At 44.1% G+C, this 288358-nt stretch overlaps 2 protein-coding genes across 2 annotated transcripts; both read left to right on the top strand.

The window, feature by feature from the left end:
* Positions 1 to 1686: 1686 nt before the first annotated feature.
* Positions 1687 to 3097, top strand: nog2 (noggin 2). Its single transcript, XM_078240420.1, has one exon. The coding sequence runs from the start codon at positions 2297 to 2299 to the stop codon at positions 2939 to 2941; it is 645 nt and encodes a 214-aa protein (XP_078096546.1). The 5' UTR covers positions 1687 to 2296; the 3' UTR covers positions 2942 to 3097.
* Positions 3098 to 57002: 53905 nt separating this feature from the next.
* On the top strand, positions 57003 to 274694 carry LOC144510698 (netrin-3-like). Its single transcript, XM_078240417.1, has 7 exons — positions 57003 to 57139; positions 77960 to 79030; positions 163183 to 163371; positions 190750 to 190899; positions 214822 to 214875; positions 257021 to 257095; positions 273103 to 274694. Exons 2-7 carry the CDS (start codon positions 78010 to 78012, stop codon positions 273432 to 273434), a joined length of 1821 nt encoding a protein of 606 aa, XP_078096543.1. The 5' UTR covers positions 57003 to 57139; positions 77960 to 78009; the 3' UTR covers positions 273435 to 274694.
* The last annotated feature ends 13664 nt before the right edge of the window (positions 274695 to 288358 follow it).

The raw sequence follows: 288358 nt of genomic DNA, 5'->3' as shown, positions 1-288358 counted from the left end.
AGACATGAGAAGTATCCTGGAGTTCCCACATGGAACAGTATACACACTTCATGGGACTGAGGTGTCCTACCATACCTCCATTTATTAGACTGACTAAAATTAACATAAATAATCAAAGACATTAATTACGATATTAGCTCTGTTGGGCAGCTGCCCATTTCTCACTCTTTAGGCACTTGCTGCTGATGTCAGCAGTGACAGTGTAGTTCTGAACTTGCCGTCCTGGTGGGGAGGAGCAGGTGGCCACTGCCAGGAGTAGGGAAGCCAGCAGATTGGAGAGCAGGGTCGAGAACAGGAGTCCCCTTAAGGTGGATCTGGGTGAAGGTGTGGGCCTGGTGTCTGGGAACTGCAAGATGCGGGTGTGGAATTTTTGAGAAGAGAAACTATGAGCTTTGAGGTTAGGGATCGGGGAAGCAGATTTGAGTTGCGACACGGTGAGGGTTTCGGGGTCTGAGAGCAAGCAGAGTGGGTTTGTAATGCTCCTGTTCCCACTCTGTGTGTCTGGGAGACAGCAGGGTGCAGATTTGAGGATTTGGGAGCCAGGAGGATGCAAGTTTGAAAGTTTGGGGGCTAGGAGGGTGCTGTTGAAGCTTTTGGAGCTGGGAGGCTGTTTTGGGAGCTGGGATGTATGTTAGGGGTTTGGGAGTGGGAGAATGGGGCCGTGGGCTTTGGGAGCCAGGAGAGTGCATGTTTGGAGCTGGGAATATGCTTGTTTGGAGATTTGGGAACTGGAGGATGGGTGTGGGCTTGAGGGTGAAGATGTTGGGAGGAAGCAGAGTTGAGCAGGTGCTGGTTTGGGGGCTTAGGAGGCAGGAGGGTGTGGGTTTTAATGTTGGGGAGCCAGGAAGATGCGGGTTTGAGGGTTTAGGAGTCAGGAAGGTATAGGTTTGGGGTTTAGGAGTCGGGAGGGTGCGTGTTTGGGGGTTTAGGAGTCAGGAGGATGGGGTTTGGGGTTTAGGAGTTGGGAGGATGCGGGTTTGGGGTTTAAGGAGTGGGGAGGGTGTAGGTTTGGGGTTTAAGGAGTCAGGAGGATGCGGGTTTGGAGTTGGGGAGTGAGTAGGGTTCGGGTTTGGGGTTTAGGAGTGGTGAGGATGTGAGTTTGGGGTTTAGGAGTCAGGAGGGTGCAGGTTTGGGGTTTAGGACTCAGGCGGGTGCGGGTTTGGGGTTTAGGAGTGAGGGGGGTGCGGGTTTGGGGTTTAGGAGTGGGGAGGGTGCGGGTTTGGGGTTTAGGAGTGGGGAGGGTGCGGGTTTGGGGTTTAGGAGTGGGGAGGGTGCGGGTTTGGGGTTTAGAAGTGGGGAGAATATGGGTTTGGGATTTAGGACTTGGGAGGGTGCAGATTTGGGGTTTAAGACTCGGGAGGGTGCAGATTTGGGGGTTTTGATGTCGGGAGGGTCCGGGTTTGAGTGTGGGGGAGTCAGGCGGGTGCGGGTTTGGGGTTTAGGAGTGGGGAGGATGCGGGTTTGGGGGTGGGGAGTGAGGAGGTTGCGGGTTTGGGGTTTCAGGAGTCTGGAAGATGCGGATTAAGCAGTTTGAAGGCTGTGGCGGGTGGGAGCAGGCGGAGGGCGGGGGAAGGTGTCAATCAGGAGCGAGGAGCCGGCCCCGGGAATTCTCCGGGACAGGGATATTTAACCTGGAGCCTGAGCCTCGACATCAGTGCCGGAGCAGCAGGAGGTAGGACAGAGTCAGCGCCACACCGGGACTAGCACCGGGATCGACACCAGGCTCTACACCGGGATCAGCACCGGGATCAAATTCGGGATCAGCACCGGGAGTGACACCAGGATCAATACCGGGATCAGCCCGGGATCGCCGCTGACAGTCCCCCGGGCAAACGGGCAACACGCCGGCTCAGCCCCGGAGTGGAGCCCCCGGAGCCGGCCCCGGACCGGGCTGGGTGTCTCTCCCGGAGCCGCCCCGCTCTCTCCCGGGCTCCGGCTCCTGTCATCCCGTCTAGACAACTTGTGGCAGCGAGTCCTGCCGTTGCCATGGCGACTGGCAGCAACCCGACGTGAATTTTGGGGTAAAGAAGCTGGAAAAAGGGGGGCAGCTTTCTGGAGCTTTTCACTTTTCTGGAGGTGGATTCGGTGTTGAAAGCCAAGAGGGGAAAGGAGGCGAGTGAGAGAGAGAGAGAGACTGCGAGAGACATCAGCTTAATCCGGCAGCAAAGTTAAACCTCAGCACGTCCTGTACGTGCCCGTCATTCAAAGCCCAGTGTGTTCTATTAAAAGTATCAGTCTGCTCGCTTTGCTGCCTATTTATAAACCTCTGGGCTCGGCGAACTGGCCCGTTTAAAACATGGAGCTGCCACAGTATATGTTAAGCTGTTTCTGCATGCTGCTACTGCAGCACGGACTCTGCCAGCCTTATCTACACCTCCGGCCCGTCCCCAGTGACAGTTTGCCCGTGGTGGACATTATCGAACACCCGGACCCAGACAACGACCCCAAGGACAACGATCTGGACGAACGGACTTTGCGGAAGAAGCTCGGCAGTCACTTCGATCCCAACTTCATGTCCATCACTCTGCCCCAACTGGACGATTCTCCGTCCCGGGACCCGAATTCCAGGTTCAAACCCTTGGGCGCCATGCCCAACGACATCAAGAGGTTGGATTTGTCTGAGACCCCTTATGGCAGGAAAATGAAGTTGGGCAAAAAGGCCAGGAGGAAGTTTCAGCAATGGCTTTGGTCCTACACATACTGTCCGGTGATGTACACTTGGAAGGACCTGGGAGGCCGTTTCTGGCCTCGGTTTGTTAAAGAAGGGAACTGTTACAACGAGAGGTCCTGTTCATTCCCCGAAGGGATGCTGTGTAAACCTGTCAAATCTATCAGCAAGACTTTCTTAAGGTGGTATTGCCAAGGATGGTCAAAGCCTAAGTACTGCACGTGGATACCTGTCCAATACCCAGTCATTTCCGAGTGCAAGTGTTCCTGTTAAAGGGAGAAGTGTTCTCATGCAGACTGGGTGAATCCTATATACAGATGGTCTATAGTATAACAGCGCCCTATAGTGAAATCTATTTTTATATATCCATTCTAAAGAAGCGCCAGCTTTGTATCTATATAACACAATGAGATTTAAAGTTGCAGAAAATCATGGATTTTTGGGGGGTTGGGGGTGGGTGGGTGGGGGGGGGGGGGTGGTGGGGGGAGAACTAACGGACCACAATGAAGCTCAACTCAGAGGAAAGGGATATTCGTACTTCACACTGCGGGCCCCGACCGCTGACTTTGAGAATTATCAGGAGCTCCGAACAAGTCTAGCCTGGGTTTCCATTCACTGAATCCTAATAACTGCCTTTACTGCCATGTGCCTAGATATTTTTTGTAAAATAATAATAATGATTATAAAAAGTTGAGGTGAAGATATTACAGAGTGAAATCTCAGCTTTCCAATACATTATAGGAGTGTAGAAGAGTAAAAATCTTGTGTCCAATTATTTATTACTTTAACGTTTGTTGATATAAAGTAGATGATATCGTGACATTTGGAGATGTTTACTTGAATATTCTTTCTAAAAAAACATATCAATGTAAATATAATGGTTCAATGTTTTTAGCAATAAAATCTCATCTTTAAAACAAAAGGTTTTGCAAATCTGAAAGCATTCAGAGCCTTGGCTTTTTTGGGTGCGGGAGAGTGACTCCGCTACAATAGAAACACCCTTCAGTCCTATCCAGGGCTATCTAAACGGAGAGAGCCCTTAATCATTCCAATAACTTAGAGCTGCCTTTCAAATGTCCCGTTCCCTGCACCCAGCAAACTCATTCACAGGCTGTTCTGTCGGGAATGTGTATACGTGAAGCGACTGCGTATCCCCTCAATTTACTAAATATTATCACAGGTACAAGCAGCATTCTGTTACAAACGGGTGCTTAAATTCCAGTCACGAGAGATATGTGTCCCTTCCGATATTCAGTCTATATAATCGCATGTCGTAGTTGGTCTAAACGCTGCCGAGGGAACTACCATCAGTTGCAATATACAAGGCAGAGAGATCTGTGTCACCCAAGATAACAGTATCGCTTCGCCAAGTCAGAATCTGGTTGTACAAACGTTTGGTTTAAAATTTGGGAATGAATAAAATAATTGCAGTGCTGATACTGGAAGGGCCAACTTTGGGGGCAGGTATGCGGACATCCCCACATAAACAGGTGAAAAAACCATCAAGAGTACTAAAAAACAAACACATCAAAAAGATGTTTTTAATTTGGAATGTGTCCAGCAGGATTGGGGACACGTTGTCTGGGCATCTGAGTGGGTTACCCCTCCCCCTCACACACAAACACAGATATTTATACAGCGATGCAGACTTGTCTCGGAGTTACTCGCTAAGAAATGTGGTGAAACTTTACAGGCCGCTTTCTCTGGAGTAAATGGATAAAGATTGGAAAACTGCACGGAATGGGAATAGGCAGTTGATAGGAGCACTTTCCCCTGTCTGCTCCCTCGGCGTTTTTCCAATCTCCTGCAAGCCCAAACACTGTAGCTGTTTATAAGCGGTGCTCACCAAAAGATTTTTACGCGGCTGGGCTGTGTTTTCTGAGGTGCCGCTTCGTGACTTGTTGCTCTGACTGGAACTCATTCTGCGAATAATTTCGTCGCATTGCTAATTTGAAGTGTATGTTCAGAGTGAGGTTAGACCTGATCCTGATTACAGCATTCACTCGCTGCTTTTTCATATATCTAAATGCCATTATTTATTAAAGAAAACTTTTTTTTGGGACGCCAAGGCGCGCTGCCAGTTACTGCAGAGAGAATCCTCATACAGGTTTTTTTTTCTTTCTGAGGGAGAGTCTAGTGACGCCTGGTATTTCTGGGACTGTGAAAGGCTCTCTGATGTATCACGGCGTTGCAAAGCCCCTAGCTTGATCCCTGTGTGCAGTTGGATTGAGAGTCTCAGGCTGGGCTACGAGCAGATGCTGTCGGCTGACTCATAGGCGCCGCTCAGCCGCCCCCTCTCGACAGCTCGGAATGTAGCACTAAGACCCTACACACACACAGAAAATCTATTAACCCTCTCCACACCTTCCTCAGTCAGCCCTTCTCTCGTTGATATCCCGGGGGCTATCTCACGGAGGGGGGTTACTTTCCTCACTGTTAATAAATGTTTGTTTTAGTTGTTCCTTCACTCGAGCGTTTCCTGTTAACTACATCTGCCTGACTTTGTGTAGACCCGGGAATTTTATCAAATGTCAAAGGCATGGCCGGCGCCTCTACAATTCTGGAAAATTGAACGGGCCAATTTTTATTTTTGTTTTGTTTGTAGTCTGGTTATCTGATGTGACATCTCGGAGACGCTTGCGGCGGAATGATTAACATTCTCTTTTCTATGTGAAACAGAAAATTGAAGTTTAGTCAAAACAGCAAGGCTGACAGGAATCATCTACAATATTATAAGCTTCAATACTTTCTGTATATTGATTGGCGGAAATGTGCAGATAGCTGAGGGGATCAGCCAGTTCCAGTGGCGACTGGCTTAGACCTTCAGCCGTGTAACACCCTACTGAAAAGCAGCTTCCTATAAAGACCGAATGGCTTTTTGGCTAGACCTTTCGAACCCTGCGAAGTAACGATATGAAGTGAGTTTGACCCAGTCTTAACCCATTTCCTCGTGGGCATGGTGCCATCGTGCAATATTTTCCCTAAATTAGGACTAAACTGATACTTTTGTTCAGAGAGGCTACAGGAGGGCTAGAAAATGAAGAAATAAATCACATTGGTGTAGTGGAGTGGGTGTGGGGGCATTGAAGGGCTCTTTCTGAGGTTCAGTATATTGTTCCACCAGTGTAAATGGAACTTTACTCTGTACCTAACGGTAACCTGTGCTCTACTTGCCCTGGGTGTGTTTAATGGGACAGTGTAGAGAGAGTTTTACTCTATATCTAAACTGTGCTATATCTGCCCGAGCAGTGTTTGATGTGACATTGTAGAAGAAGCTTTGCTCTGTATTTAACCTGCACTGTATCTAAAATCATAGAATCATACAGTGCAGAAGAGGCCCTTCGGCCCATCGAGTCTGCACTGACATGCAAGAAACACCTGACCTCCCACCTAATTCCATCTACCAGCACTTGGCCCGGAGCCTTGAATGTTATGACGTATCAAGTGCTCATCCAGGTACTTTTTAAAGGATGTGAGGCAACCCGCCTCTACCATCTTCCCATGCAGTGCATTTCAGACCATCACCACCCTCTGGGTAAAAAGGCTTTTCCTCACATCCCTCTAAACCCCCTGCCCCTCACCCTGAACCTGTGTCTCCTTGTGACTGACCCTTCAATAAGGGAAACAACTGCCACTTATCCACTCTGCCCATGTCCCTCATAATCTTGTTCACCTTGATCAGGTTGCCCCTCAGTCTTCTCTGCTCCAACAAAAACAACCCAAACCTACCCAACCTAGCTTCATAAATTAAATGTTCCATCCCAGGCAGTATCCTGGTGAATCTCTTCTGCACCCCCTCCAGTGCAATCACATCCTTCCTATAATGTAGTAACCAGAACTGCACACAGTACTCTAGCTGTGGCTTCACCAAAGTTCTATACAACTCCAACATGATTCCCCTGCTTTTGTAATCTATGCCTCGATTGATAAGGCAAGTGTTCCATATGCCTTCTTCACCAGCCTCCTAACATGCCCTTTTGCCTAGAAGTCTGCCCTGGGAGTGTTTGATGTGACATTGTAGAGGAAGCTTTACTCTATTTCTAACTTGTGTTCTATATGCCATTATGTTCTTTGATGGGACAGTGTAGAATGAACTTTACTTTGTAGCTAAACTGTCTTTACCCGTCCTGGGAGTGTTTGATGTAGACAGTGTAGAGGGAGCTTTACTCTATAGCTAACCTGTGTTGTATCTGCCCTGGGAGTGTTTGATGGGACAGTGTAGAATGAACTTTACTTTGTGACTAAACAATACTCTACCTGTCCTGGGAATGTTTGATGCAGACAGTGGAGAGGGAACTTTACTCTGTATCTAACCCATGTTATATCTGTCCTGAGAGTGTTTGATGGAATAGAAATGAAAATTGCTTTATTCTCCTGTATTATAATCCCTCACCCCAAATGACACACAATTCCAGGCATCTGGCAGCTTTTATTGAATGAGAAACAATGATTTCACTAATAATAAGTAAAATAATGATGGCTATTGTTGTAATATGTGTTTGCTGGCAATAATAACTGACCAATCCTGTATTCTCCTTCATTAAACTTTTTGCCCTTACATCCGGTGATGGTACAGTTTTTTTCAGTATTCAAAAATAAGCAGTCATCTGGATTAATGGGAACATTTTAACAGGAACACTGGGAGTTGGTATTCTGATTTTGCATGCAGTATTGTCAATAATTGCTGTAAACTCACATTACTGACTCTGCATAAGGACGAGGTGTACTAGATTGGAAGTCTGCACCTGACCCACACAGACTCGAAAAGGTGCTGGATTCTGCCCCTGCTCTGGGTGGACTCTGCAGTGGGTGTCTGCAGGAACTTTCAATACCCCTAGCCACTGATAGGGAGACAAACTAAGATAACAACTGTTTGCTATCCTCAGCTCATTAGAGGTGGTTTACAAATTCAAAATGTAACTCCATGAACATTTTCACAATGGAATTACCACTGACAGACACAACCTCTTCAAAAAGTTACTGACACAACATGCAGACCAGAGCTGAAATCTGGGACTGTCCAGCTATGTTTGCTTAGCATTCAGTAAGTATCAGGGGAACTTTTATTCCATAATATTCTGGGCATTGAATGGCAAATACAAACCTCTGTTAAGACAATTCCTGCTAACATAAATAATTCTGTCTAAAAGATTAATACTGAACCCCCAAATGTGCTCTCAATCTGCACCTACTGTGGCCCCGAGTGAAGGTAAAATCTGTTTAGCTGTTTCATTCAAGTTCAGTCAATCTTTGTCTTTACTTTGTTGATAGATCCCAGGGTTCTTGATCACATGCACACTCTTCCATATAAACTGTACTTCTATCTTGCCGACAATCTGCCAAAATACATTAAGTTCAAAGCAGTAATAATGTAAAGCAGCTTAAATGCTGGAAACTGTTCCTCTGTAGTTCAAAGTCAGGAAGAATAAGCTGCCTCCTAGCTCAGTGTGGCATTGAGGCCTACTGACCAGAGTCCAAGCTTGGATTTTTGATCTTGGTTGTTTTAGGCAATCTGAGCCAAGGATACCCGTATTAATGGGCTCAAGCAGTCCTCTTGTAAGGAGGGTAGAATCAGACAGGATTTCTGCTCCTGCTCCTGCTCACTAATGTGTGAGTTTCATTTGGTAGAACTGGTGTGTCTACATCAGAGTGAGAATAAAATGTCTGTGATGCCCACCTTAGTAAAACAGTGCCTTGTTAAGGATCACATATGGGTACTCTGATAATAGAACTGTACTGCAGTGAAAGTTGGTACCTGAGGAGAAGAGGGAAAACAATTGGAGCAAGAAAAATATAATGCCAATATTGATCAGTGCTTGGAAACGGGGAGGAACTGAGAATAATTCAAATTAAAAGCAGGACAACATACCTTTTAATAAGTTGTCAATGGGCTGAATGGCCTCCTTCGGTGCTGTAATAAGTCTATGACTATATGTCTGCTGTAATGTAAGGATTTAAGAAATCTTCAGAATGGGAATAAATTGGAGGTGATTTAGACCATTGGAATGCTTTATAATGGGAAGTCATTTGATCCATTGGAATTATAATAAATGGGAAATGGATTGAGCTGCAGTCTAGCCCTGGAGTAATGGATAAGTGTGCAATAATTTCTCAGTTACAATGCATGGATTGCTGAGATATTGACTGTAACCTAACACATGCAAATTGACTGTTAGCTGCTTCCAATGATGTTGACAGAGCCAGAGTGAATACTGTACTGCCATGCATGTAATGCCACTAGCCACTGGGTGACATTTCTAAGGAAAGAGGGCAGTTGCCAGGGTAGTCAGCCCTTTTAAGTAATTTGAATTTGTATATTAGTGTGTTCTACCTGACAATTAAAAAAAAGTCGGCTGAGGAATTGTCACACAGCAGCTTATGCAGAGTACAAGAACTACAATCCCACCCCTACATCAGTCTGCTTCCTGCTGCCAAATATTTGGTTTCTATAATATCAGCAGCTGTATACTATCTGCATGGTATCAAGATTGTACTGCAGATAGTATCACATCACCACTGCATTAATGTAAGGAGTTTGGTCTATTGGAACTCTACATGTTGAGAATGAATGAGAAATACAGTTCCAATTCATTGTAAATATTTTATTAGCAAAGGTGAGAGTGCACACATTTGGAGGTAGCTTTGACTTGAATTGGAAATTGTTTGGGAGTTAGAAGGCAGAGAATGGACATAAAGGCTCTGTACTCTGGTGGATGTTGAGCAAGTTGGGCCTGTATTCATTGGAGTTTAGAAGAATGAGCAGTGAACTTATTGAAACATTTAAGGTTCTGAAGTGGTTTGACAGGGTAGATGCTGGGAGAATGATTTCACTCTTGTGGGGGAATCTAGGACTAGGGGGCACAGTTTAAAGATAAGGAGTTTCTATATAAGATGGAGATGAGGAGAAATCTCTTCTCCCAAAGGGTTGGTAGAACTTACATAGAAACATGCATAGAAAATAGAAGCAGATGTAGGCCATTCGGCCCTTTGAGCTTGCACGGCCATTCATTATCATTAAATTCAATACCCTGATCCCGCCTTCTCTCTCATATCCCTTGATCCCTTTGGTCCCAAAAGCCAAGTCTAATTCCTCTTGAAACCACACAACGTTTTGGCTTCAGCTACTTTCTGTGGTAGTGAATTCCGCAAGTTCATCTCTCTGAATGAAAACATTTCTTCTCACCTCAGCCCTAAAAGGTTTATTCCTTATCCTCAAACTATGACCCCTATTTCTGAACTCCCCCACTATTGGGAACATTCTTTCTGAGTCTATCATGTCTAATCCCGTTGGAATTTAATAAGATTCTATGAGATCCCCTCACTCTTCAAAACTTCAATGTATATAATCTTAACCGATTTAGGCTCTGCTCATACGACAGTCCTGCCATCCCAGGAATCCGCCTGGTAAACCTTTGATGCATTCGCTTTTTGGCAAGAACATCCTTTCCTTAGATAAGGACACCTAAACTGCACACAATACTCCACGTGTGGCCTCTCCAATGCCCTATACAACTGCAGTAAAACATCCCTATTCTTATACTCAAATCCTCTTGCTATGAAGGCCAACATACCATTTGCTTTCTTTACTGCCTGCTGCACTTGCAGGTTTACTTTCAGTGACTGATGCACGAGGACACCAAGGTCTCGCTGAGTACTTACCTTTCTCAATTTACACCCATTCAAATGATAATCTGCCTTCCTATTTTTCCTACTCAAGTGGATAACCTTACATTTATTGGAATTCTCTTCCACTTAGAACAGTGGAAGCTGGATCATTGAATATATGAGTTAGACAGACTTGTTTGTATGACCAAGGAATTAAAGGTTATGATGGCAGACAGTAAAGTGGAGTTAAGGTCACAATCAGATCAGCCAAGATGCTATGGAATGGTGGAATAGGCTTGAAGAGCTGACTGGCTTACCCCTGCTCCTATTTTTTATGTTTTTATAATGATACTGGAGTTTAGAGTGTTAAGTAGTGAGGGCAAGTTGCATAAATCTGATTTGTATTCAGTTGAATATAGAAAGTGGAGGGATGATCTGATTCAGGTGTTCCAAATGTTGAAAGGATTTGATAGGGAATTAGAGAGAAACCATTTCCTCTCGTGGGGAGAATCTAGAATGAGGAGCAATCACTTTGAAACTAGAATCAGGCCTTTTAGGATCACTAAGGCTAGTGGACATGTCAAACCCTCTCCCTTAAATAGCTATGGATAATTAGATGCTTAAAGATGAAATCAATAGATTTTTGTTGGTGAAGGATATCAAAGGATATGGAGTAAAGGCAAGAAATTGAATTTGAGGTGCAGATTAGCCTGAACCTGACCAAATGGCAGAGCAAACTTGAGGGGTTGAAAGACTCCTTTCCTATTCCTTATCTTCCTATTTGACACTGATTGTCTTTAAACTAGAAATGTCACTGAAAGAGACCATAGCATGGGGTGAAAAATTGAAAATGCCACATTTGCTGTAGGGTTAAACTCCCCAGAAATTGCAGCAAATGCACAATTTAGGGGCAGTATAGAGCGACCTATACTCTGTATCTAACCGACATTGTAGCTGCCCTGGGAATGTTTGATAGTATGTTGCAGAGGGAATTTTACTCTGTATCTAACTTGTGCTGCACATGCCCTGGGAATATTTGATGGTAAGAAGTTTAACAACACCAGGTTATTTGATGATGCAGTGTAGAGGGAGATTTACTCTGTATCTAACCCATGCTGTATCTGCCCTGGGAGTGTGTGATGGGATGGTGCAGAGGAAGTTTTTCTCTGTATCTTACCCATGTTGTACTGGGAATGTTTGACACTGATTTGGAACATGTTTATTTTCCAGCTTTATTTCACCTTACATTTCTTAGCAAAAAACAAAAAGCATTTTCAAACAAAAAGAGATGATACAGAATCAGGCTTTAAGGGTTCCCTCAATTGGCCAGAAGGGAAGAAAATAGAGGGATGAAGGGAGCACGGGGAATATGAAAAGTATAATGATTGTTTTTGAAAGGAATTGGAGCAGTTTTAAACCTTTAGAGCTGGTGGTGAATGAACTGTCTGAAACTCATTATTTTCTGGGAAAGCTTGCATAAAGAAAATAATTAAGAGTTACCCCAGGGCAGGGGCTTTGCATTAGGCAGGTAATGGCACACAATAAAGGAGGGATCTGCACTCTGCATCTAACCCCTGCCATATCTGTAAGGGATTTAATGATAGGAAGTGAGAACCTTCAATTGACACTGATATTACTCACCAAATTAACTTAAATTAAAATTCTGCGACAATGTAGTTCCACTGCTCTATTCTTTATTGTCCATAGTTTGTATATACATTTAAATCTATTCACTCTATTGCAATGGCGACAGATACTTTTACATTTTTGCCCATTTCTATCCTTCTGCCGAGTGTTTCAGCTCACATTGAGTATAATTCAGCAGTTAACAACAACTTGCATTTATTTAGTGCCTTTGACATAGGAAAACATCCCAAGCCACTTCACAGGAATGTAATCACACAAAATGTGATGGTGAGCAATATAAGGAGAGAATTGAAAGTTAAGGTAGTTATTAGAATATTAGAAAAGCCTGGGAACTACAGGCCAGTGAGCCTCACATCTGTGGTGGGTAAATTGTTGGAAGATATTTTGAGAGACAAGATCTACAGGCTTTTAGAGACGCAAGGGCTGATTAGGGACAGTCAGCATGGCTTTGTGAATGGAAAATCATGTCTCACAAATTTGATTGAGTTTTTGAAGGGGTAACCAAGAAGGTAGATGAGGGCAGTGCAGTTGATGTTGTCTACATGGACTTTAGCAAGGCCTTTGACAAGGTACCGCATGGTAGGTTGTGGCATAAGGTTAAATCTCACGGGATCCAGGATGAGATAGCTAAATAGATACAAAATTGGCTTGATGGCAGAAGCCAGTGGGTGGTTGTGGAGGGATGTTTTTCAAACTGGAGGCCTGTGACCAGCGGTGTGCCTCAGGGATCAGTGCTAGGTCCACTGTTATTTGTCATTCATATTAATGATTTGGATGAGAATATAGGAGGCATGGTTAGTAAGTTTGTAGATGACACCAAGATTGGTAGCATAGTGGACAGTGAAGAAGGTTATCTCGGATTGTAATGGGATCTTGATCAATTGGGCCAGTGGGCTGACAAATGGCAGATGGAGTTTAATTTAGATAAATGTGAGGTGATGCATTTTGGTAGATTGAACCAGGGCAGGACTTAGTCAGTTAATGGTAGGGCTTTGGGGAGAGTTACAGAGCAAAGAGATCTCAGTACAGGTTCATAGCTCCTTGAAAGTGGAGTCACAGGTGGACAGAGTGGTGAAGAGGGCATTCAGCATGCTTGGTTTCATTGGTCAGAACATTGAATGCAGGAGTTGGGACGTCTTGTTGAAGTTGTACAAGACATTGGTAATGCCACACTTGGAATACTGTGTACAGTTCTGGTCACCCTATTATAGAAAGGATATTATTAAACTAGAAAGAGTGCAGAAGAGATTTACGAGGATGCTACCGGGACTTGATGGTTTGAGTTATAAGGAGAGGCTAGATAGACTGGGACTTTTTTCTCTGGAGCGTAGAAGGCTGAGGGGTGACCGTATAGAGGTCTGTAAAATAATGAGGGGCATAGACCAGCGAGATAGTCAATATATTTTCCCAAAGGTAGGGGAGTCTAAAACTAGAGGGCGTAGGTTTAAGTGAGAGGGGAGAGATACAAAAGTGTCCAGAGGGGCAATTTCTTCACACAGAGGGTGGTGAGTGTCTGGAACAAGCTGCCAGAGGTACTAGTAGAGGCGGGTACAATTTTGTCTTTTAAAAAGCATTTGGTAAGTTACATGGGTAAGAGGGGTATAGAGGGATATGGGCCAATTGCGGCAATTGGGACTAGCTTAGGGGTTTTTAAAAAAAAGGGCAGCATGGACAAGTTGGGCCGGAGGGCCTGTTTCCATGCTGTAAACTTTTATGACTCTACGACTCTATAATATGCCCTAAAGGAGAGGAGAAAGGTAGAGAAGTGGTGAGGTCCATGGAGGGAATCCCAGAGTTTAATGCCCAGGCATCTGAAGGCATGGCCATCAATGGCTGAACAGTTAAAGTAGGGAATTCACAAGACACCAGAATTGGAAGAGTGCAGTGTTCTCACAGGGTTGTAGAGCTTGAGAAGATTACCAAGATCAGGAGGGCGAGTCCTATGAGAGATATGAACACAAGGGTAAGATTACAACTAAGGCTTTTCTGAACTAGAAGCTAATGTAGATCAGAGAACACAAAGACTAGCATTGATATAGCACCTTTCACAACCACTGGATGTGACAAGGTGTTTTACAGCAAATGAAGCACTTTTGAAGTGCAGTCATTGTTGTAAATGTAGGAAATAATTAGCACACGAACAGTTTTTGTGACGTTGAATGACAGATAAATATTAGTAAGAGTTTTAACAACACCAGGTTAAAGTCCAACAGGTTTATTTGGTAGTAAATGCCATTAGCTTTCGGAGCCCTGCTCCGAAAGCTAATGGCATTTGCTACCAACTAAACTTGTTGGACTTTAACCTGGTGTTGTTAAAACTCTTACTGTGTTTACCCCAGTCCAACGCCGGCATCTCCACATCACAGATAAATATTATCCCGGACACCAAAGAGAACTCTCCTGTTCATCTTCAAAATAGTACAACAGGGGCTTTTACACACATCTGAGAGAGTAAATAGTTTTAACATCTCATTTGGATGACAGCACCTCTCACAATGCTACACTCCTTCAATACTGTACTGGGGCGTCAACCTTTATTTTTGTGTTCAAATCCTGGATTGGGACTTAAGCCCATAATCTTCTGACTGAAATGCAAGAGTGCTACCAACTGAGCTGCACTGATACCTGATGAAATGTGGGTGAATAGGATAATTTAAGATACAGATAACAGAGTGCTAGATGAGCTGAAGTTTAGGTAGGGTGAAAAATTGGAGGCCATCCAAAGAAGCTTTAAAATAGTCAAAGAAAAGGTAACAAATGCATGATAAGGGGTTCTCAAGCAGATAAACTGAGACAGAGGTTGGGAGCTCAGCTCAAAGTCAAAAAAGACACTTTGATTGTGAGTAATCTGCTCCAAACATAATGGCCTGGAAGGATGACAGTCGGTGGAGAGAGTGGGATGTTGCAGGATGATTGAGTTGATGGCTATGGAATGGAGTTTGTGATGGCACTGTGAGAGCACCTTCACCACATGTGATTCAATGGTTGAAGAAGAATGTCTGCTAATACCTTATCAGGGCAACTGGAGGTGGACTGCAGGAACTCACCACAGTTCCTTTGACAGCACCTACCATATAGAAAGACAAAGGCAGCAGATACATGGGAATACCACCACCAGGAATTTTGCCTCCAATCTACTCACCATCCTGACTTAGAAACATATTGCCATACCTTCACTGTTGCTGGGTCAAAATCCAGGAACTCCCTTCCTTGACAGCACTGTAGTTGTGCTTACACCACATGAAATGCAAAAGTTCAAGGAGACAGTTCACCACCACTTTCTCAAGGGCAATTAGGGATGAGCAATAAATGCTAACCTAACCAGCGATGCTCACATCCCATGAATGAATTAAAAAAAGAAAATTAATGCTGTTCTTGATAGCGACAGACATCCAGAAATTTTTTTTATTTTTTTGAAATTTGTGCACTAGTTGTGCAGCTTCATGATACATGTTTGCAATATGCGCCCTATTTCTGGGTATTATTTAAACAATATAATTAAACCTTATACTTAAACCAGACAAGTGAATAATGAACACCTGGGACAGGTACCAGGAACTTCTACTGAGTTGACCTACTCTGACATGAAAACTGTAATGAGAATTAAACACACTCCAGTATTAAAACATAAATGGTTTCTGTTTCATATCCACTTGCCCAAAGGAAAAGCCTTGAAAAGGCATTATCAGTTTAAATTGAAAAAGTCTGGGAATGCCAAGGTCATTGTGCAGAAAATCAATAAAACTGCAAATGACAAAAGGGATGAACTAAATGTGAAAGTAGCGATTAGGTGATGGCAAGGTATAAATAAAAAGCTGGTAATTGCCTGTGGAGGGTAGTCTAAGGTGCATAGTCAAAATAGGAGATGTCATGAGAGTCTTGGATTTTAGTGAAGTAAGATTGCAGGGAGAAAGAACTAAGTGTAGGATGGGGGCAGTGGTGGTAGGAGGTTGCTGCTTTAGCAACTTAAGAGGAATTAAATGGAAATTTTAGAGGACAGTGATCTTATCAATAAATTCATCAGATATGAGTGTCGCTGGATGCTGCCCATCCCTAATTGCCTCAGATTGAGTGGCTTGCTTGGCCATTGCAGAGGGCATTTAAGAGTCAACCACATTAGAATCATAGAATCCTACAGTGCAGAAGGACATCATTCGGCCCATCGGGTCCGCACTGACCACAATCCCACCCAGGCCCTATCCCCATAACCCCATGCATTTCCCTAACTAGTCCCCCTGTCACTAAGGGGCAATTTAGCATGGCCAATCCACCTAACCCGCATATCTTTGGACTGTGGGAGGAAACCGGAGCACCCGGTTGCAGACATGGGGAGAACGTGCAAACTCCACACAGACAGTGACCCAAGCCGGGAATCGAACTCGGGTCCATGGCGCTGAGAGGCAGCAGTGCTAACCACTGTGCCATTGTGCTACCCTCAACATTGTCGTGGGTCTGGAATCACATATAGGCCAGATGAGGTAAAGATGGCAGATTTCCTTCTCTGAAGGACATTAGTGAACCAGATGGGTTTTTACGACAATTGGCAGTGATTTCATAGTCACCATTCAACTTTTAATTCCAGATTTTTATCGAATTTAAATTTTACCATCTGCCATGGTGGGATTTGAACCTGGATCCCTGAGTCTCTGGATTGTTAGTCCAGTGGCAATAGCACTACGTCACCATGAGTGAATTAGAAGGGCTCATTCAGCCCACCATCTCTGCTGGTTCAATCCAAAACAAATCCCATTGCCCTGTGCTCTCCCCAGCTTCAAATATTTATGAGGTTTTGTTGTAAAAGTGGAAACGAGTTAAAGGAGGAATCTTCCATCAGACAGGAATATGTTAAATATTTTGAAATGCTGTTCCAGACATTAAATTGAACTCAAAATGATTGAAAAACAAGAACATAACAGAAAAGTGAGGCGCCAAGTTCAGAAAGGAATTTGCCTGGGCAAGGTGAGCCAAAGCTAATTCCTTCAGTGTAAAGAGATGTCTGAGAGGGTCAGAATTGCCTTTTCTGTGCTGGGTGATTTCTGTAATGGAACTTTTGATCTTTGAAAACAATTCAACGCAGAAAGCAAAACTTGAATTGCTCCCCATTACAACTAACTGCAACAAATTCCCTTGTTCAGGTGCCATGAGACTGGGAAGTTGTTGTATTTGTTCAGCTGTCTTAATGTACAAAATATATCAAAGATGATTCAATCGGAACTATATCAAACCCTCTTGTCCAAGCTTCTTTCTATTATCTTTAAATTGGCTTGTCAGGAGAAAAAGGTGTAAAAGGTTTTATTTACATTTATTTTAAGGGAATATTCAATGGTAGAATGGGTAGATAAGGTACAAAATAAACAATCAATGGATATATAGTAAAAATAGGACAATGAGGGAAAATAAGAGAAATGTAAGGAAAATGATACACAACTGGGGTAGCATATATGGAAATATGGAAAATATGGAAATGTTTACATTTTTTGTTTCAGTTACAATTATACTTAATCATAAAGTAATAACCCTGTAGCAAAATTATTTTTGAATCCTCGCTACATTTGACATGGCAATGTGAATGGTTATTTCGCATTAAAATGGGTTGCAAATTTGTAAAAGTATTGGCTCAAGAAGGCAGTAATTCCCCTGGAGTTAATTGTCGCAATTAGTGATGGAATTATCTCACATGTGGCTGCATTAAGGGTGCTAGGATTAATATCAGTGCACTTAGGTTAGGGCAGTATTTAACCAACCAATGATTGGTATTCACTGCTATCGCATGGTCAAACACACCTCTTGCACTAAGGCCTGGAATATCGCAATACTTCCCCGTCATTGTGAAAATGGCAGAAGAGACCAAAACTCGGAAGTCTTGTCCTCGAACATGGTGGGCGCAGGAGTGTTGGGATTTACACATGCACAATTTGCAGAGAAAGCTACCCATATAAAACAGCAGCTTCCTCCACTCATGTGCAATTTTTATGACCCAGGTGTGTGAAACACAGTGTACACAGGTTAGACCTGATATGAGCAGGTCTGAACTCTGTGGAGTATTTCAGAGTGATGGAGAGTATCCTTTCTGAGAGGCAGGGTATCCCTTTGGATTTGGTACTGATACACCTTTGAGGGATATCAGGTACTCCTTACGATTGTTAAAACTGGGCATGAATGTGCATAAAAAGTGCATAAATTCATTAACCTTAAAGCTCATTAGAATTGTCAAATCATCAAAATGAATTGTGAAAGGCAATTGTCAAGCTGTCAAAGCATTTAAAGCTCCTGCCCTTCAAATCTGTGAAAATAAATGTCTGGAGTGTTTTAAAAAAACATTGCTTGTTATTTTTCTCTGTCTGTTGACAGAAGCTGGAGGGTTACCATTCATAGATTGGTGCTGCATGACTGATTCACAGCCTTCCATGATCACAGTAGGGGCCTGTCTTTTCACTGTTTGATTGACAGCTACAAGGCATTATAGAATCTTTGAAGCAGGACAATGGATTTCAATCTTATTCTTATAAGAGATTATGCATTTAAATGAAATGTTGTTCTTATAAGGGATTATATCGTTGAAGGAATGCAAATGTAGTCAGTGGGTTTTTATGAAGGAGAGTTTAAAAAAAATAAATGCTTAGAACTTTAGGTATTATTTCATCTTAGCATGGCTCCAGCGGCATACCCCGGGTGGATTTTAGGTATATTGGCATTTAGGTGTAAAGGAAAATGGCGGTGGGTGGACATCAGGGGGGTTGGTATGCATTTTCAGTAAGTTGGGGTGGGCAGAGGAACATGAGGTGGCATGGCATCTTGCTCTACCAAAGATGATCCAATTGAAACTTATAAAATTATTAGGGGACTAAACAGGGTGGATACTGAGAAAAACTATGAGATTATAGAGTCACTGGCTCTGAATAAGGGGCTAACCATTTAGGGCTAAGACGAGGAACAATTTTTTCTTCAGATGGATACTCAGCCATTGAGTTTATTCAAGACAAAGGATGATAGATTTTTGTGTGCTGAAGCCAATTAAGGGATATGGAAATCATGAGATGTAGGAGCAGAAGTAGGCCATTTGGCCCATCGAATCTGCTCCGCCACTCCGTGAGATCATGACTGATCTGAAATGATAATCCTCAACTCCACTTTCCCATAATCCTTGATTCCCTTACTGATTAAAAGTCTTAGCCTTGAACATAGCCAATGACCCAACCTCTGCAGCCCTCTGCGGTAAACTATTCCACAGATTCACTATCCTCTGAGAGAAGAAATTCCTTCTCATCCCTATCTTAAATGGGTGGCCCATTATTCTGAAATTATGCCATCTTATCCTACACTCTCCCACAAGGGGGAACAACCTCTCAGCATCTACCCTGTCAAGCTCTATGAGAATCCTATATGTCTCAGTAAGGTTACCACTCATTCTTCTAAACTCCAATGAGTACAGTTCCAACCTCCTCAACTATCCTCATAAGAAAATTCTTCCATATCCGAGATCAACTGAGTGAATTTTCCCTGGTCATGTGGAAAGGTTGATTTGAGGTAGATTAGTTGTAACTTATTGAATGATGGAGCAGGCTTGAAGGGCCATATGACCTACATTTTAAAAAAAATTTCTTAAAACCCTTCATGATTTTGATTACCTTGATCAAATCCCCCCTTAACCTTTTCTATTATGAGAAGGGCAACCCCAGTCTCTCCAGTCCCTCCACGTAACTGAAGTCTTTTATCTCTAGAACCATTCTAGTAAATCTCCTCTCGTCCTTTCCAAGGCCTTGACATCCTTTCAAAAGTCTGGTGCCCCGGAATCAGACATAATACATCAATTAAGGCCAAGCCAGTGCTTTATAAAAGTTCATCATATCTTCATTGCTTTTGTATTCTACACCTCTATTTATAAAGTTAAGGATCCCACATAGCTCTTTAATAGACTTTACAACTTTGATTTGATTTGATTTATTATTGTCACATGTATTAGTATACAATGAAAAGTATTGTTTCTTGTGCGCTATACAGACAAAGCATACTGTTCATAGAGAAGGAAAGGAGAGAGTGCATAATGTAGTGTTACAGTCATAGCTGGGGTGTAGAGAAAGATCAAATTAATGCGAGGTAAGTCCATTCAAATGTCTGATGGCAGCAGGGAAGAAGCTGTTCTTGAGTCAGTTGGTACATGTCCTCAGACTATTGTATCTTTTACCTGATGGAAGAAGGTGGAAGAGAGTATGTCCAGGGCACATGGGGTCCTTGATTATGCAGGCTGCTTTTCGGAGGCAGTGGGAAATGCAGACAGTGTCACTGGGTGGGAGACTGGTTTGAGAGATGGACTGGGCTTCGTTCACGACTCTTTGTAGTTTCTTGTGCTCTTGAATGGAGCAGGGGCCAGATCAAGCTGTGATACAACCAGAAAGAATGCTTTCTATGGTGCATCTGTAAACGTTGGTAAGAGTTGTAGCGGACATAGAAATCATCATAGAAACCCTACAGTGCAGAAGGAGGCCATTCGGCCCATCGAGTCTGCACCGACCACAATCCCACCCAGGCCCTACCCCCACATATTTTACCATCTAATCCCTCTAACCTACACATCCCAGGACTCTAAGGGGCAATTTTTCAACCTGGCGATATCAACCTAACCCGCACATCTTTGGACTGTGGGAGGAAACCGGAGCACCCGGAGGAAACCCACGCAGACACGAGGAGAATGTGCAAACTCCACACAGACAGTGACCCGAGCCGGGAATCGAACCCGGGACCCTAGAGCTGTGAAGCAGCAGTGCTAACCACTGTGCTACCGTGCCGCCCCATATCAAATTTCCTTAGTCTTCTGAGAAAGTAGAGGTGTTGGTGAGCTTTCTTAACTATAGTGTCGGCGTGGGGCGACCAGGCCAAGTTGTTGGTGACCTGGACACCTAAAAACTTAAAGCTCTCGACCATTTCTACTTTGTCCACATTCATGTAGACAGGGGCATGTTCTCCACTATGCTTCCTGAAGTCGATGACTATCTCCTTTGTTTTGTTGACATTGAGGGAGAGATTATTTTCGTTGCACCAGTTCACCAGATTCTCTATCTCTTTCCTGTACATGGTGGTGTCATCAGAAAACTTGAAAATTGAGTTGGAGGGGAATTTGGCCACACAGTCACAGATGTATAAAGAGTATAGTAAGGGACTGAGGACACAGCCTTGTGGGGCATCGATGTTGCGGATGATCATGGAGGAGGTGTGGTTACCTATCCTTACTGATTGCAGTTTGTGGGTTAGGAAGTTCAGGATCCAGTCGCAAATGGAAGAGCCAAGCCCCAGGCCATGAAGCTTGGAGATGAGTTTCTTAGGAATAATGGTGTTGAAGGCTGAGCTGTAGTCGGTAAATAGGAGTCTGACATAGGTGTCTTTGTTATCTAGGTGTTATCTAGGTTGAGTGCAGGGCCAGGGAGATAGTATCTGCTGTGGACCTGTTGCGGCGATAGGTAAACCATAGTGGGTCCAGGCAATCTGGGAGGTCGGAATTGATTCATGCCATGGCTAACCTTTTGAAGCACTTCAGAGCCACCAGATGATAGTCATTAAGGCACACTGCTTGGCTTTTCTTTGGTATTGTGATGATGGTCATTTTCTTGAAGCAGATGGGGACCTCAGATTATTGTAAAGTGATGTTGAAGATATCTGCGAATATCCCTGCCAGCTAGTCCGCACAGGATCTGAGTGCTCATCCGGGTACCCCATCCGGGCCAGTCGCTTTCCGTGGGTTGACCTTTGAGAAGGCTGCTCTGACATCTGCAATGGTGACCTTGGATACAGTTTCATCTGAGGCTTCCAGGGTGGAGGGCGTGCTCTCACTGACCGCTTGCTCATAACGGGCATAGAATGCATCAAGCTCATCGGGGAGGGGTGCGTTGGAGCCGGCGATTTTACATGCCTTCATCTTGTAGCCTGTTATGTCTTGCAGACCTTGCCTTAGTCGACGGGGGTCTGTGTGGCTAGTCTGGTACTGGTACTGTCTTTTAGCATCTTTGATGGATGTCCTTAGATCGTAACTGGCTTTCTTATATAGGTCAGGGTCGCCTGACTTGAATGCTTCAGACCTAGACTTCAATAAGCAGTGGATATCACTGTTCATCCATAGTTTCCGGTTGGGAAACCTGTGGATTCTTTGGCTCATAGTCTTCTACACATGTATTAATGAAGTCAGTTACTGTAGTAGCATACTCGTTCAGGCTGATCGCAGAGTTTTGAAATACTGACCAGTTTACTGACTGTAAGCAGTCCCGTAGGAGGTCATCTGATTTCTCGGACCAACATTGCACAACTTTCTTTGAAAATCGACTTTGAAGGCGATTTGTCTAGTCACCTTCGAAGATTTATGTATTTATGCTGCCAGTCTCTCTGTTCCTGCACCCTCTTTAAAATTGTTTGTATTGCCTTGCCTCAGTCTTCCTATCAAAATGTATCAGTCTGCATTAAATTTCATCTGTCATGTGTCTGTTGATTTCTCCAGCCTATGTCCTCCAGAAGTCTGTCACTGTCCTGCTCAATGCTTATCACATTTGTGAATTTTGTGTCATCCGTAAATTTTCAAATTATGCCCTGTATACCCAAGACCTGATCATTAACAGATATTCAAAAAGAGCAATGGTCTAATATTAGTTCCCGGAGAACACACTATATACCTCCATCTAGTCTGAAAAGAGCCATTCACCACTACTTTTGTTTTCTGTCCCTTAGCCAATTTTCTATTCAGAACAAAGAACAAAGAAAATTACAGCACAGGAACAGGCCCTTCAACCCTCCAAGCCTGCACCGACCATGCTGCCCGACTGAACTAAAACCCCCTACCCTTCCGGGGACCATATCCCTCTATTCCCACCCGATTCATGTATTTATCCAGATGCTACTTAAGTTACTATCGTATCGACCCCGGCAGCGAGTTCCAGCCACCCACCACCCTCTGTGTAAAAAACTTGCCTCGTACATCTCCTTTAAACCTTGCCCCTCGCACCTTAAACCTATGCCCCCTAGTAATTGAGAGGGATAAAAAGCTGGGATAAACAATGTTATCTACTGATGATTTCTTATACCTCAATCTATCACAATTCCATGGAATATCTCCACATATTGCCACTCACTTGAGACTCCCTGTAAATACAGACACTCACATGGGATCCCTGTAAATACAGTCACACACTTGAAACTCCCTGTAAATACAAGTTTATTTATTAGTCGCAAGTAAGGCTTACCTTATTGCAATGAAGTTACAATGAAATTCCCCTGAAATTGAGGTGACTGTGAAATACCTGAGACTCCTTATACTGTCACACACCTGGGATTCCCTGTAAATACAGCCACCCACCGAAGACATCTTGTAGGTACCGTCACAGACCTGGGAACTTTGCACAAGCTGTGACTCCCTTGGACTCCAGCAGATATTAAATGCACAAGGAATATTATCACCACCCTTGTCCTTTCAGAACAGTAACTGTTGCCCACAGCAAAAACCATGATATCAGTGCTGAACATTATCCGGGACAGTAGCAAAAATAAGGGTAAACTTTGTTAGCTAACATTAACAATATGGAATTCAGCACTGTGAGACAATGCCTATCACCAGATGACCTAGGAACTGGAGAAGGCCATTCAGCCCCTCAAATCATTCGAGCCATTGAACTTAATCATGCCTAATCTGTATTTTAACTCAATCCACCTGGCTTGGCTTCTTATTCTTAAATACCTTTGCTTAGCAAAAATCTATCAATCTCAGTTTTAAAATTTTCAATTGACCCCACAGATACCACAGCTTTCTGAGGGAGTGAGTTCCAGATTTCTTCTATCCTTCATGTGATACTCTGATTTCTCTCTCTGACACCACCCCTGAGCAGTTTGCCTCTAATTCTGAGGTAAAGTCTCCTTGTCCTGGGACCAGAGGAAATTGCTTCTCTCTTGATCTAGTCCTTTAATCAGCTTAAACACCTCAATCAGATCATCTCTTAATCTTCTAAACTGGAGGAATACAGCCTAGTCCTCATAACTTATTCCTTTTAGCCTTGGCATCGTTCTCTTGAATCAGCATTTATACCCTCTCCAATGCCAATATATCCTTCCTGAGATGTGGGGCCCAGACTGAAGACAGTTACTCCAGATGGGATCGAACTAGAGCTTTGTACAATAGTGACTTGAATTCTACCTCTTTGTACTCCAGTCCCTTTGAGATCAGTCCATTAACCTGTAAAATTATTTTTGCATTTCTCCAATAGATTTTAGCAATTTCTGTACTTTGACTCCAAAACCTCTCTGTCCCTCCACAGCTCCTAGCTCCTGTCAAGAAGTTGTAGCTTCTTGTCATTTAGAAAATACTCTGATTTATCTCTCTCAGATCTGTAATAAGTTCACGGAGGCAGAAGTCTCTTCACCAGAATCCCTTTATTTACATTCCAATAACAGCATACAAAGTGCTGTCAGTCTACCTTCGGGAGAGGCAGAGGAACTGACACTCCTGGTTAAATACAAAGTAAAGTCTCCCTGATTGGCCCATCAATTGGCCCCTTAATCAGGGAGTTTGTATTCCAATAGGCCAACTTCAATGGCCTGATTAAAGTCATTACAAGATCCAAAGGGGATAAATTCACATTTCCCAATAATGAACTTATACAGTGCAGTCCATTCACTTAATCCATCTGTTTAACTTTGCAACATTCTGTTTCCATCTATACTATTAATGTGCCATCCAACTCAGCATTGTCAGCAGGTTTGGGTGTTGTCAGTGTTGTCAGTAGGTTTGGGTGCATGGCTGTTCCTCCATTCAAGTCACTTATAAATGTAATGAAAAGCTGAGGTCCCAGCACAGATCCATGGTAGACACCACTTGTCACATTATGCCAGTTGGAGTACATAAAAACTATTGAGTCCTGGAACTTTGTGCATCTTCAGTCCCATTAGTTTTGCCATCAACATGTTTAGATTATTTCGAATTTATTTAGTTCCAGACCTTGATTTATTTTTAGTTTTACTTACACCCCGATACTTTATCTGCTTTCTTTGTTGTTATTAGCTATCAAAGACGTTTTCCTGATCTCTAGTTATAGTATTACCTGCCTCTGTTTCTAAGGGGCCCCTATTGCTCTCAGCTTGCCAGCAACAATAAGAACCCATGAACAAATGCAAAAAAGGAAGAAACAATAAATAAAATCATTTTATTTATTTAATATAAAATAATTTAACCTGTGGTCCATCAATATTCAAAACAACATGGTAGAACAGCAGATGATAATTTGGAGAGAGGAGCTCGATATAAGGATCCCTGGAACATGGGTACATAGAGAACATGATTGACAATTAAATATTGCAGAATATAACATATTTAGGAGGGAAAGGGAAATGAGGAGGAATAACCGTATTAGGAGATCAAAAGAATGTAACTTCCAATAAGATAAATACAAAATCCATATGCATGGAGTTAAAAGATAGGAAGGGTAATAGGTCAATAATACCTTTATGATGAATGAGAGTAGACTGATAGGGTGGTAGTGTTCAGCACAATTTACAACTGCTCAGATATTGAAACAGTTGTGTCTGCATGAAGCAAGGTCTGGACGACATTCAGGCTGAAAAATAACAAGTAGCACTTGCATCACACAAGTACCAGACAATGACTATCTCTGGCATCTAAACACCTGCCGTTGACATTTCACGGGATTATCATCACTGAACCATCCGCCATCAACATCCTGGGAGTTATCGTTGACCAGAATTGGAATTGGACCAGCCATATAAATATTGTGGCTACAAGAGCAAGTCAAAGGAATTCTGCGGCGAGTCACTCATTTCCTGACTCCCCAAAACCTGCCCACTGTCTACAGGCACAAGTCAAGAGTGTGATGGATTACTCTACAATTGCCTGTGTGAATACAGCTCCAACAATACACAAGAGGCTTGTCACCATCCAGGATAAAGCAGCCCATTTGACTGGCACCCCATCTAGCACCTGATACACTCATCCCCATCAACACCAGCACAGTGTCAGCAGTGTGTGCACAAAATGCACTGCAGTCACTTTGACAGCACCCATAACCACTACCACCTTGAAGGACAAGGGCAGTAAACACAAGGGGACACCACCACCTGCAAGTTATCTCCAGGTCACTCACCATCCTGACTTGGAAATATATTGCTGTTCCTTCACTGCCGCTGGGTCAAAATCCTGAAACACACTCCCTAACAGCACTGTGGTGTACGTACACCACATGGAATGCAGTGGTTCAGGAAGCAGCTCACTATCACCTTCTCAAGAGTAATTAGGGATGGGCAATAAATGCTGGCCTAGCCAGTGCTGCCCATTTCTCTTGAACGATTTAAAGAAAATTGCAAAGTGAGGCACTTTGGTAGGAGTAATAGAAACACCACTTTCACCGTGGAAAACTAAATGGGTGGAATTTTCTGGCTCTGTTGCGGTGGCGGGGGGAGGGAGGGGCGTGTTGGGGTCAGACTGTAAAAGGCGATGAGCCATTCAGAACTCCATTGACTTCGACAAGATTGTAAAATTATACCAGCGTAAAATTCCACCCAATGAGATAGAGAACAAATGGATACAGATGAGAAATTCATTAAAAGCAGCATCGTAGATAGGGCGACAAATCAATTAAAGTCCTAACAAAACACTGGGGTTTATTACTGGGGCAACACAAAATTTGCAAGTAACAATAAGTTGGTGGAGGCAGGTTCATTTGAAAAGAGAATTGGATATGCACCAGAAGGGAAATGTTTTCAGTGCTAAAGGAAGGGAGGGGGAATAGCTACTCTTGCAAAGAGCTAGCATGTGCTTGATGTGCTGAATGGACTCCTTAATCATTCTTTAATTCAATAAGTTATTTAGAACTGATGTAGGATACTGGTCAGGCCACATTGTGCATAACTCTGGTCTGCATACTATAAAAAGGGCATAAAAACACTGGAGAAACTGTAGAAAAGATTTGCTGGGATGGTATATAGGACTGAGGGATTATTGCTTTCAGGAAAGATTGAACAGTTTATCTCTATGAAATGAGAGATTTAGGAGTCTTAACAGCATGAATATCGTGGGCAGGGTAGATATGGAGTGAGTGCTATCACTTGTGGCAAATAGAGGCGATAATTACTCGACAAATCCAATTGGAAAATGAGGAGAAATTTCTTGACCAGCGGTTAGGATACAGAACTGACAACCGCAGGAAGTCACACACAATTGTTATGGCACAGAAGGAGGCCATTTGGCCCATTGTGTCTGCACCAGCCCTCCGAATGAGCAACTCACTTAGTACCATTCCCCTGTCTTCTCCCTGTAAACCTGCACATCCTTCCTGTTGAGATAAGTCTAATTCTCTTTTGAATGCTTTAATTGACTCTGCCTCCCCCACATTCTCAGGCAGTACATTACAGACCCTGATCACCTGCTGTGTAAAAAAAGGGTTCTCCTCATATTTTTACTAATTAATTTAAATCGTTTCCCTTGTGTTCTCGATCCCTTCACAATTTTGAACAGTTTCTCTCTACCTACTCCTCACAGACACCTCATAATTTTGAATATCTCTATCAAGCTGTTGAACTGTCAGGTGGATGGAAAGAGGAGAAAACAGCAGAAGAGACTGAATGGGTTAAATGACCTGTTTTTGTGCTGGATATCTATGTAATTTTATTAATATAGATTTTTATCACTGTGTTAGCTAATCATATTATATCTAATGCACATATAAATAAAGCCTTTTTATTCTTTTTAAACTGTTGCAGCTTTGCCAATTAACCTTTCAACACATGTTTAATGTTGAATGAGCAATGACTTTGCTTAGACGCTGCAACTCACTGAATGTGTTACTTTGTTTCGAGATTGATGGGGAAGCGTCGCCACCAAGTGGCAAAGAGGAGAATCGCAGATGGTAAATCCTTACTATTTACTCTTTCACAATCTGAAATTAGCATGTCTTTGTGACTTTTTTTCCAAATGGATTGGCTTTCAATCGGGGGAGGGAGAAAATATGTTGCTTTCATCTATAGCAAACTATTGGCAGATCTACCCAATTCCATCACAGAAGCGGACACGAAGGGGGTGATTTTACCATCACGTTGTGCCCATTTAGTGGGCGCGACACAGTGGTAAAGTCAGGAGTGAAGCACTTAGCGCAATTGGCACAGGTTTTCGCAACTGGCACCATATTACGAGTGTCGGATTTGGGCGGGAGGCAGGTTAATATATGGAAATTTATTATAATGCTGTTTTACATCTGCTTAGCGAGCCCGGCGTTCAATTGTCCAGGCTTCCCTGTCTTTATGACCTCGCTGGGAAAGGTTCTTGCCGATGAGGAATAGACATGCTCCCCATGAACAGGCAGCAGTCAACTTGGCCTCGCCAGTGGAACCAGAGGCCATTGAGGTCCCCTGGGAAGGCCGAGGGCAATGGGGGTGCCCCTTGGGCAGTGCCACCCTGACACTTGGACAATGCCCACTGGTCAGTGCCAGGGGGCAGGGATAATTGGGGCTGGGCCAATGGGGTGGGGCCAGTGGGGGAAGGGTTAATGTGGGTGAGGGGCTAATATGGGGGAAGGGCTAATGCAGGTGGCCCAAGGCCACTCTGCAGCTATCGGTGATGGGGGGGGGGGGAAGGAGAGGGGCCCGCTGCCACTCTGCAGCTATTGGTGTGGGGGGAGGGAGGGTGAGGGGGCCTGCTGCCACTCTGCAGCTATCAGTGGGGGGAGGGCGGTGGGTCCGCGATCAGTGGGGGGAGGGCGGCAGGTCTACGATTGGGGGGGAGGGCGGCGGATCCATGATCGGGGGTGGAGGGTGGTGGGTCCACGATCGGTGGGGGAAGGGGGTTCCGCAAGCGGTCTGGATGGCGGGGAGGCTTGGTGGGGGCTATATCTCGGGCCACAGGCCCCCATGATTGCAGGTGGGGGGGAGCTGCTTCAGGCAGCCTGCATTAGCAGGGGCCTGTCAGCTCTCTCTTTTCTGTCAGATCCCTGCGACTGCTAATGCACATGTGCAGCATCAGAGGCCTGCACATGCACACTACCTCCCTCTGCAGGGTTTCGGGCATGTTAAGCCCCGCCCACAGGCTTCTGCAGTGAGAAACAAGCTTACTGATATTTTTGCAGGCAGAATGCATATGGGCGGGGGTGGGGGCGGGGGGGCGGGGGGTGTGCCTGAAAACACACCCAAAAGACGGACCTGAAACTCTCCCAGTTTCAAGTCCGCCCAGCAGTTCGAAAAAAAAGGTAAGATCGCCCCCTAAATTTCCGACATGACTGTTGCCAATACAATTTGAACAATCAGATTGAATGTTTCAGTATGTTTTGAGATTACTGGTTAAAGACCCGGGAAATTCCACTCCGGGCATTACACTATGCTACTTGGGGATGCTGTGACCATTCCTTTAGAACTGATATTACAGAAAGTATATAAGTTAATCTCTCTATAAAATGAAGTGACTTCACCACTAGGGAAGCAGCTGATTGGTGAGGAGCTGGTGAGTCTTTGTTTATTAAAGTCTTAAGTTTATTACTGTTAAGCCAGTTAATAATCTAATAAATAAAGGCATGGCTGGGCATCTCAGTCTCATGGAGTGCCCTACTCACCCTGTATCATGTGGGAACTCCAGGATGCTTCTCATGCCAGGGTAAATCCCATGTGTAGGAAGTGTTATCAGCTGCGAGAGCTCCAAAACCTGGTTTCAGAGCGTGAGCAGCAGCTGGTATCATTGTGGTATATCCACGAAGCTGTGAGCTTCCTGTTTCATGTAGCATGTTTCTGGATGTGGTCATTCTGTAGATTAAGGACGTGCAGGCAGGGAAGAAATGGGTGACTGCCAGGCAGTCAAAAAAGGCCCAGGTAGGTAGTACAGGAGACCCTTGAGCGCATCTTACTCTCCAACTGGGCATTCAGTTCTGAATACCCCCAGTGAGAGTGATGGTCCGTCTGGGAAGTGCAGTTTGAGCAAAGTCCACAGCACCATGGATGGCTCTGTGATACAGAGGGACAAGAGGAAGATTGAGAAAGCAATAGTGACAGGGGAGTCAAAAACTAGGTAACAGACAGGCATTTCCACAATTGCAGATGTGAATTCAGGATGGTGTATCGTCTCCTTGGTTCCAAGTTCAAGGATGTCATGAGTGGTTGCTGAGTACTCTGGAGTGGGGTTGGTGAACAGCCAGAGGTCATGGTCCATATTGGTACTAATGACAAAGGTAGAAAGCAGGATTAGGTCTCACAGACAGAGTTTAGGGAAACTAGCAAGTAGGGCCTCAATGATGGCAGAACTCAGCACATTAGTGCAAAAGACAAAGCTGAAGCATTTGCAACCATCTTCAGCCTGAAGTGCAAAGAGGATGACTCATCTCAGCTTCCTCCTGAGGTCCCCAACGTCACAGATGCCAGTCTTCAGCCAATTCAATTCACTCCGCATGGTATCAAGAAAGAACTGAAGGCACTGCATATTGCAAAGGCTATGGGCACCGACTACAATCCAGCAGCAGTACTGAAGACTTGTGCTTGAGAACTGGCCACATGCCTATCCAAGCTGTTCCAGTACAGCTACAATATTGGCATCCATCCAACAATGTGGAAAATTGCCTCGGTATGTGCTGTTAAAAAAAAGCAGAACAAATCCAACACAGCCAATTACTGCTCCATCAGTTGACTCTCGATCAATAGAGTTATGGAAATTGCCATTGACAGTGCTATCAAGCGGCACTTATGCAGCAATAACCTGCTCACTGATGCTTGTTTGGGTTCTGCCCCTGATCTTTGTCCAATCATGGACAAAAGAGCTGAAATCAAGATGTGAGGTGAAAATGATTGGCCTTGACATCAAGGCACCTTTTGACCGAGTGTGGCATCAAGGAACCCTAGCAAACCTGAAGTCAATGGGAATCATTTGATTTGATTTGATTTGATTTATTATTGTCACATGCATTAGTATAGTGAAAAGTATTGTTTCTTGCGCTACAGAGACAAAGCATACTGCACATAAAGAAGAAAAGGAGGGGGTTCAAAATGTAGTGTTATAGTCATCGCTAGGGTATTGAGAAAGATCAACCTAATATGAGGTAGGTCCATTCAAAAGTCTGATGGCAGCAGGGAAGAAGCTGTTCTTGAGTCGGTTGGTACGTGACCTAAGACTTTTGTATCTTTTTCCTGACAGAAGAAGGTAGAAGAGAGAATGTCTGGAGTGTATGGGATCCTTGATTATGCTGGCTGCTTTTCTGAGGCAGCGGGAAGTGTAATCAGAGTCAATGGATGGGAGGCTGCTTTGCATGATGGACTGGGCTTCGTTCACGACCCTTTGTAGTTTCTTGTGGTCTTGGACGGAGCAGGAGCCATACCAACCAGAAATAATGTTTTCAGGAAGAAAACATTCTTAGCTCAAAGGCAGGTTGTATTTGTTGGTGTCAATCAGCTCAAACCCAGGACATCACTACAGGATTTCCTCAGAGTAGTGTCCTAGGTTCAACCATCTTCAGCAGTTTCATCAATGGCCTTCCCTCCATTAGAAGGTCATAATTGGGCATGATCGCACAATGATCAGCACTATTCATGACTTCTCAGATACTGAAGCAGTCCCTGTCCATATGCAGTAAGATCTGGACAACACTCAGACTTGGGCTAAGTGGCAAACAATATTCATATCACACAAGTGCCAGGCAATGGCCAGCTCTAACATTAACCATTTCCACAGCACAGAAAAAGGCCCTTTGGCCCATCGTGTCTGTGCCAACCATCAAATCCCTATCTATTCTATTCCCATTTTCCAGTACTTGTCCATCGCCTTGTATGCTATGAAGTTTCAAGTGCTCATCTAAATGTTTCTTAAATGTTGTGAGGGTTCTCACCTCTACCACCCTTTCAGGCAGTAAGTTTCAGATCTCCTCAAATCTCCTCTAAATCTCCTTACCTTAAATCTATGCCCCTGGTTATTGACCCATCTACTAAGGGGAAAGGTTTATTTCTGTCTACCCTATTTAAACCCTTCATAATTTTGCACACATCAATGAGGTCCTGCCTCAGCATTTTCTGCTCTATCCAGCCTTTGTTCATAGTTGAATTACTGACACTAGTTATCAATTCCAGATTTATTAACTGAATTTAAATTTCACCAGCTGCAATGTTGGGATTTGAACCCTTGTCCCCAGGGCATTAAATTGGGTTTCGGGATTACTAGTCAAGTGACCTTACTAGAATATCACCATCTTCTCCTGACATTCAACAAAATTATCATCGCTAAATCCTCCATTATTACCATTGACCAGATGAACTAGACCAACCATATAAATACTGTGGCAACAAGAGCAGGTTAGAAGCTGGGAATTCTGCAAGTTGTAACCCACCTCTTGACTCCCCAAAGCCTGTCAACCATATACAAGGCACAGTCACGTGTGTGATGGAATATTCTTCAATTGCCTTGATGAGTGCAGCTCCAACAACATTCAAGAAGTTCGATACCACCCAGGACACGTTCTCCCCATATGTGCCCCTTGAGGTCTTTAGAGCCTAGAAATCTATATTGTTTCCTTCTTAAATATATTCAGTGATTTGGTCCCACAGCCTTCTGTGGTAGAGAATGCTACAAGTTCACAATGTCTCAAGTTTCTTCACAGGGACGACACCCCCTGAGTGAAGAAATTACTCCACATCTCAGTCCTAAATGGCTAACCCATATCCTGAGACTGTGACCTCCTTGTTCTAGATCCCCCAGCCAGAGGAAACATTATCCCTAAATAAATGCTAGTCTAGCCAGCAACACACACAGCCCATGAAAAAAAATGTGAGCATCCGAGTATCAGGAAGAATCAAGCAATAAAGAGGGAAAATTGTAGAGAGAAAATGAGGATGAACATTTTCTGCCAGATAACATACATAGGCTGGAAGTCTACCACCTTGCCCGCCACGGAATCGGCACAGGTGAGTGTCTGAAAACGAAAATCTCCGTTGACCTCGGGCGGGAATTTCTGGTCTCGCCCGAGCAAGGCCGTAAAATTCCACCCTATATCACAGCAAGGCAACTGGAGTTCCAGACAAGGGATTCTAAAATAATCCAAAGCCTGATTACCATCACCAGTAAAGGCAAAGGAATATAATGGCTATCTCTTTCCAAGAGACTGGGTATAATTGCCTGTGATTATAATTGCCTGGACAGACTAGTGGATTCCAGTTCAATTACACAAAGACGGTGGTCAAACGCTAGCTGAGAGAGCTGCCCATGGTCTGTCTGTCGGTCTATGTGCTGTGAGTAATACAGCTGGAATTTTGCCACACTGAAGGTGATACAATAACTGGGGCAGGACCCCTGCAAAATAATCAGCTTTTGTAAGAAAATCTAAAACGCTCTCTCTGACTGCAAAAGTAGTCAGCCAGCAGAAAGATGCAGATGGAAAAAGAACTGAAATCTCTCTACCTAAGAACAGAACACCTGAACTGAAGAACCAACTACTGGAATCAACCTGTCTCACAATGCATCATTATCTACTTCTCCCAACTCAAGGACTGTCCCATATAACTTTCTATTTATATTTACTTACTCATGGATCAATTATTATTTCTAATCTGTATGAATGTAAATGCATATGTTTTAGTAGTTTTAGTAACAAACTTACTCTATCTTAACTCAAGAAAGCCTGGTTAAATTGGTTCCTTTTTAAACAGAACTATTGGTTCTGGAAAAGGTATCCAAGGGAAATGGAACCTTGTTAGATTAAACCTTGGTTGCTACCAGTGGAAGATGGGTTGAATAAAGACATGGAGCCAGTCATCCCTCCTCACCCGGATTGATAACAATTTTTTGTGTATCACGGCCCAACGATGCAAATTGAGGGGTCTTGCCTGGATCAACAGCTTTAGGGGAACCTCATCTAGGGCTGGTCACAACAAGTGCAAGGAAGTTATTCCATCCACAGGTACATGGAATCCTTGAGTTTTGCAACTGAAGGTATAGAACATAAAATCAGGAGGTGTTTAAATTCCTGTAAGACTTTTAGCTAGACTACATTTAACATAAAATTAGAGGAAAAATCATTCAAAAGTGCAAAGAATGTGGATTCAGGGGACTGGGTGAGACACAGAAAACAGCAAAGAAAGGCAAAAAAGATAGTAAGAGTTGCACAAAGAAAATATGAAAAGAAACATGCGAGGCATATCAAGATTAACACAAAAAACCTTTACATTTATCTTAGAAGAACAGAGGAGGGATCTGGAGCACTATACAAAAAAGATATATTGGCCATGAAATGAGCGAAGTGCAGGTTCACCAGAATGTTACTCAGGCTAGATTAAGTACAAAGATGACCCAACCCTAGTCTTGCCTTCCCCGAGTTCACAAATTTTAATTTTTCCACCATACATGACTCTGCCTTCCTTTACTGAGGTCCTAAACTTTGAAATTCCCTTCACTGATCTACATCTCTTCCTCCTTTAAGATGTTCCTCCAACGCTACCTCTCCGACCAAGCATTTGTTCATATGTCCTAATATCTCCTTGTGTGGCTAGGTATCAAAGTTTGCTCAGTATTACTCTTCTGAAGAACCTTGTAACATTTTTCCATGTCAGAGGTGCTATATAATCGTAAGTTGTTGTTCTAACTACTGCCAGCTGGGATGGGAACAACTGCTCCCTGGAATGTCCTGAGCCATGGTACTCAAAAATATGTTCTGGAACCATCAAATTGGGAACTTTTATTTGGAAGGGATATAAAAGCAATGAGAAATGAGTAGATTCACAATGTATAGAAACATGCCAAATTTATACCAGGGAATAGACCTTTCAGTCCATCCAGTCTGTGTTGGTATGTATCTTCCAAGCAAGAAAACATCATATCTCGCACATCTCCCACTTTACTGTCACATCCCTTCATTCACCTTTCCTTTGTCCACCTCTCCAATCTAATCTTGAATATTGACACAGGACTGGAATTTTCACTAAAGGAGATTTCCGAGCTCTGTGAAGCTGACCTTTGAAAATGGCCACTCACAGTCGGGATTTTTGTCCTAGTGGGGCTGGGGGAGGGTTGAGGGGTGGTGGGCAGTGTGGGGGGGAGGCTGTTTTCGAAGTCAGGCCCAGCACCCCCGGAATTAGTGCAGGGGCTGTCAGGTGCAGAAGTGGGCCGGGCAGAAGGTTTACCTCTGTACTCCAGCACTTTGTTTCAGTTATTTTAAAAAAGATTTTAAAAAAGCAGACATCCAGTCCCTACCCCCTCTTACACTCCATGGCCCTCATAGCTCCAATGCCAATCCATGCCCCTCTACCAACCACCCTTGGCCACTATACTCATAGCCCTTTATAGCCCCTATGCCAATTTTGTTTTGTGCCAATCCATGCAGCTCACCCACCACCCTTCGTCCTTGCCCCTCCATGCCAACTCACCTAGTATTGTGACAAACTCTGATGCTTAACTTAATCGCCAATCAGAGATTGGAGTTTGGAAACTACAGTTCTTAACAGGGCTTGGGTTTCCTGTGCATGTGCCGCCTAAAAATGGCTGCCTGTGCTCAATTTGTGTTTTTTTTTTACAATCTTCATATCTTCTACTCATAGGCTGGCCAGAAAATGGCTACACAAGTGCAGTTTGTTGATTTCACCATCTTCAGGGTGGGAACCGGCCATGCGTGTATGTGCAGTTCATTCTAATTTCTTCAGATTGGGAAAACAGTCCTGTGCATCTCTGCAGGAGGAAGAAAAGCGAAAGCCCAAAACCACAGGTCAGGTGAGCAGAAGACAACTGCCATTGTAGAGAAGGTGTCCCACCGAGCAGGATACAGGGAGGGTGACAGGGAGAACATCCCACAAGAAGATCCCAGGCAGGGTCATAGATAGGATTCAGAAACAAATTCCAGAGGACATTTTTAGGTGAAGGATGAAGACATAGACCCTGTTGAATAAATTTGAGAGAAAGGAGCAGAGCAATTAGGTCTGAGCTAAAGAGAAAGCTACAGGGAGCAGCCTCGAAGCAAAGTGGGCTTGAAAGAAGCCAGAAGATCCAAGGAGGCAGCTCAAGGTTGGTGACTCCCTACAGCAGTTGTGTTCTGCTTGGCATGGCTGAAGATCTGAAATTATGTTTGGAAGCTGGAGCTTGAGGGTACATGGTAATCCAGGAGAAAAGAATCTCAGAAGGTGAGATTGAAACCATGGAGGTGGATCCATGTTGAAGCAGTCTGAGTGGAAGGAACATTTGGGAAAGAATTCCAAAGTGAGTTCTTCGAGCGTGGAATTTGGATGCCCTCATGAGAAAGTCAGAGTTTCAGTGAGACTGATTAGCTCTTGATGTAACAAGCATCTGGGAGGTGGGATTATGAGAAATCAACGAAATCTGCTTGGTGGCATTTGTCACTTATTTTGGGGAGTAGTGTGTTTGATCCCTATTTCATCTATTAGTTTACATGTACACCATACTTAGTTCAAATATTAAAGTATAAGATAGATATTGTAAATTGTGTTATCTTTACGAATTTGTAAAGGTATAATTGGGGTGAAGGAACAGTGAATATTTGAATTATTTTCCTGCGATTGTATTGAAACCTTTCAGCTATTTTTGTCTGGTTTAATATAATTCATATTTCTTGTCAAATAAACATTTTATTATTTGAGTTAGAAGTTAAAATTCCTGTGATTTTGAACAGTAATTGTCATAGAATCCCTACAGTCCAGAAGGAGGCCATTCGGTCCATCGGTTCTGCACTGAACACAATCCCACCCAGAACCTATTCCCATAACCTCTCATATTTACCCTGCTAAGCCCCCTGACACTAGGGTTAATTTAGCATGGCCCATCAACCTCACCCGCACATCTTTGGACTGTGGGAGGAAACTGGAGCACCCGCAGGAAACCCACGCAGACATGGGGAGAATGTGCAAACTCCACACAGTGGTGTTGTGAGGCAGCAGTGCTAACCACTGTTCTACTGTGCCTTCATGGTTTAAAAAAAATAAAGTTAGGATCTATAAAGCCAGGTTTCACTCTGGGAGCTGACTTGTCCAGTAGTAACATCAGCTGGGATCATAACAGTATCCATTGAAAATTATTTCAGAGTTTGATAGTTCTTTGACAGCTTTGACAGTTCACTCACAGCTGGACAGTTCCAGTGAGATTATGCAGTTTATATGCTCAATCATGTTTACTTTAAACAATCCCAAAGGGTGCCTTCCCTCTCCCAAAGGTGTCACAGTACCAAATCCAAAGTGGTACCTTACAAATCCAAAGGGGCACCCGAGCTTTCTAAATGAATCCACTAACTTCAGATTAGCTCTTATCTGGTCTCATTTGCATATTCTAGGTTTCACAGACCTGGCCTATGAAAATCCCACTTCAGTGGAGACATCAAGTGATTTAAGTGGCCACCTGTCTTTATAAACTGCATACGTGAGCCCAGGACAGACTCTAGTCCTGCCCTCATGAAAATAGGAAACGCTGTGTTTGGGGATGGGACTTAGAAGTTGTGAGGTTTCTGCCATGAAGAAGCTTCTTTGTCATAGTGAAAATCTGAGCCATAGTCTCTGCTTCAACCACAACCCCAAAGTGAAAAGGACAAGTGTTGTCCTAGGATTAAGGTGCTAAATTGGGCGTAGGATAACTACAACTGAATTAGGCAGGATTTGGAAGCTGTTGTTTGGGAGAGACTGTTTGAGGGTAAATCCACATCTGGCATGTGGGAGACTTTTAAGGAGCAGTTGATCGGAGTGCAGGACAAGCATGTGCCTGTGAAAAGAAAGGACAGGAAATGCAGGATTCGGGAACCGAGAATGACCAGGGAAATTGCGAGTTTAGTCAGAAAGAAAAAAGATGCATACATAAGGTCTAAGCATCTAAAAACAGATGAAGCACTTGAAGAATACAGGGAAAGTGGAAAAGAACTCAAACAGGGAGTTGTGAGGGCAAAAAGAGGTCACAAAATGTCCTTGGCAGGCAGGATTAAGGAGAATCCCAAGGGATTTTATACATATATTAATCACAAGAGGGTAGCTAGAGAAAGAGTTGGTCCACTCAAGGGCAAAGGAGGGAAATTATGTGTAGAACCAAAGGAAATGGGTGAGATTCTTAATGAGTACTTTGCATTGGTATTCACAAAGGAGAGGGACATGTTGGGTCCTATTCTACCATTTTGATTCTAAGAGCTGGGCGTACTTGAAACTGGGAGTGTTTCAGATCCGACGTTTAGACCCGTTCTCAGGGGCCCCCATACACAGTCTGCCTGAAAAAATATCAGCAATTCCATATCGTGCTGCAGAAACTTGTGCGTGGGGCTTAACACACCCGAAATCCTGCAGCTGCAATCAGTGTTTCCAACTGCGTATGCTCAGAAAAAAAAATAGAATGCGGCTCCCCTGCCACATTGCTCCGGGGCCGGATAATGCCTCCCCCTGGCCCCACAGACATTGCCCCACCCTCACAACATTACTGACCCCCTTATCCCTCACCCCCTCTGCCACCCAGACCGATTGCGGGCCCCTCCCCTACCACTGCCCCCCCCCCCCCCCCCCCCCCGCCACCGATCTCAGGCAGAGTGGCAGCGGACCCCCCACACCCCCCCGACACTAATCTCAGGTAGAGTGGCAGCAGACCTCTCTGCCCCCCACTGATCTCAGGCAGAGTGGCAGCGGATCCCCCTTCCCCCTCACTAATCTCAGGCAGAGTGGCAGCTGACCCCCCCCCCTTTCCCCTCACTGATCTCAGGCAGAGTCACAGCAGACCCCCACTTCCCCCTCACTGATCCCAGGAAGAGTGGCAGCGGACCCCACCTTCTACCCACCCCCCCACCAATCTCAAGCAGAGAGCAGTCAGACCCACCTCACTAGCCCCCACCCCCCCCCCCCCCCCGGACCCCCCCCTCCCCCCCCCCCCCCCACCCCCGCCCCACCGATCTCAAGCAGAGAGCCATCGGATGCTCAGCACTTATCTCTTCACTAACTGGAACACCCGAATCAAACTTTTCTGGTGCAGGTCTGTTTTGCGCCGATCCTGATGGGCGAACGCAGTGGTAAAGGGGGAAGAGCCGGTAAAGTTGGGCGTGCAGCCCATTAAGTCAATTTAAATGCATGCAAATGCATTTAAATTGACACACCCGTTTCAGGCACGGTCCTGATTGTAGCCATTTTTAGGTCTTGGTAAAGGGGGAACTGGTACGGAGATGGGTGCAGATCACGCTACTCGCCTCATGCCCGACTTTATCAAGTTTTCGCGCTTGAAAATGGGCGGTAAAAACGCGCCCGTTGATTGATGGTGTCTCGGAGGGATATGTAAACCCTCTAGAGCAAGTCATCATTATGAGGGAGAAAGTGTTAGGTGTATTAAAAAACATTAAGGTAGACAAATCCCCAGGGCCAGATGGCATCTATTCCAGATTACTGAGGAAGACAAGAGGAAATTTCTGGGCTTCTAACAGAAATCTTTGTTTCCTTGCTGACCACAGGTGAGGTCCCAGAGGATTGGAGGATAGCCAATATTGTCAGCCAATGTTGTATTATTTAAGAAGGGTAGCAAAGATAACTGTGGTAATTATAGGCCAGTGAGCTTGACATCAGTGATAGTGAAATTGTTGGAGAAGATTCTTAGGCATAGCATCCATACACATTTGTAACTGAATGGTCCTATTCGCAACAGACAGCATGGTTTTGTATGAGGGAGGTCATGCCTCACTAATTTGATTGAATTTTTTGAGCAGGTGACGAAAATGATTGACGAGGGAAGGGCTTTGGATGTTGTCTACATGGACTTTAGTAAAGCATTTGACAAGGTCCCTTATGGCAGGCTGGTGCAAAAGGTTAAATCACACAGGATCAAGGGTGAACTAACTAGATGGATTCAGAACTGGTTTGGCCATAGAAGACAGAGAGTAGTGGTGGAAGGGCGTTTTTCTGAATGGAGGTCTGTAACTAGTGGTGTTCCACAGGGATCAGTGCTGAGACCTCTGTTGTTTATGATATATATGAATGACTTGAAAGAAAATGTAGCTGGTCTGATTAGCAAGTTTGTGGATGATACTAAGATTGGCGGAGTTGCAGATAGTGATGAAGATTGTCAGAGAATACAGCAGGATATAGATAAGCTGGAAAATTGGGTGGAGAAATGGCAGATGGAATTTAATCCAGACAAATGCGAGGTGGTGCATTTTGGTAGATCCAATTCAGGTGGGAGCTATAAAATAAATGGCAGAACCTTCAGGAGCATAGACACACAGAGAGATCTGGGAGTACAGGTCCACAGATCCTTAAAAGTGGCAGCACAGGTGGAAAAGGTGGTGAAGAAAGCATATGGCATGCTTGCCTTCTTCGGCCGGGGCATCGAGTATAAAAGTTGGCAAATTATGTTAGTTATATAAAACGTTGGTCAGGCCACATTGGAATACTGTGTCCAATTCTGGTTGCCACACTACCAGAAGGACATAAAGGATTCGGAGGGAGGGCAGAAAAGGTTTATCAGGATGTTGGCTGATATGGAGGGCATTAGCTATGAGGAGAGACTGAATAAACTGGGATTGTTCTCCCTGGAAAGATGGGGGCTGAGGAGCGACCTGATAGAAGTTTATAAAATTATGAGGGGCATAGATAAGGTAAACAATTGGAAGCTTTTTCCCAGGGCAGAAATGACAATAACAAGGGGGCACAAGTTCAAGGTAATGGGGAAAAGGTTCAGTAGAGATGTGCAGGAGAAGTTTTTTACACAGAGGGTGGTGGGGGGTCCTGGAATGCACTGCCAAGTGAGGTGGTTGAGGCAGACATGTTAGCGACATTTAAGACTTTTTTAAAATAGAATCCCTACAGTACAGAAAGAGGCCATTCGGCCCATTGAGTCTGCACCGACCACAATCCCACCCAGGCCCTACCCCCATATTCCTACATATTTTACCCGCTAATCCCTCTAATCTATGCATCCCAGGACACTAAGGGGCAATTTTAGCATGGCCAATCAACCTAACCTGCACATCTTTGGACTGTGGGGAGGAAACCGGAGCACCCGGAGGAAACCCACGCAGACACGAGGAGAATGTGCAAACTCCACACAGACAGTGATCCAAGCCGGGAATCGAACCCAGGTCCCTGGAGCTGTGGAGCAGCAGTGCTAACCACTGTGCTACCATGCCGGTAGCTTATCTGGATAGACACATGAACAGGCGGGGAATAGAGGGATACAGGCGGTTGGTCTAGATAGGGCCTGTTCCTGTGCTGTAGTGGTCTTTGAATACATCAGCCTCAAAACTCTGTGTAAAGATATTTCACCCACACCATTTAATCATAAATTAATAAGCCCTTGATCGATACCCCTTAATGAATGGTAACAGCCTGTTTCTATCCACCCTATCCCATCCTTTCAAATTGCAAATTCTTTCATCATATTGTTCTGTAATAGTGTTCAAAGGTAAAAAGATCTAATCTTTAGGCCCCTATTTTCCTTATGAAGCAAAGTAAAGGAAGGGTTTTTGCATTTCTATAGCACCTTCCATGAATCAGAAAATCTATAAGCACTTTACAGCCAATGAAGTTCACTAAGAACTTACTGATTTGTGTACTGACATCAATAAATGGTTCACTGCATAGTACTCTGCAGCTGTAATGTACACTGATCATGTAATATACAGATTTTTGTAATTGTAACTTTTCCAGCTCATCCGCTACCCGAATGACCCCTCTGTCCTTGCAAACCACCGCCCCATCTCCAAGCACACTTTCCTCTCTAAAGTCTTTGAACACACTACCAGATCTGTGCCCAATCTTCTTGTAACTCCAAGTTTGAATCCCTACAATCAGATTTCTGCCCCTACTACTGAACTGAAATGACTCTTACCAAATAACTCTCTCCTCATCCTTCTCAATCTGCCTGCAACCTTTGGCATGGTTGATCACACTATGCTGCTCCAATGCCCCTCAACTGTTGTCTGGCTGGGTGGAACTTCAGTCCCCTCATTCCATTCTTCTCTAGTCATTGCCAAAGAATCACCTGCATTGGCTTTGGTTTCTGGTCTTGCAGTTACCCTTCCTAATTTTCATCTGCCTGTTGCCCTTTGATGATTTCATCCAAAAACACAGGACAGACTTTTGTTCTGAGATCGGGACCATGCTATTGGATAAATTTCCAGATCCCGACTACCTGACAGGATTTTTTTACAACCAGCCAATTAGCGGACAGTGGGTATGCTCATTGTCCAATATAAACTGACAGGCGTGCTTTTGAGGCTGGAGTATGCCTGCCCTGAAGAATAAAACTGGCTACAGCTGCCAGATCACAGGAGCCCCTCCATAGGGTAGCTTGGTACCACGACTGCCGCCATCTCACAATCATGGGCAGTGAGTGGCATGGCAGGGGACAGGGAGGTGGGCTTGGGTTGATGTCAGAAACACAGAAATGTTAGACGGAGTTCTGATCCCCAGCCTGTTGCTGGGGGTCTGTCTCCATCCCAGGGCTGGATGCAGGACATTATCCTTAATTGATCCTTTCATTATTTTAATAGACTGCCCACTGTTTGTGGCCAGGTAGGCATCACCACCACCCCAACCACCGCCATCCCCCCAACCCCTGCACCCACATAATGAACATGCTTCTACCAAAATGGCACAGAGGCAAGAACATGCTCGCAAACCAAAGGCAATTTTCCAGCTTTCAATGGAAATCAAATACTTTGCCTGCACTTTCAGTTTTCTCATGTACTTTTAAGTTTAAGTTTAATTATTTATTGTCACAAGTAGGCTTACATTAACACTGCAATGAAGCTATTGTGAAAATCCCACACTCTGGCACCTGTTCGGGTACACTGAGGGAGAATTTAGCATGGTTAATGCACTTAACCAGCACGTCTTTAGGACTATGGAAGGAAACCGGAGCACCTGAAGGAAACCCACGCAGACACTGGGAGAACGTGCAGATTCTGCATAGGGAGTGGTTCAAACTGGGAATCGAACCCGGGTTCTTGGATCTGCAAGGCAGCAATGCTAACCACAGTGCAACCATGCTGCCTACAGCTCTAGTTCCCCACCAGTTCCCTCAATTACTCTACTGTCTCTAACTAATCAGACTGCTTATTTGATATCCAGTATTGGATGAGCAAAAATTTCCAGTAAAATATTAGGATGATTGAAACTATTGTTTTTGGTCCTCACTCCAAACTTAATTGTACCTTTATCTGTTAAAGTGATCAACTGTTAGTATCTCAGTTTATCTCTTTTTCCCCTCAATGAACTTTTTGCTATCCCAGTGTACAACTGTTACATATTTCAACCACTGAGCTTCTTTCACACCAAGTAAAAAGCTACTTCATCAGTTTACCCTCCCAATGAGCAGCGCTTCCCTATTCAATGAGCAGCTGTTCCTATCCTGAGTTGCCAATAAATACAACCATTATGGACAGGCAAGGGAAGCAAAACTGAGCTCCTTTATTTTCTCACAATCTGTCCATAAGCAGAAGTATTTTATTAGGCTGTGGCATCTTTCCCTCTGTTTGTGAGGTCAATTTTTAAAGTGGCTCGCAGCAAACTTGCTTTAGGGTTAAGTCAGAAGTATAGTTTTCCACACAATGAATGGCTGCAACTTCATACAGACACACAAGCACACAATAAGAAGATATGGAAGGGGAGTTTTTACAACCATGAATAACTTAAAAGAAAAAGCACCGTAGTTGTGGATATTAGTTCACATGATTTCCAGAGTCCACAAAGTCAGAGTTCATTGACTCCTTATACACTTATACACAATGAAGGTAACTCCTTCATTGAGGAGTTACAGTTCAGTTAGCTAAAGCAGGATTTTGTAGAAATGGTAAAATTGATGGTGAGGTAGTGAGATTAAGTTGGTATACAGGCTGCTCAGCAAGTGATGGCAGAAGTCTTCCAGTGAAACTGGGCTTGCGGAGGCTTAGACTTGATGCCAGGTATAGGGTACAGTTGATATATGGACACAAGTTACGTCTCTAATGAAAATAAAGCAAGTGATGGCTCTGAAACTTGGGCATCCTGCCAGGAGCAAGATCTGATATAAAGTGTCCTCAGAACTAGATGCTCAGGACAATGAAGAAGATTTGGATATTTTCTTAAAATTCATGGATAAAATTTACATGGAAGATGACTTACTGAATGCCCATGAGGCTTGGTGAGACTTGGTTAAATGTATAAAAAGTTATTCTTTTGATTTTTTGATTTGATTTATTATTGTCACATGTATTAGTATACAGTGAAAAATGTTGTTACTTGCATGCTATACAGACAAAGCATACCGATCATAGAGAAGGAAAGGAGAGAGCGCAGAATGTAGTGTTACAGTCATAGCTAGGGTATAGGGAAAGATGAGCTTAATACGAGGTATGTCCACTCAAACATCTGATGGCAGCAGGGAAGAAGCTGTTCTTGAGTCGGTTGGTACGTGTCCTCAAACTTTTATATCTTTTACCTGACGGAAGAAGGTAGAAGAGAGTCTGTCTGGGATGCATGGGGTCCTTGATTATCTGGCTACATTTCCCACTGCGTGATGGACTGGGCTTCGTTCACGACCCTTTGTAGTTTCTTGTGGACTTGGACAGAGTAGGAGCCATACCAAGCTGTGATACAACTAGAAAGAATGCTTTCTATGGTGCATCTGTCAAAGTTGGTGAGAGTTGTAGTGGACATGAAAATTTCCTTAGCCTACTGAAAAAGTAAAGGCGTTGATGGGCTTTCTTAAGTATAGCATCAGCATGGAGGGACAAGGACAGGTTGTTGGTGATCTGAACACCTAGAAACTTGAAACTCTCGACCATTTCCACTTTATCCCCGTTGATGTAGAAAGAGGCATGTCCTCCACTACGCTTCCTTTTGTTGACATTGAGGGAGAGAGTATTGTCATCGCACCAGATCACCAGATTCTCTATCTCTTTCCTGTACTCCATCTCATCATTGTTTGAGATCTGACCCACTATGGTGGTGTCATCAGCAAACTTGAAAATCAAGTTGGAGAGGAATTTGGCCATACAGTCATAGGTGTATAAGGAGCAAGAGGCAGAGGCCTTGTGGGGCACCAGTGTTGAGGATGATTGTGGAGAGGGTGTTGTTGCCTATCCTTGCTGATTGCGGTCTGTGGGTTAGGAAGTTCAGGATCCAGTCGCAGAGGGAGGAGATGAGACCCAGGCCACAGAGTTTGGAGATGAGTTTTGTGGGAATAATGGTGTTGAAAGCTGAGCTGTAGTTGATAAATAGAAGTCTGACATAGGTGTCTTTGTTATCTAGGTGTTCCAGAGTTGAGTGCAGGGCTGTTGCAGCGATAGGCGAACTGGATAGACCTGTTGCAGCGATAGGCGAACTGTAGTGGATCCAGGCAATCTGGGAGACCAGAATTGATTCACGACATGGCTAACCTTTCGAAGCACTTCATAATGATCGATGTCAGAGCCACTAGACGATAGTCATTAAGGCATGCTGCCTGGCTTTTCTTTGGTACCGGGATGATGGTCATCTTGAAGCAGATAGGGGCCTCAGTAAAGATAAAAAGATATTTATCAATCAGATAATGGAAGGATGGATAGGGATGTGGCTGGGAGTACCAACTAAATTCTTAACGAACAATAGAGGAGAATTTGCGAATGATGCTTTCAGGAGTTTGTGTGAAAATTTGAATATTGTGGCAATGCATATGCAGCAGGAAGTTATTTTAGCAATGGGATATGTGAGAGAAATCGCATTATGATTGACAAAATGCTCTGAAAAAATTTAGCTGACCAACAGCATTGTAAATTGACAACTGCCTCTATCAACTAGTTTTTGACAGGAATTTGAAGATAATGTGGGATCCCTCCCTGGCTTTGGGGGAGACTACCATTAGTTCAATTTTTGTGGAACATTTGAATGCCATGTATGCAGGGAGGAGAGCATTTATTACAATAGAGCTTTCAAAAAAAATCAGGAAAACTTTGGAGTGTCGAGTCAGACCACCAGAAATGAACTTTAAGTTTTGGGTGGGGGTCATGGCATATTATAAAAGAGAAGGGTAGAAAGAATGGAGAGACCCAAGAAAAGTAATCAGTAATCAGCACTGAGGGCAAAAGGATAATCTTGCAACATGGTAACCAAACTGTTGGAGTACATTCCAAGTGGCTTATTGGCGCTGACTACACCTTGAAGGAAACTGAACAGATGGTGGAAACTGGAGATGCACCATACACTTTGCACATGTATATGTCGGATCTGTATGAAAAACAGATTGTGGCAGATAACGGGCTAACTGAGATTAGACTAACTGATAATGAAGATTGGGGTAAGGTCATTTATCATAGAGATAAACTACCTAACATTAGAACTAGGGTGGCCTATATGCCATGAGTGAAGGGAAGCCACCATAGTAAGAAGGACAGAAAAGAGCACAGGGAAATACAAAAACTGGCTGAATGTACAAGACAGGCAACAGAATATCAGATGTATGGATTGGCAAAAAGAAGTAAAAATATGGAGAACCAGGAAACATAGTGTAAGTTTAGACAATGAGCCTAATGGTGATCACAGCCCAAGGACCTTTGAAAGGAGTTGCAGGAGGGACAGATCAAATAGTAGTCGTAGTCCAGATAGGGAGAGGAGACCTGGTAGGGGACAGAGTTTAACAAGAGCAAGGATCAAAGAACAGGCGGGGAGTGACACAAGACGAGGATCCATACGTGGGAGAAACTACTAACAAGTTAGATGGTAAATTGAAAAAGGGAGCAAAAGAAAAATAATTTGACAATTGGAAAGAGTTTGGCTTTTACATGGAGGTGCTGGACAAAGGACAGCCAGTGTTGTCCCATAGATGGATGTGTATGGAGAAAGTACTACCGATGGTGCATATAAACCTAAGGCTAGACTTGTAGCTCAGGGATTTGAGAAACAACTGGACAACCAGAAAATTAGAGTAGTCTCCCCAACAGCAGGGAAAGTAAAATGAATAACATACTCATGGGAATGTAAATCCATTGATGCCAAAGCAGCAGATTTTGCAAGGGAAACAGTTTTAAAGAGAAACATTCTTAAAGCCTCAAAGAAGCTGGAGATATGGTGGGGAAATTTTGGAGGCTGAACAATGCATTACTGGCTAGACGATGCATCCACTGTCTGGTATTTTTCAGTTAGGTTCGTCCTACTAAAAGGCGGCTGTCTTCAGTTAAAAGCAGATCCAGCAATGTTTTATTAGAACTATGACGGAAAAGTAGCAGGCATTTTCTTAATGCATGTAGTTGATTTCCTGTGGAGGGGATCTGCAACACTTGAGAAATTAATGACGGATAAAATTATAAAGGAATTTTAAATTGGAAGTTGGGCTTCTGAAGCTTTTAAATATATAGGATGAGACATTAGGCAGACTAAGTTGGAAATAACCATAGCTCAACAGTTTTACCTCGAGAATGTTAATAGGATCCCAATTAATCAGGCCAGATCCTCACAAAAGGAAGACTTCCCAACTACGGAGGAGCAGATTAATTGAGAAGCTTAATTGGGCAATTAAACTGGTTAAGCACACAAACTAGACCAGACAAATGCTATGAGCACCATGCTGAAATATGCTACTGTTGGGGAAGTGCTAAAAACAAAAAGACATTGGAGAAATTAAGTTTAGAAGAATGTTTACTCAGATTTCCAGACCTGGGTGACCCAAAAGGGATGAAATTAATTATTTTTAGTGATGCCTCACATGCTAACCTTCCCAATGGTTATTCAAGTACATCAGGATTCATTATATTTTTAGTGGGAAGGAACGATAAATGTTGTCCATTAGCATGGGAATCAGAAAAAATAGTTAAAAGCTACTTGGCTACAGAGACACTTGCGCTGGTAGAAGAGACAGATAAAATTACATAGAATCATAGAATCCCTACAGTGCAGGAGGCCATTCGGTCCTTTGAGTCTGCACTGACCACAATCCCACTCAGGCCCTATTCTCGTAACCCCACATATTTACTCTGCTAATCCCCCTGACACTAGGGTCAATTTAGTCTGGCCAATCAACCTAACCTGCACATTTTTGGACTGTGGGAGGAAACCGGAGCACTCAGAGGAAACCCATGCAGACATGGGGAGAATGTGCAGACTCCGTATAGACAGTGACCCAAGGCCAGAATTGAACCCAGGTACGTGGCGCTGTGAGGCAGCAGTGCTAACCACTGTGCCACCATGCTGCCCTACATATTTACTGAGTATTTTAAAGGACCTCTTCTTTAAGGGACAACCAGGGAAAGATGTGCCCATAGAATGCTATATAGATAACTGTTTGCTCTGGGACAATGAACCTTGGGCAAAGAGAATCATGGAAAATAGGTTGAGGATTGATCTCGCAAGTATAAAAGAGATGTTGGAAAGGAAGGAAATTTCTAACATAAAATGGGTTGCCGCAAGTCAACAGTTGATGGAACATTTCAGAAAAATAACTGCTTGTCCAAAGAAATTGTTGGATATCCTCGAAAAAGGACACCTTGTGTTATGGATGCATTATGAGAATTGGGACATTTTCATATTGTAAATTTTTTTTGTTGCTTTCATGATGGGGATGGGGTGGAAATATGAAATACATTGAAGACTAATTCTATAATAACATTATTCTGATTTTGCATTTTTTCCTTATGAATATTTTTTGTTTGCATATCAATTTAACTGAAAGAAAACAGGGGAATCTGTTAATATCTAATCAGTTCTGTTGATGGACGTTAAATGTCTAGCAGCTTAAGGTAATAAGGTGAACAGGTGTGGGTATTGACTAGTTCAGGGGTCCATGAAGGGTCTCTAATGGGTCCATGGCGCTGGTGGCTGCTATGTGACCGGTAAATGCTGGTTCCAATGATCAGAATTTTTTAATAATTGGGGAAAACAAATAGGCCAATCAGATCAAGGCCTCTTGGATCATTGGATACTGATAGGAACAACCTATTATTGGCCCATTGGATTTATTTGCCTCGCTGTTGCTGGGCAGAAAGCCCATGGCCAAAGATTGAATTGAGCCAGCAGTAGTCCCAAAGCAGAAGATAATTGGAGTCAAATGTCAACAGTGGTGGTGTTGGCATGTGAGGCAATCCCAGCAGCAGCAGGTGGCAGGCGAAATGTTCCCAGTGGCAACGGGCAAGACGATTCCAGTGGTGGCAGGTGAGGTGAGGCAATCCCATTGGTGGCAGGTTAGGAGGAGAGGCAGTGGCGAGGATGAGAAAGAGAGGCAGTGGTGCGGAGAGGCAGCTAGGAGAGGACCAGCAGAGTAATGGTGTCAGCAGTGGAGGAGCAGTGTAGGTAAGTACTACTTTGAAGTAGAGGGGTAACTGTTAAGGTGCTTGACCATTATGGTTAATGTGAGAGGGCCATGGGAGGGGAGCTATGGCCAGGGTAGCTAATGTGAAGGGAGTATATAACTAGCGAATGTATTTTTGATTGTGTGCCTCTTCCTAATTCCAGATCTCACAGGCTCTGAGAGTTTAACTGTGTGAAATAATATCTCGTCACTTGCTTGTGCTAATCTAGGTTTGCTGCTCAGCAATGGATCGGTGGCTAATAAAGGGTGGCTCAAAGAATCGGAAAACAAGTGATGAAGATGGACCACTTGAGGCAATCACTGGCGAACAATGAGGAGTGTACCATTCACTGTCCACATTAACTGACACGGTGGCAGGAAATAAGAAGCACAAGTTCAATGAGAGCTATTTGTCCCTGGGATTCATGAGCGCTGGAGTCTAAGATACATCTGAATCACAGTGTGTTGTGTACTGCAAAATATTATCCAGCAGTTCGATGGTTCCAGCTAACTTGTGAAGGCAGCTGGAAACAAATCATCATGAATATAAAAATAAGAACATAAGTTTCTTCAGGAAAAGAACTTAATTCACTGAGCAGGAAATCCATGATGGGAATGGGAGGAGCTGTTAAAACAGATAACGAGAAAGCAATTGAAGCACCCTACAAAGTAACTTACTATATTGCACTTGCAGGAGAAGCCCACACAATTGGCGAAAACTTGGAGTAAAGGAGGCAGCATCACTCCTCACACTGAAGATGACAGGAAGGTCAGTCTTCAGTTTTTAATCCTGTTTTATTGGTGATTTATGCATACATACAGCTAGAAAAGACTTTTTAACTTTTGATTTCTGTGTTTACACCTATTTTGCGGCAAAATAGGGGCATCAACATGATGAAAAAGTTTAGGGTTTACCAGTGCTCTTGGGAGGTCTCTAGGGGTTCCATGGCTCAAAGTTGGGAAACCCTGGATTAGTTAATTATACTCAGATGTGTATATAAAGAAGTCAGCCAGCACTGTGAACATTGTGCTGAAGTAAAGTAAGTTCTGTGGTGAACAATAAACAGTCACTAGCAGAGCATTCTAGTCTTTGTGTTTTCTTCACAACCAGGCTTAGGCGTTCTCTGACAGCTGTTAACCTCCGGTGTCCAGTTGTTGACCAACCTTGGGTCCAGGGGTTACCCTCCCCAGAATCGAAGTGGTACCCTCCCCAGTATCCAGTTGTTTTCCACAGATGCTAGAACTAAAGGATAGAGTTTAAAAATAAGGGGTCTCTCATTTAAGACCTGCTGAGAGCATTGTTTCCCCTGAGCGTCCTGAATCTTGGGAACTCTCTTCCACAGAGAGCGGTGGAGGCAAGGTCAAATAATATTTTTAAGGCAGAGGTAGATCGATTCTTCACTAACAAGGGAGCCAAGTGTTATCGGGGATAGGCAGAATGTGGAGTTGAGGCCACGATGGGATGAGCCATAATCTTAATGAATGGCAGAGCAGGCTCAAGGGGCCGAATGGCCTACCCCTGCTCCTAATTTGGTATGTCAGTAGAACCGTCATTTCTGAGCAGATAAAATGATGAGAATTTCTGTTGACTGATTTCTGTTTAATAAAATGTAATCTTTCCAAACCCACATTTTTTTTGTTTGAAATGTCAGGTCAATAATGAACTGGATGCTGTAACAGGGAGATGTGGGAAAGTGATGCAGGCCACCCAGATCCATTGCACTCCTGACAGCTTCTGGAAAACACACCAATCGCGCAGTCTTCACTCCACTGAGTTCTTTTGGCTGATTTAAAATTAAAAAAATAAACTCAGTTTATAAAACGTTTGCGAAGAATTTGAAGCTGCAGGATAATATTTGGACTTACTAAAAGGAATTTTCCCTCTTTGATCCATGTTTACATTCTCAGTTCCACATGAACTACTGAGGCCAGACATAGTGTCGGAGATTCCTTAAAGCTCCTTTATAATCGGCATAAAAACACCAACTATCGAACGGATATAAAACCTTCTTTTGACACGATTTTCTGATCGGACCTTCCGTCTCGTATTAACTGTGTATCCGAGACAGAAGCTGTCCCAGCTCCGCCGCGGGTCGGCGCTCCGACACTGCGCTGCATCTACGAAATTCATCCAATTCTCAACCAAGCAGCAAAAATGAGCAGGAAAAATCCTCGGACGCCGTAAGTCCCAGGCGAACTGCAGCATCGCAACCCCCCCCCCCCCCTCCTCACATTCAGAGTCCTAGTCCCAGACTCCCACCACAGAGACCATCCCCAAAACCAAAGCATCTCCATCTTCCAAACCACCCCCATCCCCAGAGTTATTGTCCCCAGCCCAGAGACCTGTACCCAACCCTCGCAGAAAAGCTCTGCATTTAACCAAAAATGGTATGAGGTTCTTCACAGAATCAAGTGGACACCTGTAATAGAAAGCTACCAATATCAACAAATTTTGTTTGCACAGCGCCTCCAATGTAATAAAATATGCCAACGTGATGTCCCCACATGGGCATTATAAGACACTTGATATTTGGGTAGATTAAAGCTTGGTCAAAGAGGTAAGTTTTATGAAATATCTTAAAGGAGAGATAGAACGTCTGTAAGGCTTAGGACCCAGGCAGCTGAAGGCAGGCAGGGCTGCCAATGGCGGAATGTCAAAAATCGAGGATGCTCAAGAGGCCGGAATTAGATAAATGCAAATATGTTGGGGTGTTGTGGAGCTGGAGGAGATTACAGAGATAGGGAGGGTGTGAATTGAATTTTAAAGTTGAAGAATTGCTTATCCAGGAGCCAATGCAGGTTAGTGAACACAGGGTTAATGGGTGAGTGAGACCACAGGGTTAATGGGTGAGTGGGACTTAGTGTGAGTAAGAACGCAGGTAGCTGTTTTGGATGACATCAAGTTTACAGAGGCTACGATGTGAGAGGCTGTCCAGGAGTACATGAGAATAATGAAGTCTAGAGATAACATAGGCATGAATGAGGAATTCAGTAGTCGATGAGCTGAGGCAGAAGTGAAGTTGGGCATTGATAGAGAGGTGGAAATGGGTATCTTAGTGATGGTACAGATATGTGATTGGATGATCATCTCAGGCAAAAATATGACACCAAGGTTGTGAATAGATTGATTCAGGTTCACACATTTGCCAGGGAAAGGGATGGAGTCAGTAACAGGAAAGCAAAACTTACACCATGGACTGAAGACCCTGACATCGGCCTTCACCATGTTTAATTGGAGGAAATATTTGCTCATCAGTTTTGGATGTTGGACAAGCAGTCTGATAATTTTGACTCAGTGGGAGAGTTGAGCAAGGTGGCGATGAAGTAGGGCTGGGTTTATTTAGTCAGCATGCAAGTGGAAATTGACATTATGGGCAGAATTTTCCCATCCTACCCGCCATGGGAATCGTAGCGGGTGGGACAGAAAATTCGGCGGATCATGCAAAGGTCTGTTGACCACGGTTGGAAATTTCCTGCCTTGGGCCAAGCGCAGCCGGAAAATCCACCCTATGTTTTTGGATCATGTCTCCAAGAACCAGCATGTAGATGAAAAATAGGAGAGCACCAAGGGTAGATCTTTGTATCAACAGAGATAACTGTGTGGAAATGAGATGAGAAACCATGGCAAATGCTTAGAAAGATAAAATCGAACCAGTCTAGCATAGTCCCACCCAACTGTATGGTAATTGGAGAATGATGTTATGGCCAACTGTGACAAAGGTTGCAAACAGTTCCTGCCTTATTTCCTGTTCAAATGCTTTGGCGTCTTTTTTGCCCATGACTTTGCTGAAAAACAAGTCTCCAGTGCAGGTCTGATCCAGACATCTGGTGGTAACAGACACTGTATAGAAAGAGGGTATTTTAAACTACAAAAGTCATGGGGGATGATTGTGAGCCAGAAACATTGATGGTGTTAATCTGATTACTACCTTCAGTAATAGTGAATTCGGAGATGGGGACCATTTGAAGAGCCCATGGAAAGGTACAAACAACACTAGCTCACACTGGCAGGAGGAATCTGTCTACTTTTCACTGTAGTACTCAATATTTATGTTCTATTTTAAGCCATATTTGAAGCTGCATTTACACTTTAAGCATCAAATAATTTGTTTAAGATAATGTTTTGAAATTGCAGGGGAGTGGAGGGGGGAGGCTGGGGATGTGGCAGTGAATGAGACCTGATAGAGGTTTTTGAAATTATGATTAGGTTTAATAGAGTAGACGTAGAGAAGATGTTCCCAGTTGCAGTCAGGACCAGAAACAGATTGACAAGTATAAGATGGTCAGCAATAAATCCATTTGGGAACCTTTTTAATCATAGTCATGTTTAAAATGTGGAATTAAGAAAATGGCATAGATGCAATTAAGGGGAAGCTAGACAAGCACCTGAGGAAGAAAAGATTAAAAGTATATGCTGATATGGTTGGTTGAATGTAATTGGGAAGAGATTTGTATGGAGCCTAAACATCAGCATGGACCAGTTGGGCTGTACTCTAGACGTCAGTTTAGGCGTCAATTTAGCTCAGTTGGCTAGGTAGTTGGCTAGTGAGGCAGAGTGATGCCAACAACATGGGTTTAATTCCCCTACTGGCTGAGGTTACTCATGAAGGCCTGCCTTCTCAACCTTGCTCCTTGCCTTAGGTGTGGTAATGCTCAGGTTAAATCACAAACCAGTCAGCTCTCCCCATCAACGGGGAGAGCAGCCTATGGTCATCTGAGACTTTGGCGATTTTACTTTACTATAGACTTAATGCAACTCAATAATATAAGGAATGTGTGTGTGATGTACTAGTGTTAATGTGCTATAACATACACATACAATGTGTGATATAATATATGGAGTGCTGATATAGTTTGGACTGTGGAATACATATAAGTACGGTGTATGTGTGATATACCGAATGTATCTGTAATATAATTTAAGTTAATGCATGGCTTAAAGAAGATACACTTGTAGAATGCTATAATGTATATGATATAAGATAGAGTGGATAATAGAAAGATATACCATGTATGAGACATATCATGTATAATGTAGTGTGATAGACAGAATGGGTATGTGAAAGAAAGATAGAAAGAACTTGCATTTCTATAGAACCTTTCAGAACGTTGTGATTTCACAGTCAATGAAACATCTTTGAAGTGCAACGTTGTAAAGTAGAAAATGCAACAGACAATTTTCACAAAACAAAGTGCAGATAATTTGCGATTAAAAACTGAAAATGTTGGAAACACCTAGCAAGTCAGGTAGCATCTGTGAAGAGAAATAGAACTCTGGATGACCTACTGACTGTTTCCAGCAGTTTCTGTTCTTATTTCTTATAGCATCAGCAATATTTTGCTTTTGACCATATGTGATGTTGGTTGAGGATTAAATATTGGCCAGGACACTGGAGAGAACTCCCTGCTTTCCTTTGAAGTAGAGCCATGAGATCTTTTATATCCACAATGACATTGGCTTAACATTTTAGCTGAATGCTGGCATTTCCGACTCTGCAGCACTCCCTTTATGCTGATTCTCTGACAGTGTAGCCCACCCTGCGTATTGACTTTCTGAGTACAACCCAACCTCAATGTGGATTCTCTGACAATGCAGTTCTCCCTCAATATGGATTCTCTGACAGTGAGCCCACCCTCAGTACAGATTCTCTGACAGTGCAGCCCACCATCTGTACTGATTCTCTGACAGTGCAGCCCACCCTCAATATTGATCTTCCAACAGCGCAGCCTACCCTCAGTACTGACTCTCTGACAGTGCAGTCCACCCTCAATACTGATCTTCTGACAATGCAGCCCACCCTCAGTACTGACTCTCTGACAGTGCAGTCCACCCTCAATACTGATCTTCCAACAGTGCAGCCCACCCTTAGTACTGACTCTCTGACAGTGCAGTCCACCCTCAATACTGATCTTCTGACAATGCAGCCCACCCTCAGTACTGACTGTGCAACCTTCCATAATATTGACTCTCTGACAGTGCAGGCCACCCTCAATATTGATCCACTCTGATAGTGCAGCTCACCCCAAATACAGATCTGCTCTGATAATGTAGCTCACCCTCAGTACTGATCCCTGGACAGTACAGTGTTTCCCCCAGTATTGATCCACAGGCAATGCAGCACTTCTCAGTACTGACCCACAGACAGTGCAGAGCTCCCTCAGTACGGTGCAGCACATCCTCAGTACTCAGTACTCACCTGTTGAGAGTACAGTGTTCCCTCAGTACTGATTAGCCATGGTCAAGATGAATGGCAGAGCAGGCTGAAGGGCCAAATGGCCTACTTCCGCTTCTAGTTTCTATGACTAGTGCCACATTCCCTCAGTACTCACCTTCTGACCGTGTAGCGCTCACTCAGTACTGACCCCCTGACAGTGCAGCACTCCCTCAGTATAGACACGCTAACAGTGCAGCACTCCCTCAGTACTGATCCGCTGACAGTGCAGCATTCTCTCAGTACTGACCTGCTGACAGTGCTGAGCTCCCTCAGTAGTGACCCACTGACAGTGCAGCACTCCCTCAGTACTGACCCACTGACAGTGCAGCACTCCCTCAGTACTGACCCACGGACAGTGCAGCACTCCCTCAGTAGTGACCCACTGACAGTGCAGCACTCCCTCAGTACTGACCCTCTGACAGTGCAGCACTTCCTCAGTACTGACCCACAGACAGTGCAGCACTCCCTCAGTACTGACCCACAGACAGTGCAGCACTCCCTCAGTACTGACCCACAGACAGTGCAGCACTCCCTCAGTACTGACCCTCTGACAGTGCAGCACTCCCTCAGTACTGACCCTCTGACAGTGCAGCACTCCCTCAGTACTGACCCTCTGACAGTGCAGCACTCCCTCAGTACTGACCCTCTGACAGTGCAGCACTCCCTCAGTAGTGACCCTCTGACAGTGCAGCACTCCCTCAGTACTGACCCACAGACAGTGCAGCACTCCCTCAGTACTGACCCTCTGACAGTGCAGCACTCCCTCAGTACTGACCCTCTGACAGTGCAGCACTCCCTCAGTAGTGACCCACTGACAGTGCGGCACTCCCTCTGTACTGACCCACAGACAGTGCAGCACTCCCTCAGTACTGACCCACAGACAGTGCAGCACTCCCTCAGTACTGACCCTCTGACAGTGCAGCACTCCCTCAGTACTGACCCTCTGACAGTGCAGCACTCCCTCAGTACTGACCCACTGACAGTGCAGCGCTCCCTCAGTACTGACCCGCTGACTGTGCTGCGCTCCCTCAGTACTGACCCGCTGACTGTGCTGCGCTCCCTCAGTGCTGCATTGGAGTTTCAGCCTGAATAAAGGACTGAAATCCGGACGTAAATCTTGAACAAATGACTTTCTAATTTACCGGTAGAATGTTACCCACCGCTGAGAGCTTCCAGCCCCTGATGTTTATATAATGTAACTGTGTGCCATGCTAATAGTGGAGTGCGATCTAACAGGGGATGTGTGTGAGAGACAGAGTGAGGTGTGATGTGAGATTGATCTGTGCAAGATATATCTCCACTGATCTCCCTTTCTGCTATTCACCGCCCTCTGCCAATTGGCAGGCGGCGGGGGGACCGGGATCCCGTTGGCGGGCAGGTGTGCGCTACCCCCGGGGCTGAGCCGCTGACGGTGCCGGCTCCCCCGCAGCTGAGGGGCGGCCAGCCCGGCTCTGGCTTCCTCCGCCCAGTTCGGTTCCAGGCTGCGACGCTGGTTTTGATGTTTTTAAAAGCTGGTTCTCATTTGCTGCTTTGGCATCATCAGCCTTTCATATTATGGGCTATTTCAGTTCCTCCCCTCTTTAATTCCTTTAAAGCTGTGAAACATTAAGCACTTTGTGTTAGTCTCCGCCGCCCGTTTCATTTCATTATTTAGCTGCTGCCAGTCCCGCTCTCATTGGTTCCGCGGCGCTGGGAGGTCGTTTCTCCTGCTGAGGAACGGGACAGAGGTAACCGGATCGGCGACCACTATCTCCCCGCTCGCAGCAGCTCGGAGGGCTGCAGGAAGAGTGAAGACAGAGCGGCTCCCCACTCTCAGCTCGGACTGCAGTAAGTTGCTTCATTCTGACAGTCTCTCCCCGTTAGGATGGTCCACACTCTCGGTCCTCCTCAATACCTGCCCTCTCCCCCCACCCCCAGCCCCCCCCCCCCCCCCCAATTCTCTGCTAATATCTCCTGTCTCTCTTACCTGTCCTTGTTGCCTCCTCTAGGTTATTCTCTCGAACTTATTCTCTGCTTTCAATTCCTTTGCCATTGACTCTCCTCTCTGCATCTGCTCTTTGTTTTAATCTCTGCTCTCCCTCTGGCTGCGTGAACCCTCCATCATTCCCAGTTATTCTGTCCTGTTCTCCTCACACACACACACAGAATATACCCTCTCACTATCTGCCCCTCCAACCTGCTTTCTCTCCTAACTCGCTCACACAATCTGCTCTCTCACTGCCTCCACTCTGCCCTTTCCTATCGCGCCGTGTGCGGCCCTTTTTTGTCATTAGCTCGCTGTCCCCCCCCCCCCCCCCCTTCTCTCTCTCTCTCTCGGCAGTCAGTGTGAGTGCAGGAATGTGGAGCCACTGAAAGTAAGAACCCCCTCCGGGCGGCAGGTGCGGTTCCCGGCGGCCGAGCGGTCACCCACACACCCGGGACTCCCCAAGGAGCAGCGGAGTTACCCCTCAATGAGGGTCCCGGGCTGGAGTAACCCCTCAGTGAGGGTCCCATCTGGAGTTACCCCTCAATGAGTGTCCCGGGCTGGAGTTACCCCTCAATGAGTGTCCCGGGCTGGAGGTACCCCTCAGTGAGGGTTCCGGGCTGGTGTTACCCCTCAGTGAGGGTCCCGGGCTGGAGTAACCCCTCAGTGAGAGTCCCAGACTGGAGTTACCCTCAGTGAGGTATCCGGACTGGAGTTACCCTCAGTGAGGGTCTTGGAGTGGAGTTACCCCCTCAGTGAGGGTCCCGGGCTGGAGTAACCCCTCAGTGAGGGTCCCGGGCTGGAGTAACCCCTCAGTGAGAGTCCCAGAGTGGAGTTACCCTCAGTGAGGTATCCGGGCTGGAGTTACCCCTCAGTGAGGGTCCCGGGCTGGAGTTATCCCCCAGTGAGGTACCCGGACTGGAGTTACCCCTTAGTGAGGGTCCCGGACTGGATTTACCCCTCAGTGAGGTACCCGGACTGGACTTACCCCTCAGTGAGGTACCCGGACTGGAGTTACCCTCAGTGAGGTACCCGGACTGGAGTTACCCTCAGTGAGGGTCTTGGACTGGAGTTACCCCTCAGTGAGGGTCCCGGGCTGGAGTTACCCCTCAGTGAGGGTCCGGGACTGGTGTTATTTACTCTGAGGGAAACTGGTGGTTTTACCGCCCTGGTAAATTGGTCGCGGGTCGGTCGCACCTATTTTCTTGCTAACTATTTTTAATATTTTATCTTCATTTCCGAAAGCCCTCGTTTGATGTGAGGTTTGACCTTGGCTGCAGATTTAGCCACTCTCACGCTAATCTTGTGAAATATTAACAACAAATTCTAGACCCCCCCTTTTCGCTTTGCTCTCGGTATGGATGAAGCCTTCAGTGTAGCCAATGTTTGCCTGGTGTTTAAGCCGCTATTCTAAAGGAGTCACTGATTATTTCCAGACTGTGTTTCCTGGGTGGGAAATGCTTCACGCAGACTCTCTGTGTTCCGACCCCGTCTCCTTCACTCCTGTAATCCTACAATTTCTAGTGTTATCAAGTTTTCAACCACTCGCCATACATTTAAAATAAATCAACCAGCTGTTTAAAGATGATGACTAAATGTTCAAAATATTGTAAGGCAAAAGATTGAAATAAGAATTGGAATTGTAATCAGTGAAATTGATGAAACCCGCAATTCTTCATACCCACCCAAGACAGAGGTCATCAGTCAGCCAGCGGCACAATCCTGAAATGCTGGCCTGTATTGCTTTCACTATTACTGTTCTGCACTGACGACACCTCACCCATAACTTGTTCACCTCTCTTGGGGTTACCATTGACCAGAAACTGAACTGGTCTAGCCATATAAATACCACGGCTACAAGAGCAGATCAGAGGCTGGGAATTCTGAGGCCAATTCTCACCACCTGACTCATCCAAGGCTGGTCACCATTGAGGTGACACAAGTCCACTTGCCTGGATGAGTACAGTGCCAACACTCATGAAACTCGAAACCATTGAACCAGTCCATTTGATTGACAGGTGCCCCATCCATCACCTTAAATGTCCACTCCATCCATCACCTGATGCACAGTGACAACAGTGTGTGCCACATACAAGATGCTCAGCAGCAAATTGCCAAGGCTGTTTCAATAGCACCTTCTAAACCTATGGAGTGGGAGTTTCTGGCCTCGCTCGCCCCAAAACTGGAAAATCCTGCCTGAGGTCAATGGACCTTTCCATGGTCGGCACCCCAACCACCGCCCCCCCCCCCCGCCCCCCCCGCTACGATTCCCGTGGCAGGCAGGATGGGAAAATTCTCCCCACAATCACTATCATCTCGAAGGACAATGGCAGCAGATGCATAGGAACAGCATCACCTGCACGTTTCTTCTCAAGTTATTCACCAATCTGGCTTGGAATTGCATCACTGCTCCTTCACTGTCACTGAGTCATAATCCCGTAACTCCCTCCCTATTAGCACTATGGATATACCTCGAGCACACATGCTGCAGTGGTTCACCACAATGTCCTCAAGGCCATTTAGGACAACAAATTCTGATCTTGCTATTGAAACTCATGTTGAATTGGATGAATATGAAGCTGCCTACAGTGCACCTGCCCCGCACTGCCTGCAATGCACTTGCCGCACACTGCCGACAGTGCACCTGCCGCACACTGCCGACAGTGCACCTGCCGCACACTGCCGACAGTGCACCTGCCCCGCACTGCCTACAGTGCACCTGCCCCGCACTACCTACAATGCACCTGCCGCACACTGCCTACAGTGCACCTGCCGCACACTGCCTACAGTGCACCTGCCGCACACTGCCTACAGTGCACCTGCCGCACACTGCCTACAGTGCACCTGCCGCACACTGCCTACAGTGCACCTGCCGCACACTGCCTACAGTGCACCTGCCGCACACTGCCTACAGTGCACCTGCCGCACACTGCCTACAGTGCACCTGACCCATGCTGCTTACAGTGCACCTGACCCACGCTGCTTACAGTGCACCTGCCCCACACTGCCTACAGTGCACCTGCCGCACACTGCCTACAGTGCACCTGCCCCACACTGCCTACAGTGCACCTACCGCACACTGCCGACAGTGCACCTGCCGCGCACTGCCTACAGTGCACCTGCTCCACACTGCATACAGTGCACCTGCCCCACACTGCCTACAGTGCACCTGCCGCACACTGCCTACAGTGCACCTGCCGCACACTGCCTACAGTGCACCTGCCGCACACTGCCTACAGTGCACTTGCCCCACACTGCCTACAGTGCACCTGTCCCAAACTGCCTACAGTGCACCTGCCCCACACTGCCTACAGTGCACCTGCCGCACACTGCCTACAGTGCACCTGCCCCACACTGCCTACAGTGCACCTGCCGCACACTGCCTACAGTGCACCTGCCGCACACTGCCTACAGTGCACCTGCCGCACACTGCCTACAGTGCACCTGCCGCACACTGCCTACAGTGCACCTGCCGCACACTGCCTACAGTGCACCTGCCGCACACTGCCTACAGTGCACCTGACCCATGCTGCTTACAGTGCACCTGACCCACGCTGCTTACAGTGCACCTGCCCCACACTGCCTACAGTGCACCTGCCGCACACTGCCTACAGTGCACCTGCCCCACACTGCCTACAGTGCACCTGCCGCACACTGCCGACAGTGCACCTGCCGCACACTGCCTACAGTGCACCTGCTCCACACTGCATACAGTGCACCTGCCCCACACTGCCTACAGTGCACCTGCTGCACACTGCCTACAGTGCACCTGCCGCACACTGCCTACAGTGCACCTGCCGCACACTGCCTACAGTGCACCTGCCCCACACTGCCTACAGTGCACCTGCCGCACACTGCCTACAGTGCACCTGACCCATGCTGCTTACAGTGCACCTGACCCACGCTGCTTACAGTGCACCTGCCCCACACTGCCTACAGTGCACCTGCCCCACACTGCCTACAGTGCACCTGCCCCACACTGCCTACAGTGCACCTGCCGCACACTGCCGACAGTGCACCTGCCGCACACTGCCTACAGTGCACCTGCTCCACACTGCATACAGTGCACCTGCCCCACACTGCCTACAGTGCACCTGCCGCACACTGCCTACAGTGCACCTGCCGCACACTGCCTAAAGTGCACCTGCCGCACACTGCCTACAGTGCACCTGCCCCACACTGCCTACAGTGCACCTGTCCCACACTGCCTACAGTGCACCTGCCCCACACTGCCTACAGTGCACCTGCCGCACATTGCCGACAGTGCACCTGCCGCACACTGCCTACAGTGCACCTGCTCCACACTGCATACAGTGCACCTGCCACACACTACCTACTGTGCACCTGCCGCACACTGCCTACAGTGCACCTGCCCCACACTGCCTACAGTGCAACTGACCCACGCTGCTTACAGTGCACTTGACCCACACTGCTTATAGTGCACCTGTCTCACACTGCCTACAGTGCACCTGACCCACGCTGCTTACAGTGCACCTGCCGCACACTACTTACAGTGCACTTGACCCACACTGCTTATAGTGCACCTGTCCCACACTGCTTACAGTGCACCTGCCCCACACTGCCTACAGTGCACCTGACCCACACTGCTTAAGGTGTACCTGACCCATGCTACTTACAGTGCACCTATCGCATACTGCTTACAGTGCACCTGTACCACACTGCCAACTGTGCACTTGTCTCACCTTGACGACAATGCACCTATCTCACACTGCCTCTAGCACACCAGTATCACAACGCTTACAGTGCACCAGTATCACACCGCCTACCATCCACCTGTCCCAAACGGCCTATAGTACACTAGTTCCACATTACAGACAGTGCACCAGTCTCCTGTCCTACATTGCCTACAGTACACCTGTCCTGCACTGCCTACAGGTTCATCGATCCTACAGGTGTTCCTGTCCTACATGGCCTGCAGTTCACCTGTCTTACACTGGCTAGAGTGCATCTGTCCCACACTGTCTACAGTGCATCTGTCCTACACTGTCTACAGTGCATCTGTCCTATACTGTCTACAGTGCATCTGTCCCACACTGTCTACAGTGCATCTGTCCTACACTGTCTACAGTGCATCTGTCCTACACTGTCTACAGTGCATCTGTCCTACACTGTCTACAGTGCATCTGTCCTACACTGTCTCCAGTGCATCTATCTGTCCAACATTGTCTACAGTGCATCTATCTGTCCTACACTGTCTACAGTGCATCTGACCTACACTGTCTACAGTGCATCTGTCCAACACTGTCTACAGTGCATCTGTCCTACACTGTCTACAGTGCATCTGTCCTACACTGTCTACAGTGCATCTGTCCTACACTGTCTACAGTGCATCTGTCCTACACTGTCTACAGTGCATCTGTCCTACACTGTCTACAGTGCATCTATCTGTCCTACACTGTCTACAGTGCATCTGTCCTACACTGTCTACAGTGCATCTGTCCTACACTGTCTACAGTGCATCTGTCCTACACTGTCTACAGTGCATCTATCAGTCCTACACTGTCTACTGTGCACCTGTCCTACATTTCCTACAGGCGCACCTGTGCAACATTGCCTAAAATGCACCTACCTACATGGCTTACAGTGCACCTGTCCTACACGGCTTACAGTGCATCTGTCCATCACCGCCTACAATGTACCTGTCCTACACCGTCTGCAGTGCACCTGTCCTACATGGCCTACAGTGCACCTGGCCTACAAGGCCTGCAGTGCGCCTGTCCTGTACGGCCTGCAGTGCGCCTGTCCTGCACGGCCTGCAGTGTGCCTGTCCCGCACGGCCTGCAGTGCGCCTGTCCTATACTGCCTACAAGTGCACCTGTCCACAGTCTGCAGTGCACCTGTCCACAGTCTGCAGTGCACCTGTCCACAGTCTGCAGTGCACCTGTCCACAGTCTGCAGTGCACCTGTCCATAGTCTGCAGTGCACCTGTCCTACATGGCCTACAGTGCACCTGTCCCATACTGCCTACAGGTGCATCTATCCTGCACAGCCTGCAATGCACTTGTCCTACACTGTCTACAGTGTACCTGTCCCATACCGCCTACACGTGCACCTATCCTGCACAGTCTGCAGTGCACCTATCCTTTATGACTTGTAGTGAACCTGTTCTACACCACCGACAGTGCACCTGTCCTACATTGTCGATAGCGCACCTGTCCCATACTGCCTACACGTGCACCTATCCTGCACAGCCTGCAGTGCACCTATCCTTCATGGCCTGCAGTGAACCTGTCCTACACCACCGACAGTGCACCTGTCCTGCACGGCATGTAATGCGCCTGTCCTACGCGGCCTGCAGGTGCACCTATTCTCCACCACCTTCTGTTTATCTGTTTTTGACTGTCTATAGTGCACCTGCCCTGCACTGCATAAAGTGATCCTTCATTATCTCGAGCCCACATTTCTTATACCTGCCTGCAGATTACCGCATACAACTCACCTGTGCTCTATCCCTCCCACAGTTCAGATGTGCTATACCACACCGACAATTGTGTTGTCCTACACCCCACCAACAATTCACCTTTCCCTCACACCACCCACAGCTCAGCTGTCCTACACACCACCCACAGCTCATCGATGCAACAAAGTAACAAACATATTACTCAAATATTAGTGAAGTGACAGAAAAGAAAACAAATGATACAATCACTTGTAAGTAAATAAACTTTTTAAGGATGATCCAAAGTATTTCATAGTCAGTGAACAACTTTTGAAATGTAGACACAGTTGTAAAGTAGGAAAGGGAAGAATCCAATTTGTGCACAGCGGATCCCACAAACAATGTGTGATAATGACCAGACAATATTGGCCCTGGACATTGGGGAGAACCGTTCTGCTCTTCTTCAAAAGAGTTTCGTGGAACTTTGTGTCCATTTGGGAGAGCCGATAGGGCTTCTATTTAATATCTCATCTGAAAGACAGTGGGGATGATTCTCCCAACAAAGTTCGAAGTGCTGAAATCGCTGGAAAAATAGTGTAAATCATGACTGTTTTTTTGAGTAGGTGTTCAGTGCCAGGATGGCGGGGTCTAGGGGTGAAGCCAGCTGGGGCATGGCCTGGGGGCGATCAGTAGGAGTGGGGGATCCAGCTGTCACTCTGCAGACGGGATCTGGAGGGCGGCCAGCGATCGGGGCAGGCTGAGGGTGGTGGGGCCTGCCTCCCGTGGGGGGTTCTGCCGTGATGGGGACTGTCTGCCTCCCGGTGTGGGGGTGGGGGGGGGGTCTGCTTCCAGTGGGAGGGGGGGTCTGCCTCCTCGGGGGGCCTAACGGAGTGGCGGTCTGCTGGAGTGGGGGAGTGGAGGGAGATTGTCACTGCTGGGGGTGGCTGGAGATCGGATCTCCCACCCTCTGTGCAATGCAGAGGTCACAATCATGAATATCATTAAAAGCTCAGGGGGACGGGGCCTATTCACGCTAGAGTCTGATAATCTGCACATGCCCAGTAGCTCCAATCTGTCAGCCTCCATTTTGCTGGCCAGCTCGATCGCTGGCCAGCCCGGGACCCCCACAGTGCTGCCGCTCCAGCACCCCTCACGACCTGATCGCGGCCCCCACGGCCATTCCTGGGCCAGCCCTGGACACCCCTCCCGTCCGGGAGCACCCCGATCTCCAGCCGTCCCCAGCAGTGATGATCTCCTCCCACTACCCCACTCCGGCAGTCCACTATCCCCACTCCGTTAGGCCTCCCCCCCACCCCAAGAGGAAGACTCCCCCCACAGGAAGCAGACCCCCCCCCCCCCCCCTCCGGGAGGCAGACAGCCCCCACCAGGGCAGACACCCCCACGGGAGGCAGGCCTCCCTGGCAGACCCCCTCTCCCCAGGCCACCCTGATCGCTGACCTCCCTCCAGCCTGACCAATCCTGTTTTCAGAGTGGCAGCAGGACCCCCCACCCGTACTGATTGCCCCCAGGCCACGCCCCATTTGGCCCCATCCCTAGACCCCACCATCTTGGCACTGCCCCCTAGTCCTTGCCCCCTTGGCACTGCCCCATGCCCAGTAGGCAGTGACAAAGTGCCCATGCCCAGGGGGCACCACCCCCACTGCCTGACCCCATGGGGGGCCTTGATTGCCCCCTTCACTCCAGCAGGGTCCCCCGTTAGTTCCCTGAAAGTGGGGAGCTATTCTAAACCCCGCTGGAGTGAAATTGTACTGGAAGGATGGGAGATGCTATCGGGCCCAGGGAATTCAGTCCCAGGCCTGATAATTATATTCAAATCACATTAAAATAACTTACCTGGTGTTCCTGCCGGTTTCATGCATGGTCCCAACTGTGCCAGATTTCCGTAGCTAGGAGATGCTCATGCATCGGGGACACATGCGTGAATCCCCCGAATCGGCCCCCGCGCGAATCTCCCGGCCTGACCCGCCAAACAATTAGCGGGTCAGATGGGAGAATCGCTCCCCGCATTTCCAACAGTGCAGCACATCTTCAGTACAGTGTAGTACTGATTCTCTGACAGTGCAGTGCTCCCTCAGTACTGACCATCCGATAGTACAGCCTTCCCTCAGTGCTGTCCCTCCAACAATGCAGCATTCCCTCAGTATTGACTCTCTGACAGTACAGCACTCCCTCAGACACTGACAGAGGAACATTACCTCATTGTCCATTGACAATAGAGTACTTCATGAGCACCTATTAAGGATAACATAATGGCAGTAGAAAAAAAAAAGAATACAGCAATCTGCAAGACAAAAGTAGAATCCATATGGATAGAGATACAAGATAGTAAAAGATTAGTCACATGAATATGTGCAGTCTACAGACCATCTAATAGTGGAAGGGACGTTCAGGAAGACAAATGCAAACAAATTAGGGAATTGACCAAAAACAAATAATAATCTTGGGGACTCTGATATTACTTGAACAGAAGGGGTAGTTAAAAAGTGTAAGGGAATGTAATCCCTATAATATGGACAGGATTTCGTTCTAATGAAAAACCCAACGAGGGAAGATTTACTATTGGATCTATGAATGGAAATGAACAGGAGCAGACAAGAAAAGTCAAAGTAGGGGTACATTTAGGTAATAGTGACCATAATATAATATGTTTTAAGATGATGAAAGAAAATAACATAAGTATGATGAAACAAGGTTAAAAAATTGGAAAAGGCTGATTTTGAGGGGCTGAGAATTACACATGGAAAATAAAGTAAGTAAAAATATTGGCAAACTAAGATATAGAATGACAATGTGTTAGGGTCCTGGACCAGGATCCCAAATTACATTAGGAAGCCAGACTAGACCCCAGCAATTTTTCTACTTTAGCATAAATATGGTGATAGGATGCTTCTCTCTAGGAATAATTCCGCTGACAAATCAAGGGGATCTTTTATAGTAAAACAAACTTTATTTAATAACACAGTTTAACTATAACTCTAACAAATGAAGTAGCTTAACTATTACCCTTTTGAACAATACTTAAACATGAAAAGAAACAACATTCTAATTTCTAATTCATTACTGTTTCAGTTCCACATATACTACATTCTTCTTGCAGACTCAAAAACAACTTTAAATACAGTTAGCAACCATAAGCATACTTGCTATAAGGGGTGTAAGTCAGTTTTGGAGCTTCCAGAAAGATTTTATGGAGAGAGCTGTTTGCAGACTTCTGTCTCTAAACAAACCCCAACCAGAACTCAAAAAACTATTTTTTCCTCTGCTACATAGCTAACTCCTCCCATTAATACCTAAACCCATCTTCCATTCATTTAATCAAAAACCCCAGGGAACCTTTTATTTTTGTCAACAAAAGTCCATTAGCTCTCCCCTAAGTAAACACTACATGGGTAAAATGAACAATTATCCTGCCTTTCCAGCAGCTGAGCTGTATTCCTACCAGACATACAGATTGCCTGTAGAAAAAAACTGAACTTTAAAACAGTCTCCTTAAACATAAAAAGATAAAAATGTAGAAATAGCACACCAACATCACAAATGGAAAACATTTAAATGCTGTTCAACATATATAAATATATTCCATTAATATGAAAGAACAAATGAAACAAGAATGAGACTGCATGGCTGAAAAAAGGCATAAGGGAACAATTATGGATTTGGAAAAGGTATAAATTAAGAACATGGACTGTAGAGGAGTGCATGATTGGAGAGAAAACAAAGAGATTAGAAGAGAAGCCAAAAAGATTAGGAAAGCAAAGAGGAACCATGAAAGTAAATTATGAAGGAACAAAAAACAAAATAGAAAAATATTTTACAGACAGATCAATAATAAAAGGAATAGCTGTGATTGGAGTAGGGCCTTTAAGGGATAGATGGAATAATACCCCACAAGTAGTGATTGAGAGATAGCAAAAATATGAATGATTATTTTGCCTTGGTATTTACCAGGGAGGTAGAAAAAAAGGCATGACATTGAATAATGAATTGAGCAATGAGGTAAGTACATTTAACATAAAAGAGGAATATTAAAATAAACTAAATAAACTCAGAGGATAAAACTCCTGGCCCAGATGGATTGCATCCATGCATTTTAAAATAATGTAGGGAAGAAATAACAGAGGCATTAATATATATATATTTGATCATTCATTAGAAAAAATAATATCAGAGGACAGGTACACTGCAGATGTACTTCCATATTTAAGAAGAGGGAGAAATCATGTCCAGGGAATTATAATCCAGTCAGTTTAACATTAGCAGTAGGGAAGATAATGGAATCCCTACCAAAGGACAGACTAGTAGAAATGAAATATATAATAGTGACTATTTGGCATGCATTTCAAAAGAGAAAATCTTGCCTGATCAACTTCATTGGATTTTTGAGGAGGTAACCAAGTGAGTATACAGTGATAATACAGTAGATGTACTTTATTTGGATCTAATAGATATATTTAAACATAGGCAATATTTTGACAGAATGATACAGAGAGAAATTTTCACCTTGTGGGAAGACCATAGCTAGAGGCCAGAAGTATAAAATGGTCACCAAGAAACCCAATAAAGAATACAGAAGAAATGTATTTATGCAAAGAGTAGTGAGCATGTGGAACTTGCTACCACAGGGAGTGATTGAGGTGAATAGTATAGATGCATTTATGGGAAAGCTAGACAAGCACATGAGAGAGAACAGAATAGAGGGTGAAATATAGAAACATAGAAACTAGGATCAGGAGTAGCTCATTCAGCCCTTTGAGCCTGCTCCACCATCCAATATAACCGGGGCTGATCCACTATTTCATCACCATACTCTTGTGTTCTCCCCATGTCCCTTGATGCCTTTAGTCACTTAAATACATTCAGTGACTTATCCTCAACAGCCTTCTGTGGTAGAGAATTCCGCAGGTTCACCACCCTCTAAGTGAGTAAGTTTCTGCTCTTTTCAGTCTGAAATGGCCGATCCCATATCCTGAAATAGTGACCCTTTGTTCTAAAACCCCAATCAGAGGAAACAACATCCCTGCATCCAGTCTGTCCAGCCCTGTCAGAAGTTTCAATTAGATCCCATCTCATTCTTCGAAATTCCAGTAAATACAGGCCCAGCTGACCCAACCTCTCTCATACGATAATCCTGCCTTCATAGAAATCAATCTGGTGAACCTTCACTACATTCCCTCAATGGCACGTACATCCTTTCTTAGAAAGGGAGACCAAAACTTCACACAATATCCAGGTGTGGTCTCACCAAGGCCGGTTGGTACGTGACCTTAGACTTTTGTATCTTTTTCCCGACGGAAGAAGGTGGAAGAAATTATGTCCATGATTCATGAGGTTCTTGATTATGCTGGCTGCTTTTCTGAGGCAGCGGGAAGTGTAGACAACGCCAAATCTGTAAGAGATTGCAATAGTGCATTGCTACAGAGTTTAATAGGGTTAGAATAGAGTTTTAGAAGCATAGAACAAGAGTAGAATATAGAATTAGAGGTATTCTGGGGACAGCTCATAGGAAGTCGCCACGCTCCGGGGCCATCTTGGACATGTAGTTTTATCCACATTATACTGCATCTGCCATGTATTCCCAATCGCTTAACTTGTCTAAATCACCTTGAAGCCTTTTAACATCCTCCTCACCACTCTTATTCCCATCAAGTTTCATGTTGTCAGCAAACTTGGAAATATTACATTTGGTTCCCTCATCGAAACCATTGATGTATATTATGAATAGCGGGCCCAAACACTGATCCCTGCGGGACTCCACTAGTCATTGTCTGCTACTTTGAAAAAGACCAATTGATTCCTTCTCTCTGTTTCCTGTCTGCTAACCAAGTCTTAATCCATCTCAATATGTCACCCCAATCCTATATGCTTTAATTTTTCACACTAACCTCTTATGTGGGACTTTACCAAAAGCTTTCCAAAAATCCAAATACACCACACCCACTGGTTCACCCTTATCTATTCTACTATTGCATCCTCAAAAAAACTCCAGTAGGTTTACCAAACATGATCTCCCTTTCATAAATCCACTTTGACTTTGTCTAATCCTGTTGATATTTTTTAAGTGTCCTGTTGTCACATTCTTTATAATAGACTCTTGTATTTTCCCTATTACTTATGTTAAGTTAATTGGTCTGTAACTCCCTGTTTCCTCCCTCCCTCCTTTTATTAATAACAGGGTTACATTTTCCACCCTCCAATCTGTCTGGACTGTTCCAGAATCTACAGAATTTTGAAAGATGACAACCAACGCATCCACTATTTCCATGGCCACCTCCTCTGGTACCCTGGGAAGTAGATTATCAAGTCCTGGGGATTCATCAGCTTTTAGTCCCGTTAATTTCTCCAGCACTTTTTTTAGTAATACTAATTTTCTTCAATTCCATATAGTGAAGGTCATAGATTTAGGTGAGCAAAGATGGGAGGAGGCTCAAACAGAGTTTTAGGTTGGGCTGAATGGTCTGTTTATGTGCAGTGTTTCTTTTATAATTCTATATAATATCCCTTCTACAAAGCAATGTTCCCTCAGTACTTCACTGGAATATTAGTCTAGTTTACATGCTCAAGTGACTGCGCTCTCACTGTATGATCAGTTAACTAGTCCTTATGTACTCTGGTTATGTGATCCCAGCTTGGTTGACAATTGCTTTTGTGGTTCATTGATGAATAGTGATTGCATTGGTGTGATTGAGAGGCACACCCTGTAGATCTGTGCCTACCAGGGGGTATCAATACTTTCAGAGCAGAAGGGGAAAAATTGAATTAAAGAGAGAGTTTACAGGTTGTGTAGCAATGGAATCATGTTCAGCCTCATAAAATATGATTAGGAATCTGTGGGTAAACACTTAAAATATTTAACAACATTTAGTCGTTAAATCTTGGTAATATTTTGTCAAGGATTCACGCTAACATTTCCACATGTACAATGAACATAGATATATGACTGTGGGGCTTCTTTTCCTGCTGTCCTCAGCAGGGAGAGAGTTTATTCAAGTAAGACTGTACAAACTATTTTCTGGAGGCACAAACTATGTTTGCTCTTAATTATGTCCCCACTCAGACCCGGTTCACTTACGCACTCACTCTCTCTCTTAACACACATGCACATGTGCACACTAATTTTTAAATAGGCACATATCTCACATACACACAAATTCTTACACACACTTGGAAGAGGCCTAACCTCAATGGGATAAGAAGGAATATAGCAAGGGTAACACTGAACCAAAGTTTGACAGGAAAACTGTAACGGAACAATAAATACTCTTTAATTAAGCAATGTTTGAGGTCCAGGCTAGGTGCGTTCCAACAAGAGAGAAAAGCAGGGAAACCAAAACCAGGGTTCTTTGGACGACAAGGGAGATTGGAAATATGATGAAACAAAAAACAGTCTATGATTTATGTCAGGTAAGTTCTTCAACTTAGAACAAAGTAAAATATAAAAGTTGAGTGGGAAAGTGAAGAGGAAACTATTATTGGTAAAGAGAGAACATGAGAATAGAATTGCAGTCAACACAAAAGGGAACCCCAAAATCTCCTATCAGCTGATGGTTAGAAGTGGGGTGTGGAGGTCTTGTGCTGCAGTGGATGTTTGTCTCTGCCTCTGAGTCAGAAGCTCCGGGTTTGAGTTCCACCCCAGGACGCCCAAGGAAAGTGTGTTCACAATACGGCCAAACAGGATGAGTGTCAACCTGCAAATCCTTCCAACACATCAATGGCTGGTGTTAAGAGCAGGAGAGACTCCTCGTTAACCATTCTTGAAGAAGAGTGGCGCCCCTCAAGCTATGAGTCCCTGGTGACTGACTAGCAACCTGTTCCAAGAATAACTAGCAGTAACAGATGAAAGTCTGCCTTAGTGCACTACTAGGTCTGGGAAGAAAATTGGAATACAAGAGGTTGGATGATGCCTATTAGGGTCAAAGACTTTGATACATGTTTAAGGCGCAGGGCAAAGCTAGAATATATAATGAGTATTTTGTATTGATGTTTACTAAGCAAAAGGATGCTGACAAAATATCTGTAGCAGCAGAACTGACAGAGGTAATGATGGGAAGAAAATTGAATGGCAGGATGTACTGAAAAGGCGGACAATGATCCGAGTGGATAAGTCGCCTCACCCAGATGACCTGCATTCCAGGTTGCTAAAAGAATTGGGGATGGAGATCGTGGAAGGATTTACCATAATCTTATAATATTCCCTAGATAGGTGGAGGTGCTAGAGGATTGGAGAGTGGCGAATGTGAAACCCTTATTCAAGCAATGGTGTAAGGCCAAACCTCGTAATTTCAGGCCAGTCAGTTTAAGATCAGTGATTGGTAAGGCAATAATCAAGGCAGAAAATTAGCAGGCACTTGGAAAGGTTTGAGTTCATTAAAGATAGCCCGCATGGATTTATAAAAGGCAGATCATAATTGACTAATCTAATTGAATTTTCTGATGAAATAACAGAAATTTGATGAAGGGAATACAACAGATGTTGTCGATATGGATTTTAAGAAAGCGTTTGAGAAAGTACCCCATAAAAAATCTGGTCAACAAAATTGAGGCTAATGTAATAGAAGGGTCAGTGTCAGGTTGGAAAGAAAAATAATGACTTCAAGACAGAAAACAGTGAGCAGTAGTAAATGGTTGTTTTTCAGACTTGAAGGATATTAGACAGTGGTATTTCCCAAGGCTCAGTGCTTGGACTATTACCTTTTTTGATATATGTAAATAACTTGGATATTGGAATACAGAGTAAAATTTCAAAATTTGCTAATGATACCAAACTTGGAGATGTGGTAGACAGTGAGGATGATACCAATCAACTGCAACAGGACATAGATAAGCTAGCAGAATAAACAGACAAGTGGCAGATGAAATTTAATACAGGTAAGTGTGAAGTGATGCATTTTGGCAAAAGAGATTGTGAGGACAATATAAGCTTAATGGAACAATTCTAAAGAGTGTGCAGGGAGTGAGGAACCTGGGTGTTCATGTGCATAGATCTTTGAAGGTGACAGTGATGAGGGCTTTTAGCAACAAAATTAAGTTGGGGAAACTAGGGTTGTTCTCCTTGGAGCAGAGGAGATTGAGGGGATATTTAGTAGGAGTGTACAAGATTATGGCAGGTTTAGATAAGGTTGACAAAGATAAACTGTTCCCATTAACTGATTGTACAAGGCTTGGGGAGTCACAGATTTAAGGTTTTGGGCAAGACAGGGAGAATGTGAGAAAGAATTTTGGAACTAGTCCTCTTTGAAGGTGATAGAAGGGGAGGTGATTTTAAAAGGAAACTAGTTTGCACTAGAGGGAAATAAACTAGGAGAGCTACAAGGATAGAATGGGGGAAAGGGACTGATAGGATTGCTTTACAGAGAGCTGACATGCACTCAATGGGCTGAATAGCCTACTTCTATGTCATAGGGCTACTTATTTCTCAACCTATTTTGCAGCTGTGATTGCAGACTGTCAGTGTTGGTCGATGATTGCAACGGCCAGATCCCAGTCCAACACATTGTGTTTTTGTTCAATGCCAATCCACTTGCTCTTTCCAGAAGGATATTGATCAGGCACAAGAACCCATTTCCCCAACCAAATTCAGGCTTTGTGTCAATGGAAACTTTGGACAATGGGGCCATGAAGCCTACAGGGTGCTTGGTTCATCGTTCTGTTCTGTTACCCAGCAATGCTCAATCATTCACTGACTTCCCTCTCTTCCATCTGGAGGCAGTGTAGCCCCGAGTTCCTGTGGTCCTGGCTCAACAATGGGAGCTGACACCTTTCATTGTGGCTGGTGCCTGATGCACGTTGAGATTTTGCCAAAGTTACTAAATGTAACCTTAAATAATCCCACCTGCCCTCTCCCTCGATGATTTTACTCTGTTACCCTTGGAGAACTGTGTCTGATTTCAGCTGGTTTGGGGCATTTGCTTCATGTCTGTTTAGCTTCAGCCTGCCTTGCACATCTGGAACAACTTCATATTTTTAAAAGTATTATGTAAAATGCATAGATCAGGATCTAGTGCCACAAAGGCAGGAAATCTTATTCATGGAGGAATAACGGAGTGAGCACAACTACATGGGAGGGGTAACAGGGAATGAGCATTGCTACAGGGGAAAAATAAAAGGGAGTGAACTTTGCTGCATTGGAGAAGTAACAGTGAATGAGTGAGCATTGCTGCATAGGAGGGGTAACAGAATAGAAAGCTGAACCCACACCCTGTTGGCTTCATGGTCCTATTTTTCAAATTTTCCATTGGCCCACATCCTGAATTTGGTTGGGGAAATGGAGGAAACTCTAGCCCCATAAGTGCTCAATTCTGATATTTTCTAACCCTCGGATCAGTTGCCTAACCTGTGCTATTGTAACACATTAGAGGGTGTGTAGGGGTGGAGTCAGGGTGACTTACGTAATGTTGAGGAAACCTCATGCTGGAATCTTGCTGATTATTTGCTGTATATCATTGTGTTGTTTGAGGTAGGCATAAAACTTTACTGTAAATTGACCTTTTGTCAGTTTTATTTATTTTCAAATCATCCATCATCATTTACTGCCTTTGTCAGTCTCTCCGTCCTACTCTTTCTCTCCCTCTTCCTCTTCCTCTGTCGCTGTCTCTCACTCTCTCTTTCTCTCTTTCCCTCTCATGCCCTCTTTATCTCTCACTCACCCTTTCTACTCCTCTCTTTCCCTCATTTTCTCCCCCTCTCTCTACACCTCCTTCTCTCCCTTTCCTTCTCCTTTTCATTCCCTCACTTTGTTTCCCCCTGTCTTCCTCTCTCTGCCTCTTTCACAATCTTTCTTTAGTCACTTGCTTGATTGAGAAATGTTCTTTAAATGACAGGAAGTCATCAACCTTTTTTTCCCATGGGGATTCTCACCTTCATCATTCATTGGTGGAAAATGGTAGAGGGGAGAGAACAGTTGAGCCAGGGGTGGGATTATAAGGCTGAGACCAGAAAATCCTTCCCGAGGTCAATGGACTTTCCCATTGTCCGCCCCTCACCCTTTCCGATTCCTGTGGCAGACGGGGTGGTAGAATTCTGATGAGGGAATCAGACACACAAGCAACACTGCAGCAGATCCAGATCCTGCTTCCAAAACCCAGCCACTAGGGTTATAGTTTCAGATTATTTACATAGGATTACATAGAATATATGACACAGAAACAGGCCATATGACTAAACTAGTTCATGCCAGTGTTTAGGCTCCATTTGAGTCTCCTCTCAACTTTCCTCACAATCTATCATTGTAACCATCTCCCTCACATCACTTTTCTAGTTTTCTCTAAATGTATCAATAATATTTACTTCAACCATTCCCTGTGGTAGCGAGTCCCACACTCTCACCACTCTTGGGTAAAGAAGTTTCTGAATTCTTTATTGGATTTCTTGCTGACTATTTTATGTTGATGGTCTCTCATTATGCTGTTTCCTTTAAGAGGAAACATTATCTCTGTATCTTCCTATCAAAACCTTTCATAATTTTAAAGACCTTTATTGTTGCATGTTGTATGCTCATTCAGTAGATCTCACCAAGAGATTCTGAGTCATGTATGGTTGAACATTAAGTGTTTATTTATAATACATCACTATGTACATATATGCAGCATATAGGCCAAGTTATGAGCTAACTCCATGGTTGCTTCTACACAGGTCTCTATTCAGTCCACAACTGACTTGAATTCCAAGTCATGTAAAGTGATACATCACATGGTGGGTGGTTGGTACTGTTTCCCAGTCCCACATTAACCCTGATATCCTTATACCACACCTCCCCCAAGTTTTTACCCAACCTATTTACATTGCAATTGTGCTACCCTTTTCAGCCCAGTTGAGAATCCTTTTACTGGTGGAGGGCCTCTTGGGAACATACAGTTCTGTGTAATTGACTTTAGAGATTGTCTTGATGTCTTCTGCCATTTTGAAAAGGTTAAGGGCAAGATAAGCATTTTGCTCAAGATGGAAAAGGATTGGGCTCGGATGACACACATGACTTTGAATATCTCCTTGTAGCCGGAGCTGGAAGTAGAATTCATCTTGGCCTGTAGAATGATGTGTCTGTTGTTTGTAGCCAGAGTCTCTCAACCATGGTTACTTATTTGAGAGGACTGTAATATTGGCTCCCTTGTCCAATTAAGTTGGTGAGATGATCATTTACAGAGATGTCCACATTCCAAAAAGAGAATCCAGGATCCTTGACCTCATCCAAGAAGTTGGGTCTCTTCCTGATGTGGTATCTCAATGTAATGGATTGTCTTGGGATCCTCCACCCATCTTGGTGTGTTAACTTTGCATCATTTTCCAAAGTGTCCCAAGAGGTTGCAGTTGAAACACTGCACTGAAATTGTTGGACGTTGACCTTGTTTGTGGCGTCATTTGGCTGCACAATGCCGTTAGGGAGTTCTGGGATTTTGACCCAGTGACAGTGAAGGAACGGTGATATAATTACAACTCAGGATGGTGTGTGGCTTAGAGGAGAATTTCCAGGTGGTGGTGTTTCCATGTGTCTGCTGCCTTTGTCCTTCTAGATGGTAATGGTGCGGGTTTGGAAGGTGCTGCCTAAGGAACCTTGCTGAGTTCCTGCAGTGCATCTTTTAGATACACACTGCTGCCACTGTATTTTGGTGTTGGTGGGATTGAATGTTTGTGGAAGGGGTACCAAGCAAGTGGGTTGCTTTGTCCTGGATGGTGTCGAGTTTCTTAAGTGTTGTTGGAGCCAAACTCATCCAGGCAAGTGCAGAGTATTCCATCAAACTCTTGAATTGTGCCTAGTAGCTGGTGGACTGGCTTTGTGAGGTCAGGAGGTGAGTGGTTAGGATCTGGAATAAACTATTGAAGAGTATGTTGGAGGCAGATTCAAATGTTTTCAAAAGAGAGTTGGATAAGAATCTGAAGCAAAAAGAATTTACAGGGACATAGGGAAGGACAGGGGAGTAAGGGCTAGTTGAGTCAGTCTTGCAGAGAGCCTCCATGGGCACAATAGGCTGATTGGCCTCTTTCTGTGCTGTAACAATTGTATGATTCTCTGTCCTTCCCTTTTTCCAAATTTGGGAGCTCACCATCTCCCTAACTTTTTAAGCAAGCTTCTCACTCTCCCAGTTAATGCAATGCTTCATTTGTTGTGCTGATGTGCCTGTCAGTGTAAAGTCTGTCAGTGCTGTGAATTGGAACATTGCGTGAAATCTTCTGAAAAAATTACAAAGTGTGGTATGATCTGGACTCAATTTTCAGGCACTTAGGAGATTTTTATTCTAAATTTGAAAAACGCTGCACCTGGGAGATGAGGTCTGCTAAAGACCTCATCTGTGGTATCTGTGGCTGTCACCCAGTCCTGCAGAACTGGACTGTTGTCAAAGTCCTGCAGAACATCTCATTTCTACCTCTCTTTAACTCTGAGGAAGATTTATATCAACTTGAAACATTCACTTTTTCTCTCTTTACAGTTGCATCCAGACCTATTGAATTTTCCCAGCATTTTCAGTTTTATTTCAGATTTTCAGCATCTGTAGTATTTTGTTCTTGCATTTATTCCAGTGTTCCTGGTCTTGAAATTTTTGCCTGTACCCAGCTTTTGACACAAACATTTAAGAGGAGCTTTGAGAGCAGCAGGCAGTTTGGTTCTGGGACTATCCATAAGACCATAAGACATAGGAGCAGAATTAGGCCACTTGGCCCATCAAGTCTGCTCCGCCATTCAATCATGGCTGATTTCTTCTCATCCCCATTCTCCTGCCTTTTCCCCATAATCCCTGATCCTCTTATTAATCAAGAATCTATCTATCTCTGTCTTAAAGACACTCAACAACCTGGCCTCCAAAGCCTTCTGCAGCAAAGAGTTCCACAGATTCACCACTCTCTGGCTGAAGAAATTCCTCCTCTTCTCTGTTTTAAAGGATCGTCCCTTTAGCCTGAGGTTGTGCCCTCTGGTTCTAGTTTTTCCTACTAGTGGAAACATCCTCTCCACGTCTACTCTATCCAGGCCTCGCAGTATCCTGTAAGTTTCAATAAGATCCCCCCTCATTCTTCTAAACTCCAATGAGTACAGACCCAGAGTCCTCAACTGTTCCTCACACAACAAGCTCTTCATTCCAGGGATCATTCTTGTGAACCTCCTCTGGACTCTTCCCAAGGCCAGCACATCCTTCCTTAGATATGGGGCCCAAAACTGCTCACAATACTCCAAATGTTGTTTTTAATAACAATGTTTGTTGAAGATAACCTCTTAAAAATGTATTATTTAAGAAATTGTAGCAGTGTTTGTTTTGATGATGTCCTTCTTTCCTTGTAGGTCTTACTGTGTGCATTGTTCCTGGAAAACAGCCCTTTCCTGAATTGTAGATGATGCAGTTTGGGCCAGTGCTGTTATTGACTTGCATTCTCGGGGGTTCCTGCGCTCTCAATGCTTTTGCCCCCCAGCACGGCTCCACGGATCCCTGTTACGATGAAGGAGGGCAGCCTAAACGTTGCATTCCTGATTTTGTCAATGCTGGCTTTGCCAGGGAGGTACAGGTGTCCAGTACGTGTGGGAAGCCTCCAAACAGATATTGCTTCTTTAATGAGAAGATGGGCGTGAAGACTAAGATGTGTCAAACCTGTGATGCTTCAGATCCCAGGAGCGCTCATCCTGCCACCTACCTGACTGACTTAAACAATGCTCACAACCTCAGCTGTTGGCAATCGGAAGAGTTTCATAATCCTCTGCAAAATGTCACACTCACTCTCTCTCTGAATAAGAAATTTGAAATCACTTATGTCAGCTTGCAGTTTTGTTCTCCTCGGCCAGAATCTATGGGGATATTTAAATCGATGGACTATGGGAAGAATTGGGTTCCCTTTCAGTATTATTCCTCTCAGTGCCGGAAAATGTACAATAAGCCAAACAAAGCAATCATTTCCAAGCAGAATGAGCAAGAAGCTCTCTGCACAGACGGATACACTGACCTCTATCCTTTGACAGGGGGATTGATTGCATTCAGTACCCTCGATGGACGTCCCTCTGCCCAGGACTTTGACAACAGTCCAGTCCTGCAGGACTGGGTGACAGCCACAGATATTCGGGTGGTCTTCAGCAGACCTCACCCTCAACGGGACCTGGACAGACATTACAGTGGCAGAGACGGGAAGGAGGAAGAGGCTAGTATGATGAGAGAGTCCTACCATTATGCGGTGGCTGATTTGCAGGTCGGTGGTCGCTGCAAGTGTAATGGGCACGCTTCACGTTGTGTCAAGGACAAAGAAGGGAATCTGATGTGTGACTGCAAACACAACACAGCTGGTCCAGAGTGCGACAAGTGCAAACCCTTTCACTATGACCGACCGTGGCAGAGAGCAACTGCTCGAGAGGCGAATGAGTGCTTGGGTAAGTCCAACCCGTGGGTATTGATGTAACTATTGACACCTTTCAGCCCTCAGAGTCAACCAATTGGTTGGACAATATGAGAGGGTGACAGTTTTAGCTTCTGGAAGTTACCAGAATTTGTCATTCGAGGCAGAATGCCTGCGATCTGATCCTGAAGAGCTGACCAGAGAGAGCCAGCATGCAGTTGTGAAGGATTGGTCTTACCTGATAAATCTGGTTGAAATTTCTTTGGGAGGTTACTAATACTGTAGGCAAGGCACCATCTAGGGATGTTGTCTATGTGAGCAACAAATGGGACCAGTATTTATATAGCACATTTAATGTAATAAAGGGCTTCAAGGCATTTGACAACATTTGACACAAAGTTTGAAGTTTATTTATTAGTGTCACAAATAGGCTTACATTAACACTGCAATGAAGTTACTGTGAAAATTCCCTATTCGCCACATTCCGGTGCTTGTTCGGGTACACTGAGGGAGAATTTTGGCTTGGCCAATGCACCTAACCAGCACATCTTTCAGACTGTGGGAGGAAACTAGAGCACCCAGAGAAAACCCACACAGACATGGGAAGAACGTGCAAACTCTGCACAGACGGCGATCCAAGCCAGGAATTGAACCCGGTTCCCTGTGAGGCAGCAGTGCTAACCACTGTGCCACCATCTGCCACAGAGTTCCTGAAGGAGATATTAACTCAAATGACAATAAGCTTGGTCAAAGAGGTAGGTTTAAAGGGTGTCTTCAAGGAGAAAAGTGAGGGGAAAAAGGCTGAGAGGGTTAAAAAGAGAATTCCAGAACTTGCGTCCAAGGCAACTGAAGACATGGCCACCAATAGTGGAGCAATTAAAACTGGCGATGGTCAACAGGCCAAAATTAGTGGAGCATAGATATCTTAGAGGGTGTGGGGCTGGAAGAGATTACAGAGTTAGGGAAGGATGAGATCATGAAAGATTTGAAAATGAGGATGTAAGTTTTAAAACTGAGGCATTGATTAACTGGAAGCCAATGTGGGTTAGCGAGTTCAAGGGTGATGGATGAATAGGAGTCTAGCCAGGAGCATGCTGAGGTACTGAAGTGTAGAAGTAACAAAGGCATAGGCAAAGGTTTCAGAAGCATGTAAGAGCAGAAAAATAGAAGCAAACCATGCAGCCCCTTGAGCTGCATTGGCAGTCAATCTGATCATGTCTGATCTTCTGCCTCAACTCCACTTTTTCATCCATTCCCATATCCCACAATTTGCCTTTCTATCTCCGCTCTAAATATACTCAATGATGTAGCATCCACAATCTTTCAAAATAGAGAAGTTCATTGAATCACATTTTTGAAATATAGTCATTGTTGTAAAGTAGGAAAAATGGCAGCAAATTTGCGCACAGCATATTCTCACAATCAGCATTGTGATAATGATCAAACATTCTGTTTTTGTAATATTCATTAAGAGCCAAATATTGATTGGGGATATCTGGGATAACTCCCCTGTTGTCCTTTGCAACACTGCCATGGATCTTTTACATCCACCTGACAGAGCAGACAGGGCCTCAGTATGATGGCAGCACTGACAATGCAACACTCTCTCAGTACTTCTCTGGAGTGTCAGCCTGGATTATGCGCTCAACTATCTGGAGTGGGACTTGAGCCCATAACCTTCAGAAGGGTGCTACCCACTGAGTCACAGGTGTCACTTATGCTGTGGAAATAGAGTTGAGATGATCAACCATGATCTAACTGAGTGGCACAGCGAACTCGAGCGATTGAATGGCTCATTGCTGTTACTGAGGTACCAACTGACTGTACATAGTGTCCTGTGTGAGAGATTAGCCCTTTTCAACACCAGCAATTCTACTGGATCAACTGATATATCCTTAAAATGCTGGTTCATATTCTTTTGACAACCAGAGTTTTAAATAAGTAATCCAATGGAAACAACACATTTTGGAAAATGTTAAAATTCAGTGTAAGTTTTCAGAGAACATTCCATTTGGATGGAATCCAAATGAATTACTTATCTCAGAATTTACTGATGTTTGCAGAATAATTAAGAATTGCATATGCATTCCTCGGAGTTAGTTGCTCCCTGACCTGTACTAATGTTTTGAATATTTGACCAACTTTTCTTCTGTGCCTGCAAACATTTTTTTCTCTGTTAGTTCATTGGATATAGACATCACTGGTGCACCCATCATTGTCCTGAGGAAGTGATACTGAGTAGCCTCTTGAACCGTTGCAGTCCATCTGGTACCCACCCATGTTGTTGTTAGTGAGGAACTTTCAGGATTATGAACCCGGAACAATGGAATAGCAATATAGGCTGGGATTCTCAAAAGAAAATTCTAACTTCCCAAAATGCGGGAAAATGTGAGTAAATCCCGCTGTTTTTTTCAGCTTGATTTCCAGAATGAATTTCCGACGCTCTGTGCCACACAAAGTACTCTAGCATGATTCACTCTGAAAATCTGTGGGCTGTGCCTATTCCTGCTGGAGAGGCCAGCAGCATAGCTCTGAGCGGGTCACTGCACATGCGCAGATCTGTCAGCACAGATTGGCGCATGTGCATTGGCCTTGCCTTGCTGGCCTCCAGATTGCTGGCCAGTCCGATCGCTGACCTTCCCCACAATCCCCCATCACTGGCCTACTGATCCCCCCCCCCTGCAAATCGCTGGCCTCCTGACCTCCCTGAGCCAGCCCCGATGTCCCCAGCCCTCCCGCCCCCACCAATGACAATCCCCAACTCCTCGAACAGCCCTAACCACCACCACTCCCCCGCCATCCGGATGGCCAACCATGATCACCCTCTTCCTCCCCCCCCCCCCCCCCCCCACCCCACAATCCTCTGGCAGAGTGGCAGCAAGTCTCTCCAACCCCAGCGATCACCCCTAATAGGCGCTGCCTCCTTGGCACTGCCAGATGCCCGATGGGCAGTGCCAAGGTGCTCCTTGGGCAGTGCCCGGGTGCCAGGCTGGCACTGCCCAAGGGCCACCTCCCCTTTACCTCCGACCTCCTGGGGGGACCTCAATGGCCTCTCTTCCCTCCAGCAGGGTCTGGCTGCCTGTTCCCTGTTAGTGGGAATCCTGCTGGACTGAACCACTTCCGGTGGGGCGGGAGATGCTAGTGTGCTTGGAGAATTCAGTCCCGGGCCCGCTAATCAGATGGAAATAAAGATTTCTATATTGAAATCAGCTCCATGCCGATTTCTGGTGTGGAGGTAGTGACGCCCAGCGGGAAACTCGCAAAACGCCCCTGCTGATAACTCCTGGCCCGCTGTGCTGAGCTGGGAGAATCGTCCCCATTGTTTCAAGTTACGGAGGGGTATGGCATGGAGGGAAACTTGCAGGTGGTGGTATTCCCATGCATTTGCTGCCCTTGTCCAGCTAGGTGATAGAGGTCGAGGGTTTGGAATGTGCTGCCAAAAGAGGCATTGCAACTTACAAATGGTACACACTGCTGCCACCGTGTGCTGGTGGAGGAGGGATTAAATGTTTAAGGTTGTAGATGGGGTGCCAATCAAGCGGGCTGCTTTGTCTATAATTGTGTCGAGCTTCTTGAGTGTTGTAGGAGTTGCACTCATCTAGGCAAGTGGAGCGTATTCAGCACATTCCTGACTTGTAGATGGTGGACAGGCTTCGAGGAGTCACAGGTGAGTCATTCACCACAGAATTCATAACCTCTGATCTGCCCTTTTCTCTTGTTGGTGGTGGTCATTGTCTGGCACTAGTTTCGCAAAAGATTACTTGCCATTTATCAGTCCAAGCCTAAATGTTGTCCAGTTCTTGCTGCAGTGGGGTCTGAAATGTTTCAGTATCTGAGGAGTCGCGAATGGTGCTGAACATTGTGCAAGTTCTACGAACATCCCCAATTCTGACCTTATGTTAGAGGAAAAGTCATCGATGAAGCAGCTGAAGATGGCAGGGCCTCAGACACTATACTAAGGAAGCCCTGCAGCAATCACTTGGGGTGAGGTAATTGGTCTCTAACCATCACATCCATCTTCATTTGTGCGAGATATGATTCCACACAGTGGAAATTCTTCTTTCTAATTCCCATTCACTTCAACTTTTGCCCAAGCTCCATTATGCAACACTGTTCAAATGCTGGTTTGATATCAAGGGCATTTCCTCTTGCCTCACTTCCATGTTTGAATCAAAGGTGCAATGAGGTCTGCAGCTGAATGGCTCTGGCAGAACCTAAACCGAACATCGGTGAGCAAGTTATTGCAGTGTAAGTGCAATAGCTCAATAGCACTCAATAGCAAAAGTGTCAATGACACCTTCCACCATTTTGCTCATGATTGAGAGTAGACTGATTGGGTAGAAATTGGCCAGATTAAGTTTATCCTGCATTTTGTGGGCTAGACATACTGAGGCAATTTTCCACATTGTTGGGTCGATGCCAATTTTATCCCTGTGTTGGACAAGCTTGGCTAGGGAGTGGCTGATTCTGGGACAAAAGTCTTCAGTACTGTAGTTGGGATATTGTAAAGGGCTTTTCCATATCAAATTGTTTGCAACTGTTTCTTGATATTGTGTGGAGTGAATTGAATTGGCTGAAGATTGACATCTATGATGCTGGGACCTCAGGAAGTGGCTCAGAGAGATTGTCCAGTCAGCAGTTCCAGTTGAAGATTATTACAAATGCTTGTGTTCTCTTTTGCACTAGTGTTCTGGGAACCTCATCATAAAGGATGGATATGTTTGTGGAGCCTCTTCCTCCAGTTAGTTGTTTAATTGTCCACCATCCTTAATGACTGATGTAGGACCTTAGAGATTTGATCTGATTTTTTGGCTACGGGATCACTTACCTGCTACTATTTGGCATGCATGTCATCCTATGCTGCAGCTTTACTAAGTTGGCACCTTATTTTAGGCATGCCTGTTGCTGCTCCTGGCATGCAATCATGTGCTCTTCATTGAAGCAGGATTGGTCCCCTGGTTTGTTGGTAATGAAGGATTTGCTGGACCATAAGATTACAGAGTACGGTTGAATACAATTCTGCTACTGCTGATAGTTCACAACACCTTATGGATTCCCTGTCTTGAGCTGCTAGATCTGTTTGAAATCTATTATATTTAGCTTGGTGATAATGCCACCCTAAAAGGTAGACAGTATCATCAGTGTGAAGATGGGACTTCATCTCCACAGGACTCTTTCATGGACAGATGTATCTGTGACAGGTAGATTGGTGAGTGTGTGGCCAAACAGAATTTTCCCTCCTGTTGGTTCTTTCACCATCCTGCTTCAGGCCCAATCTGGCAGACACAATCTTCAGGTCTCAGCCAGTTCAATCAGTAGTGGTGCCACCAGGCCACCACTTGATTATGGACATTGAGGTCCCCCATCCAAATTACTTACCTCAGTACTTCAACAAGAAGGAATACTGTTTTGTCAGTCGGCGGGTGAGTAGATGATAATCAGCAGAAGCTTTCCTTGCCTAAGTTTGACCTGATGCTGTAAGACTTCATGGGGTCTGGATTCAATATTCGGGACTCCCAGGGCCACTCCCTTCAGACAGTATATTGTTGTGTCGCCACCTCTGGATCTGTTTTGCTGGTGACACAGGACAAATCCAGGGATGGTGATGGAGGAATCCTGATATTGGCTGTAACAAATGATTTGGCCAATGTGACTGGTCTTCTCAGCTCTCCCAACTATGGCACAAGTCACCAGATGTTAGTGAGGAGGATTTTGCAAGGTCACCTGGGCAGGGTATGATTTGTTTCTGTTTCAAGTGCCTGGTGATTGATGGTCTACCTGTTTTATTTATTTTCAACTTTTCTGTAGCAATTTGATACAACTGAGTAGCTTGCTAGGTCATTTCAAAGGGCAGTTAAGAGTCAACCCTGTCATGTAGGTCTGGAGTCACACCTAGGCCAGACCAGGTAAGAACCACAGATATCTTTTTTTATTCTTTCAGGAGATGTGGGTATCACTGGCAAGGCCAGTATTTGTTGTCCATCCCTAATTGCCCTTGAACTGAATGCCTTGCTAGGCCATTGCAGAGGGCAGTTAAGAGTCAACCACATTGGTCACATGTAGGTTAGACCAGGTAAGGCCAGCAGATTTCCTTCCCTAAAGGATATTATTGAACCGGATGGGTTTTTACGATGATCTGGTAGTTTCATTGTACCAATACTGAGACTAATTTATTAATCCCAGATTTATTAATTAAATGGATATAAATTCAAGCAGGTGCCACAATTGTATTTGCATTTGTGTCCTTAGATTATGAATCCCACCCTCTGGGTTACTAATCCAGCAACGTTACCACAATGCTACTATTCCTGTAGTTAGATTTCAATCTCTAGATTTGGGTTGAAGTCCAGCAGAGTAATGGGATGAGCCCGCTTTCTCTCCTGCCAGTAATCATGCTGTGTGAAATTAACTCCGACAGTCACAACTCATTTCCTAGAGGGCATTAGCCCACTGTGCAAAACTAGTATGAATTCAACACTAATTAGCAATTTCATTCATGCAGGATACAGGAAGCCTTGTCTGGAAATAGAAAAAGTGTTAAATTGGTGCCTGAAAGAGCATTGTCTGAGGCAGAGGCACATTGTTGTTATGGCATAGAGAGAGTTTTACTCTGAATCTAACTTGTGCTGTACTTGCTCTGGGAGTGTTTGATGGGGCAGCATAGAGGGAGCTTTAATCCACACCTAACAGCTGTGGAGCATTATTTACAAGATAGATACAGAGCAAAGCTGGTTGTGCTCTGTCCCAACAGCCCCTCTCAGTCCCAAATGCTCTTTCTAGTACAACAGTATGACATTATCAATATTAGGGTGGCATGGTGGCACCGTGGTTAGCATTACTGCCTCACAGCACCAGGGACCCGGGTTCGATTCTGGCCTCATGTCACTGTCTATGTGGAGTTTGCACGTTCCTCCCGTGTCTGTGTGGGTTTCCTCCAGGTGCTCCGGTTTTCTCCCACACTCCAAAGATGTGCAGGTTAGGTTGATTGGCCATGTTAAATTGCCCATTAGTGTCAGGAGGATTAGCAGGGTAAATACATGGAGTTACTGGCATAGGGCCTGGGTGGGATTGTTGTCAGTGGCAGGCTCAATGGGCCAAATGGCCTCCTTCTGCACTGTAGGGATTCTATGATTCTGTGAGTATCTTGTCTGAGTAAGGCACTTGATACAGTGTGAAATCATGAAGACTTTTCTCATAATAAATACAGAGAATGCTGGAAAAACTCAGCAATCTAACAGCGTCTATGGAGATAGAAATAGAGTTAATGTTTTGGAGAAGGATCATCGGGATTTGAAACATGGGGCGGGATTTTACGGCCTTGCTTGAGCCGAGACTGGAAAATCCCGTCCGAGGTCAATGGACCCTCCCATTGTCCGCCCCTCGTCTGCTCCGATTCCTGTGGTGGGCGGGGCGGTAAAATTCCGACGATTAATTTTATTTCTCTCTTCACAGATGCTGTCAAATCTGCTGAGCTTTTCCAGCATTTTCTGTTTTAATTTCCGATTTCCAGCATCCGCAGTATTTTGCTTTCATTTTAGAGTTTTCCCATTGTGTGTTCTTGATGTTGGATTATTCTGATTGCTTTTGTTGTACCTGCAGGCAAAAGATATCTCCAGGTACAAGTGATGTTGATAAATGTGTTGCTTACTAAATATTTGTAGAACTGGTCTGTGCCAGGTGTAATCTGTCACTAGCTACTGAAGAGCACCTTGTGGCTTCTGGGTTGCTGATACTTAGACTGGAAATGTGGGCACCAAGTATCTGAGTGGCATTTGCAGTGAAATAGAAAGGGGCATGGGAAGGATTTAATTTAGTGACGGTCAATGAGGGCTGTTGAAGATTTTAAGAGTTCACAGCTTTGTTATGCTGCTCGTGGCAGATGCCATCCTATTGAAATGTTAATGAAGGTATATTTATGGATAAGGTTTGCTCACTATCTCTTTAGGTGGTCAATTAGAAGGCTAGTTTTGAGTCATCACACTTTCTGTATACAACCCCCTGTGAATATTTTCCATTAGCTCAGAGGTCACTATCACCTTTGCACCTCACTCGCACCTTCTTAATTTAATTAATTTTAGTGTTTAGCATGCACTGAGTGGCTCATACTCACAGCTTCTCTCAGTTCTAGCCTGTCTTTGTCATGTTAAAACATTTGCCATTCAGTCCACTGACAACCATTCTGCTTCTTCTGTTTCTCCTCACTCTCTGGAGTCTATGGGGGAGGGGGAAGCTGTGTGGGTGGGGATGGGGGTGGGGGAAGACGGTGGTGCTTCAGTCTGGGAAACAGAGGAACTTAGCTGCCTTCATCCCATTAAAAGTTGACTTTTGAATGTGTTCAGTCCGTATGTGTGTCTTTCTGTCTACATGTGTCTGTACCTGTGTCAATCTGTGTCTGACTATGTGTTTGTCTGTTTGAATATGTCTCAATGTGTACTTGCGCCTGTCGTCTGTGTGTCTGTCTGTCTATGTTTCTTGCATGTATGCTTGTGTGCATGTGTGTGTGAGCATGTGCATATGTGTCAGAGTTTGTGTATGCCTCTGTGCATGTGTCAATTGTGTGTGGCTGAGTGCAGGTTTGTGTGGGCCTGAGAGAATGTTTGTATATATGCATTTCTGTGTGTGTGTATATGTTTCTCTGCACGAGTGAGTGTGAGTCTATTTGTGTTATGCACATACATGCATTTGAGTGTATGTGTACATGTGTGCGTGTGCACGTGTGTCATCTCTGCCTCAGCTCATCCATTGCTGAAGTCCTCATTCAGGTCTTCGTTAATTTCAGGATTGGATAATATAATTTACCCATGACCATATTTTCTCATCTGTAATCCAAAATCTGCTGGCCATGTCCTAACTTGCCCCAAGTTCCATTCACCTATCACTGCTGTACTTGTTAACCTATATTGGCCCCTCGCTAAGCAGCACCCAAATTTTAAAAATTCTCACCCTTGTTTTCAGATTCATCCATGGCCTCGCCCTCCCCATCTCTGTAACCTGCTGCAGCCCACAACCCTCACGATATCTGCGCTCATCTAATTCTAACCTCTTGAGGATCCCTGATTTTAATTGTTCCACTATTAGTGGCTGTGTCTTCAGCTGCCTGGACCTTAAACTCTGGAATACTCTAACCCTACACTCTCCGCCTGACTACCTTAAGCACTCCTTGAAACCTACCTCTTTGACCAAGCTTTTGGTTAACTGTTGTCATATCCACTTATGTGGTTGCTGTCAAATTTTGCTAAATGATACTCCTGTGAAGCACTGCGAGATGTTTTATTCCACTAAAGGCATTATATAACTATGAACTACTGCTGTTGACTGATATTTCTTGATTTGCAAGGGGCCATGGAATTTTGCATAAATTTATAATGGACATCTTTTATTAATCTGTTTATGAGGATTATCCATGAAGCTGATGCCTATCTTCAAGTGACTGAGGATGTACTTCTGAGGCTTTATAAAGCACTGGTTAGGCCCCATTTGGAGTACTGTGAGCAATTTTGGGCCCCACACCTCAGGAAGGACATACTGGCACTGGAGCGGGTCCAGCGGAGATTCACACGGATGATCCCAGGAATGGTAGGCCTGACATACGATGAACGTCTGAGGATCGTGGGATTGTATTCGTTGGAGTTTAGGAGGTTGAGGGGAGATCTGATAGAAACTTACAAGATAATGAACGGCTTAGATAGGATGGACGTAGGGAAGTTGTTTCCATTAACAGGGGAGACTAGGACGCGGGGGCACAGCCTTAGAATAAAAGGGAGTCACTTTAGAACAGAGATGAGGAGAAATTTCTTCAGCCAGAGAGTGGTGGGTCTGTGGAATTCATTGCCACAGAGGGCTGTGGAGGCCGAGGCGTTGAGCGTCTTCAAGACAGAAATTGATAAATTCTTGATTTCTCGAGGAATTAAGGGCTATGGGGAGAGAGCGGGTAAATGGAGTTGAAATCAACCATGATTGAATGGTGGAGTGGACTCGATGGGCCGAATGGCCTTACTTCCGCTCCTATGTCTTATGGTCTTATGGACTGAGGAAATTTGAAGTTGGTGGAAGCAGAGGCTGCCACTTTGAGTTTGCATACACACTGCATAGGATAGACACACTGAATGGGATATACATACTGTATGGAAAATATACACTGATAAACATATTGAATAAAATTCACTGAATGAAATACAAACTGTGCACACACATTGAATGAGATTCATACATTGATTCACACACTTTTAATGAGATTAATACACTGATACACACACAATGAGATTTATATACTGACGCACACAGTGTGATTCATACACTGATGCACACACAGTGAGATTCACACACTGATGCACAGATATTGCGATTCATACACTAATGCACACACAGTGAATCCAATTCACAAACCAATACACATACATTGAATTAGATTCTGACACTGATACACATACGCTGAATAGGATTTATGCACTGGTACACACATTGAATGAGATTGGGGATCATACACTGGATACACAGACACTGAATAAGATTAATACACTGATAAACACTGAATGAGATCCATACACTGATATACAGTGAATGAGATTCAAACACTGATAGATAGGCAGTGAATGGGATCATGTATGAACCTTTCTGATGAAAATTGAGTTGCACACCCGACAGTGAATTCTATGATTAATTAATCACAAGGTAAAATCTGCAGAACATTTTAAAGAGCTATTCCTTCAGCAGAATTCTCTGATTATCTATAATAAAGGCAAAATATTGCATTGCTGGAATCTGAAAAAAAACAAAAAATGCTGGAGAATCTCTATCTGAACATTAGATCTATTCTTTCCCCACAGATGCTGTCAGACCTACTGAGATCTTGCAGCTTTTTCTGTTTTTGTTCTTTGACTATCTTCCCGTCACCTGCTCTCAGTAATTTAACAATTCAAGATCCTCCCTTATTCCGCTGTTCCTGATCATCCTGGACTCACATTCCTGGAGAGTGTGGCTGTGATTGAGGAATGGTCAACTGGAGCTGATACTGTGAGGTTGGAACTTTGGACTCTGGGAGGAACTGACACTTTCAGAAAAGGAAAAATGGATCAAAATTCTGTGATATAAATGATAATTTGTACTGTTATTGGAGGAATTTATTTGTAGCTCAGGTTAGGATGGAGTTGTGGGGACAATGTCTGAATGTGGACATTCCAGCTGGTGGCTGTGATTGCCCTCTGGTTAACCAACTGATGGCTGTGATTGGCCTGTGGCCAATGAACCGGTGGCTGATTGGCCACTGGTTAATCAACCTGTGGCTATGATTGGCCTCTGGTTAATAAACTGGTGGCTGTAGTTGGTGTCTGGTTAACTTCCTGGAGGCTGCGATTGGCCTTCACCTGGCAATGGTGGCTGTGATGATCTATGGCTAACCAACCGATGGCTGTGATTTACCTCTGGCTAACAAGCTTATGGCTTTGATTGGCCATTGGTTAACCAACCTGTGGCTGTGATTGGACTCTCGCTAGCCAGCTGGTTGCTGTGATTGGTATCTGGCTAACCAATCGGTAGCTGTGAGTGTCCTCTGGCTATCAGCCATTGGTAAACTGCCATGAGTAACACACAAAACCCACTGATGGGGAAGAGTTAATGAAGCTGCTGGGGCCTTGTTGATTCACATTGTCCTGGTCCTGGAGGCTTTGTGGTTTCTGTGTTGTTTTGACGGTTGGTGTTGAGTCATTCCTCAAGATACATTGAGGGGGGATTAGAAAGTTAGAAGGTCACAGGGGTCACAATATTAGAATATTTATTTAAATAAGTCTGGGAATACTTTTGTTGGAGAGGGGCACAGGCAACAATACACTCTTGTGAAGGAAAGAGAAAAGAAGGATTAGAGCTTAATATAATCAATGGGTGAGTTCAAATCACATGGAGGCACTGTGAAAGGTTAGTCACACTGTTCTCCTGATTACCGGTCTGCATGGAAATGATAGTTAAAAGATGCAGCAGCTGATAGCAGACTTCACCAGCGAATTATGTATAAGACAGAACAATCTGCCCTGCTACCAGCTCTGTGCCAGTATATAGCTCATTACCCACTTCATGCCATGGCCCAGCTGTCTGCTAAACCAGCTTCACATACTGGCTGGCTGATAATGTGCTGCTTTAACAGTCTCTTTTATGTTTGCAGAAGTGATTTTCTCAGAGTTTCTCGTCATGGAACCTGCACTGCAGCAAAATCCAATTGCTCTCTCATTCTTATTTCTAAGCGAATAGTGTGTTTGACTGAGTAAAGTGTTGATGGCCCAGGAGAGTTCATGGGAGTAGGGGGCCATCGGTCTATCACAGGGCAAGCACAACCTGGGTTAGATACAGAGTAAAACTTCCTTTACATTGTCCCACCAAACACTCCCTGTGCAGGCGCAGATTATGGAATATAAATAGAATGAAACATCTTTCAAATCAGGACCAAAGGTTGGAGCACTGGTAATTTAGGTGTGTCAATTGGCAAAGGCTTCCGGGGTGGGGTGTACACTGAGCAGAGAGTAAGTGGGTGAAGCATTTTGGACAGAAGGTAGGGGGTGGGGTGAGAGGCATAAACTGAGCAGGGAGATAGACCCTGCAAGGTGGGTTCACTGAAAGGGAGATAATGGTAAATTGTACATGGATTAGGGAGGGTATGTGAGGGAGTAGGATACACTGAAAAGTGGCGTATACTAGATCGCCGTACTAGATAGCTGGGTATACTGGACAGTGGTTCATAGGAACAGGAGTAGGCCATTCAGTCCTTTGAACCTGTTCCATCATTCAATGAGATCATAGCTGATCTGTGGCTCAACCCCATATACCTGTCTTTGCCCATATCCAAAGAACAAAGATAAAGAAAATTATAGCACAGGAACAGGTCCTTTGGCCCTCCAAGCCTGTACTGACCATGCTGCTAGACTGAACTAAAAACTTCTACCCTTCTGGGGACCATATCCCTCCATTCCCATCCTATTCATGTATTTTTCAAGACGCCCCTTAAAAGTCACTATCGTATCTGCTTTCATTACCTTTCACGGCAGCGAGTTCCAGGCACGCACCATCCTCTGGGTAAAAAGCTTGCCTCGTACATCTCCTTTAAATCTTGCCTCTCGCACCTTAAACCTATGGCCCCTAGTAATTTACTCTTCCACCCTGGGATAAAGCTTCTGACTATCCACTCTGTCCATGCCCCTCATAATCTTGTAGACTTCTATCAGGTCGCCCCTCAACCTCCGCCATTCCAGTGAGAACAAACCAAGTTTCTACAAAGTCTCCTCATAGCTAATGCCCTCCATACCAGGCAACATCCTGGTAAATCTTTTCTGTACCCTCTCCAAAGCTTCCACATCCTTCTGGTAGTGTGGCGACCAGAATTGAACACTGTATTCCAAGTGCGACCTAACTAGGGTTCTATAAAGCTGCAACATGACTTGCTAATTTTTAAACTCAATGCCTCAGCCGATGAAGGCAAGCATGCTGTATGCCTTCTTGACTACCTTCTCCATGTGCGTTGCCACTTTCAGTTACCTTGGTACCTGTACACCCAGATCCCTCTGTCTATCAATACTCTTAAGGGTTCTGCCATTTACTGTATATTTCCTATCTATATTAGACCTTCCAAAATGCATTGCCTCACATTTGTCCGGATTAAACTCCATCTGCCACCTCTCCGCCCAAGTTTCCAACAGATCGATATCCTGCGTATCCTCTGATGGTCCTCATCGCTTTCTGCAAATCCACCAACCTTTGTGTCATCCGCAAACTTACTAATCAAACCAGTTACATTTTCCTCCAAATCATTTATATATATTACATACAGCAAAGGTCCCAGCACAGATCCCTGAGGAACGTCACTTGTCACAGCCCTCCATTCAGAAACGCACCTTCCACTGCTACCCTCTGTCTTCTATGACTGAGCCAGTTCTTGCCAGCTCACCTCTGATCCCATGTGACATCACCTTCTGCACCAGTCTGCCATGAGGGACCTTGTCAAAGGCTTTACTGAAGTCCATGTAGACAACATCCACTGCCCAACCCTCATCAATCATCTTCGTCACTTCCTCGAAAAACCCGATCAAGTTAGTTGGACATGATCTCCCCTTCAGAAAACCATGTTGCCTCTCACTAATACATCTCTTAAACCTTTGCTTGACAAAAATTTATCTACCTCAGGTTTAAAATTAGCAACTGGTCTAGCATCAACTTCCATTTGTGGAAGAGAGTTCCAAACTGCTGCCACCCTTTGTGTGTAGAAATGCTTCCTAACATCTTTCCTGAACGGTCTGGCCCTAATTTTTAAACTATGCCCCCTAGTTCTAGAATCTCCAACCAATGGAAATAGTTTATCTTTATCCTGTCTTTTCCTATTAATATTTTGAAGACTTTGATCAGATCACTCCTTAACCTTCTAAATTCTAGAGAAAACAGGTCTAATTTGTATAATCTCTTCTCATAACTTAACCTCCAAAGTGCATGTATCACTTATGTTGTACTGCCTCCAAGGCCAATATACCCTTCTTAAGGTGTGGTGCCCAGATCTCATCACAGTACTCCACGTGGGGTCTAACTAGGGTTTTGTATAGCTGCAGCATAACGTTTGCATACTTATACCCCAGTCCTCTAGGTATAAAGGTTCCGTGTATACCTTGGCAGCAGAGGTGGGGTGGGGTACACTGAGCAGGATGGGTAAACTGAGCGGAGGGTTACATTGAATGTGGGAAGACACTGAGCGGCAGTATAAACTGAGCATGATGTACAATGAGTGGGGATGGGTACACTGAGCGGGGAGGGGGGTACACTGAGTGGACAGAGTACACTGAGCACTTAGGTGTGGGGTTACATCTATTGTGGGGTTACACTGAGGGAGCTACATTGAGTGAGGTGGTACATTGAGCAGGGGGGATACACTGAGTATTATGATAGTCTGAAGGGGGTACATTGAGGTGTGGGGGATACACAACATGTGAAGCATGGGGGGGGGGTTACACTGAGCAGGAGGGTACACTGAGTGGGCAGGGGTACACCAAATGGACTGAGTATGGAGGATAAAATGAGTGGTGGGGTGGCTACACTGAACATGGGGTTTACACTGAGTGGAGGGTGGGGACACTGAGTGGAATGTACACTGAGTGGGAGGATAAACTGAGCAAAGGGGATACACTGACCAGAGGGGTGGGGGCTTGGGAGTATACTAAGCAGGGGTGGAGGTGCACTGAGGTGTGGTGGATGCACTGAGTGTGGAAGGTTACACTGAGTCAGGGGTGCGTGTAGTATACTCAGCAGGGGTAGTTACATTGAGCAAGGGAGTAAACTGAGTCGGGGGCTTAGTTTGAGAAAATAGCTACACTTAGCAGGGGACAATGCACAGAGTGGTGGATGGTGGGGGTGGGTAAACTGAGATGGGAGGGGTTTTTACACTGAGCCTTGTAATCTTGTTTAATATTTTGTGCCTTTCTTGTGTTTCCAGAAGCACGGTCCCTCAAAGCTCTGATTTTGAACTTCGTTCCTGAAAGGACAAACACTTTATGATGGGATCAAACTCACTATTCTTCCTTCCCTCTTTTCCATTCCCCACTTTCACTATTATTTACTTAACTAAAATGCAGACATTATTGTAATCTCTGTGTATCCTCAGGAGACTTATTCTGTTTTAGGTCCCTCTGTCTTTGGGACCCTGGGCCCCCTTGTGTCTGAAATTGAGTTTGTTTGTCCCTGTGTCCATTTGTCCCTGTTCCCTCTGTACCTTGTTGATGTACTTATGATGCACATTCATTCGAATGCAGCATTCTAATCCTTTTATGCACAGACACTAAATGAGCCCATTTCACTGGCGTGAGTGATTGGGGCCCCATTTTTGCCTCTGATTGCCTCTGTTTCACACATGCACACAGTCTTTTTAGAAAATGTTTTGTGCCCGATTTTTCATTATATCAATTCCTGGACCCCAACCTGAACTTTGCTGGCATCATTCCAAAGTGGGTGTGTAGAGCCAGGGTGCAATGTGTGTCTCCTACAGGGACTAAAAAACACAGCTTTCAAAACAGCTTGTATTGAAAACCTTTCACACCATGAAACACTGTGCTTGATCGGAAGCCTTTATTAATCAATCAACTAATTTCACTGTCTTTAAAAATAGCCTTTATCTATCAATTTTTAAAAAAATATTCCTGTTGAAAATAGGCAGCAGTTGATTGAGAGGAAACTGCAGATTGTTAATGACTTTCCCAGCTGTTGAGAAACATTGGCCCTGCTATTATTAGTTCTACTGTCTCTTCTACTCAGTGCCTCAACAAAAGCCCTTGAGTCTTATTGTGAGTTTGGCTCAGTACATCACTGAACGGACCTTAACACAGGCCTTGCTCACATAAACAGGGGCCTCATGTGACATTATTCAAACTCAAGTATAGTGCATACCATTCTCAATCCCTTGAATTATATCCCTTCTCAAAGAGAATTGTAGAAAAAGGACTGTTGCAAATGTTTCTTTTATTAAATAAATCCTCTCAGCCCCTGATGGCTACATACGGCCAATAAGTGACAGAGCAGAGGGTCTGACTCTTGCTGCATCTTGTGACCTTAACCACTGCAATGGTAGTGCCTCTGGGTCAGAGAGGCAGGAAGGGGTCAGATGGTCAGCGTTCCTGTTCCTCATCATTAAACAGCCTTCTCTGTAGTGGCAGTGTCGATTCGGATGTGAGGGGGATCAGCTGGGCTGACACCCCATTAACAAATAGCCATTAATATGAGGATCGCATACCACAGATAGCTACTTAAGTAGGCACTGGACAAAAGCAGTGGGTCTATTGCCATGAAGTCGCCTCTTTGGGGTAGGAGGTGGTCAACGGGGGAATCCACTAGCACTGTCAGACGATGCACAGGAATCCTGGTGCCCCGCTGAATGGGGCATTGGCCAAAAATCAGGATGCCAGCTGGGCCTGAAGATAATTGGATTCACCTGTCCTGCCCTGCTGAACTTAATTGCATTCCTGCCCACATCCGAAAATTATGCAAACTTGCCTAACTGTAACACAATTTGCGATCTGGATGACCCATTCATTGTCTTCCCACCGTGCACTCACCTCCCCAGTGAGAAATGTGCCGGGCAGGCTTTGGTGCCGGTAACGACCAGCTTCGACCTGGCGTGTTGGATACTGAGGGGGTGGTCAGGGAGATAGGTTCAGGCCATTTGCCTTCTGACGCTGCTAGGCTGCAGAGGAAGGGTCCCCCAAGGGTCCTGGGGGTTGGATGGTCTCAGGCTGAGTACAAGGGGTGGATCTCGACACTGTCCTTCAGAATGGGGGTTCGTGGCTAGATTGCCCCTTCTAGCCCTGGCAGACCTAAAAATCAGACCTGAAGATCACCCAGGCCTGGGCATTTCAGGCAGCTCTCTCCTCAACATCTTAATTCCTGCCTGTCATCTGCGAGAACTTTGAAGTGGCCTGGTGACCTTAATCTGCATGCCCCCTAGTCACCTGGCAGACTTTTAAATCACAGTAGCATTCCATTTTGCATCAGGGATTTCCCTTTCTCTCTTTCTCAAAAGCTGCAGGTGTGAGCAGACCCCCTTGAAGCCTTCTGACATAGACAAGATGTCACTTTCATGGGGGTTGTGGGGAGGGGGTCCCTTCTCCACAGCTGTTCACAGCCTTATACTATTCACACAGCTTTCATTTGAAGTCTCTGTGCCTTCCTAGAGAGCTCAGAGTCTTTGAAATACCTTCCAACCCTTTGAAAACCTTTGTTTCCATTCAATTTCAGTCCAGTTCTTTTAGCTCTCATTTGATTTACAGCTCAGTGGTTTTCTACTCAGCCTCCAGACAGCTGTGTTTATTCACCTTTCCTTTCATGCTTGAATGCATCTCAAGTAGCCCAGGTGTTCCTAGTAGCAATGTTTACACAAAAGAGGAACTGAACAATACTTAGCTCCTTTGAAGTTGCCTGCAGCTCTCCTGGTCAGCGAGGAGGGTCACCATTTCCTTTTTTGGGGGGGAGGGAGTTTGTCTGCAACCGTGGAGATTGGGGCGCCATTTAAAAATGGTACCAAGATCTCTAAAAGGCCAGGCTGGCTGGCGTGATTTGCAGGATGCATGAGTTTGCATCCATCAGGTGGAAGAATTCCAGCTTTCCTACTGGCATGGCACTTAGTCCCAATTCGGGGGAATCGTACCCAATATCTTTGTTTCCATCTTAACAACACGCTATATTTTTCCCTCATATTCCTTTGTCAATCATTTTAAATCTATGGTGTCTGGTTACTCTCCTTCCTGTAACTGGAAACAGTTTTTCCTTAATTACTCCATCAAAACTCTTTATGATTTTGAACATCTCAATTAAATCTCCTCTTAACCTTCTCTGCTCGAGGGAGAACAATCACAGTTTCCCCATATAACTGAAGTCTGTCATCCCTGGTACGATTCTCGTCAATATCTTCTGCATTTTCTCGAAGGTTTTGCCATTCTTCTTGTTCTCCAGAATTAGCCACAAACACCAGCTGAGGCCCAACCAGTAATTTCTGAAGGTTTGGTGTAATTTCTTTACTTTTGTACTCTAGTCCTCTATCAAGAATCCTATTTTTTAACAGCCTTCTTAACTTGTACTTCAGAGATTTGTGTACATATATACCTGAGGTCTTTTTGTTCCTGCACCTTCTTTAGAATTGTATCAGTTTGAGTTATATTGTGCCTTCTGATTCTTCATACCAAAATGAATCTCATCACAAAGCAAAATACAATACTGCAAATGCTGGAAATCTGAAATAAAAGCCCAATATGCCGGAAATACGCATTGGGTCACGCAACATCTGTGGAGAGAGAAGCAGAGTTAACAATTCAGGTCAATGACCTTTCTTCAGACTGGTCAAATGTCATGATGAAAAGTTGCAGACTTGAAAGGTTGTCTCTATTTCTCACTCCACTGATGCTGAGTGTTTCCAGCATTTCCGGGGACAGGGTCTAAATAAAATTAACATAAGTAAAATCTTGATTAAGAGGAAATCAAAAAATAAACCAGAAAGTGACAAATCCCCAGGACCTGACGCTTTCCATCCGAAGGTGTTAAAGGAAGTAGGGGAGCACATTGTAGATGCCTTAACTATAATCTTTCAGAGTTCCCTAGATTCAGGAGTCATCCCTCTGGATTGGAAAGTTGCTGGTGTCAGTCTGCTTTTTAAGAAAGGTGAAAGAGGAAAACCAATGAATTACAGAGCAGTTAATCTAACGTTGGTGGTGGGGAAATTATTGGTGTCTATAATCAAGGATAGGTAATTGAACATCTCAAAAATTTTCCGTTAATCAGGGAGAGCCAGCATGGATTCATGACAGACATTCATTCCTAACAAACCTCACTGAATTTTTTGAAGAGGTGACTAAGATAGTGGACAGGGGAATGTCGATGGATGTTGTTTATCTGGTGTTCCAGAAGGCGTTTGATAAAGTCCCACATAAGAGACTGTTAACTAAGGTAGAAGCTCATGGAATTGAGGGGAAATAACTGACAAGGCTGGGAAATTGGTTGAGTGGCAGGCACCAGGAAGTAGGGATAATTGGTAGGTACTCAAATTGGCGGGATGTGACTAATGGTATCCCAATGGGGCACATGATGGCACAGTAGTTAGCACTGCTGCCTCACAGTGCTAGGGACCTGGGTCGATTCCCGGCTTGGGTCACTGTCATAGAAACATAGAAAATGGGTGCAGCAGTAGGCCACTTGGCCCTTCAAGCCTGCATCACCATTCAATATGATCATGGTTGATCATGCACTTTCAGTATCCCACTCCTGCTTTTTCTCCATACCCTTTGATCTCTTTAGCCACTAGGACCACGTCCAATTCCCTTTTGAACATATGTAATGAACTGGCCCCATCAGCTCCCTGTGGAGGAGAATTCCACAGGTTCACAACTCTGAGTGAAGAAGTTCTTCCTCATCTCAGTCCTGAATGGCTTACCCCTTATTCTTAGACTGTGACCCCTAGTTCTGCACTTCCCCAACATCGGGAACATTCTTCCCACATCTAGCCTGTCCAGTCCCATCAGGATTTTATATGTTCCTATGAGATCCCCTCTCATTCTTCTAAATTCCAGTGAGTACAAGCCCAGTCGATCCAACCTCTCTTCATATGTCAGTCCTGCCATTCCATGAATCAGTCTGGTGAATCTTCGCTGGATTCCCTCAATAGCAAGAATGTCCTTCCTCAGACTAGGAGACCAAAACTGCACACAATACTCATGATATGGCCTCACCAAGGCCTTGTATCACTGCAGCAAGACATCCTGATAATCAAATCCTCTTGCTATGAAGGCCAGCATGCCATTAGCTTCCCTCACTTCCTGCTGTACCTGCATGTCAACCTTTAGCGACTGTTCCACCATGACACCCAGGTCATGTTGCACTTCCCCTTTTCCTAAACTGCCACCATTCAGATAACAACCTGCAAGCTGACACCTGAAGTCAGGTTAAAGGCATATTTCTAGGATACAGTAATGAGGAAACGTTATTGATGTTGGACATGACTTAGGTTTTGTGAGGCTTTTGATTTAGATTTTGGAAAAGGGGTTGCTATTAAGTAATCCAATCATGTATTTGTCTAATTACGTATGTATTTAAGATTAAGATAATTGACAAAGAGACAAATTGTTCATTGTTGTGAAGGGTGGCACTTGTTATCTGTTCAATACCTCAATAGAATTGAGGCCATAATTGGTGAACAGTGCGTATGCTGGACAGAAGAGCAATGAGGCAATAGATCAAATTTTTGAGCTGGCATTGTCTTATGGCTGAAGCATGCAAACTTCTGCAAGTTGACTTCTTGGTTAACTGCTTCACTAAAACTGCATGAATCCAATTTATAACATTATATTGTAACATTGCAGAGCACTATCATCCTGTCCCATCACATACTGTTGGGTATGAGTGCTACATATCATGCCAGCTGGGAAACAGTGTGCACAGCGGGAGAGATGGCAGGCAAGCATGCCTGCAGAGAACTGGGAAGGGAACCATGATGAGGCAACTTACCAGAGAATGCTGAATGGCATGCACACGGAGATGCTGGGTACAATAGCAAAACATTGCGGATGATGGAAATCTGAAGCGAGAAAGAATTAACATTTCAGGTTAATGACCTTTCATCAGAACAAGTAATTGAACTGAAATGTTCACTCAGTTTTTCTCTCCAAAAGATGCTGGGCACATTGTTTGGCCTGTCAGACAACCTTCTGTCATTATCAGGGAGCATGGAGAAGTCCAGCTCCAACTTGGCAGAGAGAAATATGCAAAGTTTCCCCTCCCTGCTTTACCTCTGGCCAGGGTGTAACCATAGTGACTCACCATGTGTTGATCCAAACTCTGTGCTAGTGTCCAAGGCAAATACAGTGCCAATGTCTGAGTTGGTGGCTGCAAGTGTCAGATCATGTAGCAAAGTCTCTTTGTCAATGTGTTGCTGTTGCTCACTCCCTTCCTCTTTGGACTGCTGTGACTGGGCAGGAAACAATTCATGAGTGTCTGACAACTGGAGCTTAGAAGGGAATGTTGAGGTGGAAAACAAGATGACTATGGCCAAATCATCTGCAGGTTACACATCATGTCAGATCTCAGGATTATGGTGTGCTGGCTTTTGAGGAGGGGGTGTAAGGCCACCCTCAATGTTCTCAATGATGTTGGATGTTGTGAACCCCATTGCAACTGGTTGTCATGTTGTTATAATGACATAAAGGTACCAATCACTCATAAGGTTTAAAGTTTATTTATTAGTGTCACAAGTATGCTTACATTAACACGGCAATGAAGTTACTGTGAAAATCCCCTCGTTGCCACATTCTGGCGCCTGTTCAGGTGCTGAGGGAGAATTTAGCATGACCAATGCATCGAACCAGCAAGTCTTTCAGACTATGGAAGGAAACCGGAGCACCCAAAGGAAACCCTCGCAGACATGGGGAGAATGTGCAAACTCCACAGACAGTGACCCAAGCTAGGAATCAAACCCAGGTCCCTGGAGCTGTGAGGCAGCAGTACTAACCATTGTGCCATCGTGCCGCCCTCATAAGGGGTTATTTAAAAATGTTGTGGGTTCATTTATTTAAATTAGGCACATGGGAACATTTATGCAAAAGTAAAAGCTTGAGCTTTGTGCCTGTGTGCTCTTCTCAAAAGGAAAAGTGAAACTAAGATTGGATTGCATGACATCCCTCCCTTCAAGTAATGTCATGCAGCTATTCTTTAAAGGTGTATTCCAACATTCCCCATATTTTTTTAGAGACACTTCCCGCCCCCCCCCCCCCCCCCCGCCTTCCAAAGAAGTATAACTATTTACAGCTCTGACAAAGGGTCATCTGGACTCGAAATGTTGGGTCTATTCTCTCCCCACAGATGCTGTCAGACCTGATAAGATTTTCCAGCATTTTCTGTTTTGTTTCAGATTCCAGCATTCAGTTTTTTGCTTTTAACTATTTACAGTATTCATTTAGTTACCATTACATAAGTGTATAGGACAGATGAATCTAAGTGTCTCTGAAACATAGAGATAATCTGCTGGTACGTTTAGATCTTGAAATGGTAATCTTGTCTGAAGGGTTCTTTAATTGCTCACAGTAATCTGTGAGGTTGTCATTCTTGGATGTTGTTCCTGGGTTGCATTTGGGATCTTGTCCTAGATGCAGTAGGATTGCATGGTGGTTGAGGAGCTGGAATAGATCTAATTCGTCTTCAGATACTCATCAGAGCATGAAATGGCTCTGGGCCACCTAGAATCGTGGGAATATATTCCCCACCAACTCTTCGGATGGTGGGAAGGAAACCCTGCCATCATACATTATTCTGGCCATAGTTTCTTGATTGAGATATGTCTGAATCAGACAAGCAAGCCATAAAAATTCTCCCAGCAATTGGGAGTAATGGTTTACTCAGGGTGAACATATCAGGATTAACAGAAGAAGAGCTAAATGAACCCCAAAAGATAGGGACTACATTGGAAGACCAATTCAGAGTAAGGTTAAACTTCTGAATTAATCAACGAGAGTTCATGTCACTATAAGCCTAGAGAATCCATAGACCATTTCATCAGGAAATGCAGAGGAAAGGGTATGTACTGTGATTTTTCAGATGCATGAGCAGACTGTTTTTAATAGTCTGAAACGTGCCATCAACATGCAGCAGATTAATTTCTTCAGTTTTGTTTATTTCTACTGGAGTAAATAGAGGAAATTAAGGCTATGCCAACTGCTCAAGTTAAGAACGATCTTGATGATGTCTCGATCTCTTTAATTTATTGCCTCACTGCGTCCCCGATTTTACTCAAAAATCTTCATCATTAAGGGAATTGTTGAGGAGGGATATGCCTTTCATGTGTCACGAAGACCACCAATACCTGTTCAAAGCACTCAAACAATCCATAAGACCATTAGATGTCAGAGCAAAAGTAGGCTGTTAAGCCCATTGAGGAGTCTGCTCATCCATTCAATGAGATCATACTGACCTGATATGATAATCGTCAACTCCACTTTCTCGCCTTATCCCCAGTCATTATAAGAAGCATTGACATTGCAGTTTAATTCTCTTGGGGAGACAACTACAATGGAGATAAATGCTTCACAGAAAGGTCTGAGAGCAGACATACTACAAATAGGCAAAACAATTGCGTTTGTTTCAAGATTTCTGTCCGTAACTCAACCTAATTTCTACAACACCGAGTGAGAAACATTAACTTTGATGTTTGGAATCATGTCTTTTCATACCTATCTATTTGGCAAAAGATTTATGGTAAAGACAGACCACAAACCACTGGAGATGATTTTGGCAAAAACCATCGTCCAGTGCAATGAAAAGATTGCAACGCCTCTTAATAAAGATTGAAGGTTATGACTGTGTGATTAGGTACAAGCCAGGTAACTTGATGGTCACATCAGATCCACTTAGCAGATTGCCTAACCCAGCAAAACAGAAGATATATTCTTGGATATACAAGTTGACTTCATTGAATTTGAACTTGAAGATGTTCTCCAAATTGATCTGGCACAATTCGTGCAACTCAAATGCCAGCAGCTAAAAGACGAAACAGCAAAAGATTCCACACTAAAGACACTGAAAAATAATCATCGAAGGATGGTCTGATTCAATTCAACATGTCCACATAAAACCATTTTGGCCTTACCGGGATGAACTAGGCATCTCCCTGGGAGTCATTTGTAAATATAAGCAGGTCATCATCCTGGTATTCTTCAACAACTTCATCACTCACACATGAGCATAGATCAGACAAGAAGACTCGCAAGAAAGATAGTCCATTGAAATCGTTGTCAAGAAGTACAAGGCATGTCAGGAGCATATGTCAAGTCAGCACAAAATACCATTGATTCCACATGAAATTCCGACCCATCCTTCGTCCAAAATCAAATCAGTTCTCTTTCATATCCATGGCACCAACTTCATGGTTATTGTTGGCTACTTTACTAAGTACCCAATTATTCAACAATTGAACAATATGTCAAGCACAGCTATCACATACATTGTAAGTACTATTTACAGTTTATTCAGTGTGCCTAGAGAGATTATTACAGATAATGATCCACAATTTATTGGTAAGCTGTTTTAGCATATGTGTGAGAAGTGGAATATCGATCACACTACTTCTTCTCATTACCCTAGATCTAACAGCCTGGCTGAATGAATGATTTGCACAGTGAAATCCCCAATTCTCAAATCCAGACAAACCAAGCAAGACCGACAGATTTCAATGCTAAATCTAAGAGCAACACCTTTAAATGCAATTATTTGATCACTGGCATAGCTCATGTTTGGCAGACAAGTGTGTACCAATGTACCTGTTCTTCCAATTCTACTCGTTTGGAAACTAGAAAGCAACTTGTGAAATTATAAGAAAAGATGACTAACGTGCATATTAAAAATGCAGGCACAGAATTGCCAAGTTTAAAATTGGGACAACAAGTTTGCACACAGAAGGAACATGGCAATCAGTCTCGGTAACAAGGATTTGTTCAGAACCAAGATCCTATGAAGTCATTACAGACAAAGGTGCAGGTAGGACTTCCACTCCCCACTCAGGAGGAAGTCCTGCCTTAGAGATTTGCTGGCCAATCTGCTCGGCTGGCAGCTGTCTAATCCCTGCAGTGACAGGAGCTGCACTGGACAGTAGAGGAAAGTTAGGAACATGCTTGAGCCTAAGTCCCGGGACCAGGGGACAAGGTAAGTTTAAGGAGTCCAAGGGCAGGGAGGGTAGGGAAAGCCCTGGGAAGGTTGTAAGGAGGATGATTGGGGTGTCAGGGGAAAGATCGGAGGGGGCTGGGGTAGAAGGTCCAGAGACCACTAGACCTTAAGGGACGTGCTGCTGCAGTCAGAAGGGGCTTCTGATGGAGCCACCACCTCCTAATCGCCCCCCCTTGCCCCCCAACATCTAAGCCCATTATCTTTCTGTCTTTCCCCACGTAAGTAAATTCTCCCATCAGTCTAAAAAGGGAGATTGTGCAGGAAACATTTGAACACATAAGGATTTCAACTGGGGCAAGGCTGGGTGTCCCATCTGAGGCCTTGCTACCCCATAGTCAAATTTCTGTGAGGTAAGGGCAGGCAATAACCCGGTGAGAATCCCGTCTCTTCAGTTTCAGAGGTTGACTCTGTGTTTGGTCTACAGCTGAGGTGTTGTTTTCCTCAACCTGTTGGTGTCAGGGTTGCAGGAAGATTCAGGTCAGGACTTTATAGGATTGAACCTGAATTTTCAGCATGTTCCAATTCCGGCGGATCGGTTCTTCCTGCTAACAGCTGGTCCACAGGCCTCCTCCAGATGGCACCATCTCTGGTTTGGACAATATACAAGACAGGTCCAGTCTGTGCAAGGATTGTGGCAGGAACCCATTTCTCTCCTGTGGAGTAATTCCTAGCCAAAACCCCAATGGTTTGCTTTGTTTTCCCGCCGTTATATCTGTCCTTGTTGTTGCTGTTGTATGATTTATTTTGTTTTCAGAAGTTTCAACAAGTTGAACGCTGAAAGTCACTTCATCATTAATAATGCAGGAAAGGTTTTGGTTGTAGAATGAGCAGTATTCCTATACATTCGTAGGAATTGGTTAAGACGTTTGATCAGCAAACCTTGTTCCTTGGTTGCTTTCAATGTGTGTTTCATGGTTTGGACAAAACATTCTGCTGGTCCATTCATAGCAGGATGGTACAATGCAGACAGAATATGTTGAATACCATTCACTTTCATGAAAATTTTGAATTCTTGGGGGACAATTTGATGTTTGTTGCCATTTATCAATTGTTCAGGGAATCCAAACCGACCAAAGACTTCTCCTAGCCTCTTGATAGTCTTTTCCAATAAAGTAGATTTCATTATAGTAACTTGTGGCTACTTTGATGAGTATTGAACATTATTAAGAACATATGTTCTTCAAAAGTTCTCGCATCATCTATATGCACTCATTGCCAAGCCTGACCATTCCCGTAGATACACTGGTGCTAAGGGCGGCTGGTTTCTTACCTTTACATGAAGAACATATTCCAACTTTCTCTCCTATTTCCACATGCAGTCCAGACCATGAGAAATAATTCCTGGCTACTTCCTTCATGTGTACAATTCCGCAATGACCCTTGTGTAACTTGTCCAACACTCGTCTTCTCAATGGAGGCGAAATGATCACGTAAACCCTCAAAGAGGACATCTTGACTGTACTAACAGCTCCAATCTTCTAGAGGAGTATGGTTTCAAGTCAGGTGTTAGTTCTGAGGTCTTCCTTCATAATACCATATACCATCTCATCACTTTTGAGAGTATTGGATTGCTCCGTGTGTACTTCCTCACTTGTCCAGTGACTGGTGTACTGTCTACCTGTTCAAAGTGGAAGATATTTCCGCTTAAAGTAGTTCGACAAATTATTGGCTGACAAACTATTTGGTGTTGGTAATCTTGACAGTCCATCCGCATTGGAGTGTAGACTTGATTGTCAATACTTGATGAAATAAGTATGTGCAGACAATAGCAATGCCCATTCCTGCATTCTACTTGCTGCCAGTGTCGGAATTTCTGTGTGTGGTCCAAAAACAGTAGTTAATAGACAATGGCTCGTTAATGATGTCAACTTCCTTCCATACAAGAATTGGTGGAATTTCTTTACTCCAAAGATAATCCCTAATGCTTCCTTATCAATTTGTGTGTAGTTAATTCAGCCTTGCTCAATTGTTCAAAAGCAATTGGTTTTTCTTCATCCGATGGCGCAATGTGAAATAGCACCGCTCCAACACCATAAGGCTATGAGTTGTCACACGTTGACTGTATGGGTACGGTAGGATCAAAATGCGTAAAACCTTCAGATTTGAGCAATGTTTCTTTGGCTTGCACAAAAGTGTTATTGAATTGATCTGATCCGACCACTTCCACTTCTTATTCTGGCACAAGAGGTTATCTAGTAGTTTTAAAATGGTGGCCAAATTTGAAACAAATTTGAAATAGTTCAGCAATCCTAGGAAGGATTGCAACTGGTTAATATTCTGAAATGCAGGTACCTCTGCGATAGCCTTGAAATGAAGGAGATTTGAGGAGGCCCGTGGCATCAATCACATGTCCCAAATACTCAATGGAGGACTGGAAGAACTCACAGTTGTGGACTTTCATTCCACAGTCTTCCAATCTCTGAAGAATGACATCCAAATTCCAGAAATGTTCCTCTTCACCTCTTCCAGTGACTAGTATGTCATCCAGATAACACTGGACTCTGTTTAGTCCACTCAAGATCTGATCCATTGCTCTTTGAAACAATGCAGATGTGATAGGTATGATTGTCGGAAGTTCCTGTGACTTCTTGTCTATGTTCATCCTTAAATAAGCCTAGTTTAGGTCACTGTTACTAAAATGTTGACCTCCTGCCAATCCAGCAAACAGGTCATTGATGTGGGGTAATGGGTGTTGTTCCATTTGGGGTGACTTTGAAGTCTCTGCAAATCCTTACTGATCCATCCTTCTTGAAGACTGGTACTAATGGTGTAGCCCATTCACTAATGCTGACTGGTTCCAAGACACCCATCTTCAGAAGTCATTCCAAGTCAGCCTCAACTTTTGGCCATATTGTGTAGGGTACCGACTTTGCATTCAAGCATTTTGCTTTGCTTCCTTCTTCAATCTCTAATATAACTGATGTCTTTCATATTCCCTAGTTCTCCATTAAACACAACCATATGTTTCTTTGGAATTTTTGCGAAGCCTGATTCTCCACTAGTCATCAGGTTGACTTCAGCCCAGTTCAGTGGAATCTTCTCTACATTGTTGACCCATTAATGCTGAAGAATTGTTCTTTACTATATGTAGACAAATCTGATGCTTGTTAAGTTGCACAGATACTTCACTGCAGCTCTTCAGTGGAACCACTTCACCTGTGCCTGACTTTAACACTATCCTTGAAGCTTTCAAGAGAATAGGCGGAATTTTACGGCCTCACTTGGGCGAGACCAAAAATTCCCGCCCAAGTCAACGGCGATTTCCGTTGTCGGACGCTTGCCCGCTCCGATTCCGTGGCAGGTGAGGTGGTAGAGCTCTGGCCAATATGTCTGAGTTTTTCCTATATACAGTCTCTGGCACCAGTGAGACTGCTGCCCAGTGTCGACTTCCACACTTACTGGCTGTCCATCCAGCAGTGGAGTGACCCAGTATTTATTCAAAGTACCAGCAATGGCTCGGGCTTTCAGTGATAATTTGTCCTCAGACTGTGAGTCACTTTGTTTCTCTTGACACTTTTGCACAGCATGAACACTTTTATTCTGTTTACATGCTGTTTTGGTTTGTTCTGGCTTCTTATTATTTTTACTTGTAGCTTGCTTTTTCTTACAGCAGGCATGCTCTATGTGTCCTTTTTATTCACAACTTGTGCATACTGTGTCCTTACACTAGTATTCCGCAGCTGAAATGCCCTGGTTTCGCACATCAGTGATATGTATGAGTTTCAAAACTTTTTGGTGTCGACTCAGCCAACATTTTGTATATTTGAATACCCAAACTGAGTTGCTGATCTTTTTTCACAGTTAGCTCCATCAAAACAGTAATTTCCTGGCCTTTTTTAGGGGTGGCATGGTGGCATAATGGTTGGCACTGCTGCCTCAGCACCAGGGGTCCGAGTTCAATTCCAGCCTTGGGGTGACTCTCTGTGCGGAGTCTGCATGTTCTCCCCATGTCTGCGTGGGTTTCCTCTGGATGCACCAGTTTCCTCCCACAGTCTGAAAGGTGTGCTGGTTAGGTGCATTGGTAATGCTAAAGTCTCTCCTCTCCAAACAGGTGCCGGAGTGTGGCAACTGGGGGATTTTCACAGTAACTTCATTGCAATGTAAATTCTTGTAAACAGAGCACCAGGGCACACAATGTAAGTCTACTTGTGACATTAATAAAATAAACTTTTTAACTAAGGCTACACTCGGTTAGCAAATGTTTCTGTATTGCTTCACTTCGCAGACCACAGACAAATCTGTCCTAAATTGTGTCATTCAGCTCATTACCAAACGCACAATGTTCTACACATCTTTCTAACACAGCCACGGATTGCACAATTGTCTCCCCCTCTTGATTTCTTTTGGAATCTGAAGTGCTCTGCAATCACCAAGGGTCTCGGCGAAAAATGTGCTTGCAAAATATTTACGAGTTGTTCATATGTTTTAGTGCCTGGCTTCTCTGGTTGCACTAAACCTATCAGAAGAAATTAGCATGGGAAACTGCCAGAATGAAGAAGCAGCCACATAGTGAGCACCACCACTCTGTTATTTTTAACGCTCTGTTCCTCCAAGCATTAATTCTCCAATATACAACATAAAAACTGGCGAGGAGGACTTTGAAAGGAGCTTGGTAGCCACCAGAGATGAGGAAAATTACTGAATAAGTTGGGAAAAGAAGTTCTTTGCACGTGCTCTGGACAACGGGTGAACACGTCATGCTCAGGAACATGGGCACCCTAATATCATCTGCGATTTTGTTTGCTTATGTAAAACGGTCAAAATGCTCAGTATAGGAGCTCCCACTGCTCCACATTTTCATCAAAAGGTCCCACAACACTAAAAGCTCCCCACCATTTTGTTACTAATGGAGTTTCCCAGTATGCAAACTTTGTATCATGTTTCCAGCAGCTACCTTGACTTTTTTTTCAACAAGGCCAGAACCTGAGCTTCAGCCTCTTTTTAACCACACCCAGCCGTCTAATTCATCCGTGGAGGATCTTTCCTCACACCCACTTCACCCATTGTCCAGAACACGTGCAAAGAACTTCTTTTCCCAACTTATTCAGTAATTTTCCTCATCTCTGGTGGCTACCAAGCTCCTTTCAAAGTCCTCCTCGCCAGTTTTTAATGTTGTATATTGGAGAATTAATGCTCGGAGGAACGGAGCGTTAAAAATAACAGAGTGGTGGTGCTCACTATGTGGCTGCTTCTTCATTCTGGCAGTTTCCCATGCTAATGATCTGTGATGTCACTTCTGGTGAATATATGAATATATTAATAGTGTTTAGTGCAGCTACCAAAAATCAATATTAATATATAACATTTCTCTTTTTTTGTTTGACTTTCTCTCATTCACTATCGATCTGCCCCGCACCCTTGTCACCAGGGTGTCAGGATGATCCTTCATCAGACTCGAAACATTGGCTCTATTCTATCTCCAAAGATGCTGTTAGACCTGCTGAGATTTTCCAGCATTTTCTGTCCTTGTTTCACTTCTAGTGATGTCATGCTGCTGTTCCTTAAAGGCACATTACAACACTGGCACCATGATAAAGAGTAGCAACTCCTCTAAAGCAATCAGGAGGTGCAGGTATCTTTGTCTGTTTGTTACTGGCTGACCTGCTCCCTTCTGTTGTGAACCACTTTGTCTTGCAAGAGACAGCACAGAATGTTAGTGTAGCCCTGTGATTGTGTGATGTGTCTGCCACAGCTAAATAGCTGGAGGTATGTGGGGGCAGCGAGAGCTGGATGTGACACTGGCAGTATTGGTAAGTGTGTGAGGGTGACGCAGAGTATCTAGATGTTAGTCATGAATATGGTCCTTGAGGGGCTCATGACCCCTGCTCCCCACTTTGGCAAAATCATTGTTTCTCTTCTCCTGCCCATCTGCTCCATTAATGTTTGGATCCCACCATGTGCTCTGATGTTCTGTCTACAAGAATTTACATTGCAACCTCTCTTTCAGAGGCAACCAGCCTTTAAGAAAGAGCAGGCTGCCTGAATCACATGGTCTATGACAACACTAATAGAGCCTGCCATTTTATGCAGAGCTTGATGGCAACATCGGGAAGACTAGGCATAAGAACATGTAGAAATCATTCAGATAAGGTGAAATTTTGTGTCTTACCCATCTTGATCTGCATTGATGCAGGCATGCAATGACTAAAAAATAGGAAGGCAGATTATTATTTGAATGGGTGTAAATTGCGAGAGATGGATACTCAATGAGACTTTGGTGTCCTTGTGCGTTAGTCACTGAAAGTAAGCTCGCAGGTACAGCAGGCAGTAAAGAAGGCAAATGGCATATTCATAGAAAAAGGCTGTGAGTGCAGGAAAAGGGATGTTTTACTGCAATTGCACAAGGCATTGGTGAGGTCACACCTAGAGTATTATGTGTAGTTTTGGTGTCCTTATCTGTGGAGAGGGGTTGCAGTGAAGGTTTACCAGGCCGATTCCTGGGATGACAGGTCTATCATATGAGGAGAGACTAAGTCGATTAGGAGTGGAGTTTAGAAGAGTGAGAAGGGATTTCATAGAAACTTATAAAATTCTAACAGGGTTAGACAGGGTAGATTCAGAAAGAATGTTCCCGATGGCCGGGGAGTCCAGAACTAGGGGTCATAGTTTGAAGATAAGGAGTAAATCTTTTAGAACTGAGGTGAGCAGAAATTTCTTCACCCAGAGGGTGGTGAATGTGTGGAATTCACTCCCACAGAAAGTAGTTGAGGCCAAAACATTGTGTGATTTCAAGAAGAAATTATGTGTAGCTCTTGGGGCTAAAGGGATCAAGGGACATCGGGGGAAGGCGGGATCAGGATATTGATTTTGATCAACCATGATCAAAATGAATGGGAGCGGAGGCTCGAAGGGCCGAATGATATTGCCCATGCTGAGTCAGACAGAAGGAATACACCAGGTTTGAGTCTTATTCTGCTGCTAAGGTGCAGCTGAGTGTAAGATTATCATTGGCTGTACCTTGACTCGAGGATGATATCTACTTAGGATTGTGAATTTCTGCTACGGAGCTGCATGAAACTGAACAGGCTGATTCTCTACCTGCAGATCTTTGGGTACTTGGGGGAGGAAGCCCCATAAGGTAGTGGGATCCGGAGTGCTGGATTTGCTTCCCGTTCTTTCCTTCTCTGCTGCCACTCTGCCTCATCATTAAGGTCTTTGGGCTCAAAGCATGATGCAACTTAATGGATAAATTGCCCTCATTTTAAACAATTGGTTGCAAGCTCCTCCCAGTCATTAATGTCAATGATGCCACACTTTGAGGGGAGTTTCACAATGCCATCGTAGCATTTCTTTGGTCCTCCTCTGTAACATTGGTTATAGGGCAGCACAGTGGTTAACACTGCTGCCTCACAGTGCCAGGGACCTGGGTTTGATTCCCGGCTTGGGTCACTGTTTGTGTGGAGTTTGCACATTCTCCCCGTGTTTGTGTGGGTTTCCTCCGGGTGTTCCAGTTTCCTCCCACAGTCCAAAGATGTGCGGGTTAGGTAGATTGGCTATGCTAAATTGCCCCTTAGTGTCAGGGGGATTAGCTAGGGTAAATGCATGGGGCTATGGGGATAGGGCCTGGGTGGGGTTGTGGTCGGTGCAGACTCAATGGGCTGAATGGCCTCCTTCTGCACTGTAGGATTCTATGAATTCTATGAATTTGAGAAAACAGGACCTTTTTGGCCATTCAGACAAAGTGTCCAGTCCATCATAGTTGATTTTTCAGGCGTTTTCTCTGAATGGTTGTGGAGTTGGCTTCAATAAGGACCTTAGGATTTGTTTGATGGTCCTGATTGAATCTGGAGGATGTGGCAGAGGCATTGCTGATGGAATTCCTCTGCCGCACTTATGGGTTGCTGACACACAGTCTAGGTCTCACTACAGTACGAGAGTGTGGTGATGACAATTGCTCAAACACTAGGACTTTGTTAACTTGTCTTTGTTGACAAACACTCACTGCTGCAGTTTTTAGAAGGCTGAGCTGGCACAGCTGACCCAATGTTGTATCTCCTCGTCAATGGTGGCCTTTTGCAGTTACTGCCAAGGTGTGGGAAGTGCTCAACATATTTGCTGATGTTGCCCATGTTGAATTAGACAGAAAGTTTAGGCTTAAGGACGTCAAGCTTAAGTCTAATTCTGCTGCTAAGGTGCAGCAGACGTGCCCTCTCCCTTAATGGTCACACTAGTGCAGAACCTGAGAGATTAATTGAGGTTGAAGGAAGTGGGGTAGATCAGTGGGGATTTGTAACTAGCCAGCCATAAATCAGGTGGAGTCAGCATGAAATGACAACCTTTCTTTCTTTATTGACACCTTGAAATGTGATCAGTGGAACATGATGGAAATATTAGGTGTCAGGTTTATTTTTCACTTGTAGCTGTTTAAATCTTCCAATAAAATAAAACAGATCATGATAATAGAGGCTGGTTTTATATATGTAGCTAGGATCTAATCAATAAAATGTATGCAATAAGTTAAATAAATGAAAGTGCAATATTTTTGTTAAAGTGTTATTGAAGTTTCTGTAAGACTACATTCACTGGAACTGCAGGACAATGAAAAAAAACTTAACTATTCTGCAGAATAAATGTCATTTCCTCTCAGCTATAGTTAATATGCATGTGGGAGTAAATTCCAGTTATCAGCTTGGCAAAGATCTAGGATCCTGGTAAGAGATTTTTCTTTGATTGTGTCATCCAGCAGTGAGAGTTGTGATCTAAGTATAACAGGGACAATCCTTTTGGTTTCTACCCGGAGTGAAGAGTTGTTGTACAAAGGGGCTCTGCACGAGCAACTTAATGTAACAAAGTAGGTCGGTGTTTGCTCAAGCAGTCACTCAGATGAGACCGTTTGAAAGACACACTGACAGATAACTTTCCTAAATGATGCTTGCTCTGGAGATGATGGCACAGGTGCAGAACTGCAGCTTACCTGATGAAAGTTTTAAATGTGTCACGTAGAAGAAAACATCAATCCACACTTCGATATAAATACCACAAGCCCATAAAAAACTGGCAAGTGGAATGCAAGAGGATGATAGCAGAGGTGATTGCTGTGCATGTTTCTCAAGGTGATGGCCCATGTGTTTTGGGAAGTTGAATACATCCCATTCTGCATCTATTGAAAGCATTGTCAATTTGCATAGCTGACCCATAACTCCAGTCAGCACAGCTTGTCCTCGAGTGATTCACTCATCACTGCAGATTTTGCACAGTATTGCACAGTAACACACCAGAAATTGATTGCAACTGTTTCAAAGTACTGAATGAGGAAGAAGTTATAGACTTATCGTGGTTCAAGTGGATTATATATAGAATAATGGTCACTAGAGTGTGAGATCCGTCTGCAGAAACTCAATCTGAATATGTACAAGTGTGAATAACAGATTCTTTGTGCTTGAGCAAGTGTGATATCCCCCTCGGTCTGAATCTCATTTTTGTCAGGTTTGAGTATAGGTGTTGTGGCCTCTTGCTGCTATAACTCTGTTCCAGATTGGCTAGAGGTGAATGTAGCCAACTCACAAGAAGGTGTTGAGGTTCTACTCACTTCACATTTTCTCTCAAAAATCTTGTTTGATTTCTCTGGACATACAACTCCAAAAGGTGCTAACCTGTTTCGGGTGCAGGGAACTTTCACATCTCACTCAAGTGTTTCTTGGTCTGAATGCAGACGAATAACTGATCTCAGGGACATTCTCACATTATCCCCAGGCTGGGCTGCCCTAGCTCTGAACCTTAAAATTGGCAATATTTTAATCTACACGTCTCTTCCTGATGGGAATAATACACTGTGGTGTGACACTGGTGGGACTAAAACCTTTCTGAACATAGCAGGCAGCTTTATTCACTGATCTCTCAGCCTCAGCCAAAACCCCCTCTTGCCCAAAAAGGCAATCAGACCGTGCAACCAATCACATGCCCAAACCCAAAGCATTGCTGAATTGGGGCCTTTTACAAAGTTTGATTGAAGATTCTTTATTTGAATGTTTGGCACCATCTGCACCAGTTTCCAGTTCTGCTACTCTGTGGGCAGTGATTACACAGGTAATACGATGAAAAGTGTAACATTTCATGTTTATATTAAATAGAAGTTCTGGCAAAATCACTCATGCAGGACTTAATCTTGTTCAACAACATATGACTTCATAGGGAACGATACGCTTCACATGATGAGGGAGAGAAATAGCCTAAACAAGCACCACCTTGCCCTGGCTACAGCTTGCTTTCTGTTTCCTCCTCTGACATAGAACTCCTCAAGATATTTGTCCAAGTGATGTATGTCAAAACTATTCAACCATGTAGATATCACATTGGTGCTCCTACACTTTTCTATAAATTGTCTACCAGGGACTGCCAGTAACAAGGAGGAGGAAGAATTGAGAATTATGGTCAGGGATGTTGAGGTGAATTGCAGTTCTCCAACTGGCAGTCAGTGAGATCAGCACAGACCTTAAAAAGTAGTAAGCATATCCTGGTCTGTATTGCTCAGCAATGATGTGGCAATACCCATTGAAGTTTAAAATGTCGAAGTCAGTTGTAAGATGGAGGAAATGGAGAACTGGAAGAGGATTGTATGAGTAATCAGTCAAAAAAGCTACCCTCAATATTCTTTCACCCCCTTGTTAATCAAGAATCTATCTAGCTCTGCCTTAAAAATATTCAAATGTCCTGCTGCCATTGCCTTTTGAGAAAGAGCGTTCCAGAGACTTATGACACTTTGAGAGAAAATATTTCTCCTCATCTCTGTCTTAATTCCTGCAGAAGGAGTGTCATGAACAAGACGTTATATTGAAAAGCCTATCTTGCTACCTCGACCACCAAGACCTCCAGTGCTTTGCCTGAAAGACTCACATCACTTATTGCAGCATAATGCATCTCTTCTCAGAGATGTAAACTACCTTTAACTAGTGCCAGCCACTCGCAATATCAGGCCCCCTGTTGATGTGTGCAGCCAATGAACAGGGCAGCAATTTCAGTCCATACCCAGCAAACGCTTAAAAAAAGCAGACAACAAAAAATTAACATGCTGCCTGCAACACAATGAACGAGCACGGGTTTATTTTGTACCACGGTCCCAAGTTTTTGGCATTAACCAACTTAACTCCCATAGATTATTTTACCAGTTCCTTTCATCAAATGTCCCAATGAATGCACAATAACTAGATAAGTAGCGTGTAGCATGTATCAATGTTAAGAGAGGCCCAACCAATGTGACGAGGGATTCAATCAATGCAACAAGAGGCTCAATCAATGTGCCGAGGGGTTTAATCAAAAGGTTAATAAGCTATACAAGTGCAAAAACACATGGACTGTTCCAATTATCAACTTTTACCCATTGTACATGTACAAGATACAGATCCTTATCTCAGTGACACAAGAAATGAGTGAAATTTAAACCTTGATTGATTGTGACAGGCCCAGCAAACTGTTCACATTTCTGGAACTCGTTGAGGTTGGATAAATGGGGTGAAATATATTTAGTGAAATTTGGAGTAGTGTGGCATCAAAAACGTAAAGGACTTGAGTCTTGCTGGCTGATTGTTAAAAAATTCTTTCATGGGATGTGGGCATTGTAGATAAGGCCAGTATTTATTGCCTATCTCAAATTGCCCTTGAGAAGGCGGTGGTGAGCTGCTGTCTCGAACTGCTGAAGTCCATCCAAAATGCTGTAAAGGAGGGGAAGGAGGAGGTTTGGTGGGGTGGGGGTGGGTCGTTCCAGGATTTTAACCCACTGAGAATATAGGGTGGGATTTCCTGGCACCGCCAGCAGTGGGCGTCATTGCAGGTGGGATGGGAAAATCCAAATTTCTCTATCCTGCCTGAAATTATGTCCACCGCTGGCAGGGCTGGAAAATCCCGGCCATAGTTCCAAGCTAAGGATGATGTGTGACTTGATGACTTGAGGGGAGCTTGCATCTGGTGGTGTTCCCATGTGCCTGCTGCCCTTGTTCTAGGTTGGTGGGAAGATGCTGTCGAAGAAGCCTTAGTGAGTTGCTGTAGTGCATCTTGTAATTGTCACTGTGCATCAGTGGTGGGGGGAACAAATGTTTAAATTGATGAATGAGACGCTAATTAAGTGGACTGCTTTGTCCTGGATGGTATCAAGCTTCTTGAGTGCTTTTGGAGCTGCACTCACCCAAGCAAGTGTAGAGTGTTCCATCAACAGTATCTCGTAGCATATTTAGACCAACCACAGGTGGAGCAGTGGAGAAAACTTTGATCGAACAAAGAGCATTGGAATGAGTGATGGGAGAGAAGGGATAGACCATAGGCATAACACCAATTTATCAGTAGATATTCTGCATCTAAACTCTTGTGGGTGTTGGTCCCACTGCAAATTATTTTGGCATCTCAGACAGATGTGATGCCTGTTGATGGATCTCTTGCTGAAATCAGGGAGTGATGAGACCGTATGGAAACCAATATCATAGAATTGAAACCCTACAGTACAGAAAGAGGCCATTCGGCCCATCAAGTCTGCACCGACCACAATTCCACCCAGACCCTACCCCCATATCCCTACATATTTTACCCACTAATCCCTCTAATCTACACATCCCAGGACACTAAGGGCAATTTTAGCATGGCCAATCAACCTAACCCGCACATCTTTGGACTGTGGGAGGAAACCGGAGCACACGGAGGAAACCCACGCAGACACGAGGAGAATGTGCAAACTCCACACAGACAGTGACCCAAGCCGGGAATCGAACCCAGGTCCCTGGAGCTGTGAAGCAGCAGTGCTAACCATTGTGCTACCGTGCCGCCCCCAATGTACTTCCTATGAAGCCACAAGGAGCAGGAACGTTCTTCTCAACTCCTCAGAGACCATATTCATGACCAGCTCTCCTGCAGCTGTTCCAATCCCATTTTTTCAAGATTTCCAATTTTGGGTCTTTACCCTCTGGAGTTTCCTAAAGATTTATCCTTGACCTCACATCCTGTTCCTCATGCTCCTTGACATGATCATATCTCTCTTTTATCACTGTCTTATGCAGCACCAACCTCTTTGCAGCAAGACCATCCTCTTGGGGCCTAAGCTAAAGTTTTGATTCCTAATCTTTTCCATCACAAAGAACATCTGTTTCGATCTCTAATATGATCGACCTCTGTCTCTACTTCAATCTATATGTCACTGTCCATCCATGTCTTTACCATCTTCAACTTGATTACTTCAGTATTCTCCTGGACACTGGTTTCCCCTCCCCATCCCACAACTCTTTGACCACCACACCGACCCCCACACACATCATCTTTCACTCTCCATAAACTCATCCAAAACCTTGCAATGTTATCCTGCTCACCCGTCACCCATGTCCTTCTTGACCTACAGGCTCCCACTTCCCCAATACCTGGAATTTAAAGTTCTTCTCCTTCTCTTCAAGCTTCTCTACAAACCCACTAACTCTGATAATTTGTGCTTCACTCCTTCCATTCTCCCTACAGCAACCTAGGTGCCATACTCTCAAATTATTTCCTTAAACTCCATCACATCGCCATCAAGACCTCCTTAAAATCCATCTCTGACCATGCCTTTACTCTTCACTTCAGTTTCTACTGGTTTGGCATTGGATTTTTCCCTCAGAAACCCTGTGTGACGTTTCCCTATTTTGACAGCATGACCTAAATGCAACTGTTGATAAATATTTAGAACACTTGAGAAAGCACTAAAGTTCACAGCAGCGCTGCCTTATATGACAGTGTGATTGTTAACGGCAGCTCCAGTCTTGGACCTAAGCAGCAATTGTAAGACGTGAAGGGGCCATAAGAGGGGAAAGTTTAGTTTCCTTTGCACATTCCAGAGTTCTTTTAAATGTGCAGTGGACTCCACTTGTGTGTGCTGATGTTAATTGTAAGTTGATACTCAGCCTTCAGTGTGTGAGCTAACATTTGTCTCCGTTTATTACGGGCACCTGTTATAAGTGTATAATGAGGGTATGTTCAGTTTAAGTGTGTGATTTTACAATCTACATCAACAGCAACGACTGCAGCAGAACCCACAAGTCTGCAGCATTGGAATCAAACAGAAAATACCTGCAAAAAGCTTTCAAACCTCATTTGCTCTCATGCTCCACACATGTGGAGTGCTTAACATTTCCTCTCCTTTCATTTAAAGAGATAGGGTATAATGTTAATCTAATTGTTCCCCCTAATCCACCTCACTGACTGATGTTACAAAAAAGTAGTTTAATATTGAGGACAATGAACGAAATACTGTTTAAAGCAGAAGCGATTTGAGAAATCATATTGAGTTTTAAATTGGGGTAATGGGGCAGATCCAAATTTGATGGTTGGGTCATTAGTACTTATCCTCTCACATGCCTGATGGTGAATGTCTCAGGGAATGATTTTGGGTGATATCCCATCACTGATTCATAATTCATGTTCTCCCACTGACTACTGCTGATAAACAAGAACAAGATCCTATGTATTTAACAGTTTCTTTCTCTTGCCTTCAGTCACTAGGCAATGATCCTGAACCCAAATATGGTACTTTTACTGCTGTGGCTGAGACCAGAACACTAAGAACAAGATGTGAAATAAAAAGAGAAAAACATTTGACAGCTCAGGCAGCATTTATGCAGAGAGACACAGAGTTAACATTAGCCCAAAGGTTCTGACAAAAGGTCACAAATCTGAAACGTTGAGCGGAATTTTCCAAAAGAAATTCACAAAAGTGTCAACTAAAGTCTGAAATCCGGAGAGTTTCATTCCGTTTTTTTCAGCGAGCTGCCAAATGCAATTTTCCCACACTCTCTCATTTTTGTTTGGCAGCAGGGAGTTTCATGCCATTGGGAGAGGGGTGGTGGGAGAGGGGGGGTGGGCGTGGAGTCTAAGCTCTGGTTTTCAGACTTTTGTGACACTTAGAATATTCCACCCCCCCCTCCCCCCGAAAGGGGGTCGGAAACTAAGTGAGCCCGGACAATAGCGTCCGGAGATCACTAAAACCATTGCATTCAGCCACTGAATATTTAAGTCAGCCTCATGCCCTTCCTGGCGCGAGGATAATCATGTCAATAAATTTGGCCCTGGTAGATCGCGACCTGCCAGATGCCGGGTGCCATTCCAAGTTCCGGACTCTCGTTGAAGTTTCCCACCCCGCTACGCTACTCGACCACCGCAAGAAAATCGCGCCCATTGACTCTGTTTGTCTCTCCACAGATGCTGCCTGACCTGCTGAGTATTTCCAGCATTTCATGTTTGTATTTTAGATTTTCAGCAGCTGCAACATTTTGCTTTTGTACCAGACTAGAGATAAATTTGGGACCCTCTGAAATGCTGGAGGGAAACAGTAAGCTCAGACTAGAATAAGAAAACTGCTTGTTTTTTTTTCAGGTTTGCTACAGTTCTGAACTGTGATTGAAGCTCTAGATACTTTCTTAAATTAACACTCACAAAATAAGAACATTATGGTCCATGCTTGGAGTTGGCCCCGCCACAAAAATCATTTGATTGGTGCCCGTGTGTTCCTAGAATGGGTCACCTTGCTGGATGCCCTGTAGTGAAGTAGCTTGATGGAGGTGGATTGGTGTTTCTGGGGTGGAACAGCTCACTGGGTGTCCCTGGGATGGAGGAGCTCGAATGGTGTCCCTGGGACACAGCAGCTCTATAGGTGCAGCTGGTATCCCTGAAATGAAATTTTTTTTTTTGAGATATGGATGTCATTGGAAAGGCCAGCATTTATTACCTATTCCTAATTGCCCTTGAGAACACTTCATGGTAAAGGCACCCCAAGGTAACAGTGATCATAATATGATTGAATTTCACATACAGTTTGAATGTTTTGAACTTGAATAAGAGCAATTATGAGGGTACAAAGACTGAGCTGGCTAAAGTGAACAGGGAAATTATGTTAGGGGATAACTTAGTAGAGATGCAATGACAGACATTTAAGAAGATATTTCAAAACACTCAGCAAAGGTACATTCCAGTGAGAAAGAACAATTCTAGGGGAAGGACATGCCAACCATGGCTAACTATGGAAGTTAAGGATAGTATCAAATTGAAATAAAAAGTCTATAATTCTTTGAAGATTTGTGGCAGGTTCGAAGATTAGACAGAATATAAAAATCAGCAAAGAATGGCTAACAGCATAACAAGGAGGGAGAAATTGGAGTATGAGAGGAGGTTGCTAGAAATATATGAACAGACTGTAAGAGTTTCTTACAGGTATTTAAAAGGGAAAAGAGTAAGTAAAATGAACATTAGTCTTCTTGAGGGTGAGTCTGGGGAATTAATAATGGAAAAAAAGAAAATTGCAGATTAATTGAACAGATATATTGCACCTTTCTTCAGTGTAGAGGATAGAAATAATAGCCCAGAAATAATTGTGCATCAGAAAGGAAGTAAGAACCGAGTGAGTCTATTATTTATTTTATTCTTATAGCGTTTATTAGATTAATAATTGATTTAAATTAGTACAGTAAGTGGGGTCAGAGGAGGTATTAATTTCATTTAAAATTAAGAAAATAATTAATTAGTTACTTAATTGAGATATAATAGCAGAGCAGGTGATGTGATGCAACTGCAGGATGTGGGAACTCCTGGATGTCATTGTGTTCCAGGGCAAACAAACCTGCAGAAAATATTTGAGCTTTAGGAACTTTGGCTCAGAGTCATTGAGATGGAGGCAATCTGTGGACACTGCGACACATCAGGGTGGGGGAATGTAACCTAGACACTTTATTTAAATGCTAACGATAGGGTCTTCTGTTTTGGTCAGTTGTCAGAGATAGGAGTGTGTGACTGCAAGAAAGGCATGTAAGGAATCAAGAAGGTAGAAGTTGAGGAGTCTAAGCTCTTGCAATAGTCCAACAGGCTCAAGCTGCACGCAATTTGTACAGACGAAAGTAGGGACCACAGCGTGGATGAGCAAACTGACCATGGTACGTGAAGCCATTTAAGTAGGGGGAGCTGAGAGGAATGTGGTGGTAGTAGAGAATGGGATAGTCAGTTGGAGTCCAGAAGGTTGTGTTGCCTGCTTAGTGCAAAGGTTTGGGTATCTACTCTGAGCTGGAGATGAACTTGCCATGAGAAGGGGAGGATCCAATGGGATCTCAGGAAAATGGTTTTCAGAGTGTAGCAGGAAGGGACAGAGCATACAAACATAACTGCATGCAGCAGTTATGGCTAGAGATTGCGAAAATAATAAGACAGAATTAAAATCACTCTATTTGAATGCACGCAGCATTCACAACAAGGCAGATGAATTGATGGCAAACACATATGATCTAATGTCATCACAGAGACTGCAGGGTGACTGAGGGAATTGAAAGATCAAGGGTATTCAGCATTTAGGAAGGATAGGTAAAAAAAAAAGCTGGTGATGTCACACTGTTAATAAAGGAGACAGGATCTCAGGTCAGAAGATAAAGATGTAGAATCAGTTTGGGTGGAGCTAAGAAACAGCAAGGGACAGCAAACTTTGGTAGGAATTGTTTATGGTCCACCAAATAGTGGTAGTAATGTAGGGCACAGTTTAATTCAGGGAAGTAGAGGTGCATGTAACACGAGGAGTACAGTAATCAAGGGGGTCTTTAATCTACATATAGACTTATTAAACCTAATTAACATTAATGCTGAGGATGAGAAATTTCTGGCATATATAAGCGATGGCTATCTAGAACAGTAAGCTGAGGAACCAACTAGGTAATGGGCTATTTGGATCTAGTAGTGAGCAATGAGAGGCTAATTAATAATCTTGTAAAGCAGTTTTCTAGGAAACAGTGACCATAATATTATGGAATTTTCTGCCAAATTTGAAAGTTCAATCCAAAACTAGGGTCCTTAATCTAAACAAAGAAAAGTGTAGAAGTATGAGAAGCAAGATGGTTCAGGCAGATTGGGGGATACATTAAAAGGTATGATGGTAGACAGGCAATGACTAGCATTTAAAGAATTAATATATAGTTTACAACAAATTTACATTCCTTAAGGCACAAAAAGCCAGCAAGAAAAATGATCCAACTATGGCTAACAAAAGAAGGATTCTGTTAGATCAAAGGAAGAGGCATATAAAGTTGATATAAAGTAATAAGCCTGAGGATTCAGAGCATTTTAAAATTCAGCAAAGAAGAACCAAGAAATTGCAAAAAAAAAGAAAATAGAATATGAAAGTAAAGTGTGGAGGAACATAAAACATAGAACATAGAACATAGAACATTACAGCGCAGTATGGGCCCTTCGGCCCTCGATGTTGCGCCGACCAGTGAAACCAATCTAAAGCCCCTCTAATCTACACTATTCCAACATCATCCATATGTTTATCCAATAACCATTTGAATGCTTCAAAAGCTTCTATGGGTATATAAAAAAGAATAGGTTAGTAAAGACAAATGTAAGCCCATTACAGGCAGAGAATAGAGAATTTATAACGGAGAAAATGTCAGGGAAACTAAACAAATACTTTGTGTGGAATAATACCGGGTGCAGAAGGCACATTTCCCCCTCCTCCCCCCACCCATCTGAAAACAAAATTGGTGTGGAGCCAACATATTCCATGCTAACCCACCCTGCGGACATAAAGCTCTGCGGGGTGGATTAATGAGGGCTGAGAGGAATTTCTGGATTGGCTGGCAGTGCCATTAGTCCCGACAGCACCAGGAGGGTGTTGGTGGCCACTGCTGGAATTTCAGCAGAAGAAGGCGGTCAAGGCTCATGTATCCCCAGAGCAGCTAAGTCCGTGTGTTGGACTGGGAACATTTGGACAGGTTAGCGAGAGGGGCCAGGGGTTGGGGGTTGGGTTTAAGGGAGGGAGTGGGTAGGGCAGCCCCAAAGGAGCTCGGGGGTGTGTGGGAAGATGGTGGGATGGACTCCCACAATATTTTACGCGCCCCCTAATGCAAACACGCCTATCGGAGGCATGTAAAATTCAGCCCTTGGTGACTGTCTTCATGGAGAAAGATACAAAAAACCTCCATGAAATATTGGGGAGCCAAGAAATCAGTGAGATTAAGTACCTGAAAGAAATTAGTCTTCACAAACAACTAGTGCTGGAGAAATTAATGGGACTGAAAGTCGATATGATAACTGCCTTGGACTTGAAGATCTACATCCCAGAGTGTTCAAAGTGGAGGTTGTAGAGATAGTGCACACATTAGTGATCATCTTTTAAAATTCAATAGATTCTGGAATGGTGACTAAGAATTGGAAGGTATGAAATGTAATCCCACTATGTAAGAAAGGAGGAGAGAGAAAATGGAACTACAAACATGTTAGCTCTCTGACATGAGTAGTAAGGAGAATGCTAGAATCTATTATAAGGGATGTGATAACTGGGGACAATGATAGGATTGGGCAGGGTAAATATAAAAGGGAAATCAAGTTTGAGGAAGTTACCAGCAGGATAGATAAGGGAGAACCAGTGGATGTGGTGTATTTGGATTTTCAGAAGGCTTTCAAGAAGGTCCCACACAAGAGGTTAGTTATTAGAGCACATAGGATTAGCATGGAATGATGATTAGTTAATAACATAAAACAGAGTAGGGATGAACAGATCATTCTCAGGTTGGCAGGCTGTGACTCGTGGGGAACCTCAACAGCTTGGGCCCAGCTATTCATAACCTATATCAATGATTTGGATGTGGGGACCAATTGTAACATTTCGAGGTTTGCTAATGACAGAGAACTTGTTGGAATATGAGCTGAGAGGACAATGCAAAGAGGCTTCAAGGGGATTTAGACAGGCTAAGTGAATGGGCAAGAACATGGCAGGTGAATATAATGTGGAAAAATATGAAGTTATCCATTTTGATAGCTAAAACAGAAATGCAGGATATTTCTTAGATCGGTGGGATTCGGAAGTGTTGATGTCCAAAGCGATCTGGGTGTTCTTGTTCATAAGTCACTGAAAGCTAACATGCAGGTTCAACAAGCAATTAGAATGGCAAATGTTGTTATCCTTTATTGTAAGAGGATTTGAGTACAGGAGTAAGGGAGTCTTGCTGCCGTTGTATGAAGCCTAGGCAAGACTACACCTGGAATATTATGTGCAGTTTTGGTCTCCGCGCCCAAGGGCAGCATGGTGGCACAGTGGTTAGCCCTGCTGCCTCACAGCGCCAGAGACCTGGGTTCGATTCCTGGCTTAGGTCACTGTCTGTGTGGAGTCTGCATGTTCTCCCCATGTCTGCGTGGGTTTTGTACAATGACATCAAGGGATACGGGGATAATGTGGGAAGAGAGCATTGACATAAAAGACCAACTATGATCTAGTTGAATGGTGGAGCAGGCTTGAGGGGCCAAATGGCTTACTGCTGCTCCCATGTTCCTAAGAGGTGAAAAAGCGGAAGGAACTTAAAACAGTTACAATCACCAGAGAAAGAGTACTCAGAAAATTATCAGAACTAAAAGCTGACAAGTCCCCAGGACATGATGAACTTCATCCTAGGGTCTTGAAAGAAGTAGCTGCTGAGATAATAGATGTATTGGTTTTAATTTTCCAAAATTTCCTCACAGCTGGATAGGTCTCATCAGATTGGATAAGTCTGGATAGGTCTCATCAGGTTAGAAAATAGCAAATAGAATCCTGGATTCAAGATAGGAAGGAGACAAAAAGCAGGAAAGAACAGGTCAGTTAGCTTAACCTCTGTCTTAGGGAAAATGCCAGAAATTAAGGCAGTTATAGCTGGGCACTTAGAAAATTTCTAGTCCATCAGGCCAAATCAACATGGTTTTGTGAAAGGGTAATTTATTAGAATTCTTTAAAGAATTCTTTAAGGAAGTAACAAGGAACATGGATACAGGGAAACCTGTGAATGTAGTCTACTTAGATTTCCAGAAGGCATTTGACAAGACACCACATTAAAGGTTACTACACAAAATAGGAGCTCAAGGTATAGGGTTAACATATTAACATAGATTGACAACTGGTTAGCTAATAGGAAAGACAGCGCTGGCATAAATGGATTATTTTTGGGTTAGCAAGATGGAATGAGTGGAGTGCCATAGGGGTCAGTGCTAGGACCTCAACAATTCACAATCTATTATTTTTCTCTAGTGATTGTCATTGTTTTGAGTTCTTTCCACTTTTTCACCTCTTAGGACCATGGGAGCAGCAGTAAACCATTTGACCCCTCAAGCCTGCTCCACCATTTAACTAGATCATGGTTGGTCTGCTATGTCAATGCTCTCTTCCCGCATTATCCCCGTATCCCGTATAATTGGTGTCATTACATATATTGATGTATAGTTGCTAAAATTTCTAATCACACAATGATAGTTAAGAAAGTAAGTTGTGAAGTGGACATAAGGATCCTGCAAAGGTTAACTGAGTGGTCACAAATTTGGCAGATGGAGTATAAAATGGAAAAATGTGAGCTTTCCAGCTTTGGCAAGAAGAATAAAAAATGCATATTATTTAAATGGTGACAGATTGCAGAATTCTGAGGTACATGATTCACAAAACGTTAGCATGCAGGTACAGAAATTGACTGGTAAGGCAAATGGGATGTTGTCATTTAGTGCCAGCAAAATGGAAGATAAAAATATGGCTGTTTTGCCACAGTTGTATGCGATATTGGTATGACCACATCTACAGTGCTTTGTACAGCTTTGGACTGCTTATTTAAGAAAGGATGTAATTAGAAGAGATGAAGGATGAGAGGTGACCTGATAGAGGTGTACAAGATGTTGAGAGGTATAGATCGGGTGGATTCTCGGAGGCTTTTTCCCAGGGCTGAAATGGCTGCTACGAGAGGACAGAGGTTTAAGGTGCTGGGGAGTAGGTACAGAGGAGAAGGGAAGGCACGGTAGCACAGTGGTTAGCACTGTTGCTTCACAGCTCCAGGGTCCTGGGTTCGATTCCCGGCTCGGGTCACTGTCTGTGTGGAGTTTGCACATTCTCCTCGTGTCTGCGTGGGTTTCCTCCGGGTGCTCCGGTTTCCTCCCACAGTCCAAAGATGTGCGGGTTAGGTTGATTGGCCAGGTTAAAAATTGCCCCTTAGAGTCCTGGGATGTGTAGGTTAGAGGGATTGGCGGGTAAATGTGTGGGGGTAGGGCCTGGGTGGGATTGTGGTCGGTGCAGACTCGATTGGCCGAATGGCCTCCTTCTGCACTGTAGGGTTTCTATGATTCTACGAGATGTCACGGGTAAGTTTTTCACTCAGAGGGTGGTGGGTGAGTGGAATCGGCTGCTGTCAGTGGTGGTGGAGGCAAACTCGATAGGGTCTTTTAAGAGACTTCTGGATGAGTACATGGAACTTAATAGGATTGAGGGTTATAGGTAAGCCTATATATAAGCCTAGGTAGGTAGGGACATGACCGGCGCAACTTGTGGGCCGAACGGCCTGTTTGTGCTGTATTTTTTCTATGTTCTTTGTTCTATGTTCTAGAAGCAGTTCAGAGAAGCAGAAGTAGTTCAGGCTCACTCACCTGATTCCTGGATTGAGGAAGTTATTCTATGAAGAATGGGTTGGGCTTGTATCTATTGATGTAGAAAAGAGTGGGAAGTGATCTTATATTGAAACATAAAAGATTCTGAGTGGACTTAACATGGTGGATGCTGAAAGGATGTTTCGCATGTGGGAGAGACTAGCACCATGAGACACAGTTCAAAAATAAGAGATCTCCCATTTAAGACAGAGATGAGGAGAACATTTTTCTCTGAGAGTCGGGAGTTTGTGAAAATTTCTTCCCCAAAGAACAGTGGAGGCAGGGTCATTGAATGTATTTAAGGCTGAAAATGAGGTAGATTCTTGATTGACAAGAGAGTCAAAGGGTATAGGTGGGAAGGAAGGAAGGGAAGTGCAATTGAGACCACAATCAGATCAGCCATGATCTTATTGAACCATGGAGCAGGCTCTGTGGGCCGAATAACCTATATCTGCTCCTAATTTGTACGTTTGTATCTATATAAGCCACTTTTTGGAACCATTGTAGTTCCTCTGGTGCAAGTACACCCGAAGTGTGATTAAGGGGAGATTTCCAGGTTTTTGTCCCTGTGATAGGAAAGGAATGACACTGTAGCTCCAAGTCAGGATGGTGTGTGACTTGAAGGGGAACTTGCAGATGGCGGTGTTCCCATCCATCTGCTGTCCTTGTCCTTCTAGGTGGTGGGGGTTGCAGATTTGGAAGTGAAGTTGAAGGAGGCTAGGCAAGTTGCTGCAGTGCATCTTGTAGATGGAACACTGCTGCTGTGAATTGGTGGTGAAAGGAGCGAATGTTTAAAATGGTGGAATGGGTTGGATGATATGGAACTTGAGTGTTGTTGGAGCTATACTCATCAAGTCAAGTGGAGAGTATTCCATTACACTCATGACTTGTGACTTGTAGATGTAGAAAGATTCTGGGGACATAGGTGTTGAGTCACTTATTGCAAAATTCCCAGCTCTGACCTGCTCTTGTTGCCCCAGTATTTGTGTGAGCGGTTCAGTTTCTGGTCAATGGCAATCACCAGGACGCTGATAGTGGGAGATTCAGCAATTGCAATTCCATTGAATGTCAAGGGGAGATGGTTAGATTCTGTCTGATTAGAAATGGTCATTGCCTGACACTTGTGTGATGAGAATGTTACTTGCCACATATTACCCCAAGCCTAAATATTGTCCTGGTCTTGCTGCATATGGATATGGACTGCTTTAGTATCTGAGTTACGAATGGAACTGAATATGATGCAATCATCAGCAAACATATCTATTTTGGAGACCAACATACATTGGAGAGAAAGTCATGGATGAAGCTGCTGAAGACAGTTGGGCCTAGAACACTGCTCTGAGAAACTCCTGTGGCAATGTCCTGGGACTGAGAGTATTGACCTCATTCTATGGTTTGTTGTTTAATTGTCCACCACCATTCATGACTGGATGTGGCAGGACTGCAGAGCTTTGATCTGATCTGTTGCTTGTGGGATTGCTTAGCTCTGTCTACAGCATGCTGATTCTGCTGTTTAGCATGTGAGCAGTATTGTGTCATAGCTTCATCAGGTTGGCACCTCATTTTTAGGATATGTTATGCTCCTCCTGATATGTTCTTCTGAATTCCACATTGAACAACCATTGGTCACCAAGCTTGCTTGTCAGGAGTCTGAACCTGACAATTCCAAAGTTCTCCTGGCTAGCCTCCTGCCTTTCATTCTCTGTTAACTTGACCTGATTCAAAATTATGTTGTTCTGACTCTCACCAAGCCTTATTCAGCCATGAACTCTGTGCTTACTGACTTACACTGGCTCCCCATCTGGCAACATCTCAATTTTAAAATTCTCAATCCCTTTTTTCAAATCGCTCTATGGCTTTGACCCTCCTTATCTTTGTAACCATTTCAGGCCCACAATCTTCTGAAATATCTACGTTCCTCAAATCCTGGCCTCTTGCGCATTCCTCATTTCAATTGGTCTATCATTGGCAGCCACGCCTTCTTTGCCAAGGCCCTAAAATTGAATTTCCTTCCTGAATCTCTCCACTTCTCTTTCTCTTTCCTCCTTTAAGGCACAGCTTAAAAACTTGGTCACCTGTCCTAATGTCTCCTTACATGGTTCAGTGTCAAATGCTGCTTTGTCGTGCACCCGTGAATAGCTTTGGAACATTTTACTACATTAATGATATATAAATTGTTGTTTTCATGCTAGGCCATGAGATTACAGATTATGATTGAATACAATTCTGCTGTTGATAGTGATAGTGATAGTGATGTCTCCTTACATGGTTCAGTGTCAAATGCTGCTTTGTCGTGCACCCGTGAATAGCTTTGGAACATTTTACTACATTAATGATGATATATAAATTGTTGTTTTCATGCTAGGCCATGAGATTACAGATTATGATTGAATACAATTCTGCTGTTGATAGTGATAGCCCACAGTCCCTTACGGATGCCCAGATTTGAGATGCTAGACTGTTCTCAGTCTATCCCATTTAGCACAGTGGTAGTTTCACACAACACAATGGCAAGTACCTTCAGTGTGAAAGTGGAATTTTATTTCCGCAAGGACCATACATTCTACTAATACTGTCATTGACATACATCTGAGACTGATAGATTGGTCAGGATAAAGTCAAGTAGATTTTCCCTCTTGTTGGTTTTCTCATCATCTGCCACAATTCCAACCTGGCAGCGATGTCCTACAGAATTTGGCCAGCTAGGTCACTGGTAGCACTACTGAGCCACCCTTGGTGATGGACATTGAAGCCCCCTATCAAGTGTACATTTTGTGCCCTTGCCACTTTCAATGTTTCTTCCAAGTGATATTCAAATAGAGGAGTACTGATTCATCAGCTGAGGGTGGGTAGTAGGTAATAATCAGCAGGAGGTTTCCTTGTCCATGATTACCTGATGCCATGACACTCAGTGGGGTCCAGAGTCAATGTTGAGAATTCCCAGGGCCACTTTCTACCGAATGTATACCTCAGTGCTGCCACCTCTGTTGGATTTGTCCTGCTGGTAGGACAGAGAATACCAGGAGTGGTAATAGAGAAGCCTGGAATATTGACTGTAGGCTATGATTTGGTAGTATAGAGTCATAGAGATTTACAGCATGGAAACAGGCCCTTCGGCCCAACCTGTCCATGCTGCCCTTTTTTTAAACCCCTAAACTAATCCCAATTGCCCGCATTTGGCCCATATCCCTCTACACCCATCTTACCCATGTAACTGTCTAAATGCTTTTTAAAATACAAAATTGTACCCACCCCTACTACTACCTCTGGCAGCTTGTTCCAGTATGACTGTGTCAGTTTGTTACTTGACTTTCTGTGTGGCACATTTCCCTAAATGTTAGTGTGTTTTGTTTAAACTTGATGCCAAGATCACAGCTGGAAGGTCCATCCTGTTTTATTCGTATTATGCTGTATCATGGTGGCTTACTAGGACAGTTCAGAGGGCAGTTAAGAGTCAACCACATTGCTTTGGGTCTGGGGTCACATGTGATGGCAATGACAGCAGATATCTTCCCCTAAAGAACATGTGAATCAGATTAGATTTTATTTTGACACCTTCATGGTCACTTTTGATGTCAGCTTTTCATTTCAGCTTAATTTATTTGTATTTGGAATTTGAACTCAGGTTCTCTGGATTCCTAGTCCAATCACTTAAGACCATAAGATATAGGAGCAGAAATAGGCCATTTGGCCCATTGAGTCTGCTCCGCAATTCAATGAGATAATGACTAATCTGATATGATAATTGTCAACTCCATTTTCCCACCTTATCCTCATAACCCTAATTCCCTTACTGATTAAAAATCTGTCTATTTTAGCCTTGAACATATTAAACAACCCAGCCTCTATAGCCCTCTGTGGTAAAGAATTTCATAGACTCCCTACCCTCTGAGAGAAGAAAATCCTCCTCATCTCTGTCTTAAGTGGCAACTCCATACTCTGACATAATGCCCTCTGGTCCTAGACCACAAAAGGCAACAACCTCTCAGCATCTATCCTGTCAAGCCCCTTGAAAATCCTAAGTGTCTCAATAAGGTTGCCCCTCATTCTTCTAAACTCCAATGATTACTGGCCCTACCTACATACTCTCCTCATAAAAAAATCCCTTCATCAACCTAGTGAACCTTCTCTGGATTGCTTCCAATGCCAGTATATCTTTCCTTAGACAAGCAAACCAAAACGCTTCACAGTATTCCAGGTGTAGTATAACTCGTGCCGTGTATAGTTTTAGCAATTGTTCCTTATTTTTATGCTCCATTCCCTTTGAAATAAAGGCCAACATTCCATTTGCCTTCCCTATTATCTGCTGAATTTGCATGCTAGCTTTTGCCAAAGGAATCATTGGATTCTTGCTGAGTCATGGCACAGTGAGGTGTCCCTAGGATATCGTTGGGAAAATCCAAGGAAATGCCTTTCCTAGCTGCTTCGTTTGAAATTAAGTAAAGTTGAGCTTTGTTGTACAGCAGGAGCAGTTTGTAGCAGATGCTTGCGTGCAAAAGGAACAAGGTTAGCAGCCAAGGTAAAACCAAACAGGCACAGAACCTTATAAAATGGATTTGACAAAATCGGTCTGAATTCTAGATTCAGACAGTAATGATTTTCTCAGGAAAGTCATAAAATCTTCAAATAAATCCACTTTAACAACCGACAGTTTTAAGAGAGGCCCTTCATTTCATTTCTCACCATAGAAAACCTCCTGTTGGGCCAGCTCAATATGCACTTTAACAGATGATAATCATCAACTGGGCTTCATATAACGTTGTAAAGTGGAAACCAATGGTTGCTGTGAAAACATTTCCTGAGTGATGCAGTCGTTAGTTATAGTAGTTTGCCACTTGGGTTCCTTAAGCAATATTGCAAATGGTTCAATTGACAGCTTGATGTGAAATTAACAAATCTTTTACATTTTTATCTAAGTTTTCTGCTCATAAATTCTCTCTGCACTGTCCCCATCAAACATTGTAAGAAGTCTAACAACACCAGGTTAAAGTCCAACAGGTTTATTTGGTAGCAAAAGCCACTAGCTTGCCGAAAGCTAGTGGCTTTTGCTACCAAATAAACCTGTTGGACTTTAACCTGGTGTTGTTAGACTTCTTACTGTGTTTACCCCAGTCCAACGCCAACATCTCCACATCATGCCCATCAAACATTCGCAGAGCAGCTACAGCACAGGTTAGATACAGCATAAAGCTCCCATCAAACACTCCCACAGCAGGTGTCCCAAACCCAACCATCTTCAGTTGTGTCATCAATGACCTTCGTTCCATCATGAGATCAGAAGTGGAGATGTTTGCTTTTGACTGCACGAGGTTCAGCACCATTCATAACTCCGCAAATACTGAAGCAGCTCATGCTCAAACACAGGAAAAACTGGACCATATCCAGCCTTGCACTGACATGTGGCAAACAACATTCATGCGACACAAGTGTGATAAACACGATACTCTGGCTACAAGAGCAGTTCTGAGGCTCAGAATCCTGTGGCGAGCTACTCACCTTATGATTCCCCAAAGACTGTCCACCATCTACAAGGCACAAATCAGGGGTGTAATGGAATATTCTCTCCTAGCCTTGATGAATGCAGCTCCAACAACACTCGAGAGGCTCAACACCATCCAGGACAAAGCAGCCCTCTTGATTGGTACCATTTAACATTCACTTCCTCTACCACCAATAAATAGTAGCAGCAGTGTGTGCCATCTACAAGATGCACTGCAGGAACTCACCAAGACTCCTTAGGCAGCATCTTCCAAACCCACGACTGCTACCATATAGAAGGACAAGAGCAGCAAATACCTGGGAACACCATCACCTGGAAGTTCCCCTACAAGCTACTCACCATCCTGATTTGGAAATGTATCACTGTTCCTTCACTATTGCTGGTTCAAAATCCTGGAACTCCCTTTGGAATAGCACCATGGGCATAGCTTACCTCAGGAACTGCAATGTTCAAGTAGGCAGCACATTATCACTTTCTCAAGAGTAACTAGAAATGGACAATAAACGATGGCCTAGCCAGCGATGCCCACTGAATTAAAATAAGATACAGCACAAGATAGATACAGAATAATGTTCCCATCTACACTGTGCCATCAAACACTCCCAAAGCAGGTACAGCAAGGTTAGGTACAGAAATAAAGCTTCCATCCAGACTGTCCCATCAAATGCTCCCACAGCTGATACAACACAAGGTTAGATACAGAATAAAACTCCCATCTATGATATTCCATCAAACACTTCCACAGCACGTACAACACAATCCAGAATAAAGCTCCCATCCAGACTGCCCCATCAAATGCTCCCACAGCAGGTACAACACATGGTTAGATATAGAGTAAAGATCTAATTTACCTTACAAGAATGTACTTCTCCCTCACCATCTTGGATCATCTCTATAAATGAGTTCTATTTTCCAATAGTAGCTGTCCAGTGATGTCTGAATGAAATTATTGCTTGATTTGCTGCAATGTTCTTGTTAGGCTACAGGACTAAACCAACCTAGGAAGCCATATGGTTATAACATTCTTTGAATTATGCCATAGATGCGCCGTGTCAGGTATGATAGTGGATTTGTTTACCAGTAATGTTCCAGGAAGACACAACATAAAAGTGTTACATTGCAGCAAACTTAATTAACATTATGAAACACTGCAAAATTTGATGTGGTAGGCACAGTATAATTATACCATTGTTATTAAATTAGTTAATTGTTCCCTTTGGGAGAAAGGGGAGTACAAAGATTGTATGAGACAAATTTACATATTGAGAAGACTGAAGCCATTATTTTTGGTCTCCATTTGAACCATTCCCAAACTACTGTCTCCATTCCTTTCTTTGGCATCAATCTAAGATTAAGCCAGTCTATCGCAATCTTGGTGTCACATTTGACCCAGTGATGAGCTTCCGACCTCATATTCTTGCCATCACTGAGACCATCTGTCCCCAATTCCATGGCATCACCCGATTCTGTCCTGACTCAGCTCATCCGCTCTTGAAACTTTAATTCAAGTTTTTGTTAGTGTTATACTTAATATTCCAATGCACTCTTGTTTGCTCTCCTACATTCTACCCTCGTAAACTTGAGGTCCTCCAAAACTCTTCAGCCTGTGTCTTTAATTGCAGCAAGTCTCATTTCTTTGTGCTTGCTGACTACACTATCAGTCAAGAAGCATCTTGATTTAAAAATTCTCATTCTCTCCCTATCTCTGTAATCTCCTCCTGTCCTACACCATCTAAGATATCTGCACTCCTCTGATTCTGGCATTGTGCATTCACAATTTTAACTTAGTTGGCAACTGTGCCTTCACAGTTGGACTATCAGCCATGATCGTGATGAATGGCAGAGCAGGCTCGAAGGGCTAAATGGCCTCCTTCTGCTCCTATCTTTTATGTTTCTATATTTCAATGACCTCGGCCCCAAGCTCTAGAATTCTCTCCCTATAACTCTTTGCCTTCCAAGCTTTTGGTCCTCTGACCTAATATGTCCTAGTGTGGCTGTTTTATTATTCACTGGACGTGGGCATCGCTGGCTGGGTCAGCGTATATTATCCATTCTTAATTTCCCCTTGAACTATGCAGCTTGCTGGGCCATTTTAAGAATCACTCACATTGCTGTGGATCTTGAGTCACATTTAGGCCAGACCAGCTAAAAATTGAATATTTCCTTCCCTTAAGGGCTTATGTGAGTCAGATTTTTCTTGAATTCAAATTTCACCAAATGCTGGATTCCCAGAGCATTACCCTGGGTCTCTGTATAACTAGTGACAATCCACTCCACCACCGCCTCCCCCTGTCAGTGTCATACTTTTCTATAATGCTCCTGTGAAGTACCTTGGGGAGTTTCATTATGTTAGAGCACTAGATAAGCATAAATTGTTGCTGATGTGAAGTGATGCACTTTTGTTGGAAAAACAGGAACATCTTTGAAAATGTGAAACTGAATGGGCGGAAGAGCAGAGAGATCCAGGTGAATAAATCATTTAAAGCAGCTTCACAGATCAGCAAAGCAAATGCTGATAAAAAAAATCAGGATTTAGAATTTGAAAGTAGTGAAGTTATCTTGTAGAAGGACCCTGATTGGATGATACTTATTGCTATGCACAGTTCTGATCTTAATATTTATAAGAAGGAAAGAAGGAATGAAGAAAGTTAAAAGAGAGAGTTTTACTCAGATGGTATCAGAGGTGACAGATTAGAGCTATCAGAAAAGATTGAACAGGTTGGGGTTTCTTCTTCAGGGGAAATCTGAGCTCTGCAAGTTATAAAAGGCTTGAATGTGGTAGATATGGAGACAACATTTCCCCTTGTGAGAAAATCTAAAACCAGGCACCATAATCTGCTTGGAAAATGAGGAGAAATTTCTTCAGAGAGTGGGTTAGAATGTGAAACTTGCTGCCACAGGGAGTAGTTGAAGGAAATAGCTTAAATGCTTTGAAACGAGCACAGGGGATAGAAAGATATGTTGAAAGGCAGATGCAATGGGGGCAAAGACTGTGTAGTGTTTAAACATGATGTGGAGATGCCGGCGTTGGACTGGGGTAAACACAGTAAGAAGTCTCTTTAACCTAGTGTTTAAACTCCAGCACAGACTAGTTGGGTCAAATGTCCTGTCTCTATGCTGTATATTCTATGTAGTTCTACGTAATCACTGATTGGGTTTTGTGCTCTTACTGCTGTGGTTCCAGATGTTGATTTGGATGAGTCCTTTCCTCTATAAAATGCCTGAACATGACATTGCAACTCACTTCTATTCACTTCACCTTTTATTCCAGATTCCCTCAGCACAGAGACTGAGGTTGGTCACCAGTGGCATTCCTTATGACCATAATTGTCATATACTATCTTTCCTGATCCTTGCTGTGCAATGTTCAACACAGTTGACTTCACACATGGTACCTGCCCTGAAATCCATTTCCATGGACCTCTCTAACATGTGTTAAAATAGTGGGGAACAGTGTTGGAACCGTCCCACAGCTGGGGAAGTTTCCCAGCAGCAGTTGGCGAGACAGGTTGGCTCCCTGCTTCAAGGAGACAGGCAGCTGATTTACATGCTTCATAATGGCCATTTCATGGGGCTGTAGCATTTAACCAACAGCAGAGTGGCTCCTGCCCCAAATTGGGATAATATGGAGACAACCTTCTGACGGAATTGAAGTCTTAACGTAACATAAATGGAGCCACAGGGAATGCAGGTGGCCTGAACCCCAGTGATTCCCTGGAAGTTTTCCATCTCTGACTCTCGACCCCTTTAATTATTTATTTTTAAGTTACTTACCTGTTGGACACTTGAAGTCACTGTCCTTCCTCAGCAGCACTTTACCCTCCCGGTGACACAGCTGAAACTTGGCAGAGGCAACAGCATGGAGAGTCCATTCGCCATCCTTAATTGGATGGCAAGGTTGGAAGCAGCCAGTTAAATGGTTCTAACGCTGGGCTTGGAACCCACTTTTTACCACAGCATTGTGGCCCCAAAATGGTAAAGTTCAGATCATACAAACTGAAGCCTACCTCTTTGAATTGCACATCTCTTCTTGGAATTCCACACTGGGATGCTACACTCTGAGATTGACTCCAGTATTAGGTGGCCTCGGGTTTTATTTCACCCCAGACTGAATTTCAGCCCCATTACAACTGTAGTGTCAGCCTGGCGTCGTGTCAGCCTGGCTCAGTGCAAGTCCCAGAGGTTTGAACTTCACTCCAAAAACTAGATAATATAATCATAGAATCCAGGTGGAAACTTCTTACAGTACCAAGGAAATGCTGTACTATCAGAAAATCAGTACTGAGGGAGTGCTACACTGTCAGAGGGTCAGTACTGAGGGAGTACTGCATTGTCAGAGGGACAGGACTGAGGGAGTGCTGCACTGTCAGTGGGTCAACATTGGCTACTTCTGAGGGAGCTCTGCTGTGCGAAAATTCCTACACCATGACATCGACTGCACTTTAATTCCAAGTCATCACTGTTGCTTTGGTTCCAGTTTGTTATTTGCTGCATCTCAAATACAGCAGCTTTGCTACATATACCTTGCCTTCACTATACATACATTGCCCTTCACTCCATAAACATCACCCTTCAATCCAATCCATATACAGCACCCTTCACTCTATATATCTCCGTTCCATATACCCCACCCTAGCTCCATATGCATCACCCTCTGCGACAGGCAATTCTGGATTTGGTGATGTGTAATGAGGCAGTCTTGATAAGGTGAAGGAACCCTTAGGAAGCAGTGACTATAATATGATAGAACTCACCCTACAGTTTGTGAGGGTGAAGCTGGAATCAGATGTAACGGTATTATAGTTGAGTAAAGGTACCAACAGACGCATGAGGGAGGAGCTGGCCAGAGTTGATTGGGAGAGGAGCCCAGCAGGAAAGACGGTGGAGCAGCAATGGCAGAAGTTTCTGGGAGTAATTCGGGAGACACAGCAGAATTTCATTCCAAGAAAGAAGCATATTATGGGGAGGACGAGGCAAACGTGGCTAACGAGGGAAGTCGGGGATGGCATAAAACCAAAAGAAAAAGCATAAATGTGGCAAAGATTAGTGGGAAGCCAGGGCATTGGGAAACCTTTAAAAACCAACAGAGGACAACTAAGAAAACAATAAGGGGAGAGAAGATGAAATATGAGGCTAAGCAACCAGTAATATAAAAGAAGATTGCAAGAGTTTTATTAGATATATGAAGGATAGGAGAGAGACAAGAGAGGACATTGGACCGCTGGAAAATGATGCTAGAGAAGTGGTAATGGGGAACAAAGAAATGGCACAGGAACTGAATAGGTACTTTGTGTCAGTCTTCACAGTGGAAGACACCAGTAACATACTAACATTTCAAGAGAGTCAAGGGGTAGAGGTGAGTATGGTGGCCATTACTAAGGAGAAGGTGCTAGGGAAGCTACAGGGTCTGAAGGTGGATAAATCACGTGGACTAGATGGACCCCAAAGTTCTGAAGAAGATAGCTGAAGAGATAGTGGAGGCAGTAGTGGTGATCTTTCAGGAATCACTGGAGTCAGAGAGGGTCCCAGAGGACTGGAAAATCGCTAATGTAACATCCCTGTTTAAGAGGAGAGGGAGGCAAAAGATGGGAAATTACAGGCCAGTTAGCCTGACCTCGGTCGTTAGTAAGATTTTTGAGTCCACTATTAAGGATGAGATTTTGGAATACTTGGAAGTGCAAGGTAAAACAGGGTGAAGTCAGCATGGCCTCATCAAGGGGAGGACATGCCTGACAAATCTGTTAGAATTCTTTGAGGAGATAATGGGCAGGTTGGACAAAGAAGAGCTTGGATTTCCAGAAGGCCTTTGACAAGATGCTGCACAGGAGGCTGCTGAGTAAGAAACGAGCCCATGGTGTTAGAGGTAAGGCATGAACATGGATAGAAGATTGGTTGACTGGCAGAAGGAAGAGAGTGGGGATAGAGGGGTCCTTTTCAGAATGGCAGCCGGTGACTAGTGGAGTTCCGCAGGGGTTAGTGTTGGGACCACAACTTTTCACTTTATACATCAATGATCTATATGAAGGAACTGGGGGCATTGTGGCTAAGTTTGCAGATGATGCAAAGATAGGTGGAAGGACAGGTATAACTGAGGAGGCAGGGAGACTGCAGAAGAACTTGAATAGGTTAGAAGAGTGGGCAAAGAAGTGGCAGATGGAATGCAATATGGGAAAGTGTGAGGTTATGCACTTTGGTAGGAAGAATGGAGACATAGACTATTTTTTAAATGGGGAGAGAATTCAGAAACTGGAAGCTCAAAGAGACTTGGGAATCCTAGTTCAGGATTCTCTTAAGGTTAACTTGCAGGTTGAGTTAATAGTTAGGAAGGCAAATGCAATGTTAACATTCATTTCGAGAGGACTAAAATACAAAATCAGGGATGTACTGCCGAGGCTTTATAAGGCTCTGATCAAAACATTTGGAATATTGTGTGAACAATTTCAGGCCCCGTGTCTAAGGAAGTATGTGCTGGCCTTGGAGAGGGTCTACAGGAGATTCACGAGAATGATCCTGGGAATGAAAAGCTTGATGTATGAGGAGCATTTGAGGACTCTGGGGTCTGTACTTGTTGGAGTTTAGAAGGATGAGAGACGATCTCATTGAAACTTGCAGAATACTGAAAGGCCTGGATAGAGTGGACAAAATGTGGAGGTGCCAGTGTTGGACTGGGGTGAACACAGTAAGAGTTTTAACAACACCAGGTTAAAGGCCAACAGGTTTATTTGGTAGCAAATACCGTTAGCTTTCAGAGCGCTGCTCCTTTGTCAGATGGAGTGGAAATGTGCTCTCAAACAGGGCACAGAGACACAAAATCAAGTTACAGAATACTGATTAGAATGCGAATCCCTACAAACAACCAGATCTTAAAGATACAGACAATGTGGGTGGAGGGAGCATTAAGCACAGGTTAAAGAGATGTGTATTGTCTCCAGACAGGACAGCCTGCAAGTCCAGGAGGCAAGCTGTGGGGGTTACTGATAATGTGACTTAAATCCAACATCCCGGTTTAGGTCGTCCTCATGTGTGTGGAACTTGGCTATCAGTTTCTGCTCAGCGACTCTGCGCTGTCGTGTGTCGTGGAGGCCGCCTTGGAGAACGCTTACCTGAAGATCAGAGGCTGAATGCCCGTGACTGCTGAAGTGCTCCCCCACAGGAAGAGAACAGTCTTGCCTGGTGATTGTCGAGTGGTGTTCATTCATCTGTTGTCGTAGCGTTTACATGGTTTCCCCAATGTACCATGCCTCGGGACATCCTTTCCTGCAGCGTATCAGGTAGACAACGTCGGCCGAGTTGCAAGAGTAGGTACCGTGTACCTGGTAGATGGTGTTCTCACGTGAGATGATGGCATCCGTGTCGATGAACCGGCACGTCTTGCAGAGGTTGCTGTGGCAGGGTTGTGTGGTGTCGTGGTCACTGTTCTCCTGAAGGCTGGGTAGTTTGCTGCGGACAATGGTCTGTTTGAGGTTGCACGGTTGTTTGAAGGCAAGAAGTGGGGGTGTGGGGATCATTGTCATCAAACCAGCAGACAAAGGAGGGGCCATCGTCATACTGAACAGAACGGATTACTGCAAAGAAGTGTACCGACAACTGAACAACGAGGAACACTACAGACAATTACCCACAGATCCGACCAAAGAACACACCCGTCAACTCAACATTCTGATCAAGACCTTTGATCCGGACCTTCAAAGCACCCTCCGTGCTCTCATCCCACGTACTCCCGGCGTTGGAGATCTCTACTGCCTCCCGAAGATACACAAGGCAAACACACCCGGCCGTCCCATCGTATCGGGCAATGGGACCCTGTGCGAGAACCTCTCCGACTATGTCGAGGGCATCTTGAAACCCATTGTATGAAGAACCCCCAGCTTTTGTCGCGACACTACGGACTTCCTACAGAAACTCAGCACACATGGAACAGTTGAACCAGGAGCACTCCTCGTCACAATGGATGTCTCGACACTCTACACCTGCATCCCCCATGACGATGGCATTGCTGCAACTGCCTCAGTACTCAATGCCGCCAACTGCCAATCTCCAGATGCAATTTTACAACTCATCCGCTTCATCCTGGACCACAATGTCTTCACCTTCAACAACCAGTTCTTCATCCAGACACACGGAACAGCCATGGGGACCAAATTCGCACCTCAATATGCTAACATCTTCATGCACAGGTTCGAACAAGACTTCTTCACTGCACAGGACCTTCAACCGATGCTATACACTAGATACATCGATGACATTTTCTTCCTTTGGAGTCATGGTGAGCAATCACTGAAACAACTATATGATGAGATCAACAAGTTCCATCCCACCATCAGACTCACCATGGACTACTCTCCGGAATTGGTTGCATTCTTGGACACGCGCATCTCCATTAAGGACGGTCACCTCAGCACCTCACTGTACCGCAAGCCCACGGATAACCTCACGATGCTCCACTTCTCCAGCTTCCACCCTAAACACGTTAAAGAAGCCATCCCCTACGGACAAGCCCTCCGTATACACAGGATCTGCTCGGATGAGGAGGATCGCAACAGACACCTCCAGACGTTGAAAGATGCCCTCATAAGAACAGGATATGGCGCTCGACTCATCGATCAACAGTTCCGACGCGCCACAGCAAAAAACCGCACCGACCTCCTCAGAAGACAAACACGGGACATGGTGGACAGAGTACCCTTCGTCGTCCAGTACTTCCCCGGAGCGGAGAAGCTACGGCATCTCCTCTGGAGCCTTCAACATGTCATTGATGAAGACGAACATCTCGCCAAGGCCATCCCCACACCCCCACTTCTTGCCTTCAAACAACCACGCAACCTCAAACAGACCATTGTCCGCAGCAAACTACCCAGCCTTCAGGAGAACAGTGACTACGACACCACACAACCCTGCCACAGCAACCTCTGCAAGACGTGCCGGATCATTGACACGGATGCCATCATCTCACATGAGAATACCATCTACCAGGTACACGGTACCTACTCTTGCAACTCGGCCAACGTTGTCTACCTGATACGCTGCAGGAAAGGATGTCCTGAGGCATGGTACATTGGGGAAACCATGCAGACGCTACGACAACAGATGAATGAACACCGCTCGACAATCACCAGGCAAGACTGTTCTCTTCCTGTGGGGAAGCACTTCAGCGGTCACGGGCATTCAGCCTCTGATCTTCAGGTAAGCATTCTCCAAGGTGGCCTTCACGACACACGACAGCGCAGAGTCGCTGAGCAGAAACTGATAGCCAAGTTCCGCACACATGAGGACGGCCTAAACCGGGATGTTGGATTTATGTCACATCATCAGTAATCCCTACAGCTTGCCTCCTGGACTTGCAGGCTGTCCTGTCTGGAGACAATACACATCTCTTTAACCTGTGCTTAATGCTCCCTCCACCCACATTGTCTGTATCTTTAAGACCTGGTTGGTTGTAGGGATTCGCATTCTAATCAGTGTTCTGTAACTTGATTTTGTGTCTCTGTGCCCTGTTTGAGAGCACATTTCCACTCCATCTGACGAAGGAGCAGCGCTCTGAAAGCTAATGGTATTTGCTACCAAATAAACCTGTTGGACTTTAACCTGGCGTTGTTAAAACTCTTAGAGTGGACAAACACATGCACAGAGAATAACACTTTCACTGACAGGAATATACACATAGAGTAATATTCCTATATGGAGTAACACATTCACAGGGAGTAACACTCCTTCAAGGGTAACACAGTCATAGAGTAGCACTTGCATAAAGACTAACACTTCCCCAGGGTAATGATCCCAGCTGCTGTTGATACTGGACAAATCAGATCCCAAAGTGAAACTTGACGAGATAGTTCCTAAACTTTCTTTAGAATCTGTGAAGGAAAGTTACTGAACAAATTCATCGGAGTCTGCTGTGAACTTTTAATACAAATAATAAAATATTTACTCAATCAAGAAAAGGGAACTACATTACTCCAGACAAAAGGTTGGAAAGTTCTCAATACAAACACAAGAAGACAATTTAAATTCCCACTATTATTTTACCCCAGAAATATCTTTACAGACACCTAAACCAGTTGAGCATAATCATTAGCTTGACCACAAAGGTTTTTCGCTTGGTACTGATACAATTGCAAACAGTTTTCTTCCAGTGATTTTCTAAACATTCACTTGATGCTTCTCACCCAACTCGTGTCTCTCCCTGAAACACCCAAAACTGTATTCTAAACTCACTCTTTCTTCAATTGCAGAACACAATCTCAGTCTTCCAGTAGCACTCCCATCAAACTGATCACTTTACTGAGTCTTATAACTGATCATTCAGTTAACTTCTGTCCCACTAGCCTTGCATAATTTCTTCTCAAAGAGCTGCAAGTCCCTGTCTTCTCTCTCTGACACATGCATACTGAACCCTTCTCTACTCTGTATTTTCTATGTTAGTGTTACTGGATAAGTGTCGCTAGGCAACAGTAAAGCTTTTCTACTTTGTGTTTAATTTTCAGAATCACTGAACTTTCAACCCATCTTTTTAACTTCCGTGGTTGTAAAACCGCATTAAAATGTATATATGCAAAATTAACCCCAAAAGACCTGACAGCATTTTGTCACAAATCAGCCCAAACACCCAGGCACCAAGGTTCATGAACAAAACCTAAATGAAACTGAAACCATTTTTACCTTTCTGAACACAAACATTCTTTTCTTAAAATGCCACATTGTGTCCGTAACACATTTAGATAAGGTAACACGCCCACATGGAGTAACCCACCCAGAATAGGACCTTTCCAGAAACCAACACAACAACAGAAAAGCAGTCACATAGAGTAGCATTGCCATACTGCCACAGACAGTTACACCGCCACAGAGAGTAACATTTGCACATGGAATAACATACCCCAGAGTGTAACCATCTCCCGGAGTAGCATATCCATGAAGCTTAACACGTTCATTGAGAGTAACCCACCCACAGAGAGAAACCTGTCTATATACTCCCACAGAGAGTCACACCCCACAGAGAATCACACCCCCATAGAGAGTCACACCCCCACAGGGAGTCACATTTGCACAGGGAGTCACTCTGCCACAAGAGAGTCAAACTCCCACGGGGAGCCACTCCTCTGCAGAGTCAAACTTTCATGGAGAGTCACGTTTCCAAAGTGATTAACTCTCACAGTAGCACAATCCTGTACTCATTTTTAGGGTAGAGGTTGAATCGGTTTTGGACTCCATATCTCATGATATAATTGCATAGGCGGTGATAAAGGAAGGTTCACTAGATTGGTCCCTGTGAGGGGAAGCTTTCTCTATCATGAGAGGATGTGTAAATATGGGCCAGAAGTTTCCTGGCCCGCCCACCACAGGGATCGGAACGGGTGAGGGGTAGAGCATGGAAAGATCCGTTGACCTTGGGTGGGATTTTACGGTTTCGGGATGAGCGAGGCCGTAAAATTCCTCCCATGGTCTAAATTCTATGTAGTTACATTGAAACAGGAAATAGGAGCAGTAGGCGATTCAGCCCTTTGAGCCTGCTCTGCCATTCAATATGCTCATGGCAGATCCTTTATCTCAATACCGTACTCCCGCACTCTCCACATACCCCTTGATACCTTTAGAATGTAGAAATCTATCTATTTCCTACTTAGAAATATTCAATGACTTAGCCTCCAAAATCTCTGAGGTAGAGAATTCTACAGGTTCACCACCATAAGTTAAGGAGTTTCTCCTAATTTCAGTCCTAAATGGCCTTTCCCATATCCTTAGACTGTGACCACTTGTTGTAGACCTCTCAGTCAGAAGAACAGCATGCCGGCGTCCAGTCTGTCCTTTCCTATCAGAACTTTATACGTTTCAATTAGATATCCTCTCATCCTTCGAAATTCCAGTGAATACAAGCCCATAGGACCCAATCTCTCCTCGTATGACAATCCTGCCATTCCAGGAATCAGTCTGGTGACCCCTCATTGCATTCCCTATATGGCAATACATCCTTTCTTAGAAAAGGAGACCAAAACTACACATAATACTCCAGTTTTGGTCTCACTAAGGCCCTGTACAGATGCAGTAGAACATCCTTGCTCCTTTACTGTGGTGTTCTTGCAATGAAGGCCAGCATACCATTTGTCTTCCTAACTGTATGCTTGCTTTAAGTGATCAGTGTACAAAGACATCCAGGTCCTTTTGTACATTTCCAAACTATCACCAATTAAATAATACTTAGCAAATTTTGTTTCTCCATCTGAAGTGGATAACTTCATATTTGTCCATGTTATATTGCATTTGCCATGTATTTGCCACTCACTCAACTTGTCTAAATCACCTTTGGTTCCCTCATCCAAATCATTGGTGTATATTGTCAATAGCTGGGGCTCAAGCACTGATCCCTGAGGGACCCCACTAGTCAGCATCTGCCACTTTGAAGAAGACCCATTTATTCATATTCCCCTGTCTGCTATCAAATTCTCAATCCATCCCAATATATTAGCCCCAATCCATGTGCCTTAATTTTGCACACTATCCTCTTATGTGGGACTTCATCAAAAGCTTTCTGAAAATCCAAATAGACTACATCCACTGGTTCATCTTATTTATTCTGATGGTTTAAAAGAATGAGAGGTGATCTTATTGAACATACAAGATTCTGAAGTGGTTTGACAGAGTCGCCACTGAGAGGTTGTTTCCTGTGGCTGTGGAATCTAAATCCCAGGTTGGGGGAAGGGGGCTGGTCTGGGCACTATCTCAGGGTGAGGGATTGCTTATTTAATACTGATAGGTGGAGATATTTATTTGTTTGAAGGGTTGTAAATCTTTGGAATTCACTACTCCTATGAATTGCGGATGCTCCATCATTGAGTATATTCAGAATTGGAATGCACAGGTTTTTGGTTTCTCAGGGAATCAAGAGAACTACAGTGTGGGAAGGAATATCATGTTGAAGCAGAAGCCATGATTACATTTAATGGTGGAGCAGACTCGAGGAGCCAAATGGTCTACTCCTCATCTTGCTTCTTAGGTTCTTCAACAGTAATACACTCACTTGCACACAGTAACACACTCACTGGCAGTAAACACTCCCACAGACAATAACACACTGATAGAGAATACCAATACCACAAAGAAACATACCCAAATAAAAGGTTCAGCATCAGCTTGGATAAAAAATGGCTTAGGAGAGAAAACAATGAGTCACGGTAGATGGTTATTTTTCAGACAGGAAGATAGTAGACAATGGTGTTTCCCAAGGCTCAGTGCTAGGAGCACTGTGTTTTTTGATCTACATAGATGACTTGAATATTAGAATACAGAGTAAAATTTCAAAATTTGCTGTTGATATCAAACTTGGAGGTGTGGTGCACAGTGAGTATGATTGATACCAATTGCCTGCAACAGGACATAGATAGATTAGCAGAATAAGCAAACAAGTGGCAGATGGAATTTAATACAAAGTTGAGAGCTGGTGCATTTTGGCAGAAGGAACAGGGAAATGCAATATGGCCTTTATGGCACAGTTTTAAAAAACCATACAGGGACAGAAGGACCTGGGAGTTCATGTATCTTTGAAGGTGGCACGACTTTTAGGGCTGTGAGCATCACTGTGGGCAAGGTCAGCATTTATTGCCCATTCCTAATTACCTGTTGAGAGAGTAATTAAGAAAGCATATGCGATCTTGAGCTTCAGGAATAGGGGTATTGAGTAGAAAAACAGGGAACGTATGCTGAACATATACAATGCTGTTTGGACCACACTAACGGATTGTGTCCAGTTCTGGTGTGAGGATGATTTTTTTTTTTACACAGCAAATGGTAAATGACCTGGAACCCATTGCTTATGAGGGCAATGGAAGCAGAAACAATCAATGATTTGAAATGGAAATTAAATGGAAATCTGAGGAAAATAAATTTGCATGTCTTTGAGAATAGAGCAAGACTGACTGGATTGCTCTACAGAGAGCTGGCGCGGACTCAATAGGCCAAATGGCCTCCTTATGTTCTGAATCACTCAGTTGCTGATTATCAGGCAGCAGCGATCTCTGATCGCCAGACAACACCAATTGTTGAATTACTGGGCAGCAGAGATGACTATCTCCACAGGCAGCAGTGATTGCTGGATCATTGGGTAGCTAAGATCGCTGGATCATCAAGCAAGCAACAACCATCACTGGATTACTGGGCAGCAGAGAGCAATGGTTCACCAGGCTGCTGCCATTGCTCGATCACCAAGCAGTTAGGCTTGCTGGATTACTGAGTAGGAATGATGCTGAATCACTGGCAGGAGTAGGAGTGCTGGAAGGTTGTGTTGGTTTGTCCCTCTTCCCACAATCCAAATCTTGTCACCTTGATCATGAGTGCACAACAGAGACTGAGACAGGGGCCTCGACTCTACTCTGTTGGACAAATTGGCCACCTCTTTTTATTTCTTCCTTGCCTGCCTCCGACTCTTTCTGGAAGCTTCTTCAGCTCTGACTGCAGCTGGGATTGTCTGTATTGTTGTGTGAGCTCCAATAACAGAAATCAGGAGTCGATTAGTTTTGTCAGTATGGGTTCTGGCCCCTGTGTAGTCTACAGCCCAAAGCTGGTGCAGCAAAGCTGGATTCCAAACACAACATCTGGATATAATTTCTGAACAATGACCTGGGCCTTGCACTCATTCCTTACTCCATGCGTGTCTGTGCTGTTGACCCAAACTGCACATGCTCAGTGTGTCACCGATGGAGTGTTTTCCCCAGTATGAGGAGCAGCAACATCTGTTGAACAGATTAGAATGAAGGCATTGAGTTTCAGCACAGCTCTCCTGATTGCCTTAAGGTCATGACGAGCTTGGGAAGCAATGATTGGCAGACAGAGTGACTCAGTTTCCTCGAAACAATCACTAATTTGGAGAGTTTGAGATTAAGCAATATATTAAGCAGTTTATTAAGGAATATATTGAGTAATATATTTGAAGAATGTATTGAGCAGTATGTTGAACAATATATAGAGCAGTATACTAAATAGTATATTGGGCAGGATATCGAGCAGTATATTGAGCAATTTATTGAGCAGTATATCAAGAAGTATATTGAGCTGTATAAAGAGCCATATATTCAACAATATAATGAGCAATATATTGAATGGTACATTGAACAGTATTTCAAGCTGCATATGGAGAGCATATGGGGCAATACATGGTTCAGTATATGGTGCAATATATGCAGCAGTAGATGGATCAGTGTGCAGTATATCGAACAGCACGTTCAGCATTAAACTAACAGCAAATTTTGAGAGATAGATTGAGCAATGTAATGAACAGCAGCTTGAGCAGTCTATCAAGTAGTATATTGAGCATTATAATAAGCCATATAGTGAGCAGTGTAGCATACTGAGCAGTAAATTGAGTGGTATATTGCACCATATGATGAGTAGTACAATGAGCAGTATATTGAGCCATATATCGCACAATATATTGAGCAGTGTGATGGCATCCAACTGTCTTGGGAGACAACAGACTGCACCTGGGGTGTATATCACTTCTGTTTGTTGTGGCTGCACAGGCTGATTCAACAGCCACAGATGAATTGCTTTGGCCTGAAGTTGCCTGATGTTTTTTCCTTCCAGCGGGCTCTCTTTCCCACCATCTGGTCATTTATTTTGTCCTCAGCTTTCTCCATGCCCTTCCTGACTGCTAGTCTGCAGGCACTCTGATCAGCAGTGAAGACTTTTCATACATCGATACAACTTGATGTCTTGCTTGGAGATATCCTTGTATCACAGACATGGATGATCTGTTGGTCTCATGCTGATTGCAAGCTCACCATAGCACACATCTTTGTGGATGTGGCCGCCCACTCAGATCACTTGACGCAGTCAATGTAGTTGCCACTGATTCTAGAGGGAAAACCATGCTGGGATTCCTTGCAAGCTGATGTGCTGTCTTGCCAGGAGAGTCCAATATTCATTTGAGGCAGCTGAGGTTGAAGCCATTCAGCCATTTTTCTTGCCTTGCATAAGTTATCCAAGCTTCACCACTGTAAAGGAGGGTGCTGAGAACACAAGCTTGGTACACACAGAGCATTCTATTTTCGATTAGATTACTGTTGGTCCATACTCATCTTCTCAACTTTGACACATGGTCTTGCCAGTCCTCGTGCTGATTTCAGTATCAAGAGACAGGTTACTGGTGATTGTTGATCCAACGTATGTGAAACTGTTGATGACCTCCAGAGTGAGGTTGTCAATGCTGATGAAGGTAGAGACTCTACGTCCTTCCCATAACTTTGGTCTTCCTGATGCAGATTATCCTTGCACGCCCAGGAGAACCAATGCTGTTGCAAGTGAACTTCAGTGTGGGATGCCAGCACAGCAAACAGCAACGCACAGACTAGCACATTACACATTTTGGTCTTGGCAAGTTGAACAGCTTGACATCAGCTATGGCATACAAATGGACAGCCTAATTTGAGTTGCCAAAACTGCACAATAGCAGCATGGAGAAAAATATGCCAAAGGAATACCAGGCTGCAGCGCTGCTTTACCCCATTGCTGATCTTGAAAGCTTCCAATGCTGCACCATTCTAACTGATGAAATTCTACATGTTCTCGTGCAGAGAAGAAATGATGCCCAGGATTGCAGGTGGGCAGCCTATTTTCACAGCAGTTTAAAGAGTCTGCTTCTGCTGATGAGGTTGAAGGCCTTGGCAAGGTCTATGAAGGTAGTGTAGAGTGGTCAACACTGTGCATGGCTCTTCTCCTGTGACTAAGTGAGAAAATCATGTCAACTATCGATCAGCCAGCTCTGAGACTCGGTAAATTTATGTTGACAGGGTCTGCAGTCTGGTCAGAGCAACACGAGAAAAGAACTTCCCCACAATACTTTGCAAGGAGAAGCCTTGATAATTGTTGAAGATACCGTGACCCCCATTCTTTTTGTGACTGCTTTTACATCATACATGTCTCGAGACAGTAATCTTTCCTTCCATCAGAGATGCAAAAGTTGCAGTAGTGCTGGTTTTCCACTCTAAGTTCACATATTGCTTACATGTTGCTCACTTTGAGTCAGCCTAGTTTTTGGTGGTTTCAGGTGAAAAGCCATGGTTCGATGGGGCTTTACCACTGACCAAGAGGTCACTCGTTGAGCTCTACTAAGGTGGGCTCACAGTCCAACTCCTCCGTGGCAGGAAAGACTGGAATGGCACTGAGAGTTTCTACAGTGACAATGGTCTCTATGTCGTAGAGTTTGAGACAGTGCTCCACCCACCTTTCCATCTGTTTTTGTCTTTGGGTTCAAGGGGGTTGATTTGGTTGCTGCTGGGCCAGTTGTTTCTTGATTCCTTCATAAATCCCTCTAGCATCCCTGGATTCAACAGCAGATTGTTTGCTGTTGTAGAGTTTCAGTCAGTGATGATTGGTACAGTGATGAGCAGTCTGTTGGAATTTGATTCTGGCAGCTCGGAGAGCATCTAGATTTTGTTTGCTAGGGATTTGCCTGTGCTTCATGAAGACTCTCCCCTTGGTTGCAGTAACTGGCACCATTTCAGGCCAATAAGATACATTTGAAGCAATAAGCTTCAAACCTCAGCATTCCTCTGATCTCTTTTCCCATATGCAGTGAGTGCAAGAGTTTTGCATGGTGTTATGCAGATGATCACACTTTGACACGGCACTCTGCTCTTGAGCTTTGTTGTCCACAAGAGCCTGATTAAGAATTGGGTCCTTTCTGGGTCAGTCGTATTGTAAGTGTTGATCTGAGGACAACCTTTCTTCTTAGAGTGTATAGTTTCCTTGGCTGAAGCCTAACCTTACTATGTATCAGGAAGTGGTCAGTGTCACCCAGCTGTGATAGCCAAGAATGATGGGGACATGGTTGAGGGTGGTACACCTGGTGATGATGGCCTCTAGCTAGTGCCACATGGTGTGATGTTGGATGTATCCAGGGTACCTTGTGGCAGAGCTTGGTTTAGAAGTAGCTGTTGATCACGCAGAGTCCATGATTAACAGCATAGCTCCAGTAACCTCGATCCATTTTTGTTCATCTTGCTGTTTCCCTACCACATTGGTCAAACTGTATACTCGGTACATACCATTGTGTTAAAGTCCCCTAGAAGGTACAGTCCTTTGGATCTGGGAATTCTGCTGATGGCAGCATCTAGTGCCTTATAGAATTGACCCTCATCATCTGGGGTGGAGTTGAGCGCTGGGACATTGGTACACATGAGGTTAACTGATCCCAAACTTGTTGACAAGCAAAGTGTAAGAAGTCTCTCTGAGTCTTCTGTGGGGGGAATTCAATCATTAACAGTATAGTCTTTTTTTACTCTGAAACCTATTCCATGTTCACATATTGCCTCTTGCATATTCCCCTGCCAGAACATGTAATGTTTTTCTTTAAAGGATCCACTTTGGGTGAGCCTAGTTTATTGCACTGCATTGAGACTTGTAAGTTCTTTGTTGATCATAACTGTTTTGTATGCATCATCAATCTTCAGATGTCAGGTAAGGCAAGGATGCATGAGCCTTACATTCCAGCTTGTGATGTAAAGGACGGATGTCTTCTTTGTTGAGCTTGTCTTGTCTGGTGCATAGATTAGCAACCCACCTGTTCAGCAATGACTCTCTAAGCTCCAAACACCCATTGAACATGCAGGCCGAGGCTGACTGGGGCTGCCCAGCTTTAGGGCGCAGTAACTATCCAATGGCATACAATGATCTCTCCCACAGCTGGTAATAACCCCTGGCAGTTGTGTTCTCTGCCAATCAGGCAAAAGCTTGTAACCGGTAACTGTTTCTTCCCATGTTATGACAACATTATCCACAAAGCTGGGGTCTTCTCCAGAACGTATGTCTGGGCAATCATTATGGAGACCCTGTTTTGCTCAGCATCAGGTCCCCTCTTCAGCATTGTGAGTATTGTCCAAAGGAAAGGATGAAAATTGTACCGTTTGGTACTAGCTCTGCTGAAGGAGTTGTTAGAAAGTTGTCTGATGGATGACAGATGAAACTGCCGATGGGATTCCATTTTTGATTTTCTGTCAGGGTTTACTCCCTTAGCCTTCTTCTCTCCTGAGACATCCACAAGGCAGTAAGTAGGGCTATTTACCCAAAGCATGGGGTCTCATTCATGGGCACAAAGACATAATCATGCTGGTGGACCTGTATGCCATGCACTGGGATGCAGGCCTCCTCCAAGTCCCCTGTAGTTTAGCCTGGGTCCGTGAGGGATCCAGTTTATGTATGCCACATGGGGAGGCACTTGCTGATAAAGAGGATATGTATTGGCAAGAAAGGCTTACACACTCAGTTCACTTTTTTCAATAGTTGTACTGCTAGCCAGCGATGAGGGCTGAAAGCAAAAGGTGACAAGCAGATTGGCCACTCTGCACCACCCACTATGCTAACAAGCTTGACGCATCAACCAGAAACACACTGAGCAATATATAAAGCACTATTTGGGCTGTTGTAATGTACACTACACTGAGCAGAATATGTAGCAGTACATTGAGCAGTATTTCAAGCATTATATCAAGTTGCATAGTAGCAGTGTATTGAGCAGTATATCGGTACATGAGCAGTAAATTGAGCTGTATATGAAGCAATTTATTATGCAGCATATTGAATGGTATATCCAGCTGTATATTGAACAGTATATTGAGAAGTACATTGGGCAAGTACATTGGGCAGTATATTGATCATTATATTAAGCTGTATATTTAAGAGTGGATTGAGCAACAAATTGGGCAGTATGTCAAACAATATATTGAACTGTATATTTTTGGCAGTGTATTGAGCAATGTATCGATTAGTAAATTGAGCCTCATATAAAACAATTTATTGAGCAACACATTGATCAATATATTGAACAATACTGAACAGTATATTAATCAGTGTATTGATCAGTGTATTGAGCAATGTATTGAGCAGTTCATTGAGCAGTGTATTGAACTGTATATTGAACAGTATATCGGGCAGTATATTAAGCAGTGTATTGATCAATATATTGGGCAGTATATTGAGCATGTATTGGGCAGTATATTGAACAGCATATTGATCAGTATATTGATCAGTATATTGAAGAGTATATTGAACAGAACAGTGAACAGTATATTGATCAGTGTATTGGGCAGTATATTAAGCAGTGTATTGATCAATATATTGGGCAGTATATTGAGCATGTATTGGACAGTATATTGAACAGTATATTGATCAGTATATTGAACAGTATATTGGGCAGTATATTGAACAGTGTATTGGGCAGTATATTGAACAGTGTATTGGGCAGTATATTGGACAGTATATTGATCAGTGTATTGGGCAGTATATTGAACAGTGTATTGAACAGTATATTGAACAGTATATTGAGCAGTATATTGAGCAGTATCTTGAACAGTATATTGAACAGTGTATTGATCAGTATATTGAACCGTGTATTGGGCAGTATATTGAACAGTGTATTGGGCAGTATATTGAACAGTGTATTGGGCAGTATATTGGACAGTATATTGATCAGTGTATTGGGCAGTATATTGAACAGTGTATTGAACAGTATATTGAACAGTATATTGAGCAGTATATTGAGCAGTATCTTGAACAGTATATTGAACAGTATATTGATCAGTATATTGAACCGTGTATTGGGCAGTATATTGAACAGTGTATTGGGCAGTATATTGAACCATGTATTGGGCAGTATATTGAACAGTGTATTGGGCAGTATATTGATCAGTATATTGAACAGTACATTGAACAGTATATTTAACAGTATATTGAACAGTATATTGGGCAGTATATTGAACAGTATATTGCACAGTGCATTGGGCAGTGTATTGAACAGTGTATTGAACAGTATATTGAACAGTATATTGGGCAGTGTATTGAACAGTGTATTGAACAGTATACTGCGCAGTGTATGAATCAGTATATTGAACAGTATATTGAACAGTCTATTGAACAGTATATTGAACAGCATATTGGGCAGTATATTGAACAGTGTATTGGGCAGTATATTGAACAGTATATTGGGCAGTATATTGAACAGTGTATTGGGCAGTATATTGATCAGTATATTGGGCAGTATATTGATCAGTATATTGAACAGTAAATTGGGGAGTATATTGATCAGTATATTGGGTAGTTTATTGATCAGGATATTGAACAGTGTATTCAACAGTGTACTGAACGGTGGACTGGGCAGTATATTGAACAGTATATTGAACAGTGTATTGGGCAGTATATTGATCAGTACATTGAACAGTATATTGAACAGTGTATTGGGCAGTATATTGATCAGTATATTGAACAGTATATTCATCAGTATATTGATCAGTATATTGATCAGTATATTGAACAGTATATTGAACAGTATATTCATCAGTATATTGATCAGCATATTGATCAGTATATTGATCAGTATATTGAACAGTATATTGAACAGTATATTCATCAGTATATTGATCAGTATATTGAACAGCATATTGAACAGTATATTGAACAGTGTATTGGGCAGTGTATTGAACAGTATATTGAACAGTGTATTGAACAGTGTATTGGGCAGTGTATGGATCAGTATATTGATCAGTATATTGATCAGTATATTGAACAGTGTATTGAACAGTATATTGGGCAGTATTTTGATCAGTATATTCAACAGTATATTGAACAGTATATAGAACAGTGTACCGGGCAGTATCTTGATCAGTATATTGAACAGTATATTGATCAGTGTATTGAACAGTGTATTGGGCAGTATATCGATCAGTATATTGAACAGTATATTGAACAGTGTATTGAACAGTATATTGAACAGTGAATTGGGCAGTATATTGAACAGTGTATTGAACAGTGTTTTGGGCAGTATATTGATCAGTATATTGAACAGTATATTGAACAGTGTATTGGGCAGTATATTGATCAGTATATTGAACAGTGTATTGGGCAGTATATTGAACAGTATATTGAACAGTGTATTCATCAGTATATTGATCAGTATATTCAACAGTATATTGAACAGTATATAGAACAGTGTACCGGGCAGTATATTGATCAGTATATTGAACAGTATATTGATCAGTGTATTGAACAGTGTACCGGGCAGTATATTGATCAGTATATTGAACAGTATATTGATCAGTGTATTGAACAGTGTATTGGGCAGTATATCGATCAGTATATTGAACAGTATATTGAACAGTATATTGAACAGTGTATTGAACAGTATATTGAACAGTATATTGAACAGTGAATTGGGCAGTATATTGAACAGTGTATTGAACAGTGTATTGAACAGTGTATTGGGCAGTATATTGATCAGTATATTGAACAGTATATTGAACAGTGTATTGGGCAGTATATTGATCAGTATATTGAACAGTGTATTGGGCAGTATATTGAGCAGTATCTTGAACAGTATATTGAACAGTGTATTGATCAGTATATTGAACAGTATATTTATCAGTATATTGAACAGTATATTGGGCAGTATATTGATCAGTATATTGAACAGTGTATTGAACAGTATATTGAACAGTATATTGAACAGTGTATTGGGCAGTATATTGATCAGTATATTGATCAGTATATTGAGCAGTATATTGATCAGTGTATTGGGCAGTATATTGAACAGTATATTGATCAGTATATTGAGCAGTATATTGATCAGTGTATTGGGCAGTATATTGAACAGTGTATTGGGCAGTATATTGATCAGTGTATTGGGCAGTATATTGAACAGTATATTGATCAATATATTGATCAGTGTATTGGGCAGTATATTGAACAGTGTATTTAACAGTATATTGAACAGTATTTTGATCAGTATATTGATCAGTATATTGGGCAGTATATTGATCAGTGTATTGGGCAGTATATTGAACAGTGTATTGGGCAGTATACTGAGCAGTATATTGAACAGTGTTTTGATCAGTATATTGAGCAGTATATTGATCAGTGTATTGGGCAGTATATTGAACGTATATTGATCAGTATATTGAGCAGTATATCGATCAGTGTATTGGGCAGTATATTGAACAGTGTATTGGGCAGTATATTGATCAGTGTATTGGGCAGTATATTGAACAGTATATTGAACGGTATATTGAACAGTATTTTGATCAGTATATTGAGCAGTATATTGATCAGTGTATTGGGCAGTATATTGAACAGTGTATTGGGCAGTATATTGATCAGTGTATTGGGCAGTATATTGAACAGTATATTGAACAGTATTTTGATCAGTATATTGAGCAGTATATTGATCAGTGAATTGGGCAGTATATTGAACAGTGTATTGGGCAGTATATTGATCAGTGTATTGGGCAGTACATTGAACAGTATATTGAACAGTATTTTGATCAGTATATTGAGCAGTATATTGATCAGTGTATTGGGCAGTATATTGAACAGTATATTGATCAGTATATTGATCAGTGTATTGGGCAGTATATTGAACAGTGTATTTAACAGTATATTGAACAGTATTTTGATCAGTATATTGATCAGTATATTGAACAGTATATTGAACAGTATATTGAACAGAATATTGGGCAGTGTATTGGGCAGTATATTGAACAGTGTATTGGGCAGTACATTGAACAGTATATTGAACAGTGTATTGGGCAGTATATTGAACAGTATGTTGATCAGTGTATTGGGCAGCGTATTGGGTGGTACATTGAACAGTGTATTGGGTAGCATATTTGGTAGTATATTGAACAGTATATTGAACAGTTTATTGAACACTGTATTGAGCAGTGTATTGGGCAGTATATTGAACAAGATATTGAACAGTATATTGATCTGTGTATTGAATTTATATTGAACAGTGTATTGAACAGTGTATTGAACAGTGTATTGAACAGTGTATTGAACAGTGTATTGAATAGTATATTGAACAGTGTATTGAACAGTGTATTGAACAGTGTATTGAACAGTGTATTGAACAGTGTATTGACCAGTATATTGAGCAGTATATTGATCAGTATATTGAACAGTATATTGAACAGTATATTGAACAGTATATTTATCAGTATATTGAACAGTGTATTGACCAGTATATTGAACAGTATATTGACCAGTATATTGAACAGTATATTGACAAGTATATTGAACAGTATATTGAAAAGTATATTGAACAGTGTATTGAACAGTATATTTATCAGTATATTGAACAGTATATTTATCAGTATATTGAACAGTGTATTGGGCAGTATATTGAACAATGTATTGGGCAGTATATTGAACAGTGTATTGAACCGTATATTGAACCGTGTATTGAACAGTGTATTGAACAGTGTATTGAACAGTGTATTGAACCGTATATTGAACCGTGTATTGAATAGTATATTGAACAGTGTATTGAACAGTGTATTGAACAGTGTATTGATCAGTGTATTGACCAGTATATTGAGCAGTATATTGATCAGTATATTGAACAGTATATTGAACAGTATATTTATCAGTATATTGAACAGTGTATTGACCAGTATATTGATCACTATATTGAACAGTATATTGAACAGTATATTGAAAAGTATACTGAACAGTATATTGAAAAGTATATTGAACAGTGTATTGAACAGTATATTTATCAGTATATTGAACAGTATATTTATCAGTATATTGAACAGTATATTTATCAGTATATTGAACAGTGTATTGGGCAGTATATTGAACAATGTATTGGGCAGTATATTGAACAGTGTATTGAACCGTATATTGAACCGTGTATTGAACCGTGTATTGAACCGTGTATTGAACCGTGTATTGAACCGTGTATTGAACAGTGTATTGAACAGTGTATTGAACAGTGTATTGAACAGTGTATTGAACAGTGTATTGAACAGTATATTGGGCAGCATATTGATAGTATATTGATCAGAAAGTGAGCACAATATTGAGCAGTCTATTGAACAGAAAATTGTGCAACATATTGATGCATACATTGAGGAGGATATTCAGCGATATATTGAGCCTGTATCAATCCACAAACCACATATTGCGCAGTAAATAGAGCGGTTTAACGTGCAGTATTTTGACAAGTATGTAGAACAGTATATGGAGCATTATATTGAGCAGTCCATTGAAGGCTGTATTGAGGAGTATATTGAACAGTATAGTGAACAGTATAGTGAACAGTATAGTGAGCAGTATAATCAGCAGCTTATTGAGCAATATATCAATAAGTATATCGAGCAATATACTGAACAGTATATCGAGTAATATATTAAGCTGTATATTAGGCCGTGTATTGAGTAGCATATCGAACAGTATATTTGAGCAGTCTATCAATCATTATATCCAATCGTGAATGGTGAAATATATTGAGCTCTATTAGTATATCATGCTATATTGAGCAGTCTTTCACACAGGGCCCAATTTTACCAAATGGCGGTAAAGCTGGGCGTCGGGCCTATGCCGTGATCCGCACCCGATTCCTAGCGGATCGTGCCTTTACCAACGGCCAATTCGGGCGCCGTTCCGGTGCGCGCCCAAATCGGCCGGCGCGACGATTTAAATGCATTTGCATGCATTTAAATCGATTTAATGAAGCGCACGCCGAACTTTACCATCAATTCCCCCTTTTCCAGCGTTCGGCCCAATTTGCGTCCGCGCCTTTACCAACCTGATAAATAAAAGTCCAACTTGTACTTTTATTCGGCAGGGGAATCGTTGAGGCCCACCCTTCGTGGACATCCCCTCTAACCACCCCGGCAGACCCTCCCCCCACCGGGATTGGACCCCTCTGGGAGACAGCCCCCGCCCCCTCCCCTCCGGGATCGGACCCCTCTGGGAGGTAGCCCCCCCTGGGATCGGACCCCTCTGGGAGGCTGCCCCCCCCGGCAGAGCACACCCCTAAACTAACGCGATCGTGGCCTCCCTCCACCATCCTTCCCGCTCACCTTCAGTCCTTCGACAGCCTGCAACATGTTCCTGGACACTGACTTTGAGCCGCGGCTGAAGGGACCGGGATTCACACAGGTCCGCTGGCGTCTGCCGGAGGAGGGGGGGCGGGCCCAGTTGGAACTCTGGTGGGTAGGAGGGGGGGGGGGGGCGGGGGATGAGGAGAGGGGGCGGGCTCACGTCGCCCTCTTGGGGGGGTGGGAGGGGAGGGGGTGTGGCTTATCATCCACGGGGGGGGGGAAGGGGGTGTAACAGATCATCCCCTGGGGGTGGGAGGGGAGGGGGTGTGACAGGTCATCCCTGGGGGGGGGGAGGGAGGTGGGGAGAGAGGGGGTGTGACGTATCACACCCTGGGGGGGAGGAGGAGAGAGGTGTGGCGGATCATCCCCTGGGCGGGGGGGTGGGGGGGGGGCGGAGAGGGGGTGTGACATATCACACCCTGGGGGGGTGGGAGGAGAGGGGGTGTGACGGATCATCCCCAGGGGGGAGGAGAGGGGGTGTGACGGATCATCCCCAGGGGGAGGAGAGGGGGGTGTGACGGATCATCCCCGGGGGGAGGAGAGGGGGGTGTGACGGATCATCCCCTGGGGGGGAGGGGGTGTGATGGATCATCCCCTGGGGGGAGGAGAAGGGGTGTGACGGATCATTCACTGGTACACTACCAGCCACAGCCACCTCTCCCACTCTCTCGCACCTGCAGGGAAGAGTAATCTGTGGCTGGTAGTGAACCAGTGATGGTGCCAGGAGGGATCAGCCACAGACAGGCAGCGGAACCCCTCTGACCAGAGGATGAGATGTCACACCCCCACTCCACACACACACCCCCCCCCCCCCCCCCGGGGATGATCCATCACACGCCCCCCCCCCCCCCCCCCCCCCCCCCAGGGAATGATAAGTCACACCCCCACTCCCCCCCCCCCCCCCCCCCAGGGGATGATAAGTCACACCCCCCCCCCCCCGCCGCCCAACCAGAGGATGAACGGCAGAGAGGCTCTCTCCGCTCTCTGCTTTTTGTTTTGCGCCCGGACGCGTTCTGTCAGATTCTTTCCGAACTGCGCATGTGCAGTTCGGCGCTCCGACAGATGCAAATGCACTAGGCCCTGCCCACTAGACCTGCGTCGAAAAAAGGCGTATGGGGGCGCTGGAGCGTGGCTACCGGGCGCGGGTCTGATTTACGGCAGCACCCGGCACTAAGTCCCGATTTGGTAAAATCGGCCCCACAGTATATTAAGCAGTACATTTAACATTATAGCAAGCAAAATATGGAGAACCATGTGAATGAAGTAGAAATGGTTGAGAGCTTTCAGTATTTAGGTGTCCAGATCACCAACAACCTGTCCTTGTTCCCCCCATGCCCTCACCATAGTTAAGAAATCCCACAAATGCCTCTACTTTCTCAGAAGATTAAGCAAATTTGGTGTGTCCACTACAACTCTCACCAACTTTTACAGATGCACCATAGAAAACATTATTTCTGGTATATCACAGCTTGGTATGGCTCCTGCTCTGCCCAAGACTGGAAGAAACTACAAAGGGTTATGAAAGAAGCCCAGTCCATCACTCAAACCAAACTCCCACCTATTGACTCTGTCTACACTTCCCGCTGCCTTGGCAAAGCAGCCAGCATAATTAAAGACCCCACGCACCCCGAACATACTTGCTTTCACCTTCCTCTGCTGTGAAAAAGATACAAAACTCTGAGGACACGAACCAACCGACTCAAGAACAGCTTCTTTCCTGCTGCCATCAGACTTTTGAATGGACCTGCCTTGCCTTAAGTTGATCTTTCTCTCCACCCTAGCTATGACTGTAACACTACATTCTGCACTCTCTCATTTCCTTCTCTATGAATGGTATGATTTGTCTGTACAGAGCGTAAGAAACAATTTTTTTCAGTGTATACCAATACATGTGACAATAATAAATCAAATCATATTCAATAGTTTATTCAGCTGTTTATTGAACTGTATGTTGAGCTGTACATTTGGAAATATATAAAGCAGTCTATCAAACAATATAATAAATTGTATATTAAGTACCATATGAGCAGTATGTTGAGCAGTATATGGAACATTATATAGAATAATATATTGATCAATATATTGAGCAGTTTTTAAAATTTGTTCATTCACAGCATGTGAGTGTCGCGGCTGAAGTGATCAATTTTGATAGGAACAATGGAAAAAGGCAAAATAAAAAAAGGGATACAATGTAAAAGGGGTGCAGTAGTCGAGGAACCTGGGGTATATATGCACAAGTCATTGTAGGTGAGAGAGTTGTTAATAAAGCATTACCAGACCCTGGGCTTTATAAATAGCAAGGAAGTTCTGACCACCTTTATAAAATACTGGTTCAGCCTCAACTTTGTGTCCAGTTCTGGGCATTATACTTTAAGAAGGGTGCAAAGGCATTTGAGAGGCTGCAGGAAAGATTCACATGAATAATTCCAGGGAACTTCAGTTGCATAGATAGATTGGACAAATTTGAGCTTTTCTCCCAGGAGAAGAGAAGTTGTGAAGAGATTCATTAAAGGTGTTCAAAACCATGAAGGGTGCAGACAGAGTAGATAGAAAGAAATTGTTCCCATTGGTGAACGGATTGAGAACCAGAGGTCATCACTTTAAGGTGATTGGGAAAAGAAGCAGTGGCGACATGAGGAATAACCTTTTGATGCAGCAAGTGGTTAGAAACTGGAATGCACTACCTCAGAGTGTGGTGGAAGTAGATTCAATCGTGGCTTTCAAAAGGGAATAGTATCTGAAGAGAAAAAATGCCAGGCTACAAGGAAAAGTCAAGGGAGAGGGACAATTGCTCTTTCAGAGAGCCAGCACAGGCACAACAAGCTGAATGAACTTTTTCTGTGCGGTAACCATGTTGATTGTGTGAATTCTATCACATCTTTCATTACCTCAGAATGTCTCAAAGCGATAACAGTCAACAAAGTACTTTTGAAATGTAGCCTTTGTTGTAATGTAGGAAACACAGCAGATAATTTCATACAGCTAGGTCCCCAAGCTGATATCAACTAAATTATCTGTTTTTAAGAGATGGTGGTTGAGGGATAAATATTGACTCAGACATCAGAGCTAACAACCTTAACTTGACTGCAAAATAATGAAAAATTATCTTTTATGTCTAGCTGAGAGCACAGAGCTTCTGTTTAACATCTAATTTGAATGACATCACCTCCAACATTGCAGCAGTCCCTCAGTACTGCCTGTTCTACAGTGTAAAACTCTCTAAGTATTACCCCTCTGACTGTGGAGTGCTCCCTCAGCACAATCTCTTTCACATGTGATGATCCCTGCACAGACAGGTAACTTTTAAAAAAGATATTTGAATTCCAATGACCGACTGAAAATATCACACAATAAGATTTAAAGTTTTAAGACTTTTGCTGTATTAAACAAACTAAAAGCCACATTGTGTAAGCACTAAGATAAAAGCAAAGTGGTGTGGATGCTGGAAATCTGAAACAAAAACAGAAAATGATGGAAAAGCTCAGCAGGTCTGGCAAATCCGTGGGGAAAGAAACAGAGTTAACATTTCAATTCTGTATGACTCTATTTTATCGTGTAAACACTATTCAGTAGGCAACTTATATTGTAAATTGCAGAAAAAGATTCCCCCATTTAACTTTTAAAACAACCAAAATTGTTCCCCATGATTATACTTTGTTCCTTATGTGGAATTCATTCTCCAGGAACCAGTCCAAAGTTATTCTTAGCTCCCGCTGGCGTGCTTCCTTTTTCACTTTTCCAGCCAGATGATGTCTACTCCCTGAATCACAGAATCCCTACAGTGCAGAAGGAACCTTGTGGCCCATTGAGCCTGCACTGACAACAATCTCACCCAGGTACAATCCCCATAACCCCAAGCATTTTACCCACTAATCTCCCTGACACCAAGATGCAATGTAGCATGGCCAATCAACCTAACCCGCACATCTTTGCTTTTATCTGGAATTTGGAATGTGGAAGGAAACTGGAGCGCCCGGAGGAAACCCACTCAGACACGGGGAGAACATGCAAACACCACACAGACAGTTGCCCGAGGCCAGATTTGAACCCGGGCCCCTGGCGCTATGAGGCAGCAGTGCTAACCACTGTGCTACCCTGAGCTCACTTACACGAAGGGTTACTCTGGAGATTCCTCCTTCTAACCAAAGCTTAGTCAATTGTCCAACTTTGTTTAAATTCTCACAAATTTGGTCTCTTCAATTCGAGCATGAGCTCCCACCGCTTCCTATGGCCTGTTCCCTTTCAAGGCCCATTTCCACATAATGTAATTCATATGGGCTTGTATCGAGGCAAAAATGCTAATTAACTATCTTCTAAACTCTGAACTTCATTTCATCTTGGAATTAAATATACAGTAAAAGTATAACCATTTATAAAGCTAAGCATTCCTAACACCTTCCAATGCATTTTGGAGACCCACATTCATCGCAAATGTCCATGACATTATCTTGCACCTTCTTCCCAGTAAGACCATGTGGGCCTCCCATAGCAACTAAGCCATCCAGGTTTGTTGTCGAGCAGGATTTAGAGCAGGTCACATGACCTCTGTCACTGCTCTATTTCACCTTAAATTAACAGAGTCCCAAAATAAAACAAACTTATACATAACATATTTGTCACACATAGGACAGCACTCCCTCAGTACTACCTCCCTGAGAGTGTCGCACTCCCTCTGACATTTCAGTATTCCCTCAATATTGCTGCTCAGTCAATTCAACGCTCTTTCAGTACTGCCTGTCTGACAATGCAATATTACCTGTCCGCCAGTATAATGCACCTTCAGTACTGCCCCTCCAACTGTGCAGCACACCCTCAATCCTGTCCATTCATCAGTGCAACACTTCTTCAGTATAGGCCTGCCAATATTGCAGTGTTCTTTTTTATTAAGATTTGCCCTGACCAATATTTATCCTCCAACTAATACCATCTGAAACAGATTACCTTCCCATTGCTTTTTGTGGGATCTTGCTCTGTGTAAATTGGCTGCCATGTTTCCCTACGTTACAATAGTGACTAAACTCCAATGTACTTCATTGGCTGTGAAACACTTTGATATTCTGAGGATGTGAAAGGTACTATATAAATTTGAGTTCATCCTTTTTCTATAGTTAGACATTAGGAGTAATTTTGGGTGACATCAGATCACCGCATATTCTACACCTGTCTTGATATGTATTGCCGGATGCTACAAGATTGATCAAAGTCCAAATCACTTCCACGTGTCTCAAAGTGATTTTGACACAAGCCTTATTCTTTCTTCTTTAGCTTGTAGCTGCAACCTGCACGCCCGGAGATGTCGATTCAACATGGAGCTGTACAAACTTTCTGGCCGAAAGAGTGGAGGTGTTTGCCTAAATTGTCGGCACAACACTGCAGGTCGACATTGCCATTACTGTAAGGAAGGATTCTACCGAGACCTCACCAAAGTCATTACTCACCGAAAGGCATGCAGAGGTATGTAAGGACTTTCTATCCAACCAAAGGACTATGTCCAGGTTGCAATCATATGGGCATGCACGCGCATACATATGTGAGTGGACACAAGTGGACTCAGAGGCACAGGGATTGATAGACACTGATGGACAGATGGGTGGCACAGTGGCTAGCACTGCTGCCTCACAGCGCCAGGGACCTGGGTTCGATTTCTGGCTTGGGTCACTGTCTGTGTGGAGTTTGCATATTCTCCCCGTGTCTGCGTGGATTTCCTCCGGGTGCTCGGTTTCCTCCCACAGTCCAAAGATGTGCGGGCTAGGTAGATTGGTTATGCTAAATTGCCCCTTGGGAATCATTAATAGCTTTATTTTTACCAAATCAAACCCACTTAAGGGAACAAACGATTAGTAATTAATAAATATCAAAAACTCTCTCACATAGATCCTTTCACAATGTCAATCAAAATGGACTGGCTCAAGTCAGGTTGTCTAAAACCATGGGAAAATGTGATTTACACTCCTTTCCTTTATATCATTGAGCAGGACATGACCAGCTCACCCAATCCAGGGGGGACTACCTAGGGTAAATGCATAGGGTTACGGGGATGGGGCCTGGGTGGGATTGTGGTCGGTGCAGACCTGATGGGCCAAATGGCATCCTTCTGCACTGTGGGATTCTATGATTCTGTGACACATAGGCAGACAGACAAACACAGACGGGATTTGTTTGGCATAAACTTTCACTCTGAAAGGTATATTAATACAAATTGGTAGATGCGTATGCATGTAAGGGAATGGACAAACAGATAGTGTGGAATTTTTCAATCCTGGTTTTGCAGTTTTAAGAAATCACACAGATAGGACTGTAAAAGTCCTATAATGCTCAGGCTTGGTTTCTGGGCAAAGCTCTCTAATAAGCAGGTAAGAATGCTCAAAGAATTGGGGACCATGCCTCACCGCTGATTAAAATGTCAGGGTGCTAGTGACATTCCACAGTGTGTCTCATTGCTTCTTTCGTGCTGGGTGCAATGAGACTGGAAGAAACCGTTTTGTGGCATTATGGATCACTATTTTCAAAGTCACTCAGGGAAAGGGACTATGTCATTTGAAGTTTTAAGTCCATTATCAGCCTCCGGGCTGGAAATAAACTCTAAATCATGTAAAAAAAAGGAGTTAGTATTGGTCCCCACTCCCCTTCTAACAAGCTCATATTATAACATTGGGTTGAAATCCCTACGTTTATGACTATAATTAATTCTCACCTTTAGACTGAAGCCATATAACCTGGTCCAAATTATGTTAATCATTATACAAGCCAATCTCAGCACAACAGGAACACAGTACTGTGCTAACTGGAGTGCAATTAATTCCTACTTGTTAGTCATTGCAGGTAAAATTAGACACAAAGGTTAACAAAAAATAAAAAGTTTACTCCGAGTTTATTGTTTAATAATCTAAACCATCATAATTTAGCATATTAAAATAGATGAGTTTTATTCATTACAATATCAGAATGAAACTCAATTAGCCAGGTTAAGTTTACAGTTTTTATATTTAATATGCCATTGTTGCCCTGAACATTTCCATTAAACAAACACACCTCTTCCAGTGTATTCTTGAGTGAGACCTGTTATTTTTGACACATGTAACAAATCATTATTTCCTATTTGTACTTGCTGCCTAAGCCTGATTTAATAAATCTTGCTCCTGTTATCTGTGCCAAGTTACTTGACTTTCAGATATATGCTAGTAACTGACAGTGCAATGTCATAGAATCATAGAATCCCTACAGTGCAGAAGGAGTTTGGCCCATCGAGTCTGCACCGACCACAATCCCACCCAGGCCCAATTCCTGCAACCCCACATATTTACCCTGCTAATCCTCCTGACACTAGGGTCAATTTAGCATGACCAATCAACCTAACCCACACATCTTTGGGCTGTGGGAGGAAACCGGAGCACCCGGAGGAAATGCACACAGACACGGGGGAGAACGTGCAAACTCCACACAGACAGTGACCTGAGGCTGGTATTGGACCCGGGTCCTTTACCCTTGGTAAATATTACATACCTTCATCACTGAATATTTCTCAATCTTGTAGCTTTTAATTTCAGTACTCTCTTTTGAAGTATTATTTGATTTCCTTGTAGCCGTCATTTCACAAAAGCTCCCAATCACCTCTTGGAAGCATTCTGAAAAATGCCCTTGGGAATCATTAATAGCTTTATTTTTACTAAATCAAACCCACTTAAGGTAACGAACGATTAGTAATTAATAAATATCAAAAACTCTCTCACATAGATCCTTTCACAACGTCAATCAAAATGGACTGGCTCAAGTCAGGTTGTCTAAAACCATGGGAAAATGTGATTTACACTCCTTTCCTTTATATCATTGAGCAGGACATGACCAGCTCACCCAGTCCAGCAATCGTAAGCAATGTTCAATTCACTTTGAAGTGTGATGTGTTATCGGGATGCTCAAACCGTAGGTCGGATTTTCCACCCGTTCCCGCCGGCAGGATCTTTCAGTCCAGCCGACTGCAGTGCCCTGCTATGGGTTCCCCGGTGGTGGAGCGTATAAACAACAGGAAACCCCATTGACGGTGGCAGGACCAGAAAATCCCACTGCCAGTCAATCCCGTGCCGTCTCTATCTCTGCAAAATATGCCGCTGGGAGGGATGGAAAAGCCTACTCTGTGGCTATGATTTTCTGGCCTTGCCATGATGGGATTCACCATGAGGGATGCAGCAGACCAGCCAAAAGTCGCTTGGCAGGACCAGAAGATCCAGCAATGGGCGGGGCTGGAAAATCCCAGCCAGTAACTGAGCACAGACCAGTCCTGACAGGGAACCTCTGATCGTACCAGGATATGTCTGAGTATCAGTTTTGCAAAATTCAAAGTAAACTTTTAGTTTTACATAACTTCTTATATGAACTGGAATGCTGAGTTTTTCTGCTGCACAAATGTAGCATATACACAGAATAAAAAATGAAATGGATCTCAGAATTATACATTTCCTGGACTGCACTGCATTTCCAATGAACAACACCACCAAGTGAACTTCCAATTAGATTCCAGCCTATAGCTCACTCCCAGATATGTTATTCTACAAGTAAACCCATAAACCCTGCACCCCTCAATTAGATTCTAGCTGTAACACACTCCCAGACATCAGTTATTCTATCTATAAACTCCATCCCCCTGAACCTCTTGCTTAGATTCCAGCCCATAATTAACCCCCAAGATATTCTATACATACACTCCTTCAAATCCCTTTATTAAATTCAAGCACTTAATTCACTGCTGGGTGTCTGCTATATGCAAACCCCCTGAACCCCTTGATTAGATTCCAGCCTGTAACTCATTCCTAGCTAGCCAGTCACTATGTACCCAGTGCTGCTACTCGGCAGATGGATGTGCTGAAATTAATAACACTGGGGTTCCTGTAACAGCCGTTAATCTGATTGCAGGGTGGGAGATGACTGTGAAGCTGCACTCTGCAGTTCCCATCTTCACACCAGCTGCACCAGTATATATTTGCCAGTACGTGCTGGGGTTTTGCAGTTCTCTACCTGGATCCTGTATTGTCCTGAAGTAAAATAGATTGGCTCAAGGGTTTAGAAAAATTTGGAAAACTTGGAAGCAATTTTGAGACTTGCGAGCTAGTATGTGCGAAGTGCAGGATATCTGTTGAATCTAAATGGCATTGGGCTATAGGTGTGCACAGCTGGAGATCAGAAACTGAGAGGAAAAGTGTTTAGAAAAGGTGTCCTGCATCATTACTTGATCACTCATTCCTGACAATTTATTGCTGGGGTCAGGATACTCTTCAGATTCTTTTTCTCTCTCTCACTTGCACACACACATTCTCTCTCTCTCTTTCTCTTTCTTCTTGCTATCCTTCTATCTCCGTGCTTATTTCTTCCATGAGTGATTTTTTCATTGTTTCTGCTTGTGTTTTACTGGGGAGGTTTTTCAGCTGCTACTCACCTGATTCTTACATCCCTGAATTCTGTGCTGGCCCCTCTCATATATCTGTAACTTCCTCTAAACCTGGCCTCTTACTCATCTCCAATTTTAATCATTCCACCATTGAAGCTTTCAGCTACCTGGGCCCTAAGATCTAGAATTCCTTCTGCAAATCTCTTTACCTCTTGACCTCACCTTCCTCCTTTAAGACAATTCTTAAAACCTGTCTATTTGACCTTTGTCCTAATATCTCCATACGTGGTCAGTGTCAAATTTTGTTTGATAGTCATTTCTGTGAAGAACCTTGGGACATTTTAACTAGGTTAAAGGCGCTATAAATATGTGGTTGTTATAGGGAAGTATTTGGGATTTTAGGACAATTCTTTATGGCCAATTTCCAGATTTGAAATTCCCAACTGCCTCAATTCAGGTTCCGAGTTGCTAATTCCATGAACTTCACTCCACTCTGTTTCTTCAAAACATTTCTCTCTGGTTTCAATTAGTAGCATTTCCTGTAGTTTTATCCTGCTCCTTCTTTCACACTGTATTAAAATTCACACTCCTCATACAGTCTCCAACTCAAACATTTAGTTACAGTATCTAAATTGTGTAACTACGTGCTGTGCTCTGCGTGCTGCTGTCTGTTTGCTGTGTGATGCTGAGCTCTGTGTGCCATGGTCTGTGTGCTATGGTCAGTATGCCTTGCACTGCGTGCTGTGGTATAAGTGCTGCGGGCTGTGTGCTGTGGTCTGTGTATTGCGATCTGCATGCTGCGGAATGCATGCTGCAGTCTGTGTGCTGTGATATGTGTGCTGTGGAATGCATGCAGCGGTTTGTGTGCTGCAGTTTGCAGGTCGGCAATGCAGTCTGTTGTCTGTATGCTGTGGTCTGTGTCCCGTGTGCTGTAGTCTATGTGTTATTGTCTGTGATCTTTGTGCTGTGGTCTGCGTGCTGCGGTCTGTGTGCTGCGCTCTGCATGCTGTGGTCTGCGTGCTGCGCTTGCGTGCTGCGCTCTATGTACTGCGGTCTGCGGTCTGTGTGCTGTCTGTTTGCTGCATGCTGCGGTCTGCGTGCTGCGGTCTGCGTGCTGCGGTCTGTGTGCTGCGGTCTGTGTGCTGCGGTCTGTGTGCTGCGGTCTGTGTGCTGCGGTCTGCGTGCTGCGGTCTGCGTGCTGCGGTCTGCGGGCTGTCTGTGTGCTGTGGTCTGTGTGCTGTGGTCTGTGTGCTGCGGTCTGTGTGCTGCGGTCTGTGTGCTGCGGTCTGTGTGCTGCGGTCTGTGTGCTGCGGTCTGTGTGCTGCGGTCTGTGTGCTGTCTGTTTGTTGCGTGCTGTCTGTTTTCTGCGTGCTGCGGTCTGCACGCTGTGGTCTGCGTTCTGTAGTGTGCATACTGTGGTTCTTGTGCCGTGGTCTGCGTACTGTGGTCTGTGTGCTGCAGTGTGCGTGCTGCAGTTTCCTTGCTATGTGCTGCGTGCTGTAGTCTCAGTCCAGCCCTTCACCTGTGTTCTCCACTTTTAAAGGTTTGTTACGGTGTATCGGCCTAAGGCTATGAATTTTACCAGTCCTAGCATTCTCACTAAATAGCCACAGAATCAGCAAACTCCCAGACGTTGGGAATTAAATGAATCTCTGACTTATCCTTGACTGCTGACTCCTGCCCTTTATTGTACAATGATTGCTGATTGGCAGTGAACCCTCAGAGATTATCACCTCTCTTGTTTCTCCTCTTCCAGGTGCCAAATTCTTTATCAATTACATTAGCTCCATCTGCATCTATGTGAAGCTCATTAACTCCAGATACACCGCACTGTGTAGCCCACTAACACCATCTGCGGTGTTGTTTATGGGGCTGGTGATCAGTTGAGGAGGGACACTGGGGGTCAGGGAAGGTCGGGCTGGATGAGATGGGATCAGGGGAACCTGTTGGTGGTCAGTGGAACTTAGGGGGTTTGAGCTTGGTTTGAAATGTGTGGGGTCAGGCAGGTCAGTAATGCTGAGCTTTTTCAAAGCTCCACAATCTACTGGAGTTGGCATCAGTCCAGCTTTCTATTGCCTCAATCCTTGACCTGCCTCACTGTTGACAAACAGATTAGAAGGTTAAATGCATGGTGGAAAGAGTGCTGTGGAATCCAGGGTTATTCATGACTTCCTTCATCCCACCATTGGTGGCCTTGCCTTCAGTTACCCAGACTCTTCAGCTCTCAAGTTCCCTCCCTAACCCTCTCTGCCTTGCTACCTTACTTTCCTCCAACAAAAGATCCCTTTAAAATCTACCTTTGGTGTTTTTTTACCATGTTAAAGGTGCTATATAAATATAAGCTGCTGTCATTAGGTGTCACCTGCCATTGTGTACAATGGGCCTCCTGGCCTTGGTGGTCAGGAGAGCCTGGATTTATTTTTCATTCTCCACATGAAATTGTGAGACAGGTATCGCTCTCCAAGTGAGATTCAGAATAGGGGAACAACGGAACAAACACAAGAAAAATTTAAAGTGTGTGAGATTTGGTAGTGGTTGTGTGCTGGAATCTGACAGAACAGATGGAGTTTACCAGCAAACCAAACAGTGAGAAATTCTGCTCCAGACTTTAATGCTGCTTGAATAAAATGCTGTAACTTTGAGGCAGAGTGGTGTTCACTTTGTTTAATATCTGGAACACAGCCTGGGTGGGCAAACAACAACAAGGAATCCTGTCCCGTGCACTTGTGTTTATTTGTAATGCTGATTAAAGAGAACAAACTGACATCTGAGATGAAGAGTTTGAAATGGAACGTGTGGAAAGATTCTAGGTTGCAAACATCGATCCAACAAACTGGAATTGCTTCAAGTTTGTTTCAGTTTCTTGATATTATTTATGGCACCCATTTGAGTTTCTTCTTAAATTTGCACTTTTTCCATAGCTGAAAGTTCTACGATTTCAGTCAGAGAAATGGACCAAAGTGAATAATTCTGATTGATCCCAGAGCAGGCCCCAATCTTTGCATTTTGTACTGAGAGGATATCAGCTCCAAGAAAATATGTGAGGTTTGCCCAACTCTGAATCAGCTAGCATCTGTCTCCTTCCAAACCAATGGTATTAATGCCTCGTTAAGTTACTTATCACCTATTTTACACTTGGATGTTCACAGAACCTCCAAGAGGAAACAAACTAAATTCCTGCACATGTCAGACACCCAGAGGCTCAGTCGTCCAGTTTCACAGTTGCTTCTCGGCTGTCCAGACGCTCAGTCACCCAGACACTCAGACATTTAGTCACCCAGGCATTCAGTCACCCAGCCACTCAGTCGCTCAGGCACCCAGGCATTCCGTCACTCAGACACCGAGTCACTCAGACACTGAGTCGTCCATGGCACCCAGACATTGAATCACTGAGACGCCAGACACTAAGTTGTCCAGATGAACAGACAAGCAGACATTTGCTCAATAGTCGCTCACACAAGTAACCCAAGGAGCAGTACTATGGTGATGTAGTGTGTGTGTACTCATTGCCATGGTGATGTAGTGTGTGTGTACTCATTGCCATGGTGATGTAGTGTGTGTGTACTTATTGCCATGGTGATACAGTGTGTATTTGTGTCTGTGTCTTTGTGTCCCAGTTACTGTGGTAATGCAGTGTGTGCATGTGTGTATACCTGTTACCATGGTGATGCAGTGTGTGTGTACCTGCTGTGTGCTGAAATAACTGAGAAATAACGAAATTTGGATAGATATTTAAATAGTCACAAATCTGAATCTTTCAGTTTTCACCGGCATTCGCTGAAATCTTCTGCCTTCATGCAATTATACAGCACCGAAGGAGACCATTCAGCCACAGTTGCCCATGCTGGTTCTTTGAAAGAGCTATCCAGTGAATTCCAGTTCACCTGCTCCTTCCCATTGTTCTGCAAAGTTTTCTCCTTCAAGTATTTATCCGTTTCCCTTTTGAAAGTTATTATTGAATCTGTTTCTAGTATCTTCAGATACTCCATTCCAGATCAGTTCAACAACAATAATTGTATTTATATAGTGCCTTTTAAGTAACAGAACAACCCAAGGCATTTCATGGGAGAGCTCTAAAGCAAACTTCAATTGAGCCAATAAAGGTCATGTTAGGTCAGATGGCCAAAATCTTGGTCAAAGTTTTGAGGAGAAATGCAAGGTGGGGAAGTTTAGGGAAGAAATTCCACAGCTGAGGGTCCAGACAACTGAAAGCAAGGCCACCAATGTTTTTTTCCTTTATTCATTCATGGGAATATGGATGTCATTGTCTAGGCCAGCATTTATTGCCTATCCCTAATTGCCCTTGGGTAGATGGTGGTGAGCTACCATTTTGATGCAGCAATTAAAATCAGAGATGGTCAAGAAGACAAAATTAGAGGAGCACAGATATCTGAGTGTTTTGGAGGCTGGATGGGTTTACAGAGATAGGGAGGGGTGAAGCCATGGAGGGGTTTGAAAACGTGGATGAGAATTTAAAATTGAGATATTGCGTAACGGGAGCCAATGTAAATCAGCACAGCTGGGGTGACAGATGAACAGGATTTGGTGCGAGTGAATACATGGACAGCAGAGTTTGGATGATGTCAGATTTATGGAGGTAGAATGTGGGAAACCAGCCAGATGTGGAAAAGTCTAGAGCTAATAAAGGCATGGACAGCGGTTTGAGTAGTGGATGGGCTGAGACAGTGGAGTTGGACAATGTTACTGAGGTGGAAATAGGTGGTCTTAGTGACAGTGTGGATATGTATTCAGCAGCTCAATTTGGGATCAAATATGACACCAAGATTGTGAACAGACTGGCTTTGCCTCTTAATGTAGCTAGGGAGATGAATGCAGTCAGGAGCGGGGGAATGGAGTCTGGAGTGGGGACCGAAAATATTGGGAGGGATTTTCTGGCCGCGCTTGCCCCAAAACTAGAAAATCCCGCCTGAGGTCAATGGACTTTTCCATGGTCTGCCCTTCGCGTGCTACGACTCCCGTGGCAGGCGGAATGGGAAAATTCACTCCATTGGCTTCTGCTTCCCAGTACTTCATTGGAGAGAATTCCTACTCATCCAGTACTGTGTACCAAATGGGCAGGCTGATAATTCAGAGACAGTGGAGGAGTGGCGAGAGGTGGTGGTGAGATGGAGCTGGGTATCGTCAGTGTACATGTGAAAACTAATGTTGTGGTTTCATATGATGTTGCCGAGGGGTAACATGTAGATGAGAAATGGGAGGAGGCTGGAATAGATCCTTGGAGGATAGCAGAGTAATGGTGCACAATGACTTGCTGTGTAAAAACAGTTCTCCTCATCTCCCCACTGGGCTTTTTATCAATTGCCTTAAACCTGTGTCCCCTGGACACTGAACCTCCTGCCAGTGGAAATAGTTTTTTTCCAGTTTATCAAAATTTTACACAATTTCAAACATCTCTGCTTAATCACCGCTTAAGTTTCTCTGCCCTAAGGAGAACAATCCCAGACTTTCCAAATAACTGAAGCTCCTCATTCCAGTATCAATCTAGTAAATCTCTTATCCACCCTCCTCCATCTTACAAATACAAATAAAATGAGAGTTGTTCTTCCAGACTTGTAGGTGCTGTGTTTAAAGAAGGCTCTCTTAGATAAAGCTGTAGGAATGTTTTAATGTTTTATTGGAGCAGCTCAGAAAGTTTAATGGAGTGTGAGGCATGAAACCAAATCCACAGACCCTAGAACAACCAGCTCCTTGATTTTCCAACTAACTTGTCTGGTTTAATAAACACCCCAAAGCTGTGCTTGGATGCTGATCACAGGGCTGGTCTGGGTCTGGATCCTGATCTCACTCTGATCTGGGTCTGTCTCTGGATCCTGATCTCACTCTGATCCGAATCTGTCTTTGGATCCTGATCTCACTCTATCTGAGCCTGTCTCTGGATCCTGATCTCACTTTGATCTGAGTCCGTCTCTGTACTGGAACTTGAACCCTTGTGACCATGATGTTAACCTGGGCCTCTAGATGACTGGTCCAGTGAAATTACCGCTATTCCGCCATTGCCTCTAACACATTTTTTGGGATGTATTTGTGTCATCTCCTGACAAAGTTCTGATGGCAAAATAGAAATGAGAATAAAGGTTTGTGAGGCAGCTGCACAGAAAGAAGCAGCTGTAAAGCCCAAGTTCTGGGGTTTCCTTCAAACGCTCTGTTCCAGCTAAATGAGGGGAATTTTAAAAATATGTAAGCAAAAAAAATCCCCTGAGATTTCAGCCTTATTGTACAAGATTACATTGGAAAGACTGACAGATTTTGTTACACTCATTGCCAGAACAGTTCCAAACTGTAAATCTGGGATGTGGGATTAGTTTACGAGTCAATGAGGGAGAGGCACATGATGGAAACCCTGCTTCAGCAGCTTGGGAGGGGGTGGGGTGTTCAACCAGAGGATGTCAAGCTGGGTAGGGCCTAGCCTGAGAAGGTGATCAGAGAGACTTGGCCAAGCAAAAACTATCCAAGGAAAGGACCCGTGAGGCAAACACAAAACCTATTTCCAGTCAGAGGCAGATTGAATCGAGCAACATATAAGACCAGCTTACACCAAGTGATCTAAAGAGAGATCCAGATCAGGATCCAGATCCAGGCCAGCACTGTGATCAGGATCCAAACACGGCTCGGGGCTGTTTTGAAACTATAACTAGGGGGCATGACCTCAAAATAAGGGGGAGCAGGTTTAGGACGGAGTTGTGGAAGAACTTCTTCACCCAAAGGGCTGTGAATCTAGAACAAAAAACAAAGAAAATTACAGCACAGGAACAGGCCCTTCAAGCCTGCACCGACCATGCTGCCCGACTTAATTAAAACCTCCTACCCTTCCGGGGACCATATCCCTCTATTCCCATCCTATTCATGTATTTGTCAAGACGCTCCTTAAAAGTCACTACCGTATCCGCTTCCACTACCTCCACCGGCAACGAGTTCCAGGCACCCACCACCCTCTGTGTAAAAGATCTGCCTTGTACATCTCCTTTAAACCTTGCCCCTCGCACCTTAAACCTGTGCCCCCTAGTAATTGACTCTTCCATCCTGGAAAAAAGCTTCTGACTATCCACTCTGTCCATTCCCCTCATAGTCTTGTAGGCTTCTATCAGGTCGCCCCTCAACCTCCGTCGTTCCAGTGAGAACAAACAAAATTTCTCCAACCTCTCCTCATAGCTAATGCCCTCCATACCAGGCAACATCCTGGTAAATCTTTTCTGTACCCTCTCCAAAGCCTCCACATCCTTCTGGTAGTGTGGCGACCAGAATTGAACATTATATTCCAAGTGCGGCCTAACTAAGGTTCTATAAAGCTTCAACATGACTTACCAATTTTTAAACTCAGTGCCCCGGCCAATGAAGGCAAGCATGCCGTATGCCTTCTTGACTACCTTCTCCACCTACATTGCCACTTTCAGTGACCTGTGTACCTGTGCACCCAAATCCCTTTGCCTGTCGATACTCTTAAGAGTTCTGCCATTTACTGTATCTTTCCTATCTGTATTAGACCATCCAAAATGCATTACCTCATTTGTCCAGATTAAACTTCATCTGCCATCTCTCCGTCCAAATCTCCAACCGATCTATATCGTGCTGTATCATCTGATGGTCCTCATCGCTAAGCGCAAATCCACCAACCTTTGTGTTGTCCGCAAACTTACTAATCAAACCAGTTATATTTTCCTCCAAATCATTTATATATATTACAAACAGCAAAGGTCCCAGCACTGATCCCTGAGGAACGCCACTTGTCATAGCCCTCCATTCAGAAACGCACCCTTCCACTGCTATCCTCTGTCTTCTTTGACTGTTGTGGAGATGCCGGCTTTGGACTGGGGTAAACACAGTAAGAATTTTAACAACACCAGGTTAAAGTCCAACAGGTTTATTTGGTAGCAAATGCCATTAGCTTTCGGAGTGCTGCTCCTTCGTCAGATGGAATGGAAATCTGCTCTCAAACAGGGCACAGAGACACAAAATCAAGTCACAGAATACTGATTAGAATGCGAATCTCTACAACCAACCAGGTCTTAAAGATACAGACAATGTGAGTGGAGGGAGCATTAAGCACAGGTTAAAGAGATGTGTATTGTCTCCAGACAGGACAGCCAGTGAGATTCTGCAAGTCCAGGAGGCACAGCTTGCCTCCTGGACTTGCAGAATCCCACTGGCTGTCCTGTCTGGAGACAATGCACATCTCTTTAACCTGTGCTTAATGCTCCCTCCACTCACATTGTCTGTATCTTTAAGACCTGGTTGGTTGTAGAGATTCGCATTCTAATCAGTATTCTGTAACTTGATTTTGTGTCTCTGTGCCCTGTTTGAGAGCAGATTTCCATTCCATCTGACGAAGGAGTAGCGCTCCGAAAGCTAATGGCATTTGCTACCAAATAAACCTGTTGGACTTTAACCTGGTGTTGTTAAAACTCTTTCTTTGACCAAGCCAGTTTTGTATCCATCTTGCCAGCTCACCTGTGATCCCATGCAACTTCACCTTCTACACCAATCTGCCATAAGAGACCTTGTCAAAGGCCTTACTGAAGTCCATGTGGACAACATCCACTGCCCTACCCTCATCAATCATCTTCGTCACTTCCTCGAAAAAAAGTGGAATCTGTGGAATTCCCTGCTCAGTGAAGCAGTTGAGGCTACCTCATTGAATGTTTTTAAGGCAAGGATAGATAAATTTTTGAACAGTAAAGGAATTAAGGGTTATGGTGAACAGGCGGGTAAGTGGAGCTGAGTCCACGAAAAGATCAGCAATGATCTTATTGATTGGCGGAGCAGGCTCAAAGGGCCAGATGGCCTACTCCTGCTCCTAGTTCTTATTAAGCCACTCAATCTGGAATTGAAAAGCGAGTGACCATGAATCTATTGTAATTGTCATAAAAGCTCATCCGATTCAACAACGTCCTTAGAGGAAATCTGGCATTTCTCACTGGTCTGGACTACATGTGACTCCAGAGCCACTGCAATGTCATTGATTCTTAGCTTCCCTCTGAAATGGTGTGGCAAGCCTCTCCGTTCAGGGACAATTAGGGAGAGGCAGAAAATGCTGGCCTTGCCAGTGACCCTTACACCCCAGTCATGTACTTTGCTCCTGATCCAACTATAATCTTAACATACAGGATGAATGGACTTCCTGCCCAAACATCAGGTAGTGAATGGCTGAAAATGTCTGTATAGAATAAGTCACACGAACATGTAATCTATTGATGGCATATACCAACAGTTGGACAAAACGACTTAACTTCAGATTTCATCAATTAATTTTGAGAATTTGACTTTAAAGAGATATAGGAATAAAAATTTAAAAATATGGTAATCAGAAAAAGTGACAATGATACCGTCAAATTGGTGTAAAAATCTGACGATTCACTAATATTCTTTAGGGAAAAAAACCTGCTGCCTTACCTAGTTTGGCCTTATAATTGACTCCTGACCCAAACCAAGCAACTGCCTAATGAATACTGTCCACTTTCTCCCTTCTAACAAATGTTTAATCTAGTTTCTATCCTCACCCTAATTTCCTGTTGCTTAATCATCTCTAGTAATCTCCCATCTGGTGCCTTGTCAAAGGCTTTCCTCTGGTCCATGCACACCTCATGCACTGCAACAACCATCTGTACCTCCTCCAATAATTCTCAGCTATGTTGATTGTCTGTTTTACTGTTGCCATCCAATTACTTTCTCTTTATTTAGATACCTGGCAATTTTATTCTTACTGAAGTTTTCCGAAATGTTTCCAATCAGAGATTTTCAGCTAGCTGCTCTGTAATTACCCAGGATAGCTCTTGTCTCCTTTGTTATCTACCAGCCATCAATTTCCACTTGTTGGTCAGTGTCCAATAATTGGTCAGTTTCCATCAGTTTCATGGGGTGTTGTCTGCAGCTGTCAATTTTTTTACCCATTTACATGAGTTTCCTATCACACTGCGCAGGATTCTGAGACTTTAGTTCTCTTTAAACTTGCATCACAGGATATTTGAATCCCTCATCATAAAGAGCAATTTGCCTGGATCAGTTTTGACAATTCATTTCAGAATCTTACAAATTCCAATGGGCATCTTCACCTCCTGAGTCCCTTGAGGAAATGAGTGCAGTGAACTTAACCTCTCCACGGTATTTCAATCAAGTACTGAATTACATTCTCCAAAAGTACCACAGAATGAAGCTCAGATACCAGCTGCAAAATAATTAAGATGAGCTTGTCAGGTCTGGAAATCTGTGACCGTCCTGACGGTTATCTGCTGGACACTCAATGGGAATGTGCCAAAGCTAGACTGAGATTCAGATAGACTGTCTAATGTGAGATTGTGAATGACCTTACATATCTGGATGCAGGAACAGCAGGTGTGATTAGGAAACTATGGTCACTAATGGTAAATGTGGAAAAGCCAGGCATACCTTCTAACTAACTAACTAACTAACTAACTAAATGGTTAACCAACACTTGAGACCTAAACCCTAAAGATTAGAATCACAAAATTATTTTAATGTCCTTTGTAAGAGAAATTCTAGCTTTCTTGCGGGGGCTGGTTAAACTCCCTGCATCACTGGGGAAACCAGACACCTCAGATGCATTACCAACCCGACACAGTCAAGGCCATGCAATTCATGTTACTTCTCCCTGACCCTGTGAACAATGATGGAGTTAACAGCAAAGGTCCAGGCTGTGTGTCTCTCAGCACATCATCCCACACATTTCCTGGGCCAAGGTGTTAATGGAATCTAATTGTACAAGCCAGTTCAAAGTCGGGGTTGAGAGAATGTTTGATTAAATATTCTTCCTATCATTTTGATTCAATTCACTTTAATAGGAGCTTAGTGTGTGGCGTTGTGTAGTGCAGCATGGGTAAACATACAGCTTTGGAGCAAATATACAGGTTCAATTTTCTCCTCCCCCATCCCACACATTGATTGGTTTTCTGGTTAGCTATGACACAGGGTGGCTGGAGACCATATCAATCCCACAGATGGAACCTTGTCCCCAGGGCTAAGTACGTACACCTTCTGCCACACAATTCTGAGCAGATGGCACTAAACCAAGACTGAAATAGTGTACGTGTGCTGGTGTTGGAGGCCAAATGAAATTGGAGGCTAAAACTGCTTGTAAAGTGTCTGACAAGTCTGCGTCTGCAGGTGGACTCATGGCAGGGAGCTCAGTGATGTCAACTGCTGATGGTATTAATCTAAATTTTAAAAACTGAAGCTTAAAATAATTACAAAGAATTTACGCTTGAGAGCAATCTTGCCCTTATGCCCAAGATCTCAAAGTATTCCCAGCAGAGTGAAGTAAAACTCTCACTGATACAGTGATAATTCATCTTTAATATGTAGCAGCTGTCATTTGCAGCAAACGCAGATATCCAGCTGTGGCTTAGACTCAGGTCTGTAAAAGCAGTGATCCATCTGTCCACACTGCACGCTCACTGTGATGTAACCCTTCCTGTTTGGAGTGATGTTACTACAATGAGTAGTTGCAGTCCTAACGCATGCAGCCGATCAGCCACTTGAACAGCTACACACAGTGCAGCCTGGCTGGCCGAGAACTGAAGGAATTCAAAGTAGTTTTGTGAATGTATGTCTTTTAGACAGCTGCCTGGTTCAATTAGCCAATCATGGTGCTGCCAGGTCATTCTTGTAATATCTTTGCAGTGATGTTGCTGTCAGTAACAGGACTTGAACCTTCACACTGTGACTAATTAAAGAAAGCTGAACATTGTTCCATGGACAGGTGAAAGCCTTTATGCCGCTTGCTTTTAACAAGGCCTGATTGTTATCTTTAGGATTATTTCAATATTTTGCATCTTAGCGACTGTGTGAAATTTATACTGAGGCCATTCACAAAAATAACGACTGGAATAAAGTTCCAGATCTCAGCCCTTAACATCCAGGAAACAAATTTCAGTTTATTGACACTCATCATATCCATTTTTACACTCATCTTCCCAAAGGAGTGCACAAGTGCAGAGGAGGAGGAAACCATAGCATTGGAATGTATCTTCATTTACTTTTGGAGAAATGTTAAACAAAGTTTCTGTTTGACATTGAATAGTTTTGGTAAATTCTACAAGTATAGATTGTCAAGGGCACCTGGGCTAACTCCTATTGGCTTCACCTTCTCTGCTATTATCATGGAGCAGGAACAGTCCCATCATATCTATACCGACAAGTTGAAAGAGTTATCCAATTAATCCCTCAACCCAGCACTTTGCTTCAAGTGTTGTAATTCTTTTTCTTATCAAGAATTTATCCAATTCACTTTTGAAAATGATTTTGAACAGCTCTATTAAATCTCCCTTTAACCTTCTCTGCTCTAAGGAGAACAAAACTCAATTTCTCCATGTAACTTCACTATCATTGGGTCAAAATCCTGAAACTCCCTACCCATCAGCACTGTGGGTGTACCTAAACCATATGGATTTCAGCAGTTCAAAAGGATGGCTCACCTTCTGAAGGGAATTCGGGATGGGCAATAAATGCCAGCATAGCCAGTGATGTCCATATCTCATGAAAAGAATAAATAAAATAATACTGAAGTCCGTTATTCCTGGGACTATTCTAGTTAACTTCCTCTCCAATACTCTAAAACTTTGCCATCCTTCCTGCAGTGTGTTGCCCAGAATTGGTTTTTTTAATATTCATTTATGGTTACGCTGAGGTGGAGGTACATGTACAGTGCTTTTAGGGAGGGCGTTCCAAATTTTTGACCCAGTGACAGTGATAGATTTCTAAGTTAGGATGGTGAGTGACTTGGAGGGAAACTTCCAGGAGGTGGTGTTCTCAGGTATCTGCTGCCCTTGTCATTCTAGGTGGCAGCGGGTTTGGAAGGTCATAGAATCATAGAATCATAGAATCCCTACAGTGCAGAAGGAGGCCATTCGGCCCATCGAGTCTGCACCGACCACAATCCCACCCAGGCCCTACCCCCACATAGTTTTACCCGCTAATCCCTCTAACCTACGCATCTCAGGACTCGAAGCGGCAATTTTTTTTTTTTTTTTAACCTGGCCAATCAACCTAACCTGCACATCTTTGGACTGTGGGAGGAAACTGGAGCACCCGGAGGAAACCCACGCAGACACAAGGAGAATGTGCAAACTCCACACAGACAGTGACCCAAGCTGGGAATCGAACCCGGGACCCTGGAGCTGTGAAGCAGCAGTGCTAACCACTGTGCTACCGTGCCGCCCTAAGGGCCTAGATGAGTTCCTTCAGTGCATCTTGTAGATGGTACCCACAGTTTCGACTGTTCATCGGTGGTAGAGGGAGTGAATATTGTGGAAGGGGTACCAAACAAGTGGGCTGCTTTGTCTTGGATGGTGCCGAACTTCTTGGGTGTTGTTAGAGCTGCACTCATGCAAGTGAGTGGAGAGTATTCCATTACACTCCTGACTTGCATCTTGTAGATAGTGGACCGGCTTTGGGAAGTGAGGAAGTGAGTTATTTGCCACAGGATTTCTAGCCTTTGACCTGCTCTTGTAGCCATATTTATATGGCTAGCCCAGTTCAGTTCTGCGTCAATAGTAATCTCCAGGTTACGATACTGGGGGATTCAGCGATGATAAAGCCATTTAATGTCAAGGGACGATTGTTATATTCTCTCTTTTTGGAGATGGTCATTGCCTGGCATGGCATTTATATTATTTGCCACTTGTCAACCCAAGCCTGGTCATTGTTCAGGTCTTGCTACATTTTGGCAGGGACTGCTTCAGTATCTGCGGAGGTGTGGATGGTGCGGAACATTGTGTAATCATCAGTGAACATCCCCACCTCTGACCTTATAAAGGAAGGTAGGTCATTGATAAAGTAGCTGAAGATGGTTGCGTGTATTACACTACCCGAAGGAACCCCTGAAATGAAGTGCTGGAACTGACATGATTGACCTCTTGCCACCACAACCATCTTTCTTTGTGCTAGGTATGACTCCAGCCAGTGGGGGGTTTCCTCCCTGATTTCAATTGACTCTAGCTTTACTCCCTGATGCCGTAATTGGTCAAATGCTGATGTCAAGCCGAATCACTCTCACTTCACCACTGGAATTCAGGTCTTTTGTCCACACTTGAACCAAGGCTGTAATGAGGTCAAGTGACTCTGGCAGAACCCAAATTAAGTATCAGTGAGCAGGTTATTGCTTAGGAAGTGCCACTTGATTACCCCTTCGAGAGTAGACTGATGGGGCGGTAATAGGTCTGGTTGCATTTGTCCTGTTTCTTGTGCACAGGATATACCTGGGCAATTTTCCACTAATAAGGGTATCCTTTGTAGCTGTATTGGAACAGTTTTTTTTATTCATTGGATGTGTGTCACTGGCCAGCATTTGGTGCCCACCCCTAATTGCCCTTGAACTGAGTGGCTTGCTAGAGTCAGCCACATTGCTGTGCATCTGGAGTCACATGTAGGCCAGATCAGGTAAGGATGGCAGATTTCCCTCCTAAAGGACGTTCGTGAACCAGATGAGTTTTTACAACAATCAACATTAGCCTATTAGCTCCAGATTTTTATTGAATTCAAATTTCACCATCTGCAGTGGTGGGATTTGAACCCAGGTCCTCAGAGCTGTGGGTCTCTCAATTACTAGTCCAGTGACAATATCACTATGCTCCTTGGTTAGGGGCACTACAGTACCCCAGTTGTGGCTGAATAGAATGATTTACAGAAGGTTTGGTGTAACATATAGACTTTTACTGTACTTACAAAGCCTATTTCCCGATTTAACAGACTTGTCCAACCATCTTTAAAGATTTGTAACATACACCCAGGTCTTTCTGTTTTTTCCCTCCTTGTAGAAGGGAATTAAAGGGACCACTGTTCTTTAATTCCATTAGCTTCAAATTTGCTAACAAGCCGAGTATGTGGGAGGGCAATTCTCCCCAAAAAATTCTAAGTGTTGAATTTACGTGAAAACTGGACTAAATCAGACTGTTTCAAAATGAATCTCTGACACTCTGTGCATTGCTGAGTGTACTAGCATGAATCAGTCCAAAAAACTAGGGGCAGGGCCTATTCCCGCTGGAGAGTCCAGCAGCATAGTTTTATAGTTTATTTATTAGTCACAAGTAGGCTTACATGAACACTGCAATGAAGTTACTGTGATAATCTCCTAGTCGCTACATTCCGGCGCCTGTTCGGGTACACGGAGGGAGAATTTAACATGGCCAATTCACCTAACCTGCAAATCTTTGGACTGCAGGAGGAAAACGGAGCACCCAGAGGAAACCCACGCAGAAACGGGGAGAATGTGCAAGCTCCACACAGGCAATGACCTAAGCCGGATCTCAGGTGCTGTGAGGCAGCAGTGCTAACCATTGTGCAACTGTGCCACCCTGAGCGGGCCACTGCACATGCGCCGATCTGTCAGTGCCGAGATCGGCGCGTGCACAATGGCCCCTATCTGCCGGCCTTCCGATTGCAGGCCAGCTCAATCGCTGGACAACCCTGCGACCCCAACATCACTGGCCGTGCGACACCCCTCCACAGCCCAATTGCTGGCCCGCCCCGAACATGACTTCCCCATCCAGCAGTTCCGATCTCAAGACCGCCCCTTCGATCTGTGCCCCCCCCCTCACCTCACCGGCAGCACCCAGATCACCCCCCCCCCCGCCCCCGCTCACTGTCCCAACCCCTCCCAGCAGGCTGCAGCACCCCCCCACCCCATTGGCCAGCCCGGATCACTGGTCTCCCTCCCTCTGTCACTCAGCCCAAGGAGTCTCACAACACTAGGTTAAAGTCCAACAGGTTTATTTGGTAGCAAAAGCCACTAGCTTTCGGAGCGCTGCCCCTTCGTCAGGTGAGTGGGAGTTCTATTCACAAACAGGGCATATAAAGACACAAACTCAATTTACAAAATAATGATTGGAATGCGAGTCACCCCCTTCCCTCCCTCGCCCAGCGATTCTCTGGCAGAGTGGCAGCGGGATCCCCGACCTCCACCGATCTCCCCCCACTCCCCCAACTAGGCCCTGCCCTCCCAATAGGCCCCACCCCTTGGCACTGCCCGATGCCCATTGGGCAATGCCAAGGTTTCCCTTGGGCATTGCCAGTTTGCCTCTTGGGCAGTGCCGGGGCCAGGCACTAACCCCTCCCTTATCTCTGACCTCCTGGGGGGGCCTCCATGGCCTCTGTTCCCTCCAGTGGGCTCGGCCACCTGTTTCCTGTTAGTGGAGAGCAGTGGTAAATCCTGCTGGAGATAACCATTCCTGGTGGGGGCAAGAAACGCTAGTGGGCTTGGAGACTTCAGTCCGGGGCCCACTAATGGGATGCAAATGGGGATTTCACTATTTAAATCATCTCCGCATCGATTTCCGGCACAGAACTGATGACTCTAAAATACTTTGCTGCGGAGATGTGCGGAGGCCCGGGCACCCAGCAGGAAGCCCCTAAATGGCCTCTGCTGATGTTTCCCGGCCCGTTACACTGCTAGAGCAGCGCAGCAGCCTGGGAGAATTCCACTCCCCCATATACACAATCACACTACCCTCATTAACCCTCTCTGCTACAAATCGTGCAAGTCAATCATGATTTACCTGAAACATCTCTATGCTGACTGTTATTTATTAGCATAAACATTTCTAAGTGCCAAGTACCAGTTTCAAGTGTATTCAAAAACCTCCCCATCACTGAAGTTAGGCAGACTAATCAGTAGTTGTTGAGTTTATGACTCTTCTCCTCGTTATGTAGGGGCATAAAATTCACAACCCTCCAGTCCTTTGGTTTTGCATATCCAAGGAAAATGAGCAGATTTCGCCCAGAGCCCCTGCACCTTCCCTTAGCATCCCATTCAGACCGAATGACATTTCAACTTTTGAGCACTGTCAATCTTTGAATCCCTCATCTTTATCTAATTTTAACTCATCCAAGTTCTTTGCTACATCATCCTTTACTGTGACATTGGAAGAATTCTCTTTTTTAGTGAAAACAGATGTAAGTACTTATTTAGTACCTCAGACATGCCCAAGAAGATCTCTTTTTTTGATCCTTAATTGACCCCATGTTTCCTTTGGGAAAAAAACTAGGTTAAATTTTAGTTTCATAATAATACACTATCTAATCTACCCACATCCCAGCACTCTGTTTAACAAATTCATCCAATTCTTTGCTCATAACTTCCAATATTACAATGGGTGATGGTAGGTGTAATGTACATGTTTAAAAGCTCAATATCGCAATATTCCGAGTGTGAAAGCTAGAAAAGGACAGAAATTTATATGCTTAGAGCATGTAAAAGCTCAGTAAAGATAAATTGGCTGGTTTTACATTGCTTTAAGTTGATCAGATAATCATATAACAGTGCACTCATCTGGAAAATGAGATATTAGCCGTTCCTGCCAGAGTCAGATGCCCTAATCCTGCAGTTTCCTTCAACCCCATGTTGTACCTGTTAATTCTCAGATACTTTCAACCAGTTTACTTACTCCAAGGTTTTACCCCGGTGCCCTTATTTGCAAGGTGGACAAAGGACAAACACAAGTAAAGGTTCAATAAGTTTATTAATAATAACACTATTAACCCTTAAATTACCCACATAAAACAAGAGGATACTCCAGATTCAAGTATACTACCCACAAAGATGGTTTGGTTAAACTGCAGGCCCGATTCTCTGAGTCCCTCTGGTCTGTCGTCACGAAGGTGAGTCTCGATGGCTGCTTCTTCCTTCCTTCCTTCCTTCTCTGGTCAGTCTTCCGAATGGTCACGGCTGTCTCCCCTGTCGAGTCTTCGCTGCTGTGTGCCTCTGAGTGTGTCCCTTTATCCCCAGCCTGCTTGCCTTTCCAGAAACTTCTCTGGCTTCTGGCCAATGAGGTCCCAGGAGGGGGTTCCAATACCCAGTGGGTTTCTTGATGTCTGCCTGACAGGACACCAGGGTCCGCCCCCCAGGTGTCTATCTCCATGTTGTTGAACTTGTTATCAGGTAAGGTTTCTACAGGATCTCTTGGTGACAGAAAGTCTGGCCCGATCTGGGCTTCTAACAATAGACCGATGCATTTCAATGAGGTGCCATGATCTCCTGCTAAGTCTCAAGTAGAGTGTAACGACCTTTGATGGGTGGTTGATGGGTCAGGCCCAGACACATTTGTGTATTGTACAATTGGCCTGCCTGAGGTTTGACTGTGTTTGATTTCAAAATGCCCAATTCTTTAATTTAGGATATCCAATTTTATCAGCCTTAAAACTAGGCCCTGTTTATATCACCACACCCATCATTTTATGGCAGTCTACAGCTGACTTTCAAATTTTATTCAAAGCCAATCTTATGTAATTAGCCAATCAGAAATTGGATCACATGTTCATCAGTGCAATGTGTGTCTCTTGAAAGATAAAAGGCTGATCAAACTTTTACAGAAGCGATGAGGTTGGCAAGGGCATTGGTGAAACATCTATTTCGAGACATGTACGGTGGAGCCCCGTTATAACACAATGGTTGGGGTCCATGAAAGCGGGGTTGCGAAAAAAGCGGGGTTGCGCTAAATCGGGGTCGCGCTAAATTTGCCAATTATTAGCGGGAAAAAACGGGTCCAATGACACCATCGCGTTATATGCGAATTCGCGCTAAATCGGAGCGAGTTAAATCGGGGCTCCACTGTAGCTGCATGGATGATGGATTGTTTGGTTGCCAGCCTCTATCCATCACCCGGCAGTTAAAACAAAACAATTTTGGGGCCAACCATCATGGGGGTGATTCTCCCAAAAGTGCTGAATTGGTAGCAAAACTGTTCTAGATTGCGCCAGTTCTGACAGGTCAGCTTCTCACCTGAATCTCCGCACTCTGTGCAATGTAGAGGGCCCAGTCATGAATCTCATTAAAAACCCAGGGGGGCGGGGCCTATTTGCACCAGAGTTTGACAGTTCTGGAATTCTGCGCATGCGCAGTGGCCCCAAACTGTCAACCTCCCATTTGTTGGTCAGCCCGATCGCTGGTCAGCCCGGGACCCACACAGTGCTGCCCCTCCAGCCCCCCCCACGGCCTGATCACAGTCCCCACAACAATTCCAGGGCCAGCCCTGACCCCCCAGCCCCGGAATGCCCCGATGTCCAGCCCACCCCCCCAATAGTGGCTATTTCCCCCATCCCCGCACCCTGGCAGGCCCCCCCCGGATTCAGCCATGCCCCCCACTGACCAACTCTCCCCTCCCCCCCAAACCCGCCCCAATCGCTGCCCTCCCTCTGTCCCAGACCGATCCCAATGCAGAGTGATGGTGGGACCCCCTATCCCCACCGATAACACCCAGGCCTCACCCACAATAAGCCCCCCCTTGGCACTGCCCATCGGGCAGTGCCAAGGTACCCCTCGGCATGGGCACTTTGCCCCTTGGGCAGTGCGGGGGGCCCAGGCTGGCACTGCCAGGGCACCCATGCCCAGAGGGCACCACCCCTGCCCCCCCACCGCCCGACCCCCTGGAGGGTGCCCGATTGCCCCCCCTTCATTCCAGTGGGGGCTCCCGCTAGCTCCCCGAACGTGGGGAGCTAGTCTGAACCCCGCTGGAATGAAGTACTCCTGGCGGGGTGGGAGATTCAATTGGGATCTGAAAGGTCCCGATAATTAACACATTTTAAAAATAGATTTAAAAAAGATTTAAATTACTTACCTGCCTTCCCGCCAGTTTCCAGTGTGGTCTGGCGGGCAACTGCTCGCCGGCCCTGGGAGATACGCATGCATTCCCCGCGCATACGCAAATCCCTGTTCAAGGCCACGGATGTGCATCTCCCGGCTGGACCCGCCAAAAAAGTGGCGGGCGCGGATGGGAGAATCGTGGCCCATGTTTCTGCATACAGTTAAGATTCCCTGTGGAATCTGACATAATTTTGTGAATCTAATAGTTTTTCCAGTTATAATATCCGGAAAAAACTCGCATCTCTTTCTATAAGTAAAAACTTTATCTATTTTTGTGAAAATTCAGCCCTCTTTCCTCTTGCTTCTGAAAGGCTTCCAGTCATTCGGCAGGGCCTGGTGAGTCTAAATTCTGGTTTACTCTCAGTGCTACATGCCAAGGAGAGTAGAAATAGAAAAATAAGGAGGATCAGTGCATGGTTTGAGATATGGAGTAGGAGGGAGGGTTTCAGATTCTTAGACATTGGGACCAGTTTCTGGAGCAGGAGAATCTATTCAAAGGGATAGGTTACATCTCAATCGGATTGGGACCAATGCCTTCACCAGTGGGATGGGGAGGGGGGCGGTTCCCAAGTATGGTTGGGGAAGGTTTAAACTAAATTGATAGGGGTGAGTATCAGCTTATAGAGGTAAAAAAGAGAGCCAAGGTGTATAAAGGACCGAGAGAGCTGATTAATGCTGGAGAAGAAAGTAGATACTAGATATTGGCTGGAATTTTACCACCCCGCCCACCACAGGAATCGGAACCGGTGAGGGGTGGACAATGGGAAGATCCGTTGACCTCGGATGGGATTTTATGGTTTCGGGACGAGCGAGGCCGTAAAATCCTGCCCATTATGTTTATGGATATAGGTGGAAACAGACCAAAAGGAAGTTGGAGGAGTACAAACACAGGTTTTATGGCAGACATATAAATGCACAAAGTGTTGTGAATAAGGTTAGTGAGCTACAAACACAAACAGCTGTGTAGGAAAATAATGGCAATGACAGAAGCAACAACAATAACACATTAATATAGCACCTTTTCAATGTTTGCCCATGGGATGTGGATATTGCTGGCTGGACCAGCATTTATTAACCATCCCTAATTGCCCTTGTGAAGATGGTGGTTTGCTGCCTTTTTGAATTGCTGCAGGCCATGTGTTGTAGGTACAGCCTCATTACCTTTCCAGTTTCCTTTAAAATAATGAAATGTCCCAAGTCATTTCACAGGAGCATCATAAAACAAAGTATGACACTGACCCACATAAAGAGATGTTACTTCGGATGACCAAAAATCTTCATCAAGGAGGTAGATTTTAAGGAGTGTCTTAAAGGAGGAAAGTGAGGTAAGAGGCCAAGAGGTGTTGGGAGGGACTTCCAGAGCTGAGATAACTGAAAGCATGGCAGAACAATTAAAATTGGGGATGAGTGGGACGCCAAAATTAGAGGAGCGCAGATATCTTGGAGGGTTGTAAGGCTGGAGGAGGTTACAGAGATAGGGAGGAACAAAGCCATGGAAGGATTTGAAAACAAGATGCTGTTTGAACAGGAGCCAGTGTAGGTCATTGAGTGCAGAGGTGCTAGGGAAAGGAACTTGACATGAGTTAAGACAAGGGTAGCAGAGTTTCGGGTGACTGCACATTTACAGAGAGTAGAATATGGGAATCAGTCAGGAGTTCACTGGAATTGCCAAATCTAGAGGTAATGAAAGTATGATTAGGGTTGCAGCAGCAGTTGAGTTGAGACAGGGATGAGGTCAAGTGATGTTATGGAAATAGGGAGTTTTAGAGATGGTATGGCAATGAGGTCAGAAGCTCATCTTGGGATCAAATGTGACACAAAAATTGTGAACAGATTATTATTTCAGACTGTTATTGGGGAAAGGGATGGAGTCAGCAACAGGAGTTTGGGATGGGGATGGAAAATTATGACTCCAATATTTAATTAGAAGAATGCTATTAATTATAGGTTAATTAGAGTTTGGGGATGAAGATGGAAAACAATTACTTCAATATTTAATTAGAGGAAATTTCTGCTCATAAAAGTGATGGTGAGGTAGAACTGGGCGTCGTTATACATGTGAAAAGCGAGAGCTGCGCCTTGAATGATGTTGCCATGGTGCAGCATGTAAATAAGAAATAGGACGGAGCCAAGGATAGATCCTTGGGAGATGGCAGAGATAAAAGTGTGGAAGCAGGAAGTTGTATAAGCCAGTATAAGTGATTCTCTGGCTATGATTAGGTAGACATGAATGGAACCAGGTGAGAGCAGTACCACCCAGCTGGATGGCAGTGGTGAGACGTTGGTAGTCAACTGAGTCCAAAGCTGCTGACAAGTCAAATTTTGAGGGAAAGTTTACCCTTTGTCATGGTTACATAGCATGTCATTTGTAGCTTCAATAATAGCCGTTTCGGTATTATGGCAGCTGCAAAAACTTGATTTGAAGGTTCCAAACATGGAATTCTGAGAAATGTGGTAATGGATTTGGGAGGCAACAGCATATTCAAGGACTTTGGAGAGAAAAGGGAGGTTGGGAAGGTAGTTTGCAAGGACAGTGAGTCAAGGGTTTTTTCTTGAGGAGAGTGGTAAAGATGTTAAACATGAAGGACAGAGGGACAGAAGGTGTCAACCTGTTCTGATTGTCATTCAGCACCTTGGAGAGGGAATACGACTCATGACAGGTTGCTCTCTGTCAAAGTGTCTCACATGGAGCTCTGGGTAAGCTTGAAACATGGTGCTAGACTTATTTGTCTGGAGTAGGAATGCAGTGCCAGTACTGGGATCACTGCTTTTCTTGATCTATGTTAATGACCTAGATTTGGGTGTACAGAATAAAAGTCCAAAATTTGCAGATGACAGAAGTTGAATGTATTGTGAACTGTGAGGAGGACAGTGATGGATGATACAGACAGGATGGTGGAATGGGCAGACACATGGCAAATGACATTTATGGCAGAGAAATGTGAAGTGAAATGTTTTGGAGGAAGAACCAGGGAGGAAATATATAAAGGTCTCAAAAATGTGAGCAACAGGTGAAGTTAGGTTTGCACGCTGTTAATTTGCAGTGGCAACACAAGTGATATTCTCCACCAGCAGAATGCTGCCATCAAACCAAAAAGGTTTTTCACACAAATGAGCAATGCAGTTTATGTATTTCAGTGCCAGTGTGATGCCAGGCATATAGGCCATATGTCCCAACAATTTGTGGATCATATCAAACACAACGTTCCTTTGCTGTCTGAAACAGGCAAAGTACTAACTGTACCCAATCGGCCCGTGCTTGCAAAATTCAGTGTCCAACATTAGGTGTGATTCTGAGATTGGACAACATCTGCTGAATAATCCTGATTGTGCCAGTAACTACACTGAAAACCAGTTTAAGATTGTCAGTCAGGCTCGCAGCGTGGCTCACTTATGCATGCTGGAAGCCACATACATTCACACACAGGGTTCTATCCTTTGCAGGCAGTAGGAACATATCCATATTAGGTGTCTTTTTCAACTAAACAAAAGCTTAGGGAGCACTCATTGCCTGGTTCATCCCCCAAGGCAATATCTTGACCAATCAGAGTCAATCTGTCTGGTTTGAATTTGAACAAAGTTGTTCCATGCTGCATTTTCATGGCTACGCCTCCACCAATCAGAGTCCACTTGCCAACCAATCAGCACACTCTTCTCATGCAATATAAATTGTTGTTCCCCCTGTTACTGTTGGTAATTTCGTGTAAGCTATGTTGATGAGCGCAAGATGAAAAGCTTTGACAGCATGTCTCTTTTTTCAGCAATACTCATGTAGTGTACTACCAAATGACTGATTATATTTATGCGACACTTTGAATGATTGGTAACCATTCCTTTACTTCTGCAGCTTGTGACTGCCATCCTGTTGGTGCTGCTGGCAAAACCTGCAATCAAACGACAGGACAGTGTCCGTGCAAGGATGGTGTGACCGGCATCACATGCAACCGCTGTGCTAAGGGTTACCAGCAGAGCCGATCTCCAGTTGCTCCTTGTATCAGTAAGTCCATTTGTTTCATTTTGCTGCCATTACCATAGGTATTGCATAGCAGCTGGTGCCTAGTCAAGCCTGGACAGTCATTGGTTCACTTCAAGTGAGGAGCAGGTGAGAGGAAAAATCCCCACATTGCCTTGTCTTAATCCTATGGACTGTTTCTAGAAAGTAGACAACAACTTTGTGAAGAATGTATTAATTGAATTTGGTTCCATCCAACTAACATTCCACATAATATCTGACTGATACTCCGCACAGCATCCAGCTGACACGCTACACAATATCATTGTAACACTGCTCACAATATCAAGCTCCTCGCAAGTTCCAAATATACTCATTGATTTTATACTTTCCAATATGTAATGTGGAACTACTACTGTGTTTTGTATGACTCTGGATCAATGTAACACCACTGTGTGTATATGAGGTACTGTGGGCCTAACAGCAAGAGAAATATGAATCACCATGATCTGTAACCTCATGGCCCAACATAACTCCCTCAATAATTACCTCCCTAATCCATTGATGGACACACGAAGATGTGTCAAGAGCAGCAGGCCTGATGTGGAGATGCCGGCGTTGGATTGGGGTGGGCACAGTAAAAAGTCTCACAACACCAGATTAAAGTCCAACAGGTTTATTTGATATCACAAGCTTTCGGAGCACTGCTCCTTCATCAGGTGAGTGGCACGGGAAAGAGCAGCAGGGGAAAACATCAAAGGAGGTATGAACCGATGAAGCTACTACACATGGCTACTTGCAGCTAAATACTCACAGCAGCAGCCGTGGACAGAGTAACTGATCCCACAACCAATGAATCAGAATAATGCTCTCTTGCCCTACCACTTCCCATTGAGAATGGTTGGGATTCAAGGCTGGAGTGTTTGTAAGTGTCTTCAGCCAAAAGTGCCAATTGGATGACCCCATTCAGCATCCTCATGTTTTTAGTTTTCGAAAAATCCAGTTTACTCCATGTGCCATTCAGAAACAGCTCAAAACTGCAAATTCAACAAACCCTGACAACATTTTGCCTCTAAAACAAGATCTGGGCTTCAGAGCTAGCTGCTCACCTTGCTAAGCTGCTTCAGTACAGTTATGCCACTTCCATCTACATAACAATGTGAATGATTGCCCAGGTAAAGCCTTTCCACAGGTTTAATCCAGTGCACTGTTATCATATCAGTTTCTTCACAAGCATTAGCAAAGTTTAAAGTTTATTTTGTTAGTGTCACAAGAATGCTTACATTAACATTGCAATGAAGTTACTGTGAAAATCCCCGAGTTGCCACACTCCGACGCCTGTTCCGGTACACTGAGGGAGAATTTAGCATGGCCAATGCACCTAACCAGCACGTCTTTTGAACTGTGGGAGGAAACTGGAGCACCCGGAGGAAACCCATGCAGGCACAGGGAGAACGTGCAAACTCCACAAAGACAGGGATCCAAGCCGGGAATTGAACCCGGGTCCCTTGCACTGTAAGGTAGCAGTGCTAACCACTGTGTCACCGTGCTGCCCGTGATGAAATTGATGAAAGAAATCATCCATAATATAATCAAGCTGCTCCTAATCGTCTATGATCTGTTTACTGCTGGTAAGTTTGGATTTCACCAGAACTGCTCAGCTGAAGACCTCAGCACAGCCTTGATCCAGATAAGAATACAGGTGCGGAATTCCAGAGGAGAGGTGAGACTCGCTGCCCTTGACATCATGGCAGCATTTGACCAAGTATAGCACCTTAGAATAACTGAAGAAAAAGGTGGGAAAGTATTGGAGGTGGTGGGGGCGGCAGCGGGGTGGCGGAGGGGGGAGGGGTTGTTAAAGGGAAACCCTTCATTATTTGAAGTCATACCTGAAACCAAGGAAAATGGCTGTTGTTGGAGGACAAACATGTAAATCTCAAGCATCACACTAGGAGTTCCTTAAGCAAGCATCCTTGCTCCAACCATCTTCAGTTGCTTCACCCATGACCTATCCTGCATCACATGGTTAGGAGTCACACTTTTCACTATCAATCCCATAGTGCTCAGTTCTATTCATAATTCTTCCAATAATCAAACATCCATTACAATCTATTTTACGATCTGGATATTATTCAGAGTTATCAAGTGCCAGCTAACACTCACCACATGTAAGGTAATGATGAGCATGAACAAAAGAAAACCCAGTCATTTCCTTTTGACCATTAATGGTAACACCATAATTGAGACTCCACCATCAACAGCTTGGGGATCACCATTGACCAGAAGCTGACCTCGGCCGACCATATCAACACAGAACATTCTGAGAGGGTGGGTGAATAGCTAGAGGCTTTGGTCCATATTGGTATCAACAACATAGGTAGAAAGAGAGATAAGGTTCTGCAGGCCGATTTTAGGAAGCTAGGAAGGAGACAAGCAAGCAGGACCTTAATGGTAGTAATTCCCGATTACTGCCAGTGCCACCCGCTAGTGAGTATGGAAATAGGACAATGGAGCAGATGCACGTGTGGCTAGCGAGGTGACCCCAGACAGTAGATGCAATCAAGTCAAAGCCTCCTTGTCAATGGATGATGTTACGTTTTCTGCTCAGATCTGCTGTCAGTGCATAGGCTGATCAACACCTGTGACTAGTTCAAACTGGCCTTGTGTACCAAGGCAAATTGCTGTAAAAGTGAGGTCATGTTCTTTGGAAAATGGGCTGACCAATCCCTTGTCCCTTCACCGTCAGGTCAGATGGCTTGAAGGTGCTGGGTACATGATTTGGAGATACCAGGACATGTGTTAGAAACTGGAAGGAGCAAGTACATGTAATGAAATAAAAACTGGGCATGTGGGCGCGGTGCTCCCTCTCCATTGCAGGTAAGAGCCTGGTCATCAGGTGTGAGGCACTCTTGGTGTTACTGCACGAGGCACCGGTCTGACCCATTCCTCACTCCTGCTCTGTGGTAGTTACCCAAGCCATTTTCCGCCCTATCTGGAGGTTGAAAATGGACCGCATTCACAGAGATGCAATGTACACATCTTTAGATAAAGGGGGAAAAAAACATGCCCAACATTGCCCTAATCCTGATGGCTACCTTTGTGTGTGCATAGTTCCTTGGTATGCAAATATCAACTATGGGATTTTCTGGCCACGCTCGCCCCAAGGACTGAAAATCCCGCCCGACGTCAATGGACCATTACAATTCCCGTGGTGGATGGACGGGAAAATTCTGCTCCAAGTGTCACTATGCGCTGAGATTCTACCTGTCCCTGGTGTTGCGAAGGATGGGTTAGGTCATGCTACCGTGGAATGCTCCAAATAATTGGACTGTGCCAAAAATCTATGCAGAGAAACACCTCTGACCACTAATCCATCAGGCAGTGGTCTGCACATAACATCCCAGAGCTCCTACGGGATAAGGAGATGGTGGATCCTATCGGATGGTTTCCTGAGCAGTCTGTCAAGGTACTTTAGCAGAATATTTTTTCAAAACAAAAAAAGAGCTAGTGCAGGAGGGCGGGCTTGAGATTCCTTAGACATTGAGGTGAATTCTGGGGAGGTGTACAACTGAATGGATTGTATCATAACAGAGCCAGGACAAATAACCTAATGGGGAGGGGTGCGTCATGTTGTTGTGGAGCAGGGGAGGGGTGCGTTAAACTAGTTTTGCAGAAGAATGGGAGCATGAACATTCATGCAGAAGAGGGAGAGAAGAGGAAAGCTGGAAATGGAAGGCACAAAATTTGTAAACAAACGTGGAAGATGGAGAAATCAAAAGCCAGAAAATAGATAACAAATGGGTTTAGTGATTAATGGTATATTCTTTAATATAAAGAGAATCATGAATAAGACAGATGAGTTGAGGGCACAGATGGATACTTGGAAGTATGATATTGTACCTGTGATGAAACATAGCTTAAAGAAGAACAGGAAAGACAACTAAACATTCCTGGCTACAGGATTTTCTGGAGGGGTAGCAAATGGGATAAAATAAAGGGTCATAATATTCATCAAAAAAAATAATTAGAGCTATGAGGAGATATGATATGTTAGAAGGAACATCAAATTAGTCCATATGGGTTGAACTGAGGAACAACAAAAAGCCAGTCACACTGCAGGGAGAATATTATAGACCCTTAAACAGTCCGAAGGAGATAGAAAAGAAAAAAAACAGAGAAAATGGTTCATTTTTGTCAGGTAGACTGATGGAGAATTAATGCTAATGGAGAAGGAACCTTTCAGGGTTACCGCTAGATTCATACAGAGATAATATTTTAGCAAAACAGAATAATATCTTTATTACCACCAATCATGGTTTTTTAAAGAATTTGTTTTTGGAATGTTGGGATTGGTAGCAAGTCCAACATTAATTCCCATTCCTAATTGCCTTTGAGAAGGTGATGGTGAGCCACCTTTCTGAACTGCTGCAGTCCATTTGATATAGGTACATGTTCAGTCGTGTTAGGGAGGGAGTTCCACGATTTTGACCTAGTGACAGTGAAGGAATGATAATATAGTTCCAAGACAGAGTTGTTCCTCCGGCAGAAAGGATACTTCAGTTGCAAGCAATAAAAGAACTAACTTCACAAAGTAAATCAAAGAAAAAAGATCTAATAAAGAAACTTCATTATACCAACACCCAAGCTATGCCCTGGGCCACATAAGATTCCCACGATCCCCATCTGCTTTCTATTTATACTGGATCACCTGGTCAGCTAACCATCACATCATTTTGCGATTGGTTACATTGTCTATTGGGTCAGCTGGTCAGATGACCCTCACAGCATGTTACCTTTGTCACATTATAACAGGTTCCAGTGTTATCCTTGGTTACATTATGACAAGGGTGATGTGTGATTTGGAGGAAACTGGCAGGTGCTGGTGTTCCCAAACATTTTCTGACATTGTCTTTCTAGGTGGTGGAGGTCAAGAGTTTTACAAAAAACATTGAAAAATCCTTCCTTTTATCAGTTGTCCATTCTTTTTCAAAAGATAGAGGCATTATGTGTATTAGCCTAGTATCTCTGGTTTGTGGAACCAGTGAATGAGGCAAGTTTCTAATGGATATTCTATTTTGATTGTATAAATTAATAGTAATCATACCCAATTTTAAGAAGTTTTTGTCAAAGTAGGTGGCTTGTCTTTTCTTCCTTACTCCTCATAGTCTTCTTTCATAGTCTGGTTCATTTCAACAGTGAGGATGATGGGTAATGTGGAGTAAGAGACCAAATTAAAGGACCACCAATCATAGCAATCTCAATGATAGAAATAGGAGAGGCAAAGATAAAAATTTGGAGGCAGAGAAAGACGAGACAAGAGAGAGACAGAAAGAAACAAACAGAAAGAGAGAGAGAGAATGAAGCAAATAAAAAGCGAGAGACTGTGACTGAGAGAGGGAGACACACATACACACAGCGAGAGTGGAAGAGAGCAGGACAAATGGAGTTGGATTTAATGAACCCCTGTCTGTCTATTTGAAGGTGGGAGGGCTCATCAAATGAAGCCGGTGGCCTTCTCACTGTCTTCCCAATCACCCGCCACCTGTCTCCCATATTATGGCATGCATGGAAGGTATTTGACAGCCATTCTTACACCAGGGCCTAGTGAGTCCTTTAAGTAATCAGTTAATGGCCAAATAAAGGACTCATCACCTTGGCCTCTATTTTACATGCAGCAGGGGAAGGCGGAGGCAAAGTGTGTAGCTCTATAGTTTTCACTGGGCAGGAAGTGGGGGTTGGGGAGGGGATGGGGGTGTGGAGGAAGAGGTGGTAAGGGGAGGTGTGAGGATGGGGGGGAGGTTGTACCTACTTATGAGTCCCCTGTGGCCATCAGAGGTCCAAGATTGCTCTCCATTTTTAACACTCCCCTCTTGCCTCTCAGACCTGTTCCTCATTTCCCCCCCACCCCCACCACCCCACTCCACACCCCCCACTTTTCTAGCCAGTCCCTGCTGATGTTCTGCACTTGCCTCTCAGTCCAGGCTCTGTCATCCCTTTCTTGAGGCCTGCCTGTTGTATGAGCAGTTACCACTGTTCAAAGCTGGCATTGCTGGGACTACAGAGCTGCTGGCCAATCAGATTGGTTGGCAGCTCTCTAAGGCAGGACTTTCTCCTAGATTTGGCAGGAGGTCCCACTCTGAAACAATTAAGACTACTCCCAGCGTAATATCAATGAGAGGGGCAGTCAAGTTTGAGATAGTCTGGCTGATGACTGACTTTTTGGTCAGGGAATGAGAAATCCTATAACAATTCAGTCTATGTGAAGAATGAGTCACAGAGACAGCGAGACACACAAAGGGACAGAAAGTTGGAGATGATGGATTGTAAGATAATTGACGTTTTGTCTTGTGGAGAACATGATTCTGGAAAAAAATTCAGGCTATGATTTAGTGATTGGATGAAGTTGGGCTTTATCAGGGATGAAGCTGTATGAATACAACACTTGGGCAGAGAGGTAGCTGGGGTTGAGAGTGGGAACAATTAATTTTCTGTATTTTGATGTGGTCCTCTCTTTAGCAGTTGGGGGTCAACAACTTTTTATATAATGGTGTTGCATATGTGCAGAAACATTGGTAGAAGAAATCGCTCCGGTTTCGCAATGCATGGGAAAAACACCAAAATTTCAGATTTCCTCGTGAGATCGTGAGAGAGGTTTAGTTTTATTTACAATTTGTGAGAGCTGGCAGGTGTGTTTCTGGAGGGAGTTTGGGACTGTTAATCCCAGGCCCCAGTGTCGCTGTCTCACTCAATCCCACTGTCTCCTTGGTTGTGATGAGCCTCCGACCTCAAGATTCATGCTCACGCTAAGATAACCTATTTCCACCTCTGTGACATTGCTGCCTCCACCCTTGTCTCAGCTCAGCTGCTGATGAAACTTTCATTCATATTTTTACTATCTCTAAACCTGACTAAGCCAACACACTTCTGGCTGGTCTTCCACATTGTGCCCTCTGTAAACTTGGGGTCATCTAAAACTCCAATGTCAGTGTTCTAACTTGTTCCAAGTCCCGTTCCCCTATCACCCATGTGCTCACTGACCTACACCACTTTGGTTCTCGGTTAAGTAACATATTGATTTTAAAATTCTAATCTTTGTTTTCAAATCCCCCCAATGCTGAGAGGTTTGCAGCTATTGAGGGCTCCAACAGAACTACAACTTCTGGGGAGCCCATCTGCACTCAAATCCGGAGATTTTAGTGCACCTGAATAGGCTCCAGAGGAGCCCATGCTGATGGTTCCTCAGGAACATGTCATGTGGGGATGTAAGCTGATTGTCCAGCTTTATGTTGATTTATTTAGGGCTGTTCCTACAGCCCCCTACCCCTGGCACCGACTTCCCCAACCCCTCAGCATTTCCAACTTTGCTGAAAAAATAATGGAAAATCCCCTCCGCCAAGTGCTGTTTCTGACATTGGTCGGACTGATGGGATGGGCTAGAGAAGGGCTGCAGTTGTTAGGGTTCAAGACAGGTGGGGTGGGGTGATCTGTCACTCAGTGGTCTTGTTTTCACTCTTAATTCTAGTGTTGCATACATTATGTACATATATAACATTCACTCAGGGTTTCACAATGTGCATTCAAGGCTTTCAAAATTATTAGATATAAGGTGATATATGCTTTGTAGCAAACCCTTCCCAACAGTGTTAAAAGTGTTCCTACTCTTACTTTTCAGGTTTGTTAATTACTCTATTGCAATCTCATAGTCACAACTGGAAAAACTGCCAGTTTTGCCATGCATCATTTTTCATTTGGTCAGAGATGGGAGTGGAACATTACTGCAATCATTTTCACTCACAATAATTTACTTGCAGCTCCTTCCTGTCTGTTTTCCCTTTGTCCTTTTTCTCTGCAGGCAGTGATTTCACTTGCAACCTAAGGTGTGTTTTTCTTTGTCCTTGTTTTTTAGCAACTTTTTTGCAGATTTCCACTTTCCTGATTTTGAACCTTCCTGCATTCCTGGGTTCTCAATATCTTCACTGCTCCTTTTAACTGGAGGCATGGGTTTGAATCCCACTTCTGATACCATGTTGCAATTATATGGACATCAGGTCTACTTCCAGAGGCAGACTTATGACATGACTACAGAAAGCATGAGGTGTAAATCAGACTGGTTACATCTTGAAATAAGTTCCACGCCATAGTCTCCTTATGTGTCTCAGTCTCAGATTTTGTTTTATAATACTCCTGGGATGCTAATGTTAAAGGTGCTATATAAATATAAGTTGTTGTTGTTATTTCCAGCATGTTGTTGCAGCACAGGCCAGGGTATGTTAATTATGAATCAGTATACGCACAGCTACTTCAGCCTCCTCTAACACTCAGCAATATAATAGATCGGGGAATATTTAAAGGGGCAGTTTTACAGTACAATAACCAAAGAGCAGCAAAGTGAAACTGATTAGAAAGTTTGCACCCAATAGTTCGAACGGCATCTTTCAGTCCAGTGCAATTCTATATTTTGAGGAATCTCTACTCTGTATCTAATCATTCTCTTCATGTCCTTGGAGTGTTTGATGGGACATAATCGGAAGGAGCTTTACTCTAATATATAACTTGCACTGTACTTGCCCTGAGAGTGTTTGATGGGAGAGTGAAGAGAAATGAAATCACCTGCGTCTCAGTTTTATCCCATTCTTCATGTTGGAACATTGATGAAGAATGTTATCCTGTGCAATTACTCTCTCCTTCTTCAGGTTCCTGAAATACTGAGGTGCTCAGATCACATAATTATTCAATGATTCAAGTATTATCTCCATTGACTTTCTAATTAATATTTTTGTTTCAATTATTATTCTCCCTTACATGTTGAATTATATCCTGCTACAATTCTGTAACTTCACATGACTTGGTGGTAATTTGCACCCACCTCCGTACTATATCCAGAGTGTGTTTGCAAACAGCCTTTTCACAAAATGGCTCTGCCTTTGCATTTTTTCATTTTCCCCTCTGTTATTCATGTTTGTTTTAAAGAGCTTGCTGACAGTCACTCACTCCAGTGTGCTTCCCAAAAGAGTCCAGCTAATTCTAACAGACAAAATCCCTTTACTGTTGGCCAGCCTTGACTGTGATTCAAAGTCATCAAAAAATCAAAGCAGCACGGCATTCCTTTTCAAAAGGTTCCAACATTCCCAAAATTCCTTGCACTTTCATTACATTTCATATTGTATACTAGAGGCTGCTTAACAGCTTCCAGGCTTGGCTCAGATCTGCACACCAGCTGCACTTTGTATTTTGTCAAAACTTTCCGACAATAACTTGGATATATTCCTTTCTTGACTGGCTGAGATTCAAAGCTGAAATGTCAAAGCATTACTTACACTTGCTAACTCATTGGTTGCTGTGAGAGGGACATTAATCTCCGTATGATGGACTAATTAAGCAGCACCATCCACACTGTGTTAGCATGACTCATCCTTAACCTTTTACCGTGTACCAGAGGCTGGAGCAAAGTCTGGACTGCTACCCCTTCCATAGCCCATGTATACTCTCCCCTATCATTGACTCTACCCACCCATATAATCTCCTCCCACAACCCCATTTGCCTCGAGCTATCTGTTATCACAGACTCTAATAGTCACTCAGAGGCAGAAATTCATCAGACCTTATTTTTTTGGTGACGTGTTATTGTGAACAAAACTCCAACCAAACTGAAAAGTTCACATTGTGCCTCATTAATATTTATTGAACATTCAGTATGGCATGGGCTATAGTTCACAGCTGCCCACACAGAGGTGGGGTCCAGATGGGGAAAAGGGGGCAATGGCAGGGTTGGGGAGCTGTAATTGATAGGGCTACTGTGGAGTTTGGGGGGGTTGATTGGGGTACTGTGTAGTTTGTATGGGAGTGTTTGGGGTATTGTGAATTTGGAGCGGTACTGATTGGGAGATTGCAAGGTTTGGGGTAGTGCTGCTGCTTCTCCTGACTCCAGATCACTTTGGACAGTAAAAATCTATGTTTTCTGATGTCAGGTTGAGTGTGAGAAATGCAGTTGGTGGAACAGGCATCACTCCACCCAATGCCCAGAACCTATTGACCATGCATTTGCTAATCATGTATACTCATTAACTGAAAAGTCCTACCTTAAGATTAAATCTGTGGCACATGGGAATCGTGTGCCTCCTGTTTTTCAATAGCTTAAAAGGTATTGTGCATCAGGTGAGGTTGTTCAATCTTTGGATCCGAGGTGAGGTTTGGTGTTTGTCTAACTCAACAGTGTAGGGGAAGGGAGCAGGTGAAGCTGGACAGTATAGCAGTGACAAGGAGGAGGTGTCGGAGAGATGGCGATAGTATTCAGATCCTCAAACAGCACAGTAGTTCAGGCTGGCATTAGGGTAGTGGTGGTTGGAGTCTCAAATGGCAGCACAGCACGTCACTAGCATGTGTGGGGGTGGAGAGGAAGGAGCTAAGCTCTGACCTATAGGGCAGGGTTGCAGTGGTCTGGTCCATTGTGTCCAAGGGAGGCAGCTATTCCAACAGTCAGAGAGGACAGGTCCAGGGCACGCAGGTCAATGGTATCTTAGGGAGGTCGACAGATACTGCGGGGTCAGGGATGATGGATGGAGGCTTCAAAATGATGGCAGGAAAGTTGAGGGTGAGGTTGGGAGGGTCAAGCGAGATCAAAGGAAACTAGAGGGTGATAGAGGGCGGATGGAGGTGGATGGGTTGCAACTGCAGGGTCACAGTGTTAGTTCCATCGTCATTGCTGCTAAGAAGGTTTGAGCTTACAGGGGATCAGGTTGTGTGGGAGGAGGCAACTGTGGGATGCGAGGAGTTCTGGATGTGGCTCTTGGGAGCATCATGCATTCCCATTAGTCAGCTGCCGCTGCTCTACGGGTGAAGGCCATGTCAACAGAGGTTTTCATATCATTGCATGCCTCCTTCACACAGTTCATTTTGTAAATTCGCTGCAGGTCTCATACATCCAATATTTTTGGAACCTTGGGCTGTGGTGGAGAGGATTCACCAGCAGTTGGCCTTGGTCACAGAACAACTTAGGCCACAAGGCCATCAGCCAGCATTGGAGAAATGCAACCAGGGATTCATTGCCAAAGAGCATTGGCACTTCTGAATGCACACCAACTACCTCCAGATGTTTGAGAGGAAATGCTGGAGAGGTCTAAAGCTTCCCTGGGAGGCAGTCACTGAACTGTGTATGCTCCTTCCCCAAGATCTGCAGCCCCGTGGCTTTGGAGGGAACACCATGCCAGTCACTTCAAGATAAGACCATAAGACATAGGAGCAAAATTAGGCCACTCAGCCCATCGAGTCTGCTCCACCATTCAATCATGACTGATATTTTTCTCATCCCCATTCTCCTGCCTTTTCCCCATAACCTCTGATCCCCTTATTAATCAAGAACCTGTCTATCTCTGTCTTAAAGATATTCAATGACCTGGCCTCCACAGCCTTCTGCAGAATGAGTTCCACAGAGTCACCACTCTCTGGCTGAAGAAATTCCTCCTCATCTCTGCAGATGACTGCAGCCCTAACTTTCTGCAACAGTGGTTCTCTAGGAACAGCCAGCGAGCTGCATTTGTCAATTGAAAGGAGTTTCACTCCCTCAACATTCAAGTTGTCTGTGACCACTAGAAAAGGTTCATTTCCCAGGGAGCTCTCATGACACGTACGTTTTAATGAACTCCCAGCTGCCATAGTTATTTGAGGCCCCTGCGCAAATGCAGAGTTGGATCCTGGGTGACAAGGGTTATTCCCTTAGATGTGGCCCATGATACCTGTGTGTCATTTCTGCAGCACCATTGAGGAACATTACATTGTTGCACATGGCTCAACAAGAGCAATCATAGAGGAAACCATAGGATTGCTGAAAATTTGCTTCTGATGCCTTGGCCGCTTTTTGGAGCAGTGCAATATGTGCCACAGAGGATGTCCAGGATTGTCATCGTCTGCTATTCCCTACACAACATTGCATTGCAAAGGGGTAAAGAATTGTCAATCAAAGACATGGAGGATCTGCTAATCTCCACAGGTGACAATGACAGAGAAAAATATGAGGAAGAGGACAAAGATATCATGGCAGCTTTCCAAGATGCCAAAGCCATGGAGAGACCTGCTAGTGCCTTATCTTCATTAATTTTACCCAGGAATGAGGCATCCACATGACAATCATGTCCTTACCTGTAAACTTTTGCCTGCTTCGCATGTGTGCCCACCTTGCCAGCATCCATTCGGAACTACCTCAGTACACAGACCCTCTATTCCCATGAAGACCAAGTGGAATGGATTGTTCTCACACAGGAGGAAAAGAGATGACTCCCCCTAGGATACCAACTTTGCATTGATACTTAAGTCAATTAAGCTATGAGCCATATCTCTGCTTATAGCCCATATTGCCCTTGCACACATCAACTCCGGTCTTTCAGCTTGCCTGCACCCACTACAGTTTGTCTATCGCTGTAACAGGTCCACAGCAGACGCCATCTCCCTGGCCCTTCACACAATCTTGGGACATCTAGATAAAAAGGACACTTATGTCAGACTCCTATTTATTGACTACAGCTCAGCGTTCAACACCATAATCCCAACAAAACTCCTCTCCAAATCTGTGACCTCAGGCTCTGCTCCTCTGCGACTGGATCCTCAACTTCCTAAGCTACGGATCATAATCGGTAAGGATAGGTAATGACACCTCCTCCATGATTATCCTCAACACCGGTGCCGCACAAGGCTGTGTCCTCAGCCCTTTACTATACTCTTTATACACTCATGACTGTGTGGCCAAATTCTGCTGTAACTCCATTTTCAAACTTGCTGACGACACCACTGTAGTGGGTCAGATCTCAAACAATGACAAGAAAGAGTACAGGAAGGTGATAAGGGTGCAACGACAATTATCTCTCCATCAATGTCAGTAAAATGAAGGAGATAGTTGTCGACTTCAGGAAATGTAGTGGAGGACATGCCCCCACCTACATCAGTGGTGGAGATGGTCGAGAGCTTCAAGTTTCTTGGCGTTCAGATCACTAACAATCTGTCCTAGACCTTCTATGCCGATGCTATAGTTAAGAAAGCCCACCAATGCCTCTACTTTCTCAGAAGGCTAAGGAAATTCGACATATCCACTATGACTCTCACCAATTTTTGCAGATGCACCATAGAAACCATCCTGTCCAGATGTATCACAGCTTGGTATGGCTCCTGCTCTGACCAAAACCGCAAGAAACTACAAAAGGTTATGAACGTAGCCCAGTCCATCACGCAAAACAGCCTCCCATCCATTGACTCCGTCTACACTTTCTGCTGCCTCGGGAAAACAGCCAGCATAATCAAGATCCCATGCACCCCGGATATACTCTCTTCCACCTTATTCCGTTGGGAAAAAGAGACAAAAGTCTGAAAACACGTACTAACAGATTCAGGAGCAGCTTCTTCCCTGCTGTAATCAGACCTTTGGCCCTATCATATATTAAGCTGATCTTTCTCTTCACCGTACCTGTAACTGCAACACTCTCTATCCTTTTCCTTTTCCGCTATGTACTTCATGAACGGTATGTTTTGTCTATATAGCAGCAAGAAACTTTTCACTGTATCCCAGTATGTCTGACAATAAATCAAATCATATTGACAGCGCCATGATTACAGGAGTAGCATGTGACTTCTCATGCTCATCAGTGATCTTGGCCAATCTCTTTGGTATGCCATTTATGGGAAGATAAGCAGATGCTGCATGTGCAGCCATGTCATACTGCCCTGAAAATACAAATCAAGCCATGCATATTATCATCCAATAAAGACTGATTTTTAACACACCTCCACATTCTTGCCTACACAAATGAGACATCCTTCAGTAGCCTTCATTCAGTAATAACTGTCAATCATGATGCATGGTGTGGAGATGCCAGTGTTGGACTGGGGTGGACACAGTAAGAAGTCTCACAGGTTAAAGTCCAGCATGTTTATTTGGTATCATGAGCTTTCGGAGCACTGCTCCTTCATCAGGTGAATGGAGTACTGGGTTCACTAACACAGCACATATAGACAGAGACTCAATTCCAATATAATGGTTGGAATGCGAGTCTTTACAAATAATCAAGTCTTTACAGGTACAGAAAGTGCGACATGAAGCATGACAGTACAATATGCTCTTCAAAGGAAGCATCACCTATTGGAGGCTCTGGAGTCACCAGCAGAGGGGGTGAGGAGCATCTGGTCACCCCGTGAGTGCCCTGAAAGAATGACTTCAGGACAGCTAGGGAGCATACCTCCTCCTCCTCAGTCAACAATGGCACCTCCTTGTATCCATGAGGAGAAAGGGGAGGCTGGGAGACGTTCCCAACAGTGGGGTTTACAACTGCACCCCACCAACGGGGACCAGAAATGCTCACACCGCTGGTGGGGTCAGAGGCCATTGAGGCACACCCAGGAGATTGGGGGCAGGGGGGCACCAGCCTGACACCCTGGCACTGCCCACCAGCTCCCGGCAGGGGGCAGGGCTGATCGGCAGTGGTCGGGGGGCCTGCTGTGCACTCTGCATTAGGGATCGGTGGGGTTGGGAAGGAGGAGGTGATTGGGGCAACTATCTCCTTCATTTTACTGACATTGAGGGAGAGATAATTGTCATTGCACCCTTATCACTTTCCTGTACTCTTTCTTGTCGTTGTTTGAGATTTGACCCACTACAGTGGTATCAACAGCAAACTTGAAAATGGAGTTAGAGCAGAATATGTTGGGGGGGGGGGGGGGGTGGGGGGGAAGATCAGGGCTGGCCATGGTGGGGGTGGGGGAGAGGTCGGGGCTGGCCCGGGGGGGTGGTGGGAGGGTGGGTAGGCGTTGGGATGCCGGCGATCGGGGTGGGGGGGCGTTGGGATGCCGGCATTCGGGGGGTGGGGGAGGCCTGGGATAAAATCATGTGGGCCATTGATCGGGAGGCGATGGGGTGTGCCAATGCGCATGCACTGATTCCCTGCTGACAGATCGGCGCATGCGTAGTGGCCTACTCAGCACTATGCTGCCAGCCCCACCCGTGGGATGTGTCCCCCCCCCCCCCACCCCCTTTACTGGCGTGAATCTCTCTGAGACCCTTTGTGATGCGTAGAGTGCCAGAGATTCATTCCACTAAGTATGCACAAAAAACGGGTGGGAAATTCTCCAGTTTTCTCACTCGTTGGGCACTTAGTTTATTTTTGGGAGAATCCCAGCCCATATGTTCTGGGGCCTCAGGTTCAAACCCATTCTAGGACTTCAACACAATCAAGGCTGGTGCTCCAGTGCAAAACTAAGGGAGTGCTGCACTGTCAGAAATGCTGTTCTTTTGGATAAGACCTTAAACGAAGACCCTACTTGCTCTCTCAGGTGGATGTAAAAGATCCCATAGCCACTATTTCAAAGAAAAAAAAGGAGGTCTGCCCGGTGACCTGACCAATGTTGACATCACAAAAACAGATTATCTAGTCATGATATTTTGCTGTTTGTGGGAGCTTCCAAATGCAAATTAACTGCTGGATTTCCTACATTACAATAGCGATTACACTTGATTGGTTGTAAGGCTGTTTGGGATGTCTGGTGATTATGAACATATGAACATTTGAAATAGGAGCATTTAACCCCATGAGCCTGCTCTGCCATCAAGTAAATCTCCTCTAAACTGCCTCCAATACATTTACATCCTTCCTTAAATAAGGAGGGAGGTCTTGTGGTGCAATGGGTTGCATTGCTGACTCTGAGCCAGAAGCTCCGGATTTGAGTCCCACCCAGGAAGGTGCATTCATAACACGGCCAAACAGGTTGAGTGTCAACCTGAAAATCTTCCAACATTCCAATGGCTGGCAGACAGAGTGGAAGAGACTTCAGCCATGTTTAATGCAGAGTGGTGCCCCTCAAGCTATAAGCTTCTGGTGTCAGATTAGCGACCTGTTCCAGGAATAACCAGCTATGGAAACAGATGAAAGTCTGCCTTAATGCACCACTAGCTGCAGGAAGAAAATTGGAATGGAAATTAAATAAGGAGACCAAAACTGCACAGTATTCAAGGCATGGTCACATCAATGCCCTTTATAACTGAAGTATTACATGTTTACTTTTATGTTCAATCCCACTTGTAATGAAGGATCGCATTACAGTAACACTCTTAATTACTTGCTGTACCTGTGTTATAATCTTTTGTGGCTCATGCACTAGAAAACCTAGATCCCTCTGCACCTCGACATTCTGCCATCGTTCTCTGTGTAAGTATTACTCTGCTTTCATATTCCTCATACAACAGTGAACAACTGCACATAAATCACATCATCACATGACCCTGTCAATCACTCTAATCAGAAATCCCAGAGGAATTTAAGTAAACAAAAGTCAATTAATCACCACTTGCAAGGCTAAAATGAGTAATTACCCTGCTCTCTCAGCGTCTGAGTTGCATTCCTCCAGACATACCAACTGCCTGTAGCATAAAACTGAATTTTTAAACATTCCCCTTAAAGACACAGAAAAAGTATGTATCCATATCAATTGTACAACCATCATCACACTCTGAACCTGAGAAGCTATCACAGGCAAATAATCCAATAGTGAAAAATAAAGAATATTAGCAAAACTAGTTGGTGTTACTTTTAAAAAAGCATCCATCTTTTTCGGTGCTGGATGTAAGTAGATAATATGATCCAAATATTGGATTGATGTCTGGAAAAAGTCACACTTTTCTTTCTTTGATACGTAGACCTTGTTTGTGAAGATATTCCAATGTTGCTTCTGAACTATTCAAGTGCCCCTGTTTATTGTACCTTGTAATTAGAATATCATCCATGTAACATTGTACACCAGAGAGACCACTTAATATCTGATCCATTGATCTTTGGAATAGGACTAATATGGATGTTATTTCAAAAGGTAATCTTTTATAATGAAAGAAACCTTTATGAGTAATGTTGGTAAGCAATGGTTGAGATTCAGCTGTTACATTCATCTATAAATATGCTCATGAAAATCCATCTTGCTGAATTTCTGCCCACCTGATAACGCAGCAAACAAATTTTCAATTAAGGGAAGCAGATATTGATCCACACAGGATTTAAGGTTGTTTTAAGATCACCACAAATATGAACTGAACCATCTGGTTTCATGGTAGGTACTATGAGGGTAGCCTACTCACTCATTGTAACTGGCTCTAACGCACCAGTGTTAACAAGTCATATTAATTCTTCTTTGACCTTGGGACAAATTGCATATGGGACTGCTCTTACTTTGAGACTTTTTAGTTTACTATTAGGCTTTGTCTTGAGTTTCTTGAACTCCCTTCATTGAGCAAAGTGCCTCTTTGATTACACCCTTGTATTCATCCAGAAGGTGCTGTAGGTCTGTTTTGGCATTGACCAATCTGTTGACAGCACTCCAGTTAAGCTTTATCCTCTCCAACCATGATCTCCCAAATAGAGCTGGAAAATTATCACAAACCACATGGAGAGGTAACTTCATTGTTTATCTACTCAACTCTACGTTGACCATGATTAACCTTTTAATGGCACAATCTCTTCTGTGCATGTCCTGTGCAGATCAACTGGTTTTAAAAGAAGCAGCTTCAGCTTTTGTTGATAAGTAGTCTCAGGAATTAAAGATACAGCAGCACCAGTATCTTTTTTTCCATGTTGTAAATTATTTTTGTAGAATGCAACTTGTTCCTCTTCTTGAAGGTACCCAGATTCTCCCTTTGAATATTCTTCTCAGGGCAAGCTGGTCTAGCCCAATAAAATTTTGCAATGTGTCCTCTTTTGTCACAATTACTGCATTGACTATCCTTGCTCCAGCATTCACTCACTGAATGGCCCATTTTGGCACATATGTGACATGCATGTTGCTGTTTTGACTTCTTCTCAGCAGTTTCCAACTTGTGGATTTTCATTCCTGCACCAAATTCTGAAGCCTCTTTGGCAGCCAGTTCCATCGACGCTGCAATTTCTACTGCTGTCTTTAAAGTCAAAGCATGTGCAGTAAGCAATCTTTTTTGGATAGCCTCATTTTGGAGACCACAAACTAGACAATCATGAAAAGTTTCTTCTAATGATTCACCAAACTCACAATGTTGGGCCAATCTTTTTAAGGTTGCCATAAACTAAGCAAGCTTTCACCTTCCACTTGATCCCTTCGGTGGAACTTGAACTATTCCACAATGATAAATGGCTTTGGAAAGTAATGGTCTTCAAGGATCTCTGTCAATTTGTCATCATATTTTGGTTCCTGGCTGTGCTAGATGAACCAAGCATTGGGGCATATTTAGGCTTTTACTTCCTATTGGACTGAGGAAAGCTGGTAAAAGAAACACATCTGCAATTTTATTTGCTTATACGAAGTACTGAAAACGCTCTGGAACTCCATGATTCATTTTCTTAATTCAAAGGGCACATGGATCCTAATTGATCTGCCATTTCTCTTGCAGGCACTAGTGACTCAAGACTGCTCAGTATATATTTTCTTAACTGTCTTCCCTGTACTCCCCTTTTTACCCTGGAGACCCCCATTGACTTGATGTATTTTTATTCAAATGACCCCAAATGTACAGCAAAACAGCCCTTCTTTTTAATTATGCCAGATATTGCCTGGAATCTTATCCTTCTCTGATCAGAATAACCATTGGTTTTAAAACCACGCAGAGAACTTACCTCTTAATTGGTCTTCCTGCACTGGCACTTCAATCTTTAAGCCTGTTGTTTCTTCCCCGGCCTCCTAATGTTCGAAGTGTGAGGGTGCACAATGGTTTTACTTCTACTTAGGATCTTTTCTCGAAGTTCTCACTGAAACCAAATCTCATCCTCGTTGCCAATTTCCGTTATGTAATATCCTGGCTATGTTAGGGGTTTCTGGGTTTAAAAAAATGAAAATATGTTGTTTGCACATGTAGATTCAAAATAACACACAACAGATTCATTGAAAGAGATGTTCTCTGCACATAACAGAAACTGAAACTAAACAGTAGCTTGTGAAACACCCTAATGATGTGACCATCTCTTAAAACAATCATGCAACTATTTAAATATATGACAAAGATGCCTGAATGCATTCCATTCTCCCAAGAGAAGAGCAGTGTGAGCACATAGCATTGTGAGGACTGCAGGCTTCCTCATGGTGCACGGTGCCACTGACTGCACAAATGTTGATTTGCGGGTGCTGCATGTCAGCTCTGAGTGGTACCTCAAGCAAAACAAACTACACTCCCTCAAATCCAACTACTGTGCCACCATACAACGGCTCAATGCTCGGCATCTTGGCAACACTTGTGATGCCTTCATCCTGTGGCAGTCGCCTGCCCCATTTTAAAATGAGCCACTTGACAAACTAGGGGGTAGCTATTGGATGACCAGGACTATCTGCTGACCTCATAGCACATGACTCTAACCTATGCATCCGTGGGCAGCATGCACATAGGAAAAGCCATGCAATGTGATAGAGTGGACCATTGGGCGGCTTAAACAATGCCTCCCCTGCTGACCCAGTCTAGAGGAGCCCTGAAGCACTTGGTAGAGCACATGTCAAGATTTTTTGTGGTCTGCAGCATGCTGCCCAACCTTGCCAACATGAGGGCATTTTTACTTATTTTATTTAACCTTCACTTAGCTAAGTGAGTGAATTGTGAACCAATTCTCATTTACAATAATGGCTTGGTCAAGAGGCTAATGCTGCAGCAACAGAAATTGCACAAGAATACAATTCATTTAGACCCAAAAAACAATAAAATACAAATTACCAGTTGTATGGCGACCAGCTGAAAAGAGGAAAAGGAGGGAAGGAAGCGAGGAGAAGGAGGAGACAAACAACAAATCTCCTTCTCTTTGGAGTTCCTGTGATTGGCTCATTACAGGCGGCACAGTGGCACAGTGGTCAGCACTGCTGCCTCACAGCGCCACAGACCTGGGTTCGATTCCCGGCTTGGGTGACTGTCTGTGCAGAGTCTGCATGTTCTCCCCGTGTCTGCGTGGGTTTCCTCAAGGTGCTCCGGTTTCCTCCCACAATCCAAAGATGTGCGGGTTAGGTGGATTGGCCATGCTAAATTGCCCTCTAGTGTCAGGGGAACTAGTTAGGGTAAATGTATGGGTTATGGGTATAGGGCCTGGGTGGGATGTGGTTGATGCCGAATGGCCTCTTTCTGTACTGTAGGGATTCCAATGATTCTAACTGTGATATCAGCAAACATGACCTCTATTCCCTATTTAGCAATAATCTCAGAACTTATTTTCCCTTCGTTATTGACCATCACTTCATCTGCTTAACCACACTGCTAAAATAAAAGCCACCACAAAATAAACTTTCTAAACCAAAGTTATAAATCAAGCCATGTCATATTGCATGCAAATATCAACCACTTAACCTGTGGATTTCCTCTGTGTACATCTTCCATGTTTGAAGACCATTACTTTCCAAAGCCATTTGCCTGTTCTAGTACACCTAAGCAGTCCCCCACCGCCACACCACCCCACCCCCCCACACCCCCGACCTGTTCTAATACCCCTAAGCAGTGCACCCCCATGGTTGCAGCATTGGCTGGTGGGCAGCTGCTGACATTTAGTAGGGAGACTGCATGGGGCCTTTGAAGATGTGGTTCTTGAAGGCCTGGATTTAGGTTGTATCATCTCAGCATGGGGGCAGAGATCTAGGATGGCTGGCTAGCAGGCAATAACACTGGCAGAATGATAGTGGCTGGAGGATATCATTCTGAGAGTAGACAATAAACTTGTGCCACATGGAGCCACTGTCACTTCCAACATCAGCAATTATGGAAGGTTAAATTGCTGGATTGCTGTGACGCCCTTTCCATACTGGTATCCACAGTGATGATGCATGACAGCAGTCTGAGCTTCCACTGCATTACTCAGAAGTCATCTGGTTCCTGTCTGTATTGCAGTGGAAGCTGAGACATTGGTCATCAGATGCTGTATCATGGTTGGATCTCATGGAGTTGGCCAGGAATTCTATGCTGGAAAGGATGGACTCCATACTTTGTGTGAAGCCCTGTGCCAAACCAGAGCCAGACTCCTCTCTGCTCCATGACAGTGATCTATGACCTTCAATCAAACTCAAAAACAAATTAGTTCAAATGATAGAAATCTGAAATAAAAACAGAAAACGTCAAAAAATACTCAGCAGGTCTGGCAACATGTGTGGAGGAAGAAAGAGAGATGAAGTTTCAGGTCAAAAACCTTTCATCTTTCTACCAGACTTGCTAATGCAACAAACATTTGTGTGTGTCTACCCATCAGCTTTCTCCTGCATGCTGGCCCATTGACATCCTCATCAAATTCTCTGTGTGTAACCTCATCCTCCATTGAGCTGGCACCAATGTGCACTGACCCACACCCTGACTGCAGTAGACTCATTACTGGTGACTCATCACACGCAGCTCCCACTGCTAAGCTTGCCTCTAAAGTATGAATTGTGTCTCTATCTGAGTTGGTGGATATAAACTCTGTTACCTAGCTACCAACTCCATCCCTCTCCCTGGCAACTATCTGTGGCTGCACCAGTCTGTTCACAGCCTCGGTGTCATAGTTGAGCTAAAGATGAGCTTTCAACCAATTTCCAGCTCTGTAACATCACCCAGACCCTCTCCTGCCTCAACTCATCTTCTGTTCAAACCCTCATTTATGCCTATGTTACCCTTCAATTTGACTATTCCAACACACTCCTGGCTGGTCTCCAAGATTCTAACTCTGAGGTCAGTCAAAACTCTGTCCTAACCATGTCTTAACTGGCAGCAAGTTCCATTCACCCTATCATCCCAGACCAGACAGATTCAGATGTGAAATTGCAGGGAAAAAGGGCAGTATGTTCCTGGAATCTTCAAAGGAAAGGGAGGTAGGACAGAGGGGTTTATGATTCATTTTTAAGGGGGGTTATGATAGCACATTTGGAAGCTGAAGAGGGGACAATGTTTGAGGTATCTTATAAAATGTTATTGTGGAAGGTGTAGTTTAACTGATCATCCTATAACTCCTATCCTCTAGCTTTGTGGGTGAGAATTTGCATGGTTTTATTCCGAGCTAGCTGAATGCCATGAATGCATCTTCATCAATGGTTTATTTTCCCTAATTCTCCTCCCATCATCTTTGGAGTTTTTCTGAAGATCCATCCACTCCCCTTCCACAACTACCTGGTGGCTATTGTGCACAGGTGGTGTGGCAGCTTCGCTGTGTGACACTGATCTTCAGCACTCCTGTCACCGCTGTGTTAGGAAGGAATCACAGGTCTCTCCATTTGGACATCAGGAAGAATTGAAGCCATCATTGTTATTCCCATCAGGAGCTGCAGAACAAAATGAAAATCCTGTAGATGCTGGAAAATTGAATATAAAATCAAAAATTTTGGAAATACTCGGTAATTCTCGCAGCTTCTGTGGTGATAGAGTTAATGTTTCAGGTTAATAATCTTTCCTCAGAACTGGAAGCTCCATGCTTTTTCCTACATTTCTGCTCTCACTTATTCCCCTCACTCCTACTATGATAATAAATTTCCCTTTGTTCTCATCTTCCAACTTCCTCATTCTATGGATCATTCTCTGCCATTTCTACCACCTCCAGTGTGAAGCACCATCAAATACATTTTCCTCTCCACTTCCCTTTCAGCATTCTGAAAGACCATTCCCTCCATGACACCCTGATCCACTCCTCAGACACTCCCAATATTCCCTCTCTTTTCATAGATCATAGAAACCCTACAGTGCAGAAGGAGGCCATTTGGCCTATCGAGTTTGCACCGACCATAATCCCACCCAGGCCCTACCCCCATAGCCCTACATATTTACCCACTAATCCCTCTAATCTACGCATCTCAGGACACTAAGAGGCAATTTTAGCGTGGCCAATCAACCTAATCCGCACATCTTTGGACTGTGGGAGGAAACCGGAGCACCCGGAGGAAACCCACGCAGACACGAGGAGAATGTGCAAACTCCACACAGACAGTGACCCAAGCCGGGAATCGAACCCAGGTCCCTGGAGCTGTGAAGCAGCAGTGCTAACCACTGTGCTACCGTGCCGCCCATGGTACATTTCTATGGTACATTTCCATGCAAGCACAGTAAATGCAACACCCACCCTTTTACCTTCTCAATGTTCAAGGTCCCAAACATTCCTTCCATGCAAACAGTGATTTAATTGTACTTTTTTCAGTTTAGTGTACAATATTCACTATTCGCAATGTGGTTTCCTCTACACTGGGGAGACCAAACACAGACCAGGTGACCGCTTTGCTGAGAATCTCAATTCAATCTACAAGCATGACCCTGTGCTTCCTATCACTTGTCATTTCAATTCTCCACCTTGCTCTTACTCTGATCTTTCTGTTCTCAGCCTCCTGCAGTGTTCCAAAGAAGCTCAATGCAAGCTCGAGAAACAGTATTTCATTGTTTAAGTGGGCACTTTACAACTTCCAGACTCAACATTGGGTTCCACAATTTCAGATTGAATCCTCTCCCCTCATTTTTCAGCAGTGTCTGTTATTCGATCTCCTCTCGACCTACCTTCTAGTTTGTTACTTGTCCCATTACCATCTTCTTTTGCCTTGCACCATCATCCCTTTTGTCATTTAATCTCCCTTGCCTTCACCCTTCCCTTTTGTGTTTCAACCTCCACCGTTCCCCTGGCTCTGTTTAAAACCTGTCACACCTCTAACTTTTTCCAGTTCCAATGAAAGGCCATCAACCTAAAATGAACTCTGTTTCTCTCTACACAGATTCCACCTGATCTGATAAGTATTTTCAGAATTTTCTATTTTTATTTCACCAAGAACTCAGCTCTCTGGCTACTTACTCCATTCCTCACTCCATCCCTTCCAATTGACCATTCACTCACTAACCCAGTTTGACCACAAGCCAAGATTCAGACACCATGGAAGGAAGGATGTAATTCGGTATTGGGGTTAGCTCTGAATGACCAATAAGCTTCAAAATAGATTGATCGGGAGTTTAAGAGATTGCTGTGCATTTTCTCCATTTTGCCTATCACACGCATCTCTCAATTTTTGTTTTCACAGAAATTCCAACTGTGTCTCCACGATGGGTAGCAAGTAGCACAGAGGAGCCTGCAGGTGAGTGAAAAGCAGATGGTTGCAGTCTTACAGCAAAATGAAATTGCAGAGATTTCCTTTAAAGGAGGATAAGATGGTGCAATAAACTTTAACCTTAGAGGCAGCAACATTGAGTGCATAAACATGAATCTAATAGAGAGGATCACGAGCCTCATTATATTCTTTGTGGGACTGTGTGGTTCTGTGTGGTTCATTGTGGTTCTATGTGGTTTTCTGTGTGTAACTGCGTGCTTCCGTTACTATGGCCAGAATTTTACGAAAATGATTCTAAGTGTCCAGCTAGCATGAAAATGGGAGAGTTCTTGATCCGCTTTTTGGGCAAGTTTTCATGTCCAATCTGATGTACTTAGACATTAGAAAAAAATGGTGTAGACTGTTTCTAGCTGCTGCAGATAGCGGGCTGGGCTTAATTTGCCTGACAACCCGTAGAGGAAGCTAATGTGCATGTGCAGAATTCTGATTCTACACATGCACAATTCCAACAGCATGGGTCTGACGGAAAGAGAGACAGCTGTCAGGCCACTGCTGCTTCAGGCAGCCTGAACCAACTGCCCCCCCCTCCCCCCCACCCCTTGCAATTGCGGGGACCTGTGGCCGATCGCGAGCCCCACACCACCCGAAAATGCAATCCCCACCACCCTCCAGCCCAGATCCCTTATACCCCCCCCCGCCTCCCTGCTACGGATCGGAGCTGCAGAGTGCCGGCAGTACTCCCCTCCTTTCCTCCGATCTAATTGCAATGCAGAGCTGTTTCTTACCTCCACACATACAAATTCCACGTTTTGTTATTGCATTCTAACATCCTCTCTCACCAATGTACCGATCTCATATTTTACTAATCGCACTATACACCTCCTTTTCCTTTTTGCTTATCCTCCTGAAATGTTGAATACTTTGAACATTTAGTTTGCAGGATTGGCACCCCTGCATCCTCATGTCTGTAATGGCAGTTAAGCCTTATAGATTTACTTCTACCTTGTTGGGATTTATTTGTATTCCCATCCCTAATTACCCTTGAGAAGATGGTGGTGGGCTGCCTTCTTGAACTGCTGCAGTCCATGTTTTGTAGGAACACCCACACTGCTGTTAGGGAGTTCCAGGATTTTGACTCAGTGACTATGAAGGAACAATAATATAGGCCCAAGTCAAGGTGGTGTGTGATTTGGAGGGGAAACTTGAAAGTGGTGGTTTTCCATGTCCTGTCCTTCTAGGTGGTAGAGTTGTAGAGGCCATGGGTTTGGAAGGTACCGTCGAAGGAGCCTTGGTGTGTTGCTGCAGTACATCTTGTAGATTGTATGCATTGTTGCCACGTTGTATCAGTATTGGAGGTAGTGAATTTTTGAAGGTGGAAGATGGGGTGTCAGTCAAGTCAGCTGCTTTGTGCTGGATTGCGTCATGCTTCTTGAGTGATATTGGAGCTACACTCATCCAGGCAAGTGAAGAGTATTCCATTACACTCCTGACTTGTGCCTTGTAGATGGTTGACAGGATTTGGGGACTCAGGAGGTAAGTTACTCACTGACGGCAATGTCATTAAATGTCAAAGGGAGATGATTAGATTCTCTGAATCTGAGATGATTTAATGAAATTCGTTGGGCCTAAGGAATTCCTGCAATGATGTCCTGGGGCTGAGGTGACTGGCTTCCAACAACCACAACCATCTTCCTTTGTACTCAGTATGAATCCAACCAGTGGAGACTTTTCTCCCAGATTCCCGTTGACTTCAATTTTGCTCGGGCTCCTTGATGCCACACTCGGTCAAATGCTACCTTAATATCAAGGGCAGTTACTCTCACCTCATCTTTTGAGTTCAGCTTTTTTGTCCATGTTTGGATCAGTGCTGTAATGAGGTCAGGAGCCAGTGGCACAGCAAACTGAGTGTCAGTGAGCAAGTTATCATTGAGTAAGTGTCACTTGATAGTACTGTCAATTACACTTTTCATCACTTTGCTGATGATCAAGAACAGACTGGTGGGGCTTGATCGCTGGCCAACCCCACGACCCCCACATTGCTGCTCTTCCGACCCACCCACGGCCCGATTGCTGGCCCACTGGACATGTCTGGGCCAGTCTCAACTCCCTCACTCCCCAACCCTTTCACCCGCATTGATCTCCCCACTCCCCCCCCGCAGTCCTGATCTTCCACCACCCCCCAAGTCCCAACCCACCTCCCAGCCCCGATGGCCAGTCCCGATCACTGGCCCCCCTCTCTCTGTCACTGCTGAATGCAGAGTGGCAGCGGGACCCTCCCACCCCCAAGGATCTCTCCCGCCCCATTAGGTTCTGCCCCATTAAGCCCCGCCCCTTTGGTACTGCCCCATGCCCAGTGGGCAGTGCCAAGGTGCTCCCTGGACATTGCCACTTTGCCCCTTGGGTCAGGCTGGCACTGCCCAGTTGGCAATGACTAGTGGGCACTCCACTCATCCCCGACCTCCTGTGGGGGCCTCGATGGCCTCCCTTCACTCCAGCGGGGTCCGGCTGCCAACTCCCCGCAAGTGGGGAGCTGTTGTAAACCCTGCTGGAGTGAAACACTCCTGGTGGAGGCGGAGACTCTTGCGGGCTGAGGGACTTCAGTCCCGGGCTTGCTAATGAGATGGCAATCCTGATTTGAATACATCATGCAGCCAGAAATCGGCTCGGAGCTGACGATGCTGGGAATCTGGTTGCCAGAGACTCACGGAGGCCATGGCACCCAGCGGAGAGCCTGCTAAACAGCCTCCACTTGAGTCTCCCGGCAGCACAGTGGGCTGGGAGTATCGCCCCCACCCCTACATAGAGTGAATTTAATTCTGCCTTTTTAACATTTTTCCAAACTTTGACCTTATTTATTTTTAGCCTTTGTTGCCACTGTTTTCCAGTTTTGCTTATTATTTTTCTTTCTATCATTACTAATGTAATGATGCATGCTAAAAATTTCATCAGGAACACAAAGGGTATTCATTAACAAGGAAAAACTGTACAGAGACCGGCAGCCCCCAAGTTGCCCCAGTCCCTACATGTCTTCTAGATGTCTTCTGCCTAAGAGAGCGAGCTCCACCCACTGGGTGATTACCCACTCTCAGTCTGAATTGGTACCCCAAGTCAGGTGACCTTCTTCTGCTGTGTCGTCTTTAAAGGGACAATCATCACAAGCACCAGAACTAGCTATGCTTCTCTCCTATCTGAGTTCCCTCTCAGCTTCCCACCTCCCTGCCAAGCTAGTTTAAATCTTCCCTGTGTGGTTCTCTTCTGTGTGGTTCTCTGTGTTACTATGTGTTACCATATAGTTGTGTGTGTGGCAGTGTGATTCTATGCGTTACTATGTGGTTGTGTGTATTATTGTGTAGTTCTCTGTGTGTTACTGTGTGTTATTGTGTGGTTCTGTGTTTTACTGCATGTTTCTTTGTGTTACTGTGTGATTCTGAGTTACTGTGTGATTCTGAGTTACTGTGTGGTTCTTTGCCTTATTGTGTGGTCTGTTACTGTGTGAATCTGTATGGTTCTGGCTGTTACTGTGTGATTTTGCCTTTTACTGTGTGTTACTGTTTGAATCTGCGTGGTTCTGCGTGTTACTTTGTGGCACTGTGTGGTTCTTGGTGTTGCTGTGTGTTACTGTGTGGTTCTGTGTGGTTTTGTTACTGTGTACACCAACTGTTTGCAGTTGTTTTACAGCCAAGTTTGCAGTTGTTTTACTGTAGCCAAGTCCAACATGAGGACTCCAGAATTACTGCAGAGCATTATTTTTGCTATAGTTGAACACAACACGGATCAAATCTGACTGGAGAAAGTTGTTTGTTCAGGGCATGGAGTCACCAGCTGTGAGAATGTTTTCCCAAAAATGAGGAAGGGAGAGTAAACAGGTCCTTGTGTCAGTCAGCATGTGCTGCTGACATGCCTGCTGTGTTACTGTTTTGATTAGAAAATCAATTGGTTACAATTCTGGTCTGACTGCTGACCAGGCCTCTCTATAACAGGCGGAAAGGGAATTCAAGGAGCCTTCCCAGTGTGAGCAGCAAGTGCACAGCCTGGTATGCAGAAGCACAAAAGTTCATTCAGTTCCCACCCACAGGCAGGTAATCTGCATATAGAGCTGCCACGAGAAAAGGTTTGGTAAGAGTGAGGAGAGATAAACAGCACAAATTGTTCCATTAGGAAACTTCAGCACACTGGGAAATGAGCTGCATCACGTTCCAGTGTGTTAAAATGGCATTATTGATTCCAGTGTATTAAAATGGCATTATTGATCTACCATGTGACACCAATACAATGTACTATGTTTTCATTGTGTGGTACTGTCTCACACCATGTGGTATGACAAAATACTATGTGTCAGCATGTGGGCTTGTGTGACCAGAATTTTATGCTCCATCCAGGCGCGTTCTAAGGCTGGGGTGGGAAGCATAAGATAGCACGAATGGGATTCCCTCTGGGATCCTTCCCTGACCCACACACAATTTCATGTCAGGGTGGACTGTGCCTTGGCCGGGAAGTCCATCCATGCCCCTGTTAAGGCCCTTAAGTGTCCACTTAATGGCCACTTGAGGGCCTTTACCTGCCCAACCATAATTTTTAGGTTGGCAGGCGTTGGTTGTATCAGGGTGCCGAATAGAAAAAGTAAACTTTCTTAAGCTCGGGCGGGTGGAGGAGCGCCTCAATCTGAAAGCCCCCTTCAGATTTGGGATGCCCTCCCCCAGGGAGCTCTGGCCCTTTCTTCCCACCTCCCTGGGCCCTCCCACCTCCCTGCATCCCCTCCAATCTCCCAGGGCATTCCCAACCCTCCAACCCCAGGACCCTTGGTATTTACCTGAAGTGCGGTTCTGGAACTTAGGCTCAGGTAAAGTGCTACGGTACCACTTCTGGCCACTGCAGCACTGCGCTTGGAGGGGCTGGAGAGCTGATGGCCAATGTGATTAGCTGACAGCTCTCCAGGGCAAGACTTCAGTCCAAGGTGCTCACCATCCTAAAAATTCAGGCTGGTGTGTTATTATGCAGCTCTGTGTTGTGTGTGGGATTGTGTACTCTGTAGGGCCGTGTCCTGTGTGTAATTGAGTGGGACAGTGTTTTGGGTGGGATTGTGTGGGACAGTGTGCCCTATGGGACTGTATATTGTTACTGGTTACTGTGTAGGACAGTATACTTTGTGTGACTGTGTACTCTATGGGATTGTGTCCTGTGTAGAGCTGTGTAGACTTGTGCACGGTGTGGGACTGTGTATTGAGTGGGATTGTGTATTGAGACACAGATCAGCCATGATCTCATTGAGTGAAGGAACAGTTTTGAGAGGCTGAATGGCCTCCTCGTATTCCTGTGAAATATGTGAGGAGGTAATACTAAACATACAATTGGAAATCAAAACACATTAAAGCCAACGTGATTCAGTGGGGATATAAAGTGTAGCATTAGGGATAAGGAAAAAAGCTTTTAAAACATTCAAGGTCCTGGTGGGTAGGAGAATTCAGCCAATTATAAAGTAAGCAAAAGTAGATGAAAACAGTAATGAAGGTAGCCAAGATAAACATTGAATGTGAGGTTACTGAGAACATGTCAGGGAACAGCTCAGGAAAAGGAGGGAAGGGTGCCTGAGACGGATATATTCCAGGAATAGCAGAGAAAGAGAAAAATAGCAGCCAATAACAGCAGATAAATGGCTACAATATTGTATGTACCTTCATGTTCTAATAAAGATAGGAATATGATAAATGAAAGTCTGCTAAACTGGAAAGAACTTCCTCAGAGTTGGAAAGTAGCTAACAATGCTGCATCAATTACAAAGTGTCAAGACAAATCTTTAACTAAAGACCAGTAAATTTAATATCAGTTGTCAGGAAGACATTTTGAATAATTTTGGGTGCCGTTGTACACTTGGCAAAGCAAACGTTGGGAATGATGACAAATGGATTCAGCAAAGAAATGTCATATTTAAATAATCCAAATACAGGAAAATATAATTCATACCAGGTATGGGATTTTGAGAAAGTTTGCTTAAAAGTGACTATTAAATAAATTAAGACTCATGGAATTGAAGGCTAATCATGGAACAGCTTAGATGGTTAGTTACATAATAGAAGACAGAGAGGTCATGTCTGACAAATCTGTTAGAGTTCTTTGAGGAGGTAATAAGGAAGTTAGATAAAGGAGAGCCAGTGGACGTGATTTATTTAGATTTCCAGAAGGCCTTTGACAAGATGCCGCATAGGAGACTGTTAAATAAGTTAAGTGCCCATGGTGTTAAGGGTAAGATCCTGGCATTGATAGAGGATTGGTTGACTGGCAGAAGGCAGAGAGTGGAATAAAGGGGTCTTTCTCAGAATGGCAGCTGGTGACTAGTGGTGTGCCTCAGGGGTCAGTGCTGGGACTACAACTTTTCACAATATACATTAACGATTTGGAGGAAGGAACTGAAGGCACTGTTGCTACGTTTGTACATGATACAGAGATATGTAGAGGGACAGGTAGTATTGAGGAAGCGGGGGGGTTGCAGAGGGACTTGGACAGGTTAGGAGAGTGGGCAAAGAAATGGCGATGGAATACAATGTGGAAAAGTGTTAGGGTATGCACTTTGGAAGGAGGAATGGAGGCATAGACTATTTTCTAAATTGGAAAATGCTTAGCAAATCAGAAACACAAAAGGACTTGGGAGTCATTGTTCAAGATTCTCTTAAGGTTAGTGAGCAGGTTCAGTCGGCAGTTAGGAAGGCAAATGCAATGTTAGCATTCATGTCGCGAGGGCGAGAATACAAGAGTAGGGATGTACTTCTGAGGCTGTATAAGGCTCTGGTCAGACCCCATTTGGAGTATTGTGAGCAGTTTTGGGCCCCATATCTAAGGAAGGATGTGCTGGCCTTGGAAAGGGTCCAGAGGAGGTTCACAAAAATGATCCCTGGAATGAAGAGCTTATCGTATGAGGCACTGTTGAGGACTCTGGGTTTGTACTCATTGGAGTTTAGAAGGATGAGGGGGGATCTTATCGAAACTTACAGAATACTGCGAGGCCTGGATTGAGTGGACGTGGTGAGGATGTTTCCAGTAGTAGGAAAAACTAGAACCAGAGGGCACAACCTCAGGCTAAAGGGACGATCCTTTAAAACAGAGATGAGGAGGAATTTCTTCAGCCAGAGAGTGGTGAATCTGTGGAACTCTTTGCTGCAGAAGGCTGTGGAGGCCAGGTTGCTGAGTGTCTTTAAGACAGAGATAGATAGGTTCTTGATTAATAAGGGGATTGGGGTTATGGGGAAAAGCCGGGAGAATGGGGATGAGAATAATATCAGCCATGATTGAATGGTGGAGCAGACTCAATGGGCCGAGTGGCCTAATTTTGCTCCTATGTCTTATGGTCTTTTGGTAGGAAGGAAGTAACCGGTGATGTCCCAGAAGGATTTGGGTTGGTCTCTCATTTTTTAGTATATTTAATAATTCCTGAAACAACACAATAGAGAGATATATATCCATGTTTTCTAACGATATAAAAATTGGTGGTTGATACCAGAGATGAGGGGTGTTGATTATGAGGAGAGACTGAGCAGATTGGGTTTGTACTCGTTGGAATTTAGAAGGCTGAGGGGAGATCTTATAGAGACCTATAAGATAATGAAGGGGCTGGATAGGGTAGAGGTGGAGAGATTCTTTCCACTTAGAAAGGAAGCTAGAACTAGAGGGCACAGCCTCAAAATAAAGGGGGGTCAGTTTAGGACAGAGTTGAGGAGGAACTTCTTCTCTCAGAGGGTGGTGAATCTCTGGAATTCTCTGCCCACTGAAGTGGTGGAGACTACTTCGTTGAATATGTTTAAATCACGGATAGATGGATTCCTGATCGGTAAGGGAATTAGGGGTTATAGGGATCAGGCGGGTAAGTGGAACTGATCCACTTCAGATCAGCCATGATCTTATTGAATGGCGGGGCAGGCTCGAGGGGCTAGAAGGCCTACTCCTGCTCCTATTTCTTATGTTCTTATAAAATAAAAACAGAAAATACTGGAAAAACTCAGCATGTCTGGCAGCATCTGTGGAGAGAGAAATAATGGCCGTGTTCTCTGATCCCATTTGTCCCCCCACCACTGCCAGCGAGAATGGAGAATTTGGCGCTCAGCCAAAACTTCATTCACTGCAGTGGGACTGAAGTTTCTAGAAGTTTCCACATCACTGAAGTTAAACTAACTGGCCTGCAGTTGCTGGGCTTATCTTCACACCCCTTTTTGAACGAGGGTTGTAACATTTGCAATTCTCTGGTCCTCTAGCACCTCCCCTGAGTCAAAGAAATACTGAAGAATTATGTCCAGTGTCTCCACAATTTCCATTCTCAATTCCTTCAGTATCATTGGGTGCCTCTAATCTCATCCTGGTGCCTTATCCACTTTAAATATAGACAGCCTATCCAATACCTCCTCCTTATCAATTTTAAATCCTTCTAGTGTCTGAATTATCTCCTCTTTTGCCATGGCCTGGGTAATATCTTCTTCCTTGGTAAAGATAGATGCAAAGTATTAATTTAATACTGCAGCTCTGCCCTCTGTCTTCATGCATATGTATAAAGCCCTTTTTTGCTTTTTATTGGCTCTTCACCTTCTACTATCTTTTTTTTTGTCTCTGTGGAAGACTTTGCGACTCCCTTTTATGTTATCTGTCCATCTCTTTTCATGTTCCCTCTTTGCTTCTCTTATTTGCTTTTTCACCTCCCCTCTGAATCTTTTATATTCAGCCTGGTTCTCAATTATGTTTTCTGCTTGACATCTATCAGAAATACAACTTTTCTTCTTAATTTATATCTCTTTTGTCATCCAGGGAACTCTGGCTTTGTTTGTTCTACCTTTCCCTTTCAATGGAATATCCTTGACTGTGCCAGAATTATCTTTTCTTTGAAGGTAGCCCCTTGTTCAGCTATTGTTTTTCTGCCAATCTTTGACTCCAATTTATACAGCCCAGATTCATTCTTACCCCATTGGAGTTAGCTTTCCTCAGTTAATTATTCTTACTCTGGATGTTCTTTGTACTTTCCCATAGTTAACTTAAATCTTATGATACAATGACCACTCTTCTCTAAATGTTCTCCAACTGACACAATCTACTTGCCCCACCTCATTCCCAATAATCAGATCTATCAGTACCTCCTTTCTCATTGGACTAGAAACATATTGCTGTAGAAAACTTTTCCTGCCCCGCTCTGACCTTTACACTACTACTATCCGAGCCGATATTTGGATCATTAAAGTCCCCCATTGCAGCTATTCTATAATTTTTCACCTCTCTGTAATTTCCTTACATCCTCCCACTAGTTGGTGCCCTATAGATGATATCGAGCAAAGTAATTGTATCGCATTGTGTGGGTCACCTCTGGTTTCCTTCCACAGTCCACAGATGTGTCGGTTAAGTGGATTGGCCATGGTGAATGCGCGGGGTTACGGGTACAAGATAGGGAAAGGGTAGGGTTGTTGGCCTGGGTAAGAGGCTCGTTGAAGAATTGGTGCAGACTCGATTTGCCAAATGGCTTCCCTCTGCATTGTGTGGATTCAGTGGTATGTTATTGTATAGTCTAAAGGGCACCAACTATTGGGAAGGATGTAGAGGAACAAACCCTTCCCAGTAGCAGTAACAAATAACTCACTTCCAGTTCTATTTAGGTGCAAACTATCTGGCCTGTGCAAGTCTCATTTCCCCAGATCCGGTCTCAATATCCCAAAGCCCCCCCTCCTGCACCTACTCTCCAGCCATACATTCATCTGCTTTATCCTACTATTTTTATACCCACTTGCATATGGCATTGGGAGTAATCAGAGGTTACTACTTCTGAGGTTTTACTTGCTAATTTTCTACATAGCTCCTAAATTCTGACTGCAGAACCACATCCCTCTTTTTGCCTATGTTGTGCGAACCACTGTGTACTGTGATTGCTGGCTGTTCATCCTCCCAGTATTAGGGTGCTCTGCAACTGTTCAGTGACATCCTTGACTCTGAACATCATTCTAGATTCACATCTGTGGCCTCAGAAAAGCCTGTCGATTCCCCTATCGAATCATCAATCAGTATTGCACTTCTCATCTTCCCTTGTACCCCGCCCTGCACAGCTGAGCAACCCATGGTGCCAATTACTTGGATCTCGCTGCAATTTTCAGATGAACCATCACTCTCATCAGTACTCAAAACTTAATATTTGTTGCAGAATGGGATACACTCAGGAAACTCTACTTGCCTGATTGGAGGTCATCCATTCCCTCTCTGCCTGGATATTCTTAAGCTGCAGGATGACCATATCTATAAATATGCCATCCACAATGTTGTCAACCCCATGGATGCACTGCAGTAATGACAGCATTTTTTTCTCTTCAGATATTTCAAGTATTTATCTAATTTTTTTAATGTCACGACTCAATCTATTTCCACTTATCTACTGGATAGTGCATTTCAGACCATAACATCACATTGAGAAAATACATTTGATCTCATATCTTTGATTGTTTGCCAATCATCTTAAGTCTGTACCCACTGGTTATCAATCTTCAGGTATTGGAAACAGTTTCTCCTTATTTACTCTGTCTAAAACCTACATAATATCGAATACCTCTATTAAATCTCATTTTAGCTTTGCTGGAAGGAAAACAACCCCAGCTTCTCCAATCCTTCCGTGCAACTGTAATTCATAATCTTTGAAACCATTTATATCACAATATGATAAAAAATGGGAACAGGAGTAGGCCATTCAGGCCATCAAACCTGTTCCATCATTCAATTACCTCATGGCTGATGTGATTGTGGCTTTATCTCCATTTTCTTGCCTGCCCATAATGCTTAACACCCTGGTTGACCAATAATCTGTTGAATCAAACTCCTTGCAAACAAAGTCTAAGGTAGAGAGCCTGCAAATGGGAGATAAAATGTGGGGATTATAGAAAACTGACTTGAAAACATGAAACATAGCCATAAAATGGAATTATCCATTATGTTAGGAGATTAAGTTGAGGGTTGGTCTCAGCTCGCCTCCTACTTTTAATATATTCTGTTAACTTGGACAGGAACATTATAAACAATATTCCCCAAGTTTGCAGATGATATGAGATGCAAGGTGAAGTAATAATGAGCATCTGCCCAGCCAAAATAAACACCAATTCAACTCATGATAAGAGTCTGAATGCAATTCTGTTGCAGTTGTAAAAGGCCAGAGGGAAGGTCCAGTACGAAGTAGCAGGACAAATAATCAGAAAAAGCCCCAACACATAAAGAGCAATTAGAAGTTTTCAGATAACTTGCTTATTGGCAGATTCAGCTCATGCAATATAATTAATGTGGGAGCAAGCAATCTAAAGAGGAACTAAAAGGATAATGGGGAAGAGAGCTGATTAAGAGAGAGAGAGATTAGATCACAGGATTGTGGTACATATTAGGTTTCTGCCTTGGCTCACCCTCACCATTAAGCCAGAAGATTGCAGGCTCAAAGATTTAAGAAACTTGAAAACATAACCCAGGCTAACATTTCAGTGAGGTAACACTGCACTGTTGGAGATGCAGTAGTGTGAAAGTGCTGCATTGTCAGAAGTCCTCTCTTTTAGAAAATATTAAACTGAAGCTCTATCAACCCCCTTAGGTGGAGGTATAAGATTTCATGGCATTATTCAAAGAAGAACAGTGGGAGTCTACCCCAATGTCCTGGTCGATATTTATCCCTCAATCGACATCACAAAAATAGATTGGGTTGCAACATTAGTCTCAGTAGCACCTGTGGATTTGGTATGAGGATTGCTATTTTAGACCAAAGTGGCAACCTCACCACCTGGACTCATTTCCATTGTGGCGCACGCAGAGCGCCATCTTGCTGAGATTGCTGGTGTGGGTGTTCACAGCACTGAACGTATCCAGAGTGGACAGAACAGGACATCAGTCAGTATGTAACACTGGTTTGATGGCAGCGCTGCTGTTTTGGCCCTCCCCATCCTAGCTCACTTATCCTTGCACTGCTGAATGTGCATTCAGTAGCAGGAAGAACACTCTGCCAGTGATTTAAAAGGCATAATTAACCACACTCAGATGAGTTGCTGGTTACATTCTGTTGGTTTTGATTGTGTTTGTGGAGGCGCTGAGTAGTTTGAGGAATTGGTTATTTGGTGAAGTCTAGACGAGTGGGACTGCAAGTGGAAAAGGCACTGGTTGTTACTACAAAGGTTCAGGGAACATCAGTTGTTCCCTGTCATAGGTTCTATAGTGGCAGACCTCTTAGGCTGCAGCGTGGAGGTGGGTGAGATGGAAGAGAGGCAATGGAGGAGAGAGGATAAGTTGCTTGCAATGATTAAAGGGCTCTCAGCAGGAGACCATATTCTTCTATGGTCTTCAGGGAACATTTCACATCCCTCCATTTAAGCATTGTGTGAATCGTTTGTGTTTTACTGAGGAGGCACTCACAACCTCAAAACAGAGCACTGATGCTGCTGCCAGTGGTTGTGTAGGTAACCATAGCTCTGAATTTCTTCATGCCGAGATCCTTTCAGGTTGGAATAGATGACTAATCTAACGTACCCTAGCTCACTGTCCACTGCTGCACTGAAGAGCTGACAGGCTCTGTTATTCCATGACATGTGTTTACTCTGACTGGAGAAAAACATGATGTGGAGATGCCAGCGTTGGACTGGAGTGAACACAGTAAGAGTTTTAACAACACCGGGTTAAAGTCCAACAGGTTTATTTGGTAGCAAATACCATTAGCTTTTGGAGCGCTGCTCCTTCGTCAGATGGAATGGAAATGTGCTCTCAAACAGGGCACAGAGACACAAAATGAAGTTACAGAATACTGATTAGAATGCGAATCCCTACAGCCAACCAGATATTAAAGATACAGACAATGTGGGTGGAGGGAGCATTAAGCACAGGTTAAAGAGATGTGTATTGTCTCCAGACAGGATAGCCCGCAAGTCCAGGAGGCAAGCTGTGGGGGTTACTGATAATGTGACATAAATCCAACATCCCGGTTTAGGCCGTCCTCATGTGTGCGGAACTTGGCTATCAGTTTCTGCTCAGCGACTCTGCGCTGTCGTGTGTCATGAAGGCCGCCTTGGAGAACGCTTACCTGAAGATCAGAGGCTGAATGCCCGTGACCGCTGAAGTGCTCCCCCACAGGAAGAGAACAGTCTTGCCTGGTGATTGTCGAGCGGTGTTCATTCATCCGTTGTCGTAGCGTCTGCATGGTAGACGCTACGAAGGTTGAAAGAAGGTTTGTCAGGGAAGATGCAAGAAGGTTGAAAGAAGGTTTGTCAGGGAAGATGCACAACCAAAATAAGAAGAGACAGCAAGTAAATGAGTCAGGAAGGCGTAGATGTTATAGGCCAGTTAAGGCACAAGGGAGTTTGGCAAGATTGGATGGTATTTGTTGTAATGCAAGAAGTCTGACAAACAAGGCAGATGATTTAAGGACACAAGTTAAATATGAGAGCGTAATGTCATTGCTGTCACTGAGACATGGTTGAAAGAGGGGCAGGATTAACAGTTCAATATTCCAGGATATTAGATCTTCAGACAAGACAGGGACGGAGATAAAAGAGGAGGGAGTGTCATGATTTTGATCAGGGAATCAATTACAGCAGTAAAGAGGCATCTTAGAAGGCTCTTCAAATGAAGTCACATGGGTAGAACTTAAAAACCAAAAAGGAGCAACCACATTGCTGGGAGTGTTCTATAGGACCCCTAACAATCTGAGAGTAACAGAAGAGCAGAAATGTAGGCAAATTTCAGAAAAGTGTAAAATTAAGAAGGTAGTGATAGTGTTTAGAGGAAGTATAATTCTTAAATGCGCCCAGGAGAATCTTTTAAGCCAATACGTAGAATGTCCTACAAGAGTAGGGGTGGTCCTGCACTTAATTTTAGGTAATGAAGCCGGGCAAGTGATTGAAGTATCTGTGGGGTGCTGGAAAATGTGATTAGAATAGGTAGGTGGTTTGTTTTTGACTGTCGCAGTTGCGATGGGCCGGAGGGTCTTTTTATGTGCTGTACTCCTCTATGACTTTATGATCCACCCAGTCTTTGTGGACATCATGCGGAAGGGGAGAAGCACAGATGGCAGGAGGTCCAGGCTCCAGAGGCTCCACAGTAGCAACAGCAGGAAGAGAAAAAAGACCAACCTCTGAATGGGCATGCCACATGCACCAACAGCTGGCTAGACCAAGAAGCATCTAACCTGGTTTAAAGAGTTCTCCAGAGAAGTGGTCACTTACTTACGCACTGTGCTGTAGGATGAGCTGAGATGGGGCTTGGTGGGCACGCAATGTGTGCCTTCTCATCAGTTGCAGGTACAGAGGGCTACACATAAGCATGTTCATAGTAATAGGACACAAAGGGTGGTGGTAGAAGGCCATTTGAGTGACTGGAGGCCGATGTCCACTGGAATACCACAAGGTTCAGTGCTGGGTTCCTTATTGTTTGTTATATACATAAATGATATAGATGAGAACGTGGGGGGAATGATAAGCAAGTTTGCAGGTGACATCAAGATTGGTAGTATGGTTAATAGTGAAGAAGAAGGTTGTAGGTTACAGAAAGATATGGATAGGTTGGTTTTTGGGCAGGGCAGATGGCAAGCGCGAGGTGATGCATTTTGGAAGAAGTAACAAGACAAGGTAGTATTTAATGAATAGGACACTAGGTAGCTCAGAGGAGCAGATGGATCTTGGGGTACTTATTCACAGCTCCCTGAAGGCGGCAGAACAGGTGAATAGGGTAGTTAAGAAGGCATATGGGACACTTGCTTTTATTAGTCGTGGCATAGAGTATAAGAGCAAGATGGTTTGTTGGAGCTATACAGAACATTGGTTAGGCCACAGCTGGAGTACTGTGTGCAGTTCTGGCCACCTCACTATAGGAAGGATATGATTGCATGAGAGGGGGTACAGAGGCGATTCACTAAGATGTTGCCAGGGATGGAGCATTTGAGCTATAAGGAGAGACTGGATGGACTTGGATTGTTTCTTCAGAGCAGAGAAGGCTGAGGGGGGCATGATTGAGGTGTATAAGATTATGAGGGATATGGACAGGGTGAATAGGAAGCATCTGTTCGCTTTGGTTGAGGGATCAATCACGAGGGGGCATAGTTTTAGGGTGAGGGGCAGGAGTTTCAGAGGGAACTTATGAAAAAACTTTCACTCAGAGGGTGGTGAGAATCTGAAAAGCACTGCCTTGGAAGGTCGTGGAGGCCGGAAATCTTACAAGCTTTAAATAGTATTTGGATGATCGCTTGAAATATAGCATTCAAAGATATGGGACAAGTGCTGGAAAATGGGATTAGTGCGACTTTAGTGACAGTTATTGTCAGTGCAGACTTGACGGGCCGAAGGGCATTTTCTGCGCTGTACGACTCAGAGTTCCTTCGAGCAGTGTCTTAGACCCACCACATCTTCAACTGCTTTATTAATAGTCATTCTTCCATCAGAAGGTTAGAATTGGGGATGTCCAGGTAATTGCACAGCTTTCAGAACCATTCACAACTCCGAAGATACAAAAGCTGTCCATGTCCATATGCAGCAAAACCTGGATAACATTCAGGTTTGGGCAGGTGCAAGTAACATTCATGCCACACAAGTATCAGGCAATGACCATCTCCAACAAGATAAAATAGTTTGTGGGACAGGCGAAGTTGGACTTTGAGATAAGGAACATACTATCATCCTCTGTGTCTCAGCCCTGCCACAGGTCACAGTCTCTGTTAAAACTGTCTCCTCCATGAAGGTGGATACAGGCAGTTGTGCATGTCTCCCTCTGGTTAGCTGCTGCTGCCTCTGGTTGTATGCCAATTTATCTAGCAAGACAGATTCAAATATGTCTGAAGATGTGTGGGTTAGGTTGATTGGCCGTGCTAAATTAACCCTAGTGTCAGGGGGATTAGCAGGGTAAATATGAAGGGTTACAGGGATAGGGCGTGGGTGAGTTTGTGCTTGGTGCAGACTCAATGGGCCGAATGGCCTCGTTCTGCACTGTAGGGATTCGCTGATTCTGATTCTATGTCAGCAAATGTGATAACGTCTTTGTGTGATGAGCCTGCCATGATTGAATAGTTGGGAGTATGTGCAAGCTATGAAATTTTCAGCAGTGTGAAGCGAGGCAATGAATGTGAAGTATGAGTCATGCTTGATGGACAATCTTTTCAGGTTAGCGAGGGGGGTATGATACATTGAGCAGTATGTGAGGCTAATGGCTCATTTGTAAAGAAATGGCTTTTGAAGATGAATTCACTGACCTATACCATTCATGTGAGGTCATTAAATTTCTTTCGGTAATGCATTAAAGTCTTCTTGACCAGACTGCTGGCAATGACTACACCATCTACTTGCTCCAAACCTTGCACTTTTTAGTATCTTCCTTGAGGGTTTCCTGGCTCTCTGAGGGAAGAGCACCTCTTTCCTCCTGTCCACCTCCTCTAGTTGCATCAGAGAACCTTGGCACACACTGATGTGTATCTGATGTGCATCTTCCAAGGTTCTTCTTGCTCACAAACTTCACTTTAACCACTTCAATGCATTGGTGCAGCCAGAATTCACCTTGCCTTTAAGAGGTGCAGGGTGGTTTTAAGTAGTTTACGCTAACTTGAAATGGTGGCAGCCCTCCCTGCATATACTTGAGCCCCCTCCTGAGACATGCAGTTACTCACCAGAATGTTCAGCACTGGACTGCACACGTTTAAATTAGCAGACAGTGACAAGTTTGTTTGCTGCCTGCCATACCTCAAATGGACTTTGCATATTGCCTATCACAATCCCAGGAAATGTTTTCAGGGGCAATTGAATTTTATACCCATGAGCTGGTCATTTATCTTATTGTTGTTCATGGGAGCTTCCTGTGGGGAAAATTGGCTGCTGCTGTTGTGACTACACTTCAGAAGTATTTCATTGGCTGTAAAGAGTTTTGAGATTTTCTGAGGATGTGAAAAACGCTATAGAAATGCAAACCACTCTTTCTGTGGAATGGACAATGTGCTGATTGGTATTTTGCAAGATTTGGAAATCACGTCTTCAGTTCTTAATCACAACATTCAGCATGAGTTATGGGAACTTACTGAAATGAAGTTGCTGACATTTTAGGACGTTTCTTGCTGCAACATATTAAAATTTCCCAAAGCATGCCATTGGCCTGTGAGGCATGTTGTGAGCAGGGTATCAGGGAATTCACCATGAATCAGCAGTTTCCTTCTGCGTTGCCTGTGCTGTTTTTGGCAGGACCCAGACACACCAATCTCAACATTTGGGACTTAGTGATGGACCACTTCAGACAATCTGCAAATTCCTTTTCGGCAAACTTACGCATGAAATGAAAGAGAGGCTCTGAAAAGTCTTTATTTATGAATTGAGCAGCAGTGATCTTCAGAGCAGAATCATAGAATTCCTACAGTGCAGAAGCAGGCCATTCAGCCCATCACATCTACACTGACTCTCTGACAGAGCACCCCACCCAGACCCTATCCTTGTAATCCCACATATTTACCCTTCTAATCCCCCTAACCTACTCACCTTTGGACACTAAGGGGCAATTTAGCAAAGCCAATCCACCTAATTTACACACCTTTGGAGTGTGGGAGGAAACCGGAGCACCTGAAGGAAACCCACGCAGACACGGGGAGAACATGCAAACTCCGCACAGACGGTCACCCGAGGCTGGAATTGAACTTGGGTCCCTGGCATTGTGAGGCAGCAATGCTAACCACTGTGCCACCGTGTCGCCCTGTTTCGCTCAATTAGTTAAGACTGGGTCAGCCATTCGTGAAAAAACAGAAACAGGAACTTAAGACCATAAGACATAGGAGCGGAAGTAAAGCCATTCGGCCCATCGAGTCCACTCCACCATTCAATCATGGTTGATTTCAACTCCATTTACCCGCTCTCTCCCCATAGCCCTTAATTCCTCGAGAAATCAAGAATTTATCAATTTCTGTCTTGAAGACGCTCAACGTCTCGACCTCCACAGCCCTCTGTGGCAATGAATTCCACAGACCTACCACTCTCTGGCTGAAGAAATTTCTCCTCATCTCTGTTCTAAAGTGACTCCCTTTTATTCTAAGGCTGTGCCCCCGCGTCCTAGTCTCCCCTGCTAATGGAAACAACTTCCCTACGTCCATCCTATCTAAGCCGTTCATTATCTTGTAAGTTTCTATCAGATCTCCCCTCAACCTCCTAAACTCCAACGAATACAATCCCACGATCCTCAGACGTTCATCGTATGTCAGGCCTACCATTCCTGGGATCATCCGTGTGAATCTCCGCTGGACCCGCTCCAGTGCCAGTATGTCCTTCCTGAGGTGTGGGGCCCAAAATTGCTCACAGTACTCCAAATGGGGCCTAACCAGTGCTTTATAAAGCCTCAGAAGTACATCCCTGCTTTTGTATTCCAAGCCTCTTGAGATAAATGACAACATTACATTTGCTTTCTTAATTAACTTCTTATTATAACAGACTCAACTGGTAGATACAACTAAATGTCTTGTTCACTGATTGATATCCTGAGGGAGCCTAGCAGCTACAGCCCAGTGGGATACTGATGCTGCTCAACAGGTTGATGCACCCCAGCATTGTGCCATATTACACTCAGGATGAAATCTATTCTTTCACTGGGCAGCATTGGCTAAGCTAATTTAAGATGGGTAGCTGTGTCTACAAGTAGCCTCAGTCATTGTGAGGGACGAATTGGAAAATGAAGCCAGGTGTACTACTCCTCAGTACATACTTGTGTAAAGTTTGTGAGTTTCAATACTTGAGCACCAATTTCAACAGTTTTCATCAAAGACAAAATAGTTGAAACTGTCCAGATTCACTGGAGGAAACTGGACAGTATCGATACCCCCAAAATTGTCAGCAACTCTGGCTCTCTACCAGTGGAAGCCAACGCACATGGAAATGTATCCCAGTGGGAGACAGACAACAGGAAAATGCATCCCAATAGAAGCTAGCACACAGCGAACTATGCCTGAGTCAGCACACAGAGAATTTCATCCCAGTGGGAGCTAAGGAACTATATCCCAGTAGGAGCCAGTAAGAATGGCAAAGATTATAGTTAGAGCATCCGCAATATCTTGTCTACTTTTCTTTATTCATTTGTGGGACATGGACGTTGCTGGCTGGCCAGCATTTATTGCCCATCCCTGGTTGCCCTTGAGAAACATGGAAAGTAAAGTAAAGCTTATTTATTAGTCACAAGTAAGGCTTACATTAACACTGCAATGAAGTTACTGTGAAAATCCCCTAGTCACCACAGTCTGGTGCCTGTTTGGGTCAATGCATCTAACCAGCATGTCTTTCAGAATGTGGGAGGAAATGGAGCACCTGGAGGAAATCCACGCAGACATGGGGTGAGCATGCAAACTCCACACAGACAATGGCCCAAGCCAGGAATCGAACCTGGGTCTCTGGTGCTGTGAAGCAGCAGTGCTAACCACTGTGCTACCGTGCCGCCCCATCATAAACATAAAAGATAGAAGCAGGAGGAGGCCATTTGGCCCTTCAGGCCTGCTCCGCCATTGATTATGATCATGGCTGATCATCCAACTCAATAGCCTAATCCTGCTTTCTCCCCATAACCTTTGATCCCATTTGCCCCAAGTGCTATATCCAGCCGTCTCTTGAATATATTCAATGTTTTAGCATCAACTACTTCCTGTGGTAATGAATTCCACAGGCTCACCACTCTTTGGGTAAAGAAATGTCTCCTCACCTCTGTCCTAAATGGCCTACCCTGAATCCTCAGACTGTGACCCTCTGGTTGTGGACACCCCCACCATTGGGAACATCCTTCCTGCATCTACCCTGTCTAGTCCTGTTAGAATTTTATAAGTCTCTATGAGAGCCCCCTCATTCGTCTGAACTCCAGCGAAAACAATCCTAACCTCGTCAATCTCTCCTCATGCATCAGTTCCGCCATTCCTGGAATCAGCTTGGTAAACCTTCGCTGCACTCCCTCGAGAGCAAGAACATCCTTCCTCAGTAAAGAAGACCAACAATACTCTAGATGTGGCTTCACCAAGGCTCTGTACAATTGCAACAACACATTCCTGCTCCTATATTCGAAACCGCTCGCAGTGAAGGCCAACATACCATTTGTCTTCTTTACCGCCTGCTGCACCTGCATGCTTACCTTCAGTGACTGGTGCACAAGGACACCCAGGTCCCGCTGCACACTCCCCTCTCCCAATTTACAGCCATTCAGGTGGTAATCTGCCGCCTTCTTTTTGCTTCCAAAGTGGATAACCTCACACTTATCCAAATTATACTGCATCTGCCATTGATTAGCCCATTGACCCAACCTGTCCAGATTATTCTGAAGGATCTCTGCATCCTTGTCACATTTCATCCTCCCACCCAACTTAGTATCATCTGGAAACTTTGAGATGTTACATTTTGTTCCCTCATCCAAATCATTAATATATATTGTGAATAGCTGGGGTTCCAGCACTGATCCCTGTGGCACCCACTAGTTACTGCCTGGCAATTTGAAAAGCATCCATTAATTCCTACTCTTTGTTTCCTCTCTGCCAACCAGTTTTCTATCCATCTCAATACACTTCCTCCAATCCCATGCGATTTAATCTTGCACGATAATCTCTTGTACTGGACTTTGTCAAATGCTTTCTGAAAGTCCAAATATATCACATCAACTGGTTCCCCCTTGTCAACTAGTTACATCTTCAAAGAATTCCAACAGATTTGTCAAGCATGGTTTCCCCTTCATAAATCCATGCTGACTCTGTCTGATCCTGCCACTGCTTTCTAAAGGTGGTGGTGAGCTGTCTTCTTGAATCGCTGCAGTCCACGTGCTGCGGGTTGACCCACAATGACGTTTGGAAAAGAATTCCAGGACTTAGACCTAGCGGCTGTGAAGGAACAGCGATATATTTCCAAATCAGTATGGTGAGTGCCTTGGAGGGGAACTTTGCAGGTGGTGGTGTCCCATGTATCTGCTGCCCTTATCCTTCTGGATGGAAGTGGTCATAGTTTGGTAGATGCTGTCTAAGGATCTTTGGTGAATTGCTGCAGTGCATCTTGTAGATAGTACATACTGCTGCTACTGAATGTTGGTGGTGGAGGGAGTGGATGTTTGTGGATGTGGGCTGCTTTGTTCTGGATGGTGTCAAGTTTCTTGAATGTTGTTGGAGCTGCACCCATCCAGGCAAGTGGGGAGTATTCCATCACATTCCTGACTTGTGCCTTGTACATGGTGGACAGGCTTTGGGAAGTCAAGAGGTGAGTTACTTGCCACAGTATTCCTAGCCTCTGACCTGCTCTTATAGCCACTGTGTTAATGTGATGAGTCCTGTTCAGTTTCTGGTTAATGATAACCCCAAGGAGTTGACAGTGGGGGATTCAGAGATGGCAACACCATTGAATGTCAAAGGTTGGTGGTTTGAGCATCTCTTATTGATAATGGTCACTGCCTGGCATTTGTGTGGCACAAATGTTACTTGCCACTTGTCAGCCCAAGCCTGGTTATTGTCCAGATCTTGTTGCACTTGAACATGGACTGCTTCAGTATCTGAGGAGTTGCGAATGGTGCTGAATATTGTACAATCATCAGCGAACATCCCCACTTCTGACCTTATGATGGAGGGAGGTTGTTAATAAAGCAGCTGAAGATGGTTGGGCCTAGGACACTACCCTGAGGGACTCCAGTAGAGATGTCCTGGAGTTGAGATGACTGACCCTCCACAACCACAACCATCTTCCTATGTGCCAGGTATGACTCCAACCAGCGGAAAGTTTGCCCCTTGATACCCATTGATTCCAGTTTTGCTAGGGCTCCTTGATGCCCCACTCGGTTGAATGCAGCCTTGATGTCAAGGGCTGTCACTTTCACCCCACCTCTGGAAATCAGCTCTTTTGTTCATGTTTGAACCAAGGCTGTAATGGGGTCGGGAGCTGAGTGAACCTGGCAAAACCCAAACAGGGTGTCACTGAGCAGGTTATTGCTCAGCAGGTGCTGCTTGATAGCATTGTTGATAACCCCTTCCATCACTTTGCTGATGAGAGTAGACTGATTGGGCGTTAATTGGCTGGGTTGGATTTATCCTCCTTTTTGTGTACAGGACATGCCTGGGCAATTTTTGACATTGTTGGGTAGATGCCAGTGTTGTAAGTATACTGGAAGAGCTTGGCTCGGGGAAAAGCAAGTTCTGCACGTAAACCCTGGGATAGAACAATCTGGTCCTTGGGATTTGTCTCTTTTTGATTCCACTAATTGCTTCATTTCTATTATCTTGCTTATGTTAATGTTGTTGAGTTCCCACCACTGATTATTTAAGTTTCTTTGGGATGTCTGAAACTCTGACCACTTCCTCCACTGTAAATACTGATGCAAAGTGATTATTTATCATGGCCATTTCCTTATTTTCAATGACCATATCACTGTCATCAGTTTACAAGGGGCCCATATTGTTTCTGACCACCCTTTTCTCTCACTCTCAACAGATACAGGCTCCTGGCATCACCAGAGCCTGAAGGAAGGCACATCTGATGAAAGTTTCCATTTTTATTCTGACTGCCCTCATGTATCTGTAAAGGTATTTTAGGAAACACTCCTACAAAGAAAGCATGATAAAATTAAAAAAACAGAAAGTACTGGAAAAACTCAGCTGTTCTGGCAGCATCTGTGGAGAGAGAAACGTTTCAAGTCCATTATGATGATAGAAGTTTGAAACTCTCTTCTGCAAATGGCACAAATGCTTGCATGGATTGGTTGGGCTGAATGGCCTGTTTCAATGCTATATATTCTATGTAATTAATTCTAGATCAGTTGTAAACTTTAAAACTGAGCTTAATCGGTTTTTGTTATCCGAATTAAGACATATTAGTTCAGCCAGGATCTAATTGAACTGCAGAGCACTACATGGGCTGCAGCAGTTCAAGAACAGTAAGAGTTTTAACAACACCAGGTTAAAGTCCAACAGGTTTATTTGGCAGCAAATACCATTAGCTTTCGGAGCGCTGCTTCTTCGTCAGATGGAGTGGAAATCAGATTTCCACTCCATCTGACAAAGGAGCAGCGCTCCGAAAGCTAATGGTATTTGCTACCAAATAAACCTGTTGGACTTTAACCTGGTGTTGTTAAAACTCTTACTGTATTTACCCCAGTCCAATGCCGGCATCTCCACAGCAGTTCAAGAAGGCAGCTCACGACCAGTTTCTCAAGTATTATTTCAGATGGGCAATAAATGTTGACTCTGCCAGCAATGCCTACATCCCATAAACTAATATAAATAAAATGCTTGAGGGGTTAAATGGCCTGTCCCTGTGCCTATGTTCTTGTTGACCTCTCCTCACCCTACCTGTGCACCACTGCACCCCAGTGGTTGCATCCTACGCAGCATGAGACACTATACAGGATGCGTCAGAAATGACCAGCATGAAGAGTGCTAGAGAGCCCAATTTCATGGCCATGATGTTTTTGCATGCCTGAATATTGCAACCAGGTGTAGCTGTGTTTGCAGGGGCTCCTGTACTCTTCCACTAAAGCAGAGTGCACGGATCGGCTCTGATTCCTTTTCAACCTCCCAGTTTTACATCTGTTTATGGTGGCTGTGAGCCAGAGAGACATAGCTCAGATAAAGTATTAAAATATGCTGTTTTTGGAACTGTGACTCAGGCAATTCTTGGCAGCGTGCAAATTAACCCCAGTCTTTGCACCTGAATAAATTATGCAAATTATAAATAGTTGAACAATAGTATTTTAGTTCATTTGTCAGTGATGCCCCATGTGGAACTAACACTTCACTGTGTTTTCTGTTGCTCTCTTCCTCTCTGTTCCCTTTCATCCTGCCCTTCGCTACCACTCCTTTTCTCTCTGCCTATCTCTCCGCCTCTCCCCACTTTCAAATCTCCCCCTTGCGCATGTTCTCTGCAACTCTCTCTTCCTGTTTTTTGCCTGTTTCTTTCTCAATCTTTATTTTACACTCTATTGTCCCCTTGCAGTTAGATTCCTTGTGCAAGTTTGGGCCCCATCGTAGGAAGATTTTGAAATCCAGAGAGAGTGTAAAGTGTAGCTTCACCATACTGATGCCATAGTGTAAGGAGGGAATTCAGATACTGAGACTATTTCCATTAATGCAGCAAAGATTTAATTAAGGTTTTAATATAGTGAAGGATTTTGATAGAAAGAACAAAGAACTCTTTTACTAGTTCCACTCAGAGTGACTTACAGAATGGGAGAGAGATCAGGAGAAGTTGTTTCAGGCAGCGGGTAGTTGTTGAGCACACATTGAGTGGCAGAGCCCATTTCATCTGTCACTGGGTAAAACTGGGTGCTTAAAGCTCTTTCTTTTTGGTGCTCCCTTGCTACATTATCACTGCCCCATTCTCTCTCTCTCTCTCCACATTTACTCTCCTTTATTCTTTCTCTCCATATTATCTCTCATTCTCTTGTCTTGTCCTATTTTACTTTCTGTCTCTTCTTTCCTACCAATACAACAATATTGCTGGATTAGGTATGGTCAATGACTCAATAATGGACACTTCATGCTTCCGCAATCCACAAGCATTTTATTTATATTCGTTCATGGGAGGTGTCATTAAAGGAACTTGTAGATGGGACACTTTGCTGCCACTGTGTGCTGGTGGTGGAAGGAGTAAATGTTTAATGTGGTGGATGGGGTTCCGATCAAAAAGGCTGCTTTGTTCTGGGTGGTGTTGAGCTGCTTGAGTGTTGTTCAAGCTGCACCCATCTAAGTAAATGAAGAGTATTCACCCATCCAAGTAGGTGAAGAGTATTCGATCAAAATCTTGATTTGCACTTTGTAGTCGGTGGACAAACTTGGGAGAATCACTGCAGAATTCCCAGACTCTGACCTGCTCTTGTGACCACTGTATTCATGTGGTTAATCCAGTTAAGTTTCTGCTCAATGGTGCAGTGATGGTAATGCCATTAATGCTAAGGACTAGTGTAGCACAATGTTGTCCAGTTGTTGCATGCAGGAACAGGTTGCTTCAGTACCTGAGGAGCTGAATATTGTGCAATCATCAGTGTACACCCCTGCTTCTGCGCTTATGATGGAGGGGAAAGCCATTGATGAAGCAAATGAAGATATCTGGGCCTAGGACACTAACCCGAGGAACTCCTGCAACCCTGATCTGGGACTGAGATTATTTGCCTGTAGCAACCACAATCACCTTGCTTTGTGCTACGTATGACTCCTTGCACTGGAGAGTTTTCACCCCGATTCCAATTGATTTCAGGGACCCTGGATGTCAGACTCAGCCGATTGTTGCCTTGATGCCAAGGGCAGTCACTCTCCCTTTACTTCTGGAATTCAACTCTCTTGCCCATGTTTGGATGAAGGCTGCAATGAGGTCCAGTACTGAGTGACCCTGATAGAACCCAGACTAGAGCAGGTTATTGCAGTTTATGCACTGCTTGGTAGAACTGCCGATTACATTTGCCATCACTTTGCTAATGATTGAGAGTAGACTGATGGGGTGGTCATTGGTAGAACTGCCGATTACATTTGCCATCACTTTGCTAATGATTGAGAGTAGACTGATGGGGTGGTCATTGGCCAGAGTGGATTTTTCCTACTTTCTCCAGGACATACCTGGAAAATTCTTCTAATTGTCTGGTAGAAGCAGAAGACATTAAACAGACAGTGATAACTTGGGTGTGTAATTAAGTAAGGGATGGAAGTTAGAGAGCTGTGGTACACAGATGCTTTCCTGACTGGAGAGGAGCACAAAGTGGACTCCCCAGGGGTGCAAATTCACAAAGTTCTGAAGGTGGCAGTGCAAGTGCCACCCCATAAAATACCAGATTTACTGAATTCAAATTGTCAACTTGTCATAGTGAGAATTGGACTCACCACATCTGGATAGTAGATTGATCAGTATTGAAGTTCACATATTGGCCACTGGGTGACTCTGTGAACCACAATTCTATATTCCTCTTCTCAACTCTTGACACCATCTTGATTTATTTTCCAAGTGATTTTTCCAGGTGGTTACAAAGATTTCAAGCTACAAATTTGAAATTGTGAATTTAAGGACTCTGAAATTGCATTTTTTATCACTGCTGATAGTGTTGCTATGTAAGCCCCAAACTCAAAAATGGCATGTTTGGCACTTCCTCTGCTTCTGGACTGACCCGGATGGCGTTGCCTGCTGGGAAGACAGCTAGCACATGAATGCCTTGCATATATCAGAATCTTTCATTCTACCTGTTTGACACACGGTTTAGAAACTTGGAACACACAGGCCAGTGAAGACCTGTGTTCTCACTCATGTGCTCAGCTGGAAGAGGAACTCCTCCATGTCCACCAACTGATGCTATTTAAAGCGACAGGTATCCAACTTGAAGTTGAAGTGCTTTTAACTTCCTTCTGCTATTGCAAAGTTTGGGGAAGTATTTTGGAGCTTTTTTAAAGAGGTGTTGTGGTGAGTTGCTGGACTTTACAACTGGAGTTGATTTGTTGATATGCCAATTCTCCAGTTGCTGGTGGAACAGGAAACTAATACTAAACAAGGACAGGGGAATCATCTGAATTAACATAATAAAAATAACAGTAGTTAAGAAAATAATGACACACAAGTGTGGTAAATCTCCAGGACCAAATTGTTTCTATCTGAGAGCTTTAAAGGAAGTAGTTGGAAATATTGCAGATGCCCTAACTTCTTCTTCAGTTTTTTTCTCAAAGGCAGGTCTGGCCCACAGTGCCACAATCTCCACCATGGATGGGGCAAGGTGCCAGGTCCCAAATCCACCCCAGCCAGAACAGTGATTGATCCCCATGCTATTGGCACCAATCTGATCCTCACAGGCTATCCAGTCAAATGTCCCCACCCCCAACCCCAAGGAGGCCAAGTTGCTGTGGCAACATACATGCATGTTGTAGTCCTGGAGCTATGGATGGTGATTTAGAGACCATGGAGGAAAGTTACTGAACAAGTTCACAGGAGTCTGCTGATGAAATTTTAATACAACTAATAAAATATTTATTAAAACAAGACAAATGAACAATATCAAGAAGATGATTCACATTCCCACTATTCCTTTACCCCAGTAATATCTTTACAGACACAATCAGTGAAGAGTTACTACTAGCGTGACACACAGGCTGCTTGCTGGAGACTGATACAGTTGCCAACAGTTTTCTTCCAGAGAATTCCTGAGCATTCACTTGATGCCTCTCACCCAATTCAATTCACTCCCCAAGACAACTAAAAACCACACTCTAAGCTCACTCTTTCTTCATTTGCTGGGCAAACAAATGAGGTCCCTAAACTCAGTCTTCCAATAGCACCTCCACTGAACCAATCAATTTACTGAGTTCCAGTATTATTCAGTTAACTGTCCCACTAGCCTTGCACTTTATCTCTCAGAGAGCTTCAAATCCCTGTGTCCTCTTTCTGACTCTATGCGGAACCCCCTCTCAAGTCTTGTCTTTTCTGTGTCATTGGATCAGTGTTGCTATGCAACAGTGAAACTTTCCTATATTTTTTCAGAAGAACTGGATTTTCAACTCCTTTTAACCCATCTCTTTCACATCAGGGATTGTAAGACCTCATTAAAAATGGATGTACACATGTAAACTCAAAAGACCTGCAACCCCAGTCACAAGCCTAACCAGACTCCCGGGCACCAAGGTTCATAAACAAAACCTAAATGAAACTGAAACCATCTTTTACCTTTCTTAACACACAAATATATATATAATATATATATATAATATACACAAAATTATAGATTGTAGGTAACACCTGCAAAGTCTGTGTTGCCAGACTCCAAGAATTAACCTCCTTGGCCACCTCTCTCATTCCCTTTGGAGGATGGTCTCCGAGAGCATTCTGTCCAACTTTGTGGCAAAAAACCATCTCTCCTCCAATCAAGCTCCATCACCAAGGCCTCCATCGCCACATCCTTGAACCACTGATCACTGGTGCTTCACTTATTCAGTTTCTACTTGCAGCCTCTGATGGTGCCAGGCTGCCTTCATGAGGAGCAGGTCTGCTGGGGCATGTATTCGTCTCACCAGCTGTTGGGCCACCTGTTGAACATTCAGCCAGCCAACCATGTGGGTTCTATTTGACTGAATAGTATAATCAGGCAAATAAGAAGGCAGTATAAAATTTGTGTATTGCTTGCCTTAATGGGATCAGGCATGGGCCATTCACAAATTGGGACCCCTGCACCCAAAAATCACAGGAAACAGGATCTCTACATATGATTTTACATAATATTAAAGTTCTGAGTGTGTGTTTGTCTTACTCCATTCTCCAGTTTATAGTATTAGGTATGCAGAATAGAACTGGTATAAAACACTAAAGTGAGCCTGCACTCTGATCCATTCAAGTATCTCTTGGGCTAGAGAGGAGATAAACTGGGAAATATGAGTGTGTTTATAACAGGTGAGCTCAGCTACTGATGGTGATGTTATCAACAATTAAATAGACTCCTTCCTGAAGAATAGGTCAAAGGTGTTGGTATTCGTGGAATGAAACTATGCCCCAGCAAGGCACTGACTTACAAAAATGGTGAGGGTTGTAATGGTGTTGGTTACAGATCATCTCTGTTCAGGAAGTCTTCTGTATGTTAATAGATAGCCTTGTTACTACTTGTAACTATATACATACATAGAGAAACATACATAGAAACCCTACAGTGCAGAAGGAGGCCATTCGGCCCATCGAGTCTGCACCGACCACAATCCCACCCAGGCCCTACCCCCACATATTTACCCGCGAATCCCGCTAACCTACACATCTCAGGACTCTAAGGGGCAATTTTTAACCTGGCCAATCAACCTAACCCGCACATCTTTGGACTGTGGGAGGAAACCGGAGCACCCGGAGGAAACCCACGCAGACACAAGGAGAATGTGCAAACTCCACACAGACAGTGACCCGAGCCGGGAATCGAACCCGGGACCCTGGAGCTGTGAAGCAGCAGTGCTAACCACTGTGCTACCGTGCCGCCCACTGTATACATATATACAGTAAAATGTTCAGCAAGGAGATATCTCCATATCTAGATCTTAACATATCTTTTGCCAATACCACACTGACCCTAGGTCTGGGTCATGTGCCTTTTTACATTGGGTGGTACTGTACTGAGTGACACTTATACTGCACCTCCCCCATGGATATAGAGTTACATTAGTTTACTTCAAGTCTTACGCTGTTATAAGTCTTTCGCATTTACCTAATTGTTACAATGTTAATGCTATTTCAACATTATTGCTGTTACAGTATAAGCATTAACAACATTCTCACCATCTCCCCTTTCAAGTTCTTGTAGAATCATAGAATCCCTGTAGTGCAGGAGGCCATTTGGCTCAACGGGTCTGCACCAACTCTCCAAAAGAGCACCTTACCCAGGTCCTCACCACTATGTTCCCATAACCCTGTGCATTTAGCATGGCTAATCCACCTAACCTACACATCTTTGGAACGTGGATGGAAACTGGAGCACCCGGCGGAAACCCATGCAGAAACAGGGAGATTGTGTAAACTCCACATCGACAGTCACCCAAGGCTGGAATCAAATCCGGGTCCCTGGCGCAGTGAGTAGCAATGCGAACCACTGTGTCACCATGCTGTCCTTGTAGTTAGAGGTTCAGATGGTCTGGAGGCCTTATAACCCTTACACATCTTGTTTACTATTTTGTTGGAAGAGTGGCAGGGCCTGTTGCTTCTTGTTCTTTTGATTGTTTAGATGTTTGACTGACATTTGGATGTGCTTCACTCTTTTCTTCCATTGTCTTATGTTGACCCACACCTGGTCCGTGGATGCTGTTACTCTTAATTGTTTCCTTTAAGCCAAAGGTGCCCACTTGATAGGCATCCCCTTCCATAAACATTCACTTCCTCTACCACTGATGTATAGCAGCAGCAGTGTGTACCATCTCGAAGATGCACTACAGGAATTCACCAAGGCTGTTTAGACAGCATCTTCCAAACCACAAGCACTGTCACCTAGAAGATGCATCAGATGCATGGGAACATCTCCACCTGGAAGCTCCCCACTCACCATTCTAGCTGTAAATATATCACTGTTCCTTCACTGTTGCTGGGTTAAAATCCTGGGATTCTCTCCCTCACAGTGCTGTGGGTGTACCTACACCACATGGACTACAGCAGTTCGAAAAGGCAACTCACTACCATCTTCTCAAAGGCACATTATGATGGGCAATGAATGCTGGCCTAGCCAGGGGAGCCCACAGCCCTTGAATAAATTTTTAAAAAACCATTGCGGACTTTCCGTGACCTGGAATCATAATGGACAAACCCGTTCTGCAGAGAAAGAAGAGAGATCAAGAGTAAAATGAGAGTCTGAATATTCTCTAGTGTTTGCGAACTGATGACTGTGCTGCTGTGGCTGGCTAATGACAATGGTAGTCTTGACACCCTCTGCCATCTGGAGAAGATGCAGGGTGACACAGGCATCCCTGCTTGTGAGAGAGAAAGTCTGGCTATAGATGACACACCTCAGCTCAAAGATCTATTTGCTGCCAATTTCAGTGGTTCCAGGATCATGCTGATGACAAGGTGTTGGACTCCCCTCGCCCTGTAAAGTGGAATGTCTGTTGTTCAAAGCTAGAGATCTTTTCTCCATATCTCCTTGCCTGACAGGACTGTCACACCAGCATCTGAATCTAATTTTGAATTTGTTAAGTAACTATTTACCAGGATGTCAACATTCCAAAATGAAGAACCATAATCTTCGAACTCAGCCAAGAAGCATGGCTGTGTGTCTGCTCACTTCATGCGATGACAGTGATGAAACATCTCTCACTTTTCCTGACTCTGTTCTGTGGACTGAGAGGTGGCGAATGTTTATTACCAATTATTTGAAGGGATGAATTCTATCCAAACTTTTCACATACCAGCAGGAAAAGAACACAGAGCCTGATTGCTACTTACCCCACATTCTCACCCATATCCATCAATCTAATCTCCTTACTGTATCCCACCCACTCATCTCTAAATCCTGTCTAATATATAAAGAATACAGTCACCATATTTTCAATCTTTAGTCCATTTACATTTGTGTAACAGATTGCAACATCAGATTGGAATCTAATTCACGTTAATGTTTTATAAAATGCCCAAAGTTGTTGGACCAAATCACGATTCACTTGATTTCTTAGTAGGCTATATCTAAATATTTTCTCATTTTCTTTGCTGCCAACAATTTCTTCAATCGTGTTTCCTTTCACTTCTTTGGATAAATTCTCCTCTAATTTGCTTCCAACCCCACACTTTAACACCCAACTGTCTAAACTTTGTCCATTTAATCACCTCAAAACTGCTGAATTTGATCAACTCAACAACTCCATCACACCTTTCAATGTCCTCATCCACAGTAGAACTTGCACTATCTCCTATCCATTTAATTTAGTACAATGTCCATTTCAGCTCCTTGAAGTTCAAGGGCTGCCACTTGGCATGCAACTAGCTTAGCAATCACTGACAGATGTCATTGCAAACTGCAAGTTCCACCAGACCTCACTCTCTGCTACCAAAACTAATGGCTCTGTGTTCTTTTCCTGCTGGTATTATGCAGAACAAGTGACAGCTTCATTCCTCCATAACTGACTCTTGCTTGCCCTCTCGTTCTCTAATGAAAAATGTCAGGAACTCATGAATTTGTTAATCACCAAGGTTACAAATATCTGTTCATCTTCCACCTCGACTTCCCCTGTTTCCCTTGTCATGATTAATGTTTCCCCCAGTCCCATCTGTCCCTATTGAGTTTCTCCCCTCTCCCTTTTCTGCTTTGTCCAAAATCATTCTGTCCATGAGACCAGCTCAGGAAGCTTTACTCTGTCTTGTACCCAGTGTTGTACTTACCCTGGGAGTGTTTGATGGGGACAGTGCAGAGGGAGCTTTACTCTGTATTGAACTCAGGTTGTACTTGCCCTGGGAGTATTTGATGGGGACAGTGCAGAGGGAGCTATACTCTGTATTGTACCCAGTGTTGTACTTGCCCTGGGGGTGTTTGATGGGGACAGTGCAGAGGGAGCTTTACTCTGTATTGTACCCAGTGTTGTACTTGCCCTGGGAGTGTTTGATGGGGACAGTGCAGAGGGAGCTTTACTCTGTATTGAACTCAGGCTGTACTTGCCCTGGGAGTGTTTGATGGGGACAGTGCAGAGGGAGCTTTACTCTGTATTGAACTCCGGCTGAACTTGCCCTGGGAGTGTTTGATGGGGACAGTGTAGAGAGAGTTTTGCTCTGAATCTAACCCATGTTGTACTTGCCCTAGGAGTGTTTGATGGGGACAGTGCAGAGGGAGATTTAGTCTGTATCTAACCCAGGCTGTACTTGTTCTGGAGGTTTTTAATGGGGATGTGCTGTACCTACCTACAGAATGTTTGATAGAGACACTAATTGCAAAATGTTCAATCCTTAGCTCTGACATCACTCACCCTCCCCTACAGAAAGATTAAATATTTGAAAATCCTGTAAGCTGGTTATCTTTTTAAACGCGGAGAAATCGACAAGCTTGCTGAGCATAAAGGAAAAAAAAAGCTGATTTTGTGCGAGTGTTTTGCAAACAGTGTGAGTTTGGCTACAAAGCACAAAGCCATCATTCACAGAGCTTTTTCCGGGCAGATATGGTGAGCAGGTGTACCTCAGGAATGTAGGCATGACATACCCTTCAGTAATAACAATGGTCAATGCCAAAATATACTCAGACATTGGGTAACATTTCCCTGGGGTATGAACAAAACTTGTAGCACATTTACAGAAATACAACACCTGCTGGACACAAAGGAAATGAATAACCGGGTGGAGCCTGTCCTGGCGTAGGAAAGTCCTTAGATCCTGACTCACTGTTGGTATGCCTGATACAACTATTGAACCATTGAGGTTTACAGCACAGAAGGTGGCTACATGGCCCAATGTGCCTGTTTTGCCTCTTTGTTCAAGCATCAAAACCAACTCTGCATTCTTTTCTTGACCCAGACCCCTATATCTTCTGGTTTTACTACTTGTCCAATTTTCTCTAATAACTTGCAATAGTCCTTCACTCAACCACTCCCTAAAGCAGCACTTTCCCGATTACAGCAAACATCTGGGAAAATAATTTTTTCCTAACTACTCTCCTCACTCTCAGCAACAATTTTGAATTAACAGTTCAATGTTGCATACAACCATTGCTCTACACCACCTTACCTTTCCATCTCTTTATTACAGACATCATAGCATCCTCTTGGCCAAAGTCCTAAAATAAAATATTTCACAAACCAACCACCCCATACCAATTTAATCTGATAATATTTCCAGTGTTAGAACCATAAAATCCCTACAGTTCAGAAGGAGGCCATTTGGCCCTTCAGGTTTGCACTAATTCGCCGAAAGAGCATCCCACCCATGCACTCTCCCCTGCCCTATCCCTGTGACCCCGTGCATTTACCATGACCAATCCACCGAACCTGCACATTTTTGAACTGAGGGAGGAAACTGGAGCACTCGGAGGAAACCCACACAGACACAGGGAGAATGTGGAAAATCCACACAGACAGACATCCAAGGCCAGAATTGAACCTGGGCACCTGGCGCTGTGAGGCAGCACTGCTGACCACTGTGCCACCCTACATACAACACATATAATATTCAACAAATCACTCTTACACATTTCCTTGGGAACCTGTTTTGCAGGTTTCTTTGCCTCTCCTAATGTTCTTAAGCATTGCTGACCCAGTGGCTGCAGCATGGCAGGTGGAAAGCTGTTGGGTGGGATTCTCCCAAAAAAATCTGAGTGCCGAATTTGTGTAAAAACTCGAGTAAATCCCACTGATTTTTTCAGCAAGAGTTTCAAAATGAATCTCCCACACTCCATGCATTGCAGTGTGCACTAGTGTGAATCTCATTAAAAAGCTGGAGGCAGGGCCCATTCCCGCTGGAGAGGCCAGTAGTTTAGCACTGAGCTGGCCGCTGTGCATGCGCTGATCTGTCAGAGCGGAGACCAGAGCATGTGCAGTAGCTCGCAGTGCCGGCCTCCCGATCACTGGTCAGCACAGCAACCCTGGATCGCTGCCTTGCAGAGCCCCCCACCCCCGGTAACTGGTCCCCCGGATGTGTCCAGGCCAGCCTCAACCACCTCACCCAACCCTGGTAGTCCCGATCTCCCAATCCCCCCCTGCTCCACCGCAGCTCCAACTCGTCCAGCAGGCCGAACCCCCCCCCCCCCCCCCCCCCCCCACCCCAATGGACAGTCCCAATCAGTGGCTTCTCTCCCTCTGTTACCGTCGAGTGCAGAGTGGTAGCGGGACCCGCATCCCCACCAATCTCCTTCCCAAAGGCCCCGCCCTCTTGGCACTGCCTGATGCCTGGTGGGCCGTGCCAGGGTGCCCCCTGGGCATCTCCATTTTGCCCTTTGGGTAATGCCAGGATGCCAGGCTGGCACTGCCAAGCTAACAATGCCCAGGGGGCACCCCCTTAACTTCCACCTCCTGGGCTCCTCCTTCACTCCAGCGGGGTCAGGCTGCCAGCTCCCTGCTAGGGGGGGAGCTGTTGTAAACCCCACTGGAGTGAAACACTCCTGGCAGTGGTGGAAGAGGCTAGCGGGTACGGAGATTTCAGTACCAGGCCCGCTAATGCTATGCTAATTATCATTAGCATAATTTATACAGCTCTGTACCAATTTCTGGTGCGGAGCTTACAGCGCTGTAAGTACGGCGGCCGGAGACACGCGGATGCCGTGATACCCAGCGGGAAATCCGCTACATGGCCTCCGCTTGAGTCTCCCAGCTTAACAGCACGCTGGGAGATTCGTGCCCATTGACTTTCAATCACAGAGAGGGCAGATGGCTTTTCAGACACCCTCGAGCAACACTGACCTTGGTGGGCCTGGAATCAGACTACACTAGTTCAGCATAGACTGCTGTAGTCTGGGCTGGTTACCTGACAGGGAACTGCAAGGATATAATCCTGGTGGTGGGGCAGAAACACTGTCACCCTGAGTGAGAACAGCATGTTTGTACTCTACAGAATCACTGGCATTCCCAGGGACAGCATCACAGCAATCCAAATAATCAATGTGAGCAAAGATTCCTGTACTGCTGTGAGACCTTGAACACTCCCTTGAAAAATGGTATTTGCAGCCATAATGGCAGAAGTCTGATCTGGATGGCACCAAGCTGAGATTTCATGATCTCAATCTGAATTTCCACTGCAGCACTCAGATGTTAGATTGCTTCTGCCTGTGCTGCAGTGGAAGCTGTGACATAGGCCACCAAACACTGCATCAAGACTGGGTCCTCCATTGCCATGCAATTGGCCACCACTTCCATATTGGTAAAGCTGGGTTCCAAGCTTCGCATAAAGTTTTGTGCCAAGTTGGAGTTAGGTTCCTCCATGTTCCTCGAGTGTCAGCAAACTATTTGGCAGGCATGTCAGTGCATCAAGTATTTCCAGTACACTGCCCCATCAAAGTCTTCATCTGATTTTGCTGCAGCAGAACTTGCCTGCAACTTTGCCTCCCAAGGACCAGGGTGCTCAATCCTTTCCCTCAGCCTTATTGCTGTTGACTCAGAACATGCTGATCACACCTCTATACTACCCACCAAAGTGCGCACAATTCCAGTATCTGTGTCGGTGGCATCAACTGACAGTGTTTCTTCAGCTATCTTCTCTTGCTTGCACACTTCATTGCAAGGGGAGACAGTGGCGTAGTAGTACTGTCACTGGACTAGTAATCCAGAGACTCAGGGTAATGCTCTGGGGACCCAGGTTCAAATCTTGCAATGATAGATGGTGAAATTTGAATTGAATTAAAAGTCTACTGATAACCATGAAACCATTGTTGATTATGGCAAAAGCACATCCCAGAAGGAAATATACCATCTTTACCTGGTCTGGCCTACATGTGACTCCAGATCCACAGCAATGTCGTTGACTCTTATATTGTCCCCTCAAGGACAATTAGGACAATGGGCAATAAATACTGGGCCAGTCAGCGACACCCAAATCCCATTAAAGACTTTTTAAAAATGCTGGTCAGGTGGCATCACTATCAGAGAGCATAAATGGGGAAGAGGAAGGTTCTGATGAGAGAAGGGAAGTTGAATGGAAAACAAGAGGTAACAGTCACGGCCACGTCATCTGCAACTTGCCCTTCATACCAGATATCAAGATGAGATTGAGGTGGGATTTAACAAAATACATAAAGCAGGAACATGCCATCAATCTCATTAGTGACAGACAGCATGGTTTTGTAAGAGGGAGGTCGTGCCTTACAAATTTGGTGGAGTTTTTTGAGGAAGTGACAAAAACGGTTGATGAAGGAAGGGCCGTGGATGTCGTCTATATGGATTTCAGTAAGGCATTTGACAAAGTCCCACATGGCAGGTTGGTTAAGAAGGTTAAGGCTCATGGGATACAAGGAGAAGTGGCTAGATGGGTGGAGAACTGGCTTGGCCATAGGAGACAGAGGGTAGTGGTCGAAGGGTCTTTTTCCGGCTGGAGGTCTGTGACCAGTGGTGTTCCGCAGGGCTCTGTACTAGGACCTCTGCTATTTGTGATATATATAAATGATTTGGAAGAAGGTGTAACTGGTGTTATCAGCAAGTTTGCGGATGACACGAAGATGGCTGGAATTGCGGATAGCGAAGAGCATTGTCGGGCAATACAGCAGGATATAGATAGGCTGGAAAATTGGGCGGAGAGGTGGCAGATGGAATTTAATCCGGATAAATGCGAAGTGATGCATTTTGGAAGAAATAATGTAGGGAGGAGTTATACAATAAATGGCAGAGTCATCAGGAGTTTAGAAACACAGAGGGACCTAGGTGTGCAAGTCCACAAATCCTTGAAGGTGGCAACACAGGTGGAGAAGGTGGTGAAGAAGGCATATGGTATGCTTGCCTTTATAGGACGGGGTATAGAGTATAAAAGCTGGAGTCTGATGATGCAGCTGTATAGAACGCTGGTTAGGCCACATTTGGAGTACTGCGTCCAGTTCTGGTCGCCGCACTACCAGAAGGACGTGGAGGCATTGGAGAGAGTGCAGAGAAGGTTTACCAGGATGTTGCCTGGTATGGAGGGTCTTAGCTATGAGGAGAGATTGGGTAGACTGGGGTTGTTCTCCTTGGAGAGACGGAGAATGAGGGGAGATCTAATAGAGGTATACAAGATTATGAAGGGTATAGATAGGGTGAACAGTGGGAAGCTTTTTCCCAGGTCGGAGGTGACGATCACGAGGGGTCACGGGCTCAAGCTGAGAGGGGTGAAGTATAACTCAGACATCAGAGGGACGTTTTTTACACAGAGGGTGGTGGGGGCCTGGAATGCGCTGCCAAGTAGGGTGGTGGAGGCAGGCACGCTGACATCGTTTAAGACTTACCTGGATTGTCACATGAGCAGCCTGGGAATGGAGGGATACAAACGATTGGTCTAGTTGGACCAAGGAGCGGCACAGGCTTGGAGGGCCGAAGGGCCTGTTTCCTGTGCTGTACTATTCTTTGTTCTTTGTTCTAATCTGGATGTTCCTATCCACACCATTGCAATGACCTCAGTCTCTATTGGCCAAATAATTTATAGCACCCATAAGAGGACACAGAGATTGTGTTGAACGATTACCCAATGCTCTATCGAAGTCATATAGGCAGCTCACAACTGAGTGAGTTTGCGCCGCTCAAAGTTAGGGTGCATTCTGAAGTATGTAGAAGATGTGGAGGTCTTGCGGTGCAGTGGGTAGTGACCCCACCTTTTCAGTGTCGGCCTGGGCAGTTTCTTGGCCACTTGTAGAAAGATTAGATTTTTCTTCCTTTCCATTTTATCACTAAGGCCACCAGCACTGCATCCAAGAAGCTGGAAGATAGAGAATCAGAGAACTCTGACCTGCTGCTCCATTTCTCACCTTTCTTCCTGATCGCAAAGTTTCTCCTAGGCACTTCCCACCCCTGCAGCCAGAATGCAATCCAAGCTTAAGAAATGCAGCTTTACTAAGCAGCATGCTCAGCTCGCTTAACCTTGGAACCTTGCATGAAGTTTGGGTGCTGCCTCTATCACTTCATGAGGGCATTTGGTAATTTCTTATCATGATCTCTGTGTTTGCTTACGAGTCTTATCCAATTTTAACTCCTTTATTCATACTACAATCCCTTTGTAATGAAAACTGACATACCATTTGCTTTCCTAATTACCTGCTGTACCACGATGTTAATTTTTGTAATTCATGTACAAAGATAGAAGAACCTGCCTCACAGTGCCAGGGACCCAGGTTCGATTCCCAGCTTGGGTCACTATCTGTGGAGTTTGCACATTCTCCTCGTGTCTACGTGGGTTTCCTCCGGGTGCTCCGGTTTCCTCCCACACTCCAAAGAAGTGCGGGTTAGGTGGACTGGCCATGCTAAATTGTGCCTTAGTGTCAGGGGGACTAGCTAGGGTAAATGCATGGGGTTTATAGAGATAGGGCCTGGGTGGGATTGTGGTTGGTGCAGACTCGATGGGCTGAATGGCTTTCTTCTGCACTATAGTAATCTATGATTCTATGAACCCTGTGAATAAAAGTATTCTTCTTTTGTATTTTTCCTACCTAAGTGAATAACCTCACACTTCCTCACAATATACTCCATCTGCCACTTTGTTGCCCATTCATGTAAGCTGTCTTTCTCTCTTTGTAGTCTTTCTCCCAATTTACACTCCCACTGGTTTTGTATAATCAGCAAACTTGGATACATTCTCTCTGTCTCTTCAACTCGGACATTGATGGGGGTTATAAATATTTTATCGGAAATAAATAAACCTGGAAACCAGAGGTTGGAGGAAAATTGATTCCACCAGTAACTAATAGTAACTTCCTGAAATACTGCTGATATCTAATGATAATACTATTAACTGGGGTGGCATAGTGGCAAGTGGTTAGCACTGCTGCCTCACAGTGCCAGAGACCCGGGTTCGATTCCCGGCTTGGGTCGCTGTCTGTGTGGAGTTTGCACGTTCTCCCTGTGTTTGCATGGGTTTCTTCTGGGTGCTCCAGTTTCCTCCCACAGTCCGAAAGACATGCTGGTTAGGTGCATTGGCCATGCTAAATTCTCCCTCAGTGTACCCGAACAGGCACCGGAGTGTGGCGACTAGGGAATTTTCACAGTAACTTCATTGCAGTGTTAATGTAAGCCAATTGTGACACTAATAAATAAACTTAAACTTAAAACTTAAACATTCAAAATTTCTCTTAAAATCTACAGTAATTCATTCATTCACTGCTAGTCCATATGTAGCTGGTAGTAATATGTGCAATCAGTAGAAATTCTATAAACCATTGATAATCACTCTGAATTCATAGCCAGAATCTTCCTGTACTGGATGAGGTCTGTTTAGGCATTCAGTCGATGCCACATTTAACATGGTCTATCTCTCTCTCTCTATCTTGGACTCTGGCTGGGACTCCTGTTGCCTGTGAAGATGTTGACTCTGAACTGGGATCCTCAGTTGGAGCCAAATTATGTTTAGATTTCACAAATTAAAAACCGACCAATATAAATCCAATCCAGCCAATTATTGCTGCATCAGTCCAGTCTTAATCATCAGCAAAGTGATATAAGATGTCTGCAAAAGTGCTAATAAGTGGCATTTACTTAGCAATAACCTGCTCACCAGTGCTCTTTTTGGGTTCCACCAAGGGCACTCGGCTCCAGACCTCATTGCAGCCTTGATCCAAATACGGATAAAAGAGCTGACTCCCAGAAGTGAGGAGAGAATGACTGCCCTTGACATCAAGGCAGCATTTGGCTGCATGTGGCACCCAAAACCCTGTGTAAATTTGAAGTCAATGTGAATCAGTGGGAACATTCTCCATATGCTGGAGCCATACCTGACAGGAAGATGGTTGTGGTTATTGGAGGCTGATCATCTCAGCCTCAGGACATCATTGCAGGAGTATCTCAGGGTGGTGAACTAAGCCCAGCCATCTTTAGCTGCCTCATCAATTACCTTACTTCCGTCAAAAGCCAGAAGTGTGGATGTTCACTGTTCATTGAATTCAGTTTAATTTGTAACTCCTCAGATAGTGAAGCAGGCCATTCCAACATGAACAAGACTTTAGCAACATTCAGGCTTGAGCTGATAAGTTGCAAGTAATAGTTGTGCCACACAAGTGGCAGGCAATAACCATCTCTAACAAGAAAAATTCAACAGCATTTTTATTGTTGAATCCCTCAACATCTTGGGTTTACCATTAACCAGAAACTGAACTTGACCAGTCATATAAATATTGTGGCTACAAGGGCAAGTCAGAGGCTGGGGATTTAGCAGTGAGCACCCCTCCTCCTGACTCCACAAAGTCTGTCCACCAATTACAAGACACAAGTTAGGTATGTGAATGAATGCTCTCCATTTGCCTGGATGAGTACAGCTTCAATAACACTCAAAAAGCTTGACACCAAAACAACTCACTTGAAGGCAGCATATCTACCACCTTAAAAATATACTGTCTCCATCAGCAGCCCCGCCCCACAGTGTGTACCATCTACAAGATGCACTGCAACAACTCAACAATGTTGCTTCGACAGCATCTTCCAAACCCATAACTACTACTATGTAGAACAACAAAGGCAGCAGATGCATGGGAACACCTCAACCTGCAAGTTCCCCTCCAAGTCACATACCATCCTGACTTGGAACAATATCACTTACCCTTTACTATCACTGGATCAAACAGCACTGTGTACACACAACACATGGACTGCAGCAGTTCAAGAAGGCAGCTCACCACCATCTTTTCAAGGGCAAATAGGGATGGGCAGTAAATGCTGCCCTACCAGTGATGCCCACATTCTGTGAATGAATAATTTTGATAAACTATTATGCAGGAGTCAGGGTTGCTTCAGACCTACATTTCTATTTTGGACATATTATTGATCCAATCAATAACCCTGATTCTATTTTTTAAATATTTGAATAGTTTATGGTGTTGGAAATCATTATGCTATGTTTATCTTTCTTTTATGATGTGGAGATGCTGGTATTGGACTGGGTCGGGCACGTCAGAAGTCTCACAACATCAGGTTAAAGTCCAACAGGTTTATTTGGAATCACGAGCTTTCGGAGAACTGCTCATTCATCAGATGAGTCTGATGAAGGAGCAGCGTTCCTTGTTGGACTTTAACCTGGTGTTTTGAGACTTCTTACTGTATCTTTTTTTATTTCAGTTCGGAAACAAATGGTAATAACCTCTGATGGCTTCCTGAGTGTTAGTTATTTCCACTGTTCAGTTCAGTGCAAGCCGATTGCATTGAGATTATAATTCATCGCAATTCCTTTCATTATTCCTGGGTGAGAGGGTGGAAATCAATGGAAACCTGATTACAAGTCAAGTTTCTCTGCCGAAAAATTAGGTGGCTGGAGAAGGAGAGGCACTCTACAGTCAGATAGCCTGAAACATTTATTATCAGGCTTAGATATAAAGAATAGAAAATACAGTGAGGACCAAGGAATGTGTGCAGCACCATGAGATTGGACCCCAGCACTCGTGGTCTGTACCCCATTGCCTATAACTGTGGAGGCCGATATTAAAAAGGGAAAGGAAGCTTTGGAAGATAAAGTGCTTCACACAGCATTGCCAATACCAGGGCTCTCATTCCAGCGTCACAGCACAAGAACACTGAACCCTAATTGGGTTCAGCTGAAAGATGTAACAACGGCACCTCACACCACATCAGAAGCCTGCAGACTTACAAGCAGTGAAAGAAGGGAACTGTCCAGGTATCAATCACTCGCTCTCTTTTCACCAGGCAGCATTGAGCTTATTAATGACAAATTATGAGTGAAAGGTCCAGTAATTAATGCTGAACAAAGCTTGGCAAACTGTGCATTGCCTGTAATGTGAATAAGCCACACAAATACCTTCAGGCTCAGTGCAGCTGCCTCTAACAAAAGGTGCATTTATAGGACGCAGTGTGTGCCAGTAAAACTGCAAGTTCTTTTTGGGAGGGAAATAATAATAGCAAAGACTTTTTAAAAAAAATTATCTGAAGAATAATTGGAAATAAATGATTATTTGTTGGCTGTAACACAAGGTGTGGAGAGCTGCATCTTTTAATCTGCTTTTAATGGAAGGATCATCAAGAGGATTTTAAACACTTCATAATATCAGAGTAAAGAAAATGGAGCAAAGATTCAAGATCCTGGGATGTGGGGCTACGGGAGTCTAAGGCATAATGTCACTAACACATGGAAGATGAGGCCTAGTTCACTGCATCATCCTGATATACATATTCCTTTTATCTCCTTCCCAGACTGTGAATCCTACTGCAAACCTGTGAAAGGAAACCTGAAGATCAACATGAAAAAATACTGCAAGAAAGACTATGGTAAGCTACATATAATTTCACACACTGCTACATGTTAGTAATGCTCAAATTAAGGCTTGCATTGAGTAACATTGTAACACTACCCCTGCCATTGTCCAATGATGTATATTGATCAGACATTGCAGTTTCCAGTGATGAATGCCATTATAAAAATACCTGGAAATCAAAAATATAATAAAAACTAATTAGGATCATTTTGACTAGCCTTAATAAACTCCTTGAAGAAAAAGCTGCAAGACTAGATAAGGGTAATGTAGTAGATATAATCTATTTGTCTTTTCAAAAGGCCTTTGTTAAGTTACCAGACAGTAGACTCATGACTAAGATCAGAACATATGAAGTCAGAGGACAAGTATTAGAATGGTTAGCAAGCTGACTATAAATGAAAAAATAGATAGTAGGGGTTAACGATAGTTACTTGGACAGGCAAAAGATGGAAAATGGACTTCCAAAAGTATCAATGCTGGGACAGTTGTTATTCACCACTTCCGTAAACAAGTTGGATTCATGAATAGGAAGTACATTTCAAAATTGGCCTGGGGTAGGAATATTTAAAGCAGAGGAAGACTGTGACAAAATACAATACCTGTGCAACACTGCCAAAATTGCCTCGAAAATCACTGAAAATTGATATCTTAACTACCTGTTAGTAATCCCTTAACTATCTAAATTGGCTTCTCATTGCAGTTATGCAGGTTGTCGGCATCAAACCCAGCCAGGTCCTGGGAAAAACAGACAGAGACGGGAACTTGTTAGCAAACTAACTCATTTGTCCCTGCATTTGTTTTCCAAACCTCTCCTCCAAATTCATCACCAAGCACCCCCCATTTTACCCGTACTGAAGGGGAATCATTTCAGGAAGTTGAGGGAAATGAACTTGCAGGGCAGTGAAGATAGAGTGGGGAAATGGGACTGACTGAATTGTTCCGCAGTGAGCTGGCATGAACTTGATTTGCCTGAATGACTTCCTTCTATGCTGTAAAGCATTTTCTGACTCACAGAGCATTTTATTAAACTTGCAGAATAGTTTGCAAATGAACTTCAATACAGATAAGTATGAGGTGGGGAATTTTGGTAGGAGGAATAAAGAGGTTACATTGTTCTTGAATAATAGTCTAAGTGGGCAAGAGGAGAAGAGGGATCTGGGGGTACAGATGTGCAAAATACTAAAAATAGTGATGCAGGATAATAAGGCCATAAAATGCAAACAAAATACTGGGGTTTATTTCTGGTTAGATAGAGCTAAAAATCAGCAAAGTTATATTAATCTTGTTTCCGAACTTGGTTAAACAGGGAACAATGTTAAATAAAGAATAGTAGTTGGCAAAATGGTAAAATCTATTATTAGGGACTCATAAAGTCAAAAGGTTGTAAGTTTCTATGACCACCCCACTCGACAGTACTTACCTTGAAATCCAGGCAATCCTATTTCGTCCTATCTTCCAACTCAGACTGGGTGAGATCTGGGCTGTGCAGCGTGTCCCCAGGGCATAGCATTGAGGGCTGTAGCATTGCAGGTAAGGAACTGACAGCTCCCTTTTTATAGCACTAACTCTGTAAACTGGGGGTTTGGGGGAGGGGGTGGGGTTCCCCTGGGTGTTTGGGGTCCCTTGGAGGTTTGGACAATAGTTCCACAGTGCTTTTTTGGGATACCCTGTGAATACCACACCCTGGACCTCAGAAGTTATTGGCCAAAATATGATTAAGTGGAATCAACATGGATTTATGAAAGGGAAATTTTGTTTGACAAATATTTTTCTTTTTTAAGGAAGTAACTGGTAAGATGGATAAGAGGAATCAATGTATCTGGATTTTCAAAAAGCATTCAATGAGGTGTCGCACAAGAGATTATGATACTTGTGGTTATTTTAGCCTGGATTGAGGAATAGTTAAGAGACAGAAAACAGAGAATATGTATAAAGGAGACATTTTCAGGTTGGCAGACTGTAATGAGTGAAGAACCACAAGAATCGTCACTTGGGCCTCAGCTACTTATAATTTATGTTAATAACTTAGATGAGGAGACTTCGTGTAACGTATTCAAAGTAATTGGTGAGGAGAATGTAGAGGCTGCAAAGGGGCAAGTTGTGTGAATGAGTAAGAGCCTGACAGATGGAATATACCATGGTGATGTGTGAAATTATCCACTTTGGTAGGAAAATTAAAAACAATATATAATGATAAGAGACTGGGAAATGTTTGCATTCAGAGGAAAGTGAATATTTTTGCACTTGAATCACAGAAGGTTAACATGTAGGAACAGAAAGCAATTAGTAAAGCAAATGGTATGTTAGATATTGTTACAAAGGGTTTGGAGTATAAGAGTATAGATGTTTTACTATAGTTATACATGGCATTAGTGAGACTACACCTGAAGTATTATGCACAGTTTCAGGGCAGGATTTCCCTGTCCCGCCCCCCCACAGGAATCGTAGTGGACGGGGTGGACCATGCAAACGTCTGATGACCTTGGATGGGAATTTCCGGCCTTGGGGCAAGTGCAGCCGGAAAATCCCACCTTTAATCTCCTTACATAAAGAAGAATATTTTGCCCTAGAGGAAGAGCAAGAAATGTGCACTTGACTGGTTCCAAAGATCAGGGGAAATTGAGTAGACTGGGCATGTACATCTTGGAGTTTAGAAGAATGAGAGGTTATCTCATTTATGCATAAATTTGCAAGTAAATATAGGCTGAGAAAACTTTTCTCCTGGATGGGAAATCTAGAGCATGGAGGATCAGTCTCAAAATAAGGGTTGCCCATTTAGGACTGAGCTGAGGAGACATTTCTTCACTTAAAGGCTGTGAATCTTTGAAATTCTCTATCCCAGCAAACCGTGGATGCTCCATTGGTGAGTATATTTGAGACGGAGGTCGATAGATATTTGGGTACTAAGAGAATGAACAGGTATTGGAATAGTGTGAGAAGATGCAGTTGAAGTAAAAGATCAACCATGATTTTATTGAATGGCAGAGCAATTGAAAGGGCTAGATAGCCTACTCCAGCTGATATATATTCTTATGTTCACCATACTTGAATGATATATAGTTCTGGTTTTTATATTATAAAAAGCAAAAAAAAGGTTGTCAGTACTGATAGGAAAATGAATTAAGGGAATGGTGTTGGTATGGACATAGAGTTGGTTCAATGACAGGAAGCAGAGCGTCATGGTGGATGGGTGTTTTACAACTGGGAGGTAGTGGAGGTCTGCAAGGGTCAGTTCTGGAATCTTCATTCTTCAATTTTTACAAATGACTTCGACTTGAGTGTAAGGAGTAGTATTATAATGTTTTCAGTGATAAAAAAACTTGGCAACAGAGTAAATAATGATGAAAATAATTATAGGTTTCAAGATATTAGGATGGTGAAATGGGCAGCAGTATGACAAATTGGTGTGACAAATTGAATTCAATGCAAAGTTGCGTGATATAATACAGTTTGGAGGACATGTTGTTAAGATCCCTGTAGAGATTGATAACATTTTAGAAAGAAAGGGATCCCGATGATGATAATGAAAAGAAAATCGCTGGACAAGATTTCATTTCATAAACTTTTACTGTCACAGATCAACTAAGATCAAGATAATTCAAACATTAAAAAAAGGTAAATTTCACTTTAAACTAGTCGATACAACACAGATATGACTCACTTACTCATAACTTCCCACATAAATATGGGCCCATATGTAATCTCACAGTCTTTCCAGCTCAGCTTCCATTTTGTAGGATTTCTCACTTCCCATCCAATCATTTTGGCTCTTGAGTTGCATTTATCAGCAGCTGTATCCATCAAATGTGCACAGACATGGTTACCACTCACAAGGTACATAACTATGAACCCTCTCTCACTCAGATCATAAGCATCCTAATGACAAAGAATCCCCAGAGACTCCTTTCCCTGACTTTTTTAAACAGTCTGAAGAGCTCTAGCATACTTCAACAGCAGCAGTGTGTAATGCCCAATTCACAATCTCTTGCTCCTCCTGTGTTAAGTGTTCTGTCTTTTCCAACCGTATAATGCACACAGTAACGCAATTTTGACTTTATTCTCAGAGATCTACTTTAATACCAGGATCTTTTCAAAGACTGTCAGAAACAGAAAGCTTTCTGTTTGCCCTTTGCTTCTTAGCTGCTCATCCTCGTGGCAATCCCAGGTCATATGAACATTTCTTGGGACCTAATGCTGGATACTAAGGAAACCAATTAACCCTCTTTCAAAATACTCCCCAATCACTTTGTTCTTAAAGGCATTTCTCAGCAAATGGGCCATCCATAATATAAGAAACTAAGAACATCAGAAATAGGAGCAAGAATAGACCATTCAGCCTCTCAGGCCTGCTCCTCCTTTCAATACGATCATGGCTAATCTGATCGTGGACTCAACTAAATTTTTCTGCCTATCCCCCACAACCTTTACCTCCCTGGTAGATCAAAATGTTGTCTAACTCAGCATTGAATATATTTAATTACCCAGCCTCCACAGTTCACTGGAAAGAACTCCTCCTCAACTTTGTCTTAATGGTAGACCTTAAATTCTATCGCCTAGTTTGAGATTCCTTATGAGGAGAACATCCCCTCAACATCTACTTTGCCAAGACCCTTCAGAATCTTACATATTTCAATAAGATCACCATTCATTCTTCTAAACTCCAATGAAAACAAAGGAAACTGCTTAATAACTAGGGCGCGCTAGGGGACAAGTTTTATTGTTGGGGAAATTTAAATAAAACAACAAAAAAAAAAGTGGGCGGCATGGTAGCACAGTGGTTAGCACTGCTGCTTCACAGCTCCAGGAACCTGGGTTCGATTCCCGGCTTGGGTCACTGTCTGTGTGGAGTTTGCACATTCTCCTCGTGTCTGCGTGGGTTTCCTCCGGGTGCTCCGGTTTCCTCCCACAGCCCAAAGATGTGCAGGTTAGGTTGATTGGCCATGCTAAAAATTGCCCCTTAGAGTTCTGAGATGCGTAGGCTAAAGGGATTAGTGGGTAAATATGTAGGCATATGGGGGTAGGGCCTGGGTGGGATTGTGGTCGGTACAGACTCGATGGGCCAAATAGCCTCTTTCTGCACTGTAGGGTTTCTATGATTTCTATGAAAATATAGGCTCAAACTGCAAAGTCTTTCCTCATAAGGTAACTCCTTCAACTCTGGAATCAACATCGTGACCCTCCTCTGAATTGCCTCTCATGCATGTATCATGATCATTTAAGCTGTGTTTATCTAATGTAGGATATAGCTCATTATCCATTTTACTCTATTCCTTGCTTGTTTTATCCAATTACTTCATAGGTATGATATTTTGTTATCTCGTCAAATTCTATGTTTCTGTCTTCTTCTCATCACTGTTCTTGGCTGTCACTCCATTAACTTTTGTGTCCATCTGTTATCATTTTTTCAAGCAACATATCAGGTCTCCATTTGGTTTATTTTATCTTCTGAATGATGTCCTGAACTTTGATTATCTGCACCTAATTTATTCCGAATGGCTATGTATCTCTGAGCTGTGCAGTTTTAGGCATATTCAAGATGTGATCTCACCTATGCCCTATACTGTTGTTGCAAGGCTTCTCTACTTTTATGCTCCACCTCCTTTTCAATAAAAGTCAACACTTCATTTACCTGCTTAACTACTTGCTGTACTTGCATGCTAACATTTGGTGATTCATGTACAAGGACACCCAGATCCTTCTATACCACAACGTTGTATCTATCGCCATTTAAATAATATTCTGCTTTACAGTACTATTCTTCCCACTAAAGTAGACAACTTCAGATTCTCCCACTTAATATTGCATCTGCCAAGTTTTTGCTCACTCACTTAACCTATCTATGTCCCTTTGCACTCTTTGCATCCTCCTCACAACTTGCTTTCCAACCTGTCTTTGTATGGTGAGCAAATTTAGCTGCAATACACTTGGTTCCTTCATCCAAATTATTAATATAGATAATAAATAATGGAGGCTTCAGCACTGATTCCTATGGCACTCCACTCGTTACAGTTTGCCAACCTGAAAATGACCCAATTCTGTATTTCCTGTTAGCTAGACAATCCTCAACACATGCTAAAATCTTGTTCCCAGCACCATATTCTCTTGTGCAGTAATCTTTTATGCGGCACCATATCAAATACCTTTGAAAATCTAAATGCATTATGGCTTGAATTTTTTTCAAAATGTTATCTTGGGCGGGAAAAGCAGAGAGCAGCCCTGACTGAGTCAGCATTTATTGACCATCCCTAAAGGCAATTAAGAGTCAACCACATTCGGTGGATCTGGAGTCACATGTGGACCAGACCAGGTAAGAATGGCAGATTTCCTTCCCTAAAGGACATTAGTGAACTGGATGGCTTTTAATGATAGTAAACAATGGTTTCCTGGTCGTCCTTAGACTTTAATTCCAGATTTTTATTGAATTTCAATTTCACCATCTGCCATGGTTGGATTCTGACTTGGGTTCCCAGAGACCCTGAGTCTCTGGTGTCCAACGGCAATCCTGTTATGCCACTGCCTCCCCCTCAAACACTTCGTCAAAAAAAGAATAGAAGAGGTTGGGCCCACAACATCATGATGGTAGGGGTTGTACTCAGCTGTATGCCTCTGCGGGTTTAGTTCACCAGGTATGTCATGGGGGACTTGTCATGATTCATGTTGATCTGCCCTCATGCTGCCATGAGTGGACAATGAAACAAGGGGGGACTATCAGGTAAATGCCTGATAATCATATTTAAATTAATGCAAATGGGGATTGCGACTTGTAAACTTGGGATTCCTGTTGCGTCATTGGCGGCGTGTAGGACATCCCACTGGCATAAAAGTGTTTTGAGAATCCTGCTCGATTCTCTGCCCCTTCTTCTGTTCCCACCCTTCTGCTCCCTTCGTCAACAGAGGCAGAAAATCCTCCCCATGGGCGGAATGTTCTGCTCCATTGACCAAGTGTGGTGGCAGGCAGGATTAGAGGCTGGTTTCCCGCTGATCACCAGGTTGTGTTCTTACGCTTAATCTGCTGCTTGAAACCTCATTAATTATGCATAGGTGAGCTGCTCACTGAATCACATGGCGGGGTGGATACTGATTCGTCTCCCTGCTGTCACCAAAGAGCTCAAGGTCCTGGTGCCATATTTAAATGACACCCGAACACACACATTACTTTCTGTCACCCGGCTGTAAGATGGCCCTAAAGAACCAGAAGAGTGTGTCAAGGTTTATCCATGGCTCCCTGGAGGCTTTAATTAGACATGTTCACCAACACTGGCAGGGATGGATCCAGAAGATCCATCAACCTCATCTTGTCAGCCTGGGAAGTGGTCACAAAAGAAATCAGCTCTGTGAGCAACGACCAGGCAATGCATCCAATGAAGGAAGAGAGTGAATGATCTCATCTGTAACACAGGCATAAGTCAATCTTCATCTCAGTCCAAACTCTCACTCTCATAATGGTATCATGCACTCAAAGCATCACACAGCCCAGGAATCAGACACAATATTAATGGGGGTGATATCCGAATTGAAAGCCTATTCACCAGCATGCCATCTATTATCTTGTACAAATAACATTTTCAGCCCATACTGGGAGTGGTCTCAGCACACACAGTAGTCATGCATGCTTCCAAACCTCTGCTCCATTCCTTCTCATCACATCCTATCCTTTTGTCCTCGTGCAGGCCAACCTTGCCCACAACAAGAGGGAGAGATCCCAGACTGGAAAAGGAATGGCCAATATCCAGGACCTTTCCAAATTCGAAGAGGATGCTGCCAAGTTGGCAGGGGAGGATAGAGATCCCTCCTGTGGTGAAGGCAATACTGGCCTCTCCCAGCAAGCCAGGATAGGCAATATAAGTCCCAGCCCTCAAGCCACCTCTGAGGAAGCTGCTGAGCAGCCATTTGAAGATAACCTGTCACAGTGTTCACCTGCATCCTCCACCAATGCAGAGACACATAGTTCTAGATTAGACTCAGGGTCACATTCTGGGGAATACCCCACTGACATGTCCCAACAGCGATCGAGGGCAGTGACAACCCAGATCTCTGGCACTTGAAGGACTACTGGAGTGCAGCCACCCACTGAGTCTAAGTCAGATGAAGAAACTCTGGAAGCAGCAGTTGCAAACATGCCAGAGATGCAAAGACAGGCGGTGGAACATCAGGCAGAATTACGAGAGGCAGTCAACAGATTAGAGTGAAGGATGGACCAATGCGTCCGTGTTGTGTCTGTTGCCATGAATTTGACATGCAAGCACCTCAGATCTCCATGGGATAGGTGGCATCCACCTTTGAGATCTTGGCCCAACAGGTTCTGCCGGACTTACGTTCAGAGCTTCACTCCATCACTATAGGCATTGGTGGATCCATCGGTTGCTAGGCAAGAGGGGAGTGGGGCACCTGGACCTCCCTCAAGATGCCCCTTCTCCACAAGGAGTCAGGCAGGGGCCCTCAGGCACCCAAAAGGTGGAGGACCAGTAGTTGTACGCCTGGGCCATCCACTCAGGTGAACCTGCGAATGTTCAGCCAATCCCAATTCCACCTTCCTGTGGCCCCATCACTTCCGGCTGCTCAGGCCAAGAAGAGTGCATCTGCCTTAAAGCAGGAGACCCTAAGCAGGCCAGGGCTCTCTTGGCTTTAGCCCTCCAGAAGACACCCACCTAACTCATCAAAGACATCAGGTGAAGCAGTGAATAGGCTGTCTCCATCTTTGCTGCTGATGTTGGGGATCCACCAAGATGTAGTGATAGGGTTTGAAAGATTAAAAAACCTTGACATCACTTTTGGATCACGAGTGTTTACTCAATCAGACACATTTGTAAATACATTTGCTGTTCAAAACAATAGTCTCATCATCTGAATGCTTTGTGCATATGCATCTATGTGGCCTCTTATTTATTACAAGGCCGACCCAAGCTCCCACTCTGTGATTGCTTCCCTTTGTGAGCCTCATGTTCAACTGAAGTCCAGCTTGATGTCAGAGAGATGTGTCAGCCTCTCTATTGAAAGTGACTCAAATTGCATTAGGAAGTGATATTCATTAAAAGACACCATGGATTTGTGTGTGTTCAATTGCATTAAAGGATTACCACTCATGTTGTCTCAGCATCATTAAAAAGCTGTCTCCTTTGCTTGTGCCAAAGTACAAGATCTGCAGCCATATAAAAGCAAAATACTGTGGATGCTGGAAATCTGAAATATAAACAGAGAATGCTGGAAAAACTCATCAGGTTTGGCAGTATGTGTGGAGAGAGAAACAGAGTTTAACATTTCGAGTCTATGTGACATTTCTATAGAAGATCTTCAGCCTTGATGGTCTCTCCATCCATGTACACATCTTTGTGGTAGCAAGATGTGTGTCATTTAGGAACCCGAACGTATCAAGTCCATTTGACACAGGTTTTGTGCAGGTGTGCTGCCTTTCACTTCCCAAAATGGCTACATACAGATTTGGCTGCCGACCTATCCAAAGATGGGCTTGGTGAAACATGAGGATTGGAGGTCCAAGATCCAATGCTGACCCTTTTCCCGATGCTAGTGGTTGTAAAGGCCTCTCAGATCACTGGCATGCCATTATGAGATATGAGAAATGCGGTTGGGTACTCTTGCCAGTACTTTACTCCTCCTGGTGCCTTGTGGCTATTAGTATGTCATGGGTACATCTTCCATGCCTTGCAGCTTCAATCACATCCTCACATGGAAGTTCCCCATTATCGCACTTTTTAGGTTCCTGCTCTTCCAGTTCTTCATCATTCGAGAAGTTCTCAGCCTCCTCTGTGTCGCCATCTGGCATGATCTCCCCTTTGAAGTGTCAGGTTTTGCACAGGCGTAACTGTGGTGAACCATTGTTGGTTCCCACCAGGTAGTGCTGAGCCAGGGTCTGGCCAGTACTATGAGTCTGTATATATGTTACTGTTGGGGTTAGGGTTGGGCTGTTCTACATGTTACTGTTGGGGTTAGGGTTGGGCTGTTCTACCTGTAATATAGTTCTTATGGTACATCCCAGTCGGGCTCCGCCTCCTGGGAGAGGTATAAAGGTCACTGCTCTGTCTGGGACCCTTTAGTCTGGGATCGTGTATTATATATGGTAGCTCTATTGTTGTAGTCAATAAAAGCCTTTATTTCCCCGAGTACCTCTAGCCTCGTGAGTTATATCGCGCATCAGTAACACACCATGATGATACAGGACATTCTTTCTCGAGAGTACTGCAGAGCCTGTCTGAGTGGACTAAGCATCGGAAGTGCATCTTCAGGATGCCAATGGTCTACTTAATGATGGATCTTGTCAAATGATGCATCATGTAGTATCTTTCTTCCAAGGTACTTTGAGCATGGTATATGGTTGTCAAAAGCCATAATTTCAGCAGGTTCCACTTCGCACTAAGCAGCCAGCCCTGTGAGCATCTTGGAGTGCCTCAGGATAAGACCATAAGACATAGGAGCAGAATTAGGCCACTCGGCCCATTGAGTCTGCTCCACCATTCAATCATGGCTGATATTTTTCTCATCCCCATACTCCTGCCTTTTTCCCATAACCACTGATCCCCTTATTAATCAAGAACCTATCTATCTCTGTCTTAAAGACACTCAATGACCTGGCTTCCACAGCCTTTTGTGACAAAGAGGGTGTATGGGTCATGGGAACTCAAGGGTACCTGGCACAAATGTACATGATCTGCTTCTGATAGTCGTACACCAGCTGAATGTTTAGTGAGTGAAACTTAATGTTAATGAAAAGCAGCAACTGCAGCCATGGAGCTCTCAAAGCCACATGTGTGCAATCAATTGCACTCTGTACTCTAGGGAAGCCAGAGATTGCCACAAAACTCTGGAATCTAACAGCCTGGCTAGCTTCTTCCAATGTGACTTCACATAATGATGAGCCTTACTGTAGATAGCATCCATCATTTCCTTAATACATTTATATGTTGAGGACGGAGGGATATCACAAAGGTCCACTATGGATCCCTGGAACATTCAGCTGACAAAACACTTGAATATGATGATGATCTTCAGGGGCACTAGTAGGGGATGTCCTCTCTGTCCAAGTAATGTTAGCTCCTCCTGCAGAATGTGGCAGATATGACCCACTACATCTCTTGACAAGCATAGTTATACACAGCATTGTTCTTGCTCATCTCCAGATCGGAACAGCATCTTCAGTAGACCCTTGGTTGTACAAGTTGCCTCTGTGGGATAGCTTTGATCTTCTGATCCTATGGGTCTTGCTGGGGCTCCCCTGAACCATGGTCCTCAAGTCAAGTCTTTTGTTGAAGCAGTGCTAGGCAGCACTAAGCCTTTCTTCTCCTCCTCAATCAGTTCACTGCCATCAAGAAGGCAGCATTGAGCAGAGGCTCCACTATTCAACCCTCCTTTTCCCTATGGATAGAGAGATCCAACAGATGGAAAACAATGGGCAGCTATAGTGGATCTCGTGGACAGAAAACCACTGTCATACCCTAGAACTGTGTCTGTGCTACTTAACTTTCCCTGATCCAGCATTCCGGCTGAGGTGCAACCTAGCTGACTAAGATGCCACCCGAGCTACTTGACATCTTCACTCCAGAGAGGTCGGAAGGGGCTTGAGTTCATGCAGAATATTTTCAACCTTCCTTAATGTGCTCTTACTATGTCTTACCTGATGTATTGACTATTGGAATGACTGGATGCCCTTTGGTCTGTTAGCCATGCCAATTGCAGAAAGCACCTTAGCTCAAATTGATCAACTTTCACTGTGAACCAATGACTCCTGCAGTCCCACGTTAAAATGTTCTAAATGTCAATGGCTCCACTTGCAACTTCTCAATGAACTCTCCCTGGGTGTTATCAGCTCAGATTCCATTTCCATGTTGTTACTCTAAGCAGTGTGAGGGTACCTCCTGTTAGGGCCCCGAGTCCAGTCGTGGGCTTCTCCTACACTGCCTCAGTCTCCTCCCTTGCAGATTCTTTTTTGGTTTTGATTTTAAACTGCATCATAATTTTGAGGTCTCAAGATGGCAAAGAACAAAGAACAAAGTACAGCACAGGAATAGGCCCTTCAGCCCTCCAAGCCTGTGCCAATCATGACTCAACTACTGCAGTACTGCATTTTTACTTTAAGACCAGCTTTGACCCTCCCTCTGTCAGAGTTTGGGCCCCCAGTCTTCCTGGAGCCTCACAATGTGCAGGTAGAACTCCCTATATTGATTCTCTAGTCCCCTTCAGTATCCGTGAATCCCATTGTCATTATTGTGAACCCTCCCTGCTGAACACATCACTGTTGATATCCCCAATGCTCAATGTAGACTTCACCCCTCTCCATCTTGAGGCTGCGTGCATGGTTACATACAGCGGTGACTGTTTCCCTCAACTTTGGAGAGTTTTGAGTACCCTCCCACCCCACCCCACCTTTCATTAGGTTTTCCCCATTTACAGGATGTAGATGCCTCTCTTGACTATGACCATCCCACCTGCAACCCAGTGTCGAAACTGACACTCCCATCACCACTGACTGTAAGGCAAAGACCATGCCTTTTGTACTCTAGAGTTTGCATCCATCCCCTCCCCTTCATGCAAATCTAATCCCATCTATCCCATTTTGTGTCTGTGTTCTACTGTTCCATGTCAAGCTCCAGTTTGCCCATACCCAATTTCCTTCTACCTACCATTGATTTTCCCCCTTCCAAACTACCAAACCCCCTTCACCCTCGTGTCTCTGTCATCTCCCCATCCTGGTTGCCATGCCAGTCTCTGTTTTAGAATGCAGCCCTGCCAGAGACTCACAGCACACAATGCAGTCCTGCCGGAACCAAAAGAGAAAATGCTGGAAAATCTCAGCAGGTCTGGCAGCATCTGTAAGGAGAGAAAAGAGCTGACATTTCAAGCCCAGATGACCCTTTGTCAGAGCTTTTCTCTCCTTACAGATGCTGCCAGACCTGCTGAGATTTTCCAGCAGTTTCTCTTTTGGTTTCAGATTCCAGCATCTGCAATAATTTTATCCGCTGTCCTGCCGGAGTAGCCTCGGTAAGTAAACCAGCTCAACATTGGAGGCAGCCTCGGTGAGTAAGTCAGCTCAACATCAAAGGCAGCCACGAATAACAGTCCAACTCAACACCCGAGGCAGTCACGGTGAGCAGCCCAACCATAGACCCTCACCAGCGTGGACTAACACTGACACGGCTGAGGAGCCAGAGCAGTTGCTGGTAGGCGTTGAATGTTGCACTCACCTCAAATTCACAAGCGAAGTGAGGGTGGGCGGCTGCACACCACATATATCTGGTTGTGATTTAAACTGGTCCAATATCACACAGGCATGGCAAATAATTGGGAGGAGGAAAATGATTCCGGTGAGTTGCATTTTTAATGGGTGTTCACGACATGGTAATTAATGCGTGCAAATGGCATTCCTGACATGGATCGACAGGAAAGCTGCCCGCTTCATACTGCCATGAAATTGGTGAGGGGAAAATTCTGACTTTTCTTTGCTAGAAGGAATCTGGTCTCTCTCTCTGAATGTTCCACTCCACCCACCATGAAACCTGCCTCTGGTGGGATCAGAAAATGTCATCCTGCATCTACTTGTTTCCCTTTACCCACCATGTTTGTTATCTCTTCAAATAGATTTGTCAAATACAATTTCCATTTCGTAAAAACATGTTGATTCTGCTTAATTGTGTTATGATTTTCTAAACGTCCTGCTACTAATTCCTGATAAATTGATTCCATCTTTTTCCAGCGACAGGTGTTAGGTTAACTGTAGCCGATTGAAACCTATAGTTTCCTGTTTTTATTTCCATCTTCTTTAATAGTGGTGTTACATTTACAGCTTTTCAACCTGGGACCTTTTCGTAATCTGGGGAATTTTGGAAGATTACAAGCATTGTATCCACTATCTGTGCAGCCACTTCTTTTCAGATCCTAGGATGCAGGTTATCAGGTCCAGGGCATTGCAACCTCCATGCACACCGCCCTTCATTTTTGCCTTTAAAATTTCTGCTGCTTTGAGATCTTTTTATTGACTTCCACTGAGAATAAAGATTTAAAAACTACTTATTCAAAATCCCTGCCATTTCCCTGATTTCTATGATTTTGAAGAGAATAAATGAGCAATTTAAGTGCTCATGAGTGTAAATGGCGCCACTTTTTACAAATTCTTAAAGGCAAGTTAATAACATGGCCAAAATGCATTGATGTCACTCAGGTTTATAAATTGAACAATAGAATATAAAAGCAAAGACAGCCTGCTAAAATTTCATAAATTACTGATTAGGCCACAGATAGAGTATTGTGGACAATCCAGGAAAACACAGCCCACTTGATTAGCACCCCATTCACCACCTTAAACATTCACTCCCACCATCACCAACGCACAGTGGCAGCGGTACGCACCATCTACAAGATGCACTGCAGAAACTCAGCAGAGCTCCTTTGACAGCACCTTCCAAACACGTGACCCTCTATCATTTAGAAGGACAAGGGCAGCAGATGCATGGGAACACTACACCCTACAGGTTCTCCTCCAAGCCACACATCATCCTGACTTAGAACCATATCGCCATTCCCTCACTGTCACTGGGTTACAATCCTGGAACTCCCTCCCCAACAGCACCGTGGTTATATTTATGCCACATGAACTGCAAAGCTTTACGAAGGTGGCTCACCACCATTTCTCAAGTGCAATTAGGAACTGGTGATAAATGCTAGCCTAGCCACCAAGCCCACATCCTGTGATAGAATAACATAATTCTGGCACCACATTTAAGATGCAATGGCCTTAGAAAGGATACCGGGGAGGTTTAACAGGATGTTACCAGGGATTTCAGTTATAAGGGGATGTTGAAAAAGTTAAGACTGTTCTCATTAAAACAAAGAATGTTAAGATCCGACCTAATAGATGTTTAAGTTAATGAAAGGTTTTGATAGAGTAGATAGAGAAAAACTATTCCATCTGGCAAGTGGGTCAATATCAGAGACAAAATGCTGTGGTGTGGGACCAACGATGACTACATTTTCAAAGAGTCAGCTCAGGCCAAACATGATAGGCTGAAGGTCCTCCTTCCCTGAAGCAAATTTCTATGATTTGGAACTGAGAGTTTCTAACTATCAGGAAAGACTCAAAAGGCTAGGGCTATTCTTTCTAAGACAAAGAGAAGTTTAAGAGGTGATGTGACAACAGTTGTATAGCTAAGTCTGTAGAGAGGACTTTAAACTAATTATTGGGGCAGGGGGAGGTTCGGGTGAGCGGAGCTTTAGGAAGTCAAAGTGACATTATGGGTAATGATAACTATAGAAACATAGAAATTAGGAGCAGGAGTGGGTCATTCAGCCCTTCAAGCCTGCTCCGCCATTCAATACGATCATGGCTGATCTTCTATCTCACCGCCACACTCCTGTGCTCTCCCCATACCCCATGATGCTTTTAGAGTCCAGAATGGGGAGCGACAGTGCATTCTAACAGATCAGTGCACTTGCCAATAGAGTCATAATAGGGAAACATGGTAAAACAACATAATTAAAGGCTCTCCATCTTAGTACAAGCAGCATTTGTGACAGGATAGATTAATTGATGGTGCAAATATAAATAAACGGGTATGATCTGATAACCATTAGCTAATTAGCTTCCAAATCAATATCCTATCTCAGAGTGATGGGATATTAATGAGAGCCTGTGATTCCTCACAACGACGGGATATATTTCCCTATCCCTGGTTTAGGAGTGTTTATCACACACCAGCTGAGATCAAAGCTGGGACCTAGTTTTCTGCTTTGTACCTTTTACCAACTGGCTATTCAGCAGCTGCAGACCAGATCAAGATGTAATAAGAAGGCTTTCGACAGATGGTGCCAGTTAGTTTAAAAATAGAAAATTAATGAGGATCTCGAAAGAATTCTTACTTATTTCTAAAGATTTTTTTTGCCAGAAAACAGACCCAGAGTTTTGCTGAAGCGTTTTTTGGATGCTAGTGAAGAGATGTTAATGATTGTCAGATGCCTTAAAACTCCCAAGTGTGTCTGAACTGAAAGCAGACTAACTTCTCTGTTATCCTTTTCCAGCGGTTCAGGTTAATGTTCTAGATATGGAGACAGTGAGTGAATGGGCAAAGTTCACCGTGAATATCGTGTCAGTCTATCGAAGCAGAGATGAGAAGATTAAACGGGCAGACCAGTTCCTGTGGATTAATATGAAAGACTTGGCATGCAAGTGCCCAAAGATCCAAATGACCAAAAAGTATCTAGTGATGGGGAACACTGACAGCGTGTCCGAGAGGCTCGGAGGCCTTGTGGCTGATAAGAACAGCCTTGTCATTCAGTGGCGGGATGTGTGGACAAGAAGACTTCGGAAATTCCAACGCAAAGAGAAAAAAGGGAAATGTGGGAAAGCCTGATTGACTCATTCAGAAAAAAAAAACTCTGTGAGAAGCATCATGGGCCACAATGTAAATACACTTTGGGTTCAAAATATTTACCTTTCAGAACAGGCTGAAGGGCGTTAGACTATAAGGAGGGAATTAGAGGCAGGAAACAACATGATATTCAGCTTAACACATTACACAAGTTGTTGGCTGAATATGCTTTTCAGATTGCTTAATCCTTTTCTAAATGTGGTCATGAGTCTCTTTCTCTGGGGTGAAGGTCAGGCCGCTACAGAAGCTTTGTTGGCTGATCACAGAGCCCGGTTAGTATCTGACAGAAGGACATATTCACCATGTCCTACCCATTGGTTGGCTGGCTATCCCCATTAAAGTCCGCCATACCTCTGTTTTTGCCTGTTATGACTAACATATGAGACAAAATGTGGTGGTCTATGTAAGCCTGACAGCTGTGCTGAACACAGAGTGTAAATATGGACAGGTTCCAGGACTTTTATAAGCAGACAAAGCATTTGGCATGCAGCAAGTTATCTGTTAACATTGTGTATTTCGAACTGTGATTTGAAAATATCCAATTTCAATTAGATTTTACAAAGCACGTTAGTATTGTAAAACTTTCTGTCTGACACGCAACCCTTCAGCCTAATGAAACATTTCCTTTTCAATACTCCCTTGATCACCTTGCCAGAGAAGCTGTAATATCAGTCTTCAAGATACTGTACCCTCCAATATGTGTTTCACACATTCAAAATACTATACCATCCAATATACCGTCCTCATCCTTCAAATACTGTACCATCCAGTGTACCCTCCTCAACCTCCTATATACCATACCCTCCAATGTACCCACCTCACTCTCCAATGCACCACACCTTCCAATATACATTCCTCACCATCCAAATACTGGACCATCCAATATTGCCTCCTCACCGTCCAATATACTTTGCCATCCAATATACCTTCCTCAGCCTCCTATATACTGCACCATCTAATCTGCCCTCCTTATTCTCCAATACACCACACCCTCCAATATATCCTCCTCACTCTCCATTACACCGTACCCTCCAATGTAGCTTCCTTACTCTCCAGTACACCATACTCTCCAATATACCTCCCTCACCTTTCAATTTACTGTACCTTCTGCTATACCATACCCTCAAATATATCAAACCCTTTGATATACCTTCTCATCCTCTATTAGGGCGGCACGGTAGCACAGTGGTTAGCACTGCTGCTTCACAGCTCCAGGGTCCTGGGTTCGATTCCTGGCTCGCGTCACTGTCTGTGTGGAGTTTGCACATTCTCCTCGTGTCTGCGTGGGTTTCCTCCGGGTGCTCCGGTTTCCTCCCACAGTCCAAAGATGTGCGGGTTAGGTTGATTGGCCAGGTTAAAAATTGCCCCTTAGAGTCCTGGGATGTGTAGGTTAGAGGGATTAGCGGGTAAATATGTGGGGGTAGGGCCTGGGTGGGATTGTGGTCGGTGCAGACTCGATGGGCCGAATGGCCTCCTTCTGCACTGTAGGGTTTCTATGTTATTATACTACACCCTCCAATTTATCTTTCTCACTCTTCAGTGCACTGAACCCACTGATTCTTAGCATTTTCTGATATACTACACCTTGATATATGGCACCCTCTGATGAAGAAGTCAGCTTTGCCTCAGTAGTAACATTCCCATCTCTGTGAAAGTTGCTGGTTCCAGTCCACGTCAGAGAGTTGAGCACAGAATCTGATTTCACACCCCAGCGCCAAGGTCCTTTTTGCCCTCTTAGATGGATGTAAAAACACCCATGGCACTATTCGCAGAAGAGCTGACATGCTGGCCAACTTTGAGTGTTCAACAGATATCACTAAATCTGATTATTGGGAATTTATCTCATTACTGTTTGTGAGAGCTTTGGGCAAATTTATTACCATCCTTTCCTATTTATATCTACAACCTTGGTGAAAAAAATGAGAGGCACGATGAAGGATATTCTAAAGGGAGTGTAGGAGCAGGAGGATCCGGGATGGTGATATATGTGGACAAATCGTTGAAGGTGGCAGGACAGGTTGAGAAAGTGGTTAATAAAGCATATGCAATTCGAGGCTTTATAAATAGAATGCAAAAGAAAGAAAGTTATGATAAAACTATAGACGATACTGTTTTGACCCCAGCTGAAGTAATGTGTCAAATTCTGTTCACCACACTTTAGGAAAGATGTGAGGGCATTAAAGTGGGTGCAGAAAATATTCATGAGAATGGTTCCAGGGATGAGGAACGTCAGTTGCGTGAATAGATTGGAGAAGCTGGAGTTGTTTTCCTGAGAGAAGAGAAAATTAAGGGGAGATTTCAAAACCATGAAGGGGGCTAGACAGAGTAGATAGGGAGAAACTGTTCCCATTGGTAGAATGATGGAGAACCAGAGGACACTGATTTAAGATGATTGGTAAAAGAAGCAATGGCAACATGAGGAAAAACTCTAACCCAGTGAATTATTAGGATGTGAAATGCATAGCCTAAGAGTGTGACGGAGGCAGAATCAATTGTGGTTTTTAAAAGGGAATTGGATAGTTTTATGAAGAAAATAAATTTGCAGGACTATGGGGAAAAGGCAGGGGAGTGGAAGCTAACTGTGTTGAACTTAAGAGAGCTGACATGCACATGACGGGACATTGCTTCTCTATTATAACATTCAATGTTTCAATGACTATAACTTGGTTAAATTACTGTGATCTACATCACCATGAAGGACAAGAGGAGCAAAATTGTGAAAACTCTATAATCTCCAAGCTTTCGCATCTCACACATCACCCTGATTTGGATATATATTGCCATTACTCCACAGACTAGGATATGAACAGAGGTGAGGTACATAGGCAGTAAAGTGGCAAAGTTCCAAATTTCCCCACATGTAGAATTTTAAATGGAGTTTTCTATTGGAAATTAGCCTGAATGACAGAGGTTGCTTCCAGTTGGGCTGGAAGCACTTTGGAGAAGGATGCAGCCTGCACGTTCAATTAATGATCCAGGAGGGGGAATGACCCAGTCACTGATCCCAAGGGTTGTTGTCTGGCTCCTGCTCTTCCTGGCCCACAAGCAGTACTGTGAAGGTACTTACCTTCTTGAAGCTGTTCTTGTCTGGTGGTCCATGGCCTTGGATGCAGATTAGATCAGAGGCTGCAAGCTCATTTAAATATTTAAACTTCCAATAGGCCTCCTTGGAGTGGATTGGCTGCCTGTCCCTTGTCCCGCCTCCATTAAAACTGGAGGTCGGCAGGCTGGGTCATGTTTCAGACTTTTAACATTTTAACAACGCACCAGAAAATAACCCACTCAGTTTTCATAGAATCCCTACTGTGCAGAAGGAGGCCATTTGGTCCATCAAGTTTGCACTGACCACAATCCCACCCAGGCCCTATTTGCGTAACCCACATATTTACCCTGCTAATCCCCCTGATACTACGGTCAATTTAGCGTGGCCATTCAACATAACCTGCACATCTTTGGACTGTGGGAGGAAACCGGCGCAGACGCAGGGAGAATCTGCAAACTCCACACAGACAGTAACCCGAGGCCAGAATTGAACCCGGGTCCCTGGTGCTGTGAGGCAGCAATGCTAACCACTGTGCCACTGTGCTGCCCCTTGTGTGTTAAAATTCAGCCCATTTCTTTGAGGCCAATGTCCTGGAATTCTTCACCTATTACTATTGTGAAAAAACTATCAGCACACAGACTGTAGTGGTTCCAGGAGACAGGCACAACTATCACCTCTTCAGGACAAGTTGGGCAGGGCAATGGATTGATGTCTGCAACTGTGAACACCCTCTGACATTCACATTTTCCAACAACATGTCATACTCCCTGATAAAACCTATGGAAGTTCCCAGTACACTCTTCCAACACTGATAATTATACACGCATAAATTGCCAGAACTCTAATAAAGCACACTGGTTATAACAATACCCCAACTGTAAAACTATTTTCTACATATCTCAAAGGTATAGGTTCTGGCCAATGGAAATAGAAAGCCTATACCGCCATTCAGGATATTCCATAACCCTTCACAGCCAATGGAGTACTTTCAAAGAGTAGTTAGTGTCTGTTGTAGTGTAGGAAATGCAGCTGCCAGTTTGCACACAGCTAGCTCCCACAAACAAGAATGAAATAATAATCTGATAAACACTTTTAAATATTGGCATAGTTATAAAGATCTTCCTTGGTGTTCTTGAAAAAAAAGTAGTGGAATCTTTCATGCCTACCTGGGAACGTAAGCTAGGCCTCAGTTTAACGTCTCATCCAAAGGACAACATAGGTGACTGTCCAGCGCTCCCCAGTACAGCACTGGAATCTCAACCCAGCAATATGTGCTCAAGTTTTGGAGTCCTATTTGAAACCACAACCTATTGATTTGCAGGGCTACCAATTGAGCTGTGGCTGGCACTGTGAAGGGGTGATGTAAACCCCCCCCCCCCCCCCCATTCTCCAAATTTTTCCATTCCTGTTCCCAAGCAATAAGTTTAAGAATTTTTCCAAGACATTCCCAATTCTTTAAAACTTGTTTGCAACAGGCTGAAAGGTTGTGTCACAGAGAGGGTTCACTATACGTCCTGCACATTTGAGGCCTTCACACAGATTAAGTGGTAAGTCCTCATTGTTAGCGTCACTGTCATATCCTAACGTGCCAAAGGTTGGCAAGGGAAATAGTTACTCACATGCTAAAGATCAACTAAGATATTAATGTTGTACCAATTTTACTCATAAAGGAAAACAAAATCTGGAATAACATAAACTGGATCTGGTTGTGTTCTTTGTTCCTTGTGGCTGATTGCTGGTGGCATAGTCTAGCTGTGATATACCACAGTCTAACAACAAATACAAACGCAGTATCATGTGGAGAGCGCTCAGACATATTGTACTGTAACAGGTGCAAAGTGTTACAAAGGGAAGAGAATGTTCAAACTTCAGATGCTGTTCTCATGGTTCATTATATTATTGTTTAATAAGTCTATTGTAACTCTGTTAAAAAGTTTCTGCTTTATGGTTTGGTGCAGTCAAGGGCACACCACTGAGGTCAGGATTGAAACTTCCAAGAGGGCCTTTTGGCTAAGATCACATGTGAAATCAAGCCCAACATGGGGTCAGCTTGGATCTTGTTCATCTCTTTCATGGGGACCTTGATTTGGATTCAACTGGAATTTGAATTTGGTTTTTGGAGCAAACAAGGAATGAATTTGAGTTTGCCTGATCCATTCTGAGCATTGGCTTTGTAATTTTAAGAATGGAGTAATTTTTTTAATAAATAGGGCAAGTATAGAGGGAGCTTTAATCTGTATCTTACCCTGTACCAGCCCTGGGTGTGGTTCCTGGGGCAGTGTAGAGGAAGTTTTATTTGGTACCATATCTATGCTGTACCTTCCCTGAGAATGTTTGATGGGAACAGTATAGAAGGAGCTTAACTTTCGATCCAACCCATGCTATACTTCCCTGGGAGGTTTTGATGGGGACAGTGTAGATGGAGCTTCACTCTGTTTCGAACCCCTGCTGTACTCTCTGAGAGTATTTAATGGGAACAGAGTAGAGAGAACTTTACTCTGTATCAAACCTGTTCTGTACCTAACCTGGGAGCTGGTGAATGGTGGTTATCTACCTAGTTGATTCCAGATGATTGAAGAGGACAACATGTGGTTTTGACAGCTCAGTACCAATCTTCTTTCATTCTGTCCATACCCCTCATGCTTTGGAAAACCTCTGTCAAATCCTCTCTCAACCTCCTTGAAGGAAAACTGGCTGACTTCTCCAATTTACCCACATAACTAAAGCCTCTCATCACTGGAAACATTCTCATAAATCTTTTCTGTACCTTTTCTAATGCCTTCATATCTTTCCTATAGTGTAACAACGGGCTAAATCTTCCAAGGCGTGGCAATCACTGTCGGATTACCAGTAGGTAGATAACCACTTCTATATTTTACACCAAGATGGATCTCTGCATTATAGTCTGGGCTTCCAAACTGAGCCTCTTCAGAAATGTGGACCATACCTGTTTTGGGATTCCTCCTTCATAGGACAGGATTATCGAGGAAAGCCAAGTCTACTGCTCCTACTGCTAGTGCCCCCTTTTTACAGCACTAGCTGCAATATTTTGGTAATCCTCATTCATAAATACAGTGAAAAGATTTGGGATATTTAAATAGTTTTTCATAAGACTATGAGAAATATGAACAGGAGTAAGCCATTTGGCCCCGCTAGTCTGCTCCGCCATTCAGTCATGGCTGATCTGACATTCCTCATGTCCACTTTCTTGCCCTTTCCCCGCAACCGTTGATTCCCTTAATGATCAAAAATCTATCCATCTCAGCCTTAAACATACACAAGGACTCTGCCCCCACAGCGCTCTGCGTACAGGAGTACACAGTGCAGTGGGAGGTTGTCACCCTCTCCTGCCCGGCCGATTGCCGTCTTGGCGATCCCTGCTGCAGAATATATCGCTCCCCATGCACCGCCTCCCCTTCAGGCCCTGCACCCTTCAGGTGTTGCTCTTCCCTTAAGCCTCGCCCCTCGCCTTAGACCCCACCCCTTGGCACTGCTAGGTGCCTAGTGGGCAGTGTCAGGATGCCCAGTGGGCACTGTCAGGGTCCCACACTGGCAGTGCCAGGCTGGCACTGCCCACCCCTGCCGCCATCCACCCAGGTGGGCTTCAAAGGCTTCTAGACCCACCGGCGAGGCAAATACGTCTGGCCCACATTGGTGGGGGATCCATACGTGATCCTCGCCGGTGAGGACCTCCACCATCAACACCGTTAAGGCAAGTGAGCCCGGATGATTGCGTCCCGGGCTCATTAATAATATTAAAATTAGGTTTTGAATGACCTAGGAACGAGACTGAGTGTGCCGGCAGAACAGGGCTGGTAATATCGTGTTATGAGCCGGTAAGATCGCCCCCTGCATGTTTTAAGGAGATCACCTCTCATTCTTTTAAATTCTAATGAGTAGACTCCCAACCTGTTTAAACCTTTTCTCATGAGACAATCCCTACATACTGGGGATCATCCTAGTGAACCTTCTCTAAACTGCCTCCAATGAAATTACTGGTGGAATTTCCCCCAAATACTTCTAAGTGTCATAATGGTGAGACAATGGGAATCCTCTGCGCCGGTCTTTCCAGTGCACTCCACATCGCAATCTTTCAACTCTTAGTGCAGTGAAAGAGCCTCCATGTGAATCACGCCATCATGGATGCACCAGGTGCGAGACTTGCCAAAGTGGCCGCAGTTGTGCACCGTTAAGCAGTGGGAGCTGCACTTAAACGATAATGATGCACTCACAGTCACTCACACTAAGAGGATAGCACCTCATAGATTTGCTCCATGATTTACACTTGTGGAGCTAGGATGGCTACTTAACACCATAGAGGAGAGAAGGGCCATTTTCTTCCCCAGAGATGGTCAGCGGCTCAGGGGTCGGGCTGGCAATGTGGCCTGGGAAGCATTGGTAAGGGTTGTCAGTGCACACGTACTGGCACAGAGGATCAGTGGCCAGTGCAGAAAGAAAATGAACAGCCTCGTTCAGGCAGCAAGGGTGAGTGTGCATCCCATTCTGCCATGAGTCCCATCCATCGTGACTGGAATGTCCACATTGATCCACTCCCTGACACCCTGCCACCTTCCAGCCTTCAAGGCTTTCAATCCCCCATTCTATCCCAGCAGGAGAAGATGGCCCATAATCGCTGGAAGCAGAAGACCAAAGGTGTGGTCCATGAGCTGTGAATCCTCACCGCGTTCGAGGAGCGAGCTATGGAACTGTCGGGGGGGTCCGAGGATAGAGCTGTGATTGACAGTCAAGTCAAGGTGCACCACAGAAATGATGAACCACAAGACCTTCATTAATATGATCTATCTGAAGTAAGTTGCAATCTGCCCAGGTACTTGTTCCTTGCTTGCACTGAACCATGTATCTTGTTTTGCAGGAGATGACCCTGATGAGGCCAGGCCATCAGGAGTCGGCACCTCCCCTGCGGTCCCTGTCGATAGCTTGGAGGAAAGGTCCAAGGAAATGCTGGAGGAAAGCTCCCGAGAAAAGCACCTGCCAAGCTCCCTTGATTGAAGTGACAGTTGGCAGACCTGGTTCTTGTCACTGTTAGTGGGGCCTGGGATGGAAAGTCAGCAATCAGCCACAGAGCCTGTTCAGCAGATAGATGTCAGGGTAACCATAACGGCATTAGTGGGGTTGGGACTCTCCCTCATATGCAAACCCTTGGGGGTTGTTCAGCGACCAGGGGAATGTGCGCAACATTAGCCCCAAGCCAGCAGTGACCCCCAACATGAGGGCCTCTCATGGTCCCATGAGGACTGTTGCAGAACGTGCAGGCCCCCCCCCCCCCCCCCCCCACCGAATGGCCTGTCCTGTCTGGTACCAACCTCTCAGTTGGCCCCTCCCCTCTGGCCCTGCCCCTTGGCAGTGCCCGGTGGGCACCCCCTGCCCCGACCTCCCACGGGGGCCTCAATGGCCTCCGGTTCTATTGGCAAGGCCATCGCAACAGGTCCCCATTGATGGGGACAATATGTGATCCTCGCCGGAGAGGACCTTCCCTGGTGAGGCCACGGAGGCAAGTGAGCCTGGACGATTGCATCCCGGGCTCACTAATAATATTTAAATCACATTTAAATGCGATTTAAATATTGAGATCAGCCTTGCGCCTGAGGCTGACTTCACCGGATATCTGGTGTCAGATTGCGAGAAAAGAGAAATCTGGCGCGAACCTGATTTCTCAGCTCTCTCGTGACCTTTACCAGCTCGCCCCGTCCAACGGCTGGTAGGCTGCAATGGTAAGATTGCCCCTATGAATCTGCCCTGGCTGAAGGGTGGTGCTAGATTCTGAGCACGAGGATGACATCCACTGAGAGGCATCAGGGGCAAATATTCTTCAGTCTATCCGATCAGCACAGTCTGACCTCCTTTGCCCTCACTTCCCAATAAAGATATTCCTTCAGATCTCAAGCCACCCCTTCATATTGATTTATTCTAGAAAAAATACAATTTGAGATACAGGATATGAGTAATTTGAGGCATTATATGGTAAGGTTGCGTGCTTGAGAGGAACTGGCAACCTTTGAGTCCCAAGGCATTCCACACTGGGGGTTTTCATTGCCTCATATCTGGATCTGTTGTAGACTCACTGAGAGAGATTGATCAGTGTGATTGGTCAATAACTCCATTATCGTTGTTGTATCATTTGACCATCTCCCAGAATGATTGAAGGTGAACTCGAAGTTCTTGCTCTGTTTTCATGCAGCAATTCAGATGTCTCTACCACATGATAATGCATCAACTCTTCACCCAATATAACATTGTCTAATACTGATTAACTAAAGTCAAATATGTTAGTACCAAATAAGAAAATCTTAATAAAGGACAAGGTGTATTTTGCTTTAATAATGGCCAAATTCTGTACTCTTTCCGAAGATTATGCTTCCCGTTGATAGTTAAACATGTTTTTCTACATCCTATTTCAGTGTCTCTTCAATGTGCCACATGAAGGGCAGGGTGAAGCCAAGATTCAAAAGAATAATTTAACTTCCAAAATAGGATGGGTTTAGGTTGGATGGGATATTAAAATTTTTTAAATCTCAAACACACCCATTTCCAAGTTTAAAGGAGGTGAGACAAGGCTTTATATTCATAGTCAGAAGTCTCACAACACCAGGTTAAAATCCAACAAGTTTATTTGGAATCATGAGCTTTCGGAGCGCTGATCCTTCAAGTGAGTGATGGACTCTCACTCACCTCATGAAGGAGCAGCGCTCTGAAAGCTTGTGATTCCAAATAAACCTGTTGGATTTTAACCTGGTGTTGTGAGACTTCTTACTGTGCCCACCCCAGTCCAACGCCGGCATCTCCACATCATTTATATTCACAGAAGGTGTATTGGCCATATTTAATGTGGTTACAAGCCTCAGATTTGATCTTTCTTCTCAGGTTAACCCTGGCTGGCCAGGTTTCTTAGGCCTTGGAAAACCCATCAACTCAAGGGAGGAGAGGACTGTTGTGTGGAGAGGTAATGCATATGGTCCAGGAGGAGAAAGAGTATTTCTCCCCTGGACCCAATGCTAACCTGCTCCTCACTCCAAGACTGGCCCCTAATCCACAGTCACCAATCCACTGCCCCGTGATCGCCAACTCCCCAGCCCCCATTAGTGCCCCTGATCTCTCTCAGAGCCCCTGCAACCATCCCTGATCATCCAAACCACATTTTACCCAAGCTGCACTGCACATTACTTTTAATCCCAGCTGCAGGTTCTCTACCTAGGGCAGCACGGTGGCACAGTGGTTAGCACTGCTGCCACACAGTGCCAGGGACCCGGGTTCAATTCTGGCCTCGGGTCACTGTCTGTTTGGAGTTTGCACATTCTCCCTGTGTCTGCGTGGGTTTCCTGCAGGTGCTCTGGTTTCCTCCCACAGTCCAAAGATGTGTGGGTTAGGTTGATTGGCCATGCTAAATTAACCCTAGTATCGGGGGATTAGCAGGGTAAATATGTGGGGTTACAGGAATAGGATCTGGATGGGATTGTGGTCAGTGCAGACTTGATGGGCTGAATGGCCTCCTTGTGCACTGTAAGGATTCCATTATTCTACCTGTTCCTGGCTTGTCTGCTCTCTGCTGCCCCAGCCTGTCAGTCTGACACCTTGGAGGTAAAACTCCACAATGTGTGTGTGGTGATTGTGCCTTTCAGGGCAACAAAGCAGAAGAAGGTCACCTGGCTTGAGGACCAATTGGGACTGAGAGTGGGTAGCCACCCCGGGGAGTGGTGCTCTCTCTTAGGCAGAAATCAGTCTGAATGCATATAGAAGACATGTAGGGACTGGGGCAGCTAGTGGGCTGTTCCAGGGCAGCTGGGGACCTGTTGGTTTTTCCTTGTTAATAAATACCCTTGTGTTGCTGACGAAGTCTTTCGAGGCATCATTACATTGGCGACAAGGATAAAATGGATTACGATGACAAAGCGAACCTGTGAGTATCCAGTTTAAACTGAAGCCTGAAGAAAAAGGATATTCACCCAAGTGCCTGTTTTTGTGTGAATAAACCCAGTGAGATGTTTAGAGATTGCCAGACCCTGAGGGACAGACACAGAACAAGCATGAATTGGCCGGTACCGTCAGAAAGTTAGAAATACTTGGAAAAAAAGAGAAAATAGCCCTTTGAAACAAGAACAATGACTTTGATTTTTAAAAAAGGTGGAACTTAAGTAAAAAAAAACAAGTTGCTGCAGAGTTTTATAAAAAAGCAAAAAGAAAGGAGAGTGCAGAGAGCAGTGTTTAAAGTAAAAAGGAACAAATATCCAGGGAACTGCAGGATCTGTCACAGAAATGCAGGATGCACCAGATGCACCAAAGAAAGCATTCTTTCTGATTGTATCGCAGCTTGGTTTGGTTCCTGCTCTGCCCAAGACCGCAAAACACTACAAAAGGTCGTGAATGTAACCCAATCCATCACACAAACCAGCCTCCCATCCATTGACTCTGTCTACACTTCCCACTGCCTCGGCAAAGCAGCCAGCATAATTAAGGACCCCACGCACCCCAGACATTCTCTCTTCCATCTTCTTCCATTAGGTAAAAGATACAAGAGTCTGAGTTCACGTGCCAATTGACTCAAGAACAGCTTCTTCCCTGCTGCCATCAGACCTTTGAATGGCAGCAGGGAAGAAGACCTCATATGAAGTTGATCTTTCTTGGATGGCGGGGCAGGCTTGAGGGGCTAGATGGCCTACTCCTGCTCCTATTTCTTATGTTCTTATGTTCTTATGTACACCCTAGCTATGACTGTAACACTACATTCTGCACTCTCTCGTTTCCTTCTCTATGAACAGTATGCTTTATCTGTATATCACGCAAGAAACAATACTTTTCACTGTATGTTAATACATGTGACAATAATAAATCAAATCAAATCAAATCAAACTAAGTGTAGAGGCTGAAACAGACAGGCTCTTGATCACAGCAGAGCCTGTGGGGCGGGGGTGGGGAAAAGAAGCTCCCAGCCTGCTTAAAAGAAAAAGAAGTTAAAATGTTTTGAAAATAACAATCCCAGACAGACAGCGCTGGATCAGCGAGTGAAATCAATAAAGGAAGGAACAGGCACATCAAAAGAAGAAGAAAAAAACTGAATCTCCCGTCAGAAAAAAAAGGAGATTGCTGCGAGAGTTTTTTATTCATAAAAAGATGTTTTGGAGGGTTGAAGAGAAGTTTAAAATTTTTAAAAAGTTTCAAAGGAGGACCTGCCAGTTTTGTGCCAAAATTTCAAAAGCGCGGGAAAATCATAGACGAAGAACCAATGGCTGCTGACAGTTATTTAACAAATTGGCCGTCCTAAAGCGGCCATACATTTAACGTGGCAATACATTTTAATGTGGCAATGTACTTAGAGCAGCAACCACAAGAAGAAACAGGGCAATGGACAGGAAAATTGAAGAATACCCCAGAGAGCGGGCAACTCTCAATAAAGGTCCAAAGTCAACAAAGACCTCAAGGAACAGGGAATGCACGATCTCATCCAGAGGGCACTGAAAGGCACCAGAAGGAGGGCATGAAAGACCCCTAAAGGAGGACAATGACAAAAGACCCCTGAAGGAAGTATTTGAAAGACCCCAAGAGGGCAATGAAAGACTCTAAAAGGACGGTAATGATGGAAGATTCCAGAAGGAGGGCAATGAAAGACACTTAATGACCAAATGAAAGACAATGAGAGAATTGAAGAATGGAAACAAGTCAACACTTCGTCAGAGACAGACTTGACTAACAGTGAAGCAAAAGAATGTTTAACTGAAGTTAAGACAAGCAGAAATCAAGGCTCCCTATTTTGGCACAAGTCCTCAGCTGTTAGTGAGGAGGACTCAGCAGGGTTAACTAGTCAGGGTGTGTCTTTTTTGTTTCCAGTGCTTAGTTTAATGCCACAGGCACATCCATTTTTATTCTTTTATCTGTAGCAGTTTGATACAACTGAGCAGTTTGTGAGGATATGTCAGAGGGCACTTTAGCGTCAACCACATGCTGTGGACATGGAGTCACGTGTAGCCAGACTGGATAAGCAAGGCAGAGTTCATTCCCTTAATGGCGCCAGTTAAACAGATAGACTTTTATAACAATTGGTAGTTTCAAGATCACCATCATTGTGTCTAACTCTTTATTCCAGATTTTAATTAGATTTAAATTACTGAGTTGCCAGGGCAGGATTTGAACTCATGTTGCTGCAGAATTAGTTGAGGTCCCTTGGATTGCAATTACAATAATATTAGCATTATACTAACATGCACAGCTAACTGCAGTGCAGTTCCTGAAGGTGCTGACTCTAACTGGGATATAGTTCCTGAAGGTGCTGACTCTCACTGGGATACAGTTCCTGAAGGTGCTGACTCTCACTGGGATGCAGTTCCTGAAGATGCTGACTCTAACTGGGATACAGTTCCTAAAAGTGCTGACTCTCACTGGAGTACAGTTCCTGAAGGTGCTGACTCTCACTGGGATACAGTTCCTGAAAGTGCTGACTCTCACTGGAGTACAGCTAAGTGAGTGGGCGAGGATTTGGCAGATGGAGTATAACGTTGACAAGTGTGAGGTTATCCACTTTGGAAGGAATAATAGTAAAATGGATTATTAATTAAATGGTGAAAAATTACAATATGCTACTGTGCAGAGGGACCTAGGAGTCCTTGTGCATGAATCGCAAAAACTGAGTTTGCAGGTGCAGCAGGTGATCAAGAAGGCAAATGGAATGTTGGCCTTTATCGCGAAGGGAATGGAGTATAAAAGCAGGGAGGTCATGCTGCAATTGTACAAGGTACTGGTGAGGCTGCGACGAGAGTACTGTGTGCAATTTTGGTCCTCTTATTTACGGAAGGATATATTGGCCTTGGAGGGAGTACAGAGAAGGTTCACCAGATTGATACCGGAGATGAGGGGGTTAGCTTATGAGGAGAGATTGAGTAGATTGGGCCTGTACTCGTTGGAGTTTAGAGGCTGAGGGGAGATCTTATAGAGACACATAAGATAATGAAGGGGCGAGACAGGGTAGAGGCAGAGAGATTCTTTCCACTTAGAAAGGAAACAAGAAATAGAGGATACAGCCTCAAAATAAGAGGGAGTCAGTTTAGAACAGAGTTGAGGAGGAACTTCTCTCAGAGGGTAGTGAATCTCTGGAATTCTCTGCCGATTGAAGCAGTGGAGGCTACCTCGTTAAATATGTTTAAGTCACAGGTAGACAGATTTCTGATCAATAAGGAAATTAAGGGTTATGGGGAGCGGGCAGGTAAGTGGAACTAAACCACTATCAGATCAGCCATGATCTTATTGAATGGCAGGGCAGGCTCAAGGGACTAGATGGTCTACTCCTGCTTCTATTTCGTACGTTCTTATGTTCTTAAAATGCTGACTCTCACTGGAGTACAGTCCCTGAAGGTGTGACTCTCACTGGGCGCAGTTCCTGAAGGTGCTGACCCTCACGTGAGTACAGTTCCTGAAGGTGCTGACTCTCACTGGGATACAGTTCCTGAAGTTGCTGACAGTCACTTGGATACAGTTCCTGAAGTTGCTGACTCTCACTTGGATACAGTTCCTGAAGGTGCTGACTCTCACTGGAGTACAGTTCCTAAAGGTGCTGACTCTCACTGGAGTACAGTTCCTGAAGGTGCTGACTCTCACTGGAGTACAGTCCCTGAAGGTGTAACTCTCACTGGGCGCAGTTCCTGAAGGTGCTGACCCTCACGTGAGTACAGTTCCTGAAGGTGCTGACTCTCACTGGGATACAGTTCCTGAAGGTGCTGACTCTCACGGGAGTACAGTTCCTGAAGGTGCTGACTCTCACTGAAGTACAGTACCTGAAGGTGCTGACTCTCACTTGGATAAAGTTCCTGAAGGTGCTGACTCTTACTGGGATACAGTTCCTGAAGATGCTGACTCTCAC

Source organism: Mustelus asterias, chromosome 23, assembly GCF_964213995.1.
Source record: "Mustelus asterias chromosome 23, sMusAst1.hap1.1, whole genome shotgun sequence".
NCBI lineage: Eukaryota > Metazoa > Chordata > Chondrichthyes > Carcharhiniformes > Triakidae > Mustelus > Mustelus asterias.
This window is presented reverse-complemented; position numbering and strand designations above follow the sequence as displayed.

Excerpts from the sequence above, each read along its gene's own strand:
- LOC144510698 (XM_078240417.1), top strand. The coding sequence starts at position 78,010 with ATGATGCAGTTTGGGCCAGTGCTGTTATTGACTTGCATTCTCGGGGGT. Across the intron at positions 79,031-163,182 it reads AGAGGCGAATGAGTGCTTGG|CTTGTAGCTGCAACCTGCAC; the intron begins GTAAGTCCAACC and ends TTTCTTCTTTAG. Across the intron at positions 214,876-257,020 it reads TAGCACAGAGGAGCCTGCAG|ACTGTGAATCCTACTGCAAA; the intron begins GTGAGTGAAAAG and ends TCTCCTTCCCAG.
- nog2 (XM_078240420.1), top strand. The coding sequence starts at position 2,297 with ATGGAGCTGCCACAGTATATGTTAAGCTGTTTCTGCATGCTGCTACTG.